At 31.7% G+C, this 262,610-nt stretch overlaps 20 protein-coding genes, 3 long non-coding RNA genes and 2 pseudogenes across 32 annotated transcripts; 11 read left to right on the top strand and 14 right to left on the bottom strand.

The window, feature by feature from the left end:
- The first annotated feature begins 12,469 nt into the window (after positions 1 to 12,469).
- On the top strand, positions 12,470 to 15,672 carry LOC123881545. Of its 3 annotated transcripts, XR_006799506.1 has the most exons (5): positions 12,562 to 12,792; positions 13,030 to 13,106; positions 13,186 to 13,267; positions 13,385 to 14,778; positions 15,325 to 15,672. It is a non-coding gene; the product is annotated as an uncharacterized LOC123881545 (long non-coding RNA). The 3 variants fall into 3 exon arrangements; XR_006799505.1 differs by lacking the exon at positions 13,030 to 13,106 and having other exon boundaries at positions 12,470 to 12,792; XR_006799507.1 differs by having other exon boundaries at positions 12,514 to 12,792; positions 13,030 to 13,267.
- Positions 15,673 to 24,554: 8,882 nt separating this feature from the next.
- On the top strand, positions 24,555 to 26,502 carry LOC123924139. Its single transcript, XR_006814624.1, has 3 exons — positions 24,555 to 24,654; positions 25,479 to 25,537; positions 26,169 to 26,502. It is a non-coding gene; the product is annotated as an uncharacterized LOC123924139 (long non-coding RNA).
- A 226-nt stretch (positions 26,503 to 26,728) lies between these two features.
- LOC123923961 lies at positions 26,729 to 28,685 on the bottom strand. The gene is made up of 3 exons (XR_006814533.1): positions 28,586 to 28,685; positions 27,694 to 27,752; positions 26,729 to 27,062 (listed from the first exon to the last, which is right to left on the bottom strand). It is a non-coding gene; the product is annotated as an uncharacterized LOC123923961 (long non-coding RNA).
- Positions 28,686 to 47,738: 19,053 nt separating this feature from the next.
- Positions 47,739 to 54,236, bottom strand: LOC123881530 (OVARIAN TUMOR DOMAIN-containing deubiquitinating enzyme 7). 4 transcript variants are annotated; one of them, XM_045930237.1, is made up of 13 exons: positions 54,052 to 54,236; positions 52,283 to 52,389; positions 51,907 to 51,982; positions 51,153 to 51,302; positions 50,851 to 50,912; positions 50,636 to 50,720; positions 50,402 to 50,551; positions 50,198 to 50,315; positions 49,935 to 50,068; positions 49,673 to 49,770; positions 49,353 to 49,465; positions 49,228 to 49,270; positions 47,739 to 48,457 (listed from the first exon to the last, which is right to left on the bottom strand). In XM_045930237.1, exons 1-11 carry the CDS (start codon positions 54,106 to 54,108, stop codon positions 49,369 to 49,371), a joined length of 1,134 nt encoding a protein of 377 aa, XP_045786193.1. In that variant the 5' UTR covers positions 54,109 to 54,236; the 3' UTR covers positions 47,739 to 48,457; positions 49,228 to 49,270; positions 49,353 to 49,368. The 4 variants fall into 4 exon arrangements, with proteins under 4 accessions (XP_045786193.1, XP_045786192.1, XP_045786194.1 ...); XM_045930236.1 differs by having other exon boundaries at positions 49,228 to 49,273; positions 54,052 to 54,235; XM_045930238.1 differs by having other exon boundaries at positions 49,228 to 49,273; positions 54,061 to 54,230.
- Positions 54,237 to 65,597: 11,361 nt separating this feature from the next.
- On the top strand, positions 65,598 to 70,966 carry LOC123919584 (filament-like plant protein 7). 2 transcript variants are annotated; one of them, XM_045971534.1, is made up of 6 exons: positions 65,598 to 66,157; positions 66,555 to 66,669; positions 67,206 to 67,350; positions 67,483 to 69,937; positions 70,046 to 70,103; positions 70,234 to 70,966. In XM_045971534.1, the coding sequence occupies exons 2-6, from the start codon at positions 66,574 to 66,576 to the stop codon at positions 70,738 to 70,740; spliced, it is 3,261 nt and encodes a 1,086-aa protein (XP_045827490.1). In that variant the 5' UTR covers positions 65,598 to 66,157; positions 66,555 to 66,573; the 3' UTR covers positions 70,741 to 70,966. The 2 variants fall into 2 exon arrangements, with proteins under 2 accessions (XP_045827490.1, XP_045827489.1); XM_045971533.1 differs by having other exon boundaries at positions 65,649 to 66,157; positions 66,559 to 66,669.
- Positions 70,967 to 71,893: 927 nt separating this feature from the next.
- On the bottom strand, positions 71,894 to 74,918 carry LOC123919585 (F-box/FBD/LRR-repeat protein At1g13570-like). 2 transcript variants are annotated; one of them, XM_045971536.1, is made up of 5 exons: positions 74,816 to 74,918; positions 74,636 to 74,698; positions 73,200 to 74,039; positions 72,900 to 73,055; positions 71,894 to 72,391 (listed from the first exon to the last, which is right to left on the bottom strand). In XM_045971536.1, the coding sequence occupies exons 2-5, from the start codon at positions 74,636 to 74,638 to the stop codon at positions 72,110 to 72,112; spliced, it is 1,281 nt and encodes a 426-aa protein (XP_045827492.1). In that variant the 5' UTR covers positions 74,639 to 74,698; positions 74,816 to 74,918; the 3' UTR covers positions 71,894 to 72,109. The 2 variants fall into 2 exon arrangements, with proteins under 2 accessions (XP_045827492.1, XP_045827491.1); XM_045971535.1 differs by having other exon boundaries at positions 74,763 to 74,887.
- A 13,939-nt stretch (positions 74,919 to 88,857) lies between these two features.
- Positions 88,858 to 89,551, top strand: LOC123922775. The gene is made up of 2 exons (XM_045975465.1): positions 88,858 to 89,152; positions 89,223 to 89,551. Exons 1-2 carry the CDS (start codon positions 88,858 to 88,860, stop codon positions 89,549 to 89,551), a joined length of 624 nt encoding a protein of 207 aa, XP_045831421.1.
- Positions 89,552 to 90,304: 753 nt separating this feature from the next.
- On the bottom strand, positions 90,305 to 95,765 carry LOC123922776 (annotated as a pseudogene).
- On the bottom strand, positions 91,770 to 93,370 carry LOC123919587 (general transcription and DNA repair factor IIH subunit TFB1-1-like). 2 transcript variants are annotated; one of them, XM_045971538.1, is made up of 4 exons: positions 92,880 to 93,370; positions 92,553 to 92,600; positions 92,345 to 92,392; positions 91,770 to 92,263 (listed from the first exon to the last, which is right to left on the bottom strand). In XM_045971538.1, exons 1-4 carry the CDS (start codon positions 92,976 to 92,978, stop codon positions 92,180 to 92,182), a joined length of 279 nt encoding a protein of 92 aa, XP_045827494.1. In that variant the 5' UTR covers positions 92,979 to 93,370; the 3' UTR covers positions 91,770 to 92,179. The 2 variants fall into 2 exon arrangements, with proteins under 2 accessions (XP_045827494.1, XP_045827493.1); XM_045971537.1 differs by having other exon boundaries at positions 92,015 to 92,263; positions 92,345 to 92,413.
- An 818-nt stretch (positions 95,766 to 96,583) lies between the features above and the next one.
- LOC123922777 (F-box/FBD/LRR-repeat protein At1g13570-like) lies at positions 96,584 to 110,145 on the bottom strand. The gene is made up of 6 exons (XM_045975466.1): positions 110,128 to 110,145; positions 109,200 to 110,066; positions 108,922 to 109,077; positions 97,664 to 98,524; positions 97,388 to 97,543; positions 96,584 to 97,092 (listed from the first exon to the last, which is right to left on the bottom strand). The coding sequence occupies exons 1-6, from the start codon at positions 110,143 to 110,145 to the stop codon at positions 96,805 to 96,807; spliced, it is 2,346 nt and encodes a 781-aa protein (XP_045831422.1). The 3' UTR covers positions 96,584 to 96,804.
- A 5,319-nt stretch (positions 110,146 to 115,464) lies between these two features.
- On the top strand, positions 115,465 to 116,464 carry LOC123923410 (annotated as a pseudogene).
- Positions 116,465 to 117,163: 699 nt separating this feature from the next.
- On the top strand, positions 117,164 to 117,792 carry LOC123922778. The gene has a single exon (XM_045975467.1). The coding sequence runs from the start codon at positions 117,262 to 117,264 to the stop codon at positions 117,790 to 117,792; it is 531 nt and encodes a 176-aa protein (XP_045831423.1). The 5' UTR covers positions 117,164 to 117,261.
- Positions 117,793 to 121,715: 3,923 nt separating this feature from the next.
- Positions 121,716 to 123,549, top strand: LOC123923409 (uncharacterized acetyltransferase At3g50280-like). The gene has a single exon (XM_045976100.1). The coding sequence runs from the start codon at positions 121,808 to 121,810 to the stop codon at positions 123,143 to 123,145; it is 1,338 nt and encodes a 445-aa protein (XP_045832056.1). The 5' UTR covers positions 121,716 to 121,807; the 3' UTR covers positions 123,146 to 123,549.
- Positions 123,550 to 138,402: 14,853 nt separating this feature from the next.
- On the top strand, positions 138,403 to 141,724 carry LOC123924307 (caffeoyl-CoA O-methyltransferase 5-like). The gene is made up of 5 exons (XM_045977151.1): positions 138,403 to 138,959; positions 139,054 to 139,133; positions 140,609 to 140,753; positions 140,965 to 141,096; positions 141,202 to 141,724. Exons 1-5 carry the CDS (start codon positions 138,864 to 138,866, stop codon positions 141,493 to 141,495), a joined length of 747 nt encoding a protein of 248 aa, XP_045833107.1. The 5' UTR covers positions 138,403 to 138,863; the 3' UTR covers positions 141,496 to 141,724.
- A 440-nt stretch (positions 141,725 to 142,164) lies between these two features.
- On the bottom strand, positions 142,165 to 145,589 carry LOC123923964 (PI-PLC X domain-containing protein At5g67130-like). Of its 2 annotated transcripts, XM_045976714.1 has the most exons (8): positions 145,342 to 145,588; positions 145,140 to 145,262; positions 144,548 to 144,685; positions 144,317 to 144,415; positions 143,904 to 144,207; positions 143,587 to 143,810; positions 143,407 to 143,493; positions 142,165 to 142,643 (listed from the first exon to the last, which is right to left on the bottom strand). In XM_045976714.1, exons 1-8 carry the CDS (start codon positions 145,459 to 145,461, stop codon positions 142,455 to 142,457), a joined length of 1,284 nt encoding a protein of 427 aa, XP_045832670.1. In that variant the 5' UTR covers positions 145,462 to 145,588; the 3' UTR covers positions 142,165 to 142,454. The 2 variants fall into 2 exon arrangements, with proteins under 2 accessions (XP_045832670.1, XP_045832669.1); XM_045976713.1 differs by having other exon boundaries at positions 143,587 to 144,207; positions 145,342 to 145,589.
- Positions 145,590 to 152,229: 6,640 nt separating this feature from the next.
- On the bottom strand, positions 152,230 to 154,022 carry LOC123881949 (uncharacterized acetyltransferase At3g50280-like). Its single transcript, XM_045930725.1, has one exon. It carries the CDS (start codon positions 153,991 to 153,993, stop codon positions 152,662 to 152,664), a length of 1,332 nt encoding a protein of 443 aa, XP_045786681.1. The 5' UTR covers positions 153,994 to 154,022; the 3' UTR covers positions 152,230 to 152,661.
- Positions 154,023 to 162,822: 8,800 nt separating this feature from the next.
- On the bottom strand, positions 162,823 to 165,299 carry LOC123920948 (caffeoyl-CoA O-methyltransferase 5-like). Its single transcript, XM_045973309.1, has 5 exons — positions 164,959 to 165,299; positions 164,738 to 164,817; positions 164,197 to 164,341; positions 163,474 to 163,605; positions 162,823 to 163,263 (listed from the first exon to the last, which is right to left on the bottom strand). Exons 1-5 carry the CDS (start codon positions 165,127 to 165,129, stop codon positions 162,970 to 162,972), a joined length of 822 nt encoding a protein of 273 aa, XP_045829265.1. The 5' UTR covers positions 165,130 to 165,299; the 3' UTR covers positions 162,823 to 162,969.
- A 9,811-nt stretch (positions 165,300 to 175,110) lies between these two features.
- LOC123920949 (caffeoyl-CoA O-methyltransferase 5-like) lies at positions 175,111 to 183,703 on the bottom strand. The gene is made up of 5 exons (XM_045973310.1): positions 183,516 to 183,703; positions 182,829 to 182,908; positions 176,501 to 176,645; positions 175,844 to 175,975; positions 175,111 to 175,646 (listed from the first exon to the last, which is right to left on the bottom strand). The coding sequence occupies exons 1-5, from the start codon at positions 183,633 to 183,635 to the stop codon at positions 175,353 to 175,355; spliced, it is 771 nt and encodes a 256-aa protein (XP_045829266.1). The 5' UTR covers positions 183,636 to 183,703; the 3' UTR covers positions 175,111 to 175,352.
- Positions 179,892 to 182,054, bottom strand: LOC123920947. Its single transcript, XM_045973308.1, has 2 exons — positions 180,453 to 182,054; positions 179,892 to 180,174 (listed from the first exon to the last, which is right to left on the bottom strand). Exons 1-2 carry the CDS (start codon positions 181,480 to 181,482, stop codon positions 180,137 to 180,139), a joined length of 1,068 nt encoding a protein of 355 aa, XP_045829264.1. The 5' UTR covers positions 181,483 to 182,054; the 3' UTR covers positions 179,892 to 180,136.
- Positions 183,704 to 193,221: 9,518 nt separating the features above from the next.
- LOC123922779 lies at positions 193,222 to 195,565 on the top strand. The gene is made up of 3 exons (XM_045975469.1): positions 193,222 to 193,691; positions 195,120 to 195,251; positions 195,488 to 195,565. Exons 1-3 carry the CDS (start codon positions 193,233 to 193,235, stop codon positions 195,563 to 195,565), a joined length of 669 nt encoding a protein of 222 aa, XP_045831425.1. The 5' UTR covers positions 193,222 to 193,232.
- A 772-nt stretch (positions 195,566 to 196,337) lies between these two features.
- On the bottom strand, positions 196,338 to 197,779 carry LOC123920950 (caffeoyl-CoA O-methyltransferase 5-like). The gene is made up of 5 exons (XM_045973311.1): positions 197,621 to 197,779; positions 197,388 to 197,467; positions 197,161 to 197,305; positions 196,921 to 197,052; positions 196,338 to 196,727 (listed from the first exon to the last, which is right to left on the bottom strand). Exons 1-5 carry the CDS (start codon positions 197,720 to 197,722, stop codon positions 196,434 to 196,436), a joined length of 753 nt encoding a protein of 250 aa, XP_045829267.1. The 5' UTR covers positions 197,723 to 197,779; the 3' UTR covers positions 196,338 to 196,433.
- Positions 197,780 to 217,456: 19,677 nt separating this feature from the next.
- On the bottom strand, positions 217,457 to 218,879 carry LOC123921196 (caffeoyl-CoA O-methyltransferase 5-like). The gene is made up of 5 exons (XM_045973633.1): positions 218,721 to 218,879; positions 218,488 to 218,567; positions 218,261 to 218,405; positions 218,021 to 218,152; positions 217,457 to 217,827 (listed from the first exon to the last, which is right to left on the bottom strand). Exons 1-5 carry the CDS (start codon positions 218,820 to 218,822, stop codon positions 217,534 to 217,536), a joined length of 753 nt encoding a protein of 250 aa, XP_045829589.1. The 5' UTR covers positions 218,823 to 218,879; the 3' UTR covers positions 217,457 to 217,533.
- A 12,424-nt stretch (positions 218,880 to 231,303) lies between these two features.
- LOC123921195 (caffeoyl-CoA O-methyltransferase 5-like) lies at positions 231,304 to 232,893 on the bottom strand. The gene is made up of 5 exons (XM_045973631.1): positions 232,733 to 232,893; positions 232,510 to 232,589; positions 232,283 to 232,427; positions 232,045 to 232,176; positions 231,304 to 231,852 (listed from the first exon to the last, which is right to left on the bottom strand). The coding sequence occupies exons 1-5, from the start codon at positions 232,832 to 232,834 to the stop codon at positions 231,559 to 231,561; spliced, it is 753 nt and encodes a 250-aa protein (XP_045829587.1). The 5' UTR covers positions 232,835 to 232,893; the 3' UTR covers positions 231,304 to 231,558.
- Positions 232,894 to 238,630: 5,737 nt separating this feature from the next.
- Positions 238,631 to 247,844, top strand: LOC123921331 (nicotinate phosphoribosyltransferase 2-like). The gene is made up of 15 exons (XM_045973824.1): positions 238,631 to 238,995; positions 239,194 to 239,341; positions 240,348 to 240,467; positions 240,563 to 240,697; positions 240,791 to 240,852; positions 241,423 to 241,498; positions 241,660 to 241,761; positions 243,552 to 243,659; positions 243,945 to 244,003; positions 244,870 to 245,044; positions 245,622 to 245,756; positions 246,008 to 246,106; positions 246,657 to 246,765; positions 247,257 to 247,369; positions 247,455 to 247,844. Exons 1-15 carry the CDS (start codon positions 238,841 to 238,843, stop codon positions 247,530 to 247,532), a joined length of 1,674 nt encoding a protein of 557 aa, XP_045829780.1. The 5' UTR covers positions 238,631 to 238,840; the 3' UTR covers positions 247,533 to 247,844.
- Positions 247,845 to 249,395: 1,551 nt separating this feature from the next.
- On the top strand, positions 249,396 to 251,512 carry LOC123921332. The gene is made up of 3 exons (XM_045973825.1): positions 249,396 to 250,149; positions 250,556 to 250,741; positions 250,960 to 251,512. The coding sequence occupies exons 1-3, from the start codon at positions 249,610 to 249,612 to the stop codon at positions 251,245 to 251,247; spliced, it is 1,014 nt and encodes a 337-aa protein (XP_045829781.1). The 5' UTR covers positions 249,396 to 249,609; the 3' UTR covers positions 251,248 to 251,512.
- The last annotated feature ends 11,098 nt before the right edge of the window (positions 251,513 to 262,610 follow it).

The following is a 262,610-nucleotide window of genomic DNA, read 5'->3' on the forward strand; positions in this document are numbered from 1 at the left end:
CTTTTTCTGGTCACTATTATATATCTGTTATAGATCAGATATAATCATATAACAGATATATTACTTATTCAATATATTTAAAGAATAATTCTTTTTTTTTGTCTATAACAATGATCAAATGAAGTATCATGGTAAATTTGTTGAAATTACAATGATTTACTAAATTTGGACAAACTTGTTCAAAAAAAAAATTAAATTTGCACAAAAATCTCGATAATACCAAATACGCACTTTGTAACTTCTATAAAATCAAGGGACTCGTCGTAATTTCAATAAACTTAATAAAATAAAGTAATTATTACCACTATGAAGGATGAAATTAGTATTACTACTACTTTTTTAATGGGGTGGAGGCAGGGAAAAATGAGAGATACAAAAAGGACTTAATTAGTGATGGTGTTGGAAATATATGATGAGATGGTGATGAGTAGTCTCAATCAATGGTGTCCTTTGAATCAGTTCTCTAGACCAAAAGCAGTCAGACAATGCCATTATGATGAGAGGGACCTATCATTCTTCGTCTAAAGCTTCAAAAGGAAGGACACTCATAAATTCATTGATGAGAGAAACCAAAAAAGAAACTCACCAAAAGGGTATAATTGTCATCACAATTTTAACTCTTTAACATAACCATGTCAGAATCATAGGCTAGTACTAGTACTACGTTCTTAGATTGTTTTAATTATTAAAAGCATCTGGTTAATTAGTGTTTTTAATTTTGATTAATTAATCATATAATAATATCAACTAGGGTTTAATTGGTTTGGTTCATGTATGTTTTGATTTGGTTTGGTTCAATGATTTTAGACTTGTGGATTTGGGAAGCAAATTAAGCTTCTGACTCGTTAATGAATCATTCCTAATGTTTGATTTGGTGATAAATCTAGTTGGTTGTAAATAGAATATTGTACTAAAGCATTAAAATAATCATCCAACCTGCATTTGTTTTTCTAAGATATTGTCATGGATCTGTAAATAATAATTTAAAAATAAAAACAATTAAAAGCATGTATGATTTCATCATCACCAGCGTCATCCTAGATATTTCAAGAAAAAGTATGGTTAATTCAGTAATAAATAAAGTCAAATTCTAAATAGTGCTCCTGGGGCACTCTTTAAGCCCTTAAATAGTAAGTTTTTTATAGAATTTTTATCGGAATGCGTAAAGTCAACGTATTGGAAATTGTAGTGTTTAACTTTTTGAATAAAAAGTTTCTTTAAATAGAATGCTCAAAGAGTGCCTCGGGGGCACTCGTTAGCAAGACCCATAAATAAATTTGATAGTAGTACAAACAAGTTCGTTGGACAATGACTTATAATTTTTTTTTTTACAATGAGCTGAGATCGAATTCAGGACCTATAGCATATTATCCAAATCTCTCATCATTAAATTAAGGGTTCGTTTGGTCTGGCTTTTTTTAGTGCTTATGCAAACAACTTATGCAATATAAATTAAGTTTTATGCTATTTTATAACACTAGTGAAAATTGTAATTTTATAAGCTATTTTATCATAAACTATCTTGACAAACTTATAATAATATATAAAATTGCATAAACTGTATGCATAAGCTCTAAAAAAAACTGGGTCAAACGAGCCATAAACCTAGCGGCATAAATTATAAGCAATTTTTTGTTTACAATAAAAACGGTGATCAAACCAAAGATCTTTAACATACTATTCAAACTCTTTATCATTAGATCAAATCTAATGACTTTATTTTTTAAATTGTTTTTTATATTAACAATGAGCTGAGATCAATTTGGAACCTCTAGTTGAACATAATTTGTATAGATCATTAATATAAGTCTGTGATCACACTTCATATTAGCAAACGAATTTGCATAAAAATATGCTTAATGATAAAAAGCAATCCAAAAACTCCTTGATCTCGAATTCTTTGCAAATGGGAATTACTAGAGTCAACATGTAGCTCAACCTTCGTATACCCACGCTCCTTAGCCAAACAAAGACCTTCCAACACATCCAGAGTGTAAGCATTACACAAACCTAGATTTTTGTAGACAATTAAATGATAGTATTTTTGTTTAGATGTACATGTGTTGATTGACTAAAAGAGAGGAAGCTAATCAATCGTTAGTTAGTTTAGTGATGATTGATGCTAAACTTAGTAGGAAGGATCACGGTTCAATTCCCCGCAGCTGTGATCGAAAGGAGACTAAAATCACTTGATACCAGAACTTATCCCAAACTAGGTTAAACTAATGGTGGAAGCAAAAAAAAAGACAGCAAGTTAATTAATTAATGAATTAATATCATCAAAATTGTATCATGAGAGACACTTTAACAAGAGGAACAATGATGGTCCAAAAATTTGATACCATGGACCTTGATTCTTCGTAAAGAAAGGAAGACAACAAAAAATTGAGTACAAAGTGAGACTCTGCAATTCAGTGTTGTTCAGTAGGTTAAAAATGCTTCCCTCACCTTAGATTTCTTTTTCTTTTAATAATTTGCATCATATACACTGCAAGTGCAACGTCAGAGATACTCATTTCTCTTTCTCTTTCTCGGTTTATCTCTCTCTCCCGCACCATTTTTTAATGATAAATACTCCTTCTAGTTCTTAAGAGTTCGTTTGGTGCGCATGATAGAATAATGACATAATATGATATAAAGTAGGATAAGAATAAGATAGGATATAAGCAGGATAACAGTTATCTTGAATTATCTTATCATGTGTTTGGTGCACACAAGATAACAAACATGATAATTATCATATCATGTTTTTAATACATACTCTCTCATAATAATATGATAAAATATATAACATACTTAATTAAATGATAAAATTACACTTGTAAAACAATTATTATTTTTATAAATTATTTTGTAATACTTTACATTTTATAAATAAAAAATATAAATAAGTAATCAAATAACTTTATATGATTTTAAATAAACATCATGAGAAAATAAACAAGTTAAATTTTTTATATGAATCATAATCAAATAAATAACTCGATTATATATGTTAGATAAGCTAAATAAATATATGATATATCTCATATGTAATAATAAAACTACCATTGCAAAAGAATTATATTTAATTTGTTATAAAATTTAAATTAATATCACTTTTTTTGCAATTTTTTAATAATTTTTTACTTTAAAATATTGTAATTTTAGTAGAATTTTGATTTTTTAGATTATATAAATTACAAAATTACCCTTACGAGAAAATTGTTTATATATTTAAAAATTAATTATTTTATTTTAAATTTAATATCAAATTATTTAATTATTTATATTTTTTTAATATTTAATTATTTTTATATTTTATATTTTATATTTTATATTTTATATTTTATATTTTATTAAAAAATAATTATCAATAAATTATTATTTTATCCTATCTTGCTGGTAACCCAGCTCAAATTCAGGATAATAATTTTAATTAGAGAGGCAGAATATGATAAGTTTCAGAATTAACTTATCATATCCTGTTGTCGCACCAAACACTAGATTGAGACAAGATATGATACAATTATCTTATCATGTCTCTTATCCTACGCACCAAACAGACCCTAATAGTAATACTTCATTCAGTCTTAAATATAAGAGAAAATTTACTTTTTAATTCATTGAGAATCTAATTTATCTGGCTCATATTAGATTCATTATGTGGACCAAACATATTAGAATCTCAATGAATCTAAAAGTAAATTTTCTCTTATATTTAGGACCGGAAGAAGTATAAGAAAACATTAACTTTTTAGATACATTGAGACATTGATATATCTAATCTATACTACGCCAACGCTTAACAATCTCTAAAAAAATACACATAACTTTACAAGAAGGCACACTAAAAACTAAACACTTCTATATCTAATCTATACTACGCCAACGCTTAACAATCTCTAAAAAAATACACATAACTTTACAAGAAGGCACACTAAAAACTAAACACTTCTAATCTACCACCATAAAAAGATCCAAGACCCCCTTCAGAGAGAGAGGGGCAAAGCTGAACCACCAAAAAATAACTAGCATAAGAAATCTTCAATCAATTAGACCTCACGAAGATCCAACTCAACATTCTGACAGACTTTATCACCTAAATAGAGTATATATACCCACTCGTAAAAAGAACATAGGAAGCAAAGACTCTCCCACACTTTTTTTTTGTTACAGCTCTTCCACGCCCTTTTTCTCTAGTGTTGGAAGAAGTTAATTTAAGGTTTAAGACAAATATATTGAAATAAAGTTAGAAAATAGAAACATAGGATGTATGGTGCATTAATGCAAAGAGTAAGGCATTTACAACTTTGTCCATAAAGTTAAAATTTTGCCAATAATTATTTGTTAAGAAGTTAACTCATCCTACGCAAGTTTAATATTTGTTGTCAACATTAGAATTTTGTTAGTAATTTGTTTATAAATATCTTTTTAAGTAAAATACTCTCTGAGTCTTTAAATCTTTCATAATTTTGATGAATTTTTGAAAATCTAAATCACGATCACTTAAACTTGCTTCATATAAAAAAATTGAGAAAATTGTTTATCCAAAAGAGTAAAATCATTATCAATGAGTTTGTTGGAGACCATTCACCCTTTCTTTTTTTATGGTAGACCATTCACCTTTTTAACCCTTCAAGATGGGTGTTTCCATATATGGAATTTCTTGAACCAATGGTAAATTATTGGGGTGCAGCTCAATCCAATTATTAAAATATTTATTTTAAAGTTTAATGTAAGGGTTAAAACACATTGGAATACTCAAAGCATCTCTAATAGGGATACCACTTTGGGTATCATACATTAATAACAAGTGGTCCTTACAATGCCAGATAATATTTATGCAACTTAAACATATTTTGTTCCAATGGTGATACACTTTTTAAGTATCATACATTAATAACAAGTGATTCATTCTATATATTTTTTTATTTTGTCTATATAAAAATTATTTAATTGAATAAATACATAGATAAATAAATTAATAATTAAATATAATGAGAAATACATGACAATAAATAAAAAATGGTGAAAAATGCATAAATGTGACGGGAAATATAATAATTAATTTTGATTATTCTCTTGTCGCTTCCAAATGTGTTCAAGGAGATCTTCTTGGAGTTGTTGATGATTTTGTTTTTTCACGAATATGTAGAAGAAACGAAATTGAATTAAAATTTATGAAATGAAAGATGCCAAAGAAATAAAATCTTCCTATATTAGAAAAAGAAAACAAAGATCAACAAACATTGAATGTCAACGATAATATTTGTGACATATATAGAAGCTATTCAATAAAATTTATATACAAAAAAAAAATTAACATATATAAATTTAAGATAATTGTACACAAATGACAGATAAACGAACAATAAATCGAGTCATTAATCTTTTTAGTGATAAAAATTACAAAACCAATCTTCTTAAAAGTAGTATTTATGGACATTGATCTAATCGGCTAATGTCCGTAAAACTACAAACCGAATTGTATTCACGAAAAAATATAGTATATATTTGATTATAACTATTAATTGTTTTTTTTTGTAAAAAAAAACTATTATTTGTTTTTATTGACTATATTAATTACTAGAATAATAAAAATAAATATTTTGTGGTGATACAGAATTGGTAATAGTGACTGGGATTGGGGACTAGGACTTGGATGTCATGTTACTGGTCCTATGACCTATCCTATCATTCATTCATTCATTCACATTATGCTCAAAATTGTGAGATCGCTTTCATCATTCATTCATTAACTCACCAAACTACCCCTTTGGTTGGTTTCCCTTTCTGGAATGCATCCCTTACACCGACGGCATGCTTCAACTCCCTCTCTCTAACCTTTCTTTCTATATGCATTCCTTTTTTGGCATATTTCGATTTATTGTTTTATTCATTAGCTTTTTCTTCCACTTGTTGTTGTATACTATAATTTATAATAATTTATGTACACCCACTTTTAGAATTTTGTAAAAAATTAATGATACTATAGAATTTATATATATAACTTTTTTTTTGGTTTATAAAATTCAAATAAATACTCACACAAAGAGAGAAGAAATATTGATCTGAATTCGAACCCGATATTTTTTTTAAAAAAAGAATCGGACATTTCATATAAGATATTCTTAAAGTTAAATCATTAAACTGTAACAATAAGACAATAAAATTTAATTAATACACATTATAGTTTAAAGATCTTTAATCTCATAAACAAATTAAATATAAGTATCTTACTTGTTAAAATCGGAATTTTGTCCCTCCTATTTTGATTAAATTGGACTTTTACCCTCCCAGTTTTAAAATGCAGACTTTTACCCCCCTGTTTTATAATTTTTTGGATTTTACCCCCACCAAAATTCTCCACAAAATCTGCTTTTGAGTCTCAACTTCAAAGTTTCGCACAAAATTCAATTTGGATTCATAATTCACCAAACTGGTACCGAAATGACCGCAATCGAGTTAATTTTTCACAGAATCAAACTCCACTAAATTTGGAGTTACGCAGAGAGATTAATTATCATTTTAGTGAAGGTCTGTCCAAATTAATTATTGTACGAAACTACTACTAATATTTTTGTCATGTCTCTCTCCCTGTAGCTCATTTTATAATAGTATTTACATGTCTGGAAAGCTAACAAAATTACTCTTGTTTTTATTTCAATTTCGTCGAATTTGGAGTTACGATGTGTTTGGTAGACGATGTTGAATTTGAAGGTCAGAAGTAAATTTCTGCAAAATTAGTAATTGGACAGACCTTCACTTCACTAAAACGGTAATTAATCTCTCTTTTTAACTCCAAATTTAGTGGGATTTGATTCTGTGGAAAACTAACTCGATTACGGTCATTTAGGTATCTGTTTGGTAAATTATTGATCCAAATTGAGTTGTGTGCGAAGCTTTGAAGTTGTGACTCGAAAGCAGATTTTGTGCAGAATTTTGGGAGACATACCTTCACTAAAACGGTAATTAATCTCTCTCTGTAACTCCAAATTTAGTGGGGTTTGATTCTTTAGAAATCTAACTCGATTACGGTCATTTCGGTATCAGCTTGGTGAATTATTGATCTAAATTGAGTTTTGTGCGAAACTTTGAAGTTTAGACTCGAAAGCAGAATTTTAAGAGAGGCAAAATCCAAAAAATTATAAAACAGGGGGATAAAAGTCCGCATTTTAAAACATGGGGTAAAATTCCGATTAAATCAAAATGGGGAGGGGGGTAAAACTGTATTTAAACCTAAAAAAATATAAGTATCTTATTTTCTATAAAAACAAGTCATGTGCGAACAAAAACATATATAAGACATTTAACTATGATTTACGGCCAACATAAAACTAGGATTTACAAAGAGAACAAAGAGGTTTTCTCTTGGATACAACACTAGGGGTAGGACAAAAGATCATTGAATCATGCTTGAAAACTCTAAATCATTAAGTCTCTTGGTCACGAGTTGAGATTCAGGAGAAAAAGTAGAATTATGATTGAAGACTAATTCTTGTAATTCTTTAAGTATTTAATTAGCAGAACGGAGAACTACTCGCTCCTTCAAACGTAGATCATCTTTGGACCAAACTAGATAACAAATATCGTTGTGTTCTTCTTCTTTGAATTCTTCGAATTCACAATATATAATTAATGTGTAACACTCAAGTTTATTAGTTATTTTTATAAGTCTATAAATCAATTTATACCCTTGCAAAAATCGATTAATCTGCAATATGGTTAGAAAAAAGAGTACTAAAGCCAAGACTCCCCTGTGGAGTTCTTGTTGAATATTGAATTATCAGAATCGTTTATCTGTGGGTACCATGTTGCTTCGTTACCGGTATAGGCTCTGTTTGGTAACACAAATAAGCTAGTTTATAGCTTATTATATGAGCTTATAAGCTTGTTGCAAAAAATTAGAGGTGTTTGGTAACAAGCTTTTTGTACTAGCTTATAGCTTTTTTTCAGATGCTATTTCAAGTAGCATTTGAGCTTATAGCTTATAGCTTTTTACACTTTATTCCATTTTTACCCTTTAATTTAATAACTACCCACTCTAAAAAATAAACTGTCCACTATCAATTATGTAATTTTATATTTAATAACCACTTTAAAAGCTAATTTTACCAAACACTTTAATTTCAATAAGCTATCTTTTCAGCTATCAGCTATAAGCTAGCTTTTCAGCTATCAGCTATCAGCTAGCTTATAGCTTATTTTTACCAAACAGACCCATAAGCTCTTACTCTGTTCTTTTATGAATTTTGATATTTTGCCTTTGACGTGCAAGGGCTCACATACGGCCTAAAGAGGACAATATCTTGGAACGTAGACTGATGCACTTGAGGGTGGAACGCTAGAAGCAGGGGGCAAATAATGTCACATGCTTTCTAGCCCCTTAGCTTCGACTTGGAGGCAACTGTTCCGGTACACCTAGGGTATGTTTGGTAAAACAAATAAGCTAGCTTATAGCTTATTATATGAGTTTATAAGCTTATTTCAAAAAATTAGATGTGTTTGGTAACAAGTTTTTTTTACTAGCTTATAACTTTTTTTCAGATGCTATTTCAAGTAGCGTTTGAGCTTCTGGCTTATAGCTTTTTATACTTTATTCCATTTTTACCATTTAATTTAATAACTACACGCTTTAAAAAAGAAACTACCCACTATCAATTATGTCATTTTATATTTATTAACCACTTTAAAAGCTAATTTTACCAAACATTTTAATTTCAATTAGCTAACTTTTCATTCAGCTATCAACTAGCTTATAACTTATTTTTACCAAATAGACCCCTAAACAAATCTAACATTACTTGGGAATTGATACTAAGAGTGTTTATAACTTTATATACAACACTCATACACCTTAACCCATCAAAATGCCTTTTACAAGGGATAAAACCGTGAGGACTCACATGCGGCCTAAAGCAGCCAATACGTCAGAACATGGTGTGGAGCACATGAGGGTGGAACAGAACAACTACCTTTAGTTTTCGATAAGACAGGATACATGTTAAGATATCCAAAATTAGAAATTTACATTAAATAGTATAAAAAAAATTAATGTTTAAAAAGTATAATGTACGATTTTAATGTTTAAAATTTAATATAATATTATTATATATGCATTGTTAATATATGCCCTTAATTATGGCACATGTTAACATTTTTCTTATTTCATTTATAATTCAATTGACGTATTGACCGAATGATAGCCGACATATTTAGAGCCACGTATACTGTTGGGTTTTTGTATATTGGCTACATTTTGCAAAAACATATTTTAGCCAAGTGTTGAGACAAGTGTGCTGACCCCAAGTGTTGTGACAAATGTTGTGACATTTTGGAACAACACCTGACTCTGTTCTGCGCGTGCCAGCTGGATGTTATTATTTTCTACTCAATCTTTTGAAGATCTGTTTGAAGAATTTGTTCAAGGTTTCTTACAGAGGAAGGCGCACGTGTTTAATGTGTTTCATGAGGCAGCTAAACCCTAGTTTTATTTTCCAAAGGAATTATATTTTTGGAAAATATATTTTTGCGGTTTCAAAAATATAACTATTGTTTTCAAAAATATATCACTGCTGCCGCAATTCTAGAAGCCCTAATTTTGTCTTGAAGCCCAAGTCATTCTACTACTATAAATACGAAGGCAAGCATATGGTTTCAAGCATCTAAAATCGTGTTCTTACAAAGCGTGTGTTTTAGGGATTTTAGAGTGTTAATTGTGAGCCTTTCTTGTATCTCCTTGATGCAAGCTTAGGACCTGTGTGTTATTGAGTTGTAAGTGTGAACTTCTCCTAAGCTTTGAAGTACGGAGATTGTTCTATTGTGTTGTGTGGTTTACTCGCAAGCTTTTAAGCAAGAGTGAATCCTAGTTTCTTAGGAGTGTGTCTCCACCTGTTGTGTTTGTGGAATTGAATAGCAGCGCTGTCTGTGTTGCTAAGGTGGGAATTGGGACGGGGTCTCATATCTAGGAGTTCCTAGGTAGAAGGGTCATTGGGTAGTGATTAAGTGAGAAGTTGTAAACGGGTGAGTTTAGCTTCGAAGTAATACTGCTGATAGTGGACTTCATTCCTGGATTGGTATCCCCCAGAGTAGGCTTTAGGCTGAACTGGGTTAACAACTCTCGTGTGTTATTTACTTTATCGTTTGTGTTGTTTTATGTTATTTGCTCTGTTTATAGACAAGTGTTGGCGCACCAGTGACAACATCTGTCTACAACAGACAAGTGTTGCTACACCTTGAGCAACACCTGTCCACTGTGTGCCAGGAATTTCAATTGGCATCAGAGCAGGCACCCTGTTCTGAATTTTAGGGTGAGCTCCAGGGAAATCGTTTCTGGCAAGGATGGACAAAGAAGGAGGTTTTGTTACCAGACCACCTCTCTTGGTTGGCGCTTCAAACTATGACTATTGGAAGTCCCGCATGATGGCCTTCCTAAAACAAATTGATAGCAAGACATGGAAGGCAATTCTGAGAGGATGGACTCCACCTGTAAAGATGGACAAAGATGGTAAACCAACTCTTGAGTTGAAATCTGCTGAAGAATGGTCCAAAGAAGAAGATGAGCTTGCTCTTGCAAACTCAAAAGCATTATATGCTCTATATAATGGTGTTGACAAACACATATTCAGACTCATCAAAAAGTGTGTCTGTGCTAAGGAAGCTTGGACAATTCTTGAGACTGTTCATGAAGGTACCTCTAAAGTGAAGCTGTCTAAGCTACAACTCCTAACAACTAAGTTTGAGAATCTAAGAATGAATGATGATGAAACCATTCAGGATTTTCACATGACCATACTTGATTTTGACAATCAATTTGATGCCTTGGGTGAAAAGATACCTGAAGAAAAGCTGGTAAGAAAAATGCTCAGGTCTCTACCTAAGAAGTTTGACATGAAAGTCACAGCTATAGAAGAAGCAAAGGATATCACAGATATGAAGCTAGATGAACTGGTTGGTTCACTACAAACCTATGAGGTAGCCACAAATGAAAAGATGGATAAGAAAAACAAAAGTATTGCTTTTGTTTCAAATGCTGAGGAAGAAGATCAACTGAGTGACACAGAATCTGAACAAAGCATCTCTGATGCAATGGTTGTTTTGGGAAAACAATTTAATAAGGTGCTAAAGAGAATGGACAAACGCTCTAAGACAGGTGCAGCTGACATTGGTCGCAACACTTACAGGAATTTCAGAAAACCTGTAACAGATGAAAAGTCAGCTCCAAATAAAGGTGTTCAATGCCATGAATGTGAGGGGTTTGGTCACATTAGAAGTGAATGTGGAACCTTTCTGAAGAAACAAAAGAAGGGGTTAACTGTAACTTGGTCAGATGAAGATTCTGAAGGAGAAGCTGATACTGCAAAAGCTATACATGTATTGACAAGTGTTTGCACATCTGACACTGAATCATGTGAAGAAGAACTAACCTTTGATGAACTTGCTGAATCATATAAAAAGCTGTGTCTGAAGAGTGCAGAAGTCTGCAGAGTCTCTGAAGAGCAAAAAGAGACAATCACTAAGTTGCAAACTGAGAAAGCTGCTAATTTGTCAAGAATCTCTGAATTTAGTACTAAATGGGAAGACAGTTTAAAGATCATTGAGGAACAAAAGGCAACTATCATCAACTTAGAAGCTGACAAGATCAAACTACTGACTGAGATAGCCCATCTGAATGAAGAGGTAACTGAATTAAACTCTCATCTTGAGAACTTAAAAAAGCATGTTCTTAGGCTATTCAAAGGAAGTGATCTAGATGAAATCCTGGAAACTTTGCCTGCTCCTAGTAGATCCAAAACAGGCATTGGGTATGAGTACAAAAATGTTAATAGGATTATGGATTACAACAAAGAAGGTAAATATATGCCTGAGATAAGTAAACAACCTTCTCCAAAAATGCATGACAGGATGTCGCCACACCTGGGTCCTAGACAGCAGAGACAAGTGTCACCACATGTGGCACCACATCAGCAAAGATGGCAGAGACCTAGATTTATACCTAGACCTAGAAGCAGGTACCACTCATGGAGATGTCACCACTGTGGAAGAAAGGGGCACATAAGGCCTTACTGCTACAAATTGTATGGTTATCCAAGTGAAGTTCCTCAAGAGTCTGATCCATCCATTACTAAAACAAGGATGGAATGGAAGCAAAAAGATGATGCAATCAATACCAAGGAGTATACAGCTGAAAGCAGTGGGAAAAGTTTGATTGCCCATACGTCTCTTAGAGCCTCATCAAAAGAATATTGGTACTTTGATAGTGGTTGTTCTAGACACATGACTGGTGTTGAAAAATATTTAAAGGAAGTAAAATCCTATTCCACAAGTTTTGTGACCACTAGTGGAAAATACACATTTTAAATCAGGGATTTTAAATCAGGTACAGAAAAGCCGATTTAAACACAAAACGCGGTGGCAATTTTGTAAATAAGGGACCAATTCTCAATTGATGTAGTCAATTTAAATCGGCCTAAACGATTTAAACTTTAGTTATTAATTTATAATATTTTTTTTAATAAAAGAAAAAAAACTGTATTGAAATTTGAAACCCTAGCGTGCCTCTTTTCCTTCACACTCCCTCTTCATCTCCGCCACCATAAGCCTCCATCTTCTCCTCCTTGATTAGGCATCGAGACTCTATTTTCCCCTATAGCCTCTTACCATTCATGACCTTTTTCCCTTTTTGCAACAGCCCCGGCGTTCGTTTTTCACATCACAAGTGAGAACCAGTCACCACACACAATCTCTATATCGTCCCTCACCGTTATCTTCTTACAGCCTTCTCTTCCGTTGTGGCATCTCACTTCTCAGGTTCGCTATTTTATCCTCGAACCCTACGAAATTGTGTTATGCTATTTTCTTTTGTTTTTTCCTAAGATCTAAAGTCGATTTTCATCCTTGAAACCTATAATTGCTTCTGTTGTGTTCGGATCTATGGTTTATTTCCCCTTTCTTTCTTGTTAATTTGACAGTTGAAGTTCATTCAAAGAACCTCTAATTCATGTTAAACTGATGCTAATTTGAAAATATGTCTAATGCTTAGTGCAGATTTATTGTTGATTGCTCTCTAATCAAATGATTCAATCTTAAGATTGTATATGTGAAGAAAAAATGAAACTTGAGAGGTGATTTTATCCAATTTTTGTTGATTCGGTTGGATTCTTATTTGACAATTCTTATTGTTTTGTTTATGTTGTTTTGTAGCTACTGAACAAATAAAGGGGACAACAAATGAATGAGGTTTTAACCATTAACAATAGTTATATCCTTTAAGTTGTATGATAAGGTAATTTTCTGCTGAATTGGAACTGGATTTTTCGATAATTTACAATGTTTTAAGGTTTGCTTAGACCTATTTTGGGTTTAGCTGATGTTGTAGTTCAAGTTTGTTGAACTGGTGCAGGTTTGTGTTTTGTTTTGGTTTGTGGGTTGCTGTTCTGTAGTAGAATTTTCTGGTTTTGGGGTATGGCAGCTGAAGATGAGTCGGATTACTAGTCTCGTATCAGGTGTTTCTCTCATTCCTCCCAATTCATTACCTCGGAGTGGTAGTATTTTAGCTCAAAGTACTGGTTTTTAACTTTTATTATAATTCTTTTGCTCACATATTTTGATTGAACTAGCATCAGAAAACTACTATTTTTTATTTGAGATATGGAATATTGGTTAAGAATGAATCTTTTATGTTCTAATGTTAAATGGTAATCAGTGCATAATTCTTGTTATTTTATACCTTAGGTTGGTTTCAATTCTTTGCTTTTGATCCATACTTTCAACCTCTTCTATGACATCTTTGTCATTGACACACAATCAGACACTACTCAGTTATAATGCTATTGTTTATTTACGATTTCTGAAGAACTTGAAAGTACATGAGTATATAGGACAATTGTTTTAGTCCACTTTTTCAAAGGATTCTGCAAAACCTTTCATCTGTCAATGTCCATTAACTGCTATAAAATTGGCTGGCTAGTACTTCCAATTCCTCTATACCTCCATGGGCTATAGGGTAAGTAAGTTATGTTCTTTTTCTTGTGTTGATTTTAATGTTAGAGGTTTTAGTTATAAGCATATGTGATAACTTGAATCACTTTAAATTAACGTTAAGAAGCTACATCTAGAGGGAAGATTAAATCAAATAGTAGATAAAGATCTAATTTGAAAGTGACTTAGTTGAATTGGAAGAAATGGTACACGTTGCATTCTTGTGTACACATTTTAGGTGACTTTGTTGATTATGTGGAATTGCATATCCCTGACTCTTAAGCATCAATTGTAAATATTATAGTATGTGACCAAACCTTCTAAATTAGTAATTGTCCTTTTTACCTCTTTTTTTCCCTACAATGTTGAACTGTGTGTTTGATTTTGATGAAGGGTGGTGGAAAGGTACAGTGGTCCTATGAAAACTTCCTAATTTTCTTATCGTTTATCTTTTGTTTGTTTTGTGGTGTATTATAGGCATGCTTATGCAACAACTTTTCTTCTTTTGTTTAAATGAGAATAGGTTGCAGGTGACAGCATAAACTTACTGAGGATTCAATTGATGTACTTCATGGGATATTTGGTTGGTAGAGGAGTGGAGTTAAAGCCATTACTTTATTATTTATTATTTTCCTCTGCAGGAGTAACTGGACTGACTACCTTTGGTATTTAATTTAGATTTGAATCCCTTGAATAGAGTTGATGCATGTAGAAGTTTATTGGGTAGATGAAAAAGGGAAAAGGAGTGTTGCGTGAATGTCAAACGTTGAAACTCGCTCTGAAAGATGAAAAAGGGCAAAGGCTGTAAGATTGATCGTAAGTATTCTGATCTATGAAACTAAAATTGACTTGTGGTTCTGCTTTATCGATTTGATTAAAATTATGAAATTGAAACAGATCTATGTGAACAGAACTGCAATGTGAAATTAATGGATTAGTTTTTAATGTGTTCATAATTAAAACCTTTACTAGAAAAAACCAGCATAATTTGTATTGGTTAATACACCAATCTACTAAGGATGCTAATAGATTTAACCAACAAAATCAGTTTGGTTAATACACAATCTACTAAGCAGAATTCACCAAAATCTGTTTGTTAGTTCTAGATTAATTTTGTGCATGCCATTCACATGGTATTAGAATAAAAATCACATGCTTTCACTTGTTATTAGAATTATGTGCTTTTAATTTGTATTACTTGCAGTTTGGTAATAGAATAGAAATCATTTGGTTTCACTTGTTCTTTAAATTATGTGTTTTCACTTGGTATAGTCTGTACTTTGACACGTGCAATGTATGGGCTAGTTAATTGTGTTCTTTAATGATGATACAATATTCTAATATTATTTAATATTTATTTAGGTATTTGGAGATTCAACACCATTTCACGAGGACGAAGTTTCGAATGTTCAAGAAAGTTTAGCAAATTCGATTCTTGAATTTATATGAAGTAGCCTAAGATTGTTTAGATTTAATTTGGTTAGGCGTGTTTTGGTAGTAGTCTAAGATTGTGTAGCTTTGCTTAGGCTTGTTTGTGCTTTTGTTTGGAGCATAAGATTGTTTAGTTTTAGTAGGAGATATTTAGATCCGATGGTACTTTCGGAATAGTATTTCATGAATATTTTGTAACTTAATTTAAGTACAATTTGGTGGTATGATATTTGGTTTTATGATATTTTTTATTGAAGGTAGTGATGAAGTTTCGATTTATTTATAATTTGGTGGTGTGTGTATATATATATATATATATATATATATATCTGTGTGTGTGGGCACGCAATATTGTAGGAGAATCTGGGATTAAAAAAGAAAGAAATAGTATATGCTTTTAAATCGGTTGAACTGACTTAAAATAAGTTACTGAGTCGGTTAAACCGATTTAAATTTGATATTTTAAATCGGGTACACCCGATTTAAAAAGGTAACAGATTTTTTGAATTTTTTTAAATTGGTCTAACCGATTTAAATAAAACTAAATAAATCGTGCTACCCGATTTAAAAACTTTTTTTAAATCGGATTGACAACTGATTTAAAACAAAAAAACTTACTAAATCGATCGATTTTAAATCGGTTGTTGAACCGATTTAAAAAGCCTCCAGGAACCGATTTAAAAAGTGTTTTTTCCACTAGTGGACATTTGGAGATGGAGCAAAGGGGGAAATCAAAGGTATTGGAAGACTGATTGACCATGGTCTACCAAAACTTGAAAATGTTCTCCTTGTAAAAGGACTAACTGCCAATCTAATCAGTATAAGCCAACTATGTGATCAAGGCATGAAAGTCAACTTTACAAAAAATGAATGTCTGGTCAGCAATAATGAAGGAGACATCCTTATGAGGGGTGTTAGATCAAAAGACAACTGCTACCTGTGGATCCCTCTTGAAGAAGCTAATGTATCTACATGTCTCTTAACTAAAAATGAAGAGGTTAAGCTGTGGCATCAAAAATTAGGACACCTTAACCTGAAGAGCATGAAGAAAGGCATATCAGAAGAAGCTGTCAGAGGACTACCAAGCTTACAGATACAGGAAGGCAATATCTGTGGTGAATGTCAGATTGGGAAGCAAACCAAAGTGTCGCACCAAAAGTTGCAACACTTGTCCACCTCTAGAGTTCTTGAGTTACTACACATGGATTTGATGGGGCCCATACAAGTTGAGAGTCTTGGAGGTAAGAAATATGTTCTTGTTATTGTTGATGACTTCTCTAGATATACTTGGGTAAATTTCATTAGAGAAAAATCTGAGACTTTTGAAGAATTCAAAAATCTTTGTTTACAACTTCAAAAGGAGAAAGACTGTGGTATTATAAGAATCAGAAGTGACCATGGTAAGGAGTTTGAAAACTCTAAGTTTGCTGATTTTTGTGCTGCTGAAGGAATAACTCATGAATTTTCTTCACCAATTACACCTCAACAAAATGGTGTGGTTGAAAGAAAGAATAGAACCTTACAGGAATCTGCTAGAGTAATGTTGCATGCCAAAAATGTTCCTTACAAGTTCTGGGCTGAAGCCATGAATACAGCTTGCTACATTCACAATAGAGTAACATTAAGAAAAGGCACTGCTACAACACTATATGAACTATGGAAGAATAGGAAGCCTACTGTGAAGTACTTCCATGTGTTTGGATCAAAATGTTATATTTTGGCAGATAGAGAACCTAGGAGAAAATTGGATCCCAAAAGTGATGAGGGGATATTTTTAGGTTACTCAACCAACAGCAGAGCGTACAGGGTTTTTAACTCCAGAACAAGAACTATGATGGAATCAATTAATGTTGTTGTTGATGACAGTGATACAACAAGTGCAGATCCAGCTGAAGAGACAGATGTCATAACACCTGTCCCAACACCTGATGATGATCAAACTGAACCTGAACCTGATCAACATTCTGAGTCTACTACAGAGGTTCGTAGACCAAACAAGGGACCATCTACTAGAACACAGAAGAATCATCCTCTGGAACTTGTCATTGGAAATCCAAATCAAGGAATTGCAACAAGAAGATCAAAAGAAGCAATTTCCAATTCATGTTTCATATCAAAGATTGAACCAAAGAATGTTAAAGAAGCTTTGACTGATGAATACTGGATCAATGCTATGCAGGAGGAACTAACTCAGTTCAAAAGAAGTGAGGTATGGGATCTAGTACCTAGACCAGATGGTATAAATGTTATTGGTACAAAGTGGGTGTACAAGAACAAAACTGATGAAAATGGTGATATTACTAGAAATAAAGCCAGACTTGTAGCACAAGGATACACCCAGATAGAAGGAGTAGATTTTGATGAGACTTTTGCTCCAGTTGCTCGCTTGGAATCCATAAGATTACTCTTGGCTGTGGCATGCATTTTGAAATTCAAGCTATATCAAATGGATGTAAAAAGTGCATTCCTAAATGGCTATCTAAATGAAGAGGTATATGTTGAGCAACCAAAAGGGTTTGTAGATCCAAGCTTTCCTAACCATGTTTACAAACTAAAGAAAGCACTTTATGGATTGAAACAAGCCCCTAGAGCATGGTATGAAAGATTGACAGAATTTCTTGTCAGCCATGGATACAAGAAGGGTGGAAATGATAAAACCTTGTTTGTAAGAGAAGAGAATGGGAAGCTAATGATAGCTCAGATATATGTGGATGATATTGTATTTGGTGGAATGTCGCGACAAATGGTGGAACACTTTGTGCATCAAATGCAATCTGAATTTGAAATGAGTCTTGTAGGTGAGCTAACTTACTTTTTAGGTCTTCAGGTCAAACAAATGGAAGACACCATATTTATCTCTCAAGAAAAATATGCAAGAAACATTGTGAAGAAGTTTGGTATGGAAGGTGGTAGTCACAAAAGGACACCTGCACCTACACACTTGAAGCTTACCAAAGATGAGAAAGGGGTTGATGTGGATCAAAGTCTCTATAGAAGTATGATTGGGAGCTTACTATATCTCACAGCTAGCAGGCCTGATATCATGTTTGCAGTTGGAGTTTGTGCTAGATACCAATCTGAACCCAAGATGAGTCATCTGACTCAAGTAAAGAGGATCTTCAAATATGTCAATGGCACATGTGGCTATGGAATTCTATACTCTCATGGTAATGATTCTACCTTAATTGGATATTGTGATGCAGATTGGGCTGGAAGTGCTGATGATAGAAAGAGCACCTCTGGTGCATGTTTCTTCTTGGGAAACAATCTAGTATCTTGGTTTAGTAAGAAGCAAAATAGCGTGTCTCTATCAACAGCTGAGGCAGAATATATAGCAGCTGGGAGTAGTTGCTCTCAATTGTTATGGATGAGACAAATGTTGAAAGAGTATAGTGTGGAGCAAGATGTCATGACACTTTACTGTGACAATCTTAGTGCTATAAACATTTCTAAAAATCCTATTCAACATAGTAGGACTAAGCACATTGACATACGTCATCATTTTATAAGAGAGCTTGTAGAAGAAAAAAATTGTTACACTTGAGCACATTGCATCGGAAGAACAATTAGCAGACATTTTTACTAAAGCGTTGGATGCAAGTCAATTTGAAAATTTAAGAGGCAAACTTGGAATTTGCCTTTTTGAAGACAAATAGCAGTTACAGCATGCAATGCGTGTAACTACCTCACATCACTTTAAGTTACACGCTAATCAAGGAAGTTCTCATTCAACTTCCCACAACCTCCATCAACCACAATCATTACTTTTCATCTACTCTCTCTCTCACGCTCAAAACCGATCCAACTTCTCCATCAACACTTCTCCAATTTCTATTTTTTTCAGATACTCTTACTCAACAATCATGTCTGATTCCGTCAAATTCTCACCAAGCAAAACAAATGCTGCTCCGTCGACACAAAAAGAAGTAATCAACGCTATTCCTCTTAACTCCATTCCTTTCACAAGTCCAAAGATGCGAAGAAAGTCAGTTGCGAAGAAGGAACGGTCATCACGAGCGAATCCTTCATCTCCCTCCTCCTCAATTAAGAAATCAAAGAAGAAGAGCAAAAAGTCGCGAACGGAATCGAGTAAGTCTTATACAATGTCTGAACTGCATGTTGATCCGTTACCGTCTAGTGATGCTCCCACTCTTGTCGTTAATGCTACAGAGGACGAAGTTGACACATCTGGTAAGAATTCACTAAATCAAAACTCTGATGTTCCAAATTCTGTTGAAAACCTAGGTTTAGAAAAACCTACTGGAACTGATAATTTGGGGAAAAGTGCTCCTAACTCCCCTATTGCTGTTAATACTGACGTTGATGCTGCTACTGAGACTAATGTTGATACCTTTACTGAGTCGCCCACAAAAATTGACACTGAGACACATGTTATGCCAAGTGCTGCAACACATGGCGCTGCGCCAAATGTGGTGCCAGATGTTACCACATCTTTGGCACAGGAAAATTTGGTTGACTATTCTGAGTCAGATGAGAGTCCCCCACCTAAGGCTACTGATAAAGAAACTGTTCCTGATAACGCTGTGCATGATAATCCAGAAGTTATACTTGTTAATGAAACTACTGCTAGTGATAAGGCTGTCCCTACAAACTCTGAGGCTAGTGTGGCTAGGAGGACTAGAAGTAGGGTTAATAAAGGTGTAGAGACTACTAAAACACCTGTTCAAACACCCAAATCTTCTAAGGTTAGAAAAGATACGGGTAAAAAGCCTCTTTATGGACCTCCCAAACCTGTCAGTAAAGTGGTCCCTAGGTCAGAGACCAAGAAAAGAAAAGCTCCTCCAACTAGTGATTCTGATTTTGAACCAGAGACAGATGTTGCTGCATCTGGCAGCACATCTAGGAAAAGTGTAGGAAGGAAGAAGGTTCCTCAATCTGTTCCATCTGCTCCATTAGATAATGTTTCATTTCATCTGGAAAATGGGTCTGCAAGGTGGAAGTTTGTGTATCACAGGAGGTTAGCTCTGGAAAGGAATTTAAAGAATGATATTCTTGAATGTCCTAGTGTTGTAGAAGCTCTTGAGTATGCAGGTCTGATGAAAACTGTGGTTGGTTTGGACAAGTGCTTTGACAGGCTTGTCAAAGAGTTTTTGATTAATGTGGCTGACAACTGTAATGATCCAACAAGTCCTGAATATAGGCAAGTTTTTGTTCGAGGAAAGTGTGTTCAATTCTCTCCAACTGTGATCAACCAATATTTGCAAAGGGATTCTGAAGAAGTGGCTCCTCTGAAAGTCACAGACAATGAGGTCTGCAAAGTCCTCACAGGTGGCAAGATTAAAGCATGGCCAAGCAAGGCTAAGTTGTCTGCAACTTCCCTCTCTCCATTTTATGCTATTCTAAATAGGATTGCTGCCCATAATTGGGTGCCTACAACTCACTCAGGAGATGTGGCAAGAGGATTGGGTAGGTTCATCTATGCTGTGGGAACCAAGGCTAATTTTGACTATGGAGCTTATTTCTTTCAAGAAACTTTAAGTCATGCTCTGACATATGCTGTTGAAAAGCCAGTTGCTCTCCCCACTCTGCTATGCAATATCATTCTTGAGCAACACCCAGATATACTAAGGAGTACTGATGTTCCTTGTAAAAGGAAAGGGGTGTTGGTGATTGAGCAGAGGCTGCTGGATGGGACAAATGTTGCAGCAGGTGCTGGCACATCTGTCCAGAGTGGTGTACTCTCTAGGAAGCAGATGATTGCAGACTTGACTGAGACCAGCAGAGCACTTGAGGCCAGGAAGCTGAAAATAGATCGTGTGATTGAGGCGCTCAAGGCTGAGGAAGCTGCTGAGATGGCTGAGGGTGAGCCAAATGGACAAGAAGGAGAAGAGGCTAGTGAGTCTGAGGATGGTTCTGAGGATGTGATGGAGGACTCTGATGAAAGTTCTTCAATCTGATTTCTGATGTTTCCTTATATTTGTTTCTGATGTACTTTTGGTGTTTCTTTTGTTGTTCCTTTATGGGCTAGGCCCTGAATTTCTAGCACCTGTGTGTGCTCTATGGTCTGTAATAACTGCACACTGATATTCTCTATGCTCTGGTACACTATGATTTCCTATTCCTGATGTTTGTCTAAATTGTGGCTAAAAAGGGGGAGTAGTGTGTGTGTGTGTGCCAAGTGTGAAGACAGATGTTCTCACATCTGGTGACTGTTGACAGTTTTTGCATGTTTTGTTCGTATGCTCGTATTGAGGGGGAGTGTGAATAATATGCATGTATTGAGTGGGAGTAGTGAATATGAATATTCTTTCTCTATCTGGTGTGTGTATGCATGAATTCAGGGGGAGTGTGAGTGATATTATCTCTTGATCGCCTGAATATGTTTGATGACAAATGTTGTGCCAAGTGTTATGTTATGGCACCTGACTATTTGAGTCCACTATCCACTATGACTGAGAATTTATTTTTCTCAGATGATTATGGGAATTTATTTTTCCCTGTTGTTCTTATGATGAATGGATGCGCGTTAAACTATTAGGAGTTTATTTCTCCTACTTAGCATCTACTATGGGAGTTTATTTCTCCCTTGTGTTGTTCCATGAGGCTAGTTGTGTTTTATTCCGCTGTTGCATTGCCTCTGATGCTACTTGACTATCTTGGAAGTAGTTTTTATTGTGTGTTACTTTCTTTCCTAGTTGTGTGATCATGTTGACTCGAAGGAAAGGTAATACAGTATCTCTCTATATACTGGTCTAATATTGTTTTAGCCAAAATTTGCCAAAGGGGGAGATTGTTGGGTTTTTGTATATTGGCTACATTTTGCAAAAACATATTTTAGCCAAGTGTTGAGACAAGTGTGCTGACCCCAAGTGTTGTGACAAATGTTGTGACATTTTGGAACAACACCTGACTCTGTTCTGCGCGTGCCAGCTGGATGTTATTATTTTCTACTCAATCTTTTGAAGATCTGTTTGAAGAATTTGTTCAAGGTTTCTTACAGAGGAAGGCGCACGTGTTTAATGTGTTTCATGAGGCAGCTAAACCCTAGTTTTATTTTCCAAAGGAATTATATTTTTGGAAAATATATTTTTGCGGTTTCAAAAATATAACTATTGTTTTCAAAAATATATCACTGCTGCCGCAATTCTAGAAGCCCTAATTTTGTCTTGAAGCCCAAGTCATTCTACTACTATAAATACGAAGGCAAGCATATGGTTTCAAGCATCTAAAATCGTGTTCTTACAAAGCGTGTGTTTTAGGGATTTTAGAGTGTTAATTGTGAGCCTTTCTTGTATCTCCTTGATGCAAGCTTAGGACCTGTGTGTTATTGAGTTGTAAGTGTGAACTTCTCCTAAGCTTTGAAGTACGGAGATTGTTCTATTATGTTGTGTGGTTTACTCGCAAGCTTTTAAGCAAGAGTGAATCCTAGTTTCTTAGGAGTGTGTCTCCACCTGTTGTGTTTGTGGAATTGAATAGCAGCGCTGTCTGTGTTGCTAAGGTGGGAATTGGGACGGGGTCTCATATCTAGGAGTTCCTAGGTAGAAGGGTCATTGGGTAGTGATTAAGTGAGAAGTTGTAAACGGGTGAGTTTAGCTTCGAAGTAATACTGCTGATAGTGGACTTCATTCCTGGATTGGTATCCCCCAGAGTAGGCTTTAGGCTGAACTGGGTTAACAACTCTCGTGTGTTATTTACTTTATCGTTTGTGTTGTTTTATGTTATTTGCTCTGTTTATAGACAAGTGTTGGCGCACCAGTGACAACATCTGTCTACAACAGACAAGTGTTGCTACACCTTGAGCAACACCTGTCCACTGTGTGCCAGGAATTTCATATACGTACAAAAAAGAAATCTATGTATCATGCGACAAACAATTGAAGTTTTGCTCTATTTAAATTTAATTTTCAGGAGTTGATTATATCGTAGCAAGTGTGAGATTGAAAGTACCACATCATTTTATTTTTTTTATTCAAAATAAACGATATTCGTTTATTCAAATTGATAGAGTACATCGATGCAATACAAATTTAAAGTAGCTGAAAATAAAAAGGATAAATCTGCGAACAAACTCACAGTAGTGTCCATGTTAATAGCATAAAACGGAAAATTGCATATGTCTACAAATTTAAATAAGACTATATTAAAGTGTACGGAATATCCATGCCTCCGAATCTGTAGCGTTGATGACACCAAAGTCGACGTTGATTGAATCTGCACTATATCTGTAAGACCTCGAATTTCCACAAGCTTATTTACGTATTTTTTCGTTTAAATATATGTTATTAATCGTTAAAAATAATTATGTGCTTGGTGAAATTATATGTTGTTGAGTCTTGGCGCAAGTTGATTTATGTTTGTTTGGTTGAAGTATGAACAGATATGTGTCTTTTTGACCCCTTTGCGTTTTGAATTGGTTTTTATGGCCAACATGAGAGTTGTAGCCCTTTTTGCTTGGTTTTTCGCGTAGGTTTCGATTTCGAGAGTCGTTTGTTGTTGAGAGTCTTACCTTGTATCGTAGGTTGGTTTGGGAACCTTGAGTTTTGGTAGGTTGGATTCGAGTTTCGTTTAGTTAGTTCGAGTATCGTCGATTAACGACATTATTTGCTGAGATCGTGTCTGTTTCTCGCTCGAGTGTCAGAATTGTTTGGGGTTTGTTTTGTTGGTCTTCTTTTGAGAGAGCGAACGTTCCTGTGTTTTTAGAATTTCATTTTTCGCGTTAACCTATTTTCTTATAAAACGATCTAAAATTTGTCCGACGTTCCGAAATCTTTCGAACTCGGAATTCTTTTAAAATTTAACCCGAAGTTCTATATATCGGCGTGAGTTAGGAAATGTCCTTAAAATATTTTTAAGAGTTAGGGTTGAGAATCACAGTCGAGGAAAAATATTTTGGAGTAACTTTTCGTAAACCATTTTTAACGGACGATTAAATTCTTAATTTTCTTATTTCGCGACTTTCGTCCGTGAGCGTAACGCGACTCGTCTGTGGAGGGTTTTAATCACTAACACTTTATGAAAATATCTTGTGGTCTCAAAAGTCAAATGGATCCAATGGCTATGGTTCAAAGCACTTTATAATCAATGGTTGAGATTGGCTTAGGCTTTGCTTGGGCAAGAAGCTCATAACCACTTTATGACTTAGAAAAATCACAAAACACTTTCACTTCTTCCTCTTTTCTCTCTTTGGCCGTGGCCTCCTTCTCTTAAACCCCATCTTCATAAATTTTTCCTTTCCACCATTTTCATTGAAGATCAAGCTTGCTTTCCATTAGTTCTTTGCTAGCTTACTTCCTTCTTGAGGTATATCATTCTTTCTCTTCATTTCACTAGTTTTTCTCATGATTTTTCTTAACTCTAAACTCTATGAAAAATTTCTTAACTTGTGAAAAAGAGTTTTAATCCATGGAAAAGCTTCATTGTTGTTAAACTAACATGGATTAGGCTTTGTTTCTCTTGATTCCTTTAGCTATTGAATTTTTCATGGATTTCTCTCTAGTCTAGGGTTTTTCGAAAATTCTCTTGATCAATGAGTAGTCTAATGCCATTTTGTGCATAGGAGAGAAGTGTTTAGAATGTGTTTGTGATCTAGAAAACATTGTCAAAAATCATTTGTGAGAAAAATAAATTTTTTTGTCATAAAACACTTAGTGAATTTTATGAAAATTTCATGAATTTTGGGTGTGTTTGGAAAATGTTTTGGGTATGCAAGAAAATTATCTTAAGGGCTAGGTGATCAAGGCTATGGTTTTAAAAATGAAAATTTGTGGGAGAATGCCTTGATTTCTCAATTCTGGACAAACTGTGCAGGGGCATTTTCGTCCATTTAAAATTGTTCCAGTTCCAAAAAAACTTAACCATTTGATCCGTCTTTTCGAGACGAAGAGTTTGGCGTATGGTTCGTCTCGATTGGACAAGAATTGAATGTGTTATGGTCATTTTAGTTTGAAAACTATTTGGTCGAAAATTGTGTTTAAAAGAGTTTTACTTGAATTGGTGATCAATTAGGGGGGTCTCGAAAACACTATCCGAGAGTGTTAGAACGTATCCTTAGAACCCCTTTCGATTGTGTAGAATAGGTTCGTTCCTTTGGTTTTGTCGGAGAGTGACTTATGGTATTATTTTAGGAAACGAGTAACGGTGTTTAATTGCGCGTTCGATTGTGTGATTGGAAACTTTTGCCGAGGTAAGGGCATCTTCTATCCATGACTTTAAATTATGTCAAAAGCCATGAAATAATTGATGTTTGAATTTGTTTGAAATGCATGTGAAATGTATTCATTTTTGGATGGTTTGTAGGGTTGCATTAGCATATGATGTGAAGTTATATGTTCATGCATTCATTGGTAGACATGTGCGTACAGTGAATGGCGTTACTAAATGTCTTTTGTATTTTTTAGTATTAGACTCGTAACGCACAGTGAATGACGTTACACAAGAGTCTCTTATCTATTTATTTTAGTAAGCTTGTGATGTACAGTGAATGACATTACTAGAATGTTTACGACTCCCTGCGGTGAGGTTAATTTCCGGAAATCATGCATGTGACGTACAGTGAATGGCGTCACGGTGACGTGCAGTGAATGACGTCCCAGTGGTGCACAGTGAATGACACCACCATTCATTAGAGTTTTGCATTAGGCTACGTGCGCATTTTATTTATTATGCTTGGGTGCGACTTTGTGGTAATTGCCTAATATTTGTATACATGTTAATTGCTCAATACTTGTATTTATGTTAAATGCTATTTGCCTATTTGTTACTGTTGGTGACCCTTACTTTTGCATGTATACATCGCGGGCTCCTCCCACCCCTAGATGACATTCATGAGCGTGGTGCCGTCGGCCACGAGGATGAGATTGATTTGGAGCGCTTTTAGGATTGTGGTGATTGTGATGAGACGTTCTCCACCACGTCCATATGATCAGACCTAGAGTCTTAGTTCATTTTGCTTACGTATCTAGTTTATTTTGAGATGTAGTACCTTGACAGACTATTATACTTATGGTGCCTTAGTGGCCTTGCGATACATTAGGTTCACGTAACCGTCTTTGTGGTTCGTGAACTAATTGTATCCCTTTTGATATGTATATTATTCAGGTGAACACTTGCTTCTCGTAAGCCCTATATATATATATGATGGTTGGTTGTATATTATATTTTGTCTTGTGTAATTTAATTTCTTGAGCCGATTTCGAGTTACGCGCACTCTGATAAATTTTTAAAAGGCGTGTTTTATTTCAAATAAAAACAATGCGGAAGCAAACAAGGGCATATTTTTTTTTTGAAATAAAACACGCCTTTTAAAAATTTATCAGAGTGCGCGTAACTCGAAATCGGCTCAAGAAATTAAATTACACAAGACAAAATATAATATACAACCAACCATCATATATATATATAGGGCTTACGAGAAGCAAGTGTTCACCTGAATAATATACATATCAAAAGGGATACAATTAGTTCACGAACCACAAAGACGGTTACGTGAACCTAATGTATCGCAAGGCCACTAAGGCACCATAAGTATAATAGTCTGTCAAGGTACTACATCTCAAAATAAACTAGATACGTAAGCAAAATGAACTAAGACTCTAGGTCTGATCATATGGACGTGGTGGAGAACGTCTCATCACAATCACCACAATCCTAAAAGCGCTCCAAATCAATCTCATCCTCGTGGCCGACGGCACCACGCTCATGAATGTCATCTAGGGGTGGGAGGAGCCCGCGATGTATACATGCAAAAGTAAGGGTCACCAACAGTAACAAATAGGCAAATAGCATTTAACATAAATACAAGTATTGAGCAATTAACATGTATACAAATATTAGGCAATTACCACAAAGTCGCACCCAAGCATAATAAATAAAATGCGCACGTAGCCTAATGCAAAACTCTAATGAATGGTGGTGTCATTCACTGTGCACCACTGGGACGCCATTCACTGTACGTCACCGTGACGCCATTCACTGTACGTCACATGCATGATTTCCGGAAATTAACCTCACCGCAGGGAGTCGTAAACATTCTAGTAATGCCATTCACTGTACATCACAAGCTTACTAAAATAAATAGATAAGAGACTCTTGTGTAACGTCATTCACTGTGCGTTACGAGTCTAATACTCAAAAATACAAAAGACATTTAGTAACGCCATTCACTGTACGCACATGTCTACCAATGAATGCATGAACATATAACTTCACATCATATGCTAATGCAACCCTACAAACCATCCAAAAATGAATACATTTCACATGCATTTCAAACAAATTCAAACATCAATTATTTCATGGCTTTTGACATAATTTAAAGTCATGGATAGAAGATGTCCTTACCTCGGCAAAAGTTTCCAATCACACAATCGAACGCGCAATTAAACACCGTTACTCGTTTCCTAAAATAATACACATAATACCATAAGTCACTCTCCGACAAAACCAAAGGAACGAACCTATTCTACACAATCGAAAGGGGTTCTAAGGATACGTTCTAACACTCTCGGATAGTGTTTTCGAGACCCCCCTAATTGATCACCAATTCAAGTAAAACTCTTTTAAACACAATTTTCGACCAAATAGTTTTCAAACTAAAATGACCATAACACATTCAATTCTTGTCCAATCGAGACGAACCATACGCCAAACTCTTCGTCTCGAAAAGACGGATCAAATGGTTAAGTTTTTTTGGAACTGGAACAATTTTAAATGGACGAAAATGCCCCTGCACAGTTTGTCCAGAATTGAGAAATCAAGGCATTCTCCCACAAATTTTCATTTTTAAAACCATAGCCTTGATCACCTAGCCCTTAAGATAATTTTCTTGCATACCCAAAACATTTTCCAAACACACCCAAAATTCATGAAATTTTCATAAAATTCACTAAGTGTTTTATGACAAAAAAATTTATTTTTCTCACAAATGATTTTTGACAATGTTTTCTAGCTCACAAACACATTCTAAACACTTCTCTCCTATGCACAAAATGGCATTAGACTACTTATTGATCAAGAGAATTTTCGAAAAACCCTAGACTAGAGAGAAATCCATGAAAAATTCAATAGCTAAAGGAATCAAGAGAAACAAAGCCTAATCCATGTTAGTTTAACAACAATGAAGCTTTTCCATGGATTAAAACTCTTTTTCACAAGTTAAGAAATTTTTCATAGAGTTTAGAGTTAAGAAAAATCATGAGAAAAACTAGTGAAATGAAGAGAAAGAATGATATACCTCAAGAAGGAAGTAAGCTAGCAAAGAACTAATGGAAAGCAAGCTTGATCTTCAATGAAAATGGTGGAAAGGAAAAATTTATGAAGATGGGGTTTAAGAGAAGGAGGCCACGGCCAAAGAGAGAAAAGAGGAAGAAGTGAAAGTGTTTTGTGATTTTTCTAAGTCATAAAGTGGTTATGAGCTTCTTGCCCAAGCAAAGCCTAAGCCAATCTCAACCATTGATTATAAAGTGCTTTGAACCATAGCCATTGGATCCATTTGACTTTTGAGACCACAAGATATTTTCATAAAGTGTTAGTGATTAAAACCCTCCACAGACGAGTCGCGTTACGCTCACGGACGAAAGTCGCGAAATAAGAAAATTAAGAATTTAATCGTCCGTTAAAAATGGTTTACGAAAAGTTACTCCAAAATATTTTTCCTCGACTGTGATTCTCAACCCTAACTCTTAAAAATATTTTAAGGACATTTCCTAACTCACGCCGATATATAGAACTTCGGGTTAAATTTTAAAAGAATTCCGAGTTCGAAAGATTTCGGAACGTCGGACAAATTTTAGATCGTTTTATAAGAAAATAGGTTAACGCGAAAAATGAAATTCTAAAAACACAGGAACGTTCGCTCTCTCAAAAGAAGACCAACAAAACAAACCCCAAACAATTCTGACACTCGAGCGAGAAACAGACACGATCTCAGCAAATAATGTCGTTAATCGACGATACTCGAACTAACTAAACGAAACTCGAATCCAACCTACCAAAACTCAAGGTTCCCAAACCAACCTACGATACAAGGTAAGACTCTCAACAACAAACGACTCTCGAAATCGAAACCTACGCGAAAAACCAAGCAAAAAGGGCTACAACTCTCATGTTGGCCATAAAAACCAATTCAAAACGCAAAGGGGTCAAAAAGACACATATCTGTTCATACTTCAACCAAACAAACATAAATCAACTTGCGCCAAGACTCAACAACATATAATTTCACCAAGCACATAATTATTTTTAACGATTAATAACATATATTTAAACGATAAAATACGTAAATAAGCTTGTGGAAATTCGAGGTCTTACATTACTCCGCAACAAAAAAGAAGTTTCGTCCTCGAAACTCAAACGTCGATAAATAATCCCGGATATTGCTCCTTTATTTTGCTCTCAAGCTCCCAAGTCGCATCTCCGGTAACCTCGTTCCAAATAACTTTGACTAACGGTATCTCTTTCGTCCTCAAACTCTTCATCTTTCTATCCGCAATCTTAATTGGTGGAACCTCAAACGACAAATTTTCCTTAAGTTGAATATCGTCTGGTGTGATAACATGTGAAGGATCCGAAATATATTTCCTCAATTGCGACACATGAAACACGTCATGAATCCTTGATAAAACCGGTGGTAAAGCAATACGGTAGGCCACTTTTCCTATTCTCTCCGTAATCTGATACGGTCCAATAAACTTTGGTGTTAACTTCTTTGCTTTCAAAGCTCTCCCCACGCCCGTGGTAGGTGTAACTCGAAGAAAAACATGCTCTCCCGCTTCAAATTCCAAAGGTCTACGACGTTTATCCGTATAACTTTTCTGGCGATCCTGAGAAACTTTCAACCTCGCTTGGATTTGCCTCACTTTATCCGTTGTCTGTTGCACCATCTCAGGTCCTAATATCATACTTTCTCCACCTTGATACCAACATAACGGTGTCTGACATCTCCTCCCATAAAGTGCCTCATAAGGAGCCATACCAATGCTCGAATGATAACTGTTGTTGTAGGTAAATTCTATCAATGGTAGCACGTCGTCCCAACTTCCTCGTTCATCCAACACACAAGCTCTTAATAAGTCCTCCAATGACTGATTAGTTCTCTCTGTCTGACCATCTGTTTGTGGATGATAAGCCGAACTCAATCTTAACTTAGTTCCCAACGCTTCATGAAGTGTTGTCCAACAATGTGAAGTAAACTTTGGGTCTCTATCCGAAACAATACTCGAAGGTATTCCATGTAATTTCACAATCTCTGCAATGTAGAGGTCAGTTAACTTCTCCGTAGTATCTGTAATCTTGACAGCTAGAAAATGAGCGGATTTCGTCAAACGATCCACTATCACCCAAATCGAATCTTTCTTTTTCTTTGTCTTAGGCAAACCCGTGACAAAGTCCATTGAAATACTGTCCCACTTCCATTCCGAAATATCCAATGAGTGTAACAACCCAGCAGGTTTCTGATGTTCCACCTTCGCTTTCTGACACGTCAAACACGATGCCACATACTCCGCAACATTCCTTTTCATACTCGGCCACCAAAAATCTTTCCTCAGATCCTGATACATCTTGGTAGCTCCAGGGTGAATACTTAACTTACTCTTGTGAGCCTCTTCCAAAACGGTATTTCTCAAATTATTAACATCTGGCACACAAACTCGCCCATTACATCTCAGAATATTATCCGGCCCTACTTTAAATTCTGTGGTCGTTCCTCGTACTATCAAATCTCTCTTCGCCATAAGCAACTTGTCATCTTGACAATTTGCAATCTCTTCCAAAAATCCACTTGAAATTGTAATCATACCGAACTTTAGAACTCCAGGTGCAAACTTAACCGAAAGGTGCAAATCTCGAAACTTCTCTAGTAACTCTTGTTGACTTGTCATTACAGCTGAACACGCCGATACACTCTTTCTACTCAAGGCATCTGCCACCACATTAGCCTTCCCGGGGTGATACTCCAAAGTAAAGTCAAAATCCTTAAGCGTTTCCATCCAACGTCTCTGTCGCATATTCAATTCTTTCTGATCAAACAGATACCTCAGACTTTTATGATCACTGAACACCACAAAAGTACAACCATACAGATAGTGCCTCCAGATCTTCAAAGCAAAAACCACCGCAGCCAATTCCAAATCATGAGTGGGGTAGTTCTTCTCATGCACTTTCAACTGACGCGATGCATAAGCCACCGCTTTCCTATGTTGCATCAACACACAACCAAGCCCTTGATGCGACGCATCACAATACACTTCATACGGTTCGTCCGACTGTGGTAAAATCAACACTGGTGATGTAGTCAAACGCTCTTTCAACAACTGAAAACTAGATTCACATTTATCAGTCCAAGCAAAAGGTTGATCTTTTCTAGTAAGTTGCGTCATAGGTGCCACAATCTTTGCAAAACCCTCGATAAATCTCCGATAATAACCCGCAAGACCAACAAAACTCCTCATTTCAGTAACAGTTTCGGGTTGTTTCCATGAAAGCACAGTATCAATCTTAGCCGGATCCACAGCTATACCCTCTTTAGATATAACATGACCAAGAAAATTCACTTTTTCCATCCAAAATTCACACTTTGACGGATTAGCATACAACTCACGGTCGCGTAAAACTTGCAAAACCAACCGAAGATGCTCTTCATGCTCTTCTTCACTCCTCGAGTACACAAGTATATCATCAATAAACACCACCACGAACTTATCCAAGAACGGATGAAATACTCTATTCATATAATCCATAAAAATTGCAGGTGCATTCGTCACTCCAAATGGCATTACCAAATACTCATAATGTCCATAACGCGTACGAAAAGCCGTTTTCTGAATATCTTCATTCCTCACTCTTATCTGGTGGTAACCCGACTTCAAGTCAATCTTGGGAAACACCGATGCATCTTTCAATTGATCCATTAAATCGTCAATTCGAGGCAAAGGGTAACGATTCTTAATGGTCACTTTGTTCAACTTCCGATAATCCACACACAACCTTGACTTCCCGTCCTTCTTCTTAACCAACAAAACCGGTGCTCCCCACGGAGACACACTCGGCCTAATAAAACCTTTCTGCAACAAGTCCTCAATCTGACTTTTCAACTCTACTAACTCAGCTGGAGCCATACGATAAGGAGACTCAGAAATTGGTCCGGTACCCGGATGCAAATCAATAAAGAACTCCACTTCTCTGACTGGTGGAAAACCCGGAATCTCTGATGGAAAAACATCCTGAAATTGTTGGACCACACGCACTTCTCCCACAAGAATTTCCGAACTTACTTCCATACTAGCAAGTGACACAAACTCAGTCTCTCCATTATTCAAAGACACTACAAGCCTATTAGCAGACAAATATTTAGCAACTCCCGGCTCGGGAAAGAACGCTAACTTACGAGCACAATCCAGAATAACGTAATGGTAAGACAACCAATCCATCCCGAGAATGATCTCGAGAGACTTAAGGGGCATACAGATCAGATTAATCAAAAACTCCCTATTTTGAATTACTACCGGACAATGCAGACATGCAGTATTAACCATTAATTCTTTTGCAGGCATTGAAACATTTAGATCAAACATGAGCGGAGAAATAACCAAATTCAAACGTTGAGCACACTCCAAAGAAATGAAAGAATGTGTTGCCCCAGTATCTATCAAAGCTGTTAAAGTGTTACCTGCTATCTGACAGTCCTCATGGATAGCATTACCAGCTTGTTCTCCCCCTTCAGCGCCCATAACATAAACACGACCCTTAGCAGTAGGTCTACCCCCTTGTGCCACATTCGCCGGTGGTGCCTCTTTCCTCGGAGCACGACACTCCCAAGCATAATGTCCTTGCCTTTGACAGTTGTAGCAAGTGAGGCTCTTAGTCCCACAGTTATTGGCATAATGACCTTCCTCTCCACATTTGTAGCAAGACTGCTTCACTCGGCCCGGATTCTCTTGGTTTCCTTGATTTCCAGCAATAGGCGGTCCACGGTTACCTTGTGGACGGTTATAAGGCTTAACCCCACGTCCTCCACGGTTAGAATTATGGTGACTCGGACGACTAGGTCCTCCAGCAACAAAACCTCCCTGGCGATTAGCCCTCTTGCTCCTCATATCCTCTATCTCCTGACATTTCTCCACAAGCACTTGAAATTGACGGATTCCCAACGGGACTACCGCATCTTGCAATTCATACCTCAGCCCACCTTGAAAACGACGGCACATATAAGCTTCATCGATGCCATCCCTGAAGAAACGAAAGAATCGAGATAAGGACTCGAACTTCTTAGCATAAGCCTCGACAGTCAAACCTCCCTGAACCAGCTTCAGGAATTCTTCACCATACCTCTCTCTAGCAGTTTCCGGAAAATACTTGGCCAGAAACTTTCTCTTGAAGTTCTCCCAGGTGAACTCCTCAAAAGCGGCTTCCATGAGCTGACTAGCATTCCCCCACCAGTACTCAGCATCTCCCCGGAGCTGATAAGTAGCCAATGTTACCATCTCCTCTTCCGGACAATGAATTGCCCCCATGATCTTCTCCACAGATTGGAGCCATAAATCAGCAGCAGGTCCTCCCTCTCCGGTAAACTTCGGAGGATTCTGATTGCTAAAGCTTGTGAGAACACGAGTTCCCGCAGCAAGAACCTCTCTTTCCCTCTTTTCCAAATCCCTCTGTGTCTTAGCAGTAGTCTGAGCATTTATGGCAGCAGCCATCACATTCATCGAGTTAGCCATCCGCTCAACTCAGTCATCTTCAGTCGCAGGAGCAGCAGGTGCCCGTCTTGGAGGCATAGTTCCTGTGACAACCAAATTGTTAATTTACTCCTTTTCCAATTCCACAGAGTTCCACGTCCAAGAAAATCAAACGTTAAATATATAAGTCTATGTTTGGTGAAAGACACGACTAAATCAAGGAGACACTCTAACACTCACGAAACTGACACAACTCTAACTCTAGACCGACCGACTCCAGACTATCTATTTATGTGAACACTTTCCCTGTTTGATAATCTAATAACCTGAGCTCTGATACCAATATCGAATTAATTAATCCTTCAACCTGAAACAAATAAACACCGCACAAAGACGGGACAAACAAATACACCGCACAAAGACGGGATAACAAAATGCACCGTACAAAGACGAGAAATCAAAACAAACAAATATGTGAAAATCACTTATTTAAACGAAAAGAAAAAGAAAAACAACTTAGAGAGGTGATTTTGGGTCAAAAATTGACCCAAAAACTACCCCCGCTTAACTCTTTGGTGGATTTAGAAAAAGAATAAACTAGGATTGAAAAGGTTGAAAAGAGGGAGGCGGCTGACAGAGTGTGCGATGCCTAGTACCACATTATTTTAAGGGTAAATGATCATTTAACCCCTGCAAAATAAGCAAATTTTCATTTACCCCCCTAAGCAGATTTTTTTTTCTGTTTACCCCCCTGCAAAACATAGATTCACTCATTTTGCCCCCCGTGTGTACAGCAGGACATGTGAATGTGCAAATCTGTTGACATGGCTTGTACACGTGGAAAAAATAATTAATATTTATTTTTTAAATTCCACGTCAGATAATATTTTATTTAAAAAAAAATTCCTACAAAATAAAAAAAATGTATTTTCTTTTTTTTTTCCCCAAAAAAACCCTACAAATAATTTTTTTTTCCTACAAATTTTTTTAAAAAAATTCCTGCAAAAAAAATAAATTTTTTTCCTACAAACAATTTATAAAAATTTCCAACAAAAAAAAAATGAATTTTCTTATTTTGCTTCCAAAATAAATATTTACTCCAAAATAAAGTTTATTTTCAAAATAAAAATTTTAAAGATTTATTTTCAAATATTTTTGAATTAAAAAAAACATGATCTTTATTTTTTAAAAACACAACATTATTTTTTTGTTAATCTCTTTGAATTAAAAAAAATAGAAAAAGAAGTTTTATTCGTGTTTTCCTCTTATACCAAACTCATTTGCCCTATAACTAGAAAAATAGAAGGAAGCACAAGACAATAACGAAGTAGAAGACAATTCCGGTGATTGAAAAAGACGACGAAGAATATGATCACGACGGTGGAAGCAAACCGGTGAAGATTCTGTTTTTTTTTAAATCTTTATTTTGAAAATAAACTTTATTTAGGTGAAAAATATGAAAATTCGTTTTTTTATTTTAGGAAAAAAATAATAATTTTGTACGAAAAAAAACTATTTGTAGGAATTTTTAAAAATTTTCTAGGGAAATTTTTTTTATTTGTAGGATTTTCTTTTAATTTTGGAAAAAAAATTCGTTTTATTAATTTTTAGGAAAAAAATTTAAATTTTTTTTTGAAAAAAATATTATCTGACGTGGAATTTAAAAATAAATATAAATGTTTTTTTTCCACGTGTACAAGCCACGTCAGCAAATTTGCACAATCACATGTCCTGCTGTACACACAGGGGGCAAAATGAGTGAATCTATTTTTTGCAGGGGGATAAACAGAAAAAAAATCTGCATAGGGGGGTAAACGAAAATTTGCTTATTTTGCGAGGAGGTAAATGATCATTTACCCTTATTTTAAAAAGTGAAAATTAAACATTTTATAAGTGAGAAGATTCAGTGGCGACTCCAGGATTGTTAGGGAGTCTGGGCAAATTTTTTGAGGGAATTTTATCAACCCAAATTTCGAATATAGAAATATTTAAACTCTGTTTTTCAATATTTAATTTTGTAAGAAATTTTTAAACAAGAAATAACATGCAAGAGTATAGCCATGTTTCCAATATAATTAAGGCTCAACTAAATAAGAGACTACAATGAAAACTGAATCCACATCGACGTATATAATTATATTAAACTACTTATTTATACAATCAAAACAGCTTAACAAATTTTAAAATTCAAAACACCATCAAGTCATCAAACAAAGATTATAGATTGAGAATGTTTTAGGTTGTTAAAAATTAGAATTAATTGCATATTTGGTCTGTTATGTTTATTTTAGGTTTCAATTTGATCCCTTATTTTTTAAAAGTTTCAAGTTGGTCATTTTTCTCAAATTTTAGTTTAAATCGTCGACTTTTCTAATGAATTTGCGTACGTAGACCACTTAGAAGAGTACTATGTGAATGTTTTAGAAAAATTAACTCAAAATTTAACAAAAAGTTAGAAAAAATTAACTCAAAATTTAACGAAAACGACCAACTTATGTTGAGATCAATAACATAAGGAACCAACTTGAAACTTTTAAAAAATAAGGGACCAAATTAAAACCTAAAATAAACATTAGAGACTAAATATATTTCGTACGGTACCTTTACGAAATGCGTTTCTTTCTTTTATTTTTATTTTTATTTTTTCTTGTTTCTTATTATTACAAAAAAAAAAAAAAAGGGGGCAGCCCAGGCATGTGCTGGGGATGCCGGACGGTGTAATCGCCAATGAGAAGATTCGTTTTAACTTTTAAGAATATTTTTGATAAAGATGTTGTGTACAACTCATGTAATATCGATACGTTAGGTCGTTTAAAATTTAATGCCTCAGCTTATCAAGTAAGACTTCATTTATTCCTTTCGTTTAACATGTTAATGAAGCAATTAACACGACCACATATATATATAGACTAACAAGTTATCTTCTTGTGAATGCTACACCTATTTATAGAAGGTTAGATTAAGGTCCCCAATTATTTTTCTCTAAAAAGATATAAGCTACAAATGAAGATCGTTACATATGCTTGTTCTTCCTCCCTAATTATTAATTATCTTTCATTTTCGTATATCTTTCGATATATTTGTGTCACTAATAACATGCATTTGTAACATCATGTTGTGAATTTGTGTAGGGACATGAACCGCAGTGGCGTCTTCGAGTTTTTGGAGACTCTGTGTGAAATATGAAAGTGGACGTTTAATAAAAATAACGTAACTTTTTTTTATAAAAAAATCATCATCGTTTTAAATCGCAAATAACATAAAATTATAATTATTCTTGTAATTAACATAAAAAAGATTCATAGTCTAACAATAACAACAAAATACATTATACCTATTTTGCTTATAAAAAAAATTCTCGCTACTTAAATCGACTCGTTCTTGCTGCATTTTTTGAAGCAAATTCATCAATCAAGTCTTCATATTGTATGTCATCCAAGAGATTATTCTCAATTGCTATCAATGCTAAGCCGTTAAGTCTTTCTTGTAACATGGTAGACCACAAGTAAGACTTCAACAACTTCAATTTTGGAAAGCTTCTTTCTGCAGAGGCAACTGTCACATGAATATAGTCAATAAAATTCTATATGCAATAATTGTGTTAGGAAAACAATTCATGCCTTTCAAAAAATTTAATATGTCAATAGGTCCCATTTTTCCTCCAGGCAACATATTTCTTATTAACCTTAACTCCACACATAGTTCTTTCCCAACAACATCAAATTGCTCATTATGTTTCAACCTTTCCTCTAAATTACTACAACAAGAGTTCAAAGTTGCATCAGCAAACAATTGTAAATTTTTTTTTTCTTAAGAAAACGGATTGGGTTGGACCTTACTGCCCTTACAACATTTTCTAACACAAATAATTAATTTTTACAACCCAATAACTTACTAATATTACTATCCTATAAATTTTTGTTTGTGACCCTCATTTTTAAGAGACCTTGTGTCACGGTCCATGTCGCACATGGGCCTAGGCCGCCCCTGATGGACGGTACATTGTTTTTTTTAATTATTATTTTAAATAGTTAATAATATTAATTAGTCGTTAGATTATGGGCCTGTTTGTTTCAGCTTTATAAAAATGAATTTTTTTTCTTTGTATTTTTTAAAATAGATTTTGTAAAACCGTTTTTCAAAATATTACAAGTTTTTTTATATTTGTTTTTTTCTAAATTGATATATTAATTTTGACATCATGTAACATAAACATACATTATTGAAGATTGAAACATAGTCAAAATCTTAATTTTTTCAAAAAGTTGTATTTCAAAAATGATTTTTATGAAAATATATTTGAAATAACTTCAATAAAATGATGAAGTATCTAAAATAAAATTTTAATAATAACTATTCAAATCAATTTTCATTTAAAGCTTTTATAAAAATTTATTTGTAAATTTTTCTTACACCAAAATTATATAACACTATAAAATTCATTTTTAAAAAAAGACAAAACAAGCGGGCCCTATATTTTTCTCTTTTATCGGAGTTTGAATTTTAGACCTCTCATTTTTTTTAACTCTCCCTCAAACTCACCTAATATGCGGCTATTGATTTGATATGTTAAGCTTAATCACATTTTATTTTATTTTTTGAAAAAGGTTTAATCACATTTGGTTCCGTAATTATCAATTAGATTGTGACAAAATTATCAAAGCCGCGTGCTTATTGTGTTACAAGGCATTGTTATATATGTCATCTCTATTGCCTATTGCAAAATGGCGGAAAAAGATTTCCTGCTGTCAGATTATCACGTTGTTACACGTAGTAATTGATTTCTACCGTTCGATCAAAAATCAACGGATGTGATCAATATTGCTGAAAAGACACGGTTTTAATATAAATCGTTCGATCTGACATTGACGACTGAGATCAAACATAGTGTGAAACTGTGTGATTTTTATATAGCAGCAAATCTTAATCCCAAAATGGCGTATGTAAACAAATTCAATGTTGGTCCACCAAGTTAAATATATTTTTTCTAATCAATGTGATTATGATATTTGACCTCTAGTAAATGTCCCAATCATCATGGTTTAGATTATTTAAACATGCTATGAGATTAATCATCCAATCGGCAATATAACAACAAAAATTTTCATAATATACAGAATGTTTAATGTTTTAATAGAAATTGAGTTAGAACATCAAAGAAAAGAGTTCTGGACTGGACCTAGGGCTCAATCGCTTAGAAGATTCTCCTCTTGATTTGCGATTAGGTCCAATAGCGGAATAGTTCGTTAAAGCACGATTCAAGCCAACAGACGACTTGTCTAGAACAATCGTATAACACACTACATCGGAATGATGAACATTTACTGTTCATCATGGCTTCGCAACCGTTTTCTGATCGTCATTGATGACATCAAACATGTCCATCAATGGTTTTAGTCCAGCATCGTGGGTTATATTATATGTACTCCTTTCATACACTAGAACGGAAGAAGAGCATTACCGACAATGTCATTTCTGATCCAGGTCCGATAAAAAAAATATATAAACTTTAAGTGTTTTAAATAGTATTACCTCGAACTTTTTTATAAAAATAAAATTTGAAAATTAATTTTACTCCTTCCGGTCCTTTTTATAAGAAACACTCTGGGAAAAAAATTTGGTCATTTTTATAAGAAACTTTGACTAATTTTCAAATGTTTTAAATGTTTAATTTCTCTTATGCCTTATTTATTATGAGAGAGAATTTTAAAATAAGTAAGGTAGTTGAATTAAAAGTAATTAAATAAGGGTATATATGAAATAAATTTAAATTTTTAAGAGTATTAAATGAAAATAGCCATTTACAATATATTTCTTTAATTTGTGTGATTTATTCAAAGTATTTCTTATAAAAAGAATTGGAGAGAATATTAAATTGCTGATCTATTTGGATAAAGTAAAAACGAATAAAGAAATATGTTACCTTTTCTCTTTTTTTTTTGACAAATGTTACCTTTTCTCTTAAATAACAAATAAATGATAGATAAATGAAGCAAATTTAAATACCTATTTTCATCCCATTGATCGTACATCTTAAATATGTCCAAGACTTGCACCACCAGTGCTAGACACGTACTAGTATTCCTGAAAAGTCCAAATATGAGATGAGTATATATGATTCTGAAAATCACATTTTGTTTGCCGACATAAAAATGGTTTATTATTTGTCAAAATGAAATAAAACCAATAGTTTATTAACTTCTCATGGGGAGTCAATTCAGTCTTCAATCAGTTTTTGTCTTTTCCTTTTGCTTACATTTGTATGCCTCGATTAATTAGCCAGTCAAAGGGGGCCACTTTTAATATGAAAGAGTGAGACAAGTGGTGCACGCTGTACCACTTGTCAATATCTTGATAACGAAAATAAATTTTATAAAATTCACCGTTGGATTAAAACTTTATATCATACTGATCATTCATATAAATTTTTATATAAATTGAACATCATTTGATGTGTTATTGAGACCAATCAAAATTAATGGTATTCAGTAAAAATTCATAAATCGTTAATCTTGATGAGTCTCAATAACATATCAAATGATGTTCAATTTTTCTAAAAATTTATATGAATGATCTATATGATATAAACTTTCAATCCGACGGTGAATTTTATAAAATTTCCTTTCGTTATCGACAGTGGCGACTCCAGGATTGTTAGGGAGTCTGGGCAAATTTTTTGAGGGAATTTTATCAACCCAAATTTCGAATATAGAAATATTTAAACTCTGTTTTTCAATATTTAATTTTGTAAGAAATTTTTAAACAAGAAATAACATGCAAGAGTATAGCCATGTTTCCAATATAATTAAGGCTCAACTAAATAAGAGACTACAATGAAAACTGAATCCACATCGACGTATATAATTATATTAAACTACTTATTTATACAATCAAAACAGCTTAACAAATTTTAAAATTCAAAACACCATCAAGTCATCAAACAAAGATTATAAATTGAGAAGGTTTTAGGTTGTTAAAAATTAGAATTAATTGCATATTTGGTCTGTTATGTTTATTTTAGGTTTCAATTTGATCCCTTATTTTTTAAAAGTTTCAAGTTGGTCATTTTTCTCAAATTTTAGTTTAAATCGTCGACTTTTCTAATGAATTTGCGTACGTAGACCACTTAGAAGAGTACTATGTGAATGTTTTAGAAAAATTAACTCAAAATTTAACAAAAAGTTAGAAAAAATTAACTCAAAATTTAACGAAAACGACCAACTTATGTTGAGATCAATAACATAAGGAACCAACTTGAAACTTTTAAAAAATAAGGGACCAAATTAAAACCTAAAATAAACATTAGAGACTAAATATATTTCGTACGGTACCTTTACGAAATGCGTTTCTTTCTTTTATTTTTATTTTTATTTTTTCTTGTTTCTTATTATTACAAAAAAAAAAAAAAAAAGGGGGCAGCCCAGGCATGTGCTGGGGATGCCGGACGGTGTAATCGCCAATGGTTATCGAGATATTGACAAGTGGTGCAACATGCACCAGTTGTCTCACTCTTTCATTTTAGTCTAAGCCGTATTGATAATAAAAACTGTAAATAAACAATGTGGTAAAATAACTGAAGTAAATGGATACACATATCACAAATTCTATGCAATCTATGCAATCTATGCAATATCAACCTGTGCGGACGCGAAACTATATACTTAGAAAAAAATGTTGCTTGAGATTTCATATCCGATCATAGCTTGATTTAATTTAAAGTCGCAACTATTATTTTTCTTTCTTAAGAGCAATCTTTTGTACTCGTGGTATGAGGATTGGTTAATTGCGTACGTTCTTTTCCTAGAAAGGAAATGAAAATAATATGTCTCTTTATATAAATGAAGTTATATACAGTGGCGGAACCGGGGTGACTGGGATGGGCCACGACCACCCTAAAAAATAAGAAATTATTTTAATAACCTTGATATTTTTATATAATTAAAGCTATATATATTTGTTTGTACACAAGAAAGAATGTACACATGACTGAGTGGTTCATAACGGACAACATCATACTTTTGCATATAAGGGTCATGAGTTCTACTCCCAATTTTTGATTTATTTGTTATTTTTTCTATTTTTTTTTCTTTCTATTTTGGTTCTAAATAATCACGCTTTTAAGCCACTAGGTTTGGTATAGTGGTGAGAGATTTTGGTAGTACGTTATAGGTCCTGAGTTCAATCCTCAGCTCATTGTAAAAAAAAAATCACGCCTTTTCAATTTTTTATTTGTTTGGTTCTGTTTTCCTTTTTTTTTTGGTCTATAGCCCACATAAAATTTCTATTTTTTTTTCCAAAAAACAACACAACTATTTTTAAATAAAAACAATTATTTTCTTTTAAGTATATGTGTAATACGATAAAATATATATTTTTTATGATTAATTTTGTGCAAGTATTAATTTAAGGTATCCTTCAAAAAAAAAGTATTAATTTAAGGTAAATCATTGATAGTTTCAAGTCCCTTGTGTGAAGAAGATTTCCTTCTTGAACTTGGCTGAGTTTTGATGATAACAAACTCACATCACAAAAAAAAGAAAGCTTATGGAGGCTCAACATGAGGAAACGAGATGAAGACCAAGTCTTAGGCTTTTTATTTTAAATTAACTGTAAGTATGGTTTTTATCTTTGATTTATTACTTTTAATAATTATATAACTTAGAGTACTCAGAAATTATTTTAAAATTAATTACAATTACAAATAAGTTTCTAAGTTAAATATAAGGGTCCATATGAAGTAAGCTTTTAAAATTATAAAAAGCTGTTTTTTGAAATATAGCTGTCAGCACCAATTAAATCTGTCCACTCGTTAACCGTTTTAAAAAGATCTGTTGCTGTTTGTAAATCCAAAACAGTGCAACATTTAAATTTTGAAAACAGACCTTTTCAAATCACCTGTTCGTAACAACCGATTTAATATGTCTTAGACAGAATTTGAACCATATTGTGATTTCTAAACATAATTTTTTATTATAAGGTTTTTTTGAAGAGTTGTCTTGCTTCATGAACGTTTTCTAAAAACCTCTATAAATATATTTGTGATCATTATAATTAAAAAGAACTTTCACATTCTCAAAAATTCTAACTAAAACAATATCATTTTTCTCTTATAAACTTTCATACATATATCTTGTGAAATTTGACTTATAATTTTCATATCCATAAAAGTTTATGAGCACTAAGATAAATACATTATTTAAAGTGATATTGATTTGATAACATCCATACATAGTTTTCTTCATTCTTAACTTTGTATTGTTGCTTGTTTTCCAAGTTTGTGGAAACAAGTGTGTTTTAGAGAAAGTAAGGTGCTTTCTCCTTGTGTTGTATAAGAATTTCATCATAGGGTTTGGTGAAGATTCTTATTGTTTAAGATAGTGGAGGTGCTATCTTGTGTTGTATGTTAGAAAGATAGTTAGGGGGTTTTGGGGTAAGATTGCTTGTAACAAATTAAGATTCTAACATAGTGAATTCCTTCGCGTGGTGTGAAGGGAGTGGACATACCAATAGGGGAACTACTATAATTCTCTTGTGTCCATTTTCTCTTTCCCTTCTCTCTTTTATTCTTTTGCATATTGTTCTTACCTTCATCATAACTTTCAAGAAAAATAAAAGGAATCAAAACCATAAAATAATCAAAATGTCTTAAAACCTAATTCACCCCCTCTTAGGATGCACTCTTAAACTTACAACTTGGCAGACGTAGAATATTATTTAGGGTATGAAATTTAATTTTGTTATGATCAAATTTATGTTCTTTATTACTTAATTTTTTGTATAAAATATAATTTAGCAGCCCCAAATTTTATTTTCTGGTTGCGACACTGGTTATATATATAGTGTTGATATTTGACATTTATGAAATTATGCATGAATCTAGCTAGTAAATAGTACGAGAGAAGATCATGCAGCATTTTGTATGGGACTGAATGATTGATATGAGACCATCAAACAGGGACGACAACAATGTTTATGGACATGCTCGGTCTAGTTGCTAGCTTTCAACAGGAAACGCTATAAGGTAAATAAAATGTTGTTTGTGTACTGCTACACAATTGACCAAAATAGGTATATGTTTGGTTATACACTTGTACGTCCAGCGTAAATTATTTTGATTGAATATTGAATGTGTAAAATTGATTATGACAAAAATTGTTTTAAAGCAAATTGTAAATTTGCTTATATTTATTCGAAATAGAATTGAGCGTATAAAAATTTGATTTTAAAACTAGAAACTACAACTTTTCGCTTTAAATATAATTAATTCTTGAAGTAAAATCAATTTTACAGTCCTTTGTATTTTTTGTGAGAAGAGAACGTGTCCTTCTAATGTTTATGATGGTTAATATATAAGAATGTTATAAGAGTAGTGGAGGAAATAGTGGATGGAGGAGTGCGAATCCCCTCAATTATTTTTTTAATTGTAGGGAGAGCAGTGCAACATCCGACTATTGAAATATCATTTTTCTGTTTTTTTTAAAAAAATTTAAAATTTTTATTTTTAAAATTTTAAATTTTAAATTTTTAATGTATGGCCAAGATGCCATTCCCGTGTTATGTGACCGGAGAGAATCTTCTCTAGTGAAAGGGGGTAGTTGAGAGAGTGTAGGGAGTAATGAGATGACGATGGAGTGAATGTAAGTAGTCTCACTCCCATGTGTTCCTATTTTTATGGACCGATCACGCCCTAGCTGTAACCGAGTCCCATCCTTATCTAATGGGGATGATGATGTGGAATTTGAGAAAGAACCCACAAACAATTTGGACCTCTGACAATCATAGTGGATCATACGCACTCCATAATTTTTTAGTCTCGCCAAATTCAAACATCAAAAGATCTTTTTTATTTTCTTCCCCACCGAAGACGCATCCCCACAATGCAACCATTGAATAGTTTTTTTTTTGTTAAAAAAGTTAAGAAGAACTTCTAATCATATGCATATTGTAATATCTCGATCAACTAAACTATATTTATAGAGACGTTCGATAGACGATATAATAATAATTTAAAAACATATTTCATTTCCTCTATATTTGGCCTTCAAAAAATTAAGTAAGGTTCACTGTCATAAACTACTATTGCGGATGGTGAGCACACATAATAGGTAAAGGGAGACTAGAACCTACTTTTCCCAAAGCAAGCAAAACCTTAAACTGGTTAATATGTTGAACAAGGTTCTTTCTAATTTTGGTTCATTGTTTGAATAATATTGTGGTTAGACTTTGTGGTGCAATTTGATTTTCTGTTTTTGGAGAAAGTTTGTTCAGCACAAACTCTTCGGTTTTAATTCACCTACCTTTGTTATCTATTGTCAATACAATTTTCATGTTGCAATGCTCAGCATGATAGCTATGGTTAAACAATCCTGTCCATTTCATATGTATTCTCTGACTCTATGATTAAGAAAACAAATATAATAAAATAGGCTTGAAACTTGTGTAGTTTATCATTTTGAAATGAAAAATACTATTTCAAGCGAAGGATTGATACGCTTTTTTTTTTTTTGACAAAGGATTGATACGCTTTTGAAATATAGAAAATGCGCTTTTCAATACAATTTTTTATTTTTTTTTTGTCAAAAAAAACAAAAAATACAATTTTTTTTTTAATTTTTCTTAACTAGTTGCTCTAACAAGAATCTAATTATTATTTAAACATCGAAATATAAATTTATATTATGTTTAGTAAAAAATAAAGTATAAATACTATGTGACATTTTATGTATTTGTCTTTATTATTTTTTTCTTACAGTTGATCTTCTGAACACTTACCTATATTTATTTTAGAAATACACAAAAATAAAAAAATATCATGTTCGACATCAACAGTTTGATAACAAAAAATCATTTTCTTTGAAATATAAACAAAATAATTTATATGTGTGTACACTAGTATACTAGTATGTACTCCCTCCCGCCTTATTTATAAACAAAACGCAACAAAAAAAATTGGCCTTAAATATAGGCAAAAATTACCAAAATCAAGTTTATTTAATACTATTATTTCAAAAGTACCCTCATTTATTATTCTACTTTTTAAAATGAATGTAGAGTTTCAATGCAAATTTAAGGTTATTTTAGGAATTGTAATATAAATTTTACATAAAATTAAGACAAAAAAGTAACTTATTAATAAGTGTGCAAATAAACATATTTGTTTAAAAAAGAGGTCGGAGGGAGTATTTAATCCTAATTTAGAATAAATACATTTATTTTTTGTTTATATTTAACACTAGAGTATAGGACTCAGGGTGTAGGTTTTAAAATTTTAGTACCCTCTCTTGATGCGTGAGTGATCATAATTTGGTTAAATATGTTTTTGGTCCCTATAGTTTCACCGAATTTTTGTTTTAGTTCCTGAAGTTTGTTTTCACACTTTTTAGTCCCTAAAGTTTCTTCACTCAAGGTTTTTAGTTCATACTTTTAATTAAACTATTGTATACTTTCACGTTTTTGAATGATTTTTTATATTCATGTTTATAATATTATAAGAACATATCTGATAAAAATTTAGATTTTTTTTTTTAAAATAAGATGAATTATTTATGAATTTTTATGTGCAAAAAACTAAAAAATTCATATTTAATTCACCTCTTGTTAAAAAAATTAAACTTTTGTAACAGAGATTCATATAATGTACTAAACATGACCGCAGAAAAAAAAATTAAAATTTTGAATGATATGCACGAGTTGAATGAAAAGTAGGGACTAAAAACCTTGAGTGAAGAAACTTCGAGACTAAAAAATGTGAAAACAAACTTCAAGAACTAAAATAAAATTTTTGTGGAACTATAGAAATCAAAAACATATTTAACCCATCACTGTTGTGATTAATTAATACAAATAGTTTTTAATCTCAACTATGGATCTTAAATTGAATGGTCTAAATTAAAATCTGTGTTTTTTGGTCAAACAATCTCAATTATTAAATTCAAATCGGAAGACTCATGTATTATTACCGTCTATTGTCTAGACAGGGTGTTTAGTTGATTTCATGCCTTTCTGTTGCACCATGTTTGAAGAACTATTTACACTTGAGTCAAAAAAAAAAAGATCGAATTGCACTTATTTATTTATTTGCTAATTATAGGTAACCCTATGCTTTAAATTTCTATCTAGGCCAACAGCCCAATTTTGACAAAAGAAAAGCCTATAAACGAAAACTCAGCCTAGACTACATGTCAGACTAGGCCAAAAAGAAGAACTGGTGCAAACATTAACAAAAGCAGAACGAATATTTCATTTTACTGTATAAATCTTTAATTTTAATAATAATGTTCAGTTCAAATATGTTTTTTAAAATTGGTTTTTTTTGGAGGTTATGGAGGAGTGGATGGTTTTGGATGTTAGTCTATCTTTTGATATTAGATAATATATTTAAAAAATAACATAATAAATAATCATATAATACTACTAATAATGAATTGGTCCGAATAATAAATCACTTTAAGTACGTGGTTAGAGGTTCAATTTCTAGATCCACAATGTAGTACTTGTACACCGAACATATTTGGTACACAGAAAATCAAATGTTGTGATCGCGCAATTTTCATAAAGTCATTTTAAGTAAAGAAAATGTATTCTCTGGTCCAATTTTGTTTTGAAAAAAAAATCAAATTAATTAGTAAAAGCAAACAATCAAAAGATTGAAGTTTTGAAAAACAAAATATTGTTTTTTAAAAACAATAATTAAATACAAACACAAAAATAAAATAAAACCAAGCTCTTTGTTAGTTGTTGCATTATTCTCACATTAAATTTCTAGATCTACTTAAACTTGCTGGCTTTTAGACCCAAAAATATTGCTTGATTTACTGTCACACTTTAACTTAAGGTATAAATTAAACCAAGTCAATCATGTCAAAATGAACTAGTAAATGAGAACTAATTGGAGTGTTAAATTATTTATCGCCTAAACAATCCTAATCATATCATCATTCAAATGAACTCTGATTGAACTTTGTTTTGTTTCCAGCCACTGCCTGTTGTTTAGGTAAATTAGTGATTATTTTAGATTCCAGAGTTCGAAACGTAGACCTCCTGATTAGAACTCTTTAAACGTCCGACCGTGAGCATTTTCCTTTTCTCGGTGCCTGTCTCGGATCAAGTTACATCAAGGCTGAAGAGTAACCTTGCAACCAAGTGACCTCTCCTGACTGACACCTCCACGAGGACCACAACCATATTGATCATGAACTGTTGATATTGATATTTTTCTTTTACTCCTATATTTTTGGCAAAACTGGTTCTTCTTCAAGATATCCCATAGAAAGAAAAGTATGATCAAGGCTTGCACATTCTTCCCAAAAGGATATGCTTTAACAACAAAAATTACAAATGATTTAGCACAAAGGAAATTGTGCTTCTGCAAAAAGGAAATTGAGCAAAAAAGAACCAGTTTGTATATCCTCTCCGAGTTTGACATTGTGCTTCTGCACAAAGGAAACATGTTTACCAAAAGTTAGCTACATATCAGCAATATAATGCCATATTAGGAGCTAACTCGTAATATTTTATCCCACAAGTACATAAGATGCATTTTTTGTCCTACTAGTAAAATGCTATGTATTGAAACTAAACCCAAAATCCTATAGAAGGCACTATAACATCCTAATCATAGTTTTGAAAAGTACCGCAATGCAGGCTGTGACATCGAGGTTGTTATGTCGAGACGACGGTAAAATGACAATGATTGAGACCACATAAAATATTAAATTTTAATATTGAGTTTAACTACTACTAATCCTTACAAAACTGGCTTGCGAGGTGAGGGGTTCATTCTTTATAACCTTATTTCAGACCGTATATTTATTCTATGTCAAATTTGGGTTTTGCCAATACACCCCCACGCTCAGCACTATTGAGCTTGGTGCATGATAAATGGTCAGCAACCCTAATCGACAGACTCTGATACCATGATACCATGTTAATTTTCTGATTTGATTGATAGAGGAGCTCTATTGCCATTCAAAAAAAAAAGAAAAGAAAAGAGGAGCTCTATTACGCAAGTTAAAACCTTAAGCATAATAAGTGTAACTCTTGCCATCTTGGTTGCCAAACAGTTCAATACCAATGGTGTCATGTTGTAATACTAAAAGCTATGATTTACATGAGAAGGAAAGGAAATAGATACCTTTCTAAAATACTAAGAATAAGGATTTTTATATTGTGAATAAACAAATCACAGAAGGAATACACTGACCTGTCATTAGTTTCTCTCCTCTTAGGGAGCACAAAATTAACTTCTGCTGGAAGAGACAAGAAGCATAAATTATTTTCATGAAGCAAAGAAAAAGTTGCTGTAAACAACAATACAAGGTGTCTTACATTTATTATCATTAGTTTAGATACAAAGTGCACCCATATCAGGCGTTACTTCAGCCTTTGCAGAAACCCCCTTTGTTTCTTTTTTGCTCCTTCTGGAGTCAGCTTCTTGGTTACTGATGCAAGAAAAGTATAATAGGTCACACTACAAGGAAATCATATAACGCAGCACGCTACTTGATTCGATTACGTTCTCGTAGCATACAAAACTATGTCATGTATCAACAAATAGTTCCCTGCCTGAATAATGTTTCTAAACACTCTGCGGACATTGTTTGAATAGTTGAACATTAAAACAGAAGATAGAAGTTTAAGATGCTTACACTACAAATTTAGCAGTGTTTTTCCCCGACGCAGTTCCACAACAAGCTTTGTATTTCTTTTTTGAACCACACGGGCAGACCTTGTTTCTAGGAATCTTCTGTTGTTGACCCCGATAGAAGGAGCAGCAAGGACAATATACAAGAATGTCAAACGAGATCGTAATATGTTAACAGTGATTGTGAATAACATATATATTTTGGAGCACTTCCCCGACCCAAAGGAAACTAAACACCAACAAACCAGAAAATAGGAGGAAAAAACCTTGTCATTTGGTGGCAATATGATATTATCATTGGTTTTCTTGGAGCTATTGCTCAATTTATCATTAGTGCTGTCCTCTACCGTGTTTTCTTTGCGCTTCTCATGATTCTCGTTTTCACGACTTTTATCACAATCTGCATATCCCAGGAATTAGAGATACGAGTTGGAATATAGTGAATAAATAAACACAAACATGAATGAATCCTCTTAAGGTGGTTACATCTAGAAGAAAACTTTCATAAAATGCAATGACTAGACATTACCATCAGTACTAGCCTGACTAGGAAGACAATCAGAATTTGAAGAGCACTCTTCTGCACCTTGTTCTGCTATTAGAAACTCTATTGCAGCACCAACATCTCCATTTACCTGTTCTAGAATCTGCAACAAGGAATATTTATATGTCAAGTTGTTAATTGAGTTCTCTCTAAACTGAGATATTAAGTCACACAAGACAATAATAGCACCTGTTTCACTTTTTCTGTGTTTTTACATCCACTTCCAGCCATAACCACCTTTACAGACCCCGGCTGAAAAGTTTTCCCACCAGGTTGAGCATATGGTTTGCTAGCCCTATCTTTCGTTTGATTTGATGGCGCTGAAAGATCGGCATCAGCCTTTCACAAACTAGAATTAATCAGTAAATCGCCACTACTCTTAACATTAATTTGAGAATTATGATACAGAATTCCAAGAAGAACCTTAATTACAATTGACCTTGCAGGTCCATCACCAGGATCGTCCTTTAACCGCACACTATTATAATGCTCCCCGTCATGATAAGACCTAGAATAAATCATACCAAAGTAAAGCATCAAAATTCATATGCAAGGTCAGGACAATTATTCTGAACATGTTTTCCATAGAAGCTAGTGATACACACACCCATATTAACCATAGACTCCACAGTACTTACAAATGGACCATGTGAACTTGAAAATCATCAAAATTTCTTATGTACCACCGAGGAAACATGTTCTGCATAAGAAAACCGATCAGCATGTGAATCACAGTTAATTTAATGGAACAACAACACTCAAAGTCTATCCAAGAAATTATAGAAGCACTTGTCCAAGTACACAAATCTCCATTATGGCACACCCCAATCTTCATTCAGGTGAAAATATGAATAATATAATTAATCAATATAGTATCATATAAAAAATGTGACATGAGAATATAAGAGGAAGGAATTAAACATCTTCAATGACTACTCACCCGATGGATGCATACATTACTATGTGTTACAAGAGAAGCTGCCTGTAATTCCATATGTCCGGCCCATGTACCATCATTATCCATAGTTTGGCAATAGTCATCAAATGGGACTTCATCTTCAATAAAGGGCTCAAACATCTCCCGGTTATCCTATTAAATGTTAATTACAGGTTCAAACCATATATGTGCAAGAGTTTTCCAATTAAAAAAGAGGGAAAATGACATGGAAAGCTAGAATAATATTAATAATTGTTGAGACGTGACGTGTACATCTAGCAAGACGCGTCCAATTTGCATATCCAAAAAAGTAAACAACCTTAATCAATGGTTATGTATATGAATATCAAAGTAAAAGAAATCAAGTGTGTAGGCAATCAGAAATCCTTATGATTGAGCATCTATTTCATGTTGTTCTGCAACCTTTCCTTATATTTAGCAAGTTAACTATCACTATACAAGGGATTAAGTAGAAAAAGGTTCTGATTTAAGAAGTATTTGATTGCCGAAATCAATTTTCTTACTACAGATTTATATTAATACATACTACAGATTTAACTAAAAGCTTCTGGCCACCCCTTTTTTACTTTCATGATCAGAACATTTAGGGAAAAGAGGGGTCAAGTGATTAATAGCATTATTATTGTGCAATGAATTCCATACGGATCAAAATCATTGCAAATGCAAAATTCATGATCTCAAGAAGAGAAGAGAAGAAAAGAAAAGGAAAGAAAAAATTGTTTACAAAACATCATACCGATATGTGTTTCACCACCATGCTGCGGTACTTTCGATGTTCCTCCTCATTACCTTCCAACTGATCCGCAAGGGCTCTAGATAACAATAGAGCAGTGCAGATGTTAAAAATAAAAATGATGATTTTCACACAATTGACTTGTTATATATACTCTAAACAAAAATTTCACTGTGACTCACTCATGCAAGAAGGGAAAAGGGGTAGGGCCTAGAAATCTAAATTAATAGCTAATAACAAGGTCAAGTTGGTAATTTTTGCGCAGGTGAAAACACTATATGCAACAGGCACATGACTATTTACTGAAGAATACTAATACCCTACTAGACATGATACAAATAATAGTAATTGCAAATGGATGTGAAGCATTTAAGCAGACCTGAAGAAACAATTACCGTCTGCTGTCACTTCGACAATGCGAAGGCCTAGAGCATCCAACTGAGTCCGAAATTGAGAAGTATCATCCTGTTTTCCTTGCTTCTTGTTCTGTCATCAAATAAATGTTGGATCATCAATGGCCGGGTGTTGTGAAGTTCGAACCCTTGTTTTCCAAACCAGCAAGAACAAAGAGCAAAGCAAATAAAAATAGCAACCAACAACTAAACTGCTTAAGTAATAATATAGCAACTAGCAAAACCACAATCAAACCAAGCAGCAAGAAAAAGAGTAAAGAGCAACAAACACACAAATTGAACTACGTCTGGGGGGAGAGTAACTCTCTGATCCACTATCAAAGAATGTTTACAAGATATACAAAAGAGTTACAAGTAAAGCATATCAAGAGTTCTCCAAGAAGGCAAGAACAAACCCTATTTTCTACCCTTTTCTCCCAATTTTGCTTTCAACAAGAGTTACTAAAGTGACCGAAAAATTACTCACCAAGAGCAATCCCCAATTTCTCTCATTTCCTCTCAACCTCTCATTTGATAGATTTCACTCAAGAATCCATTAGAGAAAGCTTTGAGTCCTAACCACCCAAGGTATTTGCAATGTGTTTCTCAACCCTAGAACCTCACCCCCAAGAGCTCTCAAGTCTCAACACTCATAATCCTAGTTTTTTCGTGTTCCTACTCTCTAAAGTTATATTTTGTGAGTTATATCAAAAGCTGTCAAAATTTGCTATCTACTGGCAAAAATAACAGTGAGGATTAGAATCAACATAACACTACTTATTGTGATGCAAATAACACCATGTTTTCCAGGAAACAAGACACGCAGAAAACATTGGGATTCGAATCAACCTAACCCAAAGGATACCATGATTCAAATCACACAGTTAAAACCTCAAAAATCTGATTTTAAGGCACACTCTCCACACCGGGTATACAAACAACATCAATCATTCATATAACTATTACAAACTTAAAATTGAGCTTGTTACTTACAGAATCAATATAGGAAGTATCATTATTCTTAATTTTCAAATCTTTTACATTAATAGAAAATACAATTAGAGATCTTAATACTGAGTATACAGGGATTTGGTTCATCTAATGTGAATAAAGAGTAAAGTGTGAGAAGATCGAGGCTTATTAATTCAACACACCTATGTTTTGTTATGTGTGTACATGTAATATCAATCATTGATTTAGCCTATGTTTGGTATCACAGTGAGTATGCCAGAATCACAGTGACCAACCGTGATTTCACAAAAGCTACTGGGTCATCGTGATACCAAAGATACACTTATCCATCATCGGTTAATATTACATATATTACACCATAAACTGAATTGCTCACTCTAGAGAAGATGAAACCAAGTTTACTTAAAAATCATCCTCAAGAATCAAGACCCTATACTTAAAAACCAAGTTTACAAAAAATACACAATTTACTTGTCACTACTATATAAGGTGCCACATTAACATACATAACAATATACATAATACATGTTATCATCTTCATCATCATCATCTTTGTCCTAACATCCAGTGTAATCTGTAATGTAAACCAACTCCACCCAGCATCATGATTGATGAATCAATTATATTAGAATTTTGCTTACTAACACATAGTTTTCGATGCACAATTATCAGTTTAAGGAACCGTAAAACAAAGTGATTACTATGTATAAATTACAGAACCATTGAAGAATGAATGCAGATAAATAATTTGTAAAAACAAAATTGAGGAAGTTTGAGGATATACTTGTGGATGTTGTTGTTTCTTCTGAGGTTGTTTCTTTTGTTGCTTGGGTTTAACCATATCGTTGTTCTAAATCGAAAAAACGATAGAATTTTCTTTAAGAATTCGGTTCGAGAGGGAAGAGTAAGATAGTAAAACCAGAGAGAGCCGCCAACTGCAAGGAGCCATTACCAAACTGAACTTATTAGGCGTTATGGGCCCATGGGCTTTATAAACTGACCTTATTTGGCGTTATGGGTCATCAGCTTTTTCTCACCCCCTATATATTTTTAAAATACATCCACTTTTTTTTTTTTTTTCTTCATCAAAATTCAAAATTTTGAGGCTATTGTTGTTCTTGACCTATTTTGTTTCAACAATTTATAAGTCAGAAGTAATTTAGGAGCTTATGGTTGTATTTGTTTGAATTTGCATTAATCTTATATTTTATCATAAATAAAATTTCAATGTCTTGTAAGGTAAATAAAATAAAATCTATTAATATATTATTTGAGACTTATTTTTCAAAAGAATATGTAGACGTGTCACTCCCAAATGAATTCGCTTCTCATATCATTTTAGTAATTAATTCACATAAGTTCAATCTATTAATATATTATTTGGGATCTTTTTTTCAAAAGGATATGTACTCGTGTCACTCCTAAACAAATCCTCTTCTCATATCATTTTAGTAATTAATTCACATAATAGTAATTAATTCACATAAGTTCAATTCACAAAAGCTGGACAATTATTATTTTTGTTTTTGGTCAAAACTGTATAAATAGTAATAAATTATGCAATAACATATAAACGGTAGTCCTCAAACTCAATTACTACTATAAACGAAATTAAATCAATAAGAAGAAAAATAACAACTCAATATTGGTACTAACTACTAACAAATGGCAAAAAAGGAACAAATGACAAAAAAGGAAACAATATTTTGTTATTAAAATGATAAAAAATCCAGCGTGAAATAATATTCACATAAATAAATATATTGCACTAATATATTTAAGAATTTCTTTCAATCTGCACTAATATATTGCACATAAATATATTGCACTAATATTATTTTTTGTTCACTTAATTAGTAAAATGACCCCTTAAAAACATTTTTGGTTTTATATTGGTCCCTTAAAGAAAAAAATGTCTGAATAAGTCTCTTAAAGAAAAAAAGGTTCAAATAGGTCCCTTAAAGACATATTCGTTAATCAGTTTGGTCCTATTCAGACCTCTTTTTAGGGACCAAACTGATTAACGGAGATGTTTTTAAGGGACATATTCGGACCTTTTTTTCTTTAAGGGACCTATAGCGTAACATAAGAGCATGCTTTTGAGTATCACAATTTTTATTTTTCTCAAAATCTCTTAGGTTTTTTCTTCTTCATTGAAACAATGAAATAATTTTCTTATTCTCATCTATTTTTTCACAAATTCAATTTCAAAATTTTATTTATTTTATTTCGATATTTATTATATATTATGTCAATATATATTTTAATCATATATTTCTATCAATATGATGTTATGAGTTAGAGTTAATCATTTTGTTTACATTTTATTTTAGATTGATGTTACGAGAATGTTTTTGTTGCAGGTTTTCAGCAAGAATATGACATGAAATATCAATGTTAAAGGTCTGTTTGGTTCGGGGGTTTTGGAGGGGAGGTGAGGGGAGGGGAGGTAATATTTTAATTTTTTTGTGTTTGGTTCAATTTTTAGGAGGGGATAGGAGGGGAGGGGAGGTAAGCAGAATCCCTCCTAAACTCAATTTTTGCTTCCCCCCAAATCGGGGGGATTTGGAGGTGAGGGGAGGGAAGCTTTTTCAAAGTTTATTAAACTGACAAAATTATTCTCAATATATTTTAAAATTCCAATATTATCCTTATTACCATTTTTATTATTAGGTCTTTGTTGTCTGTATTACCTATACTCCTTGTCTGCCACTGTTTGCTCATCATTGTCGTTGCTTGCTCTGTGTACCCGGTGTATGTTTTTTCTGACTATTTTCATTTATATATGTATATACGTGTATTGGTGTGCCACATTTTTCCTTACGTATTGGTGTGCCACTTTTTTCATTTATATAGATATATGTTACTGACTGTGCGTATCCTCCAAATTGTACAAACACGGCCTAATTTAAAACAATTTGAACCTCTATATGAACCTGAATAAAACATAGTGATAGGATATTGCCTGTATAAAATATAGTGATAGGGTATTGCCTCTATGCCAATTTTTGTATATGAACCTGTATATATGTATATGAATTTGTGTCAATTTGTTGTGCATATTTTATTGGTTTAACATATTTGTTTTGATGTAATAATAAAGAGATATTAGTTTTTAAAATATGAGTGTTATAAAATTTTAAGGGTAAAAAAGTAAATTGCTTTTAAAATACCTCACATCCCCTTGTGAACCAAACATATATTTAATTAAAATACCTCATCTTCCCTCCTCTCCCCTCTTTTGAACCAAACACATATGTAATTAAAAAATTTCCCTCCCCTCCCCTTCCCTCCCCTCCCCTCTATAAAAATACCTCACTTCCCCTCCCCCTATTTTGAACCAAACAGACCCTAAGACAAGATAAGCAAGTGAATTTGATTACGATGAATTGGTGATACATTATTTTTATTTTTAAAAATTGATATTTATCATCTAATTGAACTGTATAATGTAGATCAATTCGTTTCTTTATATATGTTGATGAAATAGCATATCAGTATTTTACCATATATTCTGATCTACTGAAAAATATTTATGTTATATTATCAATTGTTCAAATGATATTGTATTGTTTAGTACAATGTCACTATTTATTATTATTTATTAAGCTGAAAGACACCTATTTTTTTTTGGGTAAATAGACAAAATTGTAAGCAAATATTGTTTTTTTCTTTTTCATTCCTATGGCGTGTATATTTTGAATTTGAACCAATGTTAAATTTGAAAACAAGCAAAATCCTTTGGAACAAATATTACCACTTTTAAAATTCATCTCTTTGTTAATTAACATTTTATTATAGACATTATCCTATTACACATCTTTGAAAATTATAACCCAAGTGCCCTCACATAAAATCACTTTTTATTAAGTTAAGTCACCTTGATTTAGCACGGGAGGCCTATTTTTTATTGTAATTCTGTTGTTATAACAGAAATGATATCTGGACACAAGAGCAATGCTATATGTCGCGAAGACATAGCACACGAAAATTTCACGAACTACCTTTTATATGCTAATATGTGAAGTAATATCATTTGAAGTTCTTTATAGGTTTTTGACCAAAATAAATAATTCTTCTAGGCTTGACCTTCCTCACCTCTGATTAATTGAACCTTTGTGGTCTCTCTCTTGACTCATGTTCTACTTTTGTTCACAATAAGATTGTGGTTATTAAAGCATTTCCAAAAAAAAGCATAGAGTGTACACTACACACACTTGATGTTGGAGCTGAGGTGAAGCGGTTTGTGAGTGCACTTTTGTCAGTACTAATATATGCCATGGAAAGTGTGAAGCGGTGGTGAAGAAAAACTTTGAGATAAAATAACTACAAATACTAGAGAAAGAAACGCAAGAGAGAAAAACAGTGAAAAACACGCGTCGTGATGCTTTCGTGATGGTATTATTCGCTACATCTAGCATTTTCCCTGGACACAATCCTCTAACAAAAATACAACATTACTGTTCATAAATACCTACTTTTTCTTTTATTAAAAAAAAAAAAAAAAGCAGAGTTTTCTCTCTCCTCCATTCTTGCTTTCTTCCTCGTTCTTCATCTGGCGGCCACCAACAACATCGAAAGAAGGTTCTCAACGAGGAAAAAAAATAGATACACGGGGAAGAAGACCGTGGTGAAGATGGTGTGGCGGCGGCGGTTGATGTCGGAGATCGGTCGGGGGAGAAATGAGAGAGACGGAGAGACCTAAAGGGTGTTGAGAGAGATGAGAAAGATCGGAGAAGATGGTGTGGCCAGCGTGTGTCTCCGGTGAGAGGAAGATCGGAGAAGATGAGAAAGATTAGTGGGTAAACAAGAAGATGTTCAGGAAAAAAAAAAACAGTAAGGAAATATAAAAAAAAACACAAGGAAGAAGAAGGGGTTAGAATTACTAAGTTGTCCTTGTTCACATACGAAAATTACAACTTTACCCCTAAATGTTGTATTTTTGTTGGACTTTAAATGTCTGAATAACATTTCTGTTGTTATAGAGATCTATATTAATACAGGATAGGGTCGTCTCCCATGTGATTATCACCTGAGGGTTTACAATGTGTACCCCACCCTTCACAATTTTAGTAATAATCAAAATTATATGTGATGAAAAAAAAGAAAGAAGAGATATGATTTGATTGAGAATATCTCCTCCCATATTAATACGGATAACTACTTTTATATTTCTACTCATATTTATACTAAGCTCTATTTTTGCAATTTTTACGTGACCTATATTTTCACCTAAATACATTTCGGTCATGGTTCCGTCTCCCACTATTTTCTCCTTCGATCAATTATTTTTGTTGTTGTCATTAGTTATCTTCCATTATCAATTAAAATTTTAACTTTTCAATTTAAAGTAAAATATATTATCTATATGTCAATAAATCTACAAACGCATTTTTACCCGTGCTTGGCACGAGTCTGGATACTAGTTTGATCATAAATTAAAACTAGTTCAGGTATAATCAAAATGTTTGTTGTATTTTATTTTTTTGACAAAAAATGCCTCATTAGGAGCAAATCAAGTTGAGTTCCTTAAATACATGATTTGGATTCTAATAAATTATGAGATTTGAGATAAAATAAAAAAGGGTAAATAGTGTTATACCCCCTGCAAAATAGACGAGTTTTGCGTTACCCCCTGCAAAATATTTTTTTGAGATTACCCCCTGCAATGTTAAGATTCTTTGCGTTACTCCCTGACTTAACAAAGGGGCATATGACATGGAAGAATCTTGACGTGGCATGACACGTGGAAATTAATTTATTTTTTATTTATTTTTAATTGCCAACTCATTAATTAATGTGGGTTTTTAATTAAAAAAAAATGAAAAAAAACTTAAAAGTTGTTATATTTTTATGAACTTACTTAAAAGAAAGTTTTTTTTTTTGACTAGAAGTTGTTATTATATATATAAAAAAAATTCTTATATATATATATATATATATATATATATATATATATATATATATATATATATATATATATATATATATATATATATATATATATATATATAATAATAACTAATAATAGAGTAACCAAAAAAAAAAACGAAGATGAAAAAAAACTAATAATAATAATAGTAACCAAAAAACTAATAATAATAATAATAATAATAACTAATAATAATAGAGTAACAAAAAAAACTGCAATCACATATTTTAACTAATATAACCAAAAAAAAAAACTGCAATCACATATTTTAACTAATAATAATATTAGTTACTATTATTAGTTACTATTAATAATAATAATAGTAACCAAAAAACTAATAATAATAATAATAACTAATATTATTATTAGTTAAAATATGTGATTGCAGTTTTTTTTTTTGGTTATATTAGTTAAAATATGTGATTGCAGTTTTTTTTTTGTTACTCTATTATTATTAGTTATTATTATTATTATTATTATTATTATTATTATTATTATTAGTTTTTTGGTTACTATTATTATTATTAGTTTTTTTTCATCTTCGTTTTTTTTTTGTTACTCTATTATTAGTTATTATATATATATATATATATATATATATATATAAGAATTTTTTTTTATATATAATAACAACTTTTAGTCAAAAAAAAAACAAAACTTTTTTTTTAAGTAAGTTCATAAAAATATAACAACTTTTAAGTTTTTGTTTTCATTTTTTAAATTAAAAACCCACATTAATTAATGAGTTGGCAATTAAAAATAAATAAAAAATAAATTAATTTCCACGTGTCATGCCACGTCAAGATTCTTCCATGTCATATGCCCACTTGTTAAGCCAGGGGTAACGCAAAGAATCTTGACATTGCAGGGGGTAATCTCAAAAAAATATTTTGCAGGGGGTAACGCAAAACTCGCCTATTTTGCAGGGGGTATAACACTATTTACCCAATAAAAAAAGTAGCATATAGAACTATAGCCTCTCAAACGTGTTGTCGCGGATGGCTGGAAATCAATTAACAGGAGGCGTGTAATCACTGAACTAAGGAATTATGCGCAAGATATTGCGCAACTCCCCCAGAATACAACCGGTTCTTCTCGGTGATAAACATATTGAGGCTATCAAGACACGAGAATATCAACAAGGTAGGTGACTCAGGCAGTTATTGAAATTATTTCTCTAGTTTGTCTACAAGCATAGCCATAGCCATAGCCATGAAAGTAAGTTTCTTCTCTGTTGAATAAAAGGATGGGCCGTACACTTATATATATTTTTACTAGCCGCATACCTCACTAGCAGTTCCACCAAATATGGCTATATATTTTCGTTATATAAAATAATAATGATAATTGAAGAGAGTTTAAAGGGCAGTTACTATAATAAAGGACATGTTTCAAAACGTTTCAATACTTAAATAATATAGAATCCCATGTAAAAAGACCAAGTTAATTTTGGATCAAAATGTTAAGTAAATGGAAAATGCTAAACAGTGCCCCCGGGGCACTGGTTAAGGATATCAAAATGGAAATTTTATCTTGGAAATTGTGAATTCAATACCTTAAAAATGTAAAAAGTTATTATCTCTCATCATTAATTTTATTCTTTCTTTCTTTTTTTAGTATGCTTAACTAGTGCCCCGGGGGCACTGTTTAGCATGACCCTAAGTAAATATAGAAAATGATTATTAATCGAATAACAATTAACTTTTGAAATATCCCAAAAATATTCAACAAAACTTTAAGGAAATCTAATAAAATATAAAATCTGAGTGGAAACACCTGGTCACATCTTTTTTGTTAGTTGAATATATATCATCTCCTAACTATCGAATACAGTACATAACACGAGCTAGATTATGGTCCACCAATCAATTTTATTGATCAATAATAGCCATTATTGATGAAGCTAAGATTAACATAATGATTTTTCTTAAAGAAAAGAGATTAAGATAATGATAAAGCTTTGACAGAACGACGCCAAGACTAGAGCCAAAGACTTGAGATATGAAGCAGTGCATCTTAGTTGACTCTTTATTTATGCCCCATATTGTGCTAAAGAACCACTTGTTTATTGTTGTTGTTGATAAACCTTTTTAATTTCACATGTACAATGTCACGAGAATATTTAAACCAAGACTTTTGTACCTTTGAGTGGATTTACCATTGAGTTGTCCGATGCTTACATAAACATATTCTTACTTAATTAGAGAATTACTGTGCACTTTGTCATTTAGATGGAGTTGGTTAACAAATGTGTACTTATGAAAAGGACGGCAAAATTTAAATACTAAAATATATATATATATATATATATATATATATCATCTTTTTAATACTATTGTTTAAACTGCGATCTCTTAATTGAAAAGGATAATCTATTTTTATGTGTTTATAAAATAAAATAGAGATTAGTCACTATTAAATAGTAATATATTATTTTTTATATCTATCTATAATATAATAAGACAAAAAAATTAATGTCTATAGAAAAAAAAAATGATACAAAGGTTTAACGATATAAAGAAATCATAAGTGTTAAACAAGTGTTAGGTCATGAGGGCCGAAGCTTTATTAGGTTGATTCGATATATAGGGCTAAAATTAACCATATAATTAAGATTGAACATCATATCTTCATCGAAAATCTTAAGTCATTGAATTTATGGATCCTCTCACTTATATTTGTTCAATCTCAACTTTTTCATCCAACGTGAGACTTTAACTTACAATTGACATATCACAACAACAAGCCATAAGTCATCCGACCATCCAAATTTCAAATAAAAACTAATTTTTTTTCCTAACCTTCAATAACCCTCGAACAATAATTTTAACAACACTACTTTATTTTCAAACAACTCGTTATTCCCTTTCTTCAAAAATGTATCAATACATGCGGACTTGGATCATCTCTTATTTTTTTTTCTCTCAAATTCTCTCTCATTTTTATTTTATGTGTCTTTCTTTCTCATCATTTTTCTCTCTCATTATCAATTCTTTATTTTTTATTTCTCTTTTCACACTCACAAAACTAAAAATTGCACTCATGTCATGTGACATATTGGAATGGAAAACAAAGACTAATTTATTTGCAAAGGGATACAAAATTGAATATTGAATATATACTTCCATCAAAATTGAATAAATGAGGTTGCATGTTAACAAAATCTAATTCCATCAAATTTATTTCTTCTTGAATTATTTGAGTTGTGAGTTTGTTTGAATGTCTCCATTTTATTTTTTCATGAAGTCTTTTAAATTTAACGTTCGTAATAAATTGACCCTTTTAATTTTTAAGTATCAATTTAGTTATTTGAATTTTTTTTAAGTATTAAATTGATCCTTTAATTTTGTAATACTAGAACATCGACCCGTGCGGTGCACGGGTCTGATTAGCTATAAGATATATAATGATTAAATAAGATATGATAATTCCAATAATGTAAGGTATATGAAAAAAGTTGAGTAACATTAAACGATAGTTCAACAATAATTTTCGATAATTTCTCAAAAAAAAACAATAATTTTCGATAAATATTCATACAAAGAAAATTATGTTATATTACGGAAGACTTTCTTATAGACCACATTCGAAGTCTTAGTCGTATCTTCACCATCTTCATCGATGATCAATATTTTTAATCCTTTTCTAGAAGTAACTCTTGAAATTGCAACATACAACTGACCATGTGAAAACACTGGCGACGGAAGATATATCCCAACATGCTTTAAAGATTGTCTTTGACTCTTGTTAATAGTCATCGCAAAAGAAATCATTATAGGAAATTGTCTCCGTTGAAATTTAAAAGGAATTCTCACGTGAGATGGTGTAAGAGAAAATCCAGGTATGAAAACCTGATCACCAATATTACTTCATGAAATTATTTTTCCTTCAAGAGCACGTTTTCCCAATCTCGTAATAATAAGTCTTGTTCCGTTGCATAATCCTAATTTTTTATTCAAATTCCTCAATAGCATAACTGGAACTCCAACTTTAAGTCTCAACTTGTGATTTGGAAGTTCCGACGTAGAAATCGTGTTCAAAAATTCGGGAGTATGAACATCATCCACTGTTTGACCGTCTACATTTTGTGTGAGTGGGGTATCATAACTCAAATATGTTTTTTCTTCACCAGGAATTAAATCCAACATATAATCATTTATTGTGTCGACTATTGAATTTTTAGGAGATAGTATAGCTCTATTTTGGAAATACGGTATATCGTTCATGTTTTGTAAAAGTTGGGCATAGGTGCTTTCAACGATAGAAGCAAGAGGATCACCTGAATTTGGAATCAATAAATCTGATGGAATGTCAAGTTCTAAATCATCGTCGTTGTCATCTCCAATTTCTCCATTGCCAACACTCAAAACCCATTCAGAAAACAATATTCTTTGTTCAACGTCTGCACTCGAAGCACCACCAAGAAACCTCATGTTTTTACTCAATGTTAAAACTTCACAAAAATTCCAAAGAACCGAAGAATTAATAGTAGCATGAACAACTTCTGGCCTTGTACCTTTGGATATTACTGGTAGAATTTGTCTAAAATCTCCGCCAAAAACAACAACTTTTCCACCGAAGGGAATGTGTTTATTTTTTCATCAACAGACTTGAGAATATCTTTTAAAGTTCGATCAACAGCTTCGAAACAATGTTTGTGCATCATTGGTGCTTCATCCCATATAATGAGCTTTGCTTTTTGTATTAATAGCACCAAAGGGCTTTTAGGAACTATGGTACATGTTGAAAACTCCTCTACATTTAGAGGAATACAAAACCTTGAATGTGTTGTTCTACCGCCAGGTATAAGCAATGCAGCGATCCCACTTGAGGCAACTGTTAAAACTATCTCACCATTTTGAGTGTAATGCGGCTGACATGACCCTCCAGATAAATGTCTTCCATGTACTGCCATAACCATAAAGAAAAAACACTCCAGGTTTGTTTTCGTTAACTCTTGTCATGATTGTGTCATATACTTTATGTTGCTCTGAAGTCATAGTTGACATCAATCTAACATGTTCCTCAGCTAATGATTGCCTATTATAATTCAATTCGTCGTGTATTAAACTATTTTGTATATCAGGAACTAATGATGTGTCTGCTCTAGGCATTGGAGGATAATCTTTTAAACTCTTCCGACAACTACGTAACATAATCTCAATATCTGCTAGTGCATATTGTATCAATTGATCATCGGTTAATATTAAATCTGCAATGTTAAAATCAAAATAATGAATGTGATTAGTGACATGACTATGGTTGTGTTTGGTTGTATTGCAAAAAAAATTGATTTAGTAGAATTAGGTTTGATAAATTTGATTTTGGTTAAAAGTGAGTTAAACAGAATTGATTTATGTTTGGATACATTAACGTAAAAATAAAGGGTATTTATAAAAAAATATCAATTCTTTTTCTATTTTTTTTTTGACAAAATTCTTTTTCCAATTTTAAAAAACTACAATTTAATAAACTGCATAATAAATAATTTAAAAAGTGATAAAAACAAGGTTACATGAGACATTGAAATGTGAAAGATGTTTTTTTTTTAATAGATTTCAATATTGTTGAAGGTGTTATAGTATGAGAATATATATATAACTTTCCAAATCACACGTGATAATTAATAACTTTCCAAATCTCACATGATAATTATTCTCTAAATTTATGATTCGGTAGAAAAAAAAAATCATTGATCAGGAAAGACATAAAAATATTTCGTGATGAATAATATAGTCAACAATAATTTTGATATGATATACTTTTAAAATTGATGGTGTTTATCAATTATTGCACATAATTTTAATAACATTTGGTATACTTTCCATAGTGGTTAGAAATATTGCTTTGCACTGAAGGGTTGCGGGTTCGAATCCTAGTCAAGACAAAATTATATTATTTTTTAATAAAAATTGCAAGATAAAATGGAGGAAAAACAAATTAGGGTTTAGAATTTGCTTGTGTATTCAAACTTATAATATAAAAGATATTACACTGTTACCACTTTAATAACCATTGATTATAGAAATTGCGTATGTTGTGGTTACCTTTCAACAATTGTTATTGGGATCCGGATTCCGTGCAGTCGGATTGTTGGTGTACGGTTATGATTTAAAATTGATATTAATTGACTGCATTTGTTTAAACCGTCCGATCACAACCGGACGGCTAAAAAGTGACTGCACGGAAAATTCAACTGCACAAAATCCATTTCCTTGTTATTGCTATTGGCCAACATTCAACCATATTATTATTAATTTTTTTGGTTGATATAGAAAATGGCAAAATCATTGAAAACTCATACACAGAAAGTGGAGTGATCGGAGTTCGAACCCTGATCATAACGTGAGACATTAAGAATTTCGACATTTCTGTCGATTGAGCTACAATTTGTGGACATCATATTATTATTACTATATTAATATATGACTCTGGTAAACTGCAACTTTGATGAGCTGATGCTCTCCTCTTACAAGACATAAATCTGGAAACATATGGCCTACTGTATTTAAAAATCTCTCCTCCTCCTCTTTTCTCGTGCTATTAAGCAGATCCAACAAAAACCACCAAGCGTCCAAGCCGACACTTACCCATTTCCTCTCTTCCACTTCTCTCACCAACAAACAAAATCACTCTGTCAATCATTTTCTCTTCACTCTTACTCTTCACTTTCCCTTCTTTTTACTTCTTTCCCTTTTCCTTCTCTCTCACCAAACACACTCTCTACACCACAAACCTTACTTACCTATCTATCTCTCATTGTTGTTCTTGTTGTTGAGTTCTCTTCATACAGTGTTTTACAGATCAAATCAAACATCATTTACATTTTCATGTCTTAACACTTAACCTTCCTCTCTTAAATCTTTCTTATTCTTATCACCTTCTTCATTCACTTCACCACATTTCAAGTTTCTTACTTCAACATGCACAACTTCACTCTCATATTTCATTCATAGAGGTTAGTCACAAACCACTATTACTCTCTCTACCATTTTCTTTCTATTTTTTATTTTTTATTTTTTTTCTTCCTCTCCTACAACAAAGACATTGCATAGCTTATGTTAGTAATATACTTATAATGGGAAAAAATTGAAAAAAAATTAAATTTTTTTTCTCCTGAAATATGAAGTGCCATAGTCTTATTTGTGTTAAATTTTATAAAAATATGAATGGCATAGTTTTAGATTTTTTTATGAAATGGGTAATTGCTAAAAATTTATTTTTCTGAAAAAGAAGATTTTTATGCTGTTTTTGTCTTTTTTGTTACAGCAATTTTGTTGTTGAACTAGGTTGATGATTTGTTTCTTTGAGGTTAATAGGTTTTTTTATTTTTTTTATTTTTATGATTGTTATAGTTAGATCCTTGTTATCATTATGGATCAAAAAGGGTGGCCTTGGAGGAAAAAGTCATCAGAAAAGACAACTTTAACTACTGAAAATACCAATCTCACTTCAAAAGAAAATGGAGAGGTAAGTAAGCTACTTGTTTTTAGCATCAATTTTTTATATTCTGAATCTAACTTTTGTATAATTTTCTCATTTTCCAATTGTTATGGAATTTTGTAAGTTTGTATGATTATAGCATATGAATACATTGGATGCTTTTAACCTTCCTTTTTCTTCATTTAATTTTCTTACCTATTTTAGACCTACTTCATCAATTCATAAAGTCTCATACATTATTAGTTAGTAAGAGTGATATTATAGAACTTAAAAGATTCTTTCCTTTTTCTCACCCATCATATCCGCGCACCAAGCCCAATAGTATTGGGCGCGAGGGGGTGTGTTATGAGTCCCACATCGGTTGCGAGATAACTTGAATATATGTTTATAAGTGAGGACAATCCTCACCTTAAAAGATGGTTTTGTAGGGTTGAGTTAGGCTCAACTCCCAATTCTAAGAGTGGTGAATTAACGGATTGTAAAATCGATAACATAATTCTTGCTCTAATACTTGTGTGATAGGAATAACCAGCATGTTGTTTTGTTTGGTTTTTGTGTTTTAGGTACAGGCACTTCTAGCTGATAAAGAAAACTTGGAGAAAGAATTCAAAGAATTAAATAATAAGCTTACTTTGGCACTCTCTGATTGTAATGCTAAAGATGAGCTTGTGAAGAAACAAACAAAAATTGCACAAGATGCAGTGGCAGGTAATGTTCGTGCATGTCTTTGTGTGTTCGATTATTGTTTGCCTTGTAACGTAGGACATGAAAATAAGTGAATGAGCACTTTGAAATATTTTTACAGTACTTTTATCGGTCTGTGTAAATCTTGTTTTGAAGGTTGGGAAAAAGCAAAAGTCGAAGCGTTGTCTATGAAGCAAGGTCTTGAGGAAGCTTTGCAGCATCGATTAGTTTATGAAGAAAGAGTAGCCCATTTGGATGGAGCTCTCAAGGAATGTATGCAGCAGTTACGATTTGTTCGAGAAGAACAAGGGCAAAGGATTCATGATGCTGTGATGAAGGCTTCAAAAGAATTTGAAAAAGAGTGCATGGTTTGGGAGGAGCAGTTATCCGAGACAAGTAAAAGGCTGGCAAAAGCTGAGACTGAAAATTCTCATCTTAATAAAACCATTTTCGCAAGAGAAAAATTGATCGAGGACCTGAAAAGACAATTGACTCAAGCCGAGGCAGATCATAGTGCACTGAGGAATAGATTAGAGTCCACTGAGAAAGATAATACCTCTCTGAAGTATGAGGTTCGGGTGCTTGAAAAGGAGTTGGAGATCCGAAATGAAGAGAGAGAATTTAGTTGTCGGACCGCTGATGTTTCTCACAAACATCACTTAGAGAATGTTAAAAAAATTGCCAAGTTAGAATCAGAATGTCAGAGGTTACGCCTTCTGGTTCGAAAACGGTTACCAGGTCCTGCTTCCTTGGCGAAAATGAAAAATGAAGTTGAATTTTTAGGACGAGATTCCGTTGAAATAAGAAGGAACAAGTTGAATTCAACTAGTTTAATGTTCGAATCTTCACTTGACGGTTCTCCCGGGACTCCGAATAGAAGAATCAATACTTTGACAGAGCAGCTGTATGCCGTGGAAGAAGAAAACAAAGCTTTAAAAGATTCCCTAAATAGGAAAATGAGTGAGCTCCAATTCTCAAGAGTAATGCTTTCTCGCACAGCATCCAAACTTTTGCAACTCGAGTCTCAGAGTGAAGAATCTTCTAAAGGTCAAGTAGCTTTGGAGCAGCATAGAAGTAACCTTACACCACATGAATTCTCGTTTGCATCGATGTCTGATATTGGCAGTGATGACAAGGTTAGCTGTGCCGACTCCTCGGCTTCGGCGTTGATTTCAGAACTGGATCACTTTAGAAGTGGAAAACAAAAGGAATCATGGTCCTGCAGAAGCATTGGAGCTTCAGACATAAATCTCATGGATGACTTTGTCGAAATGGAAAAATTGGCAGTGGTTTCTGTTGAAAAATCCTCGGAAATCTCTGGTGCTTCTTTGAAAGAAGTTAATGAGATCAATGGCTTCTCAGAGACCGGGAAAAGTGAGACTACCCCCGAAGTAGTAGGTAAGGCGACCATTCCAGTTTCTGATCACATTTCAGACTTCATGGCATCGATTCAGAAAACATGTTCCCTTGATGAACTTAAGGATAACATTCCTAGTTGGCTTCAAGATGTAGTAAAAATGGTCCTGGAACAAAACCATGTCACTCATAAAAATCCTGATGCAATACTCGAGAATATTAGAGAAGCTATGAGGTATCTGAATAATCAAGATCCGTGTGTCTTTGGTTCGAACAAAGTCTCTGGTCATGTTGACGAATCTGATACTTCAAATAACTCTTCGACAGTAGTTCCATCCACTGACGTAAATATTACTGACCTGTCACCAGTAAAGAAAACCAAACAACAAGCTCAGGAAGATCCGAGTAAATCAATAGGAAAGATAATTGAGCTTATTGAAAGAATCAGCTTGCTTGCTGTGGATTGTGATAACTCAGATTCCTTAAGCACTAGTGATTCAGGAATGCCAACAGGCTATATGGTTCGTGTTTTCCAGTGGAAAACATCTGAACTCGGCAACGTTTTACAGCAATTTCTACACGTGTGTTATGATTTACTGAATGGCAAGGTTGATCATGAAAAATTTGCCGAAGAACTAACAGTAGCTTTGGATTGGATAATGAATCACTGCTTTTCACTTCAGGATGTTTCTTGTATGAGGGATGCTATCAAGAAACAATTTGACTGGGATGAGACACGAAGCGAAAGTGAAGCAGAGTTTGGGATGTTGAGTCATTTTGTAGAGGAAGATAAGTTGCATCATTCCGCAGAACAGTTGTCATGTTTGCCTCAAGCAACTACTTCAGATGGTCACGATCTTCAGACTCGAGAAATGTATTGTGACGAGGAAGAAGAAATTAAAAATATTAAAGGAAGATTGATCAGCGCTGAATCTCAAAAGGAAACATTGGAAGGGACACTTCAATCAGCTACTGATAAGATTGATTCCTTAACGAATCAACTTCAAGAATCGGAGAATACTATTAACAGCTTGAGATTAGAGTTACAATCCTCAAACAAATGCAATGGAATACTTGAGGATCAAATACAAAATCACAAAGCGATGAAATCAGATCTTGATGCACAGCGTAAAGGGACCGAATTAAAAGAAGTTGGTCTCAAGGTTTTGGAATTAGAAGTGGAACTCGAGAACAAAAACCACTGTTGTGAAGAATTAGAGACCAGATGTCTTGAATTGCAGCTTCAGGTTGAAAGGTATGAGCTATCTTCAAATATTTGTTGTTTCAATGCAATATTATTTTTTAACATTTAGCGTTTAATTTCTAATCGAGGATTTGTTGCATATCCAATTAATGTTCTCAGCATGTCAAAGGAGTGCTCAGACCCTGATATCAACCAGAAAGACAAGCCATTACGAACTGTAAGTTTATCTCGTTATATTCCTTTTTCTCGATGACTCGTACATAGTAAGATTACTAGCTCATGTGTTACACTCTGGAATATTTAATCAACATTGGTATTGAATTGAAGAGTGTTGATCAATCCTACAGGATTTGGAGATAACAGCTGCTTCAGAAAAGTTGGCAGAGTGTCAAGAAACCATCCTTAACCTTGGGAAGCAACTGAAGTCATTGGCTGCGCCAAAGGATGCATCCCTTTTCGACAATGTCATTGCTGCGCAGCTAACCAATACCAACACGTCATCTGCCACCACCACCACGGTATCAAAAATGAATCCTAACCCTGCTCCTCCGAAAGTTATGAAAGTGAAGAATCGATCTCTTCTCGACCAGATGCTGTCTGACGATGATACTAAAGCCAAGGTTTCCAAAGTAAGTGACGGCGACTCCAATCTCACCACCATTCCAGGCTTTATAGAGCCACTGGAGAAAATTTTAGCTTTGAATGGATTTAAAGATCAGGATGATAGTGCTACTGCTAATGATTTGGCCATTGTACCTACTAAGAAATCGGGAAGTGGAAGTTTGTGGAAGAAGTTATTATGGAAAAAGAAGAAAAGTGGCAACATGAAAACAACTCTTCCATTGAATACCTGAAAGGCTCATTCATATAATAATTTTCGGTGTTGTTCAATACAGTACTTACTGAAAGAAGGAAATTATATTTCTTTTTATTGAAGGAACTTGGTTGGTGCTTTTGTGTGTTTTGATCTTGTATATATGCCTTAAAACTAACAGCCGAAAGTTCATGTTAAGCCATTGTTAAGATACTAGTTTGGTCACCATAACTCTATCTCAGCTTCGGTTCGGTTCTTTTATAAAAGACAATTTACTTTTCTAGATTCATTTAATAACCGATATACATAGTATATAATATTTTTTTTTTTTTGGTTTTAGGTGACACTCCTAAAATGTAATCATTCAATCAAATCACATCATAAATTTACCCTATTGAATTGAAATTTTTCCGAACGATTTATAGGAGAAATTTATTAACCACTTAAGTCTAATAACTTTGAAATAATATTTCTTTTGACAACAATAAAACTCAATTGCACTTATCAGAATTTGAAAACAATGTAGCATAACCAACAATGAATTGGTCCGAGTAGTAAGGATCTTGGTCCCCTTAAGCATGTGGTCAGGGATTCGATTCATGGCTCATGCGTATGGAGAAAATTCGGTTGGGAGGGGAGAACCCACCTTGTGTGCCCCACAGGTTCCCCGACGGAGATTAGTCATCGTTTACGGCGTTGGAAACTTCGTACCAATATCATGGTAACCAATAAAAAACAATGTAGCATAATCTTGATCTAGCTTCACAATAATAGGCTAGATTACTTGTATAAATTTAATAAAAGCTATGGATGGGACTATATCAGGATTAACTAAATACTACCAATTATGATAATGAAACCACTATATATTCATGCAATATGCAGAGATCGGAGTTTAAACACTGATAAACCTATTTATTCACCTTATAAGATAAAATTCTAATCACTAGACTACTTGACAAAAAAAAAACTTGAAGGTTCATTTTACTTCATCAGATTTTGTTGTTTCTAGCATAATATTGTTAATTTATATCACTTTATTTATTTAGATCTGCTTATAAAATAAAAAAAATAAAAAACCACAAAACTAAGTAACTAAGAAGGAGAACCACACACCACCATGATATGAATAAGGCTATTAGGCTAAGCAATATCACTATTGTTAATGATGCTAAATAGAAAGTTCAATGAGATACGTTGATACTGGGAAATATATTAAGGAAAATATATATTAAAAATACTTCCATTGTATCTCAAAAATTACTGCATATAAATCCTTCATGTGTTAGAACCATATAAATTTTGATTACCTACTAATCATAACCATCTGATAAAAGTATTTTGAAACTTGTTTGTACATATTAAACTTGAATCATTGCCCCTTTTTGAAAGACCAAGAATGATTGGCATCATTCTTCCCAAATAACTTCAGCTTCTGCCGACGCTCTTTTGAACCGAATTAGTGCTCTTGTCAAATCAGGTGTGACATCTTTATCGGGCTTCACAATCATATTTTCTAACACAGGAGAATATAGAAGTAAAAATTTGATAAAATCTAATTCCGATGTGGTACCAGAGATGCCACCTATAGTCACATGTCGCACTTGGATGGGCATGGCTGGCCTCGAGAAGATATCTTCCCAAGAATAGCATGTTGGTGTCAAAAGGTCAGTGTCCTCCTCAATCCGTGCCTAGATGCAATTGTGAAAAATTCATTGATCAAAGGAAAAAATATAGTATGCATAAGAGAGATAAGAGAGATAAAATTCATAATAAACTTTAACGGTAACATTGTATTGATTGATAAAAGATGAAAGAATGAGATAGCTAGTCTCTTATTTTATAGGAATCTACTGCATTTGATGTTGTAACTAACTCTATCTTTTTTTTTTTCTTTTTCGGTAAGCATATAACTAACTCTATCGAAATTCCAACTGATTCGTAACTTCAGTTAGCAATATGATCTCACATCTAGTCATAGAATTTAATTCAATTTTGAGTTCTTTACTAAAAAGAAACTCAACTTTGAGGTTAACAAATTTTTTTTTGTAAACACTGAACAAATATTTATAATCAAAATGGTTCGCAACTTCTAGAGCTTAATAACTACATAAAAACAAAAATAGAATGCACAAGTGCAACCAACCACAAACCAGAATGCAAAGCCAAGTCAAACCAAACTAAATAATAAGTACTCACAGATATTTCTAACTTTTGAAGATTATGTGAGCTTCTGAGCAAGCAAAGAGCAGCCGAAATTTCCTTTAAGTCTTCGAAGTTTATGCATAAGGAAAGATCACCTAAACAGATACAAGGTGTAGGAAGCTCTACCGGCACAACCCCTGCAGCCAAATACTGAAAAAGAACCATGACTTTAAATCAAAATATGAACATAATGTTCTTAATACTTACAAAAATACGTAGGGATTGGGGGGGACTTAAACAAGTACTATACCTTTAAAAAAATAATGTTAATATGATGATGCTCAAGTACTATACCTTTAAAAAATAATTTTGAATCACTAGACTTTTTATGTGAGGTCGATGATTGAAAAATTTGAGCAAATTGCTAGAGCATCCACGCAATCTACTTCGATTGTTTTCAGAGTCCAAATACAACCTTAAACTAACAAATACCGTAACTAGTTGGAAAGTGTTGTCAAAGTTAATATCCTCAAAATTACCCAAGATGTCAAATTCCTTAAGCTTTGGCGCATGAACATTAAGTTGGGTGATGTTGTCAATATCTGTCAACATCAAATTTTCAAGCAGAGGGCAGCCGGATATCAATTTTTCAAGATGATCTTGATTTATAGTAACATGATCCAAATCAAGACTTGTCAAGTTCCTCAAGCCTTCAAATGTTGTTGGAGGTTTAAGCCAACACGAATATAACTCTAAACGATTTAAACTTTGACAAGAGAATAAGCACCAAGGTATCTTATAGCGTACTTCATCCATCAAAACTAGATCCAGTACAAGCTCTTTAATAGACCTTCTGATTAGATGAAGAATCCACCGATCAATATCAGTCGCAACACTCGAATTAACGGGAATATGATTGAGGTCAGAGATCTCAAACTTGTTGATTGGCCCAGAATGAAGTAAAAGTACATGATCAACAATTGAAGGGTCTTCGGAGACATAATTTGGATCAAACACAAGATTTGGTATTGTGTACCATTTGTTCCTCCATTTGCTTGATAAAACACTAGTTCTCACTGCTTCTTCAATTGGCAAGAAAGACAGAATTTGGTCTGTTACATGACCTGGTAAGCAACTAATTCTGTCTGGCTCCGCATCAATGAGAGTAGAATTTTTTTGTTTGCTTTTTCTTACCTTGAGACAGATACATTCATGCAAAGAATAAAAAAACAAACTAGTTAGTATATATGTATCTACTTAGGTATACAAGAATCAAAGAATAGTACAATTATTTACTCTTGCTACAATAGTGCCATAACTTCAAATAGGCACAAACATAATGTTGCGTGATAGCAGTATATTGAAATACATTGATGGAATACATATTATTATTATTTTGAAACGGCCAAAGTCAGTCATTACTACCTACGTACCAAATTATAAGTCGTTTTACATTACTAATGAAACATTTAATGTTATTTTTCCTATTATACTCTTGACTATTTATTACTCACTTCTTTCAATTTTTCAATTTATCTTTCCGATACCATTCATGAAGGTCAATTTTGTAATCTAACTCATAATTTATTTTTTCCATGCAACAATAATTACATTAATAATTTGTGTAATTTGGTCAAAAAACGACTTATACTATATTAGTATTTCTCCTTTACCGGAATTTGAACCCGGGTCCTTTTACACCTTAACACCTTTAACCACTACCTTAAACTAGTTGAGCTACCCAGAATGCATGTAATAATAGACAGAAGAAGAAGACTTTGAGAAATTACCATGTTAAGCTACCGATTGAGTAGTTCCTGGAAAGTCACGCAAAAATCCTTTGAATGCAATTGCTACAAACAACAAACAAAAGTATTAATTAGTTTGAGAAAAGATAAAGAAGAAAATATGCATTACATTTTGAGAGAAGGGATTGTTCCAATTTGAGATTTGATTCAAACAATTGAGACCTAGCTGGGAATCAAAAGGGTTAGGGTTCACGCCTATCCCTACTGTCAGCACGAAGGAACTCAACAACTCGACTCGACTCTCCTATAAGCTTCACTTCTATTTATTTATTCTACTGTAATATTTATTATTTATTATTAATCATTTTTACCCAATATTTTGGTACACTGAAAAAATAAATTTATAGACAAAATTGTAAATTCACACACACAAAGTTAAAATATCGAGATGGTGTCCGACCTACCTAACAATTCAGACATTTCTAATACTTATTTTTTGGTTCTTTCCCTGTGTAACATGTTTATGGATGTCAATTTATATTAATAAATGGAGATTTTGTAGGATATTTGAAGTTCTAACTTCTAAGGTTCTGTTTGGCAAATAACGGTTGGCTGATAAGCTAGTGATAATTTCTGGCTGATGGCTGATGGTTAATAGCTTATAGCTGATAAGTTAATTAAAGTGTTTGATAAAATCAGCGGTTTAACTAGCTGATAAATGTAAAATGACATAAAAGGGTCTCGTTGTTAATTCATAAGATAATTTATATCAATATTTAATATACTTAGAATTTAAAAATTAAATTTTCTAATATATATACTACATTATTTATATTATTAAACTAATTTTTATTAGTTAAAATTTCATTTTCTAAAAATCATGGTTTTCCTAAAAACTCATAGTAAAAATTGATATTTTTAGGGGTGTACGTGGGCCGGATTGGGTTGGGTTTGGCCAAAACTAAAACCCAAACCACATATGGTACTCCGGGTTGGGTTTAGTAAAATAACCACCCGTTATAACATTGGGCCGGGTTGGGTAAATCCACCAATTTTCGGGTTGGATTGGGTTGGGTTGTGGGTTACCCAAATTATTTTTCTATTTTTTTATATTAAATATCTAAATGTTGAATCATCATATCTACTATATAAGAAAAGAAGGTACATATGAAATCCCTAATTTGCCCCTTTTTCATTTTTTGACACATAATCAATTCAGGGTTATTTTGTGTCTTTATTAAAAAAAGTTAGTAGAAAAATGCTAAAAAATTTCTTAGTATGAATCGAACCCTTAACCTTTTAGTTGCACTTTTTATTAGATTTACCACTAAGCCATATGAATTAATTTGTTATATTTTTGGAACCAACATATAATCAACATGAGTTAAGTTAAAAGAAGAAAGGGAAAGTGTTTAGTTATTTTTTCTTTTTTATAATAAGAGAGTAAAATTCATGTACAAATAAAATGAAAGATTCAATGAAATTCTTTATTTCAACGTCATAAGTACATTATACCAAATAAGACAACAAATGTATGGTTTTTTTTTACAATATAGAGGTACATGATGTTGTTTCCATTTATTTATGATATTTTATTTGAGTCCAACCCTTTCTTTAGTGTAATTTTATCATTTATTGTTTATGTTTCGTTATTTTAGATTCACTCAACTTGATTTATGGACTTCAATCCAATATTTAATTAAGTTAATTTTCAATTTGTAGTTCAACTCAATAAATTTAATTAATTTAATACAAGAATATGGTGGGAGAAAAACTGAAAAACTCCCGTAAAAAAATGGTGAGACAAAAACAATAAAAATTGTCAGTTACCTCAAGAGGATTATTCTCTACAGTTGCGCGTGAATGATACATTTAGTTTAAAAAAAACAGTAAAAATTAAATACAAAGTTGAAAATAGTTGAAAAATAAATGACATTTTTTAGAAGTTTTTTTTTTTTAAAGTTTTTTTGTTTTTGATATAAGGACTAATATTTTTTTTAACAAACCAAAATGAGATATAGTAACATAGAAAACCTCCCCAACACAAGACGTACCGAGGTAGACTACAAAAGTTTACAAAGAGTCAGAGAAACAAAACCATAAACAAATCACACAAGAAAGATATAATAAGAAATATATGACTTTTGTTCTTATGAGATTTTTCTATGCGGAAGAAAATTATTGGAGAAAAAAAGGACTAAAATATTATGTTGCCTATTTTTTTTAAATAATTTTACGGGTTATATTCAAATTAATACGGGAACCTAATTTTTATGGATATATCTACGGGTCTTATATTTTTACTCATATATTAGTAAAGTTGTTTATTTTTTTTATAATTTTACGAGTTATAGTCATATATTAATATGAGGACATAGTCTTTCGTGTGAATTCTACGAGACCTATGTTTTTCTTTTTTTTTTAGACTAACAATAAACAATATTCATTTATTCAAGTAAGTAGAGTACGTGTGAATCTGCACTGAATCTGAATCGGAGCAAATCTGAACAAAACAAACATTGTACTACAACGGAATTAAACCGGACACCGTACCAAGACGCGAACTCAAGACAAAAAAACTCTGCTCTAAGACGGGATTAAAACAACATCAGACAAGAACAACAAAAGAAAACTCAAATGAAACATAAGAATGTGTGAAAAATCACTTATTTAAATAAGGCTTAAATGAAGTTTTGGTCCCCCTATTTTCAAATTTTTGAAGTTTTGATCCCCCTATTTTAAAAACCAACTTTTTTGTCCCCCTATTTTAATTTTTCTTGAGTTTTGGTCCCCCACTCCATTTTATGGTCAATTTTGATGACATGTCTATTAATGACATGACATACTTGGTCAAAACAATATTCTTGTCATTAAACTTTTTCTTCCATTTCAATAAATATATTTTAAATATTAAGAAAATTAAAATAATCTATAAAAAAAAGTTAAAATATTAATTAGTGATTGATATTTTTTATCCCTCTCTTTAATCATATCTTCAACGCCATCGCCATCCTTCGTCATATGTTTCTATCAACACCATCATTCACTCCATTACTATTAACCCTTCCTTCAAAATAAGTTTTATCCACAACAACAAACCCTAAAACCCAAAGAGTGGAAGATCATATTTTTAATATTGAGTTGCAGAAAATAAATGAAGAACAAACATTAATCCATAAAACAAGATAAATACCAAATTGATGACATGGATAATGTTTTTGCCAAGTGTGCAATGTCATGTCATTAATGACCTTGACATGTCATCAAAATTGACCCTAAAATGGAGTGGGGATCAAAACTCAAGAAAAATTAAAATAGGGGGACCAAAAAGTTGGTTTTTAAAATAGGGGGATCAAAACTTCAAGAAATTGAAAATAGGGGGACCAAAACTGCATTAAAGCCTTTAAATAAAAAAAAATATAAAACAATCAAAAAGAGGTGATTTTAGATCAAAATTGATCCAAAATCACCCCTCTTTGAAAGATGAACAAGAATAAAAAGCAAAAAATAGGGTTTACTATGTTGTTGTTGTGGGGCGGCTATGAAAAAGCAAAAAGTGGCATATATTTTTCCTCTTATTAATAAGATTTCATGTTCTTTAATAATTTATGTAGGATTATATATATTTATACTCATCAATTAATAAGATAACCTTTTTTTTTTATTTGCACGAGACTTATAATTTTAATCATATATTAATAAAGTTGTTTATTTTTTTATAATTTTACGGGTTATACTAGATCAAATATTAATACAAGGACCTAATTATTTTGTTCATTTTTACGAGCCATATTTTTTTTTATTAATATATTAATAAGGTTGCTCATTCTTGACATATATTTATACTCATGCATTAACTGAAGGATATAATCTTTTGTGTGATTTCTGCGGTGCCTGTGTTTTTTTTTAACAAACTAAAATGAATTTTATTATTAATAATGAGTCCTGATTGTCACAAGGTGTGCCAAATAAAACAACAACAGTTTATATCATACACGTACGCATGGCCTATGTTTTTACTCTTATTAATAAAATTTACAGTTTTTAACTATTTTTTGTGAACTTATATTTATACTCATATATTAATACGATAACCTGATCTTCTGTGTAGTTTATGCGGGACCTATGTTTTTTACTCATATTAATACGATTAATACGTTTGTCCGTTCTTTTATAACATATACGGAACCTATAAAATACTCATATATTAATATGGAAACTTTTTTTTTTGTGATTTCTACGGAGCTTATACTTTTATTTATATATTAATTAACTTGCCTATTTTGTTTTACAATTTTACGGGTTATACTCATATTTAATACAATGACCTAATTATTTTGATGATTTTTGTGAGACCTATATTTTCACTAACATATTAACAAGGTTACCTATTTTTTAATAATTTTAAAAGGATATATTTATACTCATATATTTAATACAGGGACCTAATTTTTTGGTGGTTTTTACAAGGCCTATGTTTTTACTAATATATTAATAAGGTAACCTATTTTTCCATAATTTCTACATTATCATTTATATTCAAATATTAATACGGAGACATAAGGTTTTTTTGTGATAGTTTTACCATTGTTCTTTTTCTTTTTTTTTTACCAAATATTATATCTTTCTATTTTTTTAATCTTTTAATCTACTTCCCAATAAATTACTATTTTATGTTATTAAGTGAAGTTTTCAATTTTTTACTATTATTTTTAGACCTATATTTATAATTATATATTAATACGAGATCCTAATCTTTTGTGTGATTTCTGGGGACCTATGTGTTTTTTTTTTTGGTACATGGGAACCTATGTGTTTTACTCATATTAATAAGTTTGCCCATTCTTTTATAACATATGCGGGACCTATATTTAAACTCATATATTAATATGGAAACTTTTTTGTTTTTGTGGTTTCTACGGGACTTATACTTTTAATTATATATTAATTAAGTTGTTTGAAACAAAAATAAAATAAAAATTAAGTTGTCTATTTTTTTTTACAATTTTTCTGGTTATACTCATATTTAATACGATGACCTAATTATTTTGATGACTGTTGCGAGACCTATCCTATATTTTCACTAACATTTTAATATGATTGCCTATTTTTTAATAATTTTTACGGGACTATATTTATACTCATATATTAATACATGGACATAAGTTTTTTTTGTGATTTTTCAACACCTATGTTTTTACTAATATATTAATAAGGTAGCCTATTTTTTTTCTTCATAATTTCTACATTATCTATATTTATATTCCTAAATTAATACGGAGACCTAAAGTTTTTTTGTGATGGTTTTACCATTGTTCTTTTTCTATTTTTTTTACCAAATATTATATCCTTTTATCTTACCAAGTGAGGAGCGGCAACGTCGCGACTCCCGTGCGGACGCACGGGTGTCCTGCTAGTTTTTCATAAAAAATAGCTCAATCAATGTATTTTCTTGAAAAATAGGGTAACTTTTTTTCACTATAAAAAATAATCACCCATTTTTTTGTGTAAATCTACTAATTTACGGGTTGGATAGCGTGTTATCCAAATGATTTTTTTGCTTTTTTTAATATCAAATGACTAAACCATGAATCACTATATTTGTTTATGAAAATTATTCAATTTTTTTAAATTTTAAAAAAATAATGCGAAAAATTATCATATTTGTTCATAAAAATTATTCAATCTTTTTGATTTTCGTAAAAAATAGTATAATTCATTTTCAATATAAAAATATTTAATAATCAAATGAAAAAATCTTTTGTATTTTCATAAAAAAAAATCAAGAAACATAGCACTAGTGGGTTAGTGAGTTTTTTGGGTTGGGTCCGATTTTACCCGAAACCCGACTTTTTTAATGGGTTTTTCATTTTTGAAATTCATATCCACCCACTTGCCCGACCCAACCCACTTTTTTGGGTTGGATTGGGTGGGTTTGACCGGGTCAACCGGATTTGCCCAACCCATATACACCCCTAGATATTTTAATTAAAAAAAACGTATGATATATATTATTGTATTTTGGTACAAAACAATAATAATAAGGGTACCATAATAATAATAATAATAATGGTATATATATATATATATATATATATATATATATATATATATATATATATATATATATATATCATAAAACAGTGAGCAGCACAAATTTTTTTTGACGGTGGCCAACCTAGATCCGGAACTCAATTATTCGCATGAAAATTGCTATATGAGTATTGACGGTAATCAATAATCATGGTTTGTTAAAAAAATGATATGATTTATATTCACGTAAAATATACATTTTGTTTTAAATCATAATAAATTATGGAAAATGCTAAACAGTGCCCCCGGGGCACTGGTTAAGGGAGCAAAAATAGTAATTTGACATTGGAGTTTGTGCAGTCAACTTCTCAAAAGTTTAAATAGTGTTATTTTCTATTCAAAACTTTCTTTTTTTGGTTTTCTTAACCAGTGCCCCGGGGGCACCGGTTAGCATGACCCATAAATTATAAAGGGTAAAGTTGAATTTTAGATAAAGTAATAAGGGTAAAAATGGAAGAAAAAATAATAAGCTAGAAACTATAAGCTCAGAAACTACTTGGAATAACTTCTGAAAAAGAAGCTATAAGTCAATAAAATAAGCTAAAAGCTCTTTTAAAAAAGACCGTTACCAAACAGGTCTTTTAACTCATAAGTCATAAGACAAAAGCTAAAAATTAACTTTTTTACTTGCCAAACAGACCCTTACGTGCAAATTTTCTCTTGCAAGGATGGGAACGAGAGAACAATCCTCCCTGAATAGAGATGAGATTTTACCATTTGTATATAGAAAGTTTGTCCCTAAACAGTTTATTATTAAAGTAACTTTTATATATGTATATTTTTATGTTATATTTATTTGTATTTTCACACACTTTGTGTTTATATGCTATGTTTATTGTTGTTATGAAACTCAGAATAATGTATGATTTTTTTTATTTGTTTTATGATTAAACATTATTTGTTTTTACTACTAGTTTGATTGAAAATTAATAAAAATTTGGTACTTTTTAAGGTTGATGGAGTCCCCACGAGAATTGTGGTGATGAAGATGAAGAGAGAATACTCCACGAGACAGAGAATGAGAACGAATATGTGGAACATCTTAGATGACGGGAAAGAGAGTATCAATGTCCTCATTACCCCCCATTAAAAAATAGTAAATTAAAAGACCATTTGTTATAGCCCTTTTTTAGAAAATTTCAAGTTGACCGGATTTGAATTCGGGTTTGGGTTTTCTCCGATTCAAAAGAGGGGATTGAGACTAGGGGTGTACGTGGGCCGGATTGGGTTGGGTTTGGCCAAAACCAAAACCCAAACCACATATGGTACTCCGGGTTGAGTTTAGTAAAATAACCACCCGTTATAACATTGGGCCGGGTTGGGTAAATCCACTAATTTCCGGGTTGAATTGGGTTGGGTTGTGGGTTACCCAAATTATTTTTCTATTTTTTTTATTAAATATCTAAATATTGAATCATCATATTTTCTCATAAAAAATAACTCAATCAATGTATCTTCTTGAAAAATAGGGTAACTTTTTTTCACTATAAAAAATAATCACCCATTTTTGTGTGTAAATCTACTAATTTACGGGTTGGATAGCGTGTTATCCAAATGATTTTTTTGCTTTTTTTAATATCAAATGACTAAACCATGAATCACTATATTTGTTTATGAAAATTATTCAAATTTTTTAAATTTTTAAAAAATAATGCGAAAAGTTATCATATTTGTTTATAAAAATTATTCAATCTTTTTTATTTTCGTAAAAAATAGTATAACTCATTTTCAATATAAAAAATATTTAATAATCAAATGAAAAAATCTTTAGTATTTTCATAAAAAAATTTCAAAAAACATAGCACTAGTGGGTTAGTGGGTTTTTTGGGTTGGGTCCGGTTTTACCCGAAACCCGATTTTTTTAATGGGTTTTTCATTTTTGAAATCCATATCCACCCACTTGCCCGACCCAACCCACTTTTTTGGGTTGGGTTGGGTGGGTTTGACCGGGTCGACCGGATTTGCCCAACCCATGTACACCCCTAATTGAGACAGGTAATGAGGACATTGATATCCACCCCAAATCTGCCCCGCACATAACAAAATTATATTTTACTTCGCTTAAATTAAAAACTCTTAAACAAACTCATAAGGTACATTGATTAAATAAATCGTACTTGTTGAAACAAATTAGTTTTGGACTTTTAACCTTTTTTTTTTAATTAAAAAATGTCAAAATGCAATCCAATATCATGTGGGGCTGGGGTGAAACAGGGATACCTGAACCCTATTATGTATGAATTTGAGATTCTAATTTTCATCCCCGTTGAAAATTGAGACGAGAACGGGGATGAGTTTGGGGAGAACAAAATCCGCCCCACCCGATTGTCATGTCTATCATTGCCTCATTGGATACAATTAAGCATCATCAAGTGTAAATCACTAAATCAATATTAACCACCGATCGCATCATAATTGAGATCACCGCTTTGAATGATTTGTAATGAGATCAACATTTTTACAATGAGCATCACCGAAAAAGGCGAAAATGCATCTCGCACATGTCATTCCGATTCCGATCAACCATGGCAAAAGGAGAACTCTAGAGTTTCCCCTAAGGAAAACCCTAGCAGTGCGAGTACTTCCTTTTCCTTTTAGTTGCTCCCAAACACCACTTCCGATAATGAAACCACTAAATATTAAAATTGAAGGTTCGATTTTTTATAGATAAATTCAAGGTTCATGTTACTACATCATATTTTGCTGTATATTTACATCTATTTATAAAAATAAAAATAAAAACCACAAAGGATGTTTATTTATGAAAAAGGCTCAGCAGCATCACTATTGTTAAGGATGTTTTTTTATACATCTTTGGAATTGTTCATTATTAATAATCGGCTTGTTTATTGTCACAGTAAATTAACCACTTCAGAAATTTAGATAATGCAGTAAAGAGAGGGTGAAATGTTTTTTAACAATCAAAGAGAGGGTGAAATTGAAAAAACCGAAATGCAGGGGAAAGAATTTAGTTGTTTCATTTTTTTGCTGCCTAATATATTAAAAATACTTTCCACTGTATCTCAACAATTACTGCATATAAATCCTTCATGTGTTATAACCATATAGATTTTTATTACCTACTAATCATAACCATCCGATAAAGTATTTTGACACTTGTACATATTAAACTTGAATCATTCCCCCTTTTTGCAAGACCAACAATGATTGGCATCAATTCTCCCTCCCATGACTAAAAATCATTATAAATAGTCTTCCCAAATAACTTCAGCTTCTGTCGATGCTCTTTTGAACCGAATTAGTGCTCTCGTCAACTCCGGTGTGATGTCTCCAACAAGCGTTACAATCATCTTTTCTAACACAGGAGAATATAGAAGTAAAAATTTGATAAAATCTAATTCCGATTGGTACCAAAGAAGCAACCTATAGTCACATGTCGCACTTGGATGGGCATGGCAGGCCTCGAGAAGATATCTTCCCAAGAATAGCATGTTGGTGGCAAATAATAAAACTCAAGTTGATTGGGTTTGGATTCAGTTTTGAGTTTTCTCCCATTCAAAAGACAAGGCTGGGGTGGACAATGAGTACATTGATATCCACCAAGAACCCATCCTGCACATACCAAAATTATATTTTACTTCACTATTTGCACCATATTTTACGAGTGACAATTTTATTTGACTCAAGTCTAACATCTACACCCCCGTGAATGAAAGTATTGTGAAAAAAGAGTTCGCATTCTAGGATGCGAATTGAGTTTGCACTTTAACTAGTTAAAATCCCATCTTTGCTAGTTCTATCCAGAATGGGTTAGAGAACATATGGGGTTCTCCACCAGGCTTCAAGATCCAAGAAATTGAAGGGAAAATTCTGCAATTTTTCATGAACAATGTTTTGAAGATCAAGATCGTATTCTACATGGAAATCCATGGATCTTTAGAAACTCATGGCTTATTGTGAAGCCTTGGGAGAGAAACAGACCCCATGACTTTGGATTTTGATCATGTACCTGTTTGGATTCAGCTATGGGGTTTACCTCCTCATTGCAAAACAAAAGCAATGAGACATCATCTAGGGTCTCTTATGGGTGAGGTAGAAGCATCTGAAATCTATGAATATCCTGGGAAGCAAATCATCATCAAGATAAAGGTGGCTATAAATGTTCACAAACCTATTCTCTCAAGGATACATGTGGGAAACCCAACTGATGGGACATGCTGGATAAATTATAGGTATGAAAAGCTGCCACAAATTTGCTTCAAATGTGGTCTTATAGGGCATGAAGCAAAATTGTGTAGGAAACAAGCTCTCAATACAGACACTCTAGCCCCATTGGGACCTTGGATTAGATCCACTCAGTATGGAAGAAGAAAAATGGAGGAAAAAGATAAGAAATTTTACAGCAATCCATCACACTCACCTAATTTTGGCAAATATAGTCCTCCTGTCCCAGCATCACTCATAGCTCAGTTGGCTGCAATCAAACTGCAAAATCAAGTAAAAAAGAACAACAACCAAAATCAGCAAAAGGAGGAACAATATAAGCAACAATCAGGGCATAGAGACATCTCTCAAAACACAAATCAATAACTAGTTTTAGACATAAAGGCACATCGATATGGTAAAATAAACCAGATATCAGAAAAGGCTGGAAAAACTACTATATATGACAATCATCAAGTCAAGAGGCTAAAGTTGGCCTATGACTCCCAACCAGATAGCAGAACTACTATGGATATTCAAACATTGGTAGGCCTGGAAGCTAAGGCTGGCCAGAAGCAATGAAACTCATGGCTTGGAACTGTTAGGGACTTGGAAACCCCAAGACAGTGAGAGTTCTGAAACAGCTCATTGCTAACAATATGCCTGACATAATTTTTCTAATGGAAACTAAGATGCACAATATCTCCCATTACTTTCAAAATCAGTTTGTTGCTACTTACAACTTTTATTCTGTTGATTGTATTCTTAATAGGATAATAAGAAGTGTGGGGGCCTTATTCTTCTATGGAACAATTGTACTTGTGATATTGATATAAAAGACATGAATTTTAACTACATTGATATGCATGTTACTAACCTGACTACCTCAATGCAGTGGAGAGTTACTAGGATCTATGGTTACCCACAACATCAAAATAAACATCTTACTTGTGACCTCATCAACAATCTTCATAATTCTCCCAATAACAACAATTGGTTGTTGTTTGGAGACCTAAATATTGTCATTAAGGATAATGAGAAATATGGGGGCAACCTTATTGACTCTAACATTACTACTTTATTCAGAAATACCCTTAACATCAGTGGTTGAAGGATTTGGGTTACAAGGGTGACACCTATACCTGGACTAACAGACAACAAAACAAACATTTGATAAAGACCAGATTAGATATATTCCTGGCCAACTCAACTTGGAAAAATAGTTTTTCAAACTACTGTAATTCTCATCTCATCAGTTACAAATCTGATCATGCCCCTATCTTACTTGATTTTAATTCTTTTTCAGGCCAGGTTACAAAACAAAGAGGGCAAAAACCTATTAGATATGAACAAATATGGACCAGAGAGCCAGGCCACTATGATATTGTCAAGGATATTTGGCAAAATAGTAGAGGTCCTGCTTCCCATAAACTCACAACCACTCTGACTTCTCTGAACAGGTGGGGGAAAAAAACTTTTGGTATTATACCAAAAAGAATAAAAAAACCTGCAAGCTAACCTTCAACATCTCTATGAGCATAATGGAGCTCAAAACCTTATAAATCAAATTAAGGAAAAGGAGCAGGAGCTTGACAACATTTTGGAATGTGAGGAGACATGGTGGAAACAAAGATTTAAAGAGTTGTGGTTGCAACATGGGGACAAAAATACCAAATATTTCCATATGAAGGCAAATATCGGAAGGAGCAAGAACAAAATTGAAGTCATCACTGACTCTCAAGGATAAAAGCATTATCAGGAAGCAAGAATTGAGAAGTCCTTAGTTGATCACTTCCAAAGTCTGTTCACTAAACAAGATACTCAAAATATAAATGAAACTGTCCAGGTGGTAAAAGGAAGGATCAACAATGAAATGTTTCAGGAGCTGAGTAAAGAGTTCACTAAAGATGAAGTTTTTCAGGCCATAAAGGATATGAAATCTCTTGCAGCCCCTGACCCTGATGGTCTACCTGCCCTATGCTATCAGTACTACTGGGAGATCATTGGAAAGGAAGTTACTAACATGGTTCTTGATGTTTTAAACAATAATGAGGACCATAGTCACCTTAATTCAACCTACATTTTCCTTATACCTAAAATTAAGAACTTCTTCCCCTAGTGACTTTAGACCAATCTCCCTATGTAATGTCACCCTCAAGATTATCACTAAAACCATAGCCAATAGAATCAAACATACCCTCCCTGATGTGATAAGTCCTAACCAGAGTGCTTTCATTAAGGGAAGACTCATTACCGATAACACCCTTATTGCCTTTGAGATATTTCATTATTTAGCTCACACAAAGAGAAAAAATGGCTTTGCTGGGATTAAAACTGACATGGCAAAAACATATGATAGAGTTGAATGAAATTTTCTTGAAGCTACTCTATCTACTATGGGTTTTCCTAGCACTATGGTGCACACCATTATGAAATGTGTTAAAATTGTGAAGTTTTCTATTCTAATTAATGGCTATCCTTCTCATGAGTTATATCCCAAGAGGGGTCTTAGACAGGGAGACCCCCTCTCTCCCTACCTTTTTATCATTTGTGTAGATGTTCTATCAGAGCTAATTTCTAAAGCCCAACAGGAAAAACATATTCATGGAATCATGATTTCTCATGGGGCTCTTGAGATTAGCCATATAATCTTTGCTGATGACAGTCTTATGTTCTGCAGGGCAACTACTAAGGAAGTGTCTACCATTCACAACATTATTCAAACTTACCAGAATGCATCAGGTCAACTTATGAACCTATAAAAGTTTGAGATGGTCTTCAGCAAAGGGGTATCTAGTGATACTAAGAAGGAAATATCTAGTATTCTTCCTATGCCAATTCTGGACCAGTTTTCAAAATACCTTGGCATGCCTATTGTTCTGGGAAGATCTAAAAAGAAAATTTTCAACTTCATTCTGGAGAAAATTTGGAAGAAACTTAAAGGTTGGAAAGAAAAACATCTCTCTTTTGCTGGAAGGGGTACCTTGATAAAAGTTGTGGCTCAAGCCATCCCAACTTACCTAATGAGAAGCTTTCTCATCCCTAAAGGGGTATGTGAACAATTGGAGAAAATGATCTGTAACTTCTGGTGGGGCAGCTCTACAGACCATAGGAAAATTCATTGGATCAAATGGGAAAAAGTTTGCACCCAAAAGAAGCATGATGGTATGGGCTTTAGGGATCTAAGAGCTTTCAATGAGGCTCTTCTAGCCAAACAAGGATGGAGGCTGATTACAAACCAAAACTCTCTGGTAGCCCAAACTCTTAAAGCAAAATACTACCCTAATGAGGATTTTTTGAAAGCAAAACAAAAGCATCAAATGAGCTACTCCTAGAAGAGAATTTTACATGTTAGCTGGGTGATCAAAAAAGGAAGCTATTGGACCATAGGGTCAGGACAAGACATAAATATTTGGGAGGATAATTGGATCTAGCAAAAAGGTAATACTACTAGGATTAGCCCTAAACCAAATAACTGCCACCTAACCAAAGTTAAGGAATTGATGGACAGTAACTATCATGAATTGAATGAATCCATTATAAACCATATTTTTAATTCCTATGAAGCCCAAATGATTCTTTAAACCCCTATCATTGACAAGACACAGCTGGATATTCTCACTTGGGATGGAACCAAAGATGGATGTTACACAGTTAATTCTGGATACCATACCATCCTGGATTGGGACAACAACCCTAACCATAATAATGCTACCTCTTCTAGTAGCTCTATGGAGATATGGAAAGTGATTTGGAATCTAAAGGTGCTCCCCAAGCACAGTCACCTTATATGGAGGTTACTAAAAAATGTTATACCTGTGAAAGAAAATTTGTTCAAAAAAGAAGTCAGATGTGACCCTCTTTGCCCACGTTGCCTAAACCATGTGGAAACTATCCAACATGTCTTCCTAGAGTGTGAGTGAGCAAAAATGGTCTAGTTTGCGTCATCTCTAACCCTAAACCTTGATCTTAATCATCTAACAGATTTATACGACTGGATTACATTCATGGCAAACAACACATATAAGGAATGCAGGGAAAAAATTTGTGCTATCATTTATGAGATTTGGAATGCTCGAAATATTTTTGTCTTTCAAGAGAAGAACATACCTCCACAAGAGATCAGCAACACCGCTTTCAAACGTCTTCACGAGTATCAAGCCCATGGAGAGAACCACATCCTGAACCAATCAACTAAGTCCAAAGGTTGCAGTAACAATATTAGTTGGAGTCCACCGCTTAGGGGCATCCTGAAAGCCAATGTGGATGCTCACCTAAGCAGTGATGGCCATTGGTTTTCAGGTATGGTCTTGAGACGGTCGGATGGTAGCCTGAGCTCATAAGGGTTTGTTCGATGTAACAACTGGAGAAGCTCTAGGGCTAAATGCTACTCTCGATTGGATTGAAAAGCTGGAAGAAAGGCAAGTGATTATGTCGATGGATTTGCAAATTATTGTAACAACTATCAAAGGGAAAGCAGAGATAAGAAAGGGTTGGGGTGGAGTAGTTCGGCGCTGCATCACGTTCTTGGAGAGTAACCCTAATTCTGATATTAGGTGGGTTCAAAGAGGAGCGAACCGGGTCACCCATGAGTTAGCCAAATGGGCCGAATTTGAGCCCAATAGTGAATGGAGCAACTGTGTACCTATGTGTATATGGCCTCTTATCCAAAAAGAAAAAAGTCTTGTAATCCCTGTCTAATTTCCTTTTAATATAATATCTTTCCTTTAAAAAAAATAAAAATATGGCCACTATCTAATACCGTATTTTAATTGGCCACTATAGCGGCTGTGACATTATCGACAAGTCACATACACCGTAAAAATAGTTATACTAAATTGTTACTTTATTTGATAAGATCAAGTTTATATTTATACTTACAATAGACATGTATCAAGGCTACAATAGCCGATAAGGCTACAATTGTTACTTTAACTTGCAAACCGTGTTTCATTCAAAATTGTTTCACGGAAGATGAAAGAAGGATGAAGACAAAAAATTGATTTTTTTTAAGGTTCGCACCTTAGGATGCAAACTCATTTCGCAGTTTGCATCCTAGAATGCAAACCCTTATTTTCCTGATTTTTGCTATTTACACACTTGCATCCTACATAGCGATAAATTGGGAATGTCAAGGGATGCGCAAGTGTAACTGGGGACCCATGTTTATTTATAGGCCTTTGGAAATGTTCCTTAGATAAGAGTCGGCTTGTTAATTGTCAGTCAATTAACCACTTCGGAAATTTAAATAATGCATTGAAAACTGAAAATGCAGGGAAAAAATTTAGTTGTTTCATTTTTCTGCTGTGAAATATATTAAAAATACTTCCACTGTATCTCAAACAATTTAATTGTTTCATTTTGACACTTGCCCATATTAAACTTGAATCATTCCCCTTTTTTGAAAGACCAAGAATAATTGGCATCAATTCTCCCTCCCAAGAGTAAAAATCATTATGAAGAGCCTTCCCAAATAACTTCAGCTTCTCCCGACGCTCGTTTGAACCGAATTAGTGCTCTCGTCAACTCCGGGGTGATGTCTCCAATAGGATTCACAATCATCTTTTCTAAAACAGGAGAATGTAGAAGTAAAAATTTGATAAAATCTAATTCCGATGTGGTACCAGAGATGCCGCCTATAGTCACATGTCGCACTTGGATGGGCATGGGTGGACTCGAGAAGATATCTTCCCAAGGATAGCATGTTGGTGTCAATAGGTCAGTCTCCTCCTCTATCCGTGCCTAGATGCAATTGTGAAAAATTCATTGATAAAAGGATAAAAGATAGTGTGGATAAGATAATGTATTTTATAAGAATCTACTGATAATGTAACTAACTTCTATCAGCAATATTAACTCACATCTAATACTTATAGAATTCAATTTTGAGTATAACATAATTAAGTTTTTTCATAAACACTAGACAAATATAAATAACAAAAAATGCTTTGCAACTTCTATAGCTTAATAACTACATGAAAACAAAAATACAATGTGCAACAAACAAGTGCAGTCACAAACTAGCAAGCAAAGCAAGCCAAGTCAAATCAAATCAAACTAAATGAGTACTCACAGATATTTTTAATTTTCGAAGATTAGGGGAGCTTCGAAGCAAGCAAAGAGCAGCTGAAATTTCCTTCAAGTCATTGAAGTTTATGCATAAGAAAAGATCATTTAAATAGATCCAAGGTGTAGGAAGCATTATCGGCACAACTCCTGCAGCCAAATACTGAAAAAGAACAATGGCTTTAAATATTAGGTGAGTAACTCCTACAGTCAAATTTAACATTAATAAGCATCATACCTTTAAAGAATAATCGTGAATCCCTAGAGTTTGTATGTGATGTTCATGATCGAAAAATTTGAGCAAATTGCTAGAGCATCCTTGCAATCTACTTTCACTACAAGAAAAAGGAAGAGCAGAGGCAGTTAACTTTGGAAAGCGGCGGCGGTTTTGAACTGCCCCTATCTGTGTTTACGGCGGTTTCCCAAGCGTCGCAGTTTTCGGCGTCGCTAGGTCATTCAGCGGCGGTTATAGCAACCGTTGGAATAACCGTCAGTACGTTATTTAGCTGCGGTTCTGTATGTTTCGCGGCGGGTTTTACTGAAATTTTTTAAAAAATAATATTGAAATAATAGCGGCGGTTTCAAACCGCCGCAAAGTTTAAAAATGTTTTAAAAAAAAAACCCAACAATAAATTGGGTATTTATTTACTCAATTCTTTTTCCTTTTTTTTCTTTTATTTATATATATTTGGTATTTTACTCATATCTCACTCGAGTCTTACTTTCCTACTTTCCTATTACTAACTAATTCAATAAACTTTTTTTTAAACATAAATTGTGACTCATGCAACAAGTGGTTTTGCTGAAGATAGATCACTACTGGGAAACACTAGCATAACTACTACAAGATACATAAGCATCAACCTCAAAGAATTAATAGCCTTTTGGAACATAAGAACAACAAGAATTACGGTCAATGCTCTCTTTGCTTACAAACAAAAAACAGTCAATACTCTCAGAAATTGTGTTCTAAAGCTTGAAAATCAAGTCATGGTAAAAGTGAAGTTAGATAAATTCTATAATATCTTGCAGTTAGGACTTAGGATGTAAACAAGTAATTTCTACAAAGCTAACTATTGAGTAAATGCATGGCTCACTAACTCTAATAATAATTCATTTCTTCTTAAAAAATAATAATAATTCATTTCATCACAATATAGAGATAAATAGGCATACTGTTGAGGTCACAGCAAAATTTATGGAATATAAATTCCTAAATTGTTATGGCATGATGCTGGAAGTGCACATAGACATACCATTCTCCTAAACATAATCATTTGGCTTTGGCCCTTTAGCATTTCTTTTCTTATCGTCAGCACCGTAATGTACCAAGGCAGCTTCCAAAGCCTGCACACCAAAATATGTCATTTACTTTTAATCCTCTATAAGATGCAATAAACATGGTCAAATGAATTATGTGGAGCTCACCTGGTGCTTTGGATGGACAACAAGGGAAACCTGGTGCCGCAGGTCTGACTGTGCAGATACCTTTATTTCCTAGGATTAAGCAAATAAAAATAGGAACACTTTAGTAGTTACTACCAATAAAACTAATGATAGTGTCCATATAATGACAGAATAAAACAAACTTTATTCAACTGATGAATACTAGTAGAGGCTTCTACTAAATACATACCTCAAGTTTGGTATCTATTTGTGATATGGCATCTTTCAGTCTTCTGGCCTGCATTTTATTGTCAAGTGAACAAAGGTTTAAGATAGAATAAAATGCAATTCATAAAGTTTCTCAATGAAACTTTTTCAAACTATCTGCAATATATATACTGGAAATATGATGCATGTGGCCACCAATGGCATATTGCTAGTAAGAAAAAAATATATATCAAATGAAATGTTGGTATCAGACACATGATATGAAATGTTGGTGGTGTAGTATTAGATAGGAGGTCATGCATAACAATCAGCATTGAAAGATCTTCTTGCAATCACATTCAATATTCACCTTATTAACAAGGCTTTGTGTTGTTACTGGATAGGAAGACCAAAAGTGCCTCAGTAATTCCTGGCTGCAAACCCAATTTTGGAATGAAAGAAAAAACATGCATTAAAATATATCAAATTTTAATATAAAAACGCAGATAGAAGTACCCAAAAAACTATATGTGACACTTTAGATCTCAACAGCTATATAAAAACTTATAAGACTATTTCCAGCTCTCTTTGTCTTTTTTTTCTTCTTTCTGTCTATTCTGATTCATTCCCTTTTTTTCCTTCTCAAAGATCTCATAAGCAATAGCAGTTGACTCACATATAGTAGTTTCTCCTTATTTATATAAACTCTTCAACATAGCTTATGAAAGAATTTCATAGCTTATATATGAACACAATTTAACTTTATTTATCTTTAATTATAAACTATATTATACGTAAGCACTTATATGATAAGTGCTTAATTAAGATTTTAAGCCAAACAAGGTTGTGAAGGAAGAAAAGACATACCAAGAGTGTCGTGTAATTGAACATGTGTTACAACATAGCTATTGCAAGCCTACAAAATAGCAAAACTGATTCAAGTGTAGTCTTATTACAACAGTTAAAAAAGACAATTAGTTTCAACAAGAATGATTATACAATTACATACAAAGTATTATACCTCCATTGCAATGATTCATTCAGGACAATTGGCTTGGCTCCATATATATATGCCACAACTCACATGATTGACACCACGGCTTTTCATGGCCGAACCCATTTGAATGGAAGCATCATAGACCTCTTTACTCCAACTACAATACACCTATCTCTCAATAACACAAACCCACAATTAGATCTGCAAAACAAAACACACAACTAACACAAAAACCAAAATGGCCACTACAACATTAGTACTAGTCATTGATCCTTTACTCTTTGCATCACTAACATTGTCAAAAACTATGAAAACAAAAATCATTTTCCTCTCCTTGCAGCCAACAAAATTTTAAAAAATAAAATTAAAACTTAATAAACAAATAGCTCAATCTTAATAGTAATACTACTGCAATTATGCAGAACAATCCCCAAAAAACAAAAAGCTTACAACCCCAAAACCAGAAAATATCATCTCTCAACACATTATCATTCAGACAGCCCTTGCAGCTATGAAAGTATTAAAACAGTCAGCACAGATCAAAACCGAAATAGTAGAGTCGAGAAACAAATGCATCATCAACTCTTAATTCATCACTTGAGAAAAAGCAACTTTCTATAAGCCAAAACTAATGAGAAAAGGATAGAATATTCAGAGGACCTTAATATAAATGAAATTAGCTCCCGCCTCATTGGTAACAGTTTCGGCAATCTGTGGTTTACCACAACCTGTGGCCCATAAAGCAAAAATCTGGTATCACAATACAACCTAAGTCCCTGAAATACATAAGACTAATAGCACTGATCATTTGACATAAACAAAGACCCTATTTGTTTGTCATATTCTATGAAACTTTGATTCTATTATTGGAATTAAGATTAATGTTAACTATGCTCTTAAGCTTCCTTCTCTTTGTACGATTACTACACCTCTTATAGACAATATTTCTGGAAATCACTCCTCAATACCATTGAAATAAAAAACCAAACTCAAAACCCTAAATCAGAAAACCCATAAATAAAACCCTAAAATGAAGAATACAGAAATTGAACACAAAAACTCAAAATCCAAAATCATCGTAGCCAAAGTATCAAAAAGTTAACAAGAAAAGAACCAAGAAATTGCGAGATACACACAGAGGAAGAGAGAGAGAGAAGTGAAACCTGCGATGAGGAGAGAGAATATCCATCATAATAGGGAACACGAGAGAGGAGTGAAATTATAATTGGGAGAGGGAATAATTTAGGGTTCTGAATTGGAAGAGAAGGGGGAAAGCTTGAAAGTGGGAGGGAGGGAATCAAAATAAGAGGAAGAGTGAATCGAAATTGGGAACAAGATGTAATCTGATTAAAGAGATAAGAGGGAAAAGGGGAAGCGACGATAGGCAGAACGCAACCGCCACTGCGTTACACTAAAACCGTCGGGGATATACAAACAGTGAAGGCGGTATAAAGAAGGGCCGCAATAACCGTCGGGGTAGAAAAAGCGGCGACGGTTCAGTAATAAATGACACAAATTGCCTGTCGCTATTTTATTATTTTCTTGTAGTGTTTGGAAAGTGTTGTTAAAGCTAATATCTTCGAATTTGCCCAACACGTCAAAAACCTTGAGATTTGGTGCGTGGACATTAATCTGGGTCACGTTGTCAATATCCATCAATACCAAAGTTTGAAGTAGAGGGCATCCAGATATCAATTTTTCAAGATCATCTTGAGTTATAGTAACATGATCCAAATCAAGAGTTGTCAAGTTCCCCAAGCCTTCAAACGTTGTTGGAAGTTTAAGCCAACACGAATATAACTGTAAACGATCTAAACTTTGACAAGTGAATAAGCACCGAGGTATCTTATAACGTTCATCCACGAAAACTACTTCCATTTCTAGCTCTTTAATAGAAATTTTGATTAGATGAAGAATCCATCGATCAATATCAGTCTTAAGACTCGCATTAACGGGATAAGGATTGCGGTCAGAGATCTTGAACGTCTGAATTTTCCCAGAATGAAGTAAAAGTACATGATCAACAACTGAAGGGTCTTCGGAGATGTAATGTGGATCAAACACAAGATTTGGTATTGTGCACCATTTGTTCCTCCATTTGCTTGTTAAAACGCTTGTTCACACTGCTTCTTCAATCGGCAAGAAAGACAGAATTTGGTCTGTTACATGATCTGATAAGCAACTAATTCTGTCCGGCCCCGCATCAATGCGAGTAGACTTTTTTTGTTTTCTTTTTTTCTTACCTTGAGACAGATACATTCATGCAAGAATCAAAAAACAAACTAGTTAGTATACTGTATATTGACTATCTACTTAGGTATACACGAATAATAGCATGGCATAGTAATTTAGTTTTGTTACAATAGTGTTGAGTTTTAAATATGAGTAATTAAGTCTCACATCGACTATAATAAATGAAAAAAGTACTAGATATATAAGAGACGTGACCCATTAACCTAATTTCTTAAAATTGTGGGTGGAGATGTGACGTCTTCATCTCTTGTAATATTGGAGTATTGACCTAATTGTTTCTCTCGAGCTCCCCCGGATTTCCCAACATGTCATAATTTCGAATGGGCACAAATATAATGTTGTATGATAGCAGTATGAAATCCATCGATGGAATGCATATATAATAATAGACAGTAGAAGAAGTTGAGAAATTACCATGTCAAGCTACCGATTGAGTAGTTCCTTGAAAAACACGGCAAAAAACAATTGAAGAGCTAGTTGGGAATCAAAAGGGTTAGGGTTCACAGTCAACACGAAGGGAACACCAACTCAAGAGTCTATATATCCGGTAAACAAAATTTCTTCCAGTACTAGTATTTATTATCCTATTTTTTATTTTTCACTCTTTGTTTTATAATAAATAAATACATAAATGCCTGGTAAATCTATATCTATTTGTATGTTATAATTATCCACTAACAATATATAAAAAAAGAACTACTACTAAAACCCTAACCTTTAATTGTAATTTCACCTCACATAAAAATAGGAACAAAAAATAAAAATAATACAGTAATTTTTAGTTAAAACAAATTTACGCATAAAAATAGGAACCGAACCCACAATAAAAGATGCGCATAAAAAATACTTCCACTGTATCCTCAACAATTACTGCATATAAATCCTTCATGCGTTAGAACCATATAAATTTTGATTACCTACTAATCATAACCATCTGATAAAAGTATTTTGAAACATGCATGTACATATTAAACTTGAATCACTCCCCATTTTTGAAAGACTAAAAATAATTGGCATTAATTCTCCCTCCCAAGAGTAAAAATCATTATGCAGAGTCATCCCAGATAACTTCAGCTTCAACCGATCCTCTTTTGAACTGAATTAGTGCTTTTATCAACTCAGGTGTGACATTTCCACTAGTCTTCACAATCATCTTTTCGAGCACAGGAGAATATAGAAGTAGAAATTTGATAAAATCTAATTCCGATTTTGTACCAGAGATGCCATCTATCATCATATGTCGCACTTTGATGGGCATGGCTTTCCTCGAAAAGATATCTTCCCAACAATAGGATGTTGATGTTAAAAGGACAGTCTGCTCCTCAATCCGTGCCTACATGCAATTGAGACAAATTCATTGATCAAAGGATAAAATATAGTATTCATAAGAGAGAAAGGAATACACTGGTCTCTTATTTTATAAGAATCTAGTGACAATGTAAGTTATGTAACTAATTCTATCTAAATTCCAACTGATTCATAACTTCTATATCAGCAATATTAACACACAACTAATACTTAAAGAATTCAATTTTTGAGTATAACATAATTAAGTTTTTGTAAAAACTAATAAATATTAATAGCAAAAAATGCTTTGCAACTTCTAAACCTTAATAATGAGTACTCACAGATATTTCTAATTTTCGAAGATTAGGGGAGCTTCTAAGCAAGCAAAGAGCAGCTGAAATTTCCTTCAAGTCATTGAAGTTTATGCATAAGAAAAGATCATCTAAATAGATACAAGGTGTAGGAAGCTTTATCGGCACATATCCTGCGGCCAAATACTGAAAAAGAACTATGGCTTTAAATCAAAATATGAATAGAATGTTTTTAATACTTAAAAATATAAGGTGAGTCAGTCCTACAGTCAAATTCAACATTAATAAGATGCTCGAGCATCATACCTTTAAAGAATAATTGTGAATCCCTAGAGTTTGTATGCGACGTTGATGATAGAAAAATTTGAGCAAATAGCTAGAGCATCGTTGCAATCTACTTTGATTGTTTTTTGAGTTCGAATACAAACTTAAATCAACGTATACCGTAACTAATTGGAAAGTTTTGTCAAAGCTAATATCCTCGAATTTGCCATTAATGTCAAAATGCTTGAGATTTGGTGCGTGAATATTAATCTCAGTGACGTCAATATCCAACAAAACCAAACTTTGAAGTAGAGGGCAGTCGGATATCAATTTTTCAAGAGCATCTTGAGTTATAGTAACGTAATCCAGACGAAGATATTTCAAGTTCCTCCAGCCTTCGAACGTTGTTGGAGGTTTAAGCAAACACGAATTTAATTGTAAACGCTGTAAGCTTTGACAAGAGAATAAGCACCAAGGTATCTTATAGTGTTCATCTAGCAAAACGTCCAATACAAGCTCTTTAATGGATCTTCCGATCAGATAAAGAATCCACCGGTTAATATCAGGACTAAAATTAATGTGACTATGCTTGTAGTTAGAGATCTCAAACTTGGTGATTGGCCCAGAATGGAGTAAAAGTACATGATCAACAATTCTCAACAACTCTATATTGAAAATTGAAGGGTCTTGGGATGCTGCAATAGAGACACAATGTTTATCAAACACAAGATTTGGCATTGTGTGCCATTTGTTCCTCCATTGGCTTGATAAAACACTCGTTCTTCCTGCTTCCCTGATTGGCAAGGAAGAAAGAATTTGGTCTATTACATGACCCGGTAAGCAACTAATTCTGTCCGGCTCCGCATCAATGAGAGTAGACGTCTGTTGTTTGTTTATTCTCACCTAGATATATTCATGCAAGAATCAAATTAAAAACAAACTAGTTAGAATACATGTAGTATATCTATTTAGGTATACAAGAATAATAGCATGGTACAGTAATTTAGTCTTGTTATAGTGGTGTTAAGGTTTAAGTATGAGTGGTTAAGTCTCACATCGATTATAATAAATGAAAAAAGTGTTAGATATATAAGAGATGTGGTTCATTAACCTAATGTTTTAAAGTTTTGTTGGAGATGTGACATCTTCATCTCTTGTAATCTTGGAGCATTGACCTAATAATTATTTCTCTCGAGCTCCCTCGAATTTCCCAGCAAGTATGTCATAATTTCGAACGGACACAAATATAATGTTGTATGATAGCAGTATATATTGAAATTCATTGATGGAATGCATATAACACTAAGACAGAAGAAGAATAATAATTTGAGAAATTACCATGTCAAGCTACCGATTGAGTAGTTCCTTGAAAAGCACGGAAATAAATTGAAGAACTAGGTGGGAATCAAAAGGGTTAGGGTTCACAGTCAACACGAAGGGAACACCAACTCCAGAGTCAAGGTTTGAGATATGCGGTAAAAAAAAAAAAAACTTCGGTACTAATATCCTATTTTTTATTTTTCACTGTTTTTTTTTTTTTGCAGTTTTATATTTAAACATGTTATTTCGTGCCAATATACTCCCAAAAAAGAATTATATGTGGGTTTAATTTCAGTCGATTACCACTTCATCTAAAAAAAAAAAAAATTTATATCAGATCTGGTGCACATAATACTTTGATGCTGCTCAACCAAATTATTTCAGAATAACATTAGTTGTTTCGGTATATATGAGCAAGGAAGACGAAGGGGTCCACAAACTGTTTCAATGAGAGGGGGTTAGGAAGCAGATACAAGTTTAGTTGTTTTCACTAATCACAATTGAAGGGGTTAGGAAGGGAGGTGAGTGAATTTCTGGCAATTAGAAGGGGTGTTTATGATGTTTTGGTTGAATCCAAGGGAGGTGAGTGTAATTTGACAAATAGTTTATGATATCTTATTTTATGCATTACTAATAGTCTAAAGGGACCCTTTGGGACTTCTTAAAGTGGAAAACACGATGAGAGAGAAGGAGAGGGCGGGGAAAGAGAAGCCGAAGGTAGTAGGAGGAGAAGGTCTAGGCACTACAAGAAAACCTTGATATATTGGCAGAAATAATCCCTCACTAAGTGATCATTTAGTGCTTGTATTTGTGCTTTGATTTCAAGTTAGAGTAAGATGGGCGCAGGTGATGGTATTTGGTGTTTTTGCTTTTGTACCATTTGGTATTTGGTATTGTGTACCATTTGTTCCTCCATTTGCTTGATAAAACACTAGTTTTCCCTGTTTTTAGAGGTGAGAATAGGCTAGGTCGAGCGAACTAGGCTTTGTCAAGTTTGAGTTTGGCCTGCCAAAAAATCGAAGGTCTAAACCTGACTTGTGACCTATCATAGCTTTATCTTTTAGGTCAGAGTCTAGTCTTTTGAAAGCCTAATGTGACCTGTTAACCTGTTTAAAAGCATATTTCACATGAACATATTTAAATAAATAATTATATTTATTTTTAAAAATACTTATGAACTAATAAATCAATGTTCTTTTGATATTTAACATGATATTTTAAAAGACTATTTTAATGGTCTGCAGTCTGACCTATTTAACTAAATAGAATTATAAAAAGCCTTAATTTGCTCTAATTAAAAAAAATAGGTTGGCCTGGCCTATTCTACATTCAAGAAGGATAAAATTTGATCTATTACATGACTTGATAAGCAACTAAGTCTGTCCGGCTCCGCATCAATGAGAGTAGACTTTTTTTGTTTTGTTTTTCTTACTTTGAGATAGATATATTAATGCAACAATAAAAAAACAAACTAGTTAGTATATATAAAAAAAAAAGTGTACGTTTGTTTTCAATTCTAGAGCTGTCATTGATTCTGTCAGAATTGATTCTAGACGTGTAGAATTGATTCTGGCTTGTTTGATTCTAGATGTGTAGCTTCTGATTGTAGAATTGATTTTTACACTCAAATTTTTTGTTCAACTCACTTATATCAAAATCAATTCTTTCAAAATCAATTTTGTCCAACTCAATTATGTCAAAATCAATTATGTCAAAATCAATTCTGTCCACCGTAGAACCAAACACATATTAAGTATCTTGACTACAATAAATAAAAAGAATGTTGAATTTATAAGAGATGTGACTACAATAAATGCTTAAGATTTTGGGTAGAGACTCTCTTGCAATACTAAACCATCTAATTGTTTCTCCCGAAACTTTCCCCAATTTCTCAACAAGTGTGTCATAATTTTCGAATGGGGACAAATATAATGTTGTGTGATAGCATTAAATTGAAATTCATTGATGGAATGCATATAATAATAGACAGAAGAAGAAGAAGACTTTGAGAAATTACCATGTGAAGCTACCGATTCCGATTGAGTTGTTCCTGAAAAATCAATTGATGAGAGAAAGTACCTTTCTAGTTACCGTGTCCTTTACGTACCATGCATGAGAGAAAGTAGCAAAAGACAAATAAAAGCAATTGATGATGAGAATCGAAAGGATTAGGGTTCACACAGTCAACACGAAGCGAACGCTAACTCGAGAGTCTATATATATGCAGTAAACAAATTTCACAAATTTCTTCCGGTACTAGTATTTATTTATTTATTTATTATTTTTCACTTTTATTTTTATTTTTATCTTTAGGAGAAAGAGTTCAGCTAGGAGGTAAGAAAAAGTTGATCAAAAATTATTTCTAATAGAAATCAAACTCGAATTGTTCCGGACAATTCTTCCTAGGAAGAACCATTAACCACTTAAATTTAATGTTTTGGTTTTTTTATAAATACATATATGTCTGATAAATCTATATTATAATTATAATTATTTGCCTCAAATAGCAAATTTACAAGTGACGATCTTTCACCAGTTTAATTTAATATGACGTCTACATGTCTTCTCTTTACAATTTGAAGGACACGGTTCGATTCTCGGTTTACTATATAATGGCCTCTTCTCTCTATTAACTTTGTTCGATATTTTGTTCATTATAAATTATACTCCTTCTGTCCCATAATATAAGTAAAAAATAATAATTTCACACTTATTAAGAAAAGTAAAATGTGATAATTTGAAGTATGACATTTTGTATTTTCTTTGAAATAAGTTTTATTGAAAGATGTAAAAAAAAAATTATTGGTTATTGTCTTATTGATTATGGGGAAAAGAAGAGAGAGAGTAAATTATTTTATGAGAATAAGTAAAAATAAACATTGAAAATGATAAAAGTTAGTTTTTTTTGCTTATAATTTGGGAAAAGAAAAAATGATTTTTTTTCTTATAATATGGGACGGAGGGAGTACTCCCTAAGAAAGAAATATTCTCTTACATCAAGGATCGTATCTGGAAGAAAATGAATTCTTGGAGGGGAAGAGCATTGTCAAAGGCTGGTAAGGAGGTTATGATACAATTTGTGCTTCAAGCCATCCCATCATATGTTATGAGTATGTTTATCCTTCCTTCCTCACTCATTGACGATATCGAGAAAATGTTGAATGCCTTTTGGTGGGGAGGTGGAGGTAACAACAATAAAGGGATCCACTGGTTAGCTTGGGACAGACTTGCATGCCCTAAGGCGAAGGGTGGTTTAGGCTTTCGTAATTTTGAAGCGTTCAATATGGCTATGGTGGCAAAACAAGCATGGAACATCATTCAAAATCCGAACTCGTTGGCGGCTAAACTAATTAAAGCAAGGTATTTCCCACGCTCATCGCTACTTGAAGCATCTTTGGGTTATAATCCTAGTTTTGTGTGGCGTAGTATTTGGAAGGCTAGACAAATTCTTTTACGTGGGTGTAGGTGGTGGATTGGTAGTGGCGACATAATCCGTGTTATGTATGATCCATGGCTGCAGTAACGAGGACAGTGCAATGATAGGACGAGTTGCATCGTTATTTTGGTGCATTTGACATAATCGAAACAACAAGATCTGGAATGACAATATTCAGTCCCCGAGCCAAGTTGGAAGCATGGCGTTCGTCGTATGGAATGAGTGATTTACTGTCCACCAACTGCAGCGTCATAACACTGTTCCTGTTGAGGATCCTAGGCCGGTTCGGTGGGAGAAACCAGGAGTGGGATGGATAAAGTGTAATGTTGATGATGCGTTTGTAGCTGGGTTCGGCGTTACTTCTATAGGTCTTTGCTTTCGTGATACAAATGGGCATTTTGTGGCTGGCTTGACTCAATGGCAGCAGCCTTTTTATTCTATCGTGGAAGGCGAAGCATTGACACAATTACATGCTATGAAAGAGGCCATCCATCGTGGATTTGAGCGAGTCCAATTTGAAAGTGACTCAAAGTTGTTGGTTGACTCAAAGAAAGAAATATTCTCTTACATCAAGGATCGTATCTGGAAGAAAATGAATTCTTCGAGGGGAAGAGCATTGTCAAAGGCTGGTAAGGAGGTTATGATACAATTTGTGCTTCAAGCCATCCCATCATATGTTATGAGTATGTTTATCCTTCCTTCCTCACTCATTGACGATATCGAGAAAATGTTGAATGCCTTTTGGTGGGGAGGTGGAGGTAACAACAATAAAGGGATCCACTAGTTAGCTTGGGACAGACTTGCATGCCCTAAGGCGAAGGGTGGTTTAGGCTTTCGTAATTTTGAAGCGTTCAATATGGCTATGGTGGCAAAACAAGCATGGAACATCATTCAAAATCCGAACTCATTGGCGGCTAAACTAATTAAAGCAAGGTATTTCCCACGCTCATCGCTACTTGAAGCATCTTTGGGTTATAATCCTAGTTTTGTGTGGCGTAGTATTTGGAAGGCTAGACAAATTCTTTTACGTGGGTGTAGGTGGTGGATTGGTAGTGGCGACATAATCCGTGTTATGTATGATCCATGGCTGCAGTAACGAGGACAGTGCAATGATAGGACGAGTTGCATCGTTATTTTGGTGCATTTGACATAATCGAAACGACAAGATCTGGAATGACAATATTCAGTCCCCGAGCCAAGTTGGAAGCATGGCGTTCGTCGTCTGGAATGAGTGGTTTACTGTCCACCAACTGCAGCGTCATAACACTGTTCCTGTTGAGGATCCTAGGCCGGTTCGGTGGGAGAAACCAGGAGTGAGATGGATAAAGTGTAATGTTGATGCTGCGTTTGTAGCTGAGTTCGGCGTTACTTCTATAGGTCTTTGCTTTCGTGATACCAATGGGCATTTTGTGGCTGGCTTGACTCAATGGCAGCAGCCTTTTTATTCTATCGTGGAAGGCGAAGCATTGACACAATTACATGCTATGAAAGAGGCCATCCATCGTGGATTTGAGCGAGTCCAATTTGAAAGTGACTCAAAGTTGTTGGTTGACTCAAAGAAAGAAATGTTCTCTTACATCAAGGATCGTAACTGGAAGAAAATGAATTCTTGGAGGGGAAGAGCATTGTCAAAGGCTCGTAAGGAGGTTATGATACAATTTGTGCTTCAAGCCATCCCATCATATGTTATGAGTATGTTTATCCTTCCTTCCTCACTCATTGACGATATCGAGAAAATGTTGAATGCCTTTTGGTGGGGAGGTGGAGGTAACAACAGTAAAGGGATCCACTGGTTAGCTTGGGACAGACTTGCATGCCCTAAGGCGAAGGGTGGTTTAGGCTTTCGTAATTTCGAAGCGTTCAATATGGCTATGGTGGCAAAACAAGCATGGAACATCATTCAAAATCCGAACTCGTTGGCGGCTAAACTAATTAAAGCAAGGTATTTCCCACGCTCATCGCTACTTGAAGCATCTTTGGGTTATAATCCTAGTTTTGTGTGGCGTAGTATTTGGAAGGCTAGACAAATTCTTTTACGTGGGTGTAGGTGGTGGATTGGTAGTGGCGACATAATTCGTGTTATGTATGATCCATGGCTGCAGTAACGAGGACAGTGCAATGATAGGACGAGTTGCATCGTTATTTTGGTGCATTTGACATAATCGAAACGACAAGATCTGGAATGACAATATTCAGTCCCCAAGCCAAGTTGGAAGCATGGCGTTCGTCGTCTGGAATGAGTGGTTTACTGTCCACCAATTGCAGCGTCATAACACTGTTCCTGTTGAGGATCCTAGGCCGGTTCAGTGGGAGAAACCAGGAGTGGGATGGATAAAGTGTAATGTTGATGCTGCGTTTGTAGCTGGGTTCGGCGTTACTTCTATAGGTCTTTGCTTTCGTGATACCTATGGGCATTTTGCGGCTGGCTTGACTCAATGGCAGCAGCCTTTTTATTCTATCGTGGAAGGCGAAGCATTGACACAATTACATGCTATGAAAGAGGCCATCCATCGTGGATTTGAGCGAGTCTAATTTGAAAGTGGCTCAAAGTTGTTGGTTGACGCCATCCATTCGAGCAGATGGGGCAATTCGGAATTTAGTTTAATTGTTAACGACATTATTCTTCTTATGTCATCTTCTTCTGTAAACTTTGAGGTTATGTTTGTTAGGAGGCAAACGAATTTGGTTGCTCACACTCTTTCTAGGGCGGCCAATGTTTGGGCTAATTTCCATAGATTTGAGATTATTCCCTTATGTATTGAACATTTATTATTTAATAATATGAATTAAGTTTGTTTTGTTAAAAATAAAAATAAAATTCAGGCACATAAAAAATAATTAAGACGCGAGGACTAAGATTATGTTCTCAATTACTTTGCCTTTTACATGAGATTGATATAGTTCTTAATGTTAAATATGCTTGGATCTCAACCCCAAAAGCTAGCTCAAAGGGTGAGATTGTCCTCACATATTTATACACTTCACATCTCGGGAACCTATGCTTGGATCTCAACCCCAAAAGCTAGCTCAAAGGGTGAGATTGTCCTCACATATTTATACACTTCACATCTCGGGAACCTAAGCAATGTGGGACTTCAAACAAATTCCAACAACACAAACTACATATTCAACACCCACCAGCAATGTGGGACTTCAAACAAATTCCAACAACACAAATTACATATTCAACACCCACCCTCACGCCTAGCGTGGTCCTGGGTCAAATGACCACATTGCAGTGCTTAACCTGGCTCTGATACCATGTTAAATATGCTTGGATCTCAACCCCAAAAGCTAGCTCAAAGGGTGAGGTTGCCCTCACATATTTATACACTTCACATCTCGGGAACCTAAGCAATGTGGGACTTCAAACAAATTCCCAACAACACAAAGTCACAAACTACATATTCAACACTTAACACCGTAAGAGATCACCCTCTAATGTTAGATCAAATTCCTTTTGATTTTTAATCGAACTTTTTACAAAATCGCGAAGAGAGGATGAATCTAAAAACTGAAAATGTGCATTGACTCCTCAACTCTGTTTGTGTGTTCTGTTTTACATCTTTTGGCTGTCAAAGATATTAAACAGAAAGTTCAATGGGAAATATATTAAAAATATATCCATTGTATTTCTGCATATAAATCCGTCGTTTTAGAACCATAAAATTTTGATTACCTACCAATCATAACCACCCGATAAAAGTATTTTTGAAAGACTAAGAATAATTGGCATCAATTTCTCCCTCCAAGAGTAAAACTCATTATGCAGAGTTTTCCCAATCGGAAGGCTTATGATTTGTAGTTAAAACAAAATATCTTCGCTACAAGCACTTTTAACTCATCTTTGGCGAGCTATGATTTGTTGTCAGAATATCGACCCTGAAGAATAATCCTGTAGAACAATACAGGATTATTGTAAAGTTTTTGAACCATTTGATGTAAAGTTTGCGTTAGATTAAGATTAGATGTTTAGATTTCAATGCAGTTTTAAATTTTTGTAAAATACGGATTGTGTGAATGCATTAGGCAAGTATTTTCGTTCTGAATTTTTTTTGTTGGTTTTATATGTTGGATAAAGACAAACTGAAGCCACAATTGTTGCATTGTGATGTCCCACATCGTTAAAAAATATTCTTTTTCTTTATTCCCGAATTTCCTAACTGATTTTAATCAGTTTTGATTGTTATTCCTTTTAACAAATATTTCATTTTAATGCTCTTGATTAGCTATAAACCAAATAGCATAACCTCCACTTTATTAGCAATTTTCTAACCGTCAAATTGTTAAATGTGTAGCTAATGATAATGATCAGTTGACAGGAAAAGAAAAAGATGTTTTTTCATTGTTTTGCTATTAAAAGAGGACCGACATAGTCATGCAAAAAGAACAAAACATCTCTTGATTTTTCAATTCTTTTCTTGTTTTCTACTTCTAAAATTTTGGGCAATTATTCTGTGATTTCCATAGCCTGAGGCCACGAGTGCACATGTCCATAGGCTCGTTGTGTTAACCTTGGGGAGCAGTCGGCAAACTAGATTGCATCAAGGTCTACCGAATTTTGCTTTCAAGACAGTGATTTTTCACGGCACAACAAACCTCCAATCTGTGTTATATCTTTTCTGTTTTGTACTTCTGACTTCTAAATTTTCCAACATTATAGACAAACACACCCGAATGTGATGCACATATCATAAACTCATTTATTGATTTTCGTGTTTTTCTCTCTTCCCTCTTTCTATCTAGAAGTTTAATGAATAAAATGGCTCAATGAGTATAAGTTAAACCAATTAGTCAACAGAGAATAAAAACCAACAAATAATAGGTTAATGTAATATACCATACTAATAAAAAAAAGTATTAAAATTTATGTATGCGGTTTGGTTCGGTTTCGATAAATCAATCCAAAATTCGATCCATCAGTTTTTACAAAAGAGCATCAAAATACATCCAAAATTATTCGGTTTTTTGCGGATTTTGGTTTTTTTGGATTGATTTGCGGTTTTTAATTGAATTGGTTTGCATTTGAGCACCCGGGTGAGAGAACCCATAAACCTAAGGTTTTGAGTTGAGATGTGGTGTCCAACTCACTTGTATCATTACTCTAAATTCAGTGGGGACGATTCCCGACTACCCCTGTGACCCAACAAGATGAATAAAAACTGAAATAATGCAGGAAAAATTTATTTCGAAGTTGTTTCATTTTTCTGCTGCAAAATAGCATTGACTCCTCAAATGTGTTTGTGTGTGGACGTTCATGCTGGGAAATATCAAGGATTACTGCATGTAAATCCTTCATATGTTAGAACCATAAAATTTTTGATTACCTACTAATCATAACCATATTATAAACTATTTTAAAACTTGTATTAAACTTGAAAGACCAGTAATCACCAGCATCAATTATCCTTCCCAAGAGTAAAAATCATGAAGAGTTTTTCCAAATAACTTCAACATCTCCCGATGCTCTTTTGAACTGAACTAGTGCTCTCGTCAACTCCAGTGTGACGTTTCCAACAGGCTTCACAATCATCTTTTCTAGCACGGGAGAATATAGAAGTAGAAATTTGATGAAATCTAATTCCGATTTTGTACCGGAGATGCCATCTATCGTCATATGTCGCACTTGGATGGGCATGGCATGCCTCAAAAAGATATCTTCCCAACAATACGATGTTGGTGTCAAAACGACAGTCTGTTCCTCAACCCGTGCCTACATGCATTGTGACAAATTCATTGATCAATTCAAAGGGGAAAAAATAGTGTGCATATAAGAGAGATATAGAGTATACTAAAATTCTGAAGGTAATATTGTATTGAGTGATAAAGAATGGAATACACTAGTTCATAACTTATCTAAATTCAACTAGTTCATAACTTCTATTAACAATATTAACCCACTTCTAATAGTCATAGAATTCAATTTCGAGTTCTTTATTAAAAATAATAAACTCAATTAGTAATTTAATATAAGGGTTAATTATGTTTTTAGTCCCTCTAAATATAGTAAATTTTATTTTTGGTCTCTCTAAAATATTTCTATGAACTTCTGTCAGTCAGTTTTCAATTTAGTCCTTCGCTTTTCTTTCAAAATTTCATGTAGTATATTCAAAATGACTTATTTTGATGACGTCATTAATAAGACCTAAAAAATTAACTAGTTTAATTACTTAACTATTTAATCTTTTTTAGAAGCTATAGAAAATTAACAAAAATTAACGATTAAATAGTTAAATTATTAAACTAATGGTATTTTATATTTTAATAATAATATGTTTTCAAAAAAAGTCATTTGCAATATGATATGTTAACTTCTTTTTTTTTTTGAAAACAGAAAATTTAGACGACTAAAGTTTGAAGAATTTTTTTAGAAAAACTCAAAATGAAAGTTTATATATTTAAAGAGAAAAAAAAAACATTTATAGGAAAAATGGTTTGCAACTTCTAAAGCTTAATAACTACATGAAAACAAACATAGAATGTGCTGGTGAAACCACAAACCAGCAAACAAAGCAAACCAAACACACTCTAAATAAGTACTCACAAATATTTCTAATTTTCGAAGATTAGGTGAGCTTCTGAGCAAGCAAAGAGTAGCTGAATTTTCCTTTAAGTCATTGAAGTTTATGCATAAGGAAAGATCATCTAAATAGATACAAGGTGTAGAAAGCTTTACCGGCACAACTCCTGCAACCAAATACTGAAAAAAAAAAAAAAAAAAAAAAACCACTTTAAATTTTTTAAAAAATATATATGAATAAAAATCTGTACGGATTGGAGGACTTAAATATTATTGTTAATAAAGATGCTCGAGTACTATACCTTCAAAAAATAATTGTGAATCCTTAGACTTTGTATGTGAGTTAGATGATCAAAAAATTTGAGCAAATTGCTAGAGCATCCGTGCAATCTACTTTGATTGTTTTTAAAGTTCAAATACGACCTTAAACTAACGCGTATCATATCTATTTGGAAAGTGTTGTGAAAATTAATATCCTCAAATTTACCCAAGATGTCAAAATACTTAAGATTTGGTGCGTGAATATTAAGTTGGGTGATGTTGTCAACATCAGTCAACATCAATCTTTCAAGCAGAGGGCAGCATGATATCAATTTTTCAAGATCATCTTGAGTTATAGAAACATTATGCAAATTAAGACCACTCAAGTTCCTCCATCCTTCAAACGTTGTTGGAGGTTTAAGCCAACAAGAGAATAATTGTAAACAATCTAAACTTTGGCAAGAGAATAAGCACAAAGGTATCTTATAGTGTTCATCTAGCCCAACGTCCAATACAAGCTCTTTAATTGACCTTTCAATCACATAAAGAATCCACCGATCAATATCAGGACTCACATTAATGTGACTAGGATCGTAGTCAGAGATCTCGAACTCGATGATTGGTCCACAATGAAATAAAAGTACATGATCAACAATTCTCAAAAATTCTATATTATAAATTGAAGGGTGTTGGGATGCTGCAATAGAGACACAATGTTTATCAAACACAAGATTTGGCATTGTGCGCCATTTGTTCCTCCATTGGCTTGATAAAATACTCGTTCTTACTACTTCCTTAATTCGTAAGGAAGACAAAATTTGGTCTATTACATGACCCGGTAAACAACTAATTCTGTCTGGCTCCGCATTAATCACATCCGGGTGAGTATACTTTGTTTGCTCACTTTCCTTTAGCCAAATATATTGATACAAGAATCAGAAAACAAACTAGGTTAGTATATATTCATACAAGAATAGTGTCTGTCATGACAGTATATTAAAATTCATTGATGTAATGCATATAACTAATAATACTAAGACAGAAGAAGAAGAAGAATTTGAGAAATTACCATGTCAATCTACCGATTGAGTAGTTCCTGAAAAAACAAGCACGCAAAACACAATTGAAGACCGAATGGTTGGGTATAGGGTTTCCACAGTCAACAAGTAGGGAGCAAGAGTCTATATATATTGCGGTAAAAAAAACTATTACCAATATATTAAAATCGATTATCACCAAAATTACTAATTTATTCTTATTATTTTTAACCATGTTGCAAGTTTTATATCTTTCATCGTAATTTCACTAAAAAAATCTAGAAAGATTTTTTTTGACATAAATTTTTTTTAAAAAAAAATATAGAAAGATGATATGCTTAAAAATAGGAAAAAAACAGATTATAGATAAAAACAAAACAGAATAATTTATATATAAAAATAGGAAAAAAAAAACAATAATAAAATTATTGAAAGTTTAGTAAATAAAAAAATATAGAAAGAATATAGAAATAAAAAAATAAAAAAGAAATATAAACAATATTTTTCATCAAAAAAGAAAAGAAACATAAACATTTTTTTTTATAAATGAAACATAAACAATATTCCTACAAAGTTTACTACTAACCATTAATAGTAATATAATAAAGTTAGTTAGTATCAAACTTACTAAATTATCCTAAATATTCCTAATAAAATTTATAATTTTTGATTAAAAATATACACGGGACCATTATTTGTCACTGAAACAAAAAAATTGAATAAATAAGTTTACAAAAAATAATTAACACAATAATTCCACTTATATTTTAACAATATTATATTATATAACAAATTTTTAAATATTTAATTTTAAATAAATTTTTTACATTAATATAGTGACAAACTTAAATATAAAAAAAAAATTTAAACTAGTTGGTTATTAAAAAATTTACTAATTTCACTCAATAATATATGCATAAATTTTTGTCAAAATAAAAGAAAAAATATGCATAAAAATAAGAACAAAACAAAAAAAAAATCAAAAAAAGATTATAAGAAGTTTAGTAAAAAAAAATTATAAAAAATTCTGAAATAATAAAAAATTATATAAAGTTTAGTCAATAAAATTCCGAATTCTATCTATAGAAAATAAAATACTAACATAGAAACATAAAAAAAAATTTAGTACTAAATTTATTAATTTGTCCTTATTAGTTTAAATAAAATTCCAAATTTCTATCTATCTTCTATGTGATTTTACTCTTTTTTTTTTTTTTATAATTGTAATTTTACTCAAAGGAGAACCAACTACTAATAATAATATAATAAATAAGAATATATTAATTAATTATAATTTATTTTAAAAATATACACGGGACATCTACTTCTAATATAACTAGTTTAAAATCATATTTTAAAAATATGCACAGATCTATTGATTTTTATTCGATATTTAAGTTTGTTAATGTATTATGGTAGAAAATTTATTTAAAATAAAATATTTAAAAATTTATTATATAATATTGTTAAAATATTATGCTATATGTGGGTTCCGATCGTATTTTATTAATGTTTTAGTAATTTTTGTGAAATAAAACAATTAGTCAAATGTTTTAATATGACTAACATAAAGATTAAATTAAAGAATAAAGATCTTCTACATAAAAAAATAAATAATAAACATATTAATTTTTTTTTTGTTTTGCATAATATATTAAATTTATTGGAAAGAGAAAGTGTGCGCAAAAAAATAAAAATTTATTGGTGGATTAAAATTAGGGTATAATAAGAAGATAAAGTGCAAAAATACACTTTCTTAATTTTGTGTTACCGTTCTAAACGGACACTTAAAAAGGAACGGAGAGAGTAGTAATTAATTAGTGTTGACCAAAATATATTTTCTAATTAGAATACATTTGTATAGTGTACGTAGGTGTTATAATAACTAGGGGTAAACAAAAAAAAAAAAAAAAAAAAAAAAAAAAAAAAAAAAAAAACCCGTGCGTTGCACGAGTTCGATTAAAATACATAATTAAAATATTTTTATAAATTAAAAATAATAATTGTGATAAGTATAATCACATATTCGATTAAAATATATTGTTAAATACTTTTTACGATACGGTTATATTTAATATTATATATAATATGTGTAAAAACAAGAAAAAGTTGTTCAGAATTAAAATAATTTTTATTGAAATGATGTATCATATTTTATTTTAATTGTGTCATCGTATAAAATCTTAGTTTTCATTATATGAGTTGCAATTTTAGTCACAAATCACTTTGCTTTTTTATTTTTAATGTATCACTTATTTATTTATTTTCAATAAGAGTTGGAGGTCATACATACTTATACTTGGTGAAACTATTGTTCATGAGTAATGTTGAACTAAGAAGTATGGTGGTTTTGACATTTTTTATCACGTGATCTCGTATTCTGAAAATTACCTATCAAATAACAACGTTGTTGCTTACTCCTTTCTATACAATTTAAGATGCCAAATAACTTATCAACTTATCTCCCTCTCGTTCTCTTGAAGTTTCTTATCAATTATTCACTTGGTGAAATTTTATCCAGATTTTATTAGTCTCGATTTTTTTTGTCTATTGTTTGTTTTTTTTTCTATTGGGTTTTTCTCCGCTCATTTTGCTTTCAATTTTTTTTATTTAATAATTTTTATTCGGATTTTCAATTTAATTTAGTAGTGCTTATTAGAATGCAGTACTCTTTTTTTATAGATGATTTTTTTTTCTTTCATTTCATGGGTTTGATTAAAACACACATTTAAAATACTTTTTATCAATAAAAATAATAATTATGATAAGTATAATCATATATAATTAAATGATTGTTAATATTTTAAATATAGTAACATGGTTATATTTAATATAAATCTATATTAAAAATAAGAAGGTTATTTAAAAAAAAAAGATTTTGTTTAATATTAACCTACATAGTAGATTTGTGTATATTAAGGACAACTAATATAATTTTTAGTGAATATCTGTTAATATTCATAAGTTTGAAGAGGTGAATTATATTTTATTCTAATAGTGTAATAGTATGAGAACTTAATTTTCTTTTTATGCATCGTGGTAGTATAGTCGCAACTTGCTTTGCTTTTTTACTTTTTTTTTTCTTACCGTTGTTTTTTTACTTTTGTATGTTAGAGGTAGTCATGCTTGCCTTGTGCTGATATATTGACTTTGTTGAGCTGAGTTTTATTTATTATTATTCATTATATATATATATATATATATATATATATATATATATATATATATATATATATATATTGTGTTTACTACAAAAGGAATCACATATTGAGTTTTTGTTAATTAGTTTTGCTCGATGTGTGTGAAAATTGGCAATATAATTGTTTGAGTTTGTTTTCTTCCAGCTTTTATCGAAAAAATAAAAAGGTGCGTGATTTTATAATATTCTTTTGAATCTTTCTTTCCATTTCTCTTATTTACTATATCACATAAATAATTTGAAACAATGATGCAAATACTTCGTATGGACATGTGAAAGTTGTTTTCTCTTGATCTGTCGGGTCTACAGCTATTTGATTGTAGAAAGAGTAGTCGTCTAAGAAGCAATAAAAGGCTTGACCAGCCAGCCTCTCTAACATTTGATCCATATAAGGTAAATGAAAGTGATCCTTCCTTGTTGCTTGATTCAACCTCCTGTGGTCTATGCATATGCGCCACCCAGTAACTGTAATTTACAAATTTTTTAATAATTTATTATCGTTATAAGAAACTTGATTTTCTCGTACATTTATTTTTCTTATTGTAACTAATTTACAAATGAAGGTGTATTTGTGGTTTTATTTTCACGATTACTTAAAAAGACAAATTTAATTGAATATAATAATTGCTTTATCACAAAGAATAAGTAATATCAAAATTAAAATGATGTTGTTTTTTTTTTTATAATAAATGATGTTTTTTTTGTTACAATTAAAATGATGGTTTTGTTGTTTTAATAATTTTAGTGATATTTTCCTTGAAAAAATAAGCAATATTGTTGTAGGGTAGTAAGTAAAAATATGGTATTATGAATAATAACATATATTGTGGAAATGCACTCAAAGATATATACTTACATAAATTGTCACTTTTCATAGACTTCTTGAGCATCAAAGATGCAACAATGACAAAAATAGATGTCTCTCTTTTATTCTCTTATCCTAATTCACATGAAAAAATTGTCAAATCTACGTTAAGAAATAGAAAAAATTAAGAAAAAAGTTAGAAAAGTATGCTAACAAACATTATATTATATCAATAAAAATAAGGATTTCTAAAATTTTCACACAAAGTAAGAGTAACATAATTAATAAGTTGTTATATATATATAAACTAATAAATTGTGAAAAAGATGAAGAACCTATTGAAGAGCATCTATCCAAAAGTTGGTTGGAGAAAAATGATGATGAAAACTCAAATTTGCACTACAAACATTTAGCATTTGTGCACAAAATCATATATTTATACACACAATGGTTAGGAATGGGAAAAGATGAAGGTTCAAAAGATTGAATGATAAATTTATTTGTCATAGTTAAGGAATAAGAGTTAAGGAATATGAAAGAATGGTAGTTTAAAAGTTGGTATGACAAAGTTATTTTTTTTTTAAATAATAGCATAATAATAATTAATTAATAAACAATATAACTAAAGTATTTTCTTCATAAAATTTATTTATTTTGTCAAGTATGAAAATTTTTTGAGTAGTAATTTTTTTTTATTTGGTTTATTTATTTAAAGTAAATTTTTGCAAAGTGCAAATTATATTTATGCATACGTAGTTTATATTTTATGTTTGGTAGTGTAAAATATGAAAGAACATATATCTATTCATTTTTTCTTTTATAATTTGATTTTTTTTTGTCTTTTTTTCATTATTACTATTATTTATGTTATATGTTACACTTACTACTAATTTAAATTACTTGTCACTTGAACTTCACATGTATAATTATCAACATCAATATAGCATTTTTTTGTGTTCTTTGCAAAAAAAATATTGGGAGCCATTATTATTGTAACATATAGATAATTACTTTGGAGGATGAATGGACATACAAAATAAATTATGGGACAAATTTTAAATAGATATGAGAGCTCTCTAAAGCATGCCACATCATCACAATGAAGGCCTAGGAGTAATTCAACCTTCCTTTTACTAGTAAAAGATTCACCACCTTACAAAGAAGGCAACTTTGTCGACTTGAAAGTTTTAAAAATACCTATAAAAGTGGTCCTCTATACCTTCACTCCCCCACAAAGAGCACTATTTCTCATTCTTCATTCAACCATGGAATCCATCAAACTCATATCAACCACTACAATTCAAGCACTTAGTGACATTAATACCAACTTACTTCAAAAAATCCATTTGACTCCATGGGACCTCTCATCACTCCAAGTTGAAATGAACCAAAAAGGACTTCTCTTTCATAATGATCCCAAAAACCCCAAAAGACATATCAAACCAAATCCAACATCTCAAAAACTCACTTTCCTAATCCTCAACTATTGATTTCTTCCCACCTCTCACAGGTCGTCTCATTATGATCATCACGACGACAACAACGACGACAAAAACTCATGTTTCATTCTTTGCAACAACCTTGGTGCTTTATTTATCCATGCTATAGCTGAAAATACAAGTGTTTGTGACACTCTTAGACCAAACTATGTTCCTTCCATTGTTCACTCTTTTTTTCCATTCAATAAAGTCAAAAATTATGAAGGCAGTCAAGGCACATCAAAACCATTGCTTGCAATTCAAGTCACTGAGCTGATTGATGGTATTTTTATTGGATTCTCAATCCATCATGTCGTCGTTGATGGTAAGTCGTTTTGGCATTTCATTAATTCAATTCATGGGCTGAAATTTCGCGCGGGTTAGATCAATGCAACCATCGAAACTCCCTACACTTAATCAAAAAAGTTCCGAAATTGATGAAAAGTCTATTCCACCTGAGAGCAATTTCCATTTCACAAAGGAGAAAATTGCGAAAGTCAAATTGAAAGCTAATGAAGAGGCTAATACAAACAAAATATCTTCGCTACAAGCACTTTTAACTCATCTTTGGCGAGCTGTGATTCGTTGTCAGAATATCGACCCTGAAGAAGAAATCCTGTATTGTTTAGTCATTGATGTTAGAGGCAGAGTTGTTCCGCGGTTGCCTGAGAATTACTTTGGAAATGCATTGCAAGTTGGTGGCGTGAAAGTTAAAGCAAAGGAATTACTTAAACCAACCACGCCACTGAATATGTTCAATGTAGAAAGACAAAGACAATATAATTGATCTTATATATGCATTTCAACCGTGTTATAATAATTTCCTGTAAAAAAAAAAAGTGTTATAAACTTATAATATGGCACCAATTAAGCATTCTTTTGGGACCATAACCTATTAGTTGCCTTTCCGTGTGGATTTTAGCTTCTCTCTGTTTTGTTTTTTTTCTTCCTTTCTGTTTTCCCTTTATGATGTTTTAGTGGTTGCTTTTTCGTGCGAAAGTTTTCTCTTTTCTAAAAATACTATCAAAAATAAATTAAGAGCATCAACACATTGTTCAGCAAATTTATTTCAGTTTATAGGGACATTGTATTATATATATATGCAGGACCAAAGTTCGAACTCCGAACACCTTTTAGCTTATTGCGCTCAAAGGGAGGAATGTTGAATATGTAAATTGATTTTGGGTTTGTTAATTTTGGGCCTTAGGAATTTTAAGCCCAAACTTAGTAATAAGTAGTAAGTCTAAAGAATGTTCTAGAGATATGTAGAAATAACTAGTAGAAGTTATAATATGTAGTAGTAGAGAGAAGTGTGTAGAACTCTCTCATAGAATTATGTAGAACTCTCTCTTAGAAGTATGTAGAAGAGTCTCTAGGAGTATGTAGAACTCTCCCTTGAAGACTATAAATAGGGGAGAGGTAGTCATTTGTAAACCAAGCCAAAAATTACAAACACTCAATAATATAAGTAGCATTCCCTTCCAACAAGTTTCATATCCTCTCTCAAATACTTAAACACTTTCTCCACCTATTAAAGCTTCCTTCCAACAAAGTGGTATCAAGAGCTTGAAGGTCCTCCTAAAGATGGCGAATAATGGTGTTCCTCTCCAAGTCCCGATGCTCACAAAGAGCAACTACGACAATTGGAGTCTGAGAATGGTGGCTCTCCTTGGCGCACACGACGTGTGGGAGATAGTCGAGAAAGACCTTGTAATCCCGGAGAATGAAGGTACTCTATCTCAAACTCAAAAGGATAGTTTGAGAGACTCAAGGAAGAGAGACAAGAAGGCTCTCTGTCTAATCTATCAAGGATTAGATGAAGACACGTTCGAGAAGGTCTCGGGAGCAACGACGGCTAAAGAAGCATGGGAGAAACTTCGAACTTCTTACAAGGGAGCCGATCAAGTAAAGAAGGTACGTCTCCAAACACTAAGAGGAGAGTTTGAAGCTTTGCATATGAAAGAAGGTGAACTTATCTCTGATTACTTCTCAAGAGTTTTGACGGTTACTAATAATCTAAAAAGAAACGGAGAGAAGTATGATGATGTAAGAATCATGGAGAAAGTTCTTAGATCGGTAGATCCAAAGTTTGAGCATATTGTCACTGTCATCTAAGAGACAAAAGATTTGGAGGACATGACAATAGAGCAACTTCTTGGGTCGTTGCAAGCTTATGAGGAAAAGAAGAAGAAGAAGAAGAAGAAGAAGGAAGATATCGAGGAACAAGTACTCAAGACACGAGTCGATTCACCTAGAGAAGAGCATGGTCGAAGCAACCAAAGACGAGGTGGCGCTCGAGAACGTGGACGTGGTCGTGGATATGGAGGCGGACGAGGTTGGAGACCTAATGATGACAACAACCAAAGAGGAGAAATCTCATCAAGAGGTCGTGGGAGAGGTTCTCCAAAACCAAGGTACGATAAGTCACGGGTTAAATGCTATAATTGTGAGAAGTTTGGGCATTATGCTTTCGAATGTAGAGCTCCTAGCAATCATAGAGTTGAAGAGAAGGCCAACTATGTTGAAGAAATAAGCCAAGAAAATGGAACATTATTGTTGGCGCACAAAGATAATGAAAGAGGTGAAGATAATCATTGGTACCTTGATAGCGGTGCAAGCAACCATATGTGTGGGCGAAGAAGCATGTTCGTAGAGTTAGACGAATCAGTGAACGGGAACGTGGCTTTCGGAGATGAATCAAAAGTTTCAGTGAAAGGTAAAGGAAACGTTCTCATCCGCTTGAAAAATGGGGATCATCAATTTATTTCCAATGTTTACTATGTGCCAAACATGAAGAGCAACATCTTGAGTTTAGGACAACTCTTAGAGAAAGGTTATGACATTCAATTGAAGAATAATAATCTTTCTATAAGAGATCATTCAAACAAGTCCATTGCTAAGGTGCCAATGTCAAGAAATAGAATGTTTGTGCTCAACATACAAAATGATGTTGCGCAATGTCTCAAAATGTGCTACAAAGAAGAGTCGTGGCTTTGGCATCTTCGATTTGGGCATCTTAATTTTGGAGGATTAGAGTTGCTCTCTAAGAAGGAAATGGTCAGAGGGTTGCCTTACATCAACCACCCCAATCAAGTATGTGAAGGATGTTTACTTGGAAAGCAGTTCAAAATGAGCTTCCCTAAGGAGTCGAGCTCAAGAGCGCAAAAGCCGTTGGAGCTCATACATACAGATGTGTGCGGTCCGATCAAGCCAAGATCACTCGGTAAGAGTAACTACTTCCTTCTCTTTATTGACGATTTTTCAAGAAAAACATGGGTGTACTTTTTGAAGGAGAAATCAGAAGTGTTTGAAAACTTCAAAAAGTTTAAAGCCCTGGTTGAGAAGGAAAGTGGTCTCGTGATTAAAGCAATAAGATTCGACCGAGGAGGAGAGTTTACTTCAAATGAATTCCTTAAGTATTGTGAAGACAATGACATTCGACGACAACTGACGGTACCAAGATCCCCCCAACAAAATGGAGTAGCAGAGAGAAAGAACAGGACAATCCTTGAGATGGCGAGGAGCATGCTAAGAAGCAAGAGACTACCAAAGGAACTGTGGGCAGAAGCTGTTGCGTGCGCGGTTTATCTATCAAACCGTTCTCCGACAAGAAGCGTGTTGGGAAAAACACCACAAGAAGCCTGGAGTGGAAGAAAGCCTGGAATTTCCCATCTAAGAGTCTTTGGAAGCATAGCTCACGCTCATATACCGGATGAGAAAAGAAGCAAACTGGATGACAAAAGTGAAAAGTACATCTTCATTGGTTACGACGCCAACTCCAAAGGCTATAAGCTCTATAATCCTGATACGGGGAAGACTATCATTAGTCGAAATGTTGTTTTCGATGAAGAAGGAGAGTGGGATTGGAAAACGAGTAATGAGGACTACAACTTCTTTCCACAATTTGAAGAAAATGATGTGGAACCAGAGGAACCAAGAGTAGATCCTGCTACCCCTCCGGCTTCACCAACTCCGAGTTCTGAAGAAGGAGAAAGCTCAAGTGAAAAGACTCCTAACTTTAGAAGTTTGGAAGAGATTTATGAGGTAACCGAAAATCAAGACAATCTTACTCTTTTCTGTCTATTTGCGGATTGCGAGCCCATGAACTTCCAAGAAGCATTCGAGAAGAAGACTTGGAGAACTGCCATGGACGAAGAGATCAAGGCGATAAAGAAGAATGAAACATGGGAGTTGGTCTCACTTCCAAAAGGGCACAAGGCGATCGGTGTGAAGTGGGTGTATAAAGCAAAGAAGAACTCCAAAGGAGAAGTTGAAAGATACAAGGCAAGATTGGTGGCAAAAGGATACAGTCAAAGAGCCGGCATTGACTATGACGAGGTATTCGCTCCAGTTGCTCGATTAGAAACTGTTAGACTAATCATTTCATTGGCAGCTCAAAACAAGTGGAAGATACATCAAATGGATGTCAAGTCAGCCTTCTTAAATGGGGTCCTTGACGAAGAAGTCTACATTGAGCAACCACAAGGCTACGAAGTCAAGGGAGAAGAAGAAAAAGTCTTGAAGCTAAAGAAGGCACTCTACGGGTTGAAACAAGCCCCAAGAGCTTGGAATGCTCGAATTGACAAGTATTTCCAAGATAAGAACTTCATCAAATGCCCATATGAGCACGCACTCTATATCAAAGCGCAAGGCGGAGATATTTTGATTGTGTGCTTATATGTAGATGACTTGATCTTCACGGGGAAAAATCCAACCATGTTTGAAGAGTTCAAGAAAGAGATGACGAAGGAGTTCGAGATGACCGACATTGGATTAATGTCTTACTATCTCGGCATTGAAGTGAAACAAGAGGATCATGGAATCCTAATCACTCAGGAAGGTTATGCTAAGGAGGTACTCAAGAAGTTCAAGATGGATGATGCAAACCCAGTTAGCACGCCAATGGAATGTGGAATCAAGCTATCAAAGCACGAGGAAGGTGAAACAGTGGATCCATCACTCTTTAAGAGCTTGGTTGGAAGCTTACGATATTTAACATGCACGAGGCCTGACATCTTGTATGCGGTCGGAGTTGTAAGTCGATACATGGAGCATCCAACAACAACTCATCTGAAGGCAGCAAAGAGGATTCTTCGCTACATCAAAGGTACAACAAACTTAGGCTTGTACTACTCTGTTTCTGATGATTACAAGCTCGTAGGATATAGCGATAGTGACTGGGGAGGAGACGTGGATGACCGAAAAAGTACAAGCGGCTTTGTTTTCTATATTGGAAACACAGCTTTCACATGGATGTCAAAGAAACAACCGATTGTCACTCTTTCCACATGTGAGGCGGAGTACGTGGCGGCCACTTCGTGTGTTTGTCATGCAATCTGGTTGCGAAACCTGTTAAAGGAGTTATGTCTGCCGCAAAAGGAGCCGACCAAGATATTCGTGGACAACAAGTCAGCAATAGCTTTGGCAAAGAATCCAGTCTTCCATGATCGAAGTAAGCACATTGATACACGCTATCACTATATTAGAGAGTGTGTCTCTAACAATGATGTGAAGTTGGAGTACGTGAAGACAGATGACCAAGTAGCTGATATCTTCACCAAGCCTCTCAAGCGTGAACACTTTGTCAAGTTAAGATATTTACTTAGAGTAGCAAAATCAAGTTTAAGGGGGGGTGTTGAATATGTAAATTGATTTTGGGTTTGTTAATTTTGGGCCTTAGGAATTTTAAGCCCAAACTTAGTAATAAGTAGTAAGTCTAAAGAATGTTCTAGAGATATGTATAAATAACTAGTAGAAGTTATAATATGTAGTAGTAGAGAGAAGTGTGTAGAACTCTCTCATAGAATTATGTAGAACTCTCTCTTAGAAGTATGTAGAAGAGTCTCTAGGAGTATGTAGAACTCTCCCTTGAAGACTATAAATAGGGGAGAGGTAGTCATTTGTAAACCAAGCCAAAAATTACAAACACTCAATAATATAAGTAGTATTCCCTTCCAACAAGTTTCATATCCTCTCTCAAATACTTGAACACTTTCTCCACCTATTAAAGCTTCCTTCCAACAAGGAATGGATATACCCACCTTAAACATAGTTGGTCCTGCTTTTTTCTCATCACTCACCTATCCACACACACACACTAGCAATAAGTCCACAACCAAAGCTTCATCATATGGATTCAGTCAAAGTAATATCCACAACTACAATCAAAGCACCAATTCACAACTCAACAACTTGTGATTCTCATCAAATAATCAACTTAACACCATGGGATCTTCAATTCCTCCCACTTGGTACCATCCAAAAAGGCCTTCTTTTCCACCAACCAATTCCAATCCCAAACCAAATCAACCACCTCAAACATACCCTTTCCACCACTCTCTCTTTTTTCCCACCCTTAACTGGCCGTCTCATAATCACCACCACCACCACCACCACCACCACACCCAACAATACTTCATGTTCCATCATTTGTAACAACCTTGGTGTTCTCTTTATTCACGCCAAAGCAAACAACACATCCGTAACCGACATTCTTCAACCGAACAACATTCCTCCAATTGTTCACTCATTTTTCCCACTTAACGGCGTTAAAAACTACCAAGCCACTTCAGAGCCAATTCTAGCTATCCAATTAACAGAGTTAACTAACGGTATCTTCATTGGTTTCACTCTTAACCACGTTGTTTCTGACGGTAAATCGTTTTGGCATTTCGTTAATTCTTGGTCACAAATCTCAAAAGATTCTCACAAATTACCCAAACTACCCTCACTTCAACGTTGGTTCCCAAACAACATTCAAACTCCAATACTCTTCCCTTTCACTATAACAGAATCAGAATCACAAGATCAACGGTCGAAACTTCCCGAAAGGATCTTCCATTTTACGAAAGCAAAACTAGAAGAACTGAAATCAAAAGCTAATGAAGAAATCAAAACAGAGAAAACTAAAATATCTTCGCTTCAAGCGCTATTATCTCACGTTTGGCGTTCGATTATTCGATGCAAAAAACTCGATCCACAAGAAGATTTTCGGTATGTGTTGATAATAGGAGTTAGACCAAGGATGAATCCGCCACTCAACGAGGATTATTTTGGAAATGCTGCAATGATTGGTGATGTGAGGATGAAAGTAGGGGAAATTCTGGAATGTGGAATTGGAAAAGTTGCTTTGGAGATGAATAAGATGATTTTGTTACATTCTGATGAGAAAATTAAGAATGATTATGAGTGTTGGTTGAGAATGCCGAGGTTGTTTTCGATTAGTGGTTTGACGAGTTGTAATTCGTTGGGGACGAGTAGTTCTCCGAGGTTTGATGTTTATGGTAATGATTTTGGTTGGGGGAAGCCTGTCGCGGTTCGAAGTGGGGGTGCGAATAAAAGTAATGGGAAGATTACTTTGTTTGCTGGGGTTGATGAAGGTAGTATTGATGTTGAAGTTTGTCTTTCTTATGAGATTTTGGAGGCTTTGGGAAATGACAATGAGTTTGTGGTTCCAATTTCTGAGTAATGTGACTGGTAATTTCGTTATTTATTACTATCTTATTTAAATTAATTTCTTGTGCTAAGATAGTTCTAATGATGTAAGTTTTTTAATTTATGTATTGATGTATGAACTTGTTTAGGATATGCTTAGGTGAACTAAGTTTATGCATATGTAACTTTCCTGATTCAATTATTTGGTTATTATTTGTTGGCATATTGGTTTGTGTGTATCAGAACATTGGATAGCTTAAACTTGAACAACCAAATGATTGTTAAGTTGTACTAGCAAGCTGCTTCATTATTGTTGTAGTACTAGTTAGGCTGAGCATAGATTTGTAACCCGACTCGAAACCGACATAATGTAATTCAATAGAAAAGGTAATGTATATCAGTAATGGTAGTAAATAAAAAAGTTATATTGAATCCTCATGATGCCATTTTCTATGTTAGGCTAGTCTATACAGAGCAAAACTTTGGCTTTAACCGTTCTCTTGCTAGTGGACGGTGGAATTAGTGTCCCTAGAATTAGTTGATTCTTGAGCCTAATACCGGCCTTAAAAAAATTATATTGAATAAATGAAAGTAAAAACAGTTGAGGTGGGAATCAGAGGAGAAGTGAGGGTAAAACTCAAGTAGAATGATATTAAAATTGATTATGAAGTTACAAGGATATACTACTACATATTTACAAAGCTTATTAGGGATAAACCACCTAACACTAACTATCCAACATAAAGCTGACAAACAAACAGGCTGCCTTAGTGGTGGGGCGGGTGATAACTGATAACCCACCATTACTTTGATTTAAATATAAAAAAATATCAATAGAAAACTGTTTTTTACACACCTATCACATATATTATTACTGTGAAAATTGAACTGTGGATAACTGTTGGTGGTAATGTACTGTATTGGAGTACATGGTCGAGTCGGTAAACACTTTCGTTTTTCAGGCTTGTTGCTCGGAGAGCTGTGTCCTATACTGGACGACTCGTCGTCTTTATCAAATTATCATAGTGTCGGTCTGCTAACTGGCTGACTTTACATTAGTGTATTTTCTGCATATACCTCTCCTCATATGGACACCATCTCCTCCCAAGTTGATTCATATTTTAGGATGAGAACAAGCAAAGAGGTGGGAAGAAGTCAATAGTGGAAGAAAGGGTATGTTTTAAAATTCAGAACATGGTTAATTTGATGTGGTTTAAGAAAAATTTATCACTAAATTAAGATATTAATGATATACCAAAATGTATTGATCTACACCATAACATAGGACTCAATCCAATCAACCTTAAGAAACAAAATATTGCAAAACAAGTGCTCCTTTCAACAAAATATTGCAAATTATTTTAATTAGCACCTGAAACTAAAGCAAAAGGTAGAGAGATACATAGCATAAATTGCATTAGAAATGAAAAAACACAAGCTGTCAATTATTGCAAAACACGTGCTGCTTCCAACTCACCCATCTGGAGGTATTAGACAGGATGTTTTCTCTTCCCCCCTCCCATTAATCTTTTATACCCCCAATATTCCAATTTTGCCCTTGCAGAAAAATTCGGTTCGCAGAAACCGAATTTTTTCTAGTGCAAATTCAGAGTAAATTTCGGTTTTTAGAAACCGAAATTTGTTTTCAAGGCAAAAAAAAAATTTCGGTTTCTACGAACCGAAATTTTTTCAAGGGCAAAATTGAAAATTCAAGAGGGATAAAAGATTCATGGGGGTGGGAAGAGAAAACATCATTAGACGGTCATAGCGTCTGTTTGGCAGGGCGGCCCAAGCCCAAAGCAAGTGAAGCTAGAGTTTTAGGCTCCAAGTCTTTGGGCTCTTATGAAGGCCTCAAAGTCTCTTGTGAAGGCCTCCAAGTTTGAAAATATATATATATATATATATATATAGGAAAATGATTAGTGGCACGATAATATTTGTCGTCAAAATTGCACGACGCGTCCATGTTTTTCAATATAATTTTTCTCTCTTATTTTATGAGCCAGAATCATTGATTTAATTTGTATTGCATTTTTAATGTGAAATTAATATCACAAACATATTCCCTCGGTGCCAAAATACAAGCAAAAATAAGTCAAAGAAACGAGATGTATTTGATTAAAAATTTGGACCAAATATATTTTGGTTCGGAGGAGTATATAACATTGAAAAAAAAAATTCTCAAACATATATCTTCATATAGTAGTAATCCAGATCAATCATTCCAATTGTTAGAAAATTGACATTTGTCTTTGAACATATATATATACGTGTAACTTTTTAACTTTTTAAGTTAATGTGTATGGCATTGGTACGTAAGTATTATGGGTTATACTGTGTGCTTACTTCTTTGTTTAATTAGTTTGATTTATTCTTGAAACGGATAACTATAGATATGAAGTTGATTTATGAGAAAATTAATGGTCGTGTAAATTCGACGAGAAGAGTGTCGTGCCATATAGCACAACTCATATATATATATATATATGATGTTTTCTCTTCCCACCTCTCGTGAATTTTTTATACCCTAATATTCTAATTTTGTCCTTGCAGAAAAATTCGGTTCGCAGAAATCGAATTTTTACTAGTGCAAATTTGTTTTCAAGGCAAAAAAAAAAAACGAAATTTGTTTTCAAGACAAAAAAAAACTTCAGTTTCTACGAATCGAAGTTTTTTCAAGAACAAAATTGGAAATTCAGGGAATAAAAGATTCAGGGGTGGGAAGAGGAAACATCAATATATATAATTTGTTCCAAGTTTAAATAACAAGTTCTCGGTAGTCCAGGGACAAAAAGCCTTTGAAATCATATTGGCTGTTCTTGGTTCAAATCTTAGGTGTAGCATTTTGCATTCGTTTTTTTCCATTTCCCCATAAAATTTGTATTTTTAGCGTTTGCATTTTTATTTTTTTTTCCATTTCCCCATGAAATTTGTATTTTTAAAATAATAATAACTAAAAAACTTTCAATGATCAATAGGTGTAATTTTTATTAAAAAATTATTATATTAAAAGGCCTCAATTAAATTTTTGCTTTAGGCCTCAACATACATCGGGCCGGCCCTGGTATTTGGTTTGGAGTATCACAACTCAAAACGTGAGTCTCCCGTCTCTAAACGTGATTCTGGCTATTTCTGACTTGTTTGGCTAAAAGCAAAAGTGATTCTCTTCCACGCGATTTACTGTCCATACGTGAGTAATCTTGAAGCCATAAATCCTAGCTTTTACGTCAAAGAAATGTGAATCAAATTTTTTTGGTGGGAGGTATTCTTTTCATTATTTTAATTTTCCAACACAAACAATTACTACGGCAAAGAAATATACACTTTTTTTTTTGGTTTACAATGAGCCGAGAATCGAACCCAGACCTATAGCGTATTGCTCAAACCCCTCACCACTAGATCAAACCTAGTGGCTTAATATACACTTTTTCTTCCTTCTTCATTACTACACATCAACTCAACCTTTTTTTTTTGTTTTTTATTTCTGTGAAAGGATTCCTTTTTATTCAATTATTATGCTAACTAAACGTTTTTTAGACGTTGCCTTTATTTAAATATTATATTTAACTAATTAATGTTTAGTAATTTTTTATTTATGAAAAAAAAAAAATTAATTTGGTAATTATACAAAAACAAAAGCAATTTTGATTTAAATTATCCAAACAATATCAAATTTTTATAATCAATTTTACATTAATATATTCAAACATAAATCAAATTTATTCAACTCACTTTTAACTAAAATCAATTCTACCCACCGTATATCCAAGAACAATCGGTCATTTCCCAAAGCTGCCAAAGCATCATAAGGAAGACAAAGTTCAATATCAATACTACCTTCTTCAAACCCAGTAACTTTACTAATACTTCTATTTCCAACCCCATTTCTAACTGCTATAGGCTTACCCCAACCAAAGTCATTACCATAAACATTGAACCTTGGTGAACTGTTTACCATCAACATATTCATGTGTTGATGAGTTCATCACCATGTTCATATTCATAACTTTATCTTCATCATCATTTTCTTCCTTAAACCAAAATTAATTTTTATTTATAATATGATGATGAAGATAAAGATATGAATATGGTGATGAACATATGAACATGAATTCATATTTTCTAGATTTTTTTTCCTTTCAATAAAATAATATTTAGAAAATAAGATAGTCCTACGTAGATAGCCATCTCAACAGTTTTTTAATAAAAAATGAGAAAAAAGATTATATGTGCATATTATACAAGATAAATGACTTAAATGTAAAAAATAAAAGATAAATGACTAAATTATTACAAATAAATAAAATAAAGGAACTCTGGTGCAATTTTGCTTATCTTTTTTTTAGATAATGTATATTTAATGTTGCAATTTTATATATGTGGTGCCCCACTCTGGAAAATTCCTGGATCAGACACATCAATTTTTTTAATAAATATAAAAAGTGATTTTTTGTTTATAATAGTGACCGGAGGGAGCATGATATAGAAGTCGGATTTTTACAATAAGCTTTGTTAATTGAGGTTGTAATAATAATTTAGGTTGTAATAATTTTTACAATAAGCTTTGTTCATTGAACCCCAAATCAAAATTGCTGTTAGGACTTAGGAAGCAGAAACGAATACGTATATTTGTATTAATTTTGAAAACATTCACTCCATGCTAGGGACGGATCATTATGGTAAGTTGGTAACCGGTAGGAGCCATGACTCTCCTCAAATATCTTATACTAGTATGAGACCCGTGCCAAGCACGGGGTGATTTGGAGTTAGAATAATATTTTTTTGTTTATATGAGTTGGAATAATATTTAATTATCTATATATATAAATCCTAGATAGTTGTCTAATTATCTATCTAAACCCTAATCCACAAACCAATCAAAACCTTTTATTTAGCCACATCACTTACATCCATTTAATGTGTGGTAATAATAATAATAATAATAATAATAATTATTATTATTATTATTATTGTTTTGGGTTTTTATCCATTTTAATTTTTTTAAATTTTATTATTTTGTGTATTTTATTGTTTTTTTTTTCAAAATAGTTAATGTTCAAAATTTGTCTATTCTTTGTGTATATAAGGAGTTGGTCGATTGTTAGGACTACTTCCTAATGTTAGTAAAAAAAATAAATACTAATGGTTGGTATGCACCGCATGATTTTTATCATATTCGATTTTGAGTATGAGTTAAGTTGGTTTATCGTTACTCCAATGAGTTTCAAATTAATATAAATGACAAATTCAATAATAAAGTAGTTTATCCAACTCATAATCATGCCTTATTCAACGTCAATTGTTTTTCATGGTCAATTATATGTTGTCATTTCCAAAGTTATTTTAAAAAATGAGTTAAAGATATTGCTAACCAATGTTAACGAAGAAAATACCAAAGTAACTTCAAATGTGATGTATAAATAAATAAGTTTTTTAAATGTATAAACACATATTTAACATCTATATCACATTTAGATAACTTTTATTGTTACTATTATTTTGATAATACCAATTATTTCAATTTGAATTTTTTTTTTTGAAGGATATTTCAATTTGAAATTACTACTTATACAAATAATTTTTTGACATTATAATATAAAATAGAGCATAAGACCCGTGCATCGCACGGGTAAGCGTCTAGTTATGTAAATAAATGTGTTAAATGTACCCTAAAAATAAAAATATTAATTGTATATTCGATTTTTTTTGTTATTGATGTCAACTCGTCTTTTCTGGTATATTTTGAGTTAAATTCCTCCACAATTTTCACGTGACACATGACAATGGGTATGGTACTATAGTACCCATCCCCATGCCCGTAGTTTGAAAAAATATCTCTACCCATCTCCATACCTGCGTGGATAACAATCATTGTGTTCGTGCCTATACCATATGAGTACCTAAGTACTCGTACTCGTTACCCGCACTTTTGCTAAAAATAAATCGATTAATTTTTGTGGGTAATTATCCATATCGTGTCAGTACACAAAATGCGGGTTTTGTATTATTTACTTTGATTAATTTAAACAATTAGGTGAAATATAAATATATAAATAAAATACATAAAATAGCTTTTTATTTAAAATTTTTATTCAAAAGTAATATTTTTAAAATCAAATAGGAGGTTAGGCAGGTGTGACCTCCAAGTCATGATTCAACTTATTGGTCATGATTCAATTTATTGGACCGGTGAAATCGTTGTTGAACGAATTGAACCAGATACTAAATAAATAATGCATTTATCACTAATTTTTTAAGCATGTTATTTAAATTCATAACTAATAAATTTAAATGTATAAATCAATATCAAATACAAAAAAAAACAGCATGACAAATACATTAAATTCATAAAAAATACTTGGTCTTTATTGGAGAAAAAATGCAGCTAAAATTGAGATCGGTTAGTCAGTTTTATCATTTTCCACCAGTTTGCACCAATCTTCTCAATTTTTTCTGATTTTTAAGACCTCCAAATTTTATAAGTTGTCCAGATCAATTCTAGGTTCAGTTCCCAATCCAACCATTTGTACCAACTGGTTCAATTTTTTAAAACATTTTAAAACCCTTACTATTAAAAATGTTATGTTCGTTGACACCAGGTGAGCCGGGACATATAGCATGTGTGTGTGAATATATGAATATATGAGTAAAAGTATAAAATCAGGTATAGATGTCTTAAAAAAATGTCGACCAAGCAAACAAAAAAGATTTAAATTTTTTCCATAATATCTAAAGTAAAATAACAGTGAAAAAAAATTTAAAATGTGCCCTTGGCTTTTCGCTATAATGATAATAATAATAATAATAATAATAATAATAGTTTTTTGCCTTTTCATAACAAAATTATTATTAATATTATTGATTTTAGTTATGTTTATATATTGTGTATTTATATATTTAATTTTTAAATAATGTATCGTGACAGTATCGTATCAAAAATTTTAAAAAAATTCCCGTATCGGCGTATCGGTATCGTATCAGTATCGTGTCACGTATCCAGGCTTCATAGATTTCAAGCCTTTGATTAAATTAAATTGGAAGGTTACAATTTGGTGTCAAATTTAATTTGACACCTAGGGGTATCAATTGATCCTAACCATATATATAAATTCGTATAAATTACAAAGAAAAAAAAACTCATATTAATATATTGTAAGAAAGGATACGAAACAAAAAAAAAAATCACTTAGAATGAGATCACGTTGTAAGTGAATAAATATTAACCGTTGAATTAACAGAAATAGATGAGTAAGGTTTGATGTCAAAATTAACTCTGACACCTTCTAACTAATTCTTATAATAGGCATAAATTGATCACATTTGGAATAGGAATTTCTCATATATATATATATCTTTCCAAAATTTTATTGTTGCACCGATGGAAAGTAAAATAACTTGAATAAATCAAAATATACACAAAAAATTATACATATATAATTGAAATAAAATTAGCAAAATCATAAATAAAGAAGAAATAGTAAAAAAAAAAAAAAAGTGTTTAGGAATGGAATGTTCCACATCTTGTTCCATATATATTTTTCTTCGCCTTCTTATCATTTGAACATAAAACGTAAAAATCACCAAAGGCATTAATATGTTGGTATGTGATGAACATGAAAGGATGAGTTGAGGGGAGAGAGAATTGAAAGAGGCTAGATAAAGGGTTTGTCATTGATTTTTTTAAAATAGATTTTTGTAGTGTTGCATAATTTCGAGTAAAAAAAATTTACAAAGAAATTTTTTATAAAAGTTTCAAATGAAAAGTTGGTTTGAATAGTTATTCTTAAAATGTTATTTTAGGTATTTGATCATTTTATTAAAACTTTTTTTGAATATCAAAATTTCGAAACATAATTTAATTTTGAAGTTATTTCACATAGATTTTCATAAAAATCATTTTGAAATACAACTTTTTCAAAAATTGTGATTTTGACTATATTTTGAACTTCAATAATGTGTGTTTATGTTATATGATGTCAAAATTAGTGTTTCAATTTAAAAAAACGAATATAAAAAAATTTGTAATATTTTGAAAAACGGTTTTAGAAAATCTATTTTCAAAAATACAAAATAAATTTTTTTTTTAAAGCTGAAACAAAGAGGCCCAAAAACTAACCCAATTCAAACAATTGTCTCATGACTAAGTAAAATTACAATGTAGTAGAAAAAAAATCATGGTAACAACACATTATTGAAGATGAACACACTAAAGTAATTCTCACCTATGATCGGAAGACCAATATTATTGAAGAAGACAACGTAACGATATTAAAATTAGAGAGAAGTTCAAAAAAAAAAAAGCACAATATTGGAGAGGAGAGAGAAAGATTTGACGGAAAAGATGAAAGAGAGAGGCTACACATTCAATTTTTTTTAATGGACTAATTCTATATTTAATGGGGGTATTAGCTATAAGATTTTTTTTACCAAAAAAATTATAAGAATTTTTTATTTAGAAAAATATATTTATACGGTCTATTAAATGTGTGTAAATGATGGTTGTTACTATTAGTTAGCGTGTTATATGTGATAATATTTTTGTACTGAAAAAAATTAATTTAGACAATATATTTATAATTACTGAAAAAAAAAACTTTATATTTAGAGTCAGAATTCGTTTTGATACCACATCCTGACCATTTATTTTAATTGAACTAATAAATAAATAATTTGTAAAATCATCTAATATCTAAGGCAAATAATTCATACGTAAAGAAAAAGGCAATTAATTTATTCTCCATCATCATAAAATTATATTGTATGTGATTATAAAAAAAAAATTATATTGTATGTAATAAGCAATCCTAATCGATAAAGAATGGGGGATCATCTTTTTTCTTCATCCATATTATCAAAATAAATATTGCTTGGGGTTCTTAAAAAAACATTGCCTGAAAAAAAGTACACTAATAGTACCACAAAAATAGATACAAATATTTATGTGCTAAAACTTCAATTGAAATTTCATATTTCTATTTTTGAATAATTATACATCATTTATAACAAATCAATAAAATTTAGTCAATAGAAAGAAGAAGAATCTTTTGTCAAAAAAAAACAAAGAAAGAAGAAGAATTCGAAATATATATGTTTTTTTTTTTTTTACCAATTTTTGAGTTATAGTAAAATTAATACACTATATATTGTTTCTATATTAGACGTGAGCAATTGAATGCCAATTAAACTTCTAAAAAAAACTTACATGTACCAATAAAAAAAAACTACGCACATAAATTTTAATTTCCCATGTTTAATTTCCTTTTTTATTTTTTTTTCCTTCATGTTTTCCTTATATATACTTTAATTTTTTTGTATTCACTATTTTAGAAATATTTTTTTTTTTTTTTGGTTAAGTAGCCTAGTGGCTAGACTCTCACACATTTAAATGTGGAGAAATGTGGAATCCGGGGTTCGAACCCCGGCCACTCCAATAATGTCCCTAGTAGCTACCATTTGAGCTACACTTATGGGACTATAAATATTAATTTTATTTACTGATTTTATTGAAATGATTAATTTTAATTTATTTATTTTCATTATTTTTATTGAAATAATTACGGTTGTTTGACAAAATAGCCAAATTTCAATGCTAAAACTATAAGATCAATCAAAAGAGTCAAACAAACAAAATTAATTAAATGATAGTCAAATTTCAATCGACCATTGCATATATTCATTTTTTTTTTACAATTGCATATATTCATTTGAACAATAAAAAAATAAATATCTTTTATGTAAACATTTCAAAATTCTAATTAAATCAAATTTAATTACAATAAAATCAATATTTTATGAATCTTAAAATTGCTAATATAATCTTGAAAGTATCAAAGATGAACCTGTCATCTAAAAAACTCACCCCTGCAAGGAGAAATCACATTCATGTTTTGAAAGAAATCAACAACAAAAATTAACTAATCAAATAGAGAAGAATAAAGGAAGGATTCATGAAGAAATGTAGTGGACTTACCAATAGAGAAGAGAATGACTAAATGAAGCAAATGTATAAAAACTCACCTTCAATATCTGTCAGGAGAAATAACACAAAATGCTAATAAGCTTTAGATCTTGAAAAATAGAAAAATATAAACTTACTATTCTTCCTTATTCATATGCACTTTGGATTCAATAAAAAATAAAATAAAATACAACGATTAACACAAATATCATCTCATTCATCACTTAATACATCACCGCAAAAATTAACAAAACACAAAAACAGATAGGGAAGAAACAAAGAGATAGACCATAGAATAAATAAAAGAAAAGAACCATTGATAAAATTCAATGTCAAATTGGTTAAAAAAAACGATCCTAGATGAGGGTAAAGAGAAAAAGAGATGAAGGAGAAAGGTGAGGCCATGTATTTTTGATCGATTTTTGTGATGTTTCTGAACTTTTATTTTACCCTAAAATTTTGTTCATCGAGTGTGGCTACCTTATATATTAATATTCGACCTAATAGTTTTTGTGCAATAATTGATTCATAATCTATAAATTAATATTCAATTTCCAAAAAAAAAAAAAATATTAATATTCAAACTTCTTGAGAAAGTCAAACCTCATAAAATATTAAAATTCGAATGAATTAAATGCAAATAATATATGATCAAAAACATTCCGATTTTGTTTAATAACAGAAATACATAATAAAAAAAATAGTAAACTAATAAATTCAAACACCACTGATTTTTTTTTTCGGTCATGTAATTAAATTAAAACATTTACACATGAATTTATCAATTTATTCTTCATAAAATAAATTTTAATACCTAAAACTATATTCATCATTTTACATAAATTTGTTGGTTTTATTTTAATATGTTTTTAATAACAAAATATAATTATATTTCATATCTAGATATCTAATATGAAATTAAAAAAAAAAAATCATATACAATGTGATAAAAATAATCATACGAAAAAAATTCTTTGATAGGTATGTACCAAAATTCATATATAATATTTTGTTGCTTCAAAAAAATAATATAATATTTTGTTATATATTAGCGGAATATCATTATTTATATTTGAATTTGAATTAATTCCTTTTTCATTTTTTCTAATAGGTGCATTAAATACAATTTTTCTAAGAGCTTAGTGGTGAAAAGCCATGTGTACATAACCATTAAATGAGACTTTAGAAAATAAGCCTCAAATGTATAGTATATAGTATTAAGATTAAGATATTATATATATATATATATATATATATATATATATATATATATATATATATTATATTGACTCAGGATCAAATGATACCAACTAGTTTGATACTAAATGTTACACCTCTCAATAATGTTTTAACCGTTATAAATTTTATAAAATTCACCGTTGGATTGAAAGTTTATATCATATAGATCATTTGTGTAAAATTTCAGACAAATCCAAAATCATTTGATATGTTATTACGACACATAAAGATTAAGATCCGGTTTGGTGCACAGGATATGATAGTTTTATCATATCCTGTCTCAATCCAGTGTTTGGTGACACGGCAGAATATGATAAATTAATCCTGAAGGTTATCCTATCTTGTCTCTCTAGTTAAAATTTTTATCCTAAATTTGAGCTGGATTACCAGCAAGATAGGATAAGAAAAAAATTATTCATTTATTCTATAAAATATATTTTAAAATAAAAAAAAATGAAAATTAATAAAATATAAATAATAAAATAATTTATTTTTAAATATATATGTGATTTTCTCACAGTTAATTTTGTAATTTATATAATCTAAAAAATTAAAATTCTGCTAAAATTACAATATTTTAAAGTAAAATAATTATTAAAAACTTGCAAAATAAGGATATTAATTTAAATTTTATAACAAATTAAATATAATTCTTTTGCAATGATAGTTTTATTATTTACGTATGAGATATATATCATATATTTATTTAGCTTATCAAATATATATATTATTGAGTTATTTATTTGATCATGATTCATATAAAAAATTAAACTTAATTATTTTCTCATGATTTTTATTTTAAATTATATAAAGTTATTTGATTACTTATTTATATTTTTTTATTTATAAAATTCAAAGTATTACAAAATAATTTTTAAAAAATAAAAATTATTTTTACAAGGATAATTTTGTCATTTAAATATGTTATATATCTTATCATATTATTATGAGCAAGTATGTATTAAAAATAGGATATCCTATCTTATTCTTATCCTGTTTTATATCCTAATCCTGTCTATCATGTGCACCAAACGAGCCCTAAAGGCATATAAAAAAAGACGCAAACCTTTAATTTTGATGTATCTCAATAACATATCAAATGATTTGAGATTTGTCTGAAATTTTACATGAATGATCTATACGATATAAACTTTCAATCTAACGGTGGATTTTATAAAATTTATATCGGTTAAAATGTTATTGAAAGGTGTAACATTTGGTGTAAAACTAGTTGGTGTCATTTGATTCTGACCAATACTATATTTAGGTGTATTATATATTATATACTGACATGATATTTGCACCCCTCAGATATATATATATATATATATATATATATATATATATATATATATATATATATATATATATATTAGACAATAAATTATATGATTTTTTTGTAAAAAAATAAATAAATTAGATGATATTTGCATCTAGTGTAGTGGATAAGGAGATATTTTTTTAACACAATTCAAATCTTAGTGACTCAATTTTTGATTTATTTTTATTATTTAAGACGATTTTATATATACACAGAAACGAGAAATACTTACTTGGACAATGAAGTAGTTTACTGATATAATGTTTCTGTTATATTAAATCCACAACCTCAAATTATAGGTGTTAGGCACACACATAAGTAAAAATAATTTTAAGAAAAAACGGTTAAAATTATATATTAATTAATGTGATTATTTTAATTTTCTTTTAATTTTTTTGAATGTTATGTGTGCCTAAATATTGTGCCTAGGCAAAAATTCTTCCACACAAACATTATCAACTACTACAGAAAGTCTTAGTCGGGTACATACCCAACTCTTTTAGGCACACCCACTCAAATTTTGAATATTACTATTCAAAATGGAGCATTTTGTTTGTTGCAGAGATCGGAGAGAAAGAAGACGGTAGAGTGGAGAGAGAAGACAAAATAGTTTTTATTTTATTTTTAAGAAAAACTATCATTATTTATGTGCTGGCAAAATGTGATTGAATGTGTCTAACCTTCCGTTTGGTTTGATGGAAAGAAAGTGAGAGGAAAGAAAATTACGCAAATCAATTAATGAACCTAGACTAACTTTAGTTCAAATTCATTCATTGGTTTGCGTAATTTTCTTTCCTTCCACTTTCTTTCCATCGTAACAAACGGAATGTAAATGTCTTGTGTTGGGTATGTGTCTAAGTAAGAGTTTCTCTATCAACTAATGAAATACGTGTACAATTTTTTTTTTTTAATCTAACTTTAAAAAGATTTAACCCTCGTACAAAATCATTCAAGTTACGTCACTGCTTCATGCACATACGTTTTGTTTTAGTTGGAACCAGTGTTTTAAAAACCGCACCGAACATCGAACCGGCGAGGACACTGGGTCACTGGTTCATTGGTCGAACCACTGAGTCACTGGTCGAACCGCATGACAAACCGGATTAAATCGGATTAAATCAGTGTAATGAACCGGTCTCTATATAGTTATTGAACCGGTATATAGTTAAAAAAAACATAAAAAATATGAAAATCTCATAAACTCATAATATCACAAGTTCTTAAATTCCAACTATAAACATTGTCATCACACACATTAAAATAGTACAAAATACAAATCAAAATAAGTTTTAAACATCAAACACAAATGAGTTAGAGTCATTAATTGTTTTTAAAAAATTATAGGATATGTATTTTAATTGTATATATAATAAATTAGAGTCATTAATTATTATTTTTACGGCAAAAATATTAATTATTATAAATAAAAATGTGAGTTCAACAATTGAATCAACATTAAAAAAAAATCAAATGTGTTTTTGAAATAAATAAAAAATTGTGAGAAAACTTGAAATATAATACAAGAATACATGCAATATATAGAATACATGCAATAAAAATGAGTGTTTCAATAAAAAAAATTGTTTAAAAAAAAAAACTAACCTTACATTTAAACCGGCCGGTTTGAAAAAATCACTGATTCGCCGGTTTTCCCGATTTTGACCGGTTCAATCCGGTTCAATAGCATGCCCAGTCCAACTATCAGATCAGACCGGATGACTTCCGGTCCTAATTTGACCGATCGGTTCGATCCGATTTTTAAAACACCGGAACACACTCTGTCTCGTGCATGTTACATTACCACCTTGGTGATGTGATGGTATGTACTATTTATGTATACTTCTACTTCAATGATTTGATTAAACACAAAGTTGCCCCATAGAAGAAAGAAACCACTGACCCATCTTTTTATGCTGTGGAGTGTGGACAACCTTATGCGTGTGTCACCTGGCTATTGGTTGGCAACAATACAAGCCTAAAAATGACAAACAAACCCTTCTATTGGTTGGCAATTATTTAGTATAGTTGTTCTAAATATATAAATGCAAAAAATGACTATAGGCATTATAAAAAAAATGACTATAGGCCATCATGGTTCTTCAAGAAGAATGATGCCAATAGAATTATGAGATCGGAGAAATGTCTTTTACACATATCTGGACACAAAATGGTATGTACCAAAAATATATATATATAAAAAATGTTAATAAAGTGTCTATGAGATACTCTCTTTAGACCTAAATGTAGGAAATAGTTTACTCTTTAAATAAGATTAATGTATCTATTCTATTATATAGTCTAAATACATCAATCTTTTAATTTATCTAAAAAGTAAAAAAATTCTTATATTAACGACCAGGAAATACTTAAAGAATCAAATATTATAAAAATATCTTGTAGTAAATATTAGAAATATCACGTAGTAAATCTTTGAAAAATATAAAAAACTGTTCTTTTCAATATAATTTTTTTGGGTACATAATATAAATTTTTTTCTAACTAATACTACTCCAGTACTTCAAATGCACCGGTTTGCATAACGTTTAAAATATTTTTCTCTCTCCTGATGTATTTGTCTTCGAACATGGATTCAGTGCAGTCAAAAAGTAACTGCAGGTGAATTATAGCCCTTAAATCTGATCAAAACATCATTTGATTTTAATCAAAAGGATAGATATTGAACTGACTGCATGAATGCATGAGATCCTGACTGCATGGAATCCAGATCCATTTCTCCTTTCTTATGAAAACCAATATAGATCTACTAATAACTAATTAATACTAATAAATAATTGAGGGGTTCGTGGGAAGGAAGCCATCCATCTAGTACTTTTTACCGAACCCTCCTAAGCTGTTAGACTTAGATTCTCCTTGGTCCTTGCTGTAGGAATTTTTAAAATATTATTTTAGATTAATTCAATCTAATGAAAAAGAAATTAAACAAAATATTGAACGACTAAATTGGTTAATGAGTTTTTCCTAGAACAAATCATTCGAAAGAATTTGAGTTTAATTTTTTATGAAACTAATTTTTAGTCAGGATTTACTTACTTCGTACGCGAACTTTTAAATTAGAGGGTTAATACAAAGGAAATGATTTATCTATGACACCTTAGCTTAATCCCATTTCTCTATAAATTGGAAAGTTTCTTTGGAACTTATTCTTCATCATTATTTGAGAGAGCTTTCTTTTCATTTCATAGTCCTAAAAGATAAGTACAATCTACACAAGAGATGGCTGGCAATAATGAAGAGAAACAGCAAAACAAACCCATTGGACTCATTGATCTCTCTCACAAGACTCTCCTTCAGAGTGATGCACTATATCAGGTATATATCCACTCTCCACAATTATTTATTTTTATTTAATAATTTTCTTACATATCCTAATTTGTAAAATAAATAAATTGTTTGTGTTGTGTAGTATATACTTGAAACCAGTGTGTTTCCAAGAGAGCATCCATGTTTGAAGGAGCTCCGTGAGATGACAAATAAACACCCTCGGTAAGACCATTCATTTGTTAGTTTCTCCTTCTTTTGAAAAACAAAACTTTCAAATTTATGGCTTTTTCTAACATGAACAAGTGGTTCATGTGGTGCATCATGCACAAGTCTCGAATAACATTATAACGAATACAAATTTTACAAAATCGACCGTTGGATTGATAGACTATATCACATAGATCATCCATAGAAATTTTTAGAAAAATTGAAAATAATTTGATATGTTATTGAGATCCATCAAGATTAACGGTTTATGAGTTTTATTAAATACCGTTAATTTTGATGGGTCTCAATAACATATCAAATCATTTTCAATTTTTCTAAAAGTTTCCATGGATGATCTATATGATATAATCTTTCAATCTAACGGTTAATTTTATAAAATTCGTATTCGTTATAACGTTATCCGAAACTTGTGCATGGTGCACCACATGAACCATTTGTTCATAGACTTTGCCCAAATTTATATATACAAGACTCACAAATTTTATGTGGATTTTGTACATGGTTATGAATGTTTGTGGAACAAATTGTGTCACACAAGAAATAGGTTGTCCACAGTATCTGCTTATTTTTCCCAAAAGAGAATATATGCTTATTGTCTTTTGTGAATAACAATGTTTGGGGGAATGCATATATTTTAACATTTTTTAATTTGTTTGGTTCTATACATTTCTACTCTCCCGATCCTAAATATAAGAGAAAAAAATAATTTTTAGATATATTGAAAATTCAATGTATCTAGCCTATAATATAGAATAAATACATTAAATTTTCAATGAATCTAAAAAATAGATCTTATTTTATATTTAGGACCGGAGGGAGTAATACAGATTATTTGCTGATGTAAACGAGTGGCTGAGATTGTTTTAGTACACATATCATATGTGTCGTCTGATCTTCAATCAATGATCAGAATTCATTACAAGCGTATAACCTCGTGATAATCCTACAACAGCAAATATAAATTTTAAAAATATAAACTAGTGATGATAATCGTTCATCTAATAATTAAGATTATGAAGAAAAAAAAATACTACATATTTGTAATAAAATATTTACTAAAGGAGGTTGGGTCTAGCATAAGAACTATGAACTATGAACTCCACGCAATGCAGCAAATTAAAGTTTGAATTTTAAGTAAGATCCACATTAAATATTTGATATGTCTTGAATATGATTACATCAAGCAGAGGCAATCTATGTAAAACAAAAACAACACAATATAATTGTATTTTTTTATTTTTCTATTTATTGATTAAAATAAGCACTACCTTCTCTTCTTTTTATAAGTTGCAAATGATTCAATAAAAGTTATGCATTTAGTTAAAAATGATTTTGCATATAGAATTTATTCTGATTAGAATCTTGGTTTTGTATAGCTTTTGGCACCTTTTTTATACTTAAATTTATTAACTTATTTTTATAAGAATGTATCCAATTATAACGACCATTTTATGACTGTTGTAAAACAGGAACCTTATGGCTACACCTGCTGATGAAGGACAACTTATAAGCATGTTGATTAAGCTTATAAATGCAAAGAATACGATGGAAATTGGTGTGTACACCGGTTACTCTCTGTTATCTACTGCTCTTGCTCTTCCCTCTGATGGAAAGGTTCGGCTCCAGAATTATTACGACACATAATTGATTTTTTTGACGGTATAATTATTAGAAAAAATAGGATACGTATAGCCAATATAAAATAATTTTACACTGTCCTCTAATAACAATCATATATTTATTATATACAACTTACGTTTTCCCAATACCTAAACGTCATGAATTTATTTGTAAGTTGTTACTCAAAATTGGTTTATTTTATTAGGTATTGGCTTTGGATGTGAATCGTGAATACTATGAGCTGGGATTGCCCATAATTGAAAAAGCTGGGGTGGCTCACAAGATTGACTTTAGAGAAGGAAATGCTCTCCCTCTTCTTGACCAACTTCTTCAAGATGTGTGTTTTTATCATAACTCAACCTTATTTCATCATGCACATATTACAAACTTAGAATAAAAAGTATATTATGACTAATTGAATTGGTTTCCATTAATTTTGTAGGAAAATAACAAGGGAACATTTGACTTTATTTTCGTGGATGCTGATAAGAATAACTACTTAAACTATCACAAGAGGGTTATTGATCTTGTAAAAGTTGGGGGATTAATTGGATACGATAACACTTTATGGAGTGGATCTGTAGCGGCTCCACCTGATACACCTATGTTGAATTTCGTTAGGGAGTTGCGTGATTATGTGATTGAACTCAACAAGTATCTAGCTCAAGATTCAAGGATCGAGATTTGTCAACTCCCGGTGGGTGATGGGATTACCCTATGTCGCCGCATCAATTGATTCCTCCTTCATGTTTAATTGTGTGCTTAGAGAATTTGGGTTTTTATTACAAGTGTTTAACAACATTATATGTTATATTATATAGCTCGTGGAGAATTAAAAGTTTATTTATAATAAAAAATATTTTGGTGAAGCATATGGTTTTCTTTGAAGAATAACTCACATGAGTAAACTTATAAGTGATGGTTGTATTTTTCTAATAAAAATATGATGGTTGTATTTTCTTTAATTTCACTCTTCTGTTAAATCTGTTATAATATAGGATGTTTCAAGTGAGAGTGGTTTTAAAATGAGAGATTAATTCAGATATTTGAACCCCAATAAATTGCAATTTTTGCCCCCAATTTCAAATAGAAAAATACCAAAAAAATTATCATTTTGGACCAAAAATTACCATTTGGTGGTCAAATATGATTTAGGATAAAAAATTATCAGAAGCAGAATATAGAGCCAACTTCCCAACTTTGATTGCCAAGGTTGATGACAGTTTAGGCTAAGTGTTCTACATAACTTGTAAAGTATGTAGCATCTTTATAACGGCGAAATGAGTTCAACTCAAAGAATTTGATTACTTAATCATAGCTTGGTCCATAGATCCACACGAATACCATGTACGAATCAGTAACATTATTACAAATTGGAAAACATAAACATTGCACGAGAAAAGAATGAAAGTTTAACCATCCAATAGTTGTAATCTAGAATTTGATTTCTACAGCCAAAGAATATAACATACCTGAAATGATTATAGCTCCAGATAAACGCTCAATCTCTCTTGATTACAATCTACATCAAATATCCTTGAATATAGCCTAAGCATAAACAAAAGTTTATCTAATTTCCTAACCTAGCAACAGTTCCATGAATTTCACAGCTCGAGGTAATATGGTAGTGTACATGAAAAGACGATATAGCTTTTCAAGACTAGTTTGCATAAGGTATATGATAATGTTTAGTGATCACAGTTTCAACGAGACTGCAATAAGCATGATGTAAAACAAGACAAGTGCGGAATTCGGATAATGGATGGGCGAAGCAGATTTAGAGAACTGAACAGATCCAGTAAAGCTTCCACTACCACCAGTGCTACTCACCGGACTGGTACTAGGTACAGAAATATTCTTGCAAGAACCAAAAGATGCACCTGCCTGCAAAATTTCATGTAATAATGTAATTGTCTTAGCTATAACTGTCGTTACAAGTGTCAATCATTTTATTTCAATAATCACTTTTTTTGTGTCTAACAAAGATTTGAGTTAGATAAGGATACATTTAAAAATTCCGCAGACAAAAGTGAACATGGTTAATTACCTCCATTTTTTTTTGTGGTATTAACGGTAGCGATAAAAGACACCAAGAGTTCAAATGAAATTTTGAGATACAATTAAATTCAAACATACTAATGGTGTTCTCAGTACTTTCAACAATACGAAAATTCACCTTCACCCTCAACTTGAGGGCCTCAAGTAACTAAACTTTTCTTTCTATCATATAGAGATTAATTTGTCTCTCAATTATTGTCAGTTCAAGAATTAAAGAAACACATTTGTATAAGTGTTATTAATCGCAGATTCCTGAAAATAGCAGATTGTTCAAAATCTGCTACAGAAAGCACACTATAGCGCCAAAAGTACTGCTGCCACTACAACTTCTATTTGACAATATTTTGTACTGAATAGCGCATCACAGAACAATAGCAATTTGTTTAAATTCTACTACGCTATAGCGCTATTGCAGCACTATTTAACAAAACTGATTTATATCCCAAAAAAATGCGGATAAACTTTAAATGAGTTGACCGACTGACCAATTATCTGATCCTATGTTCAGAAGGATAGACAGAAATGAGGAATTAACAAAATACTGAAGGTTCAGAAACTAATGGTATAAATGCAAGAAATGCAGACAAACCTGGCAAGCAGCAATTGTACTACATCCACACACTGAGTGGCCGTTCATTTTATCCACGATATCAAAAACACCACCTCCATCACTCCTCTGCAATAAACTTCAATCAGAATGCTAAAGTGTTTGCAGTGTGTGTGTGCTATAATTAAGTTTCCTAAAAAAACGGTGAATAATAAGGAATACCATGTAAAAGTTAACAGCTATGAAGTTAGGCACCACATTTCCTGCAGCTTTATAACATGTATTCACCATCTCAGCAAGTGGAGCAGAATGCTCTTTGCACGAGTCAGCTTGAACTGGATATGTTGGAAAGTAATTCATCAAGAAAAGCGATGAACTTTTAGAATTTAATGCCTTTGATTCTTTCCTATGTGGACAAGAACCTTTTTGAACTCCAGGGTCTCCAGCTGAAAGCAAGTGAATTATGAGGTTTTGATTACAAATCATGTATGTACGATATATATATATGTACACGTGGAAATGATATTGTGCTTGCTTACACTCATTTTCAACCATGTGCTTCCATTGATAAGCAATTCCTTCTGCAGCTTCCTTTGAAGCATCAGAAGTGAAAACAATAAGTCGGTGATTCGCTTGAACCATCTCGGTTACAGTGGGCCAATCATCACCCTTTTTTGGCATCTTGGACACGGGAAACCAATATTTATCGAGTCCAGCACGTGTGAACAGATTAGTCAACCCCTTTGGAGTATGCACATAATCTTCAATTATGATGGTAACAATCTCGGTTGGATTTTGTGTCAAGAATGCTTCCACTTCTTTCAATGTATTGATTGCAAGTTGCTGAAAGCGATAATAACATTTCAATGTAACCACAAAAGCACATAGCAACCACAAAAAGTAATCATAGACTGTAAAATCAGTTTAACAAAGAGGGTTAGAGTTAGATTACAAAGGCAGTGAAGTTAAAGCATTTCCCTTGAAACGAATGACAGAGCCAGATATCATTTTCAAAGTCATACATATCCAGCATTAGTCCTCGCACTCCATTCTAAATCATCAAAAACAAACACACAGTACAACAAATAATCAAATTCCCAAAAATTAAACAAAAAATCATCAAGCTCAACTAAATAGAATCCAACTTAATCAAGCACAATACTGATTACAAATTTACACATACCCTCAACTGATTAGTTACACTGTCTTCTTGATTATAAAACGTTAGTCTCTGAACACCAGGCAAAGGCGGCGAATCCACAATGCTGAAGGCATTATGAGTCACTATCCATGAATACTTGTTAAAGGGCAATCCACTCACCTGCACATGCCCCAAAAGGTAACATCACATCGCAATCACAAACAATAATCCCTCTGGTCTCATATATAAGCAAATTTTCATTTTTTAGTTCATTCAATAACTAAGGTATCTCGTCAGGTATCTGGTATGGTATAGACCAGATACCTTAGTTATTGAATGAACCTAAAAAGTGAAAATTTGCTTATATATGAGACTGGGCGAGTATAACACAAACACTTCATATTCAAAGTCATGCCCGATATCGATTCCCGACCCATGTGGCTACATTCAATTCAATCCTTTCATTTTCTCGAATTGTAATAAATTATATTACTACAAGTGTCATGTCTGATGTCCGTGTCTGTAACCGTACTTCATATATCTAAAAGCTTCTTCTTCTTTTTTATAAACTCTTTTGTCCTATTTAGCTACAAAAGTGAAAGAAAGTTTTCATAATTAAAAGGAAGGAACTTACAGTGGATGTAGGAAGTATAGGCTGCCCTCTAGTGCAGATGGGTTGGTTCAAACCCGAAGCAGGACAATTACCACAAAAAAGACCCGACCCACAATCCGTAGCAGCAGAACATGCTTCCAAAACCTGCTAAATTCAGTTAAGTAACAAAAAAAGAAAGTGAATTTTCATGGATCTCTTGAATTGAAAGGAAAAAAGAGTGAACCTGACAATTGCCGTTAGAGCAAGCGGTGGAAGAGGTGAAGAAAAGGGAAGAGATGAGTGGTAAAAAGAAGAACATGGTGGTGGTAACTTCTCTGCATTTTGAACGGTAATGTGAAAACATGGTAGGTAACTTTTGAAGAAGAGTGGTATGAGTGAACCTAAGATACAAGATTGGAACTTGAAAAACAAAGACAAACAATGTAAGAAAGATAGATAATTGGACAATGTAGTGATCGATGTTTAAAATGGTAACACCTGCTTTTCAAGTTTACTTTTGTTTTAGTGTGAAACTCATTTTCATTTTTAATAAACTTTGAGAGACTCAATTAACTTATTCCTTAAAAATAATTAGGGCTCGTTTGATGCGCAGAATAAGAGACAGGATAGGATAACTGTATCATATTCTGTCTCAATCTAGTGTTTGGTGACACAGCAAAAATATGATAAGTTAATCTGAAGTTTATCCTATCATGTTTCTCTAGTTAAAATTCTTATCCTGAATTTGAGCTGGGTTACCAGCAAGATAGGATAAGAAAAAAAATCGTTGATTTATTCTATAAAATATATTTTAAAATAAAAAACTGAAAATTAATAAAATAATTTGATAGTAAATTAATAATAAAATAATTATTTTTTAAATATATATATGTGTGTGTGATTTTCTCACAAGGGTAATTTTGTAATTTATATAATCTAAAAAATCAAAATTCTCCTAAAATTACAATATTTTAAAGTAAAATAATTATTAAAAATTGCAAAATAGGAATATTAATTTAAATTTAATAACAATTTAAATATAATTCTTTTGCAATGATAGTTTTATTATTTACATATGAGATATATCATATATTTATTTAACTTATCTAACATGTATAATTGAGTTATTTATTTGATCATGATTCATATAAAAAACTTAATTTGTTTATTTTCTCATGATTTGTATTTTAAATTTAAAGTTATTTGATTACTTATTTATATTTTTATTTATAAAATTCAAAGTATTACAGTATAATTTTTAAAAAATAACAATTGTTTTACAAGAGTAATTTTGTCGTTTAAATTTATTATGTATTTTATCATATTGGTATGAACAAATATATATGTATTAAAAATGATATAATAGTTATTATGTTTGTTATCCTGTGTGCACTAAACACAGGATAAGATAATTGATGATAATTGTTATCCTGCTGATATTTTATCCTATCATTATCCTGTTGTATATCATATCATGTCACTATCTTATCCTGCGCACCAAACGGACCCTTAATGGTTCTTGTTAACGAGTGATTCCTCGACACTTTTTAAGCATTCCATTTAAAAAAAAAAATATTCAAAAAATTAAACACTATAATTTTCAATGTGTTGAATTTTCGCATTTTCATAAAAAATTCTATAAAAAACTTACTATTTAAGGTCTTAAAGAGTGCTCGGTGGACTCGTTAGCATTTACTTTAAATATAATAAAATTATTTTGAAATTTGTGTAATTATTCATTTTAAAATATAAGAAAATGTTGATTTCAAAGCAAAATTTCTTCTTTTGTTTTTTTTTTAATTACCGATCTAAGACGCTATATAGTACTCCCTCTGGTTACCGGTTACATTTATAAGCAAAAAAATACTTTAAATTTTGGTCATTATTATAAGTAAAAGTTAACTACCTTTAACTGATTAATACTGTTATTCCTAATATACCCTTATTTAATTATACTATTTTTCTTTAAGCATTTATTTCATTTTAGTTTCCAAAAGGTGCATGTGATTTCCAAGGAAAAAAAGACTTATTTATAAAGGACAATATAGTAAATTTATTTATATTTTATATTAAATCAAGAAAATTAACTATACTTAACTAAATTTCTTAAATATCGCGCAAATAATTTTTTTTCCTATATATGTGACCGGAGCGAGTATGACCTAAAAATTAAAAGATAAAATTTTGTGAATCAAAATTAGTCCTTTAAAAAAGTGAAATCAGGAGACCAAAGTATTATCAATTTTTAAAATAGTGAACCAAAATTTATTTTTCTTTTCAAAATAGATTAATACTAGTAATTGATAATTTGGGTTTACAATGGCAATACGTGATTGCCTCAAAAAAATGGCAATATGCTATACGAGTTTACTTTTGTTTTTTTGACTTAATCAAACATTTCACATTTCATCCTTTTTTGAAATAATATAATAGGATACAAGTTGGTAATGTTTTTGAATTAAAATTTTGGATTTTTTATTATAAAAAAAAGGATCTGATTTTAAATTAAAAAAAGAAAAAAATCAAGTAGTAATCTGTAATCGAACAAGTTTAGTATTGATTTTTTTTTTCCTTTCACCACTAGTTTAATGTGGTTCGGGGGGTCAGTTCTGACATCAAGTGATTTCAGCCCTTCCCGATTGCAGTTGCGAGGGATCAAACTGTGGTATTAACTTTTTTTTTTGTGTGATAAGAAAAAATATTTAACTATTAGTAATAATTTGGGTTTATAATGGCAACACATTTTTTTTTAAAAAAAATAATAAATTAGTCCACCAAAATTGAAATGGCAATATGTGTTTAACTTCAAGTGTCTTGTCCTTTAAAAAAAAACTTCAAGTGTCTTGTGAATTATGACATTTGTGATGAAAAATAAGTTTTTTTTTTTTATTTTTTGACAAAGAAAAATAGGTTTTGAATATAGGAGATTCTGAGTTTGTATCCCACTAATATTTTTGGAAGAATTTAAAAGGTTTAAGATCTTCTCTATCTTTAATTGAGGCATTATCCATTCACCTTCCATTTTTTTCATAAAAAAAGAATGGCATATGTGTTTTACAAGTCTACTTTTGTTTTTTGAATTAATCAAACACATCATATTTCATTTTAATTGTTTTTAAAAAATAATAGTATAAAAATTCAAGTTGTTGTACCAAAAAATAATAAAATAAGAATACAAGTTGGTAATGGTCATGAATTAAAATTTTGAGTTTTTTTTATTATAAAAGAGAAATGGATTTATATTTAAATAAAAAAATTTCGGGTAGTACCCAAGAAGTTTAGCAATGAAAATAAAATTATTTTTCAAAGACATTGTGGAACACATGTTTGTGGGAATTTTGAAAGAAATATTTTGCATTGATATCTTCTTCTTTTTTTTTTTTGAAGAAATTTTGCATTATATCTTGTGAGTTGTGACATTGTCAAGCTAAATCTTCAAGCGTTGAAATATCTATAACTTTATTATAACTGTTAAATCAATCTAACGGTTGAGATATAAAATAAAAAATAAAATAAGTAAAAGAAGTTTACTTGTGCTCTATTTAGATATGAGTAATGGGAAAGACAATTGATTGGTTTTGATAATTATTTGACAAACAATGAATTGATTCAATTCAAGTGGTAATGATTTTGATCCCCTTAAGTATGTGGTCAGTGATTCGATTTCTCACTTATGCGAATGGAGAAAATTCTGTTGAGAGAGAAGAACCCGCCTCGTGTAGTCATCGCTAACATCGGTGAAAACTTCGTACCAATATCATGGTAATAAAAAAAAATTATCAGTAATGGAGATGAGTCTTTTTCTTAGAAACTCTTGGTTGAGTGAGAGGCCTTTAGGGATGCGTTTTAGTATATTACAAAGTTTATCGGTTGATTTTGATGTGTTAGTGGTTGAAATATGTTGGTGGTGGAGAAGAATGTTGTTTGCTTAGGAGAGTTGTTCTTTGTTGGATAACGTTATTTTGCAGGTTAATGTGAAGTATCAGTGGTCGTGAAGGATTGACCATATTGAGGAGGATTACTCAGTCAAAGAAGCTTATTTTTGCTTACTCGTGGAGAGGACGAGTCAAGAGTTCGCCCCATTTTGTTTGGAATAAAGCGGTTCCATTCGGTGACGGAACTGCGAAAAAAAGTTGGGGTGGGCCGAGAAAAAATTTATAATGTATAAATTAAAGAAAAAATAAAATTTGCACCGATAATGTAAAATAATTTTACATTAATAGTACATGTTTATTCTGCCAAATCATCCCATTAGTCCTCATTAAACTCTAAGCACAAATTTATATTTCATACAAAAAATTAAGTCATAATAAGCACAAATTTGGTCATTAAAAAATTTAATTGTGTATCTCTAAATAATATATTTTTTGAAAAAAAATAGAAATTGTGCTTCTTTTATATTGATATATCTATATATTTTTTGAAAAAAAAAATATAAATTATTCTTCTTTTGTATTGATATATGCATATGGATATCAAAATTGTTTTTTTTTTAAAGAAAAAGGAAAAGAAAATCGAACAACTTAACTATGTTATGGCATGCTACGAGCCACTAGGCTAGCTCTTACATTTTGCATTTGGACGCGTAACTAAATATATATCTAATATAATTGTTTATTTTATAATAAAATCAAGGGTATATTAGTAATTTCCTATTTTTTCGAGGGTGGTCGCGGCCCACCCTAGTTCCGCCGGTGGTTCCATTGAAAGTGTCATTATTTGTTTGGAGGGTGTTTTCCAATGTTATGATGAAGGATAATTTGTGTCGTCGTGGGACTTTACCTCGAGAATCTTTTGCTTTTGGGTGTGTTTGTAGATTGTTGTATTTGTTGTGAGCTCAGTTAGTAGAGACAATCGAGATTCGAAACTGATAAGTTAGCTTATAGCGGATGAACTTATAGTGAATAACTTTTAAGCTAACTGATTGAATTTGTAGTGTTTAGTAAAATTAGTGGTTGAATTAACTTATAAGTATGAAAAATGACATAAAAAATATGTTTAATTAGTATTTAATTTTTTTTAATTAAGATGACAGGAGTAAAATTAGAAGAAAAAATGATAAGCTATAAATTCATAAGTTAAACAAAGTTTAAAAGATAAAAGCTATAAACTAGTAAAATAAACTATAAGCTCTTTTTGAAAAACTGTTATCAAACAAGCACTCATTTTTTTTTATCAAAATGAGCTTATAAGGTTATAACTCGTTTATGTGTCTCCTCATGCCGAAGCCGAAGTTGTCAAATATTGCAAAACATGTGCTGCTTTCAAGGCACCCATATTACACAGACATAGACTTACCCCAACCAAAGTCATTACCATAAAAATTGAACCTTGGTGAACTATTTGCAAACAACACATTACTTTTATACAACCCGGCACCATTAGCATAGGTGTTTTCAACCAACTCTCATGACGACTCATTAACTTCTCATGAGATTGTGTAGCAATCACCTTGTTCATTTCCATACCAACTTTGCCATAGTTCCCCTGCTTTCATTGTTACAGTTCCATCCATTCCTGCAGTTCCAAAATAATTCTCTCCCCTATTTGGAGACATTCTTGTCCTACAATCTATGACAAATACAAAACTAGCTAGTCTCTTCTTCTTGTTCAATCTGTTGCTTACTCACAATTGAAACCCTAATGTAAAACTTAACCACTCGCACTTAAAATCATTTTCTTTGCATTCATAATCAATGTGAAACTTAACCACTCAATTAAAATCCAACAATTTTAAGATGTATCTTCAATGTAATGTGCTCGCGTCCCTCGTGGTTTTTTTTTCTATGGGGAATCTTGTGTTTAATCAAAATCATTCAAGTGTACGCAGGGACGGATTTACAGAGGGGCAAGCAGGGGCTTGGGCCCCTCCCTCTTGTTATCATATACTTCATAATGATAATGATATATAATACTACTAATAATATACAACCATGATTCCAAGCTTGCAATTGTTCTGTTTAGTGATAGAATTAAATTAGATGTGTCCAACTTTGTGTGTATAATAATCAAATATATTTTAGTTTAATTAATTTTTGGTTGTTAACTATTTTGAGATTCTAGTAATTTGAAGTTCAGTCAAAAAGTAAGTAAAAGTTAACTAAAAATTATCTTACACACATGAATTAAGTTCAAGTTCTCTCAAACAATCTAACTAAGAACTTTTCCTTTAATTTGTATACTTATAAAAATTAAAAGTACGCGTCAAATGAATTAAGGGTAAAAAAAAGTTCTAACCTTATAATGTAATTTTTTTTAACATGTGTGCTCAAAGGTTAAAAGACAAAAAAAATTAAAGACTGAGGAAGTATTACATTTTTCGGCCCTCTATTTTATAAATTTCTGGATCCGTCCATGATTGTACGAATAAAATATAGTACTACCACAACACCCACAGACCACATGTAAAGTAACAAGCACTAGAGTCTGTCTGTGACCACAGGTAAAGTAACAAGCACTAGAGTCTGTCTGTGTGCAAAGAACGGGCTCACAGCCTCACACTCAAACCCAATATCTAGACAAACTGAAAAAGTAACGAAATGAGGAGCAATAATTCTATGATTACAAAGACCAAATATCAAATAGTATTCAAGTACACATATAATGAGACGTATTTCCAAAATGTTAAATATTTTTTTATCAATTTTAATTTAAATTGTTAAAACAAAATGTGTTTTTGTGTGTGCCTAATGCTTATATTGTTAGAGTTGGAAAAGAAAAATAAAAACAACCATAACACAAGAATATAACATGGAAATTCTAAATCGAAAAAAAAAATTACGACAGTTGTGGCGTTGTCTAAACCGACAACTAGATAATTATTACTATGTGAAATTTTTTACAACACATAGACTTCTCTAACTTTCACCCTGGTACAACTGCACTCTTACAAAACAAATATTTAAACTAAGTCTGGTATAAGTTACTAACTTGGTGCATCTAAAAACAAAGAATCTAGATCCAATAGCCTTGGTCTCCCCCATACACTAAACAATGTGAGAATTCTCTTCGAACCGAAGCTCTTGATACCAATATTGTTAGTAAATAATAGAGTTGGAAAAGAAAAATAAACACAGTCATGACACAAATATATAACATGAAAATTCTAAAATCGGAGAAAAAACCACGACAATTGCCTAAATCGACAATCAGAGAATTATTACTATGTAAAAAGTTTTACAACACATATAGACTTCTCTCACGCTCATCCCATTACAACTGCACCTTCACGAAGCAAATATTTAAATTAAGTCAAATATAAGTTTAAAGTGCTACTGACTAGTGCATGTCACCAGGAAGCAATGTGATAGCTATAATTTTCAAGCTCATTCTTTATTCAAGAGATGTGAAGAAGTTTTTAGAGGGTGACGCACACCCATAAATTTTGAGTGAATCAAATTGATTCCACAAACATGCATACAAACAACCGAAATTAAAGCAAAAGGTAGAGATACATACATACATAGTACATAGCCATTAGAAATGAAAAAAACACAAGAAGCTATCAATTATTGCAAAACAAGTGTAGCTTCCAAGGCACAAATCCATCTGGAGGCATTAGAAATTAGACAGACATAGCATCCAAGAACAATTGGTCATTTCCCAAAGCTTCCAAAACATCATAAGGAAGACAAAGTTCAACATCAATACTACCTTGTTCAAACCCAGCAAACACAGTAACTTTACCAATACTTTTATTTCCAACACCATTTCTAACTGCTATTGGCTTACCCCAACCAAAGTCATTACCATAAACATCGAACCTTGGTGAACTGTTTGCCATCAACACATTACTTCTAGACAGCATACCCGGCACAATTATAATTGGTGTTTTCAACCAAGACTCGTATTGATTCATTATCTTCTCATGAGATTGTGTACTAATCACCTTGTTTATTTCCATACTAACCTTGCCAATCCCACCTTCCATTAGTTCCTTAGTTTTCATTGTTACAATTTCAAACACTCTTGTATTTCCAAAATAATTTTCTCCCAAATTTGGACACATTCTTGTCCTACAATCCATCACTAAGGCAAAACTAGTCTCTTCTCCTGGTTCGGCATGTTGCTTACTCGCACTTGAACGCCAAATGTGAGTTATAAGCGCTTGAAATGAAGATATTATTATTATTTTATCAGTATTATTAGTACTACTATGACCAATCTCTGCATTAGCTTTTGATTTGAGTTGTGCAACTTTTTCTTTTGTGAAGTGGAAGAGTCGAATTGGTGGAATTTCACGTTGTTTCTTTTGTGCATCCTCTGTGAAAGGAAACTGTATGGGACGGTTAATGTCGTCTGGAAACCAACGTTCAAAAGTAGGGATTTTGGTTGGTTTATTGAAACCACGAGAGATTTCGGCCCAAGAATTAACGAAAAGCCAAAATGACTTACCGTCTGCAACAAGGTGGTTAATTGCGAAACCAATGAAAATGCCGTCGATTAACTCTGTTACTTGAACTGCAAGAACCGGTTGAGTTGTGCCTTCGTAGTTTTTAACTCCGTTGAGTGGGAATAATGCGTGAACAATGGGAGGTACATAGTTGGGTTGAGTAATGTCCGCGATGGTAGTGTTTTCTGCTATAGCGTGGACGAACAATGCACCAACATTGTTGCAAATGACAGAACATGAGGCTTTGTTATGTTCGTCGTGTCGTGTTATTACAAGACGACCGGTGAGAGGTGGGAAGAAGTTGAGAGTGGTGGAAAGTGTTTGTTTAAGATGTTGGATTTGGTTTGTTTTGGGTTTATGGAAAAGAAGGCCTTGTTGGATTGTTTCAATTTTGAGTAATGTTAGATCCCATGGAGTTAAATCTATTTTTTTGTGTGTTGAGTTGTTCTCATCATGTTTTGTTGCTTGGATTGTAGTAGTTGAGATAAGTCGAATGCCTGTCATAATGTATTAGAGCAATGAATGAAATAAGTTATGATGAGAATGAGAATGAAATTAGGCTATAAATAGAGTACATATCCTCCTCCTAAGACACATATGTGAGTGGGATTTGCCAATTATTTTCACTTCTTTTTTCGGGAGGTTAGCAAGTTATAATTAAAAAATAATTAAATAATTTTTTGGTTGCTTTAACATGTGCAATATTGCATTTATTAAATACATACATTTAATTATTTTTAAAAATATATATAATTGTTAGCATGTAAGACGTTGTTTAATTTGTCTCTATAATATTTTTAAAATATAATTTTTTTATAATTTTTTAGAATTAATAATTAAAGATATTAACGATCAAAATTATGCACTGCGTGAAGTGGTCAAAAGTGATACTTAAAAAAAATGAATAGAGAGAATATCTTAGCAAATAATAATTAAAAAGTGGGTAAATACACATATGTTGTTAAGACACATTTATTTTTTAAACCAAAGGTATACCAAAGACCAAATGGTTAAGGGCTCCGAAAATCTATTTATATTATTGTTCCTCAATACTCTATTTTTTTTTCTTCTGTTTTATCCCCTTTTTTTGTTTTATGGTCACGAATGAATTTACGAAAAAATTTACAACATCAATGTTAATAGCATAAAAAGGAAAATTGCATACATTATACTCCATCCGTCCCAAAATAATTGTCACATTTTGCTACTGCACACCTGCCGATGCACAATTTTGATCATTAATATTTTTAGTTGTGTGTTATTAAAAATTATGAAAAAATGATATTTTGATAGTACTCATCGAGACAAATCTAACAAGATCTCATATGCTAATCTTTATCTTTATACATTAGTAAAAAAATATGGTCAAAGTAGTTTGTATAAATAGTGCACACGGTCAAATTGTGACAATAATTTTGAGACGGATGGAATATTGAAGTGTTTGAAATATTCATGCCTCCAAATATGTGCATTGATGACACCAAAACCAATTATTTAATCTGCACTAGATTAAACTTTTTTTTTTTGAACCAGCACTAGATTAAACTTAATCCTTAAAAGTGATACAAATAAACACCGCACTAAGATGAGACAATAATACTCCGCACTAAGACGGAAAAACAAAATACTCTCTTCGTCCCAAAATATAAGCAAAAATCAGTCAAAGAAATTTGATGTATTTGGTTAAAGATTAATTTGGACCAAATACATTCACTTTTGTTGACCAACTTTTGCTTATATTTTGGAACGGAGCCATACCGTACTTATAGTCTGTTTGGTTGAGTGAAAAGAAAGTGTGAGGAAAAAAAATTACGCAAATCAATGCATGAATTTGAACAAAAGTTAGTCCAAAATCATGCATTAATTTGGGTAATTTTTTTCCTTCTACTTTCTTTCCATTATATCAAACGGAGCCTTAGTGACTTTGACACTTCCACACAAATGACTTTTACAAATCTCTCCTGGTCTCCTTAATCAATATAATTCTAGTCCCGTTACTTTCACACCACACAAGTGACTTTGACGCTAAATCTTCACTCAAAATTTTAAGACATTATATTTATGGATTCTCTCACGTATATATTGTTCAACTACAACTCTTTTTTTTTTTTTTGGTTACAAAGCTAAATGAGAAAGAAAAAAAGAAAAAGAAAAAGAAAAACTATTCTCTCATGAAGAGAGTTCCTGTAGCGTCTGCATTGAGGTAGTTCAAGAGGCCAGCCGGAGGAGAGGTATGGATTAAAAATTCATCATTTGAAGAAGCACCCAGTTTTGCTAGGAAGTCAGCACATTGGTTGCCCTCTCGGAGAGTGTGACACAAAGAGATGGTACCTTGTAACAAAATATCTTTAATATTTTGAATAAGAACAGCATAGACATGGTAAGAAGAGGAGGTGCCTTGGATGAGATTTATGCAGGTAAGTGAGTCGGTGTAACAAGATAACTGATTGAAACCCAAGTCTTTAGCCAGTTTTAATCCATGGAATATAGCGCTGAGTTCTGCGAGAAGAATGTCAGCGGAGCCTGAAATGAAACCCGAAGCTCTAGCCAAGTACAGACCATTGTTGTTCCTGATGACACATCCGAAACCAGCTCTAGCTGGTGTCCCCGAACAGCTGCCGTCAGCATTGAGGATAATTCCCGAGAAATTATTATTATTCCATTTAACAAATCGGTCTGTTGTAGCATTGTTGTCAGTGGAAGGGAAGCTAGCCTTTAGAGTTTCAACCATGTTGTGGATGTTAAAAGAAAGGCGAACATACGACCAAGTTTCATTGCTCAAACACATTAAATTTCTATGTCTCCAAATCCACCATAAGCCCGCTGAAAAACTGCGACTTTGAGGGCTGAAACATCCCTCTTTGAGCCAATCATGAGTGGAGGTAGATGTGAAGAAATTATCGGTGGTAAAAGCCATGCTGAGCCAAATAGATCGAGAGAAATTGCAGTCTCTAACACAGTGGAGAAAGGATTCTTGATGGTGCCCACAACGAGGACAAGTAGAGGAGAGAGCCATGTTTCGATGATGAAGCAACATAAGGGTAGGGACACTGTCATGACAGGCGAGCCAAATCAGGAATTTGATTTTCTCCGGAACTTTTAACTTCCAAATCCAAGACCAAGTGTGAGGGGATGGTTGAACCTGTTCCGTGCGGGACAAGATCCAATCATAGCCACTTTTAGCGGTGTAGACACCATTCTTATTGTTAGACCAAATAAAAGCATCTTCAATTTGGTCATTAAAGATGGTGTGAGTGTTGTTGATGATGTCGAGAGCCATATGTGGGAGATTAGTATACAGTATTTGAGAGTGAGGGTTGTTGCTACTAATAACATCTTTGACGGTTAACTGCAAGTCATGAATATCTATGTATGGAACCAGTTTAGAGAAACAACCAAGAACAGTCCAGGGACAGAACCAAAAGGATGATGAGCCCGAACTGGCACGCCATGTAAATCCTTCACGGAGGACGGTTTTTGCACGGATGATGGCAGACCAAGTGGAAGAGCTTCCTTGATGGTCAATAGCGTGCAGAATTTTGACACCTGCATCATAACGGTGAGAGAAAATATTTACCCAAAGTTTGTCTTTGGACTGGAGAATGTCCCAAACAAGCTTTCCAAGAAGGCAAGTATTTGCATCTCTAGCCGATCTCAAACCCAACCCGCCAAGCTTTTTGGGACAAGCGATTTTCTTCCAACTCACAAGGTGTATGCCTTTGTTATTAGCATCACGCCAAATAAAGTTGCGAGTAACTTGATCAATATTGTCACAAATGCTTTGGGGAAGCCACGCAATCTGCATATAGTAAGTAGGAATAGAGGATAAAACAGATGAGGCAAGAGCTATATTTCAATAGTAATCAATATTGTAACATGCTCGTTTCCGAGAAAGATACTCTCAACTTTTTTCCTCAATTTATCTCAATTTTTTTTTTTGATAAAGAATTTATCTCAATTTATACATCTTAACCATCGATCAACTTTTCTTCATTTTTTATAATTAAAATATGAATTTAATTTATATGCAACGTCGGTATATATAAAGTTATTTTGCACATGCGTCCAATAATATACCGACACATCATGTATGGTAATAATTAAAAATATATGATGTGTCACATTCATTAAATGATGTGACAACGCGTCATTAGATATATTTGTAAAAAAAAATTACACCGATAATGCACAACAATTATACTCTTAAAATATTAACACATATAGTTGATCTAATTATTTATATACAAACATTATTTCTCCACGTTTCCCTCGTGGTTTCTTCTATGGGGCAACTTTGTGTTTAGTCAAATTATTGGAGTAGAAGTATCAATAAATAGTAGTACATCATTCTAACTACACAAATTGAACACAGCTATAAGGTAATTTTTGCCAGGTGTCAATCACATAGGGCTGCAGAAGAAATCCCAGGTGGACAAAATGACAAAAAGTTTACTTCTTCTGGCACCATTTTGAATCCTTTTTTCCCTCCTTCAAGTTCCTTACGAATGGGCCAAAAACATCAGTTCATTGCTGCTTGGCCCAACATAACCCAGTTCGTTTATTGCATTTACTTGAGGCCAAAAAAAAAAAGAACTTCATGCTTCAGAAGCAGCTTGACCCGTCCCTTTCATCTGTCTCTCTCAAGCCAAATATTGCAGAGCTCATGCTGCTAATACTGTTGTTTTCTGAATCAATTTCAAAATTCAAAATTCAATTTCTCCCACTCTTTTTCAATATCATGAGTCACTTTCTTTCTTAGTTTTCAATTCTTCTCTCTTCAGCTTTCTCTCTTTCTCTCCCTCTTCTTTCAGTTTCCTTGAAGCTCCTCACGCCTCCTTCACATAAAGGGAAAAGAGCATGATCGATTGAATCACAAATTAGAGTCGTACCCTCCGACCTGTTTGAAGAAACGGTTTCAAGAACCATCAAACGGCATCGTGTGGTGTTTTCTTCAGCTTCTTAAAGTAGAAAGGTTTCAACTTGCTTCTCAATCCCTTCCTTATTTCATCATTTGATTTCATATTCTGATTTTTTTGTTGTTGTTTGGAATGTTATTGTTTGTCCAGGTTCACAAATTAGGATTTGATTGAGTAAGTTTTCTGAACTTTAATCGATTGTATTTTAGTAGTATTTAGCTGATGTTTGGTATTTGAGTATTTATGTTTTTGTTTTGATTTTAGATTCAGAATTCAATATTATTAGAATTAGAATTCAAGCAGAAATTGAAGGAGCAAAAATTGCTCCTTTTTAGTTAGGTTTGTTTTGATTGTTGAGACTGACTCATTTCATTATTTTTTTTTTTTCATGTTCTTCTAAAAGAGCTCCCCCAAACAGCAAGGTATCTCTTTTGAATTTCTGAACACATTCAAATATGATTAGGACTAATTGTATTGTGTATGTTGTCAAGTTAGTTTTGGTTTCTCGTGTTTTTTATATGGTTTTCTATTTAGATGCATGGTTTATAACAATGTTATTCATATGGTTGGAACCTGTATTTTTTTTTAGCTAGAAGGAACTGAATTTTTTAGATGGAAGAAATGTGTTATTGAGACCCATCAAAATTAACGGTTTATGAGTTTTTATTAAATACCGTTAATTTTGATGGGTCTCAATAACATATCAAATGATTTTCAATTTTTCTAAAAATTTGTATGGATGGTCTATATCATATAAAGTTTCAATCCAACGGTGAATTTTATAAAATTTCTATTCGTCATAGAGTTATTGACAAGTGGTGCACCATGCACCACTTGATCAACTTGTTCATATCAGCGAAAACCTGTTAGTAGGTCTATATTGGTTTTGAGAAGAGAGGATTAGGGTGGACAAGAGATTGGGTAGGGCAGGTTCCTGCTTAAAAATACCATCTAGCTAGTCTAGTCTATTACTAATATATTAAAATCGATTACTACCAAAGTTATTAATTTATCCTTATTACTTTTAACCATGTTGCAAGTTTTATACCCTTCATTGTAATTTCACTAAAAAAATATTAAAAAAATATAGAAAGATGTGATACTCTTAAAAATAGGAACAAAACAGATTATAGATAGGAACAAAACAAAAACAATCTATACATAAAAATAGTGGAAAAACAATAAAAAAATTATAGAAAGTTTAGTCAATAAAAAAAAATATTAAAGAATATAGAAAAAATAACAAGAAACCCCGTAAAAATAGGAATATAGAAATAAAAAAAAATACTCTATAAAAAAAATATAAACAATATTTTTCATAAAAAAAAGAAACATAAACAATTTTTTTTAATAAACGAAACATAAAAATTATTACAACAAAGTTTACTACTAACAATTAATAATATAATAAAGTTAATTAGTATCAAACTTACTAAATTACCCTAAATATTTCTAATAAATTTTCTAATTTTTAATTAAAAATATACACGGGACTATTATTTGTTATTGAAACAAAAAAAAATTGAATAAATAAGTTTACAAGAAATAATCAACACAATAATTCCACTTATATTTTAAAAATATTATATAACAAATTTTTAAATATTTAATTTTAAATAAATTTTCTACATTAATATAATAACAAATTCAAATATCGAATAAAAATCAATAGATCCGTGCGAATGCATGGGTCTTTAAACTAGTTATAATAATAATAATAATAATAATAATAATAATAATAATAATAATAATATCCAATCCAATTCTTTTTTGACGTTTGGTTTTTACGGGTTTGGTTTGTGCTGATTGGTGGTTTAACAAGACGGCTTATTCAGTTTTGAACCAAACAAATTTTATTTACATAAACTGAAGAAAAGAATGTTTAGATTTATATTATCAAGATTCAAGCATCTACCAATAATACAAAAACAAAACTTAAACAACAAAATAACAAAAATACAGAAAATAAATTAAGATATGATGAAAAAGAAAGAAAAAAGATGATAGTGATGATGATGAAATACAAAAAAGAGGACAAGAGGAAGAAATATTGAGTTTGTGTTGCTGCTAGTGGTTTTCTGTTTCCACTTTCCAAGGAAACAAACTTTAACAAGTTTTGAGAAAGTGTGTCTCGAGATATGTTGAGGCGCTTCATCATGTTTTATATATGGGTTATGTTAACATGTGCACCAAAGGCACATGTTAAGTTACCTAAAAAGGAAATATAGCATTTAATGATACAAAATATTTGATGTTTAAAGAGTTGAATTCACAAACTTAACATTTAATGTTTACCACATTTATCTTCTTAACATGTGCCTTTGGTGCACATGTTAACATTTTCCTTTATATATTATAAAACAAAAGCTTATAGTTTATGTAATTACTCGGGCGGTTTTACTTACCACTAGGTTGAATTTAGAAAACTGAACCCATCCGTCCCAATCCATTTAAAATTGAAAATGTGTGACTGACCCGACTAGTAGTGAGGTAATGAAGAAAAATAGTAAATAGAATTTTAATTGATTTTAAAAATTAAAAACAAGAAAAGAGATGAGAGAGAATAGTCTTTGAAGAAATTTAGATAAAGGAGGTGGGAGTAGGAAAGGAGGGTGGTGTTGTGTTAGTAATAAAAGGGGGTATGGAAGAGTAATTCAGGAAAAACGAAGAAAAACAAGTTAGAGAGAAACTTAGCAACAAGAAAGAACACATAATTTTAAAGAACTCGTCTAAACTCAGAAATTCACTGCTTAATTGAGGTAAGAGCGTGAATAAATTCATATAAAAAAGTTTTAACTCAAAGGGATAGATTTTGTCAAAAAAAAAAAAAAACTCAAAGGGATAGATAAGGGTTTTGCCATCGGTTTCTTCTTTTCCTTTAAGGTGTGTATGATTGTGAAAAGAAAGTGAGAAGAGAGAAATAGGTGAGAGAGAGAAACAGATGAGAAATACAGTAGAGTTTTCATATTGATTGGTATAAGAGAAAAATGAGAGAAATAGAAGAGAAAGAATTATATTCTCTTTATTTTCTTTTATTTGGTTGAATAGAAAATAAGATGAGAGAAATGTTATTAATCGCAAAAGTACAAAACTATCCTTAGACTAAAAACTTAATACTCCGTATATATAATTTATTGGATAATTTATTTGATATATAATTATTTTTTACTTTTAATTAATTACAGTATATTATAAATATATTGTAAATTAATTAATTTTATTTTTATTTAAACCATTAATTAATAATTATATTACTTAAATTAAAAGTTTAAAGTAATAGTTTCATTAATGAGAATTCTAAATCATGATTTGATCCGGTGTCTTGAATGGGGGAGTTCAAGGAGGATTGAGAGCAACACGGTGGTGGATCACCATTAAATTAAAGATAAGGTGGAGAATTGTTGAATATATCTTGAAATCTCAGTTACAGAAGTTAGAAAATTTGATTACATGCTATATGGAATATTCTCCCCAGGCGAAAAGTTTTTCTCCCCAAGCGAAAATTACAGGAAGAATTAAGCTTCTGGTTTTGGCGCCCCAAGCGCAAACACGTGACAGCATACATATTTTGTGGAAAATTAGTTTTTTTGGAGAGCACTCTGACTTTTTTTTTTAACCAAAAAGATGCTGACTAGTGCTAGGCATCCCAAAATAGAGATTGATTTCATAGAAAAATTGAGAGATGTAGGGAATCAATTAGAATTTATCGCCGACATATGGTTACAGTTTTAGAAAGAAATAAGAAGGGTTGTCAACTTTTATTTTAAGGTCTTAACAAAATATCTTATAAAAAAGACCACATCGAATATGTGACGTCGACTTCTATTTAAAATTGGTAACCAAAAATTTAAAGGACTATAAATTAAAGTTGGTATATTTAGAGGACAAGAAATATTTAACTCTTTAAATGTCTGCTTTTTGTTGAGACAATTGCCTCTTTTTAAATATTATATAGGAAAAATGAAACTTACTTTAATTTTGAGTTTTGAAAAATTAATTGAATTATTACTTCAACGTGTTGATATTTAATCTAATGTAACCATTTTTTATAAATTTATTAGAATAATCTATCTATTATCAATTTTTAGAAATAATCTTATTTTACTTTATGCTATGGTTATTTAATTTCAGTTGTTATTTAAAATGGGAGATAGCATAAGTTCATTTATTTTTACATATATATTTTTTTAAAAAATTAAATTAGAAACCATCTTTATTATATATGTTTTTTTTATAGAACAACCTATATATAATATTTTTTAAAAAGAAAAAAATTGAAAAGTAGAAATTATTGTTGATAATGGTGGTTAATGACCATTTTATAATTGTTCAAGGTAGAATTTGAACCATGTCATTGTCAATACCAGGGACCATCTATAAGATCTATTAAAAATTCAAACATGTAAACAATTTATAATTTCTTTTAAAGTTAAATAATATTTTTATAAGCTAAAAACATATAAAATTTATTTCAAACATACACGGCCATAACCTCATTAAAAATTTAAATACAAATAGTAGAGACTTAAATTCTCCAAGCACACAAATGATCACGAAAGAAGTATCAACTAATGCGGCGGCATAGGGTAATCCCATCACCTACTGTGAGTTGACAAATTTCGACCCTCGAATCTTGAGCTAGATACTTGTTGAGCTCAATCACATAATCACGATAACCCCTAATGAACTCCAACATAGGTGCATCAGGTGGAAGCGCAACTGATCCCGTCCATAAAGTATTATCGTATCCGATCAATCCCCCAACTTTCACAAGATCAATCACCCTCTTATGATAGTTTAAGTAATTATCCTTATCAGCATCCACAAAAACAAAATCAAATGTCTCCTTATTATTTTCCTACAAAATTAATGGACACAAATTCAATTAAACATAATTTTTGTATTCTAAGTACTTTGAGCTCTAAAGTTTTTCGACTGGGGTACCAACCCCAGGCATTTCATTCAAAATAAGAATATTTTTATATTCTTAGTTTGTAAATTATGCATGGATAAAAAAAACAAATACTGAAATAAAGTTGGTGGCAGATGAATATGCAAATACACTTACATCTTGAAGAAGTTGGTCAAGAAAAGATAGAGCAGATACTTCTCTAAAGTCTATCTTGTGAGCCACTCCAGCTTTTTCAATCATAGGCAATCCCAACTCATAGTATTCGCGATTGATGTCCAAAGCCAAAACCTAATAAATAAATAAATAAATAAATCATATGTGTCCTAAATAATTTTTTGTGTCAATCTATTGTATTTTGTTGGCCACGTCAGATGTGGTATTATTGGGGGTTCTGATAGGGCCCTGGTTTGGTGTGTCTCTGTTTCTTTAGTTTGTAATTATAGCATATGCCAGTAAAGAATTCAATATAAAAATATTCTTTTTTAAAAGTTATGTATTTAACTTTTTAAGTGTCAAAATTTTATATTTTTCAATGCAAAAATATTACTTTTAGGAACCTTAACATGTGTCCTTTTAGCACATTTTGGATTCAGTGAAGTCGATTGCATGCAGTCAGTAAATCTGGATCGTCTGATCTTGATCAGACGGTTCATACTTTAAGATCAGATTTTAATTATAAAATCTGATCTTAAAATCTGGACCGTCTGATCTTGATCAGACGGTCTAGATGTGACCGACTGCAGTCAATTTCTGACTTCACTGAACCCCTATCCCATATATTAACAAACTTTAATTTTTATTGTATATTTTCTCTCACAGCTTAATTAAACAAAAGTAAGTTTTAACTAATTCCGATCATAGTAAATTATCGAGTCATACCTTTCCATCAGAGGGAAGAGCAAGAGCAGTAGAGAGCAGAGAGTAACCAGTATATACACCAATTTCCATCGTGTTCTTTGCATTGATGAGCTTAACAAGCATGCTTATAAGTTGTCCTTCATCTGCGGGTGTAGACATAACGTTCCTATATTTTTCAATTACAACATTAATAGTGTATATTAAAGAGTTTAATGGACAGAAAAAATTAATTGTGACGAACTACTACGTTACAAGAATTTGATGTGTTGCACCAATTGTTAGTTGATCCAATGGTTTTTAACATTTGACTTAGTAGAAAGAATTACGGTTCAATCCCTCCCAACTATGATCAGGAAGAGGATGAAACAACTTGATGACATAACTGACCATCGAACCATGTTAGACAGAACTTGATGACAAAATTTGATGTGTTGCATAATCAATGGTTCTTATTCATATGAAAATTTATTCCACTTTCCCATATTAAGCTCTACCCATAATCATGTACAAAATTCACCTAAAATTTGCAAGTTTTTGACTAAATATTTTTGCATAGTCTTACCGAGGGTGTTTATCTGTCATCTCACGGAGCTCCTTCAAACACGGGTGCTCTCTTGGAAACACACTGGTATCAAGTACATACTACAAAATGGACAATATTTTTATTATTTTAAATATAATTTAGTCGGAAAAGAATACTAGGAAACAGAGATATGAGATTTGGATGTGTGAACAAAAAAATTTAAATAAAAAAATATAACTATGGAGAGTGTATAGATATACCTTATATAGTGCATCACTCCGAAGAAGAGATTTGTGAGCGAGTTCACTGTATAATTTGTGTCCTACGGGTTTGTTGTCTTCATGATTGACAGCCATCTCTTGTGCAAGTTTTTTTTTGGACTTTGAGAACAAAAGCTCTATCAATGATGAAGAATAAAGCTCGCTATCCATTTTATTTTATAGAGAAAGGTGAGTTTGACCAAGATTAATTAGTCTTTTTTTAAAAAAATAAAAATTGATTAATCTAAAATAATACTACTGTTTTTTAAAAATTTTACAGTTAGGAGGGTTCCATTATAAGAACTACGGTACTAAGCGTCTGTTTGAATTAACTTATTTTTGAGCTTATGCAAACAACTTATGCAATATAAATTAGGTTTTATGCTATTTTATAAGTTCATACTAGTGAAAATTGTATTTTTATAAGCTATTTTATTATAAACTACTTTGACAAGCTTATAATAATACATAAAAATTGCATAAACTATTTACATAAACTCAAAAATAAACTAATCCAAACGGGCCCTAAGTAGATTCCAATAATATTTGGTATATGTTGTTTTGACATAAGACCTAACATACTACTAATCCCTTATCTCGGATAGGAGATGCTAACGGGGTAGGATTCGAAGTGAGGGACCTATCTATCGCCTGTGTCTATTTTCGGGATTGAAGTTGTGTGCAATCGTCTAATGATGACTGCTGCAGGTGCAGTCAACCTAATAACCACCATCAGATTAAAATTGAAAGATCTAAAATTTAAGCTTGAATTTTTTATTTATAAACAATTAAAATTTGATTTATAAAATTTGGACCGTTTAATTTTGATTGAATGGTACAGATGGACGGACTACGTGCAGTCAAACTTCCATTATTTTTGTTTTATTAGCGCAGTCCAATATTGAAAGTTGTACTATCTTAGTGGTTAGGCAGGTTATGCTGATTTCTAGCTACCACCATTTTATTCCTTATTGAATAAAACATAGTATATCTTTGACTGTTTTTTTGGTTTTGTTTGAAAACTATATCTTTATCTTTTTTATTATTGGGGGAATAGAACAAATTCTCTAAATTATACTGTACATCAGTATAGAAAGAAAATAAAAGTGTTTTTTTAGATTTAGTGCTTATAAGAGTCATGTATTTGAAGTATTAGTTAGGAAAACAAAAAATTCTATTAAAAATAATATTTTTATATTTGTAAGAAATTAATTACACAAAATTTTAACATAATTTTATAATATTTATTTCCTTAACAAAATCTCCCCCATGGGCCATGACACATTATTAGTATTTTCTATATTTGGAAACTCAAAAATCATATCAATTTTCTAATCTTACGATTTTATTTGGACCATGAATCACTATTAGGGTTGAAAATGGGTTAAATTGAACTATTTTTTAGGTGTAGGTTTATATCACATGACATATTTAAATAATATATATATATATATATATATATATATATATATATATATATATATATATATATATATATATATATATAGGGAGTGTATCCAGTGAGAACTAATAATTATTATGAGAAATGAGAACTATTAATAATAATCATCAGATATAATTGACGCTTCAGATTAAAATTCTCACTCACTTAAAACCTCATGTGATCATATATTTATGCATATTGAAAAATCTTTCTATATTCAATCTTTCCTAATTTATTCCTATAATCTTTCCTAATTTATTAATGCTTGTATATCATGCTAACACAAACGTGTTCTTCATCTCTTGCTCTGTCCTTCCCTACTTAGATTAATGGTTTTCATGCTTCCTATAAAAATGAGGCAAAATTTAATTTTCTAATAATCAATAATCTCAAAAGTTGCAGGTGGCAACAAAAGCAAAACTGGCACTAATATCTCAACTTAAATACAAAAGAATAAAACATATATAATTTTGTTGGCAACGGTGCCATTGAAGGTGAAGTAAAGGTGCACAAGGCGATATGAATCTCTTAGCAATACTTTCAGGCTATGTGAGTTTGTAACGGATGTGTGCTTGAATCCCGATTGTAAGTGAATTGGAGTCTCTAGAGTGGTGCTAATAAATTAAGAAAGTTTTTTTTGAATAGACTAATAAATTAAGAAAGATTACACGAATAATTTAGGAAAAATTATATATAGCTAGGAAGATTTTTCAATATGCATAAATAGGATCACATGAGGTTTTATGTGATTGTGAGAATTTAAATCTGATGCGTCAATTTAATCTGGTGGTTATTATTAATAGTTCTCGTTTCTCATAATAATTATTAGTTCTCACCAGATACACTCCCTATATATATATATATATATAGGGAGTACTTCAAGTGAGAGCAATGTCTTATAATGAAAGATGAGAGAAGAACTTAACGACCCTTAGATTAAATTTACGGTTGAGATTGTTAATTAATTAAAAAATTCATGTACGCCGTTCTTTTCTTTCACTTACCCACGTTTCTGTTTTGTGAATCACTTCTCTCTCTTCTTCTTCTTCTTCTTTTCTTTTTTTAAAACTGTGAACAACTTCTCTGCTTTTCATAAAGGCCATCTTTTAGTGTTTTTTCTCTTCCTAATTAAGCAATTTTCTCTTCGATATTTGAGATTGGTCCTAGAAGAATGAGTTTCAAACCCAACTTTGCTTTTAAGGGTCACAAAGTAAATCTAATTTTCTTTCGGTACCCATCAAACCAAAGAAAGAACAAAGATAGAAACAGTCGAACAAACTGGGGAATGATTGTTTTTTGTATTATTTAGTTGCATACATAATGTATGAGAAAATGCCCCAAATATTAAATACATCTTTTGGTTGTCTAGTTGGATTTGCTTTATATCACATTATTATTCCTCATCTAAAAATATGAAGGTCTAAATTAGTAAGGTGCACATTTTCACTTTGGACAACAAATACCCTTCCCACTACTCAAGCCAATTTTTAAATAGAAGGTTTTTTTGTCCAAAGTGAAAAGGTGCACCTTGCTAATTTAGCCCTTCATGTTTTTAGGTGGGTTTAGTTTGAAAACTATATCTTTATCTTTTTTATTATTGGGGGAATAGAACCAATTCTCTAAATTATACTGTACATCAGTATAGAAAGAAAATAAAAGTGTTTTTTTAGATTTAGTGCTTATAAGAGTCATGTATTTGAAGTATTAGTTAGGAAAACAAAAAATTCTATTAAAAATAGGTGAGCACTCCGGTACACATCTTATGTGGACGTGTACCGGTACACTGTTAAGGTGTATAATTTTAATTGGTCCACATGTAATAATAATTTAACATGTCATTTCAAGACTTCTTTAAATAGAAATTTCCTAAATTACTCTTTTAATTTACAAAAATTTTAAAATGGAAATTAAAGAAATTTCCTAAATTGCATTTTGTCAAAATAAAAAGAGATGTTTTGTAAAAAAAAAAAAAAAAAGAGATGAGATGTTTTAGATGCGATGAGATTTTTAATTTACAAAAATTTTAAAATGTTTTTTTTTTACAAAAGGTTTTTTTTTTTTTTTTTTTTTGCGAAATTTACAAAAGGGTTTTAATATGTGTGTTTTTTGCATTTCATCAATTTCTATTATTTTTTATACTTATAGTACCACTCGTTTTGAAGCATTTCTTTCAATTTCTCGTAAAGTTCATATTTTTATTTCATATATGCAATTTCGAGGTTTTTCAATTTCCGGCGGTTGCATTTTTTTGTTTTAGGTTGTGGGTATCATTCTTCTCTTTCTTGCATCAAAAAATTCTTACTAAATACTCCCTTCAATCCTATATATAAGAAAAAGTTTATTTTTAAATTCAATGTAAAGTTGATGTATCTAGACTATAATGTTATCTAGATACATCAATTTTACAATGAATTTAAAAAATAAACTTTTTCTTATATATAGGATCGATGGAGTAGCATTTTCCTTTAGGGTATGTTTGGTTCGAAGTAGATGGAGGGAAGGGGAGGTGAGGAAATATTTGTAATAAAGGGTAATTTTGGTAGAAACTCTTAAATATCTCAAATGTTATATATTTTTTAAAAAACTCTCAAATTTTATATATACGGTACTTTTTTTTTTAAAACTCTCAAATATATATTTTTTTTTTTGTAGAAACTCTCAAAATTTTTTTTGTACAATATTTGAGAGTTTCTACCAAAATTACCTTTTACTAAAAATATTCCTTCAATTTTTTTTTTAATCAAACAAACTTAACACATTTCATTAACTAGTAAATGTTCAATACATAAGGGAATAATCTAAAATCTACGGAAACTAGCCCAAGAATTGGCCGCCCGAGCAAGTGAATGAACAACCATATTCGTCTGTCTCCTAACAAACTTCACTTAAAAGTTTATACACGATAACATAATTTGGATAATATCCACAAAAATTAAACTAAATTCCGAATTACCACTACGCCTCGTTCGAATAGCTTCGGTCAACACTTGCGAGTCGCTTTCAAATTGAACCCTATCCATACCTCTATTAGGTAAATGAATATTTTTCCGAAAAAAATCATTTGTTATCATTTAAAATATTATAATAACTAAATACTATTTATCAAAATTATAAAAAAAAAAATAAAATATTATCACTCATAATAGTCAATATTGATTTTTTTTTATGAAAAAATATAAAAACGTTTGGGTATTGCTTATAAAAAAAATTATAAGAAAAAATTGAATTATAAGAAGTACTAGGTGTACTCAAACCTTACAATTCAAGAAAAAATAAACTCTTAGATTGCTTATAAAACATTGAAATTGTGTCTTTTCTTATGAAATTATTATCTCTGAAATACAATAATCGGCAAATAATTTTTTAATTAAATAAATAATTATTAATTTATTAATTAATTGATCTAATGTACCGGTAGATTGAATTTTTTAATTTCATATGTACCATAGAAGCCCCCTAATAAGTTTGAGGGCTTTTCTTACTTAAGCCCTCAACAAGTTTTATTAGACAATTGAGATTTTCATGTAGTGTGTGATTCTTAAAAAAAAAAAAAAAAGAAGTAATTCTACCAACTATGATTAAGGGTGCGTTTGATCTACTAAAACTTAAGGGACTTGACAGAACAACTTCAGTTGTATTGTACGTGTTTGATTTTAATTTTTTTCTCAAACAATTCAATACCACCTAATTGGAACAAGACACATGACTTTAAATTTTTAGCAATATAACATTTCGATGTCAACTAATGGGATTACCTATGAATCAAAAACCTAGTTATCAGAGAAGGATTATTAAGTTGCTACCAATTCTACTGATAAGAACTAAAAAAATAAATTGACCAAATTGAAATGTAAAACACTTAAGAATTTAAATGTCGACAATGTAACAGTTCAACATCAACTAGTTAGATTAACTATGACTCAAGAAACGTAATTCATATGAAATGAGTGTTAAGTCTCAACTAATTTTCTCAACTGTGACATAGGGAATCAATTCATCCCAGTTAATTTATTCAACTTGACCTAATTGAAATGATAAACACTTAAAAAGTTGAATTTCAACATTCTAGCTAACAGTTCAATCTCATATTGTTGGACAAATTATTACACCAGAAACCTAGTTATTTTGAAAGGATTGTTAAGTCACAACCAATTAGACTGAAAGGAACTAAGGAGATCAAACATTCTCAATCTCACTATTCAACTTGACCAAGTGGGAATGAGAAATACTTAAGAATTCAAATTCTAAAATCAAACGATTCAACCTCAATTAGTTAGATTAACTATGACTTAAAAAAACTTAGTTCAAATGAAATGACTATTAAGTCTCGACTAATAATGTCAATTGTGTCAACAGAAATAAAAAAATTTAGATCAAACCCTTTAACTTGAAACATAGTTCATATGCAAACTTAACTAATTATACTTACTTTATTAAGGAATTCAATTTTTCTCAATCAAGTCGTTCAATATCACTTGGACTAACAATAACTTATGAATTTAAATTTCGACAATCAAGCATGTCTAGAACAATATCAAAAGTTCATTTACAAAACTTTAGTATTTTTTAATATGAGACGATTTAAATATGAATTTTCTAAATCAAAATATCAAGATAAAAGTAACGAATATTTTGACCTAGAAATCAAATTTTGTATGCTCCTTACTTTTGGACAAACTTTTTATAATGCGCTATACATATATGCAAAATCATTAGAAATATACATCAACTTTACAACATGACCAAAATTGCATGCATAAACATTTTGTGGGGATCAAAACATGACATTTTCTTATGAAGATGAAAAATTAAATTTAGTAATTTTGTATCGATAACAAACTTATTTAACCATATAAAATATAACGAATCACTAAAAATTAACAATATTACAATAAAATATATAAACATATTAAAAAATTAAAGTTTGTTTTACAAAAAAATAAATATTTTTTAATAATTATATGCACTAATTATTAGGTGGCAAATGAATATTAATTTTTATAAACTAATAATATTAAAAAAATTTGAAAGGTAATAATATTGAAATATTAAAAATCGTAGTTGGATCAATCATATTAATAATTTTTTTTGTTTGAATAATTAAAAAAGTTATTAAAATACAAAATACTATTAATTTTTAAGAAAATACAAAATACTAAAATAATATTATTTATAAGATATTAGAATAATATTAAAATATTTGAATTTGTTGAAAATCATATATAAGTTGAAAGATATGATGCATGGTTTGATTTATTGTGGAAGGATACATATGCCAATATTAAAAAGTAGTGTTTAATATAATAAACTTAATAAAGAAACAAAATCTGCATTAATTTTTTTTTGTTGACAAATATGCATTAATTACTATATTACTTGTTAACCACATCAGCGGTGTACCGGTACACATCCACATAATATGTGTACCGAAGAATTCACCTTAAAAATAATATTTTTATATTTGTATGAAATTAATTACACAAAATTTTAAGATAATTTTATAATATTTATTTCCTTAACAAAATCTCCCCCATGGGCCATGACACGTTATTAGTATTTTCTATATTTGGAAACTCAAAAATCATATCAATTTTCTAATCTTACGATTTTATTTGGACCATGAATCACTACAGTCATTAGGGTTGAAAATGGGTTAAATTGAACTATTTTTTATATATATATATATATATATATATATATAGGGAGTACTTCAAGTGAGAACAATGTCTTATAATGAGAGATGAGAGAAGAACTTAACGATCCTTAGATTAAATTTACGGTTGAGATTTTTAATTAATTAAAAAAATTCAGGTACGCCGTTCTTTTCTTTCACTTACCCACGTTTATGTTTTGTGAATCACTTCTCTATCTTCTTCTTCTTCTTCTTCTTTTCTTTTTTTAAAACTGTGAACAACTTCTCTGCTTTTCATAAAGGCCATCTTTTAGTGTTTTTTGTCTTCCTAATTAAGCAATTTTCTCTTTGATATTTGAGATTGGTCCTAGAAGAATGGGTTTCAAACCCAACTTTGCTTTTAAGGGTCACAGAGTAAATCTAATTTTCTTTCAGTACCCATCAAACCAAAGAAAGAACAAAGATAGAAACAGTCGAACAAATTGGGGAATGATTGTTTTTTGTATTATTTAGTTGCATACATAATGTATCAGAAAATGCCCCAAATATTAAATACATCTTTTGGTTGTCTAGTTGGATTTGCTTTATATCACATTATTACTGATTACTCATCTATAGAATATTCCTCATCTAAAAATATGAAGGTCTAAATTAGTAAGGTGCACCTTTTCACTTTGGACAACAAATACCCTTCCCACTACTCAAACCAATTTTTAAATAGAAGATTTTTTTGTCCAAGGTGAAAAGGTGCACCTTGCTAATTTAGACCTTCATGTTTTTAGGTGGGTCTAAATTAACAAACCCCAATATATATATATATATATATGAAACTGTTCATCCATCGTCTAAATTGTTCTCCCTTTTATATATTCTAAATACTTATTATAATCGATCACTTATTGACGTGGTCCATAAGTGATCGTCTAATGAGTTTTGCTAACGTACACCTGCTTATTTTTAAAAACGTGTGTGTTAGCAAGTTATAACTAAAAAGTAGTTAAATACACCCTAAGGTGCATGTTGCTAATGCACACCTTTTAAAAAATAAGTAGGTGTACATTAGCAACTCCTATATGCATTTGCTATAATACACCTACTTAATTTTTAGAAGATGTGTGTTAGCAAATGATAACTAAAAAGTAGTTAAATACACCTTAAGGTGTATGTTGCTAATGCACACATCATAAAAAACAGTGGGTGTGCATTAGTAAATCTCATATATATATATATATATATATATATATATATATATATATATATATATATATATATATAGGGCGACCGATGAAAACAATCTGCTATCATGAGAAGTGTGAACAATAAATCTTTGTCGTTGGATGGAAATGAATGGTCTAGATTAAAATAATTCACGTGTGGTGTTGGTATACTATATCCCTTTTTGTGAAACTGTTCATCCATTGTCTAAATTGTTCTCCCTTTTAAATATTTTAAATACTTATTATAATCGATCACTTATTGACGTGATCCATGTTAAATTTTTTTTTAATGTACCATATGTCTAAACATATGTATAAAAAACGAGAAAGGATTCTCTCAAGTACAAAAAATAATTGAGAAAATAATGTGGAGTAATAGACTATTGGATGATAAATATAAAACAATATTTTAATTTAAAAAAAAAATGGAGAAAAGATGATTGATGGTTGAGATGTGATAATTGAGAAAAACAAAATTGAGAGGATTTATTCTATGAAAAACATTTATCTAATACTATTATAGTACTATTTGCACCGTTTTGAAGGGCTTTGTTTGACATTAAAGTTTGTAGGCTTGTGTTGATGCCAACCAATAGCCTGTAAGCCAGGTGACATGCTGCAAAATAAAGATTTTTTACTCAACTACATAATAAAAAAAATTATAATAAGTATTTAGATAGATATATTTAAATACTCAATGATATCAACACAAACCTATTGGTTGAGTAGTTAAAGATATTTAAATAGATATATTAGCTGATGGATATTAAAAAATTAAATATATCGCTTAATGTCAATGATATTGATATCAATTAAAAGTTTATATATATATATATATATATTAGTAAAAGAAAATTCATCACAAATTGTAAATTAGATTAACTTGATACGCACAAAGTTCTCAACAAAATATACGTAAAAAATTAAGCGTGTGATATTAGCCCAAGGAGCTCATATATGTGACAAGGGAGTGTTGACTTTGCTCCATTTATTGGCTTTTATTGTTTTTCTATGTATGAGAGATAGTATAGACATAAAAAATACTTCTAAAATGTAAAAGAATTTTTTTTACTAAAATGTAAGTCGTTTTACAATTTCAATATATAATTATGGTTGATCTTCCTAAATTATCTTTTTTATTTTCTTCCATATTTTGTTTTAACTTTCTCATGTCATGCTTTTACGCATATCAACGAGAGAGAAATGAGAAGTTACTATTAAGACTTTTTTTGTTTTACAAAGCTTTAAATGTTACATGAAAGGTAAAAGAGAAAAAACATTATAATTTTTGACAACATTTACAAAAGTTAGCAATTCCTTAATATGATATAAATATCAAAGTGACTTACATTTTGGAACTGAGTCAATAGATTACTAATATTCATTTTAATAAGTTTCCCATAAGTTTTTTATTTGTGACTATCTTTTTCATAAAATAAAAAAAATCATAACTCTCTTCGCCTTTTCGATTAAAACAATAACATAATTGGCGTCAATTCAATATAAGTTGATTTTTTTAATTTTTGTTGTTTTAATAGCAAGTTGAAACAGCCAGCCCTAAATTTTAAAACGAGATAAGTTCCTCCTTCTCATTAAGTTTTCTTCATCTTCTTTCATAGGAAATAAGTGGTTTTGTGTTTTTTTTCTCTTATAATTTTTTTTTGGTACATATTTTTTTCTTATAATTATAAGAGATTTTTTCTCTTATAATTTATTTGTCTTTAAGTGTGATAACTTATTTTGTGTGTGTAAAGATTTTTAATGACCGCTATTCTCTTATCTTAACAACCAACAACAACAAAAAATTAAAAAAGGAAAAAATTGAAAAGAAAAACATTAGGATAACAGTGCCTATTGACCATTTTAAAATTCTTTTTAAGTACTATTTGAACCATTTCAATCCCTCTTACATTATCTAATAAAATTTTAAATATGTCAAAAAAATTATGATTTTGTAAAAGTTAAATAATATTTTATAAGATAAAAAACATATAAAATTAATTGCAAAACGACACCTCACGAGTCATAGCCTTATTAAAAATTTAAATACTTATAATAAAAACACAAATTCTCCGAGCACACAAATGTCATGACAGAGGAATCAACTAATGCGGCGGCAAAGGGTAATTCCATCAGCTACTGTAAGTTGACAAATTTCGATCCTTGAATCTTGAGCTAGATATTTGTTGACCTCAATCACATGACCACGTAAATCTCTAATGAACTCCTCCATAGGTGCATCAGGGGGAAGCGCAACTGATCCACTCCATAAAGTGTTATCATATCCAATTAATCCGCCAACTTTTACAAGATCAATCACTTTCTTATGATAGTTTATGTAATTCTCCTTATCAGCATCAACAAAAACAAAATCAAATGTCCCCTTGTTATTTTCCTGCAAAATTAATATCAATTCAAGTAATTTAATTCTAAGGTTTTTGATCTATAAAGTCTTTTATGATTTGTTCTAGAACACTATCCCATCACCCTAAATTTCATTCATAAAATATATATTTTTATTCTAAGTTTGTAAGTCGTGAATGGTATAAAAAGATAATGAAATCAAGTTGGGAAATAAAAATGCAAACTCACATCTTGAAGAAGTTCGTCAAGAAGAAAGAGAGCATGTCCTTCTCGAAAGTCGATCTTGTGAATCACTCCAGCTTTTTCAATCATAGGCAATCCCAATTCATAGTATTCACGAGTAATGTCCAAAGCCACAACCTAATGAAATAAATCAAGCATGAGTTGCACATTAATTAAAGTTTTCGAAATGAGTAAACTGTCAAATACTCCCTGAAATTTTAAAATTTGTCAAATACCCTCATGAAATTTGGAAATAGGCAAATACTCCCTCCTGAAATTTTAAAAAGTCAATCAAATTGCCCTTAGACGTGGACTCTGACTGGTAGTGTCAGGGGGCAATTTTAATTTTAAATTAAAACTAACTCTCAATTAATTTTAAATTATAATATGCATATATATATATATATATATATATATATATATATATATATATGCATGTCATTGTTACAATGTAATTCGAATTTTGAGATTAAGTTCATGAAGCGGTAATCGAATATGGCAGCTGACACCTTAACTAGGACGACCATTTCTTGGTCTAGTCACACTTATTTTAACAGTATCTCCCATTGTATTAAATATTTTATTATTAATGATATGAGTTGATTGTGTTTATTGAAAAGAAAAAAAAACCAATTCTAGTCATTATAAATTATGGAGCCTTACCTTTCCATCGGAGGGAAGAGCAAGAGCAGTAGAGAGCAAAGAGTAACCTGTGTATACACCAATTTCCATTGTGTTCTTTGCATTTATCAGTTTAACCAACATGCTTATAAGTTGTCCTTCATCCGCGGGGGTAGCCATATGGCTCCTATTTTAAAACATTGATCATGTATATTAAACAAAATAGTTTTTCCCCTTTTATGAGATGCATAAATAGATAGAGCTATCTGATATGGAACTGGTTCAAATATGGACTCTACTATTATTTATAGTTAATTTTAACAAAATATTATTTATATTCTCTATTTTTTATTATTATAAAATATAAAATTACAACAAAATTTCACTTATTGTAAAATATAAATTACTAAATATAAGTAAGTATCTCTCTCGGTCATAATTTGAATTTTGGTTCGACATGTTATGAGGGTTTAACATTTCCTTGACCCAACCTCTCTTGGTAAATATTTTAATATAATTATTACATATCTATCATATATTTTTTTCTTCATAGTCTTAATTATTAATTATTAACATTATCACTACACTTTAAATTATTGTTTTGAATAAAGAACCGAAAATATAGAAGCAAAAAGGTGAAAATATGCATTCCCCAAAATAGCATATATTTTGGGTTGGAGTTTTTGTCCAATAGTTGATTGGTGTACTGTAGAAACTCAGGAAAATATAAAAAGACATTTGTATATATTTTTGTGTTATGTTTAAGTACAAGCAAGTGCTCCTATTTATATTATAGGATTTGAGACAAAGAGACAAAGAAAGTAATTACACATAAAAGATAATTGATCCTAACATAATTACAATATAAAGTCTAATAATAAGAGAATCACAATACTCCTATATCATAACATTCCCCCTCAAACTCAAGTGGGTGGAGCATTAACCAACTTGAGTTTGGATACTAAAGTGCGGAAGCGACCAGGTGAATGAGGTTTTGTGAACAAATCAGCCGGCTGGTCAAGAGTGCCAATGGAGATAAGATGAAGTTCACCACGAAGAAGATGTTGGCGAATGAAGTGACAATCAATTTCAATATGTTTGGTACGTTCATGGAAAACATCATTGTGAGCAATTTGAATGGCACTGCGATTGTCACAATATAGATTAGTTGGTGAAGATTGTGATGTCTCTAAATCAGCAAGAAGCCAGCGAAGCCACAATATCTCAGAAGTAGTGTCAGCAAGAGCACGATATTCAGATTCAGTGCTAGAGCGGGCTGTTAAAGTTTGTTTCTTGCTACGCCAGGATATAAGAGAATCTCCAAGAAAAATACAAAAACCAGTGGTGGAACGACGATCACTCGGATCACCGGCCCAATCAGCATCAGAGTAGGCGTTAAGAATCAAAGAGGATGTAGCTGAGTAATGAAGACCATAAAATAAGGTACCCTTGATATATCGAATAATCCGGAGGACGGCAGCATAATGTGTGGAACGTGGTGAAGCCATGAATTGGCTAACAAGATGAACAGCATATGAAATATCTGGCCGAGTAACTGTGAGGTATATCAGACTACCTACGAGCTGCCGATAAAGAGTGGCATCGGCAAGTAAAGTACCATCTTGAGGAGTAAATCGAATGTTGGGTTCGAGAGGAGTCTGTTCAATTTTACAATCAGTGAGACATGCTCGAGAGACGAGATCGGAAGCATACTTAGCCTGTGACAGAAACAAGCCATCACTTGAAGATAATACTTCAAGCCCCAGAAAATAAGTTAATGGTCCAAGATCCTTCATCTCAAAGTGTTGACACAAGAATTTCTTGAGCTCTTCAATTCCAATGGAGTCATCACCAGTGATAATCATGTCATCGACATAAAGAAGCAATACAACAGTGCCATTGTCAGTTTTCCGAGTAAAAAGAGCAGAATCATGAGCACTAGAGGAGAAATTCAATTGGGTGATAGTCTTGTGAAATTTAGAAAACCAAGCTCTAGGTGCTTGTTTGAGACCATAGAGAGCCTTGCGAAGGCGACATACTTTGTTTTCCTGACAGATATATCCTGGGGGAGGACGCATGTAAACCTCTTCTTCTAACTCGCCATTGAGGAAGGCATTTTTAACATCCATTTGAGTGAGTTTCCATTGGCGAGTGGCAGCAATAGCAAGAAGGGTTCGAACAGAGGTGATACGTGCAACAGGGGCAAATGTTTCCTCATAATCAATACCATACTCTTGAGTGAACCCTTTTGCCACAAGACGAGCTTTGTAACGCTCGATAGATCCGTCAGAAAGAGTCTTGATTTTATACACCCACTTGCATCCCACAAGAGTCTTATTAGAAGGAGGATCGACAAGGTCCCATGTGTGGGTTTTCTCTAATGCGTGTAATTCTTCCTGCATAGCTTGCTGCCAATGAGGATCTGCAGATGCTTCCTTATAGGATTGTGGTTCATGATGGTGAAGCATAGTGGAATAACAATGATAATTATCACGAAGGTATGGAGGTGGATTTCTTACCCGTGGAGGAAGCTCAATAGTGGGCGGTTCAGGATCAACAGACGAAACATCATCACTAGAAGTGGATGGAATATCGGAAGGCATCGGAAGCTCACTAGATGAACCTACATGCATCTCAGAACCTGCAATTGTGTCACTAGGAAAATAATCGACATCAGGGTTAGTAAAGAGAGGAGTTGAAGTAGAAGGGATTGACTTAAACTTCGACAAGGAAGAGAACATTATATGTTCCCAAAAGACAACATGACGAGAGGTACGAATGCGTTGGGATATTGGGTCCCAACATCGATAACCTTTGTGTTCAGTCCCATAACCAAGAAAACAACATAGACGAGCACGGGGCTCAAGTTTAGTATATTCATGGGGCTGAAGGAGGACAAAACAGGCACAACCAAACACCTTAAGTGAGTTATAGTCTGGTGTAGTGAGATAAAGACGTTCAAAGGGAGAGACATTGCCGATGATAGAGGAAGGGAGACGATTGATTATGTGGACAGCTGTAAGAGCAGCTTCACCCCAAGCACGTTCTGGACAAGAGGCTGAGATAAGCATGGCACGAACTGAGTCAAGAATGTGACGATGCTTTCTCTCGGCACGACCATTTTGTTGAGATGTATATGGACATGAAAATTCAGACAAAGTACCCTGCTCATGAAGAAAAGATAAGAGTTTGGAATCACGATATTCCATTGCATTATCTCGGCGAAAAACCTTAATTGTTTTAGAAAATTGTGTTTTAATCATTTTGGCAAAGTTAATGTAAATTTGAGGAAGTTCATGCCGATTTTTCATCATGAATATCCAAGTAAATCGAGAATAATCATCAACAAATATCACAAAATACCGAGAACCTCCCATTGAAGGGGTGGGAGCAGGACCCCATATATCAGAATGCACAAGATCAAATGATGAAATTGAAATAGAGGTACTTTTATTAAATGATAAAGCAGGTTGCTTAGCAGTTTGACAAGAAGTACATTCAAGAGACTCATTTGCAACAGATCCTAAATGACCTTGAGACACAAGATGACGCATTTTTCCAATAGAGCTATGAGCAAGACGACAGTGCCAAAGTCGAATGGAAGAATCTTTGGAAGCGGCACATATGTTAGGCACTTGAGGAACATGCAGTTTAGTGAGCTCAAATAGCCTTCCGGTCTTACATCCAGTCCCTATGAGTTGTCCCGTCCGCGGATCCTGCACACGACATCCAGAGGAAGAGAATGTAAGTTCATAACCAAGATCACATAATTGGCCAACAGAGATAAGGTTAAAACTTAATTTAGGAATGAGATATGTGTCGGGTAAGCTTAAATTGGACAATGAGATAGAACCTTTATGGGTTACAGGCATAAGGGATCCGTCAGCAGTGTGAATAGATTGAGTAGTGGTATTTTCATATAGGGAAGAAAATAAGTGAGATGTAGATGTCATGTGATTACAACAGGCAGAATCTAAATACCATTTTGAATTACCTGGTGTGGTCGAAAGAGCGGCGGGAGTATTACCGTTACCAGAAGGAAGAAGTTGTCTAAGCAGAGACTCAAGATCAGTGACAGAAAAGGTAGACCGGGAGGATTCTGCAGAACTATTGGCAGCAGCAGTTGCAAGTGCAGGCTTCGAAAAGTTGGGACGTTGTTGATTCTTCTTTTGATCAGATCGCGGAGGGCGAGTGGGACAATTCTGAATCAAGTGTCCGGGTGTCTTGCAGTATCGACAACAGTTTGAAGCAATATGACCCTTTTTCATGCAATTATGACATTCCACATTGGGGCAATCAGAGAAGGAATGTCCAGGCTTGCGACAATGACGACAAAAATTGGTAGTTTTATTGGTAGCTGCGAAGGCAAGATCATTTTGTGGACGATGCAGTCCCAATCTAGTTTCTTCAGACTTAAGACAAGGAAGAGCATTCTCTAGTGTAGGTAAAGGGTTTTGATGCAGCAGAGATGCTCTCACCGGTTCATAATCATCAGTGAGAGCCATCAAAAATTGAATTAGCCGAATACGATTACGATGCTTCTCATATGTTTTTAGGTCGGTTGCATCTTTCAGAGAAGGCTCACACGAGGCTAATTGATTCCATATTGCTTCCATTTGTGCTAAAAACTCATAAACAGGCTGACCAGATTGTTGTTTCAAATTACCAAGATCTTTCAACAATTGATACTGATGAGATAAATCAGAAATAGTATAACGTTGTTTTAAATGATCCCATACCTCTTTGGCTGTCTCAAATCGTCCAAATTGCATATGGATACCTGGAGTTGAGGTATTGCGAAACCAAGTAATGATCTGGTGATTCTTGCTATCCCATTCCTCTAATCTGTCAGCAAAGGCTTCAGCCTGTTCATTAGCAGCGATTGTGGGACACGTTTTATCACCCGTCACATATCGCCAGAGCCGCCGACCTTTCAAGAATCCACACATCGCTTCAGTCCATTGATCATAATTAGAGCCGTTGAGAGTAACCGTAATAGGGACCGTGACCTCGGATTTCTCCATTATTACTATGGCTTCAACGAAATTAATACTGTTAGAGCAGTATCGGTAACCGTAGAGAATTAGATCTCACTCAAATAGTATGTGAAGGAACACGTTTACTATTTGAAGGGGAGGAGATTAATTGGTGAAAAGCTTACTGTTTTTGATGATATCAGGTTGATGTATGGTGATTGGTTGGCAAAATAACAAAAGGGATCAAGCTAGTGCTTTAAGAGATTAAGATGGAGTGAAAAGAAATAATCACCGAAAATAGGATTTGTGGTGCTTTAATAAATCAGTGAAGCACCGATTAGAAGTGGCGGCAGTAAAAAAAAAAGAATACTCAGGAAAACTGGCAAAAGGTAAGAGCCAAATAAAACCTAAGCTCTAGATACCATGTAGAAACTCAGGAAAATATAAAAAGACATTTGTATATATTTTTGTGTTATGTTTAAGTACAAGCAAGTGCTCCTATTTATATTATAGGATTTGAGACAAAGAGACAAAGAAAGTAATTACACATAAAAGATAATTGATCCTAACATAATTACAATATAAAGTCTAATAATAAGAGAATCACAATACTCCTATATCATAACATGTACCTTGTCAAATAATCGATTATCCCAAAAGCTTAAGCTGTTAGGATAGAATCATATCAATAATTTTATATTATTTCTAACATGCCCCCTCACACAATAGTCCACTTGAGCTTGAAGCGTGGATAATGCATAGGTCCACCTACCATATATTAGAAATAATATAAAATCATTGATGTGACTCTATCCTAACAGCTTAAGCTTTTGGGATAATCGGTTATTTAAGATGGTATCAGAGCCTCTCCCCGATCCGTTGGTCCACCTATTATCAGGTTTCCACTATCGGGCCACCCACCGTTTTATCCACGCACCAAGCCCAATAGTGCTGAGCGTGAGGGTGTGTGTTAAGAAGTCCTACATCAGTTGTGAGATGGCCTTGACAAGTGTTTATAAGCAAGTGACAATCTTCATCTTACAAGTCGGTTTTGTAAGGATGAGTTAGGCCCGAAACTCAATTCTAAGATACCTAGCCTTCAGCGTCTTAGGCTATTATGTAATGGCTATCTGCTCCGGACCTGAATTCTATTCGGTTAAAAGGCGTTGCAGTTATGGAGTAAATAAATTTTAGGTCATCCGATCAATTCGATCTAGATTGTACGGTCTAGATATTATTTCATAATTTTATATTAAACAAAAATAAAATATATTTTGAGATCTGAACTGTCTGATTTCAATCATACGGTTCATGTACAAAATCCCCATATTTTGGTATATATAATTTGCAAGTTTGGTTTCTAAAATAAAAAAGAGAAACAAGCATGATCTTACCGAGGGTGTTTTTCTGTCATATCACGGAGCTCCTTCAAAGACGGGTGCTCTTTTGGAAACACACTTGTTTCAAGTACATACTGCACAATGATAATATTTTTATTATTTTATTTACAAATTAAGTAGAAAACAAGTGTTAAATTAACAAGTATTAAAAAAATGTGTTAAATTGACAAAAAAATATATCATCTATATTGCAATTGCAACTGGTAGTAAAGATAGATTGTTGATCAAGTTTTGTAAAATCTAAACTAAAATCTAAATGTTGTGCCTTGAAAGTTTCAAATTAAATGGTTTATTTGCCATCTTCAAATTAAATGCTGCTTTCGTTTAATATAAAGGATGTTAACATGGGCGGAGCCAAGGCCAGCAAGTCTGAGCAGTTGCCCGAGGTGCAGCGCGCGCCAATGTGTTGGGCAGTTAGCGCTAGTGTTAGCAAGTATGTGTGCTTGTGTGTTAGCTATTCAATTGTATTTGTCTATTTGCAATTGCCAAGTATGAGTAAATGAGATAACACCTTTACACCAACAAATATATGTAAGTTTGAAAATTAAAAACAATGATAGTATGCATAATTTTTTCCTAAAGAAATAGTTATAAAGATCTTCAACAAGATTTATATGTAAGTAGGAAATAGATATGAGATTTTTGATTGTACCAAAAAAAAAGATAATTGTGGATATATACCTGATACAGTGCATTACTCTGAAGAAGAGTCTTTTGTTTATTAAATAAAAAAAGATCACTGTATACTTTGAATGCTATGGGTTGGTTTTCCTGTTTCTCTTCATTGTTATTGAAAGCCATCTCTTAATTATTTGTTTTTTTCAGACTATGAAATCAAAAGCGCTCTCGATGATGAAGAATAAAGTTCCAACAAGCTGTCCATTTTATAGAGAAAGGTGAGTGTCATGTTATAAACAAATCATTTAGATTGATAAATCTAAAAAAAATATATTTTAAAAAAATTTACAGCTAGGAGAATCTAAAATAATAAAAAAAAAAATCTTACGGATTGGTAAGGTTTTCCATCATATTTGGATTTGTATGTGTTGTGGTATAAATGACAATATTAACGATATACACAACACCTAAAATTAGGTGAGGTCTGATGTATCTCTTCATAATTTATGAGTATTTACATGTAGTACTAACAACTAATTTGTAATTAACTATTATTTCATATGCATATGGTTTGTTCTCATTGATTGATAGACGAATACCTTCAAACTATGAATGGTTAGTTTAGAAAAACCCTAAAACAAACACTTTTTAGCCCAAATTACTTTTTAGTCACATCTTAAATGTTCCGTATATGAGTCCCATAATGATATATCTGTTATGCAAAAATGTCCCTTATGTTAATTTTTTAACCACCATATACCTCAATAATGTGCGTCACCAACTAATTTTTGTTTCTATTTCTTCATCTTTATCCTCCATTATTCCTTCGTCATGTTCTTCAAACTTCAACATTCAAACCTAGAATTTCAAAACAAATCCAAACAAATAAATTGCAAAATTGCAAAAATCTTAACTTTTATCAAAATCTCAAATCTCCAAACAAAAACCCTAAATCCTAAAATTCCCAAATCTTGATTTATTTTGAAATTCTGAGTTTAAATGATGAATTTATGAAGAAGATGATGAATGAATTGAGAAAGAAATGGAAAAATGGAAGCAAATGATTTTGATTTTTTAAATTTTTTGGGTTTGATGATGAATTTCATTAGTGATGAAGATGATCAAGGGATGATATTTTATGAGTTTGTAGTGTTTTTTTTTTATATATAAAAATTAAGGGCTAAAGTGAAAAAAAAATTAATATGAGTGATCAATGTCGTAAACAGAGATATTTTTAAGGACTAAAGTGAAACATTTATTTATTGAGAGACTAATGTGAAACTAAAATATTCATTAATTAAGTGATTAAAATACTAATTTAGCCAAAGGACAAAAAATAACAAAGGAATTGGGTTCAAGTGGTTAATGAGCTCCCTCTGAAACGAATTATTTGGGAAAATCTGAGTTCGAATTGGAACAATTCTTGATCAGATTTTACTTACCTCGACCAAACTTTATAAAACCATGTAATTAATTAATATATGATGAGTGTTATACGGTGGATCGCCTTTATAAGTACGTAGTCTATCGCTTACCAATTAATGCTTAATTTTTTTTTGGTCAAGTAGCCTAGCGGCTATAGAAAATTCTACCTTTACGGTGGATAAGTGGATGATCGGGGTTTAAACCCCGGCCCGCTGTATATATAATGTAACGTCATGCCAATTGAGTTAAGCTCACGAAACAATTAATGTTTAAAACTAATAGAAATTTTAATGTCCGTCGACACTCGACAATACTCTTTTAAAATAAAAAATCACGACTCTCCTCGTCTTTTAAATTAAAATAAATGACGTCAATTCAATACGACTATTTTTTTATGTTTTAATTAGCCTTATATCAATTAAATCATTATTAAATCTTAAAAATAAAAATAACCTTTTTTTAATTGAAAATATATTATTAATAATAATCAGGTCTTTGCATAAGACGAACAAAGACCTATAAAAGAGGAGCTACAAAACAGAGGCGCCGTATATAAGCGGATACCAATGAAAATACCAAAACAGATACTACCTAGAGGTCACTTCTAATCTCATTCTTAGGAAGACATCCTCATCTTTCAGACCACCAGAGAATACATTAATCCGACCCATAGAGATGTTACTAGACACTAACTTCCAATCTCGAACAAAAAATGATCGGCCCATCATCAGAATCCAAAAAGCAGCTCCTTGAATTAAAAATTAATGAAACATCGATAGAAAGAGAACCTAGCCAAATAACTTATATTTCTAAATTACAATGTATATTGTCAAAATCTTATATATATTTTAAATACCTATTATAATAGATCACTTATTGATGTGGTGCATATTAAAAATTTCTTTAATGTACCATGTAGGCTTGTGTTGATGTTAACCAATAGCCAGTAAGCCAGGTGACATGCTGCATGCTGCAAAATAAAGATATTTTACTCAACCATGCATTCTGATGGATAATAAAAAAATTAAACATCACTTGGTGTCAATGATATCAATTAAAAGTTTATATTAGTAAAAAAAAATCATTTTTTTTACTAAAAAACAGCATTCATAAAAATTGTAAATTAGAACAACTTGATACGCACAAGGGGCAAAAGTTAATATGCATAAGGGGATGTTTATGCATGGTGCATAAGCCCAGAATTACTCGCGCGCCCCCCAGAAATTTCTCTCGTGCGCCCCCCAGCCCCCCCAAAGGCTCGCTATCCCCACCCCCTTTCTGCTGATGCACACGTTTTGTTTTTATTTTTAGCCTACTAGGCCTGAAAGCCCAATTGCTACGCGCGCCCCCCAATTGCTACGCGCCCCCCCCATTTTCTAGCCCCCAATTTCTAGCGCACCCCCCCAGGTTTTTTTTTTTTTTTTTAGATTTCTAGGCTTTTTTTTTGTCTCAGAATCGAATTTGAACGGCAATGAAGAACGTATGAATTAGACTCGAATTGGGTAGCTTGGTTTTTCTTTTTGTGATGAGGTTTTTTTTAGTGATAAAATATTTGTGTTTTTGCTGAATGGAGACAAAGTAGAGTGATTAATTTTTTTTATAATTGTTGAGTGATTATTGGTTAGAGAATCTTGAGATGTTAATTTGGTTCAGTAATAGTAATAATAATGAAGGAATATTATTTCAATAATACAATAAATTCAATATTAAAAACACAATATTGATTTCAATAAACACATAAAACCATTTTATAATACAAATGGTTTCACTTTTTAACTCTCTGAAACCATTTAACCAGCATAATGGTTTCCGGGATTTTTAAAACCATAAAAACACAATATTGATTTCAATAAACACATAAAACCATTTTATAATACAAATGGTTTCACTTTTTAACTCTCTGAAACCATTTAATCAGCATAATGGTTTCCAGGATTTTTAAAACCATAAAAACACAATATTGATTTCAATAAACACATAAAACCATTTTATAATACAAATGGTTTCACTTTTTAACTCTCTGAAACCATTTAACCAGCACAATGGTTTCCAGAATAATTATAACGAAAATTCACTGTTCATCTTCTCTTACACGAAACAGTGAAAACGTGATCACTGTTCATCCGCGATCACTGTTCATCTTCTTCACCTTCTCTCACGAACTCACACCTTCTCTCACGAACTCCGATTCCAATTCATCTCAGAAATTGCAAAACTCCGATTCCGATTCCGATTCATCTCAGAAATTGCAATTCGTTCTCGTTTTCGTTCGATTCAAGAGAATCGATTTGTAAGATTCCGATTGGAAAACGAAGATAGCGAGAGCGAAGAAGATTGAAGAGCTTGCAGCGGTTACAGCGATGATGGTTTGGCATGATTTTAGTTTAAAACTAACTACTAAAATAATTAACCATACATAATACTCTGAAATTTATCCCTAATCAATAAAATAAAATAAAATTCAATCAATCAAAATTAAAAGCGTGATAAAAAAAAATCTGAGGGGTGCGCTAGAAATCTAAAAAAAAAAAAAAACCTGGGGGGGTGCGCTAGAAATTGGGGGGCTAGAAAATGGGGGGGGGCGCGTAGCAATTGGGGGGCGCGCTAGAAATTGGGGGCTAGAAAATGGGGGGGCGCGTAGCAGTTGGGGGGCGCGCGTAGCAATATGGGGGGCGCGCATAGCAATTATGCATGGTGCATAAGTTTGGGCTTATGCACCTTAACCGGACCCCGCACAAGGTTCTCAATAAAATAAAAAATAAAAATTAAGCGTGATATTAGCCTAGGAACCCATATATATATATGTGACAAGGATGACATACAATGCACGGAAAAAATAGGATAAATATATTTTTTGTCTTTATAAAATTAGTGAATTTTATTTTTGATTTTATAAAATTTCATTATATGTTTTCATTCAAAAAAAATTTAGTTTTGTTTATTGTCTCTCAAAAAAAATTTTAACATAACATATAGACACATCTTAAAACATAAAAGAGTCATAATATTAACATTAAAATGAGTATAAATCAATCGGTAGAGATGAAAATTAAAATTTTATAAAGATAAAAAACATATTTAACCTAAAAATAAAATGAATCTACCAAACTTATCTTGGAGACATTATTATGTCGAAAGCAGCTTAGGTACATTAAAGAAATTTTATTTTAGGCATGAGTAAAATACAAGCCCACACCATTGCACTGTCCTTTTACAATTATTTTAGGCATGATCTAAACCATTTTTTTTATTAAGAAAAGGCATGATCTAAACCATGTCAATCCATCTTGAACCATCTATATTATATTATCTATTATTAAATTAAATATATGTACAACAATTTATGATTTTTTTCAAAGTTAAATACGGTTTCAATAAATATTGTTTTAATAAGCTATAAATATATTAACTTTATTTCAAACATACACTTCACAAGCCGTACCCTTATTAAAAATTTAAATACGGAGTATAATGATAATTAAAATTCTCCAAGCACACAAAAGATCTCGAAGGAGAGATTAGCTAATGCGGCATAGGGTAATCCCATCACCTATTGCGAGTTGACAAATCTCAATTCTTAAATCTTGAGCTAGATATTTATTGACCTCAATCACATGACCGCATAAACCCCTAACGATCTCCGTCATAGGGTGTGTTTAATTATCAAAATAGGTTGCACGTTAACTATCGATTAACGTGGATGTCTCATGGTGTCACGCAACAAGGACCATTTTATTTTTAAAATTCATGCAATGACTCTTTTAGAGACTATTTTAACATCAAGTGACATTTTCATGAACTATTTTAAAAATGCTAAAAATTTACTGCTACCAACCGTGATGAGTTAGAGTTTCCTCTATTTGCTAGGCCTTTATTTATTTTCCATTTAGAGAGAGATTGATACAAGTGAATATTAGTAAGATCTACAAAATAATGGGACCCACTTTTGATAGATCCCAATAATCTTTAATGGGGTCCACAAAATTCGTCTCTCTCTTCTTCCTCTCACAAGAGGCATACAATATATAGGATTTTCATTAAAGACTTTCGCAACAACTTACTTTTATTATAATTAAAATAGACACCAGATATTGACGCTAAAGTCAAAACTCACATTGGTTATTATATCCCCAAATAATGCCCCAGAGGTGATCAAATTACCAACAATCAATTATTTTTTCTTCCAACTCTGACATTCTCTGTTTCAATTCCATATTACAGGAACAAACATGACATTAATTCAACAATATTAAACTGCTATGGATTTCCATTCATCTAGCGACACTAGTAAAATTCTCTTTAGAGTTGTTGTGAATTTTTCTATGGGAGGTCTAGTAATAAATCTCCTTCCAATTAATTCTCTTTGATGGAATAACCTACTGGTGGCATCGACAAAATTGGTAGATCTTGCAAAGGGAAACACAAAGACTATTTTGCTTGTTGAAAAAGAAAAAACCTACTAGTGGGACTAGTTCTAATTAATTTGCAATATAAATATAATAGATTTATCAATTTTCCATTAATTTGCAATAAAGAAAAACTTAAGGAACAGGTACCAGGAAGTCGATGTGAGTGCAGCAATGGGGATAGGTTTCCGGCAGAGGTAGAGTTGCATTGTGGAATAGGTTTTTTAAGTGGATAATTAAAATCAATGAACCAAAATTAGTGTAACAATTTTAAAGTTACACCGGTGTAATTTGATCTCCCTCCGGTGTAACATTTGAGTAATGTTACACCGCTCAATATACAAATTTTACAAAATCCACCATTGGATTGAAAGTTCATATCGTATAGATCATCTATGTTAAATTTTATAAAAATTTAAAATCTTTTGACTTTTCTTATAAATCTCATTAAATGTTTGGGTTGATTTCCTATAAATGTATGCGCCGCTTCCCCATATAGAGGCATTATATGTTTGTGTTTCTGACCTACAATGCTGTCCTAAATTATAAGGGAAAAAATAAAAATCACATTTATTAAGAAAAAGTAAAACATGATAAATTGAAATATGTTTTTATGGGTTTTCCTTAGAATAAGTTGTATGAGAAGATGTAAAAGCAATTCTTATTGGTTGTTGTTTATTGAGAAAATGAGAGAGAAAAAAATTAAATGCAATTTGCATTAAATTTTATGAGATTAAGACAAAAAAAACATTTTTGAAAATAATTTTTTCCTTATAATTTGGGACAAAAAAAGGAATTTTTTCATTTATAATTCGAGACGGAGGGAGTATACAATAGATCATTTACCAATACAGACACATACCAATAAACTATGTGTACAAGATTCTCTATACTATTAAATGCTTATGCAAGTTCCCTATACTCCTTCAGGTGAATAAGTGGGAGATTCTGAATTCGAACCCGACTCGTGATTTATAAACTTTTTTTTACAGGAATTTTATTAATTTTATTTCGGTCGCTAAATCGGTCTCTAAAAGTGATTTTTCTAGTAGTGATAATATAATGTAGAAATAAAAACACTAATAGTATTTTAAAGAGCTTTTTCAAATAAAGGGAAAGAAACCTTTCACAATAATATAATAAATGGAAAAAGAATCCTTGTATTTCTAACACTACTAAAAAAAATAGACGAGTCTCCTTTTGAATAAAAAAACTTCATTAATTACTTTATTTTTAATTATTTTGACCAATAATATTAAAAATAATATAAAAAAATTTATTAAAACAAAGTTGATTTAAGAAATGTATAAATAAAAATGTAGTATTTTAAAATATATTCTCAGATAAAGTGAAAGAATCCTTTCATACAGTCGTGATAAAGCAAAAAAAAATTGCTAATATAGAGAACATTGGATAGAGTGTATTTTAATTAACAATAACTTATGATTTTTGTCCTATAAGTACAATTTAGTGGTAGCAACAAAGACGTACACATGAGTCTGAATTTGAATATAAAATTATTCATTTTTCTACATTTAAGGTGTGTGAGTTTAGCCTGTTTAACAAAAAATAATTTTTCCATTTTCCAACTTTTTTAAATAAAATGAGTATAATAACAATTGATAATTTTTTAATTATAAAATGTTTTAATTTCACCTAATTAATTAGGAAGTGATTGATAAAACTACAAAAATAAATTGTATTTTTTGACTAAAAAATATTATTTAAATAAAGAATGCTTTTAAGGATTAAAGCAACTGATTTAATATTAAAAATGATTTTGAAATTGTATTAAAATGATTATTAATAAAAAATATTTTCGTTTATAAATAATTATAACAAATTTGGTTTAATTAAAGCAATTATAATTTAATACTTCCTCTAGTCCTTTTTATAAAAAATAATTCACTTTTTAATTTCATTGAATAACTGATGTATCTGGTCAATAATACAGACCAAATACATTAATTATTCAATGAACTTAAAAAGTCAACAATGTATTGTGAAAAGAATCGGAGAAAGTATAAACGATAAAAATGTCGGTGCAACTCTTTTTACTTTTTGATAAGTCAAATGAATACGCAGAAAAGTACATATTTCATTTAATACATATGTTACCTTCAATTCAATTTTATCAAAAGAAAATGTTACCTTCAAGTCAAAATTAAGAAAAAAGACAAAATGCTTAAATGAGAACATAATTATTATTGCTTTTGATTTTTTTATTTTTAAAGTACTGGTATGCACTCTCTTTTTAATATTATATATATTAGATGAAATTTATATAGAAAGGAAAAGATTTAACATTTTTTTATACAATAAAAAAAGGGGTTTCCTTTAAAATATTAAACATTTTTCTTTTTATATTATTTGCATACATATTATTTTTAAGATAAAAATGAAGATTGATATTGGTTTAATGGATTGAGGGTTATAAAATGCAAAATAGTTGACATAGGGAAATAGAGGAAGTATAAGCCACCTCAATACCATTTGTACAAAAACAAAAACTCTAGCTTGTTGATGTTTTACGATTTAGAAGAGGGAGAAAGTGTTGGATGAATACTCAAAATTATGATAGCATAAGAGAAAGTGTTGAAAAGAATTCAAATCCGATGTTTCACTCTCATTCATAGGTATATTCTCCTTGATCTTTCCATCAGTTATATCGGATGTTCATTTTATTCATGACATTTATTTTGTTGATTTTTAAATATATGGGATTTTATTTTATTTGGATCGATGACTTGTTTCATGATTCAAATATTTTCTCAATCACCTATTTTTATCAAATTTCCACCCTGAAAGTTGATTTGGTAGGTAGAATCAATGTCAAATATTTTGAAAAGATATTTTCTAATCAACTAATTTGTTTTTATTTTTATTTTTACAATGAGTTGGGGATCCAACCCAAAATCTATAATATATTACCCAAATCCCTCACCACTAGACCAAACCTAGTGGCTTATTAACTAATTTGTTTGATTTACACTTAACAAAATAAAAAATTCCTCAATTTGTGTGATTGATTAGTTGTTTTTAGATTATTTTGTTACTTACTATGATATCAAACCCATGACCACTTCTTTTAGGCCCCATTAATTTATATTTTGTTTTTAAGAAAACCTTTTTTTCCCTATTATTTAAGTATAACCTAATTAGAAAGTAATTAATTTTGCCCAAAAAATGTCGACTTAGTGGTTAAAATCTAAATTTATAAATCGTTATCTTGACGGACATGATACACATCCTACTTGAGATAATTATAAAATGGTAGTATCACTGTTATTCATAATAATTTCTTGTTTTCATATTATTTTAAAAACAATAGACTCATAATACAGGTTGCTACTTTTGTCCAATTGAAAAAACGAGTCAATTTGATTAATAAAAAATGGGGTAATACAATTTGACTTATAAAGAACCAATGCACAACTTTAGTCTATTAGTACACCCCACATATATCTTTTACGCTCCACTTTAGTCTCACTTTCTTCTTCTATTTCATCTTTTCTCTATACTCACAATGATGTATCTCATAACTTTATCATTTAAACTTAATAACTTATAATAAAAAAAATGTATTTGATTTTATAACTACTTTAGCCAAAGATGAATTAATATAAATGTCATTTCTTTTTATTCGTAGAACAACATGAACATTTTAATTGATGTAATATGTCATAGTTAAAAGTGCAAATAGTGTTAGTAGTTATCAATATTATAACGATATGGAATAATATATTTTTTATTCTTATGCAGGTTCAACAAACTATATACAAAATTTTGCTACAACTGGAATAGAGAGTCATAGCGGAAGTAATTCTTCCACAATCTTAAACGGAATAAAAAATAGGAAATCTTTGGAATTTACAGTGAATCAAGATGTTTTTGTACATTTATCATTGAAAAGAACATCCACCCTAGAGAGGAACCTTTGTATGTACAAATGAATTTCCTCCCTTTCTCTAGCCCTTCAGATATAACTCAAAATATTGGTGAAATTTCTTCACAACAACCAACAAATCACAATGCACACAATTTTCAAAGAAACAATATTAATCAAGGAAATGTCATATTTGCCCCTCAAGCCATAAGGGGAGCCTTCTATCTTAGGAGTCTTCTCAATTATCATGAACAAAACACTTTTAATTTTGGTGTTAATCAACTTAATGGTCTTCATGAATGGGTGCCTCAGATCAATATGAATCAACAAGAATATAATCATAGTACTCGAATCGTTAATTTACCTTATGCTTCATTGGATAGAAGTTCCATATCGGAGAACCAATATAGTTCTAGTTCAACAACTAATGCAATTCAAGTTGGTGAAAATGATGAGCAACAACGTTCCCATATTATATCAACTCGTGATTCTGAATTAATGAGACCAATGATGCAGATTGAGGTATTCATATGATCAAATACCAACCTTACTTAATAATTTCATGTGAGTTTAAAATTATCATGTTTTTAGAATAATATATTGTTGGATTATTTACACATATACCTTTTGTGGGAAAAACATTAACATGACCAATATGTTATTTTAGTTTTATTCAAATTTATGGTCGTTGAGACTCTTTTAACAGTAATCTATGTTCTAATGAAAGTCTAAAACCAATAGATATGCAAAAGAAATTTTACCTTGTTAACAAAAAAAAAAGGGTTGAATATAATGTTGAATAACATTAAATGATTAGTACATATATATGTTAGATGTAATAATTTAATTCTTCATGCAAATTGTTGTATTTGTAGAAAAGAGACATATAATTTTACTCTCTTGTTAATAGATGAAGCTATGAATATGATTATATATTTAGATTAATCAATTGTTAAATTTATGTAATAGTTTGCAGCCAATTTGTTCAATGACTTGTTTGTAACATTGTCACAAATCATAACCAAAAGTAGAATTACTTTAACTATTATATAGAAGATATTTTAATATATTTATTTCATTATATAACAGATAGAAACTATTATGGAACGAATACATATCGGTCAATTTTTGAGACTCCAAGTATATCTTTTCATAATTATTTTTTTCATAATTATTTTTCATCAATTTGTATATGGAGATTAAGTGATACATTGACCATCAACTTAGATATTATGGTCTGTTATATATCGTTGAAGTGAAAAATTATGAACAAAATGAAACGTTCAACATTATATGTAGGGCTCATTTATTTAAAATATATTTTTTACATTTTAGTTATTTTTAAGGTTATTTTATAAAAATTAATTTTTTTGCTGAAAATAAAAAACTATTTTCATTAGCTTTTGAAAAAAAAATCATATTTATTCTAAAAGAGAAAAATATAAAATCTGAATATAATATTATAATTTTAAACACAAAATGACAAATATTATTGAAACTTTCACACAACTGAATGGTCTTGTGTTAAAACTCGAATAAAAGAATTCAGCTTAACAATTTCGATATTGTTAATTGAACTAAGATGTATGTTCAAATAACTTTTATTTTAATCTATATAAATGAGCAAGTTTATTTAATATAGTAAAATAAACCATGTTAAACATTTCTCTCTTTATTTTTTCTTTTATTATAACAATAATCCCTACACTTTCCACACCACAATGATAATCTTTTAGGTTAAATATGTTTTTGGTCTCTGTAAAATTATCAAGTTTTGATTTTGGTCCTTATAATAAAAATGACATTTTTTGGTCCCTACTAAAATTTTATGCATGCAGTTTAAGTTATCTTAATTAAACTTTTGCCATGTTGTCTTTAAAAACAAGAATCATTCCTAGAACAAATTACTTAATTTGAGTTGAATTTTGTACTAAAAATATTAATTGACAGTTGCAAAGGAGACATATTCGAACTAAAAAATGGCTTACAGAGGACGAAATAATAAAGTGTATAAGTTGTGGAAACTTTGAAGCCACGGTCGAAGGAACATCGAAAAATAAAGAATTGTGTTGCATTTGTCAGGTGAGACCAACTATGATTTAATGGTCATTTAAAGATAACCAAACAAGAATTATTAGTTTTATTAATTGACACTTTGATGATAGTTTATTTCTTTATATAATTGCAACTACTTTGTTAGACAAAAAATATTCAAAAAATATGATATATTAACCTTAATTAAAGAAGATTTATTTGAACATTTATATATAAATATTATTTTGTTTTTGGTTTTATTAACAACTTTTATTTATGTTTAGGAGGAATATCTAACAGGTGAAGAAATTGGAAAGTTAGATTGTGCACATATTTTTCACATGAATTGCATCAAGCAATGACTAATAGATAAGAACATATGTCCACTTTGTAACCGTAGGGATTGTTTATTGTTGGTGATGTAATTGATGGTTGCTAAAGCAACAACTTTGTATAATATGCTCTTGAAAATCTAATTTTGTAATTTATGTTAGTAAAGTAAATGTATATATTAAATATGATTGTGACATGAATGACATGAGAAGAAGGGACTTGGATACAATGCAGTCACTGTGATGCAGTCAGTGCATCACAGTCGTCTGATTGAAATCAAATGGTTCAGATTTAAATGCAATTTAAATATAATAATTCTGATCTTTAAATACAAGCTATCCGATCAGAATCCAACAGTTTTAAATTCACTGACTGCACATGCAGTCAAGGGTGCTGACTGCACTCAATCCAGGTCCAAGAAGAAGTCATTCGAATATAAACTTATTTAATTTGAAATTGTCTTTTCAAAATATAGATTGATTATATTATTTTTGCGTTTTAAAAAAAATTGTAAAAGCAAACATTTCATTAAAACACCATCCCAAGTACAAGTTGTACTCATGCTTTCATGTTTTTAAAATTAACAACATGATATTTTAGTTCCATGTTTTTTATTTTTGCACATGTTTCAATGTTGTAACAGAAGATCCCGTCTATATTATATTTTAAAGATGAAAAATTGAAAAGGATAAATTATTATTGATAACGGTGACTAATGATCAGTTTACAACTATTTTAAGTATGACTTAAAATATGTCGGTCACTCTTAAACATATATATATTATCTAATAAAATTTATTTCAAACATATACGTCACGCGACCATAACCTTATTGAAGATTTAAATACTTATAATAAAAACTCAAATTCTTCGAGCACACAAATTATCACAGAGGTATTAACCAATGCGACGACACAAGGTAATTCCATCACCTACTGCAAGTTGGCAAATCTCGATCCTTGAATCTTGAGCAAGATACTTGTTGACCTCAATCACATAACCACGATAATTCCTAATGAACTCCAACATAGGTGCATCATCTGGAAGCGCAACTGATCCAGTCCATAAAGTATTATCGTATCCGATTAATCCCCCAACTTTCACAAGTTCAATCACCTTCTTATGATAGTTTAAGTAGTTATTCTTATCCGCATCCACAAAAACAAAATCAAATGTCCCCTTATTATTTTCCTACAAAATTAACCAACAACAATTCAATTAATATATATCATAATATTTTTTATTCTAAGGTCTTGAAACTCTATAGTCATTTCTAGCTTGGTCAAATAGACAAATTTTAATCATGATTTTTATTCTATGTTTTAAGTCGTGCTTGGATAAAAAAAAAATCAAATCAAGTTGGTGGCAAATGATGCGAACGCACATCTTGAAGAAGTTGGTCAAGAAGAGGGAGAGCAAGTCCTTCTCTAAAGTCTATCTTGTGAGCCACTCCAGCTTTTTCAATCATAGGCAATCCCAACTCATAGTATTCACGACTAATGTCCAAAGCCAACACCTGATAAAATAATATTAACTATGAGTTACACATTAATTTAATCTATTGATGTATATAGTTTTGACTATTATCATTTTTAAAATATCCTTATATAAGAAGTAGTCTTACCTTTCCATCAGAGGGAAGAGCAAGAGCAGTGCAGAGCAGAGAGTAACCAGTGTACACACCAATTTCTAATGTGTTCTTTGCATTGATTAGCTTAATCAACATGCTTAATAATTGTCCTTCATCAGCTGATGTAGCCATAAGGTTCCTATTTTACAACATCAATGAAGAAATATTAAACATTATTTAACGATCAATAATTAAAAAAAATGGAGGTAGTATAATCTTACAATGGATGTTTATCTGTTATGTCACGGAGCTCCTTCAAACATGGATGCTCTCTTGGAAACACACTAGTTTCAACTATATACTGCACAACACATGTTTTTAAGAGACTTAGTATTTAAGAAGTGTTTTTTCAGTGCAATAAGAGTATAATTATCTAATTTAAAATATATAATTTACAATGAGTTTTATAAAAAAAAATAAAAAAATTAATTAATTGTGAAAAGTGGATACATACATTATAAAGTGCATCACTCCGAAGTAGAGACTTGTGACCAATATCTTTGTAAGGAATGGGTGTTTTTCCCTCTATCTCTTCCTTAGTAATATAAATATTCATCTCTCTTGTTTAATTTATATATCTTACTTAATAATCTCTCTCAAATGAATGATTAAAGCTCCAAAATCATGTTCAATTTATAGAGAGTAGAGAAGGTGTGTCATAGACTAATATCCTTCCATTTTTTGACTAGAAAGTTCTTACAGTTAGGTGGAGTGAAATATGTATTTTAAACTCCTCCAATAATATTATAGTTCTACTGATGACACCGTTTTTTGAAGATTTATTTGACTTTAATTTTTGTAGGCTTGTATCATGTTTTGAACCAAATAGCTAGGTGACATGCATATGATGCAAAATAAAGTTTTTTAATTTAAAATTCAATATCATTCAACAATATCGATTAAAATTTTGCAAATTAGATCAACAAATGATGACATGTATGTAATGGAAACAAATGAAGGAATAGTCTATATGTGGTGCGTAGCTTATGTTCAAATTTCCTTCTTTTTTTTAATAAATATTATCGGTTTCATTTTTCAAAAAGTTTGTTTATTTTAGATTTTAATAAAAATGTGATTGAAAATTGTAACAACACTCTCTCTCTAATTAGTTGAAATCAATGTGAGTCTCTAATTAGTTATAAAAAAACAAAATACTCCCTTTATCCCAAAGTAAATGACTTAATTCACCACTTTCACGTTTGTCAATGCAAAATTTTAATCATTAATATATTAAATTTTCTATTATTAAAAATTATAAAAATTATATATTTTGAAAATATTCATCGAGACAAATCAAACAACATCTCATATGTTAATATTTGCATATACATATTAGTAGAAAAATATAGTAAAATTAGAGCATATAAATAGTAGACTAAGTAAAAAATAGATCATTTATTTTGAGAAGGATGAGGTATAATAAAAATGTTCTTTAAATTGAAGAGTATTCTGTGTTTAATTATCAAAATAGGTTGCACCTTAACTACCGATCAACATGGATGTCTCATTGATGTCACGCAACAAGGACCATTTTATTTTATTTATAATGTTTTTAAAATGAATTCGTGCAATGACTCTTTTAGAGACTATTTTAACATCAAGTGACATTTTCATTAACTATTTTGAAAATGCTAAAAATTTACTGCTACCAACCGTGATGACCTCCATTTGCTAGGCCTCCATTTATTTTCCTTTTAGAGAGGGATCGATACAAATAAATATTAGTGGAGTGCATAAAATAATGGGACTCACATTTAATAAATCCCAATAATCTTTAATGGGGTCCACAAAATTCGCCTCTCTCTTCTTCCTCTCATAAGAGGCATACAATATATAGGATCTTTATTAAAGACTTTCGCAACAATTTTTTTTTTGAAAACTTGGTATTCGGCCGTAAGACTGACTAATCCAAGGGGACCAATCACACCGCCTACTTGTGGGGGCTCCATTTAAAGCCAGAGTTGCTCTGAATGGACTTAGCCTACCGAAAGTGGTACCAGGGGGAATCGAACCTGAGACCTTGATAGGAGCATATTTCAAGGACCGAAGCCAACACCACTAGACCAACCCCAAGTGAATTACTTTCGCAACAACTTACTTTCATTATAATTAAAATAGACACCAGATATTGATGCTGAAAGTCCAAACTCACATCGGTTATTATATCCCCAACTAATGCCCGAGAGGTGATCAAATTACCAACAATCAATTATTTTTTCTTCCAACTCTGACATTCTCTGTTTCAATTCCATATTCCAGGAACAAACATGACATTAATTCAACAATATTAAACTGCTATGGATTTCCATTCATCTAGCGACACTAGTAAAATTCTCTTTAGAGTTGTTGTGAATTTTTCTATGGGAGGTCTAGTAATAAATCTCCTTCCAATTAATTCTCTTTAATGGAATAACCTACTGGTGGCATCGACAAAATTGGTAGATCTTGCAAAGGGAAACACAAAGACTATTTTGCTTGCACAAAATTGGTAGATCTTGCAAAGGGAAACACAAAGACTATTTTGCTTGTTGATAAAGTGTTGAAATTCCATCAATTGTAAAATTCTTTGTTTGGGTAATGCAATTGAATTTCCTTCATTTAATTTTATTTATTTTAATAAAATCGACTCTAAACCCAAAAATTGGTCGAAAAACCGAAAAAATCGGCGGAAAAACCTAAAATCGGTCAAAAATCATAAATTGGCTGAAAAACCTAAAATCGACCAAAAGCCCTAAAATCGACTATAAACTCTAAAATCGGCTGAAAACTCAAAAAATTAATCGAAAACCCAAAAATCGACCATAAACCCAAAAAATCGGCCGAAAAACCTAAAATCGGCAAAAAAACCCAAAAATCGACGATAAACCCTAAAATTGACAGAAAATCAAAAAATCGACCGAAAAACCCAAAAATCGACTATAACCCCTAATATCGGCCGAAAAATGGGTTTATAGTCGATTTTTGGTTTTTCGGCCGATTTTGGGGTTTATAGCCGATTTCAGGATTTTGGGTCGATTTTAGGTTTTCGGCCGAGTTTTTTGGGTTTAGGGACGATTTTAGATTCTTCGGCCGATTTTTTGGATGTTGGCCGATTTTGGGTTTTCGATTGATTTTTGGTTTTTCGGCCGATTTTTTGGGTTTTCGGCCGATTTTAGGGTTTATAGTCGATTTTTGGAATTTTGGCCGATTTTAGGTTTTTCTGCCGATTGTTCGGGTTGCCGGCCGATTTTAGGGTTTATAGTCAATTTTTTGGATTTTGGACGATTATAGGTTTTCGGCCGATTTTTGGGGTTTTCGGTCGATTTTTGGTTTTTCGGCCGATTTTTTGGGTTGTCAGCCGATTTTAGGGTTTATAGTCGATTTTTGGAATTTTGGCCGATTTTAGGTTTTTCTGCCGAATTTTTCGGGTTGCCGGCCGATTTTAGGGTTTATAGTCGATTTTTTGGATTTTGGCCGATTTTTTGGGTTTTTGGTCGATTTTTGGTTTTTCGGCCGATTTTAGGGTTTATAGTCGATTTTTGGAATTTTGGCCGATTTTAGGTTTTTCTGCTAATTTTTTCGGGTTGCCGGCCGATTTTAGGGTTTATAGTAGATTTTTTGGATTTTGGCCGATTTTAGGTTTTCGCCTGATTTTTTGGGTTTTCGGTCGATTTTTGGTTTTTTGGCCGTTTTTTTGGGTTTTCAGCCGATTTTAGGGTTTATAGTCGATTTTTGGGATTTTGGCCGATATTATGTTTTTCTGCCGATTTTTTGGGTTTTCGGCCGATTTTAGGGTTTATATTCGATTTTTGTGCTTTTGGCCGACTTTAGGTTTTTTCTGCCGATTTTTTGGATTTTCGGCCAATTTAGCGTTTATCGTCAATTTTAGGTTTTTCGGCTAATTTTAGGTTTTACGATCAATTAGTAATTTTTAAAAGTTTACAAAGAAGAAGGAATTTCAAATTCTTTGGTTTTAGATGTCATTTTGAAATTCTCTAAATTTAACTTGAACAAAATACTTCATAAATTTCCATCATTTTGAAAATTCTTCAAATTTTCATCTTCAAATTTTCATCCAAACAATGGAATTCACCTCAAATCATTTAAATTCCCTCAAAACATTACTTTACCTCAAAAAATTCCCCCATCCAAACACACTTTTAAGGAACAGGTACCAGGAAGTCGATGTGAATGCAGCAATGGGGATAGGTGTCCGGCAGAGGTAGAGTTGCATTGTGGAATAGGTTTTTTAAGTGGATAATTATAGCCGCATGATGTAATTAAAATCAATGAACCAAAATTCGTGTAACAATTTTAAAGTTACACCGGTGTAATTTGATCTTTCCCCATATATATATATATATATATATATATATATATATATATATATATGGGGGCTGCTAATTTAGACCCAGTTGGGTCTAAATTAGCAAGGTGCACCTTTTGAGTTGGACAAAAATACCCTTTCTTTTTTAAAAAAAAAAAAAAAAAAACATATTGGCGCTGATCCAGTGTCGCGCGCCTACCGCAGGACCACCGTTACAGACCGTTGATTTCCATCAGACGGCCAAGAGATGATCTCATCATGGCTGTCGGATCCATCAGACAGTCCAGATCATCCATCTCCATGATAAGCCAGCGCGTGCACCACACTAGATCTGCGCCTGGAGAGAGAAAATTTCATTTTAAAAAAGCAGGACACGTGTCAACTGCTGGGTGGTTGGCGTGTTTTTTTTTTCATTTAATAATTTAAACTCAATTATTTTGTTGTAAATTAATTTTTTATTTTTTTATTTTTATACCAAAATTCATAATTTTTTTTTGTCTACAAATAGAGACTTGGTTCGTTTGATTTGGACACAAAAAAAAAAACTCAATTTTTCACTACCTTTAATTATCTTTATATAATACTGTGAAACCATTTAGCTGGTAGAATGGTTTCACAGTATAACTTTTTGAAACCATTTTACTGGTAGAATGGTTTCAGTGAGTAATTTCTTAATTGTTTGCTTCTGAAACCATTCTGAAACCATTTAGCTGGTACAATGGTTTCAGAGCGTTGTACTTTGAAACCATTTCACTGATAGAATGGTTTCAGGGGAGTTAATTTTTAATTGTTTGCTTCTGAAACCATTTTACTGCTAGAATGGTTTCACAGTATAACTCTCTGAAACCATTCTTCCAGCTAAATGGTTTCAGAAGCAAACAATAGTTTTTAATTACCGTTTTATCTCATTTAATTAACGAAAAATAGTTTCAGGTCTCAAAAAATTTCATAAAATATACCAAAAGTTCCAGAATATTATCTAATATTTTATTAGAAACAAATAAAAACACAATTGGTTTCAGAGTACAAATCTATGAAATTATTATTATTATTTGTTAAATGGTTTTAAATAATCAGCGGAATTTGTGAAAATAATTTCATGACTTGAACTAGGGAGAGTGAGGTACACAAAAGGGTTCTAAATAATTCATAGTACTTTACATAAAATTTTGGAAATTTTTTATGGAATTATAATATTTTTAATTACCTTTTTACTCATTTAATTAACTAAAAATAGTTTCGGGTCTCCAAAAATTTCATACAATATACCAAAATTTCCAGAATATTATCTACTATTTTATTATGAAAAACTAAAAAAAAAATAGAGCCTCCCTGAGGCCGCACGCGCCCCCACGCGCCGCCGGTGAGAGTGGGCGTGGGCGACGCGCACTGTTCATCGTCCCTCCCACCCGTTTTATGCAGAAACGGGTCGTGCGACCCGGTTTTTGACCCGGTTCGATCTCCCTCAATACTCAACGAAACTCGACGTTCCTTATATGGATTTTGATCGTTTTTCAATTTTACAAAGGTTTCCGGTATTAGTTTTTGAAATCGGCGTTCGATTCACACGTAAAATGAGGTCGAAATTTGGAAGAAATTTAAAAAATGTAATAGTTGTTCTATTGTTTCAAAAAAAAAAAAAGGGTATTTTTATGATGCAAATTACATACATGCCCCAGTTGCTTTATTGTTTCAAAAAAAAATGGGTATTTTTGTCCAACTCAAAAGGTGCACCTTGCTAACTTAGACCTAACTAGGGTCTAAGTTAGAAAACCCCTATATATATATATATATATATATATATATATATATATATATATATATATATATACACCGGTGTAATTTCAATGTAATTTTACTATAATTAGTATCCTTAACTAGTGCCCCGGGGGCACTAGTTAGCATTTTCCATAAGACCCCGGGGCACTAGTTAAGGATACAAAAAAAACAATTTTTGCATTGAAAATTACACTTTTTATACTTTACAAACATTGACTACACAAGTTTCAATGTAATTTTACTATAATTAGTATTCTTAACTAGTGCCCCGGGGGCACTAGTTAGCATTTTCCATAAAACTTTACTAGTTACTTTATTTTCAGTTATTTTGACCAAATTAATTAAAAATATAAAAAATTATCAAAATAAAACTGATTTTGAAAATATAATGTAGAAATAAAAACACTAATAGTATTCTAAAGAGCATTTTCAAATAAAGGGAAAGAAACCTTTCACAATAATATAATAAATGGAAAAAGAATCCTTGTATTTCTAACACTACTAAAAAAAAAATAGACGAGTCTCCTTTTGAATAAAAAAACTTCATTAATTACTTTATTTTTAATTATTTTGACCAATAATATTAAAAATAATAAAAATATTTTTTATCAAAACAAAGTTGATTTAAGAAATGTATAAATAAAAATGTAGTATTTTAAAAAATATTCTCGAGATAAAGAGAATCCTTTCATAAAATCGTGATAAAGGAAAAAAAATTCCTAATATAGAGAACATTGGATAGAGTGTATTTTAATTAACTATAACTTATGAGTTTTGTCCTATAAGTACAATTTAGTTGGTAGCAACAAAGACGTACACATGAGTCTGAGTTTGAATATTAAATTATTCTTTTTTCTACATTTAAGGCGTGCGAGTCTAGCCTATTTAACAAAAAATAATTTTTTCAATTTTCCAACTTTTTTAAATAAAATGAGTATAATAACAATTGATATTTTCTTAATTATAAAATGTTTTAATTTCACCTAATTTATTAGGAAGTGATTGATAAAACTACAAAAATGAATAGTATTTTTTGACTAAAAAATATTATTTAAATAAAGAATGCTTTTATGAATTAAAAGCAACTGATATATTTAATATTAAAAAGTATTTTCTTCAAAAAAATGTTAAAAAGTATTTTGAAATTGTATTAAAATGATTATTAATAAAAAATATTTTCATTTAAAAATAATTATAGCAAATTTGATTTAATTAAAGCAATTATAATTTAATACTTCCTCTAGTCCTTTTTATAAAAAATAATTCACTTTTTAAGTTCATTGAATAACTGATGTATCTGGTCAATAATATAGACCAAATACATTAATTATTCAATGAACTTAAAAAGTCAACAATGTATTGGAGAAAAGAATCAGAGAAAGTATAAACGATAAAAATGTCGGTGCAACTCTTTTTACTTTTTGATAAGTCAATTGAATACGCGGAAAAGAACATATTTCATTTAATACATATGTTACCTTCAATTCAATTTTATCAAAAGAAAATGTTACGTTCAAGTCAAAATTAAGAAAAAAGACAAAATGCTTAAATGAGAACATAATTATTATTGCTTTTGATTTTTTGATTTTTTTTTTAAAAAGTACTTGTATGCACTCTCTTTTTAACATTATATATATATTAGATGAAATTTATATAGAAAGGAAAAGATTTAACATTTTTTTATACAATAAAAAAAGGGTTTTCCTTTTAAATATTAAACATTTTTATTTTTATATTATTTGCATACATATTATTTTTAAGATAAAAATGAAGATGGATAGACAAAAAAAAAAACAACACAGGAATCATGAAGGGTGATATTGGTTTAATGGATTGAGGGTTATAAAATGCAAAATAGTTGACATAGGGAAATAGAGGAAGTATAAGTCACCTCAATACCATTTGTACAAAAACAAAACTCTAGCTTGTTGATGTTTTACGATTTAGATCTCTTCAAAAAAAAAAATTCTGCAGTTTTCTTTTATTTTTTTTAATTTAATGGTTGGTTGAGCTACAAAGAAGAAGAGAAGAAAGAGAAAGTGTTGGATGAATGCTCAAAATTATGACAGCATAAGAGAAAGTGTTGGAAAGAATTCAAATCCGATATTTCACTCTCATTCATAGGTATATTTTCCTTGATCTTTCCATCGGTTATATCGGATGTTCATTTTATACATGACATTTATTTTATTGATTTTTAAATATATGAGATTTTATTTTATTTGGGTCAGTGGCTTATTTTTATCAAATTTCCACACTGAAAGTTGATTTGGTAGGTAGAATCAATGTCAAATTTTTTGAAAAGATATTTTCTAATCAACTAATTTGTTTGATTTACACTTAACATAATAAAAAATTCCTCAATTTGTGTGATTGATTAGTTGTTTTTAGATTATTTTGTTACTTACTATGATATCAAACCCATGACCACTTCTTTTTGGCCCCATTAATTTATATTTTGTTTTTAAAAATCTTTTTTCCCCCTATTATTATAGTATAACCTAATTCGGAAGTAATTAATTTTGCCCAAAAAATGTCAACTTAGTGGTTAAAATCTAAATTTATAAATCGTAATCTTGACGGACATGATACAAATCCTACTTGAGATAATTATAAAATGGTAGTATCACTGTTATTCATAATAATTTCTTGTTTCCAGATTATTTTAAAAACAATAGACTCATAATACATGTTGCTACTTTTGTCCAATTGAAAAAACGAGTCAATTTGATAAATAAAAAATGGGGTATTACAATTTGACTTATTAACAACCAATTTGACTACACCCCACATATATCTTTTACGCTCCACTTTAGTCTCACTTTCTTTTTCTATTTCATCTTTTCTCTATATTCACATTGATGTATCTCATAACTTTATCATTTAAACTTAATAACTTATAATAAAAAAAATGTATTTGATTTTATAACTACTTTAGCCAAAGATGAATTAATATAAATGTCATAGAACAACATGAACCTTTTAATTGATGTAATATGTCATAGTTAAAGGTGCAAATAGTGTTAGTAGTTTTCAATATTATAACGATATGGAATAATATTTTTTTTTATTCTTATGCAGTTTCGACAAACTATATACGAATTTTGTTACAACTGGAATAGAGAGTCATAGCTGAAGTAATTCTTCCACAATCTTAAACGGAATAAAAAATAGGGAATCTTTGGAATTTACAGTGAATCAAGATGTTTTTGTGCATTTATCATTGAAAAGAACATCCACCCTAGAGAGGAAGCTTTGTATGTACAAATGAATTGTCTCCCTTTCTCTAGCCCTTCAGATATAACTCAGAATATTGGTGAAATTTCTTCACAGCAACCAACAAATCACAATGCACACAATTTTCAAAGAAACAATATTACTCAAGGAAATGTCATATTTGCCCCTCAAGCCAGAAGGGGAGCCTTATATCTTAGGAGTCTTCTCAATTATCATGAACAAAACACTTTTAATTTTGGTGTTAATCAACTTAATGGTCTTCATGAATGGGTGCCTCAGATCAATATGAATCAACAAGAATATCATCATATTACTCGAATCGTTGATTTACCTTATGCTTCTTTGGATATAAGTTCCATATCGGAGAACCAGTATAGTTCTAGTTCAACAACTAATGCAATTCAAGTTGGTGAAAATGATGAGCAACAACGTTCCCATATTATATCAACTCGTGATTCTGAATTAATGAGAGCAATTGTTGGTGTTTTGATTGGCTACATTTTGCAAAAGCCAACCAGCCAGATGCTGGACTGAGATGTTGTAGCATTATAGTACAGCATACTGAAGCTCTGTTTTTCGTGCAGAATTTTTATTTCAAATCTGAGTCAAGATTTGCTTCAATTATATATTCAGGCACGTGCGTCTGGGCAAAACGAGCCTTGCTCAGCAAGTTTTATTGAAGTCGGTTGAAGGAATGTTATTTAAAACAAAAATATAATTATATTATATTTTTGGCGTTTTTTTTTGTTTGGTACAACATGAAACAAACAAATTATATTTTTGAAATTAATTTAGGGTTGGGCCGAAATTCTTACAGCTGTACATGTCTGAAGACCTAACTTGGACATCAAGACAATTGAAGACTATAAATATGTGAAGCCTCAAGCTATTCAACTCATGTATTATAAACCGTGTTCTTTACAAAGTGTGAGTTTTTAAGGGTTTAGAGTTTGTGTCTTTTGTCAGCCTTTCTTGTGTCAATCTGATGCAAGTTTAGGACTGTGTTTGTGTTGTTTATTGTAAGCTGCTCCTAAGCTTTGAAGCACGGAGTTAGTGTGTGTGATTCACTCAAGAGCTTTTAAGCAAGAGTGTGGTCTAGTTTCTAGGAGAGTGTCTCCATCTTGATCGTTATTATTGACAGCAACATGGTATGTGTTGTTAGAGGGAATTTGGGACGGGGTCTCATTATCTAAGAGGTTCTTAGGTAGGATTGCACGGATAGTGTCTAGGTGATAAGTCAAGTACCGGGTGTTGGTCGAGGGCTTTGAACTAGAGCTATTATAGTGGATTCATTCCTGGATTGGTATCCCCCAGAGTAGGTGACGTTGCACTGAACTGGGTTAACAATTACCTGTCTTATTTATTGTTCTGCAATTTATTTATTTATTTACTGTGTTCTGCGACTGTCTTGCTGCAACGTGTGCTATAGCATCTTGTGCAGCATTGTGTTCACTGCGTGCCAGATTTCAATTGGTATCAGAGCAGGCACCCTTTCTGGTTATAGGGTGAGCTCCAGGGAAAATGTCTGGCAACATTGAAAAGGAAGGAGGGCTTGTAAGCAGACCACCGCTTCTCGTTGGTGTCTCCAACTATGATTATTGGAAATCACGCATGATTGCTTTCCTAAAATCTATGGATAGCAAAACTTGGAAAGCTGTTCTGAAAGGATGGGACCCCCCTGTGGTCATGGACAAAGATGGAAAGCCAACACTTGAACTAAAAGCTGAGGAGCACTGGTCTAAAGAAGAAGATGAGCTTGCTTTGGGAAACTCAAAAGCATTATATGCATTATACAATGGGGTAGACAAACACATCTTCAAGCTGATCAAAAAATGTGTCTCAGCAAAGGAAGCTTGGAAGATTCTTGAAACTGTTCATGAAGGTACTCCTCAGGTAAAGATGTCTAAATTACAGATCCTTACTACTCAGTTTGAAAATTTACGTATGAAGGATGAGGAAACAATCCAAGATTTTCATATGACTATTCTAGATTATGATAATCAATTTGATTCTTTGGGGGAGAAAATTCCCGAAGAAAAGTTAGTAAGAAAAATGCTCAGATCTCTTCCAAAGAAATTTGATATGAAAGTCACAGCTATGGAAGAAGCCAAAAACATATCTCAGATGAAGCTGGATGAACTTGTTGGATCACTCCAAACTTATGAAAGTGCTGCAAATGGGAGAAGTGAAAAGAAAAATAAGTGCATTGCCTTCTCATCTAAAAATAATGAAGAAGATCTGGAGGAGGATGAAGAATCTAATGAAAGTATCTCTGAAGCTATGGAGTTGCTGGGAAAACAGTTCAACAAAGTTCTAAAACAAATGGACAAAAGACCCAGACCAAATTCTAAGAATGATGCTCCAGGCACTATGCGCAGTATTGTGAATCAAGGAAAACCTAAGAGTGATGAAAAGTCAAGCTTAAACAAGAATATTCAATGTCATGAATGCGAGGGATATGGTCACATCAGACCAGAATGTCCAACATATCAGAAAAGAACGAAGAAAGGACTAACTGTCAGTTGGTCTGATGATGATGACTCAGAAGATGATACAGCATCTGTGACCGCCAAACATATCTCAGTCTTAACAGGTACTATTACATCTGATACAGAATCTTGTGATGGAGAGGTAACCTACGAAGAACTTGCTGATTCTTACAGAGAACTCTGCCTCAAGAGTGGAGAAATATGCAGAGTCATTGAGAAACAAAAGGTAACCATCAATCAATTGAAGGCAGAAAAATTTGAAAATATATCAAAGATGGATGAGCTCCAGAAGAAGGTAAATTATCTATCCTCTGATCTTGATGAAGCTAAGGAAGTCATTGAAAAATTAAATGCTGACATTTGGCGTTTGAGAAAATTCTCTGACATGCTGTATAAAGATGATGATCATCTTGATAAACTTCATAAAGCTGATGGTCAACTAGAAGAAATCTTAGAGAAAAATGTTCTAAAGCCTAAACATATTGGGCTTAGTTATGAGAATGTCAACAAACACAAAGGTTACAGCTCAAATCTCACGTACATGCATCCAAAAGAAACTCATAAGCGAAAGATGCCTCAACAGATGCTACAGCATCATAAGCAGCATCCCTTGTCAAAGAACAAAACAAAACATCACTCTTGGATATGTCACTACTGTGGTAGAAAAGGGCATATAAGACCTTTTTGTTACAAATTGTTTGGATACCCTAACAGGCATCATCAGCCTAAACCAGTTTCCACAACTGCCTCCACTCAACAAGAATGGAAACCTAAAGGTAAGAATGTGAAGACCAGTGATGGTACTCAACTTGAGAAGAAGATTACTGCTCTGGTTGCTCACACATCACTTAGAGCTTCATCAAGGGAAGACTGGTATTTCGATAGTGGTTGTTCAAGACACATGACCGGAATTGGAAAATTTCTTGTTGATTTAAAGTCTTACTCAACTAGTTTTGTAACTTGTGGTAATGGTACTAAAGGAGAAATTGTTGGTATAGGGGAGCTCAACAGTAATAGCTTGCCTAAACTAAGCAATGTGTTGTTAGTAAAAGGATTGACTGCAAATTTAATAAGCATCAGTCAATTATGCGACCAAGGGATGAAGGTAAACTTCACCAAGTCTGAATGTTTGGTTACAAATTATGAGGGTGAAATTTTGATGAGGGGCGTCAGATCAAAAGACAACTGCTACTTATGGGTTCCCCAAGAAGAGGCAAATGTGTCGACATGCTTAATCACGAAAGAAGATGAAATAAAATTGTGGCACCAAAAACTTGGTCATCTCAACCTAAGAAGCATGAAGAAAGCTATACCTGAAGAAGCCATCAAGGGCTTGCCAAATCTCAAGATCGAAGAAGGAAGCATTTGTGGTGAATGTCAAATTGGAAAACAAACCAAGAAGCCACATCCAAAGCTGCAGCATCTTACCACTACCAGAGTTCTTGAGCTTCTACACATGGATTTGATGGAACCTATGCAAACTGAAAGCTTAGGAGGAAAAAGGTATGCCTATGTTGTTGTAAATGATTTCTCTAGATATACCTGGATAAATTTTATTGGAAAGAAATCAGAGACCTTTGACGTATTCAAAGATCTATGTATTCTACTTCAAAGAGAGAAAAACAATGTTGTGTTAAGGATCAGAAGTGATCATGGAAAGGAGTTTGAAAACTCTAGATTCTCTGACTTTTATGCCTCTGAAGGCATCATCCATGAATTTTCATCTCTCATTACACCACAACAAAATGGTGTAGTAGAAAGAAAGAATAGAATTATACAAGAGTCTGCAAGAGTAATGTTACATGCAAAGAAACTCTCTCATGGTTTTTGGGCAGAAGCTATGAACACTGCTTGTCATATTCATAATCGTGTCACCTTGAGATCTGGAACTACATCTACTCTGTATGAATTGTGGAAAGGTAGAAAACCTACTGTTAAGTACTTTCATGTGTTTGGAAGTAAATGTTATATCTTGTCTGATAGAGAACCAAGAACTAAAATGGATCCTAAAAGTGATGAAGGCATATTCTTGGGATACTCAACAAATAGCAGAGCCTACAGAGTATATAACTACAGAACCAAAACCATGATGGAATCTATAAATTTAGTAATAGATGATATTTCAAGTGAAGTTGTGAAAGATGATACAAAAGATGCTACAGCATCTATCCCAGGTAGTATAGATTCTGAAACTATTGAGGAATTCAAGAATGATACAGAGATTACTACACCTGAACCAATCTTTGCTACTTCAAAGAAAGGGTCATCCATTCGTACTCAAAAGAATCATCATACAGATCTGATTATTGGTAATCCTAATCATGGAATTACTACTAGAAGGACACTTGACTTAGTTCCTAATGCTTGTTTTGTTTCTAAGTTTGAACCCAAAAATGTGATGGAAGCCCTCACTGATGAGTTTTGGATAAATGCTATGCAAGAAGAGCTAAATCAGTTCAAGAAGAATGAAGTTTGGGACTTAGTTCCTAGACCAGAAACTACTAATGTGATTGGTACCAAGTGGGTCTACAAGAACAAGTCTATGCTAGAGGGGTATTGTGATGCTGATTGGGCAGGTTGTGCAGATGATAGAAAAGGCACCTCAGGAGCTTGTTTCTTTTTAGGCAACAATCTAATATCTTGGTTCAGCAAGAAACAGAACTGTGTGTCTTTATCTACAGCTGAAGCAGAGTACATAGCTGCTGGTAGTAGCTGCTCCCTGCTATTATGGATGAAACAAATGTTGCTGGAGTACAATGTGGTACAAGATGCTATGGCATTGTACTGTGATAACCTTAGTGCAATCAATATTTCAAAGAATCCTATCCAACATAGCAGGACGAAACATATTGATATTAGGCACCATTTTATTAGAGATCTAGTTGAAGAAGGTATTGTGACTCTTGAGCATATTGCCACTGAAGAACAACTGGCTGATATTTTTACTAAGGCTCTAGATGCGGTCCAATTTGAAAAATTGCGAGGCAAACTTGGGATTTGCCTATCTGAAGAGTTATAGCAATTATTGAAAGTGTGGCGTGCAGTTTTCTCTTCAACTTATTTAGTAATGCACGCTGTTATGGGTAATGTTGAAACATATGAAGATTTGGTAAGAATTGTGTGTTTGTTGATGATAAGGATGTTTCTTGTGGTGAGAAAGTATTTGTCAGAGAAAGTTATGTGGTGTTCTCCCCTGTTGTGTTTAACATTTGTTGGTAATGATATTAGCGCTCCAACTGAGGACAAAGATGACTCTGTGTTGGAACATGTCAAGAAGAGTGTTCCTGAGAAAGATGTTGCACATGATGCTACAACATCTGCAGCACGGGAAAATTTGGATAACATCATGATACCCGAGTCTCCAAATGATGTTATTGTTCCTGACAAAGAAAAGGGTTCTGAAGCAACTACTACTGATAATGTTTTTGTTCATGATATCTATGTGATCCCTTATGTTGATGATAGTGGTAAAACTATGTTTGTTCCTTTGAATGTTGATGAATCTGCTGAGAAAGATTCAAATGTTACTTATGTGGACAATCTCAACCTTACTGAGAGGACTCCTGCTTCTAGTACTAGGAAGTTAAGGAGCAATGCTGGTAAAGGTGTAGTTGTTTCTAATGTTCCTGTCAAGACTGCCAAGGAAAAGAAAATCTATGGTCTTAAAAGACAGTGGAGTAAGATTACTGGGCCCTCTGAGCCAAAGAAGAAGCTTTTGAGGAGCTTGTTGTGGAGAGGAATTTAAGTGAAGATTTTTTACAATGCCAAAAGCTTGTTGATTTGATTAATGCAGCCGGATTGATGAAAACTGCAACTGGGCTCTAACTACTCATTCCAATACTCTGGCCACAGTTTTGGCTCGGTTTATATATGTTGTAGGGACCAGATCACCTTTTGACTTTGGTTCTTATATTCTTGATGAAACTGTTCTAGATATTAAGTCATGTGCTGTGAAGATGCCTATAGCCTTCCCTACACTGATGGGTGATATTGTTCTGGCACAACATCCTGGCATCTGTACTGAGGATGATAAGAGAGGTTGTGATTTGTCTTTTGATTTTAGATTGTTTGAGTAACACATGCTGCAGACTGTGCTGCATCATCTGTCAATCAGTCAACTGATGTTTTGCCTATAAAGCAAATGACTGTTGACCTCAAGGTGTTTTCCAATGTCAATCCTGGTGTTCTTGATGATAATGCAGGTGGTGATACTAAGGTAGAGGAGGAGGACTCTGACGCAAGTCCTTCTATGTGCCCTGCTTATGCTTTATTTGCATGTCCTTTTGGATTTTAATTTTGTGGGCTACGCCCTGATGCTCTCTGGATTGTAACATGCACAATCCATGTCTTTTGGCTCCGACACTCCAGGTTCTCTTTGCCATGATGGTCTGTAATATGCACTTTATGATCTCTTATGCTCTGATACTCTCTGCACTCTATGTTTCTCTATGCTCTGATAACTCTGTGGAAGTCTGTACTTTGCTCCTATTATATGGTAATGACTTTAGTTGTCAGAATTTATGGCTAAAAAGGGGGAGTAATATATGTGTGCATGATGTGATGAAGAATGCTATAACATCTAGTATAGCATGTTTGTTTTATGATGCATATGTTGAGGGGGAGTGAAGTTTATGCATGTTTTGAGGAGGAGTGAATTTACGCATGTATTGAGGGGGAGTAGAATTTATTTTTCTACTACTTATGATATGCATGTCTGAAGTATTTATATAGGAATTTATTTTTCCTATTCTCTGTGGCGTTGCTTAAATCTTAAGGAGTTTATTTCTCCGATCTTGAATCCACTATGTGAGAGTTTATTTCACTCTATCTGTACTTTGAGGCTAAGATGTGTTATGTTCCGCTGTTGCATGCCTCTGATGCTTACGTGCTAGCTATCTTTTCATCTGATGAATTTCTTACTTTCTTTCCTAGTTGTGTGCTCATGTTGACTCGAAGGAAAGTTTAAATAGCTTAGCATCGTTCTACTTTCTTTCCTAGTTGTGTGCTTATGTTGACTCGAAGGAAAGTTGTATCTCTCTATGCACTGGCCTAAGGTTGTTTTAGCCAAAATTTGCCAAAGGGGGAGATTGTTGGTGTTTTGATTGGCTACATTTTGCAAAAGCCAACCAGCCAGATGCTGGACTGAGATGTTGTAGCATTATAGTACAGCATACTGAAGCTCTGTTTTTCGTGCAGAATTTTTATTTCAAATCTGAGTCAAGATTTGCTTCAATTATATATTCAGGCACGTGCGTCTGGGCAAAACGAGCCTTGCTCAGCAAGTTTTATTGAAGTCGGTTGAAGGAATGTTATTTAAAACAAAAATATAATTATATTATATTTTTGGCGTTTTTTTTTGTTTGGTACAACATGAAACAAACAAATTATATTTTTGAAATTAATTTAGGGTTGGGCCGAAATTCCTACAGCTGTACATGTCTGAAGACCTAACTTGGACATCAAGACAATTGAAGACTATAAATATGTGAAGCCTCAAGCTATTCAACTCATGTATTCTAAACCGTGTTCTTTACAAAGTGTGAGTTTTTAAGGGTTTAGAGTTTGTGTCTTTTGTCAGCCTTTCTTGTGTCAATCTGATGCAAGTTTAGGACTGTGTTTGTGTTGTTTATTGTAAGCTGCTCCTAAGCTTTGAAGCACGGAGTTAGTGTGTGTGATTCACTCAAGAGCTTTTAAGCAAGAGTGTGGTCTAGTTTCTAGGAGAGTGTCTCCATCTTGATCGTTATTATTGACAGCAACATGGTATGTGTTGTTAGAGGGAATTTGGGACGGGGTCTCATTATCTAAGAGGTTCTTAGGTAGGATTGCACGGATAGTGTCTAGGTGATAAGTCAAGTACCGGGTGTTGGTCGAGGGCTTTGAACTAGAGCTATTATAGTGGATTCATTCCTGGATTGGTATCCCCCAGAGTAGGTGACGTTGCACTGAACTAGGTTAACAATTACCTGTCTTATTTATTGTTCTGCAATTTTTTTATTTATTTACTGTGTTCTGCGACTGTCTTGCTGCAACGTGTGCTATAGCATCTTGTGCAGCATTGTGTTCACTGCGTGCCAGATTTCAGCAATGATGCAGATTGAGGTATTCATATGATCAAATACTAACCTTACTTAATAATTTCATGTGAGTTTAAAATTATCATGTTTTTAGAATAATATATTGTTGGATTATTTACACATATACCTTTTGTGGGAAAAACATTAACATGACCAATATGTTATTTTAAGTTTTATTCAAATTTAGGTCTTTGAGACTCTTTTAACAGTAATCTATGTTCTAATGAAAGTCTAAAACCAATAGATATGCAAAAGAAATTTTACCTTGTTAACAAAAAAAAAGGTTGAATATAATGTTGAATAACATTAAATGATTAGTTTATATGATAGATGTAATAATTTAATTCTTTCATGCAAATTGTTGTATTTGTAGAAAAGAGACATAGAATTTTACTCTCTTGTTAATAGATAGATGAAGCTATGAATATGATTATATATTTCCTATTTTACATTTAAATTAATCAATTGTTAAATTTATGTAATAGTTTGCGGCCAATTTGTGCAATGACTTGTTTGTAACATTGTCACAAATCATAACCAAAAGTAGAATTACTTTAACTATTATATAGAAGATATTTTAATATATTTATTTCATTATATATCAAATAGAAACTATCATGGAACGAATACATATCGGTCAATTTTTGAGACTCCAGCTATATCTTTTCATAATTATTTTTCATCAATTTGTATATGGAGATAAAGTGATACATTGACCATCAGCTTAGATGTTACGGTCTGTTATATATCGTTGAAGTGAAAAATTATGAACAAAATGAAACGTTCAACACTATATGTAGGGCTAATTTGTTTTAAAAAATATTTTTTACATTTTAGTTATTTTTAAGGTTATTTTGTAAAAATTAATTTTTTTGCTGAAAATAAAAAACTATTTTCATTAGCTTTTGAAAAAAAAATCATATTTATTCTAAAAGAGAAAAATATAAAATCTGAATATAATATTATAATTTTAAACACAAAATGACAAATATTATTGAAACTCTCACACAACTGCAAGGTCTTGTGTTAAAACTTGAATAAAAGTATTCAGCTTAACAATTTCGATATTGTTAATTGAACTATAAGATGTATGTTCAAATAACTTTTATTTTAATCTATATAAATGAGCAAGTTTATTTAATATAGTAAAATAAACCATGTTTAACATTTCTCTCTTTATTTTTTCTTTTATTATAACAATAGTCCCTACACTTTCCACACCACAATGATAATCTTTTAGGTTAAATAAGTTTTTGGTCTCTGTAAAATTATCAAGTTTTGTTTTTGGTCCTTATAATAAAATTGACATTTTTTTGTCCCTACTAACATTTTATGCATGCAGTTTAAGGTATCTTAATTAAACTTTTGTCATGTTGTCTTTAAAAACAATAATCATTCCTAGAACAAATTACTTAATTTGAGTTGAATTTTGTACTAAAAATATTAATTGACAGTTGCAAAGGAGACATATTCGAACTAAAAGAGGGCTTACAGAGGACGAAATAATAAAGTGTATAAGTTGTGGAAACTTTGAAGCCACGGTCGAAGGAACATCGAAAAATAAAGAATTGTGTTGCATTTGTCAGGTGAGACCAACTATGCTTTAATGGTCATTTAAAGATAACCAAACAAGAATTATTAGTTTTATTAATTGACACTTTGATGATAGTTTTATTTCTTTATATAATTGCAACTACTTTGTTAAACAAAAAATATTCCAAAAATATGATATATTAACCTTAATTAAAGAAGATTTATTTGAACATTTATATATAAATATTATTTTGTTTTTGGTTTGATTAACAACTTTTATTTATGTTTAGGAGGAATATCTAACAGGTGAAGAAATTGGAAAGTTAGATTGTGCACATATTTTTCACATGAATTGCATCAAGCAATGGCTAATAGAAAAGAACATATGTCCACTTTGTAACCGTAGGGGATTGTTTGTTGTTGGTGATGTAATTGATGGTTGCTAAAGCAACAACTTTGTAATTTATGTTAGTAAAGTGAATGTATATATTAAATAAGATTGTGACATGAATGACATGAGAAGAAATCCTTCGAATATAAACTAATTTAATTTGAAATTGCCTTTTAAAAATATCGATTGATTATATTATTTTTGCGTTTTAAAAAAATAATTGTAAAAGCAAACATTTCATTAAAACCACCATCCCAAGTACAAGTTGTACTGATGCTTTCATGTTTTTAAAATTAACAACATGATATTTTAGTTCCATGTTTTTTATTTTTGCACATGTTTCAATGTTGTAACAGAAGATCCCGTCTATATTAGTTTTAAAGAAGCAAAATTGAAAAGGATAAATTATTATTGATAACGGTGACAAATGATCATATATATATTATCTAATAAAATTTATTTCAAACATATACGTCACGCGACCATAACCTTATTGAAGATTTAAATACTTATAATAAAAACTCAAATTCTTCGAGCACACAAATTATCACAGAGGTATTAACCAATGCGACGACACAAGGTAATTCCATCACCTACTGCAAGTTGGCAAATCTCGATCCTTGAATCTTGAGCAAGATACTTGTTGACCTCAATCACATAACCACGATAATTCCTAATGAACTCCAACATAGGTGCATCATCTGGAAGCGCAACTGATCCAGTCCATAAAGTATTATCGTATCCGATTAATCCCCCAACTTTCACAAGTTCAATCACCTTCTTATGATAGTTTAAGTAGTTATTCTTATCCGCATCCACAAAAACAAAATCAAATGTCCCCTTATTATTTTCCTACAAAATTAACCAACAACAATTCAATTAATATATATCATAATATTTTTTATTCTAAGGTCTTGAAACTCTATAGTCATTTCTAGCTTGGTCAAATAGACAAATTTTAATCATGATTTTTATTCTATGTTTTAAGTCGTGCTTGGATAAAAAAAAAATCAAATCAAGTTGGTGGCAAATGATGCGAACGCACATCTTGAAGAAGTTGGTCAAGAAGAGGGAGAGCAAGTCCTTCTCTAAAGTCTATCTTGTGAGCCACTCCAGCTTTTTCAATCATAGGCAATCCCAACTCATAGTATTCACGACTAATGTCCAAAGCCAACACCTGATAAAATAATATTAACTATGAGTTACACATTAATTTAATCTATTGATGTATATAGTTTTGACTATTATCATTTTTAAAATATCCTTATATAAGAAGTAGTCTTACCTTTCCATCAGAGGGAAGAGCAAGAGCAGTGCAGAGCAGAGAGTAACCAGTGTACACACCAATTTCTAATGTGTTCTTTGCATTGATTAGCTTAATCAACATGCTTAATAATTGTCCTTCATCAGCTGATGTAGCCATAAGGTTCCTATTTTACAACATCAATGAAGAAATATTAAACATTATTTAACGATCAATAATTAAAAAAAATGGAGGTAGTATAATCTTACAATGGATGTTTATCTGTTATGTCACGGAGCTCCTTCAAACATGGATGCTCTCTTGGAAACACACTAGTTTCAACTATATACTGCACAACACATGTTTTTAAGAGACTTAGTATTTAAGAAGTGTTTTTTCAGTGCAATAAGAGTATAATTATCTAATTTAAAATATATAATTTACAATGAGTTTTATAAAAAAAAATAAAAAAATTAATTAATTGTGAAAAGTGGATACATACATTATAAAGTGCATCACTCCGAAGTAGAGACTTGTGACCAATATCTTTGTAAGGAATGGGTGTTTTTCCCTCTATCTCTTCCTTAGTAATATAAATATTCATCTCTCTTGTTTAATTTATATATCTTACTTAATAATCTCTCTCAAATGAATGATTAAAGCTCCAAAATCATGTTCAATTTATAGAGAGTAGAGAAGGTGTGTCATAGACTAATATCCTTCCATTTTTTGACTAGAAAGTTCTTACAGTTAGGTGGAGTGAAATATGTATTTTAAACTCCTCCAATAATATTATAGTTCTACTGATGACACCGTTTTTTGAAGATTTATTTGACTTTAATTTTTGTAGGCTTGTATCATGTTTTGAACCAAATAGCTAGGTGACATGCATATGATGCAAAATAAAGTTTTTTAATTTAAAATTCAATATCATTCAACAATATCGATTAAAATTTTGCAAATTAGATCAACAAATGATGACATGTATGTAATGGAAACAAATGAAGGAATAGTCTATATGTGGTGCGTAGCTTATGTTCAAATTTCCTTCTTTTTTTTAATAAATATTATCGGTTTCATTTTTCAAAAAGTTTGTTTATTTTAGATTTTAATAAAAATGTGATTGAAAATTGTAACAACACTCTCTCTCTAATTAGTTGAAATCAATGTGAGTCTCTAATTAGTTATAAAAAAACAAAATACTCCCTTTATCCCAAAGTAAATGACTTAATTCACCACTTTCACGTTTGTCAATGCAAAATTTTAATCATTAATATATTAAATTTTCTATTATTAAAAATTATAAAAATTATATATTTTGAAAATATTCATCGAGACAAATCAAACAACATCTCATATGTTAATATTTGCATATACATATTAGTAGAAAAATATAGTAAAATTAGAGCATATAAATAGTAGACTAAGTAAAAAATAGATCATTTATTTTGAGAAGGATGAGGTATAATAAAAATGTTCTTTAAATTGAAGAGTATTCTGTGTTTAATTATCAAAATAGGTTGCACCTTAACTACCGATCAACATGGATGTCTCATTGATGTCACGCAACAAGGACCATTTTATTTTATTTATAATGTTTTTAAAATGAATTTAATTTATATGCACAGTCAGTCTAAAGTTATTTTACACATGCGTCCAATAATATACCGAAACATCATGTATGATAATTAAAACCGCATGATGTGTCATATTCATTAAATGATGTGACAACGCATCATTGGATGTATATGTAAAAAAAAATTAAACCGACAATGCATAACAATTAAACTCTTTTCAAAATAGTTAATGGACCCTTTTAGAGACTATTTTAACATCAAGTGACATTTTCATTAACTCTTTTGAAAATGCTAAAAATTTACTGCTACCAACCGTGATGACCTCCATTTGTTAGGCCTCCATTTATTTTCCTTTTAGAGAGGGATCGATACAAGTGAATATTAGTGGGTCCATAAAATAATGGGACCTACTTTTAATAGATCACAATAAGCTTTAATGGGGTCCACAAAATTCGCATCTCTCTTCTTCCTCTCATAAGAAGCATACAATATATAGGATCTTCATTAAAGACTTTCGCAACAATTTTTTTTTTTGAAAACTTGGTATTCAGCCGTAAGACCGACTAATTCAAGGAGACCAATCACATCGCCCATTTGAGGGGGCTCCATTTAAAGCCAGAGTTGCTCTATATGGACTTAGCCTACCGAAATTGGTACCAGGGGGAATCGAACCTGAGACCTTGAGAGGAGCATATTTCAAGGACCGAAGCCAACACCACTAGACCAACCCCAAGTGAATTACTTTCGCAACAACTTACTTTCATTATAATTAAAATAGACACCAGATATTGACACTGAAAGTCCAAACTCACATCGGTTATTATATCCCCAACTAATGCCCGAGAGGTGATCAAATTACCAACAATCAATTATTTTTTCTTCCAACTCTGACATTCTCTGTTTCCGGCAGAGGTAGAGTTGCATTGTGGAATAGGCTTTTTAAGTGGATAATTATAGCCGCATGATGTAATTAAAATCAATGAACCAAAATTAGTGTAACAATTTTAAAGTTACACCGGTGTAATTTGATCTCCCTCCGGTGTAACATTTGAATAATGTTACACAGCTCAATATACAAATTTTACAAAATCCACCATTGGATTGAAAGTTTATATCGTATAGATCATCTATGTTAAATTTTATAAAAATTTAAAATCTTTTGATATGTTACACCAACGGTGAATTTTCTAAAATTTGTATTCGTTAAAACGTTATTAAGCGGTGTAACTTTACTCAAATATTAAATGTTACACCGGTGTAATTTGATCCCTCCCATATATATATATATATATATACACACTTCCAAATCTTCATTATTATGTCCTCTTTAACGTTTTAAAAATGGAAACAAATTTTGTTAATCATAAGTCTATTTAAGTGTACAAATTGATTTGTTACTTGTACATGTAACTGTCTCAAATGGTGCACCCTATAATGTTCTCCTAAAAACAATTTGTCATTTATTTATATAGGAAAAGGGTCTTGTTAACATACCATGTGCACATGTTAACATCCTTCATACGAAAATACCACTAAGTTGAATTAATTGCGTGTGCTGACTCCTCTTATAAATCTCATTAAATGTTTGGGTTGATTTCCTATAAATGTATGTGCCGCTTCCCCATATAGAGGCATTATGTGTTTGCGTTTCTGACCTACAATGCTGTCCTAAATAGTACTCCCTCCGTCCCAAATTATAAGGGAAAAAATAAAAATCACATTTATTAAGAAAAAATAAAACATGATAAATTGAAATATGATTTTACTAGACCCTTACCCGTGCGATGCACGGGTGTGATGCGTTGTTTTATATTATAATTGGAGAAATTGAAACAATAAGTATTATTAAAATAATAAAATTGAGAATCCGAGATTCAAACTCCAATCATAGCATGGTTGAAGTGTTTTCGCTTAATTAGTCCACAAATAAAAATATCAAATTTATAATTAATTAGAGCATCTAGTTTTATAAATCTATAAATAGGGGATTTGATGAACTCCTCAATAGTCATTCTTTGTGTTTGCATTAAATCATCAGCCAAAGGAACAACAACGGGATCGGTAATCTGACTCACATCTTGAATTATTTGGAAGTTAGTATAGAAGATCATTTAATTGACAAAAAAATGAAAATTAAAATGACACATTTAAATGATACATATATAATAGATAATTATGTCGGTTTAGAATTACCATAGGAATGCTAATTTGAATTACTCCTCACAAAAGACTTGCAGATTCGTAAAAGAGGATGAATCATATGAACAGAGAAATGACACAAATTAATGCGAAGTATTTAATTTTGAAAAAAATCCATGGGTGTAATCATCACAAAAATACCAAAACCACTAAAAGAAAGAGATTAAAACAAAAATTACGAAGAAGAAGAAGAAGAAGAAGAATGATGATCACCCATCATCTGCAAAAAAGAAATATTACAAAACAATGGTAACAATAATCACATAATTTGGACAAATGAAGAGAAGCATAAAAGTTGCATAAATGAAGTAATATATATAGGATAGACACAATTAAGGGGAAAAAAACTTGAAAAGAGCATATGAAAAGATAATGCATATAAATGGTGCAATATGAAAAGGATACATAAATGTTGATTAGTAGGCATTGGAAGAGGAGCAAGAATTAAATTGACTATTAAATTGAGTTTTAGAGAGAAATAGGAAGTGATGTGGCATGATAGATTGATTTAATTGGATGTATTGAATGACATGACTAAATGAAAAAAAATTGATTGGTTTAAGTGAATTAGGGCTTACATAAGCATTAGGATAACTATCTAGGAATTATATATATAGATGGGTTTTCCTTGGAATAAGTTGTATGGGAAGATGTAAAAGCAATTCTTATTGGTCGTTGTTTATTGAGAAAATAAGAGAGAAAAAAATTAAATGCAATTTGCATTAAATTTTATGAGATTAAGGAAAAAAACATTCTTGAAAATAATTTTTCCCTTATAATTTGGGACAAAAAAAAATTTCCTTTATAATTCGAGACGGAGGGAGTATACAATAGATCATTTACCAATACAGACACATACCAATAAACTATGTGTACAAGATTCTCTAAACTATTAAATGCTTATGCGAATTCCCTATACTCCTTCAGGTGAATAAGTGGGAGATTCTCAATTTGAACCCAACTCGTGATTTATAAACTTTTTTTACAGGAGATTTATTAATTTTATTGTTAATATAGTTTTTTTTTTTAAAAAAAAACCACTTATTTAATATCAAATTTATCCAAATAAGCAATTTCATATTTTAAGATGCAATATTTTGGACCTGTGCATCAAACAGGTCATAGGTCTAGTGAAGACAGATACCTTTTTGAAATATTAACAAAAGGATTAAAAACTTAGGTAAAATATGTTGTTCCTATTGTTTTATACCATAAAATAATGAAAACCATAAAATAATGAAAACTGCTGCGTAAACAACTTTTGGCTACGTTTGGATTGATGGAAATAAGTGGAGCGGAGCGGAACATTACTTAACGGAATGGAATTGAACGGAATGGATCGAACATAAATTTCATTCTAGTGTTTGGGTATAATAGGGTAATGTTTACACCCCATGTCAATTTATCTAGAATATCGACAACAGTGTACATAACTGAATCGGAAAACATTAAATTTTCATTACATAAAGATCAAACACATGAATAGGATTACAAAATCCAAGAAGTGAATACAAATTTGAGCCAACAACTAAACTTAATTAATCTGAATCTTATACAAGATATAAGATAAACATAACATCGGCTCCAAATCATACTCCAGTTATCTGGGTCTTCATGCTTGCTGACCACGACATCGCGATCAACCTGGTTATCTGAAATCAAATAAGTGGGGGATGAGACAGTCACTTCGTCTCAGTGGATTCCTACTACCCAGTTACTATTGGTGTTTACACCGAGGGCAACTGATGAACTAATATAGTTCTCTAATCCTGATAGTCAGTCCATAACATAATTTCATAACGTAATTCATAACATAATATCATAAAGGTGTATCACAAATTATTATCTTGTTCGTTTTATTCATAACAAAGACACTCTGAGGTGAGCCGGTCTCAGAGGCCTGACATATCCGTCTGCGATAATTATATACATCGGCACGGCTGAAGCTCACAATCATAACATAATTGGATTCTACTGAATCCCATAACGTGGTACAAAAGTAACCACCATGATTGACTGACTTTCCTAACTTAACTTGATAATCCTGATGGTTATCCTGCCCATGAATTCCCTTCCAAGGTATTTCTAAACTGTCCTGGTTCCTGATACATAATTTCCTGAAGTGTGTTTGACGCTATAAACATAGTATATCAGTATAATGTCTATGGAAAAGTTTCGGAATGGATAAGGGTTTAAAATGAGTGGCTAAGTTTGAAAAGTAGTAAATATGCAGTGTACTGTCCTGCTATGCTCGCCTAGCGAAGTTAATTCTCGCTTAGCGAATACACCAGTTCAGTATTCTGTTTTGCATTTTCTATATAAATTCATTAAATTGCCACCTACAAACCATATTCATCCGGTCATAGTCATTAACCAATATCCATCATTTATAGTAGAGGTGAACTTGGGGATTTAATCCACCTCACACACATTATAGTCCTAAAATCCTTAATGTTATCATGCATCATAATTTTGGGGAATATTAACTTACTTTCTAAACTAATGTTGTCATCCATATTCTTGATTTGGGGAAACTATGGTACTAAACTATCTAGAGTTTAAGGCTCTAAGGGAACCCACTTGATATTAGATGAACAATTCCTTGAATGAGTTTCAACTCTAAGATTTGTTCCTTATTCTTTAGCTCCCATTACTGCATCCATTGCTCGGTAAAAGCTCATATGCATAGACTGGACGTGAATCAGCAGGGAGTAACCACAACAACATGCAGTAGCAGAACAGAACTGCTATCCTCGCTTCTCGCTCGGCGAGACTCCACGAACAGTCCAGATTTTCCTGCACAAATCAACTTCAGACCCTCCACTTTAAAATCGTCCCCTGACCTCGATATTAAGCTAAAACCTACGAAGTTGGTACACGAATCGAAGGGAATTTTGTTAGTTTTCCATAGGAACAAGCAGATCTTAAATCAGAGTAACAGAGAAGGAGCAGTTACCGTTTCAGTGAACACATGTCCAAAACACGAATTTCCCTAGACTTATTCCAAAACTCCTCTTTCCTTCAAACTTGTTCTTCCATGTTCCATAGTTCAATCTCAATAGAATTTTGTGCAGTCCAGAACAGTAAAAGGAAGGTTAGGAACAATTACGAATTGGGGTTTAGGGTTCAACAAAAGGGAAGAAGATGGGAATTGAAATTACTAACTTACCTTGATCTCTCAACACTTGTAAACTTAACCCCATGACTAGTCCTTGCTTGAAACCCAAAAATAGAAGAAAACTTGAGCTTGAAGTGCTTGAAGTGAGGTTTGATTGTACAGAGAGGAAGTTCGGTCAAGTAGAAAAAGAAAAGAAATCAAAGCTCACTTGATCTTTTATATACTCTTGGGTATTGATTTATCAATTTGCATGTGGGATTCGAAGTTGGGTAATCTTAACATGGTGGTGAGGAAGAGAGAAAACTATGTTGTCGTTGTTGTTCTGCCAACGTGAGAAAGAGGGAGAAGATGAGAAGTGTCTTGTGTTGGCTGATTTATCAGAAAATGGAAAAGGTGAGGTCCACCAACCTAGTGCCACTTTTATGTTTAAATATCAGTTTGCCCTTCTAGTTATCTCCCAATTATCCTTTAATCGTTCCTTTTACACTTGTTCCTGTTCACTTATTTTCAATTAGTCTCCAATAATTATCTCTAATTAATATTTCTCTATTATTTAAAGTTGGAATGTTACACAATTGATATTTTCTTAATTATAAAATGTTTTAATTTCACCTAATTTATTAGGAAGTGATTGATAAAACTACAAAAATGAATAGTATTTTTTGACTAAAAAATATTATTTAAATAAAGAATGCTTTTATGAATTAAAAGCAACTGATTTAATATTAAAAATGATTTTGAAATTGTATTAAAATGATTATTAATAAAAAATATTTTCATTTAAAAATAATTATAACAAATTTGATTTAATTAAAGCAATTATAATTTAATACTTCCTCTAGTCCTTTTTATAAAAAATAATTCACTTCTTAAGTTCATTGAATAACTGATGTATCTGGTCAATAATATAGACCAAATACATTAATTATTCAATGAACTTAAAAAGTCAACAATGTATTGGTGAAAAGAATCGGAGAAAGTATAAACGATAAAAATGTCGGTGCAACTCTTTTTACTTTTAGATAAGTCAAATGAATATGCGAAAAAGAACATATTTCATTTAATACATATGTTACCTTCAATTCAATTTTATCAAAAGAAAATGTTACGTTCAAGTCAAAATTAAGAAAAAAGACAAAATGCTTAAATGAGAACATAATTATTATTGCTTTTGATTTTTTTATTTTTTTTTAAAAGTACTTGTATGCACTCTCTTTTTAATATTATATATGAGTTAGGATCCGTTGACACCAACTAGTTTGACACCAAATGTTACACCTCTCAATAACGTTTTAACCGATATAAATTTTATAAAATCCACCGTTGGATTGAAAGTTTACATCATATAGATCATTTGTGTAAAATTTCAAATAAATCCAAAATCATTTGATATGTTATTGAGATACATCAAAATTAACGGTTTTTGTATTTTTTTAAATGTCGTTAATCTTTATGTGTCTCAATAGCATATCAAATGATTTTGGATTTGTCTGAAATTTTACACAAATGATCTATATGATGTAAACTTTCAATTCAACGGTGGATTTTATAAAATTTATATCGGTTAAAACGTTATTGAGAGGTGTAACATTTGGTGTCAAACTAGTTGGTGTCAACGGATCCTGACTCATTATATATATATATATATATATATATATATATATATATATATATATATATATATATATATATATATATATATATTAGATGAAATTTATATAGAAAGGAAAAGATTTAACATTTTTTTATACAATAAAAAAAAGGGTTTTCCTTTTAAATGTTAAACATTTTTCTTTTTATATTATTTGCATACATATTATTTTTAAGATAAAAATGAAGATGGATAGACAAAAAAAAAACAACACAAGAATCATGAAGGGTGATATTGGTTTAATGGATTGAGGGTTATAAAATGCAAAATAGTTGACATAGGGAAATAGAGGAAATATAAGTCACCTCAATACCATTTGTACAAAAACAAAAACTCTAGCTTGTTGATGTTTTACGATTTAGATCTCTTCAAAAAAAAAATTCTGCAGTTTTCTTTTTTTTTTTTTAATTTAATGGTTGGTTGAGCTACAAAGAAGAAGAGAAGAAAGAGAAAGTGTTGGATGAATGCTCAAAATTATGACAACATAAGAGAACGTGTTGGAAAGAATTCAAATCCGATATTTCACTCTCATTCATAGGTATATTTTCCTTGATCTTTCCATCGGTTATATCGGATGTTCATTTTATACATGACATTTATTTTGTTGATTTTTAAATATATGAGATTTTATTTTATTTGGGTCGGTGGCTTATTTTTATCAAATTTCCACACTGAAAGTTGATTTGGTAGGTAGAATCAATGTCAAATTTTTTGAAAAGATATTTTCTAATCAACTAATTTGTTTGATTTCCACTTAACAAAATAAAAAATTCCTCAATTTGTGTGATTGATTAGTTGTTTTTAGATTATTTTGTTACATACTATGATATCAAACCCATGACCACTTCTTTTTGGCCCCATTAATTTATATTTTGTTTTTAAAAATCCTTTTTTCCCCTATTATTATAGTATAACCTAATTCGGAAGTAATTAATTTTGCCCAAAAAATGTCGACTTAGTGGTTAAAATCTAAATTTATAAATCGTAATCTTGACGAACATGATACAAATCCTACTTGAGATAATTATAAAATGGTAGTATCACTGTTATTCATAATAATTTCTTGTTTCCAGATTATTTTAAAAACAATAGACTCATAATACATGTTGCTACTTTTGTCCAATTGAAAAAACGAGTCAATTTGATTAATAAAAAATGGGGTAATACAATTTGACTTATTAACAACCAATGCATAACTTTAGTCTATTACTACACCCCACATATATCTTTTACGCTCCACTTTAGTCTCACTTTCTTTTTCTATTTCATCTTTTCTCTATACTCACATTGATGTATCTCATAACTTTATCGTTTAAACTTAATAACTTATAATAAAAAAAATGTATTTGATTTTATAACTACTTTAGCCAAAGATGAATTAATATAAATGTCATAGAACAACATGAACCTTTTAATTGATGTAATATGTCATAGTTAAAGGTGCAAATAGTGTTAGTAGTTTTCAATATTATAACGATATGGAATAATATATTTTTTTATTCTTATGCAAGTTCGACAAACTATATACGAAATTTTGTTACAACTGGAATAGAGAGTCATAGCGGAAGTAATTCTTCCACAATCTTAAACGGAATAAAAAATAGGGAATCTTTGGAATTTACAGTGAATCAAGATGTTTTTGTGCATTTATCATTGAAAAGAACATCCACCCTAGAGAGGAAGCTTTGTATGTACAAATGAATTGTCTCCCTTTCTCTAGCCCTTCAGATATAACTCATAATATTGGTGAAATTTCTTCACAACAACCAACAAATCACAATGCACACAATTTTCAAAGAAACAATATTAATCAAGGAAATGTCATAGCCCCTCAAGCCAGAAGGGGAGCCTTCTATCTTAGGAGTCTTCTCAATTATCATGAACAAAACACTTTTAATTTTGGTGTTAATCAACTTAATGGTCTTCATGAATGGGTGCCTCAGATCAATATGAATCAACAAGAATATCATCATATTACTCGAATCGTTGATTTACCTTATGCTTCTTTGGATATAAGTTCCATATCAGAGAACCAGTATAGTTCAAGTTCAACAACTAATGCAATTCAAGTTGGTGAAAATTATGAGCAACAACGTTCCCATATTATATCAACTCGTGATTCTGAATTAATGAGAGCAATGATGCAGATTGAGGTATTCATATGATCAAATACTAACCTTACTTAATAATTTCATGTGAGTTTAAAATTATCATGTTTTTAGAATAATATATTGTTGGATTATTTACACATATACCTTTTGTGGGAAAAACATTAACATGACCAATATGTTATTTTAAGTTTTATTCAAATTTATGGTCTTTGAGACTCTTTTAACAGTAATCTATGTTCTAATGAAAGTCTAAAACCAATAGATATGCAAAAGAAATTTTACCTTGTTAACAAAAAAAAGGTTGAATATAATGTTGAATAACATTAAATGATTAGTACATATATATGTTAGATGTAATAATTTAATTCTTCATGCAAATTGTTGTATTTGTAGAAAAGAGACATAGAATTTTACTCTCTTGTTAATAGATGAAGCTATGAATATGATTATATATTTCCTATTTTACATTTAAATTAATCAATTGTTAAATTTATGTAATAGTTTGCGGCCAATTTGTGCAATGACTTGTTTGTAACATTGTCACAAATCATAACCAAAAGTAGAATTACTTTAACTATTATATAGAAGATATTTTAATATATTTATTTCATTATATATCAAATAGAAACTATCATGGAACGAATACATATCGGTCAATTTTTGAGACTCCAGCTATATCTTTTCATAATTATTTTTCATCAATTTGTATATGGAGATTAAGTGATACATTGACCATCAGCTTAGATGTTACGGTCTGTTATATATCGTTGAAGTGAAAAATTATGAACAAAATGAAACGTTCAACACTATATGTAGGGCTAATTTGTTTTAAAAAATATTTTTTACATTTTTGTTATTTTTAAGGTTATTTTGTAAAAATTAATTTTTTTGCTGAAAATAAAAAACTATTTTCATTAGCTTTCGAAAAAAATATCATATTTATTCTAAAAGAGAAAAATATAAAATCTGAATATAATATTATAATTTTAAACACAAAATTAATGACAAATATTATTGAAACTCTCACACAACTGCAAGGTCTTGTGTTAAAACTTGAATAAAAGTATTCAGCTTAACAATTTCGATATTGTTAATTGAACTATAAGATGTATGTTCAAATAAATTTTATTTTAATCTATATAAATGAGCAAGTTTATTTAATATAGTAAAATAAACCATGTTTAACATTTCTCTCTTTATTTTTTCTTTTATTATAACAATAGTCCCTACACTTTCCACACCACAATGATAATCTTTTAGATTAAATAAGTTTTTGGTCTCTGTAAAATTATCAAGTTTTGTTTTTGGTCCTTATAATAAAATTGACATTTTTTTGTCCCTACTAAAATTTTATGCATGCAGTTTAAGGTATCTTAATTAAACTTTTATCATGTTGTCTTTAAAAACAATAATCATTCCTGGAACAAATTACTTAATTTGAGTTGAATTTTGTACTAAAAATATTAATTGACAGTTGCAAAGGAGACATATTCGAACTAAAAGAGGGCTTACAGAGGACGAATTAATAAAGTGTATTAGTTGTGGAAACTTTGAAGCCATGATCGAAGGAACATCGAAAAATAAAGAATTGTGTTGCATTTGTCAGGTGAGACCAACTATGCTTTAATGGTCATTTTAAAGATAACCAAACAAGGATTATTTGTTTATTAGTTGTACATATGATGATAGTTATAGAAACTAGTTTATTTCTTTACATAATTGCAACTACTTTGTTAAACAAACAATATTCCAAAAATATGATATATTAACCTTAATTAAAGAAGATTTATTTGAACATTTACATATAAGTAATATTTTTGTTTTTGGTTTGATTAACAACTTTTATTTATGTTTAGGAGGAATATCTTACAGGTGAAGAAATTGGAAAGTTAGATTGTGCACATATTTTTCACATGAATTGCATCAAGCAATGGCTAATAGAAGAACATATGTCCACTTTGTAACCGTAGGGGATTGTTTGTTGTTGGTGATGTAATTGATGGTTGCTAAAGCAACAACTTTGTAACCGTAAGGGTTTGTTTTTTGTTGGTGATGTAATTGATGGTTGCTAAAGCAACAACTTTGTAATTTATGTTAGTAAAGTGAATGTATATATTAAATAAGATTGTGACATGAATGACATGAGAAGAAATCATTCGAATATAAACTAATTTAATTTGAAATTGCCTTTTAAAAATATCGATTGATTATATTATTTTTGCGTTTTAAAAAAATAATTGTAAAAGCAAACATTTCATTAAAACCACCATCCCAAGTACAAGTTGTACTGATGCTTTCATGTTTTTAAAATTAACAACATGATATTTTAGTTCCATGTTTTTTATTTTTGCACATGTTTCAATGTTGTAACAGAAGATCCCGTCTATATTAGTTTTAAAGAAGCAAAATTGAAAAGGATAAATTATTATTGATAACGGTGACAAATGATCAGTTTACAACTATTTTAAGTATATATGACTTAAAACATAGCAGTCACTCTTAAACATATATATATATATATATATATATATATATATATATATATATATATATATATATATATATATATTATCTAATAAAATTTATTTCAAACATACACGTCACGCGGCCATAACCTTATTGAAGATTTAAATACTTATAATAAAAACTCAAATTCTTCAAGCACACAAATTATCACAGAGGTATTAACCAATGCGACGACACAAGGTAATTCCATCACCTACTGCAAGTTGGCAAATCTCGATCCTTGAATCTTGAGCAAGATACTTGTTGACCTCAATCACATAACCACGATAATTCCTAATGAACTCCAACATAGGTGCATCATCTGGAAGCGCAACTGATCCAGTCCATAAAGTATTATCGTATCCGATTAATCCCCCAACTTTCACAAGTTCAATCACCTTCTTATGATAATTTAAGTAGTTATTCTTATCCGCATCCACAAAAACAAAATCAAATGTCCCCTTATTATTTTCCTACAAAATTAACCAACAACAATTCAATTAATATATATCATAATATTTTTTATTCTAAGGTCTTGAAACTCTATAGTCATTTCTAGCTTGGTCAAATAGACAAATTTTAATCATGATTTTTATTCTATGTTTTAAGTCGTGCATGGATAAAAAAAAATCAAATCAAGTTGGTGGCAAATGATTCGAACGCACATCTTGAAGAAGTTCGTCAAGAAGAGGGAGAGCAAGTCCTTCTCTAAAGTCTATCTTGTGAGCCACTCCAGCTTTTTCAATCATAGGCAATCCCAACTGATAGTATTCACGACTAATGTCCAAAGCCAACACCTGATAAAATAAATAAACTATGAGTTACATATTAAATTAATATAGTGATTATATAATTTTGACTATTATCATTTTTAAAATATCCTTATATAAGAAGTAGTCTTACCTTTCCATCAGAGGGAAGAGCAAGAGCAGTGCAGAGCAAAGAGTAACCAGTGTACACACCAATTTCTAATGTGTTCTTTGCATTGATTAGCTTAATCAACATGCTTAATAATTGTCCTTCATCAGCTGATGTAGCCATAAGGTTCCTATTTTACAACATCAATGAAGAAATATTAAACATTATTTAACGATCAATAATTAAAAAAAATGGAGGTAGTATAATCTTACAATGGATGTTTATCTGTTATGTCACGGAGCTCCTTCAAACATGGATGCTCTCTTGGAAACACACTAGTTTCAAGTATATACTGCACAACACAAGTTTTTAAGAGACTTAGTATTTAAAAAGTGTTTTTTCAGTGTAATAAGAGTATAATTATCTAATTTAAAATATATAATTTACAATTAGTTTTATAAAAAAAAAAATTAATTGTGTAGAGTCGATACATACATTATAAAGTGCATCACTCTGAAGTAGAGACTTGTGACCAATATCTTTGTAAGGAATGGGTGTTTTTCCATCTATCTCTTCCTTAGTAATATAAATATTCATCTCTCTTGTTTTATTATATATCTTACTTAATAATCTCTCTCAAATGAATGATTAAAGCTCCAAAATGATGTCCAATTTATAGAGCAGAGAAGGTGAGTGTGGTGTGTCATAGACTAATCCTTTCATTTTCATTTGATTGATTAATCTATAATCTACAATATTCAATTATAGCATATTTTGACTGAGAAAGTTCTTACGGTTAGGAGAACAATATTAAATTGTCCATAATATTATTCTTCTGTTGATGACACCAATTTTGAAAGGCCTTATTTGACGTCAATTTTGTAGGCTTGTGTTGTTGTCGACCAATACCAAGGTGACATGGGATGCAAAATATTTTTTGGTTTTTTTTCTAAAATACCCTTTCATAATTTGGCGTATTTATCCATTAACAATCAGAACAAATTATATGCATATGAAATAAAATGTGATTACAAGTTAGTTGTAAATAACACATGCAAATTTATTTATATTATTTGGTTTTATTGATTGATGAATAAATATCTTCAAATTATAATGGAGTAGATTAAACCTTTTTAATTCAAATTACTGTGCTAATAAGGGAAAAGATTCAATATCATTCAACGATTTTAGCCCATGTGGAGACGGTGGAGTGGTGGTGTCCACATGCAACACGGACGACATGCAATGGACAAAAAAATTTGAAGGAGTAATAGTCTTAAAAGGGTAAGTATTTCCATTTTTAAAAATTGTTTTCGGTTTCATTTTTCAAAAAGTTAGTTTATTTAAAATGTTAAAAGAGATGTTGTTTGCACGCCTAGTTTCCTAGTTTGAAAAGAAGTGCAATCATGGTTAAAAGAGACATTATCAAAAAAAATAAAAAATGTTAAAAGAGATGTTGTTTGCACGCCTAGTTTCCTAGTTTGAAAAGAAGTGCAATCAATGGTTTAGTGGTGATTGACGCTGGATTTGGTATGAAAGATTACAGTTTGACCTCTCGCAGACCATATTAAATTGGTGGTGAAAGCAACAAAAAAAAATGCACTCTAAATATTCATTCTCTAATTGCTTGAAATTAATGTGGATCTCTCACCTTAAAAATAAGTCCCACAAAAAATTGTGAGAAAACAATGAGGAAAATATTAATTGAGTGAATGTCCAATAATTTAGTCATCAAAATATTAGGTGGATCTCTCACCTTATAAATTCTATGTTTTTGATATGGCGTCTCATATTTATCGTGAAGAAAACAGTTGTGTAGATAAGCTTGTTAGTATTGACCTCTCCTTTAGATTCTTATGCTTGGTGGTGAGATGTGTGTCCTATTGCTATTAAAGAAGATTCGCTAAGAAAATGATAAATTTCCTTTCTTTTGTTTTACTTAACTTTTGGTTAACTTGATGGATGACTAAAAAATTATAATATATGAATTAAACACAAAATTTATGAGTCGTTAAAAGTATAAAGGTTCAATTTTACAATACCAAATTTATATTTATGGTTTATAGCTTATAAGCTCGTATTTTTTAATGAGCTTATAACTTATTTATACTAGTTTATATATATTATTTTGATAAGCTAATTCAATTAGCATGTAACTTATTATTTTTATTTCAATTTGACCCTTATAATCTTACTTAAAAGAATTAAATATTAATTAAACATATTTTTTTATGTCATTTCATATTTATAAACTAGTTCAATTGCTAATTTTATCCAATAATATAAATTTAATCAGCTATAGTTAATTTTTGTCAAACAAAGTCATAGTTAATTATAATAAAATAAAACCGTACAATATCGAGTTATTTAAAATCATTATTAATAAACCATAAACTAATATTTTCACTTGAACTATAATTCTTGTAACTCTTTATGAATCTTGTTGTAACCAAACTCATAACAGAGGGTTGCTCTCTCCCCGGAGTGTTAAAGCTCAAGCCAAGAAGGATTGAAGAGTTTTCTTACTACATAAGTCATCTAACTTCATAACTACATTGGTCCTAAAGTTGGTTATGATAAGTTGTTAGTTAGTTTCTTAGTAGGTTAATTAGTTAGTTAGACTAGTTAGTTCATCATTTGCATTGTATAAATAAGTGTAACACATTACTTTTCTAATTTTGTGGTTAATGCAAATTCTCTTCTAGCTTTAGTTTTGTGCATAGTTTCTCTTGCTTTATGCATATTTTTTCTTAGTTCTTCAACAATTGTGATTGATCTTTTCTTTCCACACAGAGTAGGACCAAACTGAGGGTGAGATGAGTAGCTCAACTGGTTAAAGCTAGTTGAGCTAAGGGTTAAGGAGCAGGATGTTCAGGGTTCAAGTCCTGACAAAAGAAAAAAAAAAAACTAACATAATATTGTAATACTAACAACTAACATTGCTTATATAAAAAAAAAAAAGAGTAGGATCAAACTGGGTAATTATTATTCTAATTCCCCTTAATATTTGTTGTCGTTCTTTTGCTCCACACATCCAGTATTTTATTGGTGTCATTTTAATCGAATTCGCGACAAACGACATATATTCAAAGGACATGTCAACGGGGGCGGCCCAGGCCCATGTGCAACATGGACATGGCATAAGGCCTCATAAAAATGAGGGCCCAAAAAAATTATTAGGATAGTATTATTAGTAAGTTAAGGGGTGTAAATATTAATTATTTTACAACAATGTAAGGCTTAGCCCAATTTTTCTAAAGGAAAAAAAAATAAGTAAATAGGAATAGTAAGACCCAACCCAGTTTTTCTCAAGTTTATTAAAAAATCCTTTATTATTAGTTTCAACATGACAATTTTTCTAGTTTTATTTGGTTTAATGCAATTGGTTTAATATGTTTATAAGGATAAAAATATATTATTTTTTTATATTATTTGCAATTTAAATCGATAGTTTTATTTATTTATTAAAAGATCACTTTTATATTTTGCACATAGCCTTCAAAAACTCGAATGCCCGTGACATGTCAATCAAGCAATACCATGGTAAAATTTCAAGGTATAAAGCTACAAAGACATAGCTTACTATAAGCATTCAGTACGTAGAACCATACCCAACAATGGCATAGAACCATAACCATCAACAATGGCATAGAACCATAACCATCAACAATGGCATAGCTAGCTAGCTATAAACATTAAGTGGCCTGCATAATATATGTAAGGATCGTTAGATTTAGGTTCCGTTTGGATTTCGCTTATTTTGAGTTTATGAAAACAGCTTATGCAAATAAATAAACTTTTACGTTAATTAATAAGTTTTCAGTAACAAAAAGTGTTTATTTATAAACTACTTTTTTTAATAAACAGTCTTCAAAAACTTATAATAATAAATAAAAATTTATTTATTTAGATAAGCTTAAATATAAGACGATTCAAACGGACCCATAATGTCAAAGTTTTAAACTCTAACATTTTGATTACTTTTTTAAAAATCTTATTATTATACCAAACATTCAAACTATTACCAAGAGCAAGAGGCTTAAGATCACCTCTCTCCTAGCAGAAACAAATCTACTGCTATTAGCCACAGTCGTTTAACAAAATTTCATCCCCATAAACAGGGCCGATCCTATGCATGTGCCCCTGCACAGAACCTCAAAAAATGGGGGTATAAAAATTATATGGCGATAGTATTAGTAAATGGGAGTGGAGTACACAACATAATTTATTTTTATTTCATTTGTTACTTTTAATTCCTAATTATATTTTATTTTTACTTATATCGGTTCAACTTCAATATTGTTTATCTGGTTCAACTTCATTTTCTTATTACATGTTTTACACCCACGAAAGAATCGAAAAACTTCAAGTAGCAGAAGAAATAAAAATAATCAAAGCTTGTTTCCGGCGGCTACAGAGAGGACAAACACTATTTTTTATTTTTTTAATTCTAGAACAATTGCATTTTTTATTTTTTTTTATAATTCTAAACAACGTGACACTTCAAACAAATTACAAAAACCACTATATATTAACACTCACCCTCACACTTAACATGAGTCTGAGTCAAATGCTACCATTGCGGTTCTTAACCCGTCTCTGATAAGTATGCCTAAATTTTTGTGACCATATAAAGTATTTTTTCTTAAAAAGTTAACTATATGTTTATATCCCCGTGAGATTAGCTTATTTTGTAGAGATATCGCATTTTATATGCAGTGTCCAGGGTTTAAACATGACAATGGGGCGGGACGAGTTTTGCCTTAAATAAGGGTATCCCAAACCCGTCCCAAATCTCAATGGGAATAAAAAAATAGAACCCGAAACCCACACGTATACCCAATGGGGTTCGAGTATCCTCATTCCAACTCACTTCCATATAACATTAGGTTGAATTTTGATATGTTTTTATTAAATAAGGAAAAAATAAATATGATTTTTCTTAAACAAAAAATATAAATAGAAAAAATAACTTGTTTAATACCCAACTTTAAAATAAAAATAAACATATAAAATTTAAGACTTTGTTTAAGGGTTTATAATTTAAGGAAGACCCAGTCAACTCAGGTTTTCCCCGTCAAAATCGGGGCGAGGGCAGGCGGGTACCTGCGGGCATGAGTTATATTGTCATGCCTACCAAAGTTCGAACCCGGACACTCCACTTATCCACCTTAAGGCTATTGGTCCGTTTGGTCGGAAAGAAAGAAAGTTGAAAGGTAGAAAAACACTGAAACTAAATCTTAGTACAAATTCATTCATCGATTTTCGTATTTTCCTTTTTTTCCAATTTCTTTTCTTCCAACCAATGGATTCTTATGTGATAAAAAAACTATATGTTTATTTATTTACTTGTACTATCTTCAGCCATAAGAAAAAGTTACTTCTTTTTAGATACATCAGTTGTTCAATAAATCTAAAAAGTAATTTTTACTGATAAATATAGCCAGAAGGAGTATTTATTTATTTTGTTCAAATAGCTTATCAACTGAAATTTCACTTTTTAAAGTGAACAAATGAAAGTACCAAACTTCAATCTTCGATCTTGCATATTATATTTAATGTTCAACCAACTTAGATATGTTGACGGCTAATGAAGTTAACTCTATCTTTATATCAGTGATGACAAAAATACTAAGTAGTAGATCTAATTATAATTAAAATTTTCTTCCGTAAACGAATTATCAAACATCATATAAAATTCACCTTTCTCATTCTCTTAGGGAAGGTAATGTTAGTGCTAATTTTTTGGCGAAGTTAGGATCGACTAATGGCGACAAATTGACCTTTGGGAAATCCTCACCTACGAAGATGAAGGGTCTATTTGGTGAAAATAAGCTATAAGCTAGCTGATAAGCTATCAGCTAGCTGATAGCTGAAAAGCTAGCTTATAGCTGATAGCTGAAAAGCTAGCTTATTAAAATCAAAGTGTTTGGTAAAATTAGCTTTTAAAGTGGTTATTAAATATAAAATTACATAATTGATAGTGGGTAGTTTATTTTTTAGAGTGAGTAGTTATTAAATTAAAGGGTAAAAATGGAATAAAGTGTAAAAAGCTATAAACTATAAGCTCAAATGCTACTTGAAATAGCATCTGAAAAAAAGCTATAAGCTAGTACAAAAAGCTTGTTACCAAACACCTCTAATTTTTTGAAACAAGCTTATAAGCTCATATAATAAATTATAAGCTAGCTTATTTGTGTTACCAAACAGAGCCGAAGAGCATCCTTCGGTCTGATTTTTATTATTTTTTTGTTTCTGTTTCTTTCTACCTCTTTTTCTATTGTAACAAAAAAAATCATATAAAATTTATAAAATCGTAAAAAATCATATAAAATTTACATAGCAGTCTAGCAATATTGAAATTACCACTTTGAATTAGACCTAATCTATTGATCTGATTATGATTTTTAGTACTACCAACCAAAAGTATAGTCAGAGTCCATGAACTCAATGTTGAAAGAATAAACAGGTCATCATAGTCTTGGTCCTCGTCTTATTACAAATGCGTCACGCTCACGCTTGTGGCTAAGTATAAAGCGCCAATAACACAAAACTTTGAAACCATCATCAACAAGAAAAATCAAAGACGAACACTCGAAAACAATGGCGGCCAAGAATAACGAACCTAGCGAGAGAATTTCCAATGGAGGCATACATGGACCTACCAATCCTATGGTCACACCTCTTCTCAATGATCTCTATCAATTCACCATGGCTTATGCTTATTGGAAAGCTGGCAAACATCAAGAACGTGCTGTGTTAGTATTCGTTTTTGAATTTTTGTGTTTCTCTTTGTTGATTCATGTTTAGTTTCAGTGGAATTGGATGCTGTTTCAACTTTTTGTGCTTTTGATTTTTGTTGAATTGAGTAATTTTGGTGTGTTTTGATTCATTTAGGGCTATGGTGTTTGTTTTTGAGAAAATTGTGTTGTTGTGAATTTGTAATTTGCTTTCAGGTTTGATTTGTATTTTCGGAAGAATCCATTTGGTGGAGAATATACTGTGTTTTCTGGTTTGGAAGAATGTGTAAGGTTCATAGCGAATTTCAAGCTCACTGAGGATGAGATTGATTTTGTTAGGCAAAGTTTGACTACTTCTTGTGAGGTAAACGAAATTTTGCTATTGCATCCTTGTTTAATTAATGTGATGGGTATGTTTATTGAAACTTGGAGTAAAGATTGGAGTTTCCTAGTATCATGAATATAAGTGTAACATTGACAAATTTTCAATGATAGGAAATGATGTGATTATAAAGAAAACTGAAATTAAATGATTGCAATTGAGTTGGGGATAGAAACTAGTGATATTTGTATCCAAAAAAGAGAAGAAACAAGCGATGCATGGATAGGTTTTATTAAACCGCGGTGCTACAACGCTATAGCGTAGTGGAATTTAAATAACTACAAAATGTGGCTATAGCAGTATTGCGTAGCGGAATTTGAACAAAATGTTATTTTCCGCGATCCACGATTGACATTACTTACATGGATAAGTTTTATAGAGTAGCGGAATTTAATTAACTACAAAATGTTGTCAAATAGTGGCTATAGAAGTACAGTATTGTGTAGCGGAATTTGAACAAAATGTTATCTTCCGCGATCTGCGATTGACATTACTTACATAGATTGCAAATGTTTAGAGTTGGGAAACCTTGCTAAGATATGTGTCCTTATTAAAGTACAGTTTATTTTGTAGTTTTGGAGACAAATATATGCTTGTTAAGTTGTTAACAAACTCAGATGTAGAAGCTGTTTTGTATTTATTATACTTCTTAAGGACACAACAACATTGCTTTCTCCTTTTTTGCGCTTACGCTATATAATTAATATATCAACTGTTGGCATGTTCAACTAGCTGTCCCTGAAACTAAATTTAGAAAATCTAAATGATGGATTTAAAGAGTCAAGGAACTTTGTTCAATGGGAATTTGTCTTTATACAATTCTGTTGCTATTTTCCTTTTAAAAAGTTTTGTACCAAGTGTAAACATGCAATAATATGGTTGGATCGGGTTTGCTGTGATTATGTGGAAAGTATAATGCTGCTGACATTATTTGTAGATTCTATCTTCAAATTATTTTGACTTATCATTGATGATCAATTAAATCTAGGAAGCGTTCTTTGACTATCTAAGAGGACTGGACTGCTCCGATGTTGAGGTGTATGCTATTCCCGAGGGATCAGTTGTTTTTCCTAAGATACCCTTGCTTAGAGTTGAAGGTCCAGTTGCTGTGAGTTCTTGCCACCATTAATACCCTCTTTTGATGTTGATTCGTTTCAAAGATTACTTATTTCTTACATTAAAGTGATTGTCATATTTGTTCAGGTCGTTCAATTATTGGAAACTCCTTTTGTGAATCTAATCAATTTTGCATCATTAGTTTCTACTAATGCTGCAAGGCATCGCAAAGTTGCTGGAAAATCCAAAACTTTACTCGAGTTTGGACTACGACGGGCTCAGGTTACACAGTCTTTTAAAATACTTTATTACGAGTAAAATTAGGTACTGGCCTCCTTTAATATTCATCAAAAGAAACTCTCGTGTTGAACATAGGGGCCTGATGGTGGAGTAGGAGCGTCTAAGTACTGTTATATTGGTGGATTTGACGCAACAAGGTATTATCAATCAAACAATCTTATTTACTGTTGATTTAGATGACATATTTGGGATGTAATTAATTATACTTGTCATGACTTTTGTGTAATTCCTGTAGGCTTGTATACATTGTTACTGCATCTGGAGAAACAAAATGGGTCATATAAAAAGTTTGTAGTCCAGTCACTAGTGCTAAGTCAGTTGAAATGGCATAACTTACCTAATCCCATTTTCTGTCGCATAAATAATATTGCCAGTTTGCAAAAAATGAATCAAAATTGATTTTTGAGAAAGAAATGAGAAGTAGAAGGGTAATTGAATGCTGGGAAAGGATTAAACTTACACATTAATTATCAAATTATAATGGCATTATTCTTTACCAGCATTTATTTGTAATAGTTATCATAATGAAATTTTTTCGTTTGGATTGCAATATAGCATAAAACTTGAACTAGCCATTTGACTGTGGTTTATGAAATTTGGAGGGAGGTATTGATTGCATTGTATTGTGGTTGATGAATTTTAAATTCCATGTTGCTTTTGTATAGCTTGAATCTTTCATAACTTGCCTTTTCCATGTGTGCCAATAGCAATGTTGCAGCGGGGAAGTTATTCGGGATACCGCTTCGGGGTACACATTCCCATGCCTTCGTTAGCTCATATATGGTATGTAACCAATTCACTGAATTTCGTTACATGTTTGGTCAATGTTTATGAAGAGAATTTTGTTTAATATCATTGTACTTTTTATGACTTGAGGAACTTGCTGTTATATTTCCTTTGTTACTTATTTGTATCCTTTACTTTGTATGTCTTATGATTTGCAGAGCCTTGATGAGATAACAGACAAGTCACTTCGAAGAAAAGATGGTTCAAGTACATGTGAAGATTTTGTTAGTGTGGTTCAAACATGGCTGAGCAAAATTCAGGTGCTAAGATATAATAAACTGCATCCTTAGGCTATGTTTGAATTGATGGAAAAGGAAGGAATGGATTTATAAAGCTTCCCTTATTTGGGTTGTTTGAAATAGGATGAATGAAGTGGAATATAATGGAACATCTTCCATCTTATTCACCCAATACTCTGCTCTTTCTTCACTTCCTATTCGAGCAGAATATGATGGAACAAAATTTATCTATTCCACCACTTAAAAATTCAAACAATCAAATGGTAATTTTGTTCCGTTATGGTCCATCCAATTCCATTAACCATTATATATTCAAACATAGCCTTATTGTTGTTTTTTGTTACGGCTCTTAACTACCTTCTGTTTTTGTCTTTTGTTGTTTTTGTGTCTGTTGTCATCCTTATGCAAGAACCCATTGGTGTAGGTTAGGATAATTATTTTATTATGTTATTTATGATAGTGTTATATTTTCTTACTTTTAGGAATCTTAACATGTTATTTTTATCTTGTATACTCTTATAGATATCATATCAGGACACAGTTATCTTTTCTTTTTTCTTTTTACATAGGAAAGTATATTTAATTTAAGAACATTTGAACTTTTTTAGAATTGTCTTCTAATTAAGGTTTATCCAGAATTTATATATCTTTGTGGGTATAAATACCCTTTAGGTTCATTTTGTGATAGACTTTTAATGATTAATTTCCAATACAATTTTTCTGTTTCGAGAGTATGAGTTAAATATGTTTTTAGACCTTATACAATAAGTAAACTTTGGTTTTAGTTATTCTATAAAACAATTATTTGGGCTCCATCCTTCAAAACTATGAAATTATTGTTTTCAATCCCCGTATATTATTGAATTTTGGTTTTGTTCCCTAACAAAAAATTTCCTTGGTTTTCATCTTTGTAAAATCTGAAATCCCTATTTTTGGTTCCTAACATACATTTTATGGCGTCCATAAGACCTAACTCATCTGACAATGCCTATATTGTTAGGCTGGACACCTTCACCCGGGTTCGAATTCGAACCCAGGACCTCGTAGTTGTGTGTGTGGTTTCAGTGGCGCTTGCCATATCGTCTACAAACCAAACATACATTTTATGGCAGATAAATCAATTTAATGTTAGGACTTAAGAGGAAATTTGTAGGGGAGTCACTCACTAACATCACACCACACAGTGTGATAGTGGAATTCTTAATAATAGCAAGCATAACAGCGTGTTAGACATTTTAATAGAAAGCATCACAAGAATCTAGAGCCTTATCCTATAAAGTTAAGCTTTTTAGGGTAATTGTTTTGGAAAATAAAATATATATGATTTTATTCGATTTGAATTGCTAAGTGTTTTTTATTTTTGTTCCTTTTATAAACATTTACACAAGAATGAATAATTGTTTTTATTTTCCATTTAAAGATGAAATGTAAGTCTTAGAATAGGGAGTTGGGTCTAACTCAACCCTACAAAACCGGCTTGTAAAGTGAGGATTGCCTCTTACTTCTTAACAGTAACCATATGCCTAAGAGAAGAAGGAACAAAAAGACAATAGTATAGTACTATTAGATTGAGTTAACATAAATTAAATAAAGCCACACTTAATAATATGATACAGAAAGGTATTTTAGTTCATTATATTATCTCCTGTGTTAATTCTTTATTATCTCCTGAAAAAATTTAAATACTCATTTTATGCCAATGTTGTGAATGGTAACCACCATCATATCATGTTTATCTTTTGCACACTCCACTTGCAAATTCAAAGATGCATTTACCAGTGGATATTCTAATGCGTTTTCCCATTTTGCAGTTGTTAAATGGTGTTTTTGGTGAGACCAATCAAAGTGAGTTGGCTGCATTCACATCCTATGCATTGGCATTTCCTGATAACTTTCTTGCCCTTGTAGACACATATGATGTAAATACTTGCTTACCAATTTTCTATTTCTTAAACAGTCATTCTTTCAGTCTTGTATATTGTAACATTCAATTCTTTCTGAATTCTGCGTGCCTGTCAATTGTTCTATCTTACATCCTGAAGTTGAAAATGTTAATTTTGCAATCACAAAAACTGTTATTTCCAGTTTGGGGTATAATTTGTTAGATAACGAATGCTGAAGTTTCTACCTTTCATTTTGGTTTATTCCTTCCCCCACTGTTGTTTGGCTATTTCATCAGATACGACATTTGTATTTGTTGACAGGTTATGAGAAGTGGAATCCCCAATTTCTGTGCAGTTGCATTAGCTCTTGGTGATTTAGGGTATGTCAGTTATTAATATCAGTTGATTAGAGGTTTTACATCACCTTGGAATTTTTATGTTGTTCATTATCCAGTTGATTTTTAGTTTACAAGGATACAAGGTGTTGCGTTTTTTTCTTCTTACCACATGTATGAAAAGTGGTAAGCTATCGTCATTTTGACAGATATGCTGTACAAAGAATATGGCAATAAGAACTTCACAACTGCTAGTAGTCTGGACTCTGGATGCTATAGCAACCCTCGTAATGTTGTTGATTAGGATCTACATGATGTTGTATTTGAACTCATTAGGTGCTAGCTGTTTGGTATTTGTAAGGATCTACTTGATGTTGGCAACTGCTTCCTCAACTATCAGCTATGATTCTACATGCAAAATAAGGTTGCCTATTACGGCCCAACTCTTTCTCGGACCTTGTCATAGCAGCAGCTTTATGGCATCAACTTGCCCCATTTTTACTATACTTTTACATTTCATTAATTTTCTGTGTAGTCTGCCAGTATTTGTTGTGTGCGTTTTTTATTTTGGGAAGTATTTATCCATGTTAAATTAAATGTTTACTTTGATGTTTGTTATCTGTGAAGCATGGACACTCTTTGATGTTTCTCAAATTATTATTGGTGTCGATGTGTCAGTGTCGTGTCCGGTGTCCGTGTTTGTGTCCGTGCTTCATACTTATTTTCGATTTAAAGATTGCCAGCAGGCTGTTGTTAATTTACTAGTGTGTCTTATAGCTGATAATTTACAATGACATTTTGCTTTGACTAGTCTTACAGTACCCTTTTGCTCATCCTGCAAAGTAAGCATCATCCATTCATCCTTTTCAAAGAATCGTGTCATTTATATTCTTCGATGATGTCTTGCGCAGATACAAAGCAGTTGGCATTAGATTGGATTCTGGTGACCTTGCATATTTGTCTTGTCAGGCCAGGAAGTTCTTTTGCTCCATTGAGAACGAATTTGAGGTGCCTGGATTTGGGAAGTTGAAAATCACTGCTAGTAATGACCTTAATGAGGAAACATTAGATGCTTTAAACAAACAGGTAATAATCATTGCGAATTGAAACTTTTACATTTGTCTAGTGATTTGCATTATTTCGGCATAACAATTGAGAAATCTCTATGATGATACTTTGCTTTTATGTATGACGCACATTGTGTGATTTCAGCATGACATAAAAATTCTTATGCACGTGTTTTTGTGAGTTCACACTTGGTATAAATTTTAATGATTGACTTCTCACATATTCATTTGCATTTATATATTTTATACTTATATAATTAATTTTATTGGGAGTCAGTTGCATAATTTCCAATAATATTTTGTATGTAAGTTACTAAATGAATATATACATTAAATCAGGTTAGTTTAAAAATGATCCCATGTTAGTGATTTCTGCTGAAAAATATCCCACCACATCATTATTATATCATGACAAAATAAAATGCTACAATGTCTTAGATTTTTCTGTTCTTATGGGTGTTTGTGTGCTGAATTTAAGGTCGAGATAAAACACTGTCGTTCTATTTATATTAATATTGACAAAAAAGTAAAATTAGAAGGCCTATAATTTCTTGCCATTCCCTTTTGATTGAATTTAATTTATTTTTTTCCTACAGGGTCATGAAGTTGATGCCTTTGGAATTGGTACATACCTGGTGACTTGTTATGCTCAAGCTGCCTTAGGTGTTGTTTTCAAGCTGGTTGAGATCAATAATCAACCTCGTATCAAACTTTCTGAAGATGTGTCAAAGGTTTGAAAATTCTAAATTGAACATGATATTATAATGGGTCTTGCTAATTTGTGCCCTAAGGACATATGATAAGGAATCTAAAAGTAGAAATTTTGTATTGAAAGAATCAATTTTAAAATTTTTAAGAAATTAAATGCACAACTTTTAAGACTATTTCTATATTAAGTTCTTTAACATGTGTCATAAGAGCATATGTTAGCATTTGTCTATAATCTATTTGTTATTTAACTATTATCTCTTTCTGTATGTAGGTCTCTATTCCATGTAAGAAACGATCCTATAGGTTGTACGGGAAAGAAGGTTATCCCCTGGTAGACATAATGACTGGAGAAAATGAACCCTCTCCAAAGGTATTATTTTGATTTGTAGTTTGTATGACGCTATCTTTTTCTATTTCTTTTCAATGTTTATACTCTGCACAGCCTCCTACCGATGGGGTTGTGGGAGTTGGCAAGTGTTGGTGCATGTTTTCACCAGCATGCCAGGTTGGGAGGAATTCAGGAAAAATAGTAACGCCATGGTTAAAGCATGTAGTCATTTATTTGCTTCAACTTATTCACTGAAGCAATTATTGTCAGGCACAGTGATATGAGGTAGTTTCTTTCAGACTGGCTTGGTGAAGGAAAACCAATGTGCACCAAATAATGTAGAGGCAGCTTGACAAAACTCCAATATTGCCGTTTTGAAAAATTATACCATATTCTATTGTTATTCCTTATTCTGTTTCATAATATAAATCCAATAATGAATAGACAACCTTGCATCATTTTCTTATCTTATTGCACATACTATGTCAAGTTTCCAACCTATTTGCCAGCATATCTTGCCATTCATAGAGTTGAACAGTAGTTTGCAAGTGTAGATATAAGATTTACTTTAACCTATTTTATTCATATACAGGTCGGAGAAAGAATCCTGTGTCGTCATCCCTTTCAAGAATCGAAGAGAGCATATGTGGTGCCACAGCATGTTGAGGAGCTTCTAAGGTGCTACTGGCCTGGGAAATCAGGTGAGAACTAACTATAAAAATAATGGCAATCATATAGACAAATAGTAGCTTATTGATAGCAGTAAAAACTACCTTTGCTTGGGGTAGAGGAAAGTGCTGCTTCATTTTTAAGAACATCCCATGATTCTTTATTAACCTACTATTATTTTTTTGTTGTAGCTTTTGAACCCTCTCACCCCTTTAAGAACATCCCATGATTCTTTATTAACCTACTATTATTTTTTTGTTGTAGCTTTTGAACCCTCTCACCCCTATAAAGAATAAAAATGTAATCTCATATGTAAATACTAGTTGCTAAATTTATCACTTCATAAATTCCTACACGAAATGGTTAAATGCTATCACTCGTCGGATGATCAAAGTTGCACTTTGGAACACTACAGTATATAAAATGGCATACCAGGATTTATTAGTGATTCAATTATTAAGTGGATCGGGATTTGACTGTTAGTTTTTACATTTTGTTTGTAACTCGCTTATTCTTTTTTAAGGTAAAAAGAGGGAAACTTTACCACCTCTAAAGGAAATTAGAGAGCGATGCATCAATCAACTTGAGCAAATGCGACCGGACCACATGAGGAAACTTAACCCAACTCCATACAAGGTTAGGAAGTTATTATTATACCTTGCTTCAAATTATGCAATCGTTTTCATGTTGAATGATGCTGAATATTTTTCTGAATAAGCAGGTTAGTGTAAGTGCAAAATTATATGACTTCATTCATTTCTTGTGGCTCAATGAGGCACCAGTTGGGGAACTTCAGTAATAACAAGACAAATGAAATTTAATACCTTGAGAACCCATTGGACAGGGCAAAAAGGATTCAGATAGAAATTTCTTTCATACATTATAGATGTATTTAATGTGTTTTGATTGTTGTATATTTAAGTTGGAGGAACCAATATCTTTCAAGGCCTATGGTGCAAATAATCCATCTTTTCCATTGATCACATTGCTGTGCAATAAGTATTTGATTATATAATAAACTTTACATTAAACTGACTGTGTCAATGTTACACAGTTTTCTTCAAGTTATTGATGAAAGCATTTTTGTACTAAATTTAAGTATTTCTTGTAACTTTTGAATTATGTATACTATGCAAATGCTCATGGATGGTTCATCTTTGGAATGTTTGGGTTCACCATGTTTAATGTTATACAAATTTTTTTTTGATAAAATAATATGATACAAATATGATTTTTGATGGTTTCGCTAATATCAATATGGGTTTAAAGTTCGTTGGTGGTTTTTGAGCAACCTCCTCTTCACTTTGTTAAGATCCTTTCCATTTTTTATTTTTTTTATTTTTTTTCATTACCAAATTTTTTAAATGTTTTGAGATGTATAAAAGATATTTGAACCCACTTAATATTATATTTTTATATTTATATTCCCAAAACTATATAATAATGGAGGAAATGGAAAGAATATGAAACTCTTCGCATCAGGCAGTTGTGACTTGTGAATTATACTTTCTGTTTGAGCTATCTCGAATCTCTTTTATGAACTCCAGCTGCTTATTCTTTTTTGACAATAAAGTCCCTTACATTGTGAAAAATGTGATATTTTTTTTACTGAAAAATAATCATGTAAATCGTTGTATTTAACATTATGGGTGTGTTTGATTTGTTAAAGGGTAAGTACTGGACAGAACAGTACAAGACAGAACAGCACAACACATGACATAACAACACAGAACAAACTTTTGGGATATTAAACATTTTTTTTGTCTTATACGATATTTTGTTAATAAAATGGTATTTTGGCATTTTAGACAACTTGTAATGCGGACAAAAAGTTGTGCTGTGGTTTAGTGAGGTACAAAAAATTCTGCTTTTGTCCTGTCCATTGCTTTCCAGTTTGTCCAGTTCCTGAAACAGTTTTACAATCAAACACAGTACAACTACAGTTGTCCTGTCCAGTCCCTTATTTTTAGCGAATCAAACGGACCCTATAGGTATGTATGTTATTTAGACCATAAAAGTCGAATGACACATACTATATCAGATACCATATAAAATACAATTTGGAGTATTGGAACCAAGGAGATAGGAAAAATTATGTCAAAAATCTTATACACACACAAAGTCAATTATGACTATATCAGATAGATATACACCCTCGTGATAATATATAAGCAAAAATCATCTTTTTAGGTTCATTGCATATTCAATGTATCTGGTCTATATTATAGGTCAGATACATTAATTATGTAATGAACCTAGAAATGTGATTTTTGCTTATATATTATCACGGAGGGAGTAAAATACAATTTGGATGTGTGTAGTATTGGAACTAAGGAGATAGAAAAAATTATGTCAAAAATCTTACAGGCACACAAAGTCAATTATGGAATATCTGACCACTTGTTTAAGAGCATCAAACCCTCTTATCACTTAGATTAATTTTAAATGTTTATTCTTGTAGTAAAAAAATTAAGATTTGAATTTTACGGTTCTGGATTTGAACTTTATTAGTGTCTTTAAAAAAAGATAAATAAGTCATTTTTATCTTGAATTGAGACATGTTTCTCACCCAAAGTTTTTTCTACAAAGAAAATATACCCATTAAAATATAAGTAGCAAAATCCGTGCGTATGACAAAGTCCATGTTCCTTACCTTTGGTATTAATTACGCACCACGATCTAAAGCTCCCAAAAAACTAAACAAATCTAAAAAAGAAATTCACCTTAGCTGGCTGGCTTGCCTTGTACTATGTCCCAACATATACGCTATACATATTCTGCAAACCCATCAAACAAACAAACACTAACAAAAGTCTTTGTCCTTACTACACTCATTCTCTCTTTCTCACTTCTTCACTCAAATTTCAGATCAAACAATGAAACACAACAACAACATTACAATGCTAGCCAAGACCGATTCCGAGGCAAGTAGCCTAACACAATCCTCGCCAACAAGATCACCCCGACGTGCCTATTATGTCCAAAGCCCGTCGCGCGACTCCTCCAACTACGGAGAAAAAACCACAAACTCCTTCAACTCAAGCCCAATTCAAAGTCCATTGGGCTCTCCTCCTCATTCTACTCATTCCAACTCCTCAATGGGTCCACATTCCAACAACTCATTAGAGCCGCATTCCGACTCCTCAATCGGTCCACATTCTCGTGACTCCGCCTCCACACGATTCTCTTCCTCCACACGTAAGAGTAGCCGCCGGAAAGCATTATGGAAACCTTGGAAGGAACAATTCTTTCCCATTGAAGAAGAAGGCCTTCTTCATGATCATGATGAACATTATGGATTTCCTCGTAGATGTTTTTTCCCTGCTTTTGTTGTTTGTTTTCTTGTTCTCTTCACTATTTTCTCTCTCATTTTGTGGGGTGCAAGTCGTCCTCAAAAGCCTGCCGTTCACCTCAAGGTGTGTTCTACTTCTTCTTCATTTCTAGTTTCAATATAGATTTAGATTAACATTGAATTCGACATTATAACAATTATTTTTGTTTTAACTTTTCGGTTATTTGAAAATGGTTTTTGTTAATCTAAAGTTCGGCATAAAGTAAATAAAATCTGACTAAAAATTAGTTGAACTTTAAACATTGAATTTGAAATAAATTCACCTGGCATTGTGATTTTGTTAAAGCCTAACTTCAAATATATTTAATGTAATTCTACAAAACTAAGATTGTGATGCAAATTAACCTATAGAATTTAATGTTGAGGTTGTAAAAAAAAAAAGATTTAATGTTGAATTTTTAATTATAATTGATATTCTTCCATTCTTTTAATTTAATTTTTATTTTTTTGTTTTGTGTGTATTTTGGCAGAGTATAATATTTGATAGATTTATTATTCAAGCGGGCGCGGATGTGTCAGGAGTTGCCACTAGCATGGTGTCCATGAATTCCACTGTGAAAATGACATTTAGAAACACAGCCACATTTTTTGGGGTCCATGTTATTTCAACTCCATTAGATCTCAATTACTATCAGCTTACACTAGCCACTGGAAATGTAAGTGTTTAAGTTTAAATATATTACATATTATTATATAAGGTAAATATTCTGGCACATAACTTATTTAAATATGTACTGATACATTGTTGAGGTCGATAATTTTAATAGGTACATAAAATGTATATCGAAGAATTTACCATTATATAATCAATAGCGAACAATAAACTTACACCATGACATTATTTTGATGTTAAAATATCATTTCTCTTACGCAGATGCCAATATTTTATCAATCGAGAAAGAGTCAGAGATCTATTAGAGTAACGGTGAAAGGAGATCATATTCCACTATATGGAGGGGGAGCAAGGTTAAACAGCATAAATGGTTCACCGGTTGAACCGGTACCATTGACATTGAATATGCTAGTGAGGTCAAAAGCTTATGTTTTGGGGAAATTAGTGAAGCATAAATTCAACAAGAAAATAGAGTGTGATTTGATTTTGGATCCGAAGAAAATGGGTGTGCCAATTCCACTTACCAACAAGTGTAGGTATGAGTTATAGATGAGTGACAAATAATGCAATAATAATTTATTTGGTAATTTAATAAAAGGGTTTCAGTATTTAATTATTTACTACTACGTACTAGATTAGATTCTCATTTCATAACGCAGTTTTCTTTGGCTTCACTCTGTCAGAATTCTGCTTTGTTTTGTCTTGTTACAGGAAAGTTGTAGGAAATAGCCCAAGTGTAATTTGGATTTTGTCGGTGGTTCTATTTCAACTTATATAGTAATAATCATAAATTAAATGAAATCTATTATTTATATATTTAGGAGTTTCTCTGTCATGATCTTATTCCTATGTGGCACCATTTCCTTGATCCATATCTTATGTGGCATTCTAATATTTCTCCAATTCCTATGTGGCTAACTATGAAGGCCTTTGCAATTTCTCTAATACATGATGATATCATTTTACTTAGAATCTTTGGCTAATTTAGAAATTCAATCATTTCTCAATTATTGTTTATAAATTATATTTAATGCTAATTCAAAAATAATTATTCAAAAGGAAACAATTGAATACATTTTAATTTTTATTTTAATAACATTACCAATTCTCTTTAATTTCTCTTTACAATCATTATGAATTATTCTTATTATATTTTTTTTGACCAATCCATTTTTATAATCTTTTTATTCACATTTGATTTTTTTCATAAAAATTAAAATTCGAAATTTACTTTTAAATAAAAAAATTAATGTTTATTTTTCAATAATATTTAAATGATGATTTCAAACAAATAAAATAAAATAAATTAATATAATATTATAATATCATTATATTATAATAGTATAATATTAATTATAATATTAATATTAATAAGGCATAATCCTATGGAGATAAGAAAAAACGAAAATAATTAATATGTGATTGAATGGTATATTATTGTTCATTTGTGGCTTTCAATTTGTGTGATTTTGTTTCTAATTTCAAATTCAATTGTATAAATTGATGAGTATTAATCCACAATTACTTTTTTAGGTTTACAGCATGCATAAAATAATGGGCTAATTATTTTGGGGGTAATTATTTTGATCTCTTATATTTTTAGCTATAAATAGTGCAGATTCTCACACATCTCACACCAATTTTGAATCACGGTTGAGTTTTTCAAAAGTTTTCTTTAAATTCTATTTTTTTTCTCTTTGGGTCGTTGCCATTTTGTTGATAGTGCGTTTCTGAAGTTGTTGCAAAGTTATCAATATTAAGAACAGTTTCGTTATAATTTGTAATTTGCTTCATATTATTTTTAATTGTTATTGTAGTGAGTTTGTCATTTAATTTGTTGGTTTCAGAATCATGTAAAAGGTTGATAATATTCCTTATTATGCTATCTATTAAGAAATTCGCTAGATCATTAGTTCTACATAAGTATATTTATTGATGTTATTATTGATGTTATTTCGCCATTGAGAGAATTCCAACGGAAGGATTCCATTCCTGGTTATATCAATTTTCAGGAATTCCATTCGTTGTTTCATCACGTCTTTCAAATCATCATCATCCACAAGACGCACAATGTCGCCATCTTCATCAACATAGCTCATAATGAATTTTGCATTAGCAGTAAAATTGAAAGCATAACATATCTTAGCCCTGAAATCAACCATGCTAATTTCCATTTGATTATTTACACTGAACCGCCTGAAGCAATTTCCAAATTTCGCCTGTACAAAAATAACAAGTGACATGATATCAAGTAGTCTACTATATTTATAAAAAATAATGTGATATTGCTTATGAAATTAATTTCTACATTGATGGTGAATTTTTTTTTACACAAATTGTATGATATTTTGAATTAGTTGTCAATTGCATAATAATTGTATATAATAAAAAATAATATTTCTATTTTGAATAATTGTATACTATTATTGCACTGAAAGAAACAATAAACATATAATTTTTTTGGTAATTAATAGTCATAATAATACTTTCTGTAGCAAAAAAAAATAGTAATCATAATAATATTAATAATAATTTTATATACACGTTTTTTTTTTTCTTCTAATAGTAATAATAATTTGTCAGTGGAATAATATTAATTTAATTTAATAGTAAATTGATGAACATTCTATGATGAATTAAATTTAATAGTAAATTGATGGACATTCTATGATGAATTCTGCCATCATATGTCAAAGTGCAGATTGATACACGTTTTTTTAATGATTGATTTCTGCCATCACACATTGAACTTCAAATAAGCCCTAAATTGATGGACATTCTATTTCCATTCACTTAAATCTTCATGGTTGACCTCATTAATATTTCCCATGATTTTCGATTGTGAATACCTGCACCATATTAAATCAAATATTCAATCAATGACACCATAAATAGTTGACTTCTAATTCTGGCAGATACTTTTGAAATTAAATTTTAGCGCAAAAAAAAAAAAATTCAATTTCAGATCTTTTTGTGACATGTCCAATTGTGCCGCCTCAGACACCCAATTCTTTTAACCCTAATATCATCAAATGCACGATTTTTCCGTAATCGAATTTAATGCCTTATTTCTTGCCCTACTAGGTGTCAAAAAAAATCATCCTACATGTCAATTAATCAGCTATTTATGTCTTACGTGTCATTTAACCAGACCTTTTATGTTTTTTTTTTATTTAAATATATTTAGGAGTTTTCTTTGGCCATCAATGCTCAATTATAAATATAATTATATATAGAAATTTCTTATTCTTATAAATTAATTTGAACAACATTCAATGTTAAGATTCTTTGTTCGTTTGAAAAATATCAACAATGCTTTTCAATTCTTATTTTTTAACTGTATTATTTGATTAGTAAAAAAAAAAACTGGATTATTATTTGAGTGCATTTGTCTAAATTACCTTTAACATAAATGAGTAGTTTTACAACAAATTATTTTTACATTATATACATGCACAAAAAATATGAAAATAATTTATTTTAAAATTAAATTAATAGATTCCTTAATTTTTATTTTGGTCCTCTATTATTATTATTATTATTAGGCTTAACTATACATTTGGTCCCTTACGTTTATTTTAGGTTTCAATTTGGTCCCTTACGTTTAAAAAGTATCAATTTGGTCCCTTACGTTTATTTTAGGTTTCAAGTTAGTCCTTTCCGTCAATTTTGTCACATGTGGCAGTCAATTTGCATACGTGGACTGACACGTGGCACTTTGACACGCTGACACGTGTACTGTTCAAACGGTGTTAGTGACAAAACTAACGGAAAGGACTAACTTGAAACCTAAAATAAACGTAAGGGACCAAATTGATATTTTTTAAACGTAAGGGACCAAATTGAAACCTAAAATAAACGTAAGGGACCAAATGTGTAGTTAAACCTTATTATTATAAATTTTGTAAATTCAAATCAATTGATTATTCTTTCATTGAACATTGCATTCAGTATTAAATATTAATAATAATTAAAAGTCAAACATTTCTCAAGTATTAGTCATCAATGCTCAATTATAAACGTATATTATTGGATGCATGTGCAAAATAACTTTACACCGACGATGCATATAAATTAAATTCAAATTAATTTTACAAATGATTAAAAAATCACAAAATATTTTTTCTGACTCAATAATTAAAAAATAACAAAATATTAAAAGTTTAATTATTCATATTTTTCATTGAATATTAACCCGTGCGAATGCACGGGTAAGTTATACTAGTAAGTTTAATATTTGTTTTCATCTATGTGTCGGCTTCTTTTTCTACTCTCTATTAGGAGAGTATAATAAGGTATTGTTTGGCCTATTTGTTTTTTTTTTTTTTTTTTTTATCTTATGCAAACAACTTATGCAATATAAATTAAGTTTTATGTTATTTTATAAGTTCATACTAGTCAAAATTGTATTTTTATAAGTTATTTTATCATAAACTATCTTAAAAAATTTATAATAACACATAAAAATTGCATAATCTATTTGCATAAACTCAAAAGAATAGAAAAAAAAGCCAGGCCAAAGCACTAAGTAGTAGCACATACTTTACTAAATAAACAATAAATTTCTAGTGTAGTTTACTGGTAGTTTACTGGTATACTATTACTATGCAAGTTTTGTTTGTGAGAGGCAAGGCAATATAAGTATATAAGATATCTCCAAAGAGGATATTAAGTGGGGTTTTAAGCTTAAAACTTAACATAAATTAATTAACTTTAGACACACATCAAAACTTCCACATCTTTTAATGAGAAGAAATTTGGTTGAAACTGGTTCGGTCCGGGTTTAATCACTTTGGTGTGAATACAATTAGAAGAAACTCATCAGAGTGTTCTAAATAGAAGAAAAAAGAGTATATCTATTTTTTTGGTACATTGAAAAACAAAGGAGAAAGAACAAAAAAAACTAAAAAGAAAATAAAAAAACAAGGAAATCAACCACGAGGAACAAGGGACGTCCTCAAGGAATCATTAACAATTTTTTTTTTCAAATCATCATGGGAAGTAGTATTCTATAGCTTCCACTTCATGTGGTTGCTAGAGCCCCGTTTTGCCAGAAAATCTGCACTTTTTTAATGACCGACCATCTTTTTTCATCTAAGTGTCTCCTCTTATAGTCACCTCTTTTTAAAAACAAGCCCTTCTTTCCCCCATCTAGACCCATTGGGTCATATTTCAGGGTCACCCTCATGAAGTCCAACATGTTGTCGTCACACTATTCGTCTGTACGTGTGGAGTCATAACAAGTCCTTTGCATGTTACTCGTCTGTACAAAACACATGGAGACATGTTCTTGTTCGTACAAGACGCATAGCATGACGATAATGGTCTTTGGGAGGACCGCATTTTCATCTTTAGGATCTCTAGAGTATTAGCTCGGCCTTGATCTAAACGGTCCTCCAAAGGCTTGTTGTGACTTGAACAGTCCATCAAGATCTGATTGGTCCTCCAAACTCGGTCTTGATCTGAACGCTAGGTCGTGCGGCTAGATTGGTTGTACCATTCAGTCAAGTTATAGATTCAACAAGACTCGTGATACAAGCCATAATTCAAGAACAATGTCTTGAATGAGTCCATGGGTTTTAAGAAGCTTTACGAAAGGATAGAATGTAAGAAGATTCTCAAAGTTAAGTTCTCAATAAACATTATATTCAAGATTTTGAAGTCATTTAGGTGTCAAGAAAGTCAATGTTGATCATTGATCATGATCCAAGGTCATAAGTTAAGAAGATTCATACAAAAATGAACAATGAGACTTAAGAAGGATCAATCAAAGTCAACAAGGATCGAAGTCCCTGAAAGTATAGCCCAGTAATTAAGGGTTGGAACGTTGAATTGAGAAGGAGATCCAAGATTCGATTCCTGACTACTAATATTTCTCCTCCCTCTAACAATATACTAACAACTAACATTTGCTTAGCTTAAAAGAAAACTACCAATCAAAGTAAAAATGGATCAATGTGCATCAAGAATGTCAAGCAAATACATAAAGACATAAACAACCTTTATGCAACAAAGTAGTGCAAAGAGTGAATATAGCTTAAAAAATAAAGTAGTGTAATCAACACATTTAGTATAGAGTCAGTGTTGTAGTTACCTCATTCAAACTATTCTTATACTAATTGTATTGAAAAGTCCTACCTAAGTGCAAGTGTGAAATCCATTATTTATGATGATATTTGCTTAAGCATGAAAAAGTTAAGCCTCCAACAAAAATTCTAGTTCTTAGACTCTTTTAAAAGTTTTGAGATTTTATAGGACAAAAAATAAAAAATTAAATTTACAGGAACTAAAATTAAAACTGATCGTATTTGTAAGGACCAAAAATCATATTTAAGCTTTTTATCTATCTAGAACTCCCCCAATCTACCCATGTATACCATCTTTAATTTAATTTAATTTAATTTGATCAATCCATCTTTTAAAAAGAAAACAACAAAAGATATATCATATCCAAGTACTTAATCTCATATCATCAATGTTATAATGTATTTAAAATACATTAACTTTATTACAACAAACAAAATCACGCAGAAAATCAAAAGCATATTATGCATGAGTACTTGTTTTAGCAAAGATCAATTGCATCATCACCAACAAACAATCCCCTACGTTTACAAAGGGGACATATGTTCTTTTCTGATAGCCATTCTTTTATGCAGTTCAGGTGAAAAATATGCGCACAATCAAGCTTTCCAATTTCTTCTCCGTTTACAAATGCCTCCTATAAACATAGATAAAATTTGTTAGGAAAAAAAAAAGAGCATGTAATACTCATCTATAAACTTGCACATCAATAAATAAATAAATAAACTATTTGATTTAAATATGATTTGAAGTCCCTGTAATTATAGTATTTTTTTATTATAATCTCTGTAACTTTTGTTTTTTAAACTTATATAGTTCCTGCAAATTTAAAAAACGTTTTCTTTTTTTCATTGAAAAAATGTTGTTTTAGTCTCTGGTGTCATATGTGACCTAATAAACTATACGACACCGATACGGTGATACGGAAAAATTTTCAAAATTCTCAATACGATACGTTCGGGATACGTTATTTAAAAATTAAATTTAAAATTAAATATATAAATGCACAATATATAAACATAATTAAAATCGATAATGATAAAAATTAGCATTCAAATTACTCAAAATACGAAAACAAGTGACAATTACATATATTAAGTTAAGTACTACCCAAAAGGAGGGTGGGATGAGTAACTTAATTGGTTGAGCTAGTTGAGCTATAAGGGTTAAGGAATTGGTGGTCCAGAGTTCAAGTCATGAGAAAAACTAATAAAGACATAGTTGGTAACATCATACTCTAACATTCAATACCTAAGAGAAAATATGAATTGTATTAGTCTCCTCTCATGCGTTTCTATCATCAAAGAACATTAATTGCCCGATACTTTTTCGATCGATACGCGTATCAGAGAAGTATCCGACAAGTATTGGTTATATTTTATTTTAAAAAATAATATTAATTGTCGATACTTCTCCGATACGATACTTCTCCGATACGTGTATCAGAAAGTATCGGACGAGTATCAATATCGAGTACGTATCAGACACGATACTTTGCCATTTTTAGAGTATCGGGGCTTCACAGACGGCAAGGACAATGAGAATTTTTAAAAAAATTTACGAAAACTGAATCTAAACAAAAAACTTACAAGGACTAAAACCAAAAAAATATTATAATTATAAGAACTAAAATTAAATTTAAAGCAAACTATTTTCTATAACTATCATCAAAATATATTTCAGGTGTTCAACTAAGCAACTAAAACTTATTGTTGGGTTATCCTCAAATCATAATTAAAGCAAAGTATCGCACCTGGCAAATGCAACACAGTTCCTTGTTTTCTGAAGTTTCTTCGTCTGTGACCTCAAAATGACCAAAACAAATATACTTCATTATTTCATCCTCCGTAAGCCCTCTTTCGTTTATCATATGACTCCTTTGCTCCTACGAATCAAAATTTATAGTACAAAAATCAACTCAAATTAATTCATTTGTTATAGAAATAAGTTTTGTTTAAAACAACATGTAAAAAATTCAAGATAACACAAAAATGACATCAACACAAAATATACATCTATTTTCATGTTGCTTCAAGTTATCTTGAACTTTTTTATTGATTATTTATTAAGATTTAAGCAATTACTCTTCTTCTTCTTTTTTTACAGTAACTATACTCCATGAAAGTTTTTTGTTCTAATATAAGAAAGATAAAATGGAAGTTTAATTAGTGAAAAATGTGAACAAGAGTTACTTTACTATATTAAATATAAATGTCATTTCTTAAAGATCAAAATAAAAGTGATTTTAATATATATAAATAATTTGGAGGTTAGTTTTTAGTAGCGAGAGCAATATTTACTCTGACACTCCTCTTATTTTTTAGAGATTTACAGAAAAGAATAAGTTGTTTTGTGTTCGGCCCCGTTTGGATTAACTTATTTTTGAGCTTATGCAAACAGTTTAGGCAATATAAATTAGGCTTTATGTTATTTTATAAGTTCACACTAGTAAAAATTGTATTTTTATAAGCTATTTTATCATAAACTGCATTGACAAACTTATAATAATACATAAAAAATGCATAAGCTCAAAAATAAGCTAATTCAAACGGGGCTTTTGTTTAAAATTATAAATAAATATTTTATATTTTTCTCTTTTCTATAAAAAATGATTTTCTTTAAAAGTCAATCATAATGTTTTTCCATTTTCGGTATAAGAATAATTTTTTTATCAAAAAACAATTAAAAAAAAATCACCACACAAACGGGCCCTAGCTACTTCAAGTTACATTTCATTATGTAATAGGAGTTTGGTGTAAAAGGCCATACATAACATATAAAAAATGTTTGCAAATTATATATGGTCAATGTATCTCTTAATCTCCATGTACTAATAGTTGAAGAAATATAATTGATATAAGATAGTATATAATTAGATTATAATAAAAAACACGTACATATAATATTTAAGATAAAATATACCCTATGATATATGAAAATATCTAACTAGATTGTTTTTTTATATCTAACTAGATAATAGTTAAAGTAACATTTGATTTGCATCTATTGAATCAAGATTTTCATTAAAATATTCTACCTACAACCAATAATATATATTGTTATCAATCAAATAGTTTGAAATAAAATCTAAAAAAGTTAAGACATTGATCATGCCAATGATTTTCTACACAAAAGGTATGTGAAAAAAATATAACGGTAAATTCATAGGAAGTGATTAATTAACTCATAAGAAAGTAAGGTACTCTATCCGGTTACAATTATAAACAAAAAACACTTATTAGATTAATCGAAAAAGTAATGTATCCGATCAATAATATAGACTGGATACATTACTTTTTCAATAAATCTAAAAAGTGTTTTTTTGCTTATAATTGTGTCCGGAGGAATTTTTTGAATGTATACATACCTCGATCCGCAACATCATTTCTCTAATCGTTGCTCTCATTAGTTCAGGATCATGCCTGAACCGAATATGGGGTAATTGTTCATAATTTCCACCAATTTGAATTGTAGTACTTGTTGAACCTAAGCTATGTTGGTTCCATGGCATAGAACTTCTAGCTGGTGGAGCATAAGGAAAATAACTTGAACTACTTTCTCCATGTTCATATATAGAACTTCTAGCTGGTGGAGCATAAGGAAAATAACTTGAACTACTTTCTCCATGTTCATATATAGAAGTTCTAGCTGATGGAGCATAAGGAAAAAAGCTTGAACTATTTTCTCCAAGTTCTCTTTGGGATGGAGCATAAGGAAAAAAACTTGAACTATTTTCTTCAAGTTCTCTTTGGGATGGAGCATAAGGAAAAAAACTAGAACTACTTTCTTCAAGTTCCCTTTGGGATGGAGCATAAGGAAAAAAACTTGAACTACTTTCTTCAAGTTCCCTTTGTGATGGAGCATAAGGAAAAAAACCTTCTTCAAGTTCCCTTTGTGATGGAGCATAAGGAAAAAAACTTTCTTCAAGTTCCCTTTGTGATGGAGCATAAGGAAAATAACTTGAACTATTTTCTCCAAGTTCTCTTTGGGATGGAGCATAAGGAAAATAACTTGAACTACTTTCTTCAAGTTCCATTTGGGATGGAGCATATGCAAAAAAAGTTGAACTACTTGAAGACAAACCTAAAGACAAATTCAGATTTATGCTTGCACTATTATTTGTTGGACTGGTAAAACTTCTCATATGGGTTTGAGCAACAGGCATATATGGAACATCAATTCTCCTCATACCATATACTTCCGAGAGGGAAACATCGTCGACATTCATTCTCGGATGATTATTTGTCATGCTGAAAATTTCATTTACACTTCTAGGGTGCACCAAACTTGAGGCCAAAGAAGTTTGCATTGTTTCGTCAACTCCGTCTGAAATATATCGGATAGCTTCATTTTGATTATTGGTTTCACTAGTGTTGTAAACTTGTTCATTTCTCCCTAAAAAACATAAATTCACATATTTGTTAAATAATTAATGAATATTATATATATATTGTATCATGTAGTAAAGACAAACCTACTCTAGTTAGAGTACTTGAAGACAAACCTAAGGACAAATTGAGATTTATGTCTGCACTGTTATTTGTTAGAAACGTAAAACTTCTCGTATGAGTTTGAATAGCAGGCATATATGGAACATCAATCCTCCTCATACCATATACTTCGGAGAGGGAAACATCGTCATACACTCTCGAAGGATTGATACTGAATATTTCATTTACACTTCTAGTATTCACCAAACTTGAGGTCCAAGAAGAGTGCATTGCAATTGGTTGTTCCGAAATATATCGGATAGGTTCATGTTGATTATTGTTTTCACGAATATTGTAAACTTGTTCATTTCTCCCTAAAAACATAAATTCATATATTGTTAAATAATTAATGAATGAATGAATATTATACATAGGTATCATGCATTAAAGACAACTATAGTTGGAGTAATTGAAGACAAACCTAAAGAGAAATTCAGATTTATAATGCTTGCACTGTTATTTGTTGGACCGGTAAAACTTGTCATATGAGTTTGAGCAGGAGTCATATATGGAACATCAATTCTCCTCATCATACCATATGCCTCTGATAGGGAAACATCATTCATTCTCAAATAGGGTTCATTTGCACTTCTAGTATTCACCAAACTTGAGGTCAGAAAAGAGTGCATTGGTTGGTCTACTCCAACAAAAATATATCGGATAGCTTCATGTTGATTACTGTTTTCACTAATATTGTAAGCTTGTTCATTTCTTCCTAAAATCATAAATTCATATATTGTTAAATAATGAATCAATATATTACATATAGATAGCATGTTATAGAAATAAATATGTACTAGTAAGAGACCCGTGCGAACGTTACGACGATATTTTTGTAAGTTATGGTTTGGTAATCAAAATTGGTATCAGTTATAAATTTTGAAATGCAAACAAACAATTAAATAGAACATAGTATATGACAAAATTACATTAACAGAATGCTTACAGTACTATCCAAGAAAAAAAAAATAGTTACTATCAAAAAGAGTTTCAATGAACAAATTGAAACTAAAATATATGAAAACAGTTGAATCTCCAACCTTGTTAGCATGCATCAAATAAACCAAATGTTATAGAAATAAATATGTAAATGTTGTTTTTCATTGTATTTTATTGTTGGAAGCTATAGTTTACTTCACTAGAGAAGATCAAAAAGCGAAAATATTATTGAATATCATTATACTTTTCAATAGAATGTATGTAATCAAACCTTGGTTATTCATTGTAGCCAAAACAATTATTGAGTTGTTGAACCTGCATGAGAATCAAAAGAAATTTTTTCCCATGTCAATATAACATTACATTTTGATAACTAACTAGTCAAAAGGAAATAACAAT

This window comes from Trifolium pratense, linkage group LG4 (genome assembly GCF_020283565.1).
Source record: "Trifolium pratense cultivar HEN17-A07 linkage group LG4, ARS_RC_1.1, whole genome shotgun sequence".
In the NCBI taxonomy this organism is placed as follows: domain Eukaryota; kingdom Viridiplantae; phylum Streptophyta; class Magnoliopsida; order Fabales; family Fabaceae; genus Trifolium; species Trifolium pratense.

Excerpts from the sequence above, each read along its gene's own strand:
- LOC123881530 (XM_045930237.1), bottom strand. The coding sequence starts at position 54,108 with ATGGTTAAACCCAAGCAACAAAAGAAACAACCTCAGAAGAAACAACAA. Across the intron at positions 50,721-50,850 it reads CAAGTTCACATGGTCCATTT|GTCTTATCATGACGGGGAGC; the intron begins GTAAGTACTGTG and ends GATTTATTCTAG. Across the intron at positions 50,069-50,197 it reads TAGTCAGGCTAGTACTGATG|ATTGTGATAAAAGTCGTGAA; the intron begins GTAATGTCTAGT and ends TGGGATATGCAG.
- LOC123923964 (XM_045976713.1), bottom strand. The coding sequence starts at position 145,461 with ATGTTTTCACATTACCGTTCAAAATGCAGAGAAGTTACCACCACCATG. Across the intron at positions 144,208-144,316 it reads GCTTTAACTTCACTGCCTTT|CAACTTGCAATCAATACATT; the intron begins GTAATCTAACTC and ends TATCGCTTTCAG. Across the intron at positions 143,494-143,586 it reads TAGCTGTTAACTTTTACATG|AGGAGTGATGGAGGTGGTGT; the intron begins GTATTCCTTATT and ends AGTTTATTGCAG.
- LOC123922778 (XM_045975467.1), top strand. The coding sequence starts at position 117,262 with ATGGCGAATAATGGTGTTCCTCTCCAAGTCCCGATGCTCACAAAGAGC.
- LOC123922779 (XM_045975469.1), top strand. The coding sequence starts at position 193,233 with ATGAATTTCCTCCCTTTCTCTAGCCCTTCAGATATAACTCAAAATATT. Across the intron at positions 193,692-195,119 it reads GACCAATGATGCAGATTGAG|TTGCAAAGGAGACATATTCG; the intron begins GTATTCATATGA and ends ATTAATTGACAG. Across the intron at positions 195,252-195,487 it reads AATTGTGTTGCATTTGTCAG|GAGGAATATCTAACAGGTGA; the intron begins GTGAGACCAACT and ends ATTTATGTTTAG.
- LOC123921195 (XM_045973631.1), bottom strand. The coding sequence starts at position 232,834 with ATGAATATTTATATTACTAAGGAAGAGATAGATGGAAAAACACCCATT. Across the intron at positions 232,177-232,282 it reads CTCTTCCCTCTGATGGAAAG|GTGTTGGCTTTGGACATTAG; the intron begins GTAAGACTACTT and ends TTATTTTATCAG. Across the intron at positions 231,853-232,044 it reads TTGACGAACTTCTTCAAGAT|GAAAATAATAAGGGGACATT; the intron begins GTGCGTTCGAAT and ends TTAATTTTGTAG.
- LOC123920947 (XM_045973308.1), bottom strand. The coding sequence starts at position 181,482 with ATGGAGAAATCCGAGGTCACGGTCCCTATTACGGTTACTCTCAACGGC. Across the intron at positions 180,175-180,452 it reads CGCTCTTTCGACCACACCAG|GATCCGCGGACGGGACAACT; the intron begins GTAATTCAAAAT and ends TGTCGTGTGCAG.
- LOC123919585 (XM_045971536.1), bottom strand. Across the intron at positions 73,056-73,199 it reads TTCAAAATTATTTTTTAAAG|TATTTGGCTGCAGGGGTTGT; the intron begins GTATAGTACTTG and ends GTTCTTTTTCAG. Across the intron at positions 72,392-72,899 it reads TTCAAAAGTTAGAAATATCT|GCACGGATTGAGGAGGACAC; the intron begins GTGAGTACTTAT and ends AATTGCATCTAG.
- LOC123921196 (XM_045973633.1), bottom strand. The coding sequence starts at position 218,822 with ATGAATATTTATATTACTAAGGAAGAGATAGAGGGAAAAACACCCATT. Across the intron at positions 218,568-218,720 it reads GGAGTGATGCACTTTATAAT|TATATAGTTGAAACTAGTGT; the intron begins GTATGTATCCAC and ends TGTGTTGTGCAG. Across the intron at positions 218,153-218,260 it reads CTCTTCCCTCTGATGGAAAG|GTGTTGGCTTTGGACATTAG; the intron begins GTAAGACTACTT and ends TTATTTTATCAG.
- LOC123923409 (XM_045976100.1), top strand. The coding sequence starts at position 121,808 with ATGGATTCAGTCAAAGTAATATCCACAACTACAATCAAAGCACCAATT.
- LOC123922775 (XM_045975465.1), top strand. The coding sequence starts at position 88,858 with ATGGCAAACAACACATATAAGGAATGCAGGGAAAAAATTTGTGCTATC. Across the intron at positions 89,153-89,222 it reads TGATGGCCATTGGTTTTCAG|CTCTAGGGCTAAATGCTACT; the intron begins GTATGGTCTTGA and ends CAACTGGAGAAG.
- LOC123920950 (XM_045973311.1), bottom strand. The coding sequence starts at position 197,722 with ATGAATATTTATATTACTAAGGAAGAGATAGAGGGAAAAACACCCATT. Across the intron at positions 197,468-197,620 it reads GGAGTGATGCACTTTATAAT|TATATAGTTGAAACTAGTGT; the intron begins GTATGTATCCAC and ends TGTGTTGTGCAG. Across the intron at positions 197,053-197,160 it reads CTCTTCCCTCTGATGGAAAG|GTGTTGGCTTTGGACATTAG; the intron begins GTAAGACTACTT and ends TTATTTTATCAG.
- LOC123919587 (XM_045971537.1), bottom strand. The coding sequence starts at position 92,978 with ATGTTTTTTCTTTCATTCCAAAATTGGGTTTGCAGCCAGGAATTACTG. Across the intron at positions 92,601-92,879 it reads CACAAAGCCTTGTTAATAAG|GCCAGAAGACTGAAAGATGC; the intron begins GTGAATATTGAA and ends AATAAAATGCAG. Across the intron at positions 92,264-92,344 it reads TTGTCCATCCAAAGCACCAG|GCTTTGGAAGCTGCCTTGGT; the intron begins GTGAGCTCCACA and ends TTTGGTGTGCAG.
- LOC123881949 (XM_045930725.1), bottom strand. The coding sequence starts at position 153,993 with ATGACAGGCATTCGACTTATCTCAACTACTACAATCCAAGCAACAAAA.
- LOC123920948 (XM_045973309.1), bottom strand. The coding sequence starts at position 165,129 with ATGGATAGCGAGCTTTATTCTTCATCATTGATAGAGCTTTTGTTCTCA. Across the intron at positions 164,818-164,958 it reads GGAGTGATGCACTATATAAG|TATGTACTTGATACCAGTGT; the intron begins GTATATCTATAC and ends TCCATTTTGTAG. Across the intron at positions 163,264-163,473 it reads TTGACCAACTTCTTCAAGAT|GAAAATAATAAGGAGACATT; the intron begins GTAAGTGTATTT and ends TTAATTTTGTAG.
- LOC123924307 (XM_045977151.1), top strand. The coding sequence starts at position 138,864 with ATGGCTGGCAATAATGAAGAGAAACAGCAAAACAAACCCATTGGACTC. Across the intron at positions 138,960-139,053 it reads AGAGTGATGCACTATATCAG|TATATACTTGAAACCAGTGT; the intron begins GTATATATCCAC and ends TGTGTTGTGTAG. Across the intron at positions 140,754-140,964 it reads CTCTTCCCTCTGATGGAAAG|GTATTGGCTTTGGATGTGAA; the intron begins GTTCGGCTCCAG and ends TTATTTTATTAG.
- LOC123920949 (XM_045973310.1), bottom strand. The coding sequence starts at position 183,635 with ATGGCTTTCAATAACAATGAAGAGAAACAGGAAAACCAACCCATAGCA. Across the intron at positions 176,646-182,828 it reads ATGACAGAAAAACACCCTCG|GAGCCATATGGCTACCCCCG; the intron begins GTAAGATCATGC and ends GTTTTAAAATAG. Across the intron at positions 175,647-175,843 it reads TTGACGAACTTCTTCAAGAT|GAAAATAACAAGGGGACATT; the intron begins GTGAGTTTGCAT and ends TTAATTTTGCAG.
- LOC123921332 (XM_045973825.1), top strand. The coding sequence starts at position 249,610 with ATGAAACACAACAACAACATTACAATGCTAGCCAAGACCGATTCCGAG. Across the intron at positions 250,150-250,555 it reads AGCCTGCCGTTCACCTCAAG|AGTATAATATTTGATAGATT; the intron begins GTGTGTTCTACT and ends GTATTTTGGCAG. Across the intron at positions 250,742-250,959 it reads TTACACTAGCCACTGGAAAT|ATGCCAATATTTTATCAATC; the intron begins GTAAGTGTTTAA and ends TCTCTTACGCAG.
- LOC123919584 (XM_045971534.1), top strand. The coding sequence starts at position 66,574 with ATGGATCAAAAAGGGTGGCCTTGGAGGAAAAAGTCATCAGAAAAGACA. Across the intron at positions 66,670-67,205 it reads CTTCAAAAGAAAATGGAGAG|GTACAGGCACTTCTAGCTGA; the intron begins GTAAGTAAGCTA and ends TTTGTGTTTTAG. Across the intron at positions 67,351-67,482 it reads TGCACAAGATGCAGTGGCAG|GTTGGGAAAAAGCAAAAGTC; the intron begins GTAATGTTCGTG and ends CTTGTTTTGAAG.
- LOC123922777 (XM_045975466.1), bottom strand. Across the intron at positions 98,525-108,921 it reads TTCGAAAATTAGAAATATTT|GTGAGAATAAACAAACAACA; the intron begins GTGAGTACTTAT and ends GAATATATCTAG. Across the intron at positions 97,093-97,387 it reads TTCGAAAATTAGAAATATCT|GCACGGATTGAGGAGCAGAC; the intron begins GTGAGTACTCAT and ends AATTGCATGTAG.
- LOC123921331 (XM_045973824.1), top strand. The coding sequence starts at position 238,841 with ATGGCGGCCAAGAATAACGAACCTAGCGAGAGAATTTCCAATGGAGGC. Across the intron at positions 240,698-240,790 it reads TTGGACTACGACGGGCTCAG|GGGCCTGATGGTGGAGTAGG; the intron begins GTTACACAGTCT and ends TGTTGAACATAG. Across the intron at positions 241,762-243,551 it reads CATGGCTGAGCAAAATTCAG|TTGTTAAATGGTGTTTTTGG; the intron begins GTGCTAAGATAT and ends CCCATTTTGCAG.